This window comes from Neovison vison, chromosome 8, assembly GCF_020171115.1.
Source record: "Neovison vison isolate M4711 chromosome 8, ASM_NN_V1, whole genome shotgun sequence".
Classification (NCBI taxonomy): domain Eukaryota; kingdom Metazoa; phylum Chordata; class Mammalia; order Carnivora; family Mustelidae; genus Neogale; species Neogale vison.
Genome location: NC_058098.1, coordinates 62,888,806 through 63,177,163, shown reverse-complemented (window position 1 = coordinate 63,177,163; position 288,358 = coordinate 62,888,806). Strand labels below are relative to the sequence as shown.

General features: G+C 44.8%; 1 protein-coding gene across 4 annotated transcripts; it reads right to left on the bottom strand.

Moving 5' to 3' along the window:
- Window positions 1–111,223: 111,223 nt before the first annotated feature.
- Window positions 111,224–260,372, bottom strand: NCK2 (NCK adaptor protein 2). 4 transcript variants are annotated; one of them, XM_044263778.1, is made up of 5 exons: window positions 260,216–260,372; window positions 184,949–185,135; window positions 151,076–151,314; window positions 130,464–131,185; window positions 111,224–112,604 (listed from the first exon to the last, which is right to left on the bottom strand). In XM_044263778.1, the coding sequence occupies exons 3-5, from the start codon at window positions 151,299–151,301 to the stop codon at window positions 112,410–112,412; spliced, it is 1,143 nt and encodes a 380-aa protein (XP_044119713.1). In that variant the 5' UTR covers window positions 151,302–151,314; window positions 184,949–185,135; window positions 260,216–260,372; the 3' UTR covers window positions 111,224–112,409. The 4 variants fall into 4 exon arrangements, with proteins under 4 accessions (XP_044119713.1, XP_044119709.1, XP_044119710.1 ...); XM_044263774.1 differs by having other exon boundaries at window positions 151,076–151,317; window positions 260,216–260,371; XM_044263775.1 differs by lacking the exon at window positions 260,216–260,372 and adding an exon at window positions 206,053–206,149 and having other exon boundaries at window positions 151,076–151,317.
- Between the last annotated feature and the right edge of the window lie 27,986 nt (window positions 260,373–288,358).

Here is a 288,358-nt window from a genome sequence, read left to right as displayed (position 1 = left end):
TAAAGACTCAGCCACCACCTTGCCCCAAATCCTATCAACTCTGCAAGGCCATCCCGACCTCAGCACTTCCATGGGGTGGCTGAAACTTTTGTTGTGACTACATCACAGCCCAACTTCTCTTTTTGTCTGCTCCTGCTTCCTCCATCTCCTACTGGTGTTAATATCACGGGCACCGACCAATAAATGTCCCGCAGGCATACTTCTCTCTCAGACTCTATTTCCTAGGAAACACACCTCCAACAAAATCATACTCAGCATCTAGGAAGAACCCCCACAAATATATAAGGAAAATGCAAATGACCCAATTAAAATGGGTAATTCAGCATTTCACTAAAGAGAATATTCGAGTATTCAACAAACATGAAAAAATGTTCAAACTCATTAGTGACCAGGGAAATGCACACTTAAGCCACTATGAGATACCCCCAGATGCTTGCTAGATTGGCAAGAATTTTAGAGTGTAATAATACCAATGACTGATGGAGATGTGGACCAAAGTGGGGATAAAGGGAAACTATCACTCTGGAAAAAAGTTTGACATAACTAATTGTGAACGTGGTTCACAGTCATTGAACATGAGCAAATACAGAAACTCTACTTTTGGGGATATGCCTTAGGGAAGCTCAAGGCCATGAATGCCAAGGTACTTGTGTAAGGATGTACTTGCCCCAGTGTGAAAGCAATCCAAACGTCCAGCAAAAGTAGACTGGACCATGAATTACGGCTTATCCACACAGCGGTGTTTTTGCCACCACAACCACGGCCACACGAGCCAACATGACAAATGGCACAAACTCAGTAGGAAAGAAAAGAAAACAAGAAGTACGTGCTGTGTGTTCCTTTATAAATTCAACAGCAGGTGAAAACAAAATTATATTGCTTGGAAGTGAACACGTGGTGATGAAACTCGACGTGATAGTGGAGAACAACTAACCCCCAAGTCAGGAGGGGCCAAGGGTGGTTGCAAGGAAGAGACAGGCCCGCATGGAGGGTTTGGGGCTGCCAATGTTCATGGTTTTCATGATGGCCACATATATTCACGTCACAATTTTTGTTAAACTGTACATTTATGGTTCATCAGCCTATTTTCTTTTTTTTTGGTAAGATTTTATTTATTTATTTGAGAGAGAATGAGTGAGGGGAGGGGCAGAGGGAGAAAGAGAAGCAGGCTCCCCAGTGAGCAAGGAGCCTAATGCTGGGCTTGATCCCAGGACCCCAGGATCATGACCTGAGTCAAAGGCAGATGCCTAACCCATTGAGCCACCCAGGCGCCCCGCATTTTTCTTCTTCTTTTTTTAAAATTTATTTTAGAGAGACAGAGTGTATGCAAGCGTGGGTAGAGACAGAGGGAGAGAGAGAGAGAAACTCAAGCAGACTCCTCACTGAGCACAGAGCCCCACCCAGAGCTCCATCTCACAACCTTGAGATCATGACCTGAGCTGTCATCAAGAAGTGGGCGGTCAACTGACTGAGCCACCTGGGCGCTCCCCTTCCACTTCTCTAGATATGTATGTTTTAGAATTTTAAAAAGCAGAACAAATCAAAAACCAAAACCATTTTGACCATTTGAGTTTCCTGTGGCTGCTATAAAAATTATATGAGGTGACTTAAACCAATGGAAAACTCTTCTCCCACAGTTCTGGAGCCCAGATACTTGAAATCGGGGGGTCAGCAGGGCTGTATTTGCTGTGAAGGCTCTAATAGGGAGTCTTTCCTTGCCTTTCCCAGCTTTGGGAGGCTGCTGGCAGTCCTGGGTATTTCCTTGGCTAACGGCTGCCTCTTCATTCAACCTTAGTCTCTGTGTGTGTCTTCTGTTTCTTATACGGGCTTTTGCCATTGGACTTAGGGCCCATCCAGATAATCCAGAATGATTTCTTTACCTTAAGATCCTGAATTTAAGGGGCACGTGGGTGGCTCAGTGGGTTAAAGCCTCTGTCTTCATCTCAGGGTCCTGGGATTAAGCCCCGTATCTGGTTCTCTGGTCAGCAGGGGAGCCTGCTTACCCCTCTCTCTCTGCCTACCTCTCTGCCTACCTCTCTGCCTACTTCTGATCTTTGTCTGTCTGTCTCTCTGCCTACTTGTGATCTCTGTCTGTCAGATAAATAAATAAAATCTTTAAAAAAAAGATTCTGAATTTCATTACATCTTTAAGACTTCTTTTCTGGGGTCTCTGGGTGGCTCAGTTGGTTGAACCTCTGACTCTTGATCTCAGCTCAGGTCTTGATCTCAGGGTCATGAGTTCAAACACTACATTGACTCACATTGAAAAAAAGCAAAAATCCTCACTTTGGGGGTGGGGGGGAGATGCCTTTTCTAAATAGGGTCACACCCACAGATTCCAGGAATTAGACATTGTCTTTTAACATTGGTTGAATGCTATCCCTCCACAGCTGAGCTGTCTCCCTCCTAATCTCTCCCTTCTACTCCTCTTTGCATTTGGCATCTCAGTATTTTCTGATCCATCGCTTGCTGCCTGATATTGATGTTTTACCCCACTTATAAGTTCCTTGAGGGCAGGGGCCATGCTTTGCTCATATTTTTGGTATCTAGTTTCTAGGTAAAGATGCTCAATGAATATCATTTGAGCCATATTCTAGGCAGCATTTTCTCTGCAAACATATGCTAACCCCGTAACACAAACATTTGCAAAGTCATGGAAAATATTAAAAGATAAAAAGTGTAAGAGAACAGCCACCGAACTAAAAACAGTGTTTAACTTGGGACGGAAATGGAATTAAGTTATGATTTTTGTCCTTATCTCTTACGTCTTTTACTACAGTCTGAAAAATACATTGTCCCTGTTATGAAAAAGGACACCATTGTGTCAACATCATATGAGAATGGGTCTAACCCTCATCCAGTGCCACTGGTGGGTTTGCAAACATCTCCCCACCCTTCTCCAAAGGCCCTGCAGAAATCATGGTACACACGGGCAAACAGCTAAACACGGATTCAGGTCTAGCCTTGATTCCCAACCCTATAACACTGCAAACCCTCTTTACAAATAATTTACAAAGTATTCTGAAATGAAATTTATAGTGTATGTGCTATTTATAAATGTAGTTATTAAAAAAATCAACATAATTCAAAAAATTCATGAAAAGAAATAAAGGGGAAATAGTTTATGATTTAAAGATTTTACTTATTTATTTGACAGAGAGAGAGAGCATGCACGCGCACACAATCAGGGAGAGTGGCAGGCAGAGGCAGAGAGAGAACCGGGCTCCCTGCCAAGCAAGGACGCCAATGCAAGACTTGATCTCAGGACCCTAGGATAATGACCTGAGCTGAAGGCAGCATCCTAACCGACTGAGCCACCCAGGCGTCCCAATAGTTTATGATTTTAAAAAATGTATTTTCATAGTAAAAGATTGTTCAAACACAGCAAAAGACATAATGAACTAATCAGATAATTGCACACAATGGAGACACCCCCAAAGACGGCAGCTCCTACAAGGGGATTCAGGTGTGTCGTGTTGGTGATTCAAGCATGTCACACGGCATTGTCAGCCATGACAGAATTTTTGTGAAATCCTGATGTTGCTTGATAAAATAAAATTATAAAATATGGAATATACAGTGTACATTAAAACCATCGGAAAAAAACCCCTTGTGTGTGTATGTGAATAAAAGCTAGTTTCTAAGCTTAGGTCATTGGAAATAGATTTTCAGCTGCATGGTATCCAGTGACTGTCTGAAGGTCGTGCAAGATGCCAAGGGCTTCATCGCTGTGCAAGACAGTCAGTGCTTCACAAAGTAGTTAACATCACAGACTGCTACCTGCTAAATGCCAGTGGAATTCCCCAGTCACCATAGAAATGAAAACTTCCCTACAAGGGACCAGCCATATCAGCTATCAAACTATTACATAAAGCCTCTATTATTAAACCAGAATGCTGCACATGAATAGATAGATCAAGAGAACAGAAAAGAAAGTCCAGAAATGGACCAGAGTACACTTGGAAGCTCACTGGGTGATACATGTGGCATTTACAATTACTGAAGAAAAGATAGACTTCTTTGTTTATTTGTTTTAGGGATTTATTAATTTGAGAGAGAGAGTGTGTGTGTGCATGTACAAGTGGGAGACGGGGCAGAGGGAGAGAACCTCAAGCAGACTCCCCACTGAGTGTGGAGCCTGATGTGGGGCTTGATCCCAGGACCCATGAGATCACTGCCTGAGCCAAAACCAAAAGTTGGACACCCAGGGGTGCCTGGATGGCTCAGCTGGTTAAGCAACTGCCTTCAGCTCTGGTCATGATCTCAGGGTCCTGGGATGGAGTCCTGCATTGGGCTCTTTGCTCAGCTGGAAGCCTGCTTCTCCCTCTCTCTCAGCCCCTCCCCATTCCTCATGCTCTCTCTCTCTCTGTCTCAAATAAATAAAATCTTAAAAAAAAAAAAAAAGATTTGGATACCCAACTGACTGAACCACCCAGGCACCTGCTTGACAGAAGATATTTTTTTTAAAAAATTCCCAGTTTTATTGAGATAAATTGATATATACCTTGTATTGATTTAAAGTGTACAACATAAAGATTTAAGTACATATTGAGAAATGACTACCACAATAAGTTTAGTTAACATCTATTACCTTACATTGTTAATAATTTTTTTTCCTTGTGATGAGAGCTTTTAGGATCTATTCTCTTAGTAACTTTTAAATATGCAATAGACTATTGTTAACAAGGGCTTCCATGCTGCATATTACATCCTTAGGACTTACTGATCTTATAACTGGAAAAGTGTACCTTTTTTTTTAGAATCTATAATATTTTAATAACTTTGTATGATGATACACTCAATGTGGTGAGCATTCATAATGTACTGAATTTTCACATCGCTACACTGTACACATGCAACTAATATAGTAAAGAAAAGTGTACCTTATAACACCCTTCACCTATTTCCTCCAACCCCAACCCTTGCCTCTGGCCACCACCAATGTGTTCTCTGTTTCTGCAAGTTTAGGTTTTTTAAAATTCCACATGTAAGTAAGATAATACAATATTTGTCGTTCTCTGACTGATGTATTTCACTTAACATAATGCTCTCCAGGTCCATCTGTGTTATCACCAATGGCAGGATTTTCTTCTTTAAGGCTAAATAATATTCTTCTGTGTGTGTGTGTGTGTGTGTGTGTGTGTATCATTTTTTCTTTATCCATTTCCTTTTGGTGAATATTTAGGTTGTTTCCATGTCTTGGCTATTGTAAATAATGCAGCAGTGAATAAGCATGCTGATGTCTCTTCGAGACAGTGACTTTACTTCCTTTTTATATACACAGAAAAGCGAAATTGCTGGATCATAGAGCTAGGCCTTCTTAATACATTCTGTTAGGATGACTGGATAACCATTTGGAAAAAATTTTGATCCTTATTTCATACCTGAAAACAGGATAAACACCAAATATCAAAGTTCTAAATATCTAAAAAATGAAATATAGAGAAACTCCTTTATAACCAGGTGATAAATTTGACTACATACAAAATACTGCAAGTAAATTCAAAAGACAAATAAGAAATGGGAGGGGGAGAATATTTGCCACGTCCATTGCAAATAAAAGGCTAATCTCCATAATAAATATAGAGCTCTCAGAAACAGAGAAGGAAAAAAAGAACAAACATCCAACAGAAATATTAGCAAAACCCATGAACAATCAGTTCATAGAAAAAGCATAGTGCTTGCTTCAGCAGCACATGTACTAAAATTAGAATGAAAAAGGCATATAAATGACCTCTAAGCATATGAAAGAGGATCAACTTCAATCATAATAAGAGATATGCAAATTAATCCATCCTGCTTTACCATTTTTCATCTGTCGATCAACAAACATGCCAAAGTATGACACTCTGTTAGCGAGGCAATGAAGCCATAAGTCTGATATTCTGGACAGAGGACGAAATGTGACAATCACTAAGGAGAGGAATTTGGCAATGTCTAACAGAGCGCCACATGGATTTACTTTTTGGCTGAGCAATCCGGCATCTAGAAACTTATGCTGAGAATACACTTCTACCAACACAAAACAACATATTTACATGATTGTTCATGATGCAACTATTTATAAGAGCAAAATATTGGTAATGCCTAAATGTCCTCCTTTAAAGAACTGATTGAATAAGCTAGGGTCAGATGCATAAAGGAATGCTACCTAGCTACAAAAATTGAAGGCCAAAGACTCTCGTTTCATGTTTGAAATAATGTGAAATATTTTTAAAAATGTATTAAGAAAAAAAAGCAAGATAGAACATGTAAATAACGTGCTTTATTTAGTGTATATTTTAAGATTTTTATTTATTTGAGACAGAGAGAGAGAGAGAGCACAAGGGATTGAGAGGGGCAGTGGGAGAGGGAGAAGCAGACTCCCTGCTTGAGCAAGGAAACCAATGTGGGGCTCCATTCCAGGACCCTGAGATCATGACCTGAGCCACAGGCAGATGCTTAACTGACTAAGAGGAAAGATGTTAACTGAAGGGGAAATAAGCAAATAGTTATTTATTTGCTTGGTTTTTTTTTTTTTTTTTTTTTTTTAAGGATCACAGGAAGATTAAGTCAGAGTGAATAAAACTTGGAATTAAATAAGATCAGGGTATAATGGATAACAATGGAAAGGAGTATTACTTTCTACACAGTTCTGACTTTTGAATTGTGTAAATGTTTTATGCATTCAAAAACAGTTTTAAGTCAAAAACTTTTTCAGAAGGACTCTAAAGCTGGATAAGCACAGATAAATGATGATACTATGTATCAAATTGGTAATATAAGTACACAGAAGAAAAGAAATAACTTACATAATTTGAATGTAGTACTTACTCCGAGCAAACACACTTAGTGAAATATCCTGTGGGCAAAAACTCTGCAGAGAAATCTTGACTTAGCAGTTTTGTTGTTGGTGGTGGTTTTAATGCAAACAATTCTGAAATATTTTGAGTATGTCATAGAATAGAACAAATATAAGGGAAATACAGTTATGTTTTAGGATCTTCACATGGAATAAGGGAGGCACAGACATAGAATTGAAGATAATGAGGAAGAACTCTGGTGTTGAACTGATTTGAATTGAAGATATTAATACGCATTCATGATTTTTTAAAACATATTACTTATCTTTTTCCACTGAGAGGGCTTAGAGGTAATGATGTCCCAGTAGCAATGAGCACCTTTAGTGCCCATATTGTAGTTTCTAAGTATCATTCTGCACTGAAACAAAGACTCCCTAGCAAAATGGCTGCTTAGGTCTACAGTAGGAAAACTAAAAGGCAAGCCTGAAGTGCTGGCAGACCCATGGTGACTTGCAAAATTTTCTTGACTAATAAGTGGTCCAGCTCGAAACTGAACTCAGCACTCCAAAAGCCAAATCTAGCCGTTCTTTGTACTTTACTACACTGCATTTTGCACCATGAAATTTGGACTCGACTTTACATAATCTATATTTTGGTGTCACTTTTTAATTACGACCTTGTCACGCTAACCATAGTGCTGCTTTTCTTGTCTTATTTTCTTCTCTTTTAATGTAAGTAAGGCTTCTTAAAAGTCGATCACAAGACTTCCAGAACATCCAGGCTGAGGGTCTGAGCTGTTTTCATGTTGTTTCATGTCTATCTTCAATATATTGCTCCGGGAGCCCGTGGGTGGCTCAGTCATTTAAGCATCTGTCTTCAGCTCAGGTCATGATCCTAGGATTCTGGGATTGAGCCCGGCATGGGGCTCCTTGCTCAGCCCTCCCGCACTCCCCCGGCTTGTGCTCTTTCTCTGTCAAATAAATAAAAATAAAATCTTAAAAACAAACAAACAAACAAATAAAAACATTGCTCTGAATTCCAGACCCAGGTGAAGGGTCAGGAGCTGACTTTGGGAAACACAGCCTTCCGCCACATGTCCTCTGGGTCGAATGCAATCATTCTTCCTCCACTTAAGTTTACCCTGGTTCTTTTCCTGAGGAAAGACCACATGAGGGAAGAGCCCAGATAGAAAAAGAAGCAAAAGCAGAAGGAAGAGAAGAAAATACACTCTTTTTTCCCCAAAGAATATTGAACCTTTTATAGAAAAGCTGTTGGCAGCACAAATTAAAGCGTATTCCTGAATCAAACTGGAGTTGCTCCTTCCTATGCATCACGTACACTGAATCCAGAAGTCTTTACTCCCCTTTCCCAACCCCCCAGCAGTACCCCCGCCCCCGCTCCCCTCATCTGTAAAAGAAACAGCCATTGTGGGAGGGGGCCCTTTCCTCAGACCGGTTGCTGTGCGCGACATCAAGATTTGTTATCACCACACCATTAATTTCCACACACATCTGCTTGAGGATTTCTTCCTGCCTCTGTGGTACATTCATCTCCATCTAATTCACATTTTATTGCCCTTGTCTGGATGGGAGCAAGCATTATCAAGTACTGTAAACATTTGGGAGCTGTGCTCGGAAGCCAGGAGGCCCCGCCCCGCTTCCCATGGTCTGAGGCAGTGCTTACAGCTCTAATTTCCAGTCGGTTGTAATTCAGGGTCCTAAATGGCCCCATTGAAACGGCTCACTCACTTCCAGAACACATCTCACCAGTAGCTCCTAATTCACCGACAGGGGCGCAAACAACACAGCCTTACTTGGAAGTGAAATGAGGCCGCCAACTTTCTCTTTGCTTCTTTTGGGTCCCCTGGCTCCCCAAACTGACCAGATCTGCCCTTAAGGAGGGCTGTTCCATTTCCCAGAGGGTGTGGCAGGGGTCTTGAGAGGCAATTTCCCATCCATGGGGAAGCCCAGAGCAACCTCTACTGAAGTTGTGCCCTGCCCTGGAAGGTTCTTCTTCCAGCCAGAGCTTTTCGAAGGAGACAAGCACACAGACCACCCTAAAGGGGAGAAAATGATCTATAGTTGCAGATACAACTCCAAGGATCCTGTTAGAACGGCAACGCATTAAAAACTAGAATTTCATTCCAGGCCAATGTCCTTTAATTGCAAAATAGCACGGCAAAGAGGTCTGTCTGCACTACTCGTCTAATTTAGAACACGCCTTCAGCGTGTTGGGGAATGGAGCTCAGCCTTATTTTTTGAATTGTTCTGTAGGGAACTATAAAAGGATCCACACTCACACCTTCTCATGCCCACCAACAATAGCCCTCACCCCCACCCTCAAAGCTCCAACAATAGCCCACCAAACTCTGGTGGCCAGGCCTGTCTTTGATCTTACCACCATCCCGGTGGGACTCCCCCAGGTTTTTTGGGAGAGGTGACAGAGGTCAGAGCTCAGCCAGGGTTGCAGGAGCAATAACTCTGAGGTTGGGCCATATCCACAGCTATGTTGGCAGATCAAAGACCCCAGCGTCAGCAATAGCACATGGGCCCACCTACTGGAAGCTGGAAGCTGGCCCAGAACCTAGAATTTCCGACTCCATGTTGAGTGTTTTTCCGCATGTGAGATACTTCTGAAACAAAGTTTGGCTTGTTAACTAAATGGTGGTTATCTCTGTAATAAATTACTATGTCCTCCTTAAAGTCAGCTCTTAGAAGGATGAGGGGAATAAAATTTTTCCTGTTTTTTAAAAAAATACAAAATTAGTATTGCCGTTTTTACTTCTTCATCTTTTAAATTTGTATCTCTTTTTTTAAAAAATGGATTTTGTTTATTTGAGAGAGAGAGAGAGAAAGAGCACAAGCAGGAGCAGACAGGCAGAGGGAGAAGCAGACTCCCCGCTGAGCAGGGAGCCCACCGGGCTTGATCCCAGGACCCCAGGATCATGACATGAGCCAAAGGCAGACGCTTAATCGACTAAGTCCCCCAGGTGCCCCTAATTTATATCTCTTTTATCCAATATAAATATTTTGAGACAAGTCAAACTTCTTTGTTTTCTCCACCTTTTCTCTCTCTCCTGTTAAAGGCAAGTCAGTTTATTCATTACATGATCTATCCTTCCATGTTATCAGAATAAATATTTACATCCCCCTTTCTTAGGTAAATGGCAGCATATCATATTTTCTTTCCTCTACTTGCTTTGTTCATTTAATAACACATCCTGGAAATCACAGCCTTGGCCCTATCTCGAGGGGTTCCTCACTCTTCTTGGAAACTGTGTGGTACCCCGCCGGTCCCCAGATGGGTCCTCTGCAAAGAAAGCTGCTGTGAGACTACCACGCATATTTCTTCTTGCCTTTCGTTGTCAGTGTATTTCCAGAATAGGTTCCCGGAAGTAACATGTCTGGCTCAAAAGGCAAACGCATAGGGAATTTAATTAGATGGTCCTAAAGTTAGATTCTCCTTCCATAGCCATACAGGAGAGTGTGCTTCCCCTCAGCCCTGCCCTCAGAGTATAGCACTCACCTTTGGGTGAGTACTGTATGAGTACTATAGAGTACTCGCCTTTGGGATCTGGCTAATATGATTAAGCGAGGCTTGACAACACTGTAGGTTTTATGGATTTTCCTTTTCCAGCCCCCTCGGCGCTTAGAAGCCCCTTATATACTAGAGATGACCCTTTGTCCGTCATTGTGGGTGTTGTCTCCATTTGTCATTTCTCTGCTTGATTTGCCTGGAGTGGTCCTGATCAGGGAAAGATGTTTCTTTAAAAAATAAAAATGTATAGCATCAAATATATCCCACTCTTACTATATAAACTTCTGGATTTTAAGTCCTAGGTAGAAAGAATTGTCCTCTCCCTGGTTTCACAGGACAAATTATCTTCAAAGGGAGGGAGATGCAAGACACCAGGGGCACCAGGGCCAGAGAGTCCAAAGGAGGAAGTGCTGACTGGGAGGAAATGAAGTGAGCTCACAGGTGTGGTCAAGGCACGGGACGTCCAACCAGAAGTAGGAGTTGGGAGTGAGCCAGGGCAGGTGGCCAAGAGAGTCCCATGGGAGTCCTGGGGGCTCCAGATGAAGCTGAAGACCGCCTCCCAGGAAAGCACACACATCCTCCATATGGAGCAGCAAATGGCGCCAGACCATGTGAGAGCTGTGCCAGGCTGTTTTCCCTTCCCCTCCCCTCCCCTGTCCAGGAAGTGAAAGAACAAAGCCCAACCCCCACCCTGGAGACACAGGTCACATTTGTGCTAGGGGAAGAGTGTTTTCAATCAGATGTACGTCTGAAGTGTTATCTTGAAACTGAACTAAATTTTTATAATGGGAAGTGATCCCCAAATTACAGAATCTTCTCAAGGCGTCATTAATAGAGGTATGACCCAGCTGGAGAAGGGGATTCAATATCACACCGATTAGGGGTAGGGTTTGGAAAATTCAAGACCATTTTATATGTGTGTTCTGGTTACACATACTTTACCTTATTTAACTCAGAAAATAAGGTAGATACTCCCACCGAAATTGTATATGGAAGGAAACTGAGGCTCAGTTAGCTTAGGTTGCTTTCTCAGGCTCCCCCTGTTAGTAAAGGTGTAATGAAAATTAATAAGGAACTATTGTGGGTTACAATGTTGATTTCACCATGTCTCCACCATGTCTCTGCCCAAGGGAGACATGGCCTGGCTGACACACTAGACTCGGTATGCAGGAAAATTTCACCTCCAATGGTCCTTTTCTGGATAATTATCATCGAATTCAAAACTCCTATAACCCCAGATGGATTATAGAAAAAGGGCTAACGTATATTCATCAGAAACTCCTCCAAAGTACAGAACAGGCTTTCACTGGAGATTTGAAAATCAAAGTGAAATATTTTTTTCTCCTTTTAAAGAATAAAAGGAATGTAAAAACCCTTCCCTTGTGGCTCCACAATACCAAATGTGAGGTTAGAAATGTCTTCCTGAGTTAATTCCTTTGGAAAAATCGATTGCTGATACCTAAGGCAAACATGATACAGGCAGGTACATATCGTCACATCTGGAAACATAATTGGATTAGTCTCTTAATGCCTGGCCACCAGCCATAATTCCCTGTGCTAAAACGATTGCAGTCAGAGCTATAGAACGAATTCCCTAAAACCAAAGAGCTTGTCTTCACTGATCCAAAAAGTCGTCACCTGAGAAGGGAGGAAAAGCATACTCACATAAACTTATGTATGTAATTCAACTCAGTTTCCTTACAACGCTTCACACTCCGGCAGAGGTTCTGTTAATATCCTCAATATCTGAGTGGACAAGTGTCTTTGGAGTGCCTTTTGGTGCCAAGGGCTGTGCGAAGTACGGGAGAACAGCCAAAAGAGACAATCATGCAATAAATTACATTAAGAACCTTTGAAACAAATTGTGGTTAGTTGACAAGACAGAGGTTAGGGGATGAAACCCTTATATGTGAAATAGGGAGGAGTTACCCAGTGTGAGGGATCATAGGCAGGGGCGAGGGGAATGGGATGGACAAGAACTCTGGACAGTTGGGGAGGGCATTGCGGAGGAGTGGGACTTGCAACAGATTCTGGAAGATGCATAGTCTTCTACTCTGATATCTGCTCGCTCTTCCATGGTATTCAAGTCTAGCTGGCTAGTTGGTCACACAGCTAAGGGGGATATTTCCCAGCCTGCCTTGCAGCTGAGTGTAGCCATGTAACTAAGTTCTGGGAAACAGGAGGGAAACGGAAGAGATGCACCTTTAAAAAAAGGAATGGGGCACCTGGTTAAGTGTCAGACTCTTGATCTCAGCACAGGTCTTGATCTCAGGATCATGAGGTCAAGCCCCATGTTGGGCTCCTCAATTGATTTGGAGCCTACTTAAACACACACACACACACACACACACACACACACACACAGAGAGAGAGAGAGAGTAAGAGGAGTAATTCCCTCCTCCTTTCTCCTTACTGCTGGCTCAGATATGCATGTGAGGGCAAGAGCTGAAGAAACCACCTTGGACCCAGAAGTAAGAGCTGTATTTTGAAGATGACAGAGCCACCCAAAGAATTCTGGACCAGCTCCTTCCTGACAATGACAAATATGTGCAAGAGAAATAAACTTTAAACTTGTCTAAGACACCATATCCCCATGTTTTGGGACATCACTTTATTTTGGGATACGGCCAGCTAGACTATCCTAGTTAATACACATGCTTAGGGAGGAGATTCATTAATAACAAAAGGACCTTACTTTAGGTAGAGTCTACTAGAGGTGGTAGAACTGTGAGCAAATAATCTCAAGAAATGAAGAAATATGCTACAACAGAGGCTTTATGTGTCTGCACGGACCCACAGCATCTGCACAGACCCACTGCAGGCCTGGGTTACATTCTCTTCTCAAGGAACCTAGATAGACACCAAGGCTCCACATAGCCCAGTCTCATTTCAGCATTATATTCAAAGAATGCTTTGAGTACAGTATATTATATTGAACTATATTAAAATTAATTTCCAGTTTTCCTCGCTTGCTTCACGAAATACCAAAAGAGTTTGATCTATTTTGTACAGCACCAACTTTATTTATTTTCTTCCTTCTATAGTTCTTCCGCCTCTTGTAACCATTCCACCGCGTCTTACTCCCTAAGTTTTTAACTCTACTTTTCTGACCCTAGATTTCTTGGAAACCACGACGGAGTGGCCTCTTTTCTCTCGTTCTTCTTCCATTCTGGGTCATTCTGCCTGTGGGAGGTACTGACCGTTCCTTGATTCCTACTGGATCGGGCAGCTTCAGGATGGTAAAAAGATCTGAAAGAGTCCTGGATAGTTTCTTGTAGGCAACATTCTCTCCTTCTTAGCACTCACTCTTACAATGGTTTTGTATTTGCAATCTAAAGGGAAGTCACCATGTATGGAAGCCTTTTAAGGCTGACAATTACAATCTTGTCATTGTCTACTGGAAAGAGAACACTTCCAGAGGACAGGGGCTCAAAGCAATTTGGTGACTAGGGTTTACTGTTAGGAATTCAGTTGTCTAAGCCACAAGGACTTTGCTGATGGTCTTGGCCTAAATGGCCCTCGGTACTTCAGTCTGTCCCACTTGATGTGTCATCACTGTTGGACATGCCTGTCAACCAATTGCCCAATCGTTAAAATGACTGCCAAGGAAATTTAATACTCTGGTTGGCCAAAATCAAACATTATCTCTTTAGTCACATTGAAAAATAGCCTGTCTCGATTACTTCTTATGCTATACTGCCTTACAAAGGCATTCATAATAATATAGCACAATGAAAGAGCCGATTGCCACTTAGTGACTTAATTCTTGTAAAACGAATCACACACACACACACACACACACCCCAATACACTGAAGAAGAAAAAAAAGACTGGAACCAAAATAATGTGTTTTTTCCTAATGATAGCTGATTTTTTATTGCTTTCTCCTTGCTTATATACATTGTCTCATTTTTGTACAATGAATTTTTTCCCTAACTAATGGTACTATCCCATTACATTATCCCAACTTTCGTTCAATTTTGCTTTGAAAGAGTAGGAGAATTTAGGTCCACAGATGGATCTCTGTGAGGGTTCACTAAACGTTGTAGTGGACATCAGAGGGAGAGGATGTTCTGAGAACTGGTAAGGAAGGATTTAAGGGACTTGTACTAATATTGGCTCAGGGCCTAGAATGCAAACATTTACCATTGCTTTGTGGATTCTTTTTCTGGGTCATTTTTCTCATATGAAGTTAAGTTTTTACAAGGAAAAACTGCATTAAGATAATCATGAAGATTTCAAGTGATCATCTGTGTGGGCTGTTTATTTTCTCACCTGAAGTGATAATTGCCTCTTTGTGACATCATAATTGCTTGCTGGAGACCTGATTATCATGTCACCAACAGAGGATTAAGCCTTCAGGTAAGGAGGAAGCTGCAGGAGCAGATGAGCCCCCAGGAAACCAGGATTCAATTTTCATGCAAATGTCAAAGTTAATAAAGGCAAAGCAGGAAAGGTTGACAATTCCACTTTCCTAGTGTATCTGCTATCCTCACCAAATGGGTTCATGATATTTTTTATGAGCTGCAAGCTGGCTTTTAATTTCCGCCAACCTAAAACCAACATGCTTTCCAATTAGTAATTCAGTGATAGGACATACATGCACCGTATTTTCTTTTCCAGTGCAGGGGAGTAGAGGTGAAGGTAGGTGAAGGATAGTCCAGTGCTGAATCAGGGTGGGGAGGGGGGAGGCAGATGGTGGGAGGCACATTTGAGAAAGCCATGAATCCTTAAGGCTAATATTCAGTGTTTAAAGTTAAACTATAACCAGCTACACTTAATTCAGCTGCTGCATTTTCTAGTATGAAGAGAACTTTAAACATTTTCCTACTGAAAGCAATTTTACTAATTTTGTTCATTCTTTTTCTCTTATGAAGTGCACCATCCATTTCCTTCCTCCTTAGTGTTTGTATATTGTTAAAATCATTGCATATAAAACCTCAGATAATGAGAAGGCTCAGGGTTTAGGCTGTGGATGCTAGTTAACCAAACATGCTGTTTAACTGAAGATTAAAATAGGAAAACTCTTGTGTTCACCCTGAGTGGTGAAAATGGTTTTACTAGTGAAGTTTCTGGATACATCAGTTCCAGTTAATTGACATTTTATTATATCTGTCCTTTAGATTAGCTCTAAGACATTGTTTTCCACTTAAAAGGTCAGACCTTAACAACTGTAGGAAAGGCATGTGGATTCTGAGTATCACCTCATGTGCAAGGAGTGGCTCAAATGACACTAGGGTTTCCCATTCAACTGTGAGAGTGTAGGTTTCCTGTTAATAGCAATTTTTTCCCCTTCAATCTTTTGAGCTGTTTCAGAAGTTAATTTCCCTTTTGCCCTTTCTATGACCCTAAGTCAGACCAGGCTGGGCTCACAATGTAGTAAGGAACAACTAACTCTCGGTGGCTTAGCACTTAAAAGCTATTTCTTGCCTACTTGAATCCTTTGCTGTCCAAAGACAGCTGTTGTCTATGAGAGATTTAGGGATCAAGACTGTTGAACCTAGAGCTCGGCCATCTTCACCAAGCCCCACCCTCACCTCCGAAGGGGAGGTAGGATGTGCAACAATAACACGCAGGCTTCTCGCTGCTGTGGCTGGGAATCCATCTACTCAAACTTTTGTGCGTGAACCTTTGGCCAGATCTAGACACACAGCCCCTCCCAACTACAAGGGGTTGGGGATGGTTTTATGTGTTCCCATCAAGGAAGGATATAAAAACAGATGTTCTTTCCCAGTCTCTTTAAACCCCGTGAGAAACCAAGTAAATGCCTTTCGTGGAGAGGATCTGGGATCTTGAGACCTGGAACAATCTACAGAACCAAGGTGAAGGTATGGTCTTCAGACAATCTGTGTGGAGTCCTATATGCACATCCCAGATCTGTGAAACCAGAATCCCTGAAACAGGAGCCCAGGAATCTGTATTTTTAACAGCCTCTGCAGGAGGTTCCTGGGTGGCTCAATCAGTTAAGTGTCTGCTTCGGTTCAGGTCATGCTCTCAGGGTCCTGAGATCGAGCCCACTGGCTCCCTGCTCAGTCTGCTTCTCCCACTGTCCCTCTCCCCACTTGTGTTTTTTCTCTCCCTCTCTCTCTTAAATAAATAAATAAAATCTTTGAAAAAATTTTAAAAAACAGGCTCTGCAAGTAAGTCTTCTGCACATTACACTTTAAAAAACACTACACACATATATATTCAGAGTCCCCCCAGAAAAAAAAGTTCCACTGCCAAAAAGTTTAGAAACACTGATTTCTGTATCGTCTACTTGTTTATTCACAAAACACTCTGACATGTAAAAGACCCTGACCAAAAGCCTTTGGAGGGATTTCCAGCTATGGTGGCATGAAGATATTGGCAATTCCCCTCTGGAAAAAACACACATAAAACTAAAAGAATTGTCTGAGACAACAATCTCAGGGGAGTGAAACTCAAACAAAAGCAGACAACAAATTTAGAAACATTCTAGAAATCAGAGAGGGAGACAAACCATGAAAGACTCTTGATTCTGGGAAACAAACCGGGGGTTGCGGAAAGGGAGATGGGTGGGGGGATGGGGAAAGTCAGGGATGAGCATTAAGGAGGACACGTGATGTGATGAGCACCATGTGTTAGAGGCAACTGATGAATCACTGAACATTACATCAAAAACTAATGATGTATTATTACATGTTTGCTGATCGAATTTAAATTTAAAAAAATAAAAGAAGAAACATTCTTGAAAAAAGTGCTGGAGATTTGAGTAAGAGTCTGTGGTTTGGTTGACTGGGGCAGCTTCTATACTCCATCACCCGCGGTTCTGTTAGCAAGGATGATGGATAGACCAGTGTAGGACTGGCTGAAAAACAACAGCTTTGTTGATTGTTCACCCTTGGGGTGGGGGACTGGAGTGGAAATCCCCTATGATTTTTTTGGCCAAAAAAGTAGTGAACTCAACTGGGAGTGCAGAAAGTGACAAAGATCGTCCTTGACCAACATTAGTCAGCTTCCTCTAAGCTCTTTTCTCAATGAGGCTTCACACTTGGGTGTTGTCCTCAAGCCCGCATAGCCCAATTTTAGCAAAAGTCCTGCTAAGTCAGTATAGTGAGACTTCCTCACTCTCAATATCTGATCAAAATTCTTCATTCCCTACCATCCTTCCTAGAGTTATCTGATCACTCTGGCCTGCCTTCAGAAAGAATTCTGTTAGGTCTGTTTTGTAAAAATGCCTGCTACTCCTGGTGTCTCCTCAGTAATTTTCCATTCACTGATCCACATCACCTGCTCCTTGGCTAGAAGTCTCCACTCCTTGCTGTGTTTGAACTTTAGAAGTCTCCACTCCTTGCTGTGTTTGAACTTGGACATTTCATTTCCCCTATTATAATAGTTCCTGAATAAAATCTATTTGTACCACTTTAACTACTGTCCAGGTCTGGTTTCTTCAACAAAGAAAAACCTGCAGCTTCAAAAACCTGAGACTGAGGACCCTGTTAAGTCAAGCAATGGGCCAACTAAAAGTTCAACAAGATAATTCTAGAAAGGAGAGAGCCTTAAAAGGACTCAGATAAGCCCTTTCCATATCCCGTATCTCACCCATATCTCTGGGTGACTAGAAAACTATTCAGCTTGAGGAAGACCCATGGACCTGACATGAAATGAAAGTCCAGAAAGACCTGAGATACAGTGTGTTCTCCAACCCATACACTGGTCACTTGACAGAGGATGTAAGCCTGACAGACTTGAGGTGTTTGAGCACTGCCTAAAACATTGGTTAACCAGAGAGCTTACACAGACACGGGGAAGCCCTTAGGAAAGGCAGGCAAAAAAATAGAAGAACAAAAAATTTTAAAGACATCTACCATGTACCACAGGGGAGACAGATTCCAGGATTTAAGTCTAGGCAACAATGGACGATAACCCCAAGAAAAAATAAAACGGGATCTAGAATTGCTACACTATATTATCCAAAATGTTCAGTTTCAGTTTACAAATTTACTAGACTAAAAAGAAAACAGGAAAGTATGACTCATATTCAGGAAAAAAGGGCAATATAAAGTGACTCTGAATGGGCCCAGAATTTGGGTTTAGCAGACAAAGATTTCAAAGCACATATTATAAATACATTTAAAGAATTTAAAGGAAAATGGACCAATGATTCCACAGAAATTATTTTTAAAAATGAATTAAAACTTAATTCAAGGGGTGCCTGGGTGGCTCAGCGGGTTAAAGCCTCTGCATTCGGGGTCCTGGAATCGAGCCCCGCATTGGGCGCTGTCCCCCGCCCCCCGCCTGCCTCTCTGCCTACTTGTGATCTCTGTCTGTCAAATAAATAAATAAAATCTTAAAAAAAAAAATTCAAAAGCTGGAAAAAATAAAATGAAAAAATCACTAGATGGGCTCAATAGCAGATTTCAGATTGCAGAAATGTGAGTGAATGCAGAGAACGATCAATGGAAAACAGACGAAAAAAGATTGAAGACAAATGAACCTCAGCAATCTGTAAGTCAAAATCAAGAGAAGAGAGAGAAAAAATTTTTTGAAATAAACAATTGCTGCAATCTTCTCATATTAAATTAAAAACATTAATCTGAAGGTTCAAGATGCTAAACAACCCTCAGGTAAGAAAAACACAAAGAAATTCCTACCGAGACTCAGTCATTCAGTTGTAAGCAAGAGAAAAAGAGATTTTGAAAGCAGTATAAGAAAACAACTCCTCACAAATAGTGCATCATCAAAAAGATTAATTTCTGCTCAACAGTAACAATGCAGGTCAGAAGTCTTGGAATTGTATATCCAGAGTGCTAAAGGTCACCTGCCAACCAAGAATTCTATATGCAGTGCAATTCTTCCTCAAAAATGAAGGCGAGGGGCACCTGGGTAGCCCAGTTGGTTAAAGGTCTGCCTTTGGCTCAGGTCATGATCTCCAGGTCCTGGCGATCTAGCATCATACTCAGTAGTTAAAGGCACACTTTTTCCCTAAGATTGAGAATAAGGCAAAGGGATGTTCACCCTCACCAATTCTAGTCAACATTGTACTAGAATTTCAGGACACAGCAATTAGGCAAGAAAAAGAAACAAACGTATCCAGATTGGAAATGAAGAAGTAAAACTATCTTTATTCATGTGTCTGATAGCCATTTGTATGTCTTGATTGGAGAAGTGTCTGTTCATATCTTCTGCCCATTTTTTGATGTGTTTGCCTGTTTCGTGTGTGTTGAGTTTGAGTAGTTCATTATAGATCCTGGATATCAACCTTTTGTCTGTATTGTCATTTGCAAATATCTTCTCCCATTCCGTGGGTTGCCTCTCTGTTTTTTTGACTGTTTCCTTTGCTGTGCAGAAGCTTTTGATTTTGATGAAGTCCCAAAAGTTTATTTTCACTTTTGTTTCCTTTGCCTTTGGAGACATATCTTGAAAGAAGTTGCTGTGGCTGATATCAAAGAGATTACTGCCTATGTTCTCCTCTAGGATTCTGATGGATTCCTGTCTCACGTTGAGGTCTTTTATCCATTTTGAGTTTATCTTTGTGTACGGTGTAAGAGAATGGTCGAGTTTCATTCTTCTACATATAGCTGTCCAGTTTTCCCAGCACCATTTATTGAAGAGACTGTCTTTTTTCCACTGTATATTTTTTCCTGTTTTGTCCAAGATTAATTGACCATAGAGTTGAGGGTCCATATCTGGGCTCTCTTCATCATCATTAGCCCTCAGGGAGATCCAAATTAAAACCACATTGAGATACCATCTTACACCAGTTAGAATGGCCAAAATTAACAAAACAGGAAACAACATGTGTTGGAGAGGATGTGGAGAAAGGGGAACCCTCTTACACTGTTGGTGGGAATGCAAGTTGGTGCAGCCTCTTTGGAGAACAGTGTGGAGATTCCTCAAGAAATTAAAAATAGAGCTTCCCTATGACCATGCAATTGCACTCCTGGGTATTTGCCCCAAAGACACAGATGTCGTGAAAAGAAGGGCCATCTGTACCCCAATGTTTATAGCAGCAATGGCCACGGTCGCCAAACTGTGGAAAGAACCAAGATGCCCTTCAACGGATGAATGGATAAGGAAGATGTGGTCCATATACACTATGGAGTATTATGCCTCCATCAGAAAGGATGAATACCCAACTTTTGTAGCAACATGGATGGGACTGGAAGAGATTATGCTGAGTGAAATAAGTCAAGCAGAGAGAGTCAATTATCATATGGTTTCACTTATTTGTGGAGCATAACAAATAGCATGGAGGACAAGGGGCGTTAGAGAGGAGAAGGGAATTTGGGTAAATGGGAAGGGAAGGTGAACCATGAGAGACTATGGACTCTGAAAAACAATCTGAGGGGTTTGAAGTGGTGGAGGGGTGGGAGGTTGGGGTACCAGGTGGTGGGTATTATAGAGGGCACGGCTTGCATGGAGCACTGGGTGTGGTGAAAAAAATAATGAATAATGTTTTTCTGAAAATAAATAAATTGGAAAAAAAAACTATCTTTATTTTCAGATGACATATTCTTGTACATATAAATTTTAAAAGACATGACTAATAAACTAATAGAACTAATCTAATAGAACTAATAAATGAGTTCAGCAACATGGAGAATACAAGATCAACACACAAAAACTAATTGTAATTTGATGTTTTAGGAATTAACAGTCCAAAAATAAAATTAACAATTCAAGCTATAATAACATCAAAAGAATAAAATAGTTAGGAATAAATTTAAATAAAAAAGAGCAAACTTTGTTCATTGCAAATTACAAAACATTGCAGAAAAAGATTAAGTTTTGAATAAACAGAAGGACATCCCATATTCATCGATTGGAAGATTTAATATTGGTTGAGATAGCAGTACTACATGTATTGATCTACAGAGTCAATGCACTATCAAAATCCTAGCTGTCTTATTTGCAGAAACTGGCAAGCCATCTTAAAATTCTTTATAGTAATTCAAAAGAAACTTTACAACCAAAACAATCTTAAAAAAGAAGAAAAGAATTAGATTATGATTATGAAACCTACTACAAAACTATGATAGTCAGTATTGAATTATACTGGCAGATGTATAGAGCCATAGAAGAGAGTTAGGAGTCCAGAAAGGAACCAGGTATTGACTTTCAACAAGTGTGCCAAGACAATCCGATAAGAACAACATAGTATATTCAACGAATGGTACAGGGACAACTGCATATCTACATACAAACAAATGGAATTGGACCTCTTCCTCATGTCAAACACAAAAATGGATCTTAACCTAAAGGTAAAAGCTAAAAAAAGCTCTCAGAAGAAAATACAGGAGCAAATCTCCTTGATCACGTGTTAAGCAGAACCTTCTTAGATATGACAGCAAGAGGATGACTGACAAAAGAAAAAAATAGATAAATTTTTTAATTTATTTTGAATTTTTCAAAATTTAAAACTTCTCTGCTTCAATGAGTACCATCCAAAAAAAAAAAAAGTGCAAAGACAAAACACAGAAAAGGAGAAAAATAGAAACTACAATAGAAACAATAGAAAAAAAGAAAAAAGAAGCCAACTTTAAAAAATGAACAAAAGTTCTGAATGGATATTCCTTCAAAGAAGATACCAAAGAGTGAAAACAACAAAACAGATGTATCATCAAGTAAAATGTGGTACATCCACACAGTGAAATATTATTCAGCAATGAAAAAAGGAAAAGGATTGACACATTTTACAACATGAATGAAATTTTCAAATTTCATGTTTTCAACATTATACTAAGTGAAAGAAGCCAGTCACAAGAGAGCATATATGGTCTCCTTGAATTTATATGAAATATCCAGAATAGGCAAGTCCATGGAAACAGAAAGCAGGTTAGTCATTGCCTAGGGCTGGGTGGGGAAAAACTGGGGTGAAATGGGGATTGACTTCTAATGAGCACACAGTTTCTTTTGGCGATGATGAAAATATTCTCCTTACACAACTGTATGCATATACTCAAACTACTGAATTGTCAAAAAAGGAAAGCCAAAGTGGAGGGATAGATTAGTATATGTTTTACATTGTAGTTGGTGTTGTAGGGTCCAGCTACAGAGCTTCTAGTGTGTCCGCATACTGGACTAAGCAATGGAGATAAAAAGACAAGCTTAGGAGCACCTGGGTGGCTCAGTGGGTTAAGCCTCTGCCTTCAGCTCAGGTCATGATCTCAGGGTCCTGGAATCAAGTGTTGCGTCATGCTCTCTGCTTAGTGGGGGGCCTGCTTCCTCCTCTCTCTCTGCCTGCCTCTCTGCCCACTTGTGATCTCTGTCTGTCAAATAAATAAATAAAATCTAAAAAGAAAAAAGAGAGAGAGATGAATTTACCCCTTGCAGAGCTCAGGACAGTGCTTAGCATACATCAGACAGTCAAATGTTCACTCAACATTGACAAGGCTCAAAGTCAAGAATTTAAAACCCGGAACAGATTCCATGTTTTCCTGGTGCTTTGTTCCGTCTGTCTCTGTCCACTGATTTGGAAGACATTTCAGATCTTTCTGACCTCTATAGTTTGCTGCACGAGCTATATGAAGGTTTCCAGGTGCTAGAATGCCACATACCAGAGGTAACCTGTAATAAGCTAGACCTTTGGGTCCAGGTGTAGAGGATTAGTTCCATGCCCTCAGGGAGGATTTTGGCTTCATGATGTTGGGTCGATTTATATATTTTCCAGATTGCATTGACCATAAATTTCCATCCTCTTGTAGCAGATTCCCATTATTCTCTGCAAGTGGCTGATATATTACCAAAGCTGGTGCCATCCTTTACATGTCTCATAAATGTGCCTTCCTGCTTGACAGCTCACCAGGCCATACTGAAAGCACAGGGGCTTGCAGACATACCATAGCACCTCATGTCCCAGTGGGCTGGTGGCCGCAGCTGCACCCAAACCATCGGTCTTGTCTCCATCAGTTGCTCTTTCCCATGTTAATCCGGGAGATAATTCCCTCTGATCAGCTCCTTCTTTCCCTGACTGCTCTCCCTTCTCCTTTCCAGGAACCTCAGCTAAGTCTACAACAAAAACTCCTGTATCCTTCTTTAGGAAAGGGGGTCTCTCTTTAGCCTTCTTTCCATGTCCTCAGACAAAGACTTACACAGTACTTTCTATAGAATGGATACTGACAAAATAACTTTTGATACATCTACCACTATCAGCCAGAGACTAGCTGGGACTCTCAAACAAACAGAACAACCAACCAACCAACATCAAACAAACAAAAATTTTTTCCTACGACCTCCTTCTGGTAGAAGAGAGCAGGTTTAATAACCAAAAGGATTGTGCCAGGAATTTAAAAAAAAAAAAATAAAAGGATGTAAGATCCTCCAGAATGTGTCCAGGACAGTGTTATAGACAGAGATGACGATCTTCACTTTTATGATTTAATTTGGGCGGGAGTGGATGCTTGCCATATTCTCTTGAAATTGAACCTCTGGAGATCCACTTCTCAGTTCAATGCTTACCCTACTGTGAAAATGAAAATTCGTGGGAGATATGTAATACATTCAAGTCACATATGTTTTTAGTATTGTACTATGAATGAACTGACTGCTTCTCTCATGTGATGGCTCATGACCTATGAGGACTTATTCTTGAAGGTGACACCAAGGGACAGGGATGGGCTCACAAGCTGATTAGGAGGACGCTGGCAGGTGGGGCCAGGCAGCACAGTGAGTGTGTTATGCATGTCGGTGTGACAGGAAGAACCAGCCACGGGTCTGAGGACATGAGATGCCTCTCAGAAGAGAAGGCAAAAGTAATAGATCAAAGGGATGAAAAGACGCTGTGAGGAAAGAAGAGGTGCACGCACTCCAGGACACACGTAGGGATAACCAAGCCCGCTGGAGCACAAGTTCTCCACCAGAATATTCCATTTCAAACCTAATATGGCTGCCAAGCTCCTGCTGAGGTGCCTCATCCTAGCTCACCACAGTCCCCAGTCACTCTGGGCAGTTGCTGCCCCAAACCACTAGAACTTCCTTGAACTCTGTCTGAAGAGTGTCCTCCACACCTCCAGCCCTCTCTCTGGGATGGTGCCCTCTTGTATTTCAGACATTCACTCCTGACTCCCCCTCTGACTGACAGAGCACCCTTGTGCCCATAGCACCCTGGCGTCTGGCTCTTTGAACCCCGGCTGGCTGCCCCGTGCCTCCCCTGTGACTTCCCTCCATCTTCCACATTAGACCACAAAGGCCTGGAGAAGAGGGTGAAGTTAATCATCTTTACATTCTGGTGCCAAGCATGGAAAAGACCCTCAAAAAACAAATAATAATAACAAAAACAAATTTTGAGCAAATGAATTGAGTAGCTTACCCTATTTTTTTTTTTTTTTTTTTTTTTTTTACAAAAGTGCAGCAGTGAATGAGTCTTTATTTCTCTGAGAAAATAAACCATGGAATTTGGGGAAAGAAATATTTTCTCCTCAAATATTTTGAGTGGTGACTTTTAGTTTTGTTTAGATAAAATAAACAGAGATGAAGCTGAGAAAAAAATATTATTTTCCAAGGGTTTTGTCACGACTAGGCTCCTTTGGTGGAGAGAGAGCTGTTTCTGAACATCAGGGGTGTCTCACACTGGTGTAAAATACCACACTATCCTTAGGAGTACTTGATCAGATCAAGAAGAAGAATGGAAATGTGTTTCAGAGTGAGTTGGAATAAAGGGCTAGCTTCAATCTAGGAACATACAAAGCAACTGGGGGGAAGCAAGACAATGAAATGCATTCAAGGGCGCCTGGGTGGCTCAGATAGTTAAGCCTCTGCTTTCGGCTCAGGTCATGATCCCGGGGTTCTGGGATTGAGTCCCGCATCGGGCTCCCTACTCAACGGGGAGCCTGCTTCTGCCTCTCCCTCTGCTGCTCCCCCTGCTTGTGCTCTCTCTCTTTCTCTGTCAAATAAGTAAAATCTTTAAAGAAAAAAAAAAAAGATGCATTCAACACGTGTGAAGTGACCAAACTGAGTGGCCTGGGAGAAAGGTGAAGGGAGATCTCAACAAGGAAAGCCCGAGCCTAGGGCTGGACCACATCGCTCACGGAAGACCCGGCCACAGCCAGGAAACTTACATGCTCACTTACGAATGCTCCTGTGATGGGGAGGGAGCAGGGTGGGCACAGAGGGTGAGGGCAAGGATGTGAGAATGCTGAGCCAAGGGCAGCAGGAAGGCAGGAGAGGGAGGGGTGAAAACCAGCCTACCTGACAGATGGAGGGCCCGGGAGGGATTGTATTTTCTGCTCTAATGGGCCTTGGAAATGAGACATTCCCTCTCTCCCACACTCTCCTGGAGAGTTCAAAGCCTCTGTACACAGGAGTTCTCAATTTCCAAGGCACGCAAGTGAGGCAAAATATATCTTTCCCACCTGTAGTTTCACTGACAAATTATTTACGAAGCTAAAAAGGCATTTTGCTGACCCTTTGAAGAGGTTCCTTTTGTTCTTTGCCATGTGACTAAAAAGCAAAAACCAACCCAAATTGCAGAAATAACTGCAACATACCACGTGGGTCAGATAATTCTCATGGATTCTATCATGTGGGCCCTTTCCATGTGAAAGTGTTCTTGAGTAACAGGTACGGATGAGTTATGGTGTTGGGACTTCATAAAGTCCAGACATCACAAAGGACAGAAGCTGAATTCCTCTTGGGCCTTTCCTGTGAGGGAGGGCAAAGGTCACCCAACTTGGATCCGTGAACCCTTGAGAAGGAGGCCATCTGCTGGGCCCAGGTTCTCTTTGGCAAAAGAGTAAGTCCCTGCCTTTTAGACCAGTCTTCTCTATAGGGGTCCTCTGCCCAGTCACATCCGAGAAAATCAAACCAAACTCTAAAAGACAAGGGCTCTAATAGAGTACAGGATTTGCAAATCTCCAAGGCTAACATCCTACCAAGCATCATGACTAATTTGCACTTTTTTGCGTGTGATTTTAAACCTTTTTTAACTTTGATAAGCTAGTGAATATTTTTTTCAATAAATGGGTTGAAATAATATAAAAGCAAATATAAACAATAAGCATATAAACTGGAAAAAATAATTTTGGCTCAGGGATTCTAATAACATAAAATTTTAATTAAGCATAAATTGACTTCTTAGAACTCTAAATTGGCTAGCATATTTAACATCCCAATATGTACTTATAATCATGCGTTATTGATATTACTTTGTCCTCATCTTTATCTACAATGTATATACTGGCTGAATTTCTATAACTCTTCATTTTGCAAACCCTTGATTTACTGATAAATTTACTTCTAGCATCTTTTTCCTTTCAAATATTGCAGCTTATACATGTATTTAAAAATTGCTTATACATGCCTATCCACGTTAATTTATTTACTTATTTTTTTTTAAGATTTTATCTATTTATTTGACAGAGAGACAGCGAGAGAGGAAGAGCAAGCAGGGGAAGTGGGAGAGGGAGAAGCAGGCTCCCTGCTGAGCAGAGAACCCGATGCGGGCTCGATCCCAGGACCCTGGGATCATGACCTAAGCTGAAGGTAGATGCTTAAGGACTGAGCCACCCAGGCACCCCCTATCCCATTATACAAGATTATTTTTGAAAAATACCTCATCTGTACATTCCAAGGAGAAATCTGATGGAGACAGCCAAGTTTGGTGAGCGTGCAACACTGCGATGCAGTTGTGACACTAACTGACCGAAGTTAGCACAGACCACACAGATTTAACCCAGTCCCCAGGAATACCTCCATTACTTCAGGCACCAGCCACGAGTTCCAGAGTTCTCAGGCCACCCACACTTCTGCCCAACTGGGCACAAATTCAGAGGGTTCTCATGACCCTCTCAGGTTTGATAATCCACTAGAACGACTCACAGAACTCAGGACAACACTCTAGGTACAGTTCAGTTTATTTCAAAGGATATTAATCAGGGCAGCCTAAAGAAGAGACCATAGGTGAGGTCTGGAAGGATGCCAGATGTAGAGGTACCCTGTCCTCGCCTCGTGGAGTCAAGGTACACTAGTCTCCTGGTGTGTCCATGTGTAGCTACCCACCAGCAAGTTTAACGGAGCTTCAGTGTCCAGAGTTTATATTCTGGTTTCACTATGTAGGCCCGTGATTAAATCATTGATTACGTGACTGAACTCAATCTCTAGCCCTTCTCCCCTTCCAGGAGGTGGGGCTGATATTACCTGGTTCAAAGCCCTAAACCTCTGATCACCTGGTTCCTGTTTCAGGCATGACCAACCTTTTGTTCTGAGTCACCTTAGAAGGAACTCAGGTGTGGTCCCTAGTGCCCACCACCAATAACAAAAATATTGTTATGACTTGGAAAATTCCAAGGGCCTAGAAGCTTCTTCCTAGGGACAGAAACCAGACAAATTCTTTATTATACAATGATGAGAACTGCCTCAGACAGCAAGAGACCTGACTTCTAAGCCCTACTTCCATCCTCACCAGTAGCTAAACCTGAATAAATGCTGAAATTTACCTAATGGACGATTTAGCTTCTGGATCTAAGTTAGGTGGTTTAGGAAACAACTTGTCACAATAGCTGAGGCACATGGCCTATCATTTGTTTACACAATTCATACATTTATCCACTTACTCAGTCAGCACATACATACACAATTATTAAGTTCCAGGCCTGTTTAAACTGTCACCGAGTGTGGCCTACAATTGAGTTTGGTGGGTTGGTGTTCCCCAGGAATGAATACTTCTAAACCTGAAAAAAAAAAAGTATTCCTGTAATATTAGAAGTAAGTTAGGGGCAGGGGAGGAGTGGGGTAGTGTGGCTAATGTTATCAAATGCCCTCAATCTATGCAGGGACCAGGGAAGGGGTGCCTATCTTCAGGTCAGTCCACAAGACAGATGTCCTTACAGATGAGTGTGCCAAAGAGGCTGAGCACCCACATGACTGGGGTGTGACACAGAGCCAGTGAGCAAGGGGCTGGGACTGAACCAGGCTTCCTGACCCCAAAGTCCACCTCTTCTCCTTCCAATAGGTCATTCCTACCATCACTCTCACTTAGGATTGTTCCCAGGCAGTCTCTTTCCTGAAGCTTTGCTTCAGGATGCTGGGAGAATTGAAGAACACCACCTCTTTTAAGGGAAAAGATTTCTGTTGAACTGTGAGCAAAAGTTGGTTCACCGTAGTGGAAAAATGATACCCAACGACCCCTAACAACTGTGTTCTCTCTCAATCAGAACCGTGAGTATTCCTTGGACTGTTTCCCCCCCCCAATTTGGGAAAATAGACTTGAGTGTCTTTTCTCTATGCCTCCACTTCCCCCTCTATGCCTCCACTTTAATAAGCAGCCCACAGTATTAGTTATCACTGCTATATATCAAATTAACCCCCATAACTAAGCAGCTAAAGACAACAAACACATCACCTCACACAGCTAGAGACATCAGCAATTTGGGAATGCCATTCTTGGGAACTTATGTATGACAACCTCTCGTGGAGTCACAATCAAGTTCTGGACTGGGGCTGCAGTCATCTGAAGGCTTGAGTGGGGCTGGATGATTCACTTATAAACTCCCTTAGGTAACTGCTGGTGAAATGTCTCAGATCCTCTCCATATAAACCTCCCCAGATGGCTGCTCACATCAGCAAAGGCAGCTGGTTTCCCCCAGAGAGAGTGAATGATGAGACAGAGGATGGGTACAATGAAGTCAGAAGCTTCAATATGTTTTATAGCCTGGTCTTAGAAGTAACATAACAGAATCTCTGCTTGTATTTTCCTGGTGACACAAACTGACCCTGGTACAGTGTGAGAGGAAATTGCCAGGAGGGAGAAATCATTGGGGGTATCTTAGGAATTGGATACCCCAGGCCCCTTCTGATCACCAATGATTCCTGTCCCTCTCACATGTTAAATGCACTCACCTCCTCCAAAGAGTCCCCTTCCCCACTTCACCTCTGCCAATCTTACCCCCATTACAGCATCAGCTCAGGGTCCAGAATCTCATCATCAAAATCAGGTTCAGGAGCAGAAGAAGCCCATGACATAAAAAAGACAAGTTATGCAGCCAACATTGGTGGGGACAGGCAGAGGATAGATTTTTAGACATTCCTGTGTCCAAAAAGAAAAAATGGGAGTCTAAAGAAGCCCCTGATCCATAGTGATTCTGAAATCTCGTTGAGCAAATGCTGGTACTTCCTGGATTAGGACTTAGCTCTACACCTACCCAGAAATAGCTCCATGGATCTCGGTTCTGCTTTCTGGGCTCTACTCTCAACACTCTGAGTTACTTTTGTTTTTCATGACAGGTAATGCATGACACTTAATATGAACAGTTTTCTCAACTTCTTCTGCTTCTAGAAGTTGGGGGGTTCAGAGGCTTCTTTTTATTTTGAATCTTCTTTCATTTTGAACTGCCTGTGTCAGTCCAAGCTGGAGGTGTTTCCAGGTATATAATTCCCCTTATAACATTGTGGGTCTTGTGTGAATCTTATTGGGGTTTATATGAAAACCATACCTATACTTCCCTTCAATATAAGTCCTTCTCCACCTGGGATTTCTGCTGAGAAGTAGTCCTTGTAAGTTTCTTTAAAAACCCTATTGTATGATTGAGAGTCCATGAAGCACACCCTTAAAATTTTAGAGCGCCTTTTTTTCTGATTGAATGGTACCCTAAGGTAAAATATTTGATATTTTTGAGGTCTTTACAAAGGATTTTATAGTCACACACTGTTTTCACTACTGGAATATGCTTTTTTGAGAGTGTCCTGTATTTGATCTTTGCTCAGAAGACATTTCTTAATTTCAGCATCAATTGCCATCCAGAAAGGCTAAAAGTCTTCAAAAACAGCAAACCGGGGCTCCTTTTACTTCAATGCATCACTCTCTTCTTTCATATGTTACCATAAGCAGCAAGAAGAAAGCAGGTGGCACCTTCAATCCTCCTCCGTTACACCACCTGGTTCACTAAATACATTTCCTACTGCCTACATAGTACAGGCAGCAGTGTTTCGAAATACTATCACTGAGTAACAAAGATCCTCTTTCCTCCAGCATTCAGAAAGGTTCTCTTCCCTTCCCTTTAAGCCTCACCAGCAGCCTCCTCAAATTCAGATTCTCCTAACATTTTGGCAAGGCAGCTTAGGCTTTCCTCATTGTTCTCTATAAAATCCCACTGCCACGAACGCTCATATTTTAGGTTATTTGTTATGGGAACATTCTCCTTCCAGTTACCAAAATCTGATTAGGTATCTACTTTTGTGTAGGAACAAAATAATTATCAAAACATGGTAGCTGGGGGGCACCTGGTTGGCTCAGATGGTTAAGCAACTTTCTTTGGCTCAGATCATGATCCCAACCAAGGTCCTGGGATTAAGCCCCACATCAGGCTCCCTGGTCAGCAAAGAGCCTGCTTCTCCCTCTCCTTCTGCTATTCCCCCTGCTTGTGCTCTTTCACTCTCTCTGTCAAATAAATAAATTTTAAAAACCTAAAACAAAACAAAACATGGTAGCTGAAGATAGCAAATATGTATTATGTGACAAGGTTCAGGAATCTGGAAGCAGCCCAGCAGAGTGGTGGTGAGTGAGGATCTCTGATCAGGTTGCAGGCAAGACATCAGCTGGGGCTGCAGTCATCTGAATGCTTGAGTGGGGGTGGGGGATCATGTGCCCATTGGCAGGAGACTTTGGTTCCTCACCCCGGGAGCTGCTCATGACCTGGTAGTTGACTTCCTATGGAGAGACACTATTCTGAGAGAGAGGGAGTCACCAAGACAGAAGCTGAAGTGTTTTCTGTAAACCCATCTTAGTAGAGACCTGCCATCACTTCTGCCATATTTTAGTGGTCACAGGGATCAATCTTGGTACAATATGGGAGGCAATCACGCAAGGACACTACAGGAGGCAGAGGTCATAGGGGGTTGGGTGACAATACTGCTGATTCTTGACATCTGCTTTCCCTGGCCATCCACTGCAGCAGACCCTGAGCAGTTTTTCAGTCTGCTCAAAGTTCTTACCATCAAGGAGCTGGGCCACTTTCTTTTGGGAACACTGTATGCATAAACTTAATGCAACAATTCAGTGGTTAAACATAGGCATAAACTCTTTCCTCCAGCTTAGTGGATGTGAGTAATTCTCTCTGAGGCATTTACAGAAGAAGAGAATTTAGATCAATAGCCATGTTTTCCCATAACAGAAGTACATTCCAACCCTACAGTCTGACTTATGCTTTTGAATTTGATTTGGTGTTGGCTTGCTATTGGGAGGAAACACAGTGACAGCTGTACCATGGTATAAACTTTTCATTTTTGAATGGAAAAGTCCTAAATGCAAGTTACATGGGAATATATGCCACATGACTCCTACCAAAACACAAGGAGTGAAGACGTTCTGCTCTTGGTTCAACCCTCCATGGAACAAAGGGTTTTTTCCTCAGGGTTAGCCATGCAGGGAGAAACTGTCCTGACTTCAACTGCCACCTCCCTTTCTAGGTGAAACCTTTCAGGCAAAGAGCCCAAGGCTTCTCTCTAGACTCAGGACAGGGAGGAGGCCCAACCCTGTATTTGGAGCCAGTCCTCCATTAAGAGAGACTACAATGGTGTAGATTCTTGGTATGAAACCCCAAAAATGCTGTAGGGAATGAGAGCTAGTGTAGACTTTGAAAATATTTGTTGGTTTTTATTTTGACTCCTTAAACCATAGAAGTGTTGCATGTTTGTAAAAGAGTTTTAATTTTACACACACACACACACACACACACACGTGTATATATATAACTTACTGTAAGTATGTATGTGTATGTATATATACATGCACGTATATTTATAAAGTGTGAGTTTATATATAAAGTATACACTCTAGGGGAAGTAGATTATAATTTTCTAGCCTTTCCCCCATATATCCCATATATCCCCATTTATCATATATCATAAATTTAAAATAGTTCATCATTCAGCAGGTATTGATTTACCCTGCATACTGGGGCATAGTAGTGGGGCGGGAAAAAGAACATTATAGATCATACATTCTCTATAATGCGGGGAGAAAACAACAAGCTAGATAAATGGCTAATTATATAGTATATTAGAAGGAGTTAAATGTCCTGGAAAAATTCAAACAGGGGGAGGATAAGGGGAGTCATGGTGGGAGAGGATTGTAGTTTGAAATAGAATGATTAGGACGTGCTTCACTAAAAAGGTGACATTTGAACAGATTTGGAGGAAGTGAAGGCGCAAAACATGGGAACCCCCAGGGCCAAAAGCATCCCAGGCAGCAGGAACAGCAAATGCAAAGTTCCTATGACAGAAACATGTCTGAGGGGAAAACAATAGAGAGGGGATCGGATTGGCGGTGAGTGGTGGAAGTGGAAGGGAAGTTCGGGTCTTACTCAAGGAGAGACAGAGAGCCATCAGGGGAATCTTGAGCAGAGGAACCCCATGATCTGAGGTTTTAAAAGAGTCACTGTTCCTGCTGTGTGAGGCCACAGACTGTGGTGGGCAAGGCAGAAACAGGGCCTGGTGAACCTAACCATGTGGGTCAGGTACAGGGGAGATGGAGGGCCAGGCTTACCCAGGGCTGGGATTTAGTTGGCTGAGTGTGACAAATTCAGAAAGGGACAAAGGGACGGAAGTATGTGCAAAAAAGGGATAATGATTGACACTCGGCTCACTCAGTTCTGGAGAAGAAGGACGTTAAGAACAGAAGAAAGAGGCAAGATTGGGGTGGGTGGGCGGCTCAGTGGATTAAGTGGGGGGCCCTTGGTTTCAGATCAGGTCATGATCTCAGGGTCATGAGATGGACTCTGAACTCTGCAGTCTGCCTGTTCCTCTGCCTCCCCCTCCACCCCTCTCTCCCCTCTGTCCCTCTCCTCATTTTTTCTTTCTCTCTAGTTCTCTCTAAAATAAGTAAATAAAGCCTTAAAAAAAAAAAAAAGATGCAAGATGGAGGAGCAATGGAGGAGTATGGGATGGGTGGTGTCCAGGGGTCATAGTCCCAGTGGTACTGAGGAGTTGTTTGAATCAGGGGAAGAGAGGACTGAGTCGGAAGATAGGCTAGGGCCAGAGGAGAATAGAATACCTGAAATTGAGACTTTGGCCAGCATTGCAGGTTTTGGTGACATCACTTCAAGGGCATGACCATGGGCTATGGTGCAGAAGAGAGCACAATTGCTGGAGGAAGGGAGGACAAGAACTGAAGTCAGGGTGTGGAAGGATTCCATGTGTGGCTAGACAGTGAGCCAGGAGCCCAGACTTCCAGAAATGAGGGTGGGAAGCTCATGACCTGAGGGTGGGAAGACGACTGCTTCAAGGAGAGCTAATACGAAACTCTAGTGCTGCCGGCCTCGAAGATGGAGGGTTTTAGGGAGAAAGGAGGGAGAAGCGTCTGTAAGTAGCATCGAGAAGGACAGAGGATGCCACCTCACCTACAGACCTGGTGAGCTAATAGTGGGCACACTGCCCCATGTCACTCTGCCTTGGTTTCCTATTGCGTCAGTAACTCGTGATTTATTTAACCAGTCCACTTCGGAAGGTCACTTAGGATTGTTTCAGGTATTCTGTGGGGGGTTTTTTTGGTTGTTACAAACAATCCTGCAATTACCATCTTTATTATTAATAATAATAATGCCCATTGAGGCCAAGTGTGTAGGAAGCAAGGAAGTGGCGGGCAACCTTGGGGTCCAGTCTGGGCCTTGGAATCACCAGCTGCCCATGTGACACCGGGGTGAGGAAGAACAGCCTGTCCACAGTCTTTTGCATAGCTTTAGGCACTGTATTCTAGGTACTCACTTTCTTTGGTGTGGTATTCAACTCGCACTGTTCTGATTTCTTCCTTGTGTGCTATAGAGAGACCGATGTTCATCTGGTCAGGGGATGATGGTCTGTGCAGAATGACAGCTGGGTAACAACCCAAGGGACTGAAATTATGGGTCGTCTTGCAACTTTACCTGGTGGACATCTGGGAGGGAATGGGAGACTCAGGAATCCAAGTGTTTAGTGAAGAGAGGACAAATTCATGTGCCAATGTCTTGGGGGAAAACCTCTAATATGAGGAAAAATGCACCTGGGTAATAGGAACAGGGCCTGCAAATCAGGACTCAGGTTCCAGGCTGCTTCTGCTGCCAACCCCATGGGCAAATTCTCTGCTCTTCCTAGAGCCCAAACTTCTAAAATTCAAAGCTGGAGTCAAGAGGAGGTAGCATCATTTAGAAAGAGAGAAATGGACTTTAGAGTCAACTAGTGCTCACTTCACATCCAGGTGCCTCAATTTCCCTCAATGACTAGCTCTGGGAACTTTTTTCTCATGAGTACAAGGAGGATTTGAGTTACCTGAGGATAGCGACCTTGGGGAGTTTGCCCCTCATAGGTCCTGTGCATATCAAGTTCTGATGAACGGTCACTTCCCATCCTAACCCAGTTCCGCAGTTCCTAGCCAAAGTCTTGATACTTACAGAATCTAGAATAGTATGGCTTTAAGAAGAGTGGTTGTTACTTACACTAGACTATAAAACATCCCCAGCTGGGGTTGCGGCTAGGGCTGGGGCAGCTTCTGTCTTCAAATCCATGAATAGTGCTGTGGGGAAATGTATGCGTATTCATTGACAATGGGCCCGGTGGAAACCAGAAACAACCTTACATCATTTCAGCTCAGGTTTTGCTGCCAAATAAACAATGACAAGATTTCTGCTTTCAATCCTGGTTCTTCCCTCTGGCGTGGAGAAAGCCACCAGATGTGATGCTGGAGAGAAGACATTTATTAGAACGTGGAGTACTAGTATCAGGCTTAATGAAAGCCATGTTAATATCTCCTATCGTCTAACTTGCTTAGTTTCCTTTTCCTCCCCCAAAAATACAAAAAACAAAAACAAAACAAAGAAAAACCCCAATCACTCTGTCCCCAGAATGAATCCACACACACCTCAGTGTCTCTCTTGCCCACCCATACCCCCCCTCCAGGACCATGTAGGGGAAGGGAGGGTGGGTGGCCTCAGGTCTCTTCCAAGAAACTACTCCATGGACAATGGGGCCAAGAGGGGAGAGAGGATGGACAATCTAGTTTACTGCCTCCTGCACATCCTGATGACAACCTAGGCTCTCCCCTGAGCTAGGTTGTAGCAAAATGAGTGTATTAGTGCTTATCGGCTACTATGACAAAAAATACCATACACTCGGTGGCTTAAAAAACAAATTTTTATTTCTTAGAGTTCTGGAGGTGGGAAGTCCAAGACCAAGCTGCCAGCAGACCCAGTGCCTGGTGAGAACCCATTTCCTCATTCATAGATGGTGCTATGATCTGTATGTTTGTGTCCTCCCCCCAAAAATCATGTGTGAGATTTCTGATGTCCAGTGTGATACAAAAAGAAGTCTGAACCCTGGAAAAAGGTCCTCATGTGATCATGCTGTCACCCCAGTCTCAGACTTCCAGACTTCAGAACTGTGAGAGAGACATTCTTATGGTTTGTAAGCTATCCCGGCTGCAGTACTTTGTTGTTGCAAAGCACAAATGGACCCAGACAGATGGCCATCTTGCCGATTTCCTCCCATGGTAGGAGGGGCAAGGGAGCTCTATGTGATCTCTTTTATGAGGCCATAATCCCATTCATGAGGGCTCTAGTCTTGTGATCTAATCACCCCTCAAAGGCCCTACCTCCAGATGCCATCATATGGGGGTATAGTTTAGAGGAGAGGACACAAACATTCAGATCTTGGCAGTGAACAGGAAGGATTTTTATTTCCCAGGTGCTCCGAGGGGGTTATTTTGCTCTTTCTGCTCTTGGTCTAAGATGCAAAGGAGTCAGGACTCCACCTGGCATGACACCTCTTGACATTTTCCTGTGGGAAAGGCTGCTGCAAATTGCTTTTTGGTAGAATAAATATCTGCCTCTGGGTTCAACTCCTGACTCTACCACCTGCTAAGATGCCTCCATTTCCCTGTCCCATTTCAATCAGCTAAGGCACGTATGATGAATTGCATAATTCTTGGCCTCAGATGTTAACCAAAAAAATCAATGTCAGTTTCCTCTCCTCTTTAATTCTGGGTGTGACAAAAAGGAAGCCCATCCATCTAGTTCACGTCCACTTTTGTGTAGGCCCTTCTTTTCATGCTATTAAAAAAAAATGGTTTTGAAAAGCTATAACCAGTTAGGGCAATATAAACCTTGAAACAGGAAGTTGGAACTGCTTCAGAACTAATATTCCATCCCTCAGATACCTGAGTAAAGAGGTCTTACTCCTAAGAAGGTCTTTTGGCAACAACTTCCCTCAATTTTTGTTTGAAAATGTCTTTATTTCTCTTTCATTTTTGAAGGGCAACTTCAGAGGGTAAAGAATTCTAAGTTGGTGGGGTTTTTCTCTCAAAACTTAAAATATTTCACTCCATTCTCTTCATGCATGCATGATTTCTGAAAAGTCATTCGTAAGTCTTATCTTTGGTTCTCTAGGTAATCTGCTTTTTCTTCTGGCTTCCTTCAAGACTTTTCCTTTCTTTTGGTTTTCTGCGGTTTGATCAAGATTTGCCCAATTGTGTGGATTTGTTTTATTTTGTTTTTGGCATTTATCCTGCTGTGTTTTCTGAGTGCTAGTTGTTCCCTGACACTAATTTGGAGAAATTCTCAGTCATAATTGTTTCAAATATTTCTTCCATTCCTTTCTCTCTTTCTTGTCCTTCTGGCATTCCCATTGTGTGTGTGTACCTTTTGTGTTGTCCCAAAGTTCTTGGGTAGCCTCTCCTCTTTTCTCTTTGCTTTGTAATCTGGAAAGTTTCTGTTGTCATATCCCCAAGCTCGAGTCTTTCCTCAGCTGATTCCACTCTACTAATTAGCCCATCAAAAGCATTCATTTCTGTTACAATATTTCTGATCTCTGGCATTTCCTTTTGATAATTTCTTAGAGTTTTCATCTTTCTGCTCATATTATCCATCTGCTCTTGCACATTGTCTACTTTTCCCCTTAAAGCCTTTAGCATATTAACTATAGTTTTAAAAAATTCCTGGTCTCATAATTCCAACATCCCTGTAGTATCTGACTCTAGTTCTGATGCTCGTTCGGACTCTTCAGACTGTTTTTTTGCCTGTAAGTGTGCCTTGTAATTTTCTGTTGTTAGGCAGGCATGATGTATTGGTGGAAGGACCTACTGTAAAAAGTCCTTTAGTGACACGTTGGGTATGGGAATGTGGGAGCGCTCTACAGTCCTAAGATGGGGTCTTGGACTTTTGGTGAGCTTGTATCCTTCCACTGTGAATTTTATTAGGTCTTTTCAGTCACCTGTGTCTTCTTAGGTGAGGTAGCATGGCTGGAGGGAGTTGGAGTTGGATAGGTCCCTTCCCCCATGGTGGTTAGGCTCTGATTAAACCCCAGCAGGTTAGACTCTGGTTAACTAGTTTCTCCTGAGGACAGGACTTTGAGGAAGAACAGAATGCTCTGTATTTCAAAATGGTTCCTTTCCGCTCCCCCTGCTGGAAGAAAGAGGGGGTTTTTCTTTGATCTTCTCTTTGAAAATCTGGTAGAGCTCCAGTAGGTAAAACTCACAGAAGTGGGGTACTCCCTTATTCTGGGTCCCCCTGGGCTTTTTATCTCTTAGTTCTCCTACCCCAGCACTGGTTCCCACGGAGGTTTCTGCTTGTGACTGTCTGTTCTGATAAGTTGTGATTCTCTGTAGCCAACTGTTTGTCTCTCCAACTTTGGGTACAGTGGTTTACTGGGTGATCTCACTTTTGTGAAGAATCTAAGAAGAGATGTTGATTTTTCAGTTCATCCAGCATTTTACTTGTTGTTAGAATGAAGACATCTAAGCACCTTACATGCTGGACCAGAAACCAGAAGTGGCCTGTCTTTTCCTAGCAACATCTTCCTGCTAAATGTGTATCCATTTTTATGTCCCACATTACTAGCAAAGATGTGAGAGAGCTGTTGCAGCTGTCCCCAGTAGACCCATCAGGTTCGTTCCATGTCTCCATGTCTGGAGCTGTGGTTTCCAAGCAAGGGGGCACTCCCTGGGGAAAGAATCTTCACTGGGGCCTGGGAAAGAACACCAGAACTCAATTTATATTTATTTTTTTATCTCAGTTTTCTATTTCTCTTTTTGTAGGTTTTACAGCGTGCATGAGAGATTTGTGTAGAAATACTTATGTATACTTTCTAAAAAATCATGGGGCTACTTGCTCAGACATTTTGAATGATAAGAATTGTGTTCAAAATAAAATGGAGACCACTGTTTTAGAGATTGACAAGGTAATTTCTCTACTGGTGAAAATAGTACATTTGGTTCCTTCTAAAATAACATGATCATTTTTCCCCTCTCTTGACAGAGATTTACCCAAGTACATATGTTTTGTCTTGTTTTGTTTCAATGAAGCCCTCAGATCTTTGGAATAATATTGTACTTTTGCACTGATATGTTAATGTTTCATGTCCATTCCTTAAATTTAAAAAAGAAGTATTTTTTTTTTCCTCTTCACTTTCTCTCTGCTGTAAAAGTTTCCATGCTGGCAAATGGAGTCAAGCCAATTTAGTCTTGCCAAGAGGGAGGACCAAGACTGTTGATCTCCACGTTAGAAAATAGCCTTCTTTTTTCTTATTTTTCTTTTTTGTTGGGGCGTGGGAAGGAGAGGCCAGTGGTCAGTGTTTATACTCTCTGGGCCCCTGAGAAGCCAACAGGTGGTTCTGTGGTTCTGTACTCTGGAGCGGTTCCTGAGACACAGCCAGAGAACTTGTTCCCAAGAGGAGGACAAAAAGTCACCTATTGCCTCTTGTACCCAAGCATTTCAGATATAGATACTCTAGCATCACTGTATAATCATGGAGGTAATGGCAATTTTCAATGGCAGGCCTTGAAAACTGGCAAAGATTAAGAAAACGCTCCCATTTTCCTCCCAAACACAAGTTGACACTAGCATCTGGTTGGTCTAGGATTCGGGGTTGGAAGTCAGCAAAATTACAGAGGCTATGAGACAATACTTGCCATGGTAGGCAGTCCCAGCCCTTGTGGGAGTTTGGAACAGGGGTCTGTTGTGATGTCTGGCCTCCACCAACCTTGTAAATGGGTTAGTGAGGACAACTCTGCCTGCCTCAGTGTTGCTGGGAAGTCAGATGAGAGCAACTACCAATGAGGAAGAGCTTGGAAATCCCTGGGCCCCACACATGCAAAAAGGCCCCCCTGCTGTCCAGGTGGCCACTTGGGCTCATCTATGTCAGCACCACCACCCCCACCCCATCCAGGCACCCCCAGGTGCCCAGAGACACTTTGCGTCTGTGATTCCACCAGCAGAATCTCTCCTTCTTCTATCCATGCACCAAAATGTCCCTGTCCATGGCGTACTCATTGCTGGTCACTGCCACATATAAAAAGCATTTGAATGAGGAATTCTAGAAACAGAGTTTCAATGTAATTAAAAACCTATAAATTTAAATTAATTTCAATTTTTATAAAACAGATTTTTGGCAAGGTGTTGTGAGGCCAGGTGGAGATACTAAAGCGTAGAAAGCCCCTGGGGTACCCTTTAAACCATTGTTTTCAATCCTGGCTGCACATTAGAATCACCTGAGAAGACTTTAAAATTCCTGATGCCACAGGGACACCCCTGCCCAGGGCCATATTATAATTTTTGTGAGCCTCTTCCTCTAAAAATGTATTGAGTTGAATATCACATTTTACTACTGCAGTGGTATAAAGACAGGTCTGTTAATATTACGTATTAAAACCTTTTCTTTGACCTGAAAACTCATTTTCTTCTTTTGATTTTAAACAAAGTAAGAACACTTTTTTAGTGTGCCTGGTAGGCGTGTCATCCCCACCAAGAAGAGCTAAATCAGAACTTCTTGGGTGGAATGGAGGCCTCAGTGTTTTCTAAAGGTCCCCAGGCCATTCCAGCAAATAGCAGAACTTGAGACCTGCTTTTAACCAACCAAGAAGGAATGCCTACTTGACCGGATTGGTGAAAAATAGACTAAAGAGGTCACCTCTTCTCGTCCTAATGGACCAAAGTTAGCCAAGGTCGACCTGAAGAAACCTTGCCTCCCTCCACACCCAGAAATTCTGGCAGAACAAAGCATCCCTTACTCCTTTATCATCATACCTCAGGCATTCAAACCCCTGCCTGCCTGATAAGAAACCCCTGAATGTCAGAACTAAAGAAACAGAAAACCCATCTCCTTTCTAGATGTAGAAACAGCTCTTTTGGCTGAAGTACCTGGTCCAAGGTCATGGAAATGCCTGAAGCCAGAACATGCCCTGAGCTCCGTCTGCACATCTCACTATATGTTGCAACCCCTCAAGAAGGAACTCACAGGCCCCAAAGGGCAGAACCAGGAAAGTCTCTTGAGCGCAAAATTTGCTAGGTCCTTCCATCTGCTCATGAGCAACCATGATCCCAGGAGGGGCCAGTACCTCTCTGGGATGGCATTACATACAGATCACCTGAGAATAGAATGAATACATCAGACATTACAAGACATTCCACCAGAAACCTTATTGTGGGCACAAGCCCTACCATGTGGACATAGGGTCCAGAGAGAGAAGGAAGAAAAGGTTATAACAAGAAGTTGCAGGTGTTCTGGGAGATGGGAAAGTGATTTCACCTTCTTTCATACCCAGCAACATCTTTGGAGCCATTTGCCTTTCCTTCCTCCCATCCTTCCTGCCTCCCTCCCTTCCTCCCGTTCTTCGTCCTTTCCTTCCATTAACAAATGCTTGTTGGGAACCTACTCCTAAATGTGTGGGATACTGTAGAACATGTCTAACAAAGAACAATGGGTTCCTACCCAACATCTCAGATTCGCAACCCTGGGGGGAAAAAGGCAGGCATGTAGGTAAATTATAGAACAAAACCAGCAGTTCAGATATATGGGAGCATGAGTAAAGGGCACATTCCTGTGCCCCAGGGGCTTACTGGAGCTGGTATCTTACAACAGACGTATTTTGAGCTGAGTTTTAAAGAAGGTTCCTTAGTTGTCATGGAGATGGGATTGGTCTATGAGAATGCACAGAGCGAGGAACTGGAGGGGAGCTCAAGGGTTCTCCGGTGTTATTTACTCAAGTGTTTCCCATTAGGAATCAGGGCATTAATTAACTGCAACCACCTCGGTCATTTTGGCGGGCGGGGGGAGGGGGGTGCCTTTTCTGCAAATGCAGCCAGAGCTAGAGCTGAGAACTTAGCTAGAGAAATTCTTTTCCCCTTCTTTGTGTACCTCCTGAAACCAAATTACAGTTATGGCGCCCTAAACCTGCATTTTCACAGGTTTTCCCATAGCAATCAAATTATGAAATGGGAGTAGGTGCATAGATAAGACAGAGATGGAAATAGTGCCCAGTACAATGAAGGAAAGTGTTGTGAGGGATGAAGCTTCCAAGTTCATGAACAATTTATGTTTTCCTGAAGGTAGTCCTTTGTAAGTGCCAAGGTCATAGCTTACCTGGAACTCTCAGAACCCGTTCTTGTTTGCTGGTTATTACAGATCATACCAAAGCTATGCCTAACCAAGCTCAGCATAGATCAAGGGCTTTTAAAGGGTTTTTATTTTGCATCACTATTTTTAGCTATTGCATAGAAGAAGATTGAAAAGAAACCTATCAAAACATTAACGGTTTATGCTTGAGTGGTGATGGGATTTTTGACTTCTTTTTCTTCTCTCTCTCTCATATTATTTTAATTTTTTTATCTTGAATTAATTACAGACTCACAGCAAGTTGGAAATATTGTGCAGAAAGATCCTATGTGTCCTTCACCCAGCTTCTCTCAGTGGTTACATCTGACATAACTATAATACAATCACCAAAACCAGAAAGTTGACCTCAGTACAGTATGATAAACTTGACTACAGATCTAACTCAGATTTCACCAGTTTTTACATACACTCGTGTGTGTGTATGTGTGTGTGTGGGGGTGTCTGTGCAGATTCACCAGATACATAGATTTGTGTTTTCGTATTTTAAAAATCTTTTTATAATAAGAATGTGTATGTTTTTCTATAAAGAGAAAAGCTTTACTCAAATTCTTTTCTGGAAATCTCTCACGGCAGGGGAACCCTAAATATATAAATTTTTAAGTACAAAATCATTAATTGTGGAATTACTTATAACAAGCAACCTTAAGGCCCACAAGGGTCCAACTAGAAATAATTAAACTGAATTAGCTAGAGTACATTCGCTGATGGACTATGTGTAGATCTATAAGCTGCAGGTGATAAAAGTTTGTGATAACATAGGAAAATGTTTGTGATGAATTTAAATGAGAACCCAGCTACCAAACCGTGTAAGTGTGGGATGTGACTATGGACAGAGATCAGGGCACGGGGTGGGGGAACATACCCAAACTCTTCTTTTTATTTTTCCTTGTTTCCCCCAATTTCCTTATTGAACATGTCTCAAATTTTAAAATTCCTTGCCTTGTGATCATATTAAAATACAGATTTTGATTCAGTCAGCTGGGACCCGAGTAGCAAGTAAGAGGCCCAAGATTTTTATTTCTAGCAAGTTCCCAGGCGACCCAGATGCTCCTGTTCAACAGTCCACACTCTTTAAACAATGGATTATTAGCAAATGGACCTTTAGAAATAATAAGGAGCTTCTTACATTGAAAACTGGCCTCAAATGCCAAAGCATAGCTCCCCCCACCAAAATCCAATAAATTTCCCTTTCTTTACAGATTCCCCTTGGAATTTCCAAGTAACAGATGGAGAGTTGGCCTTGTCAAGCCCAAGACAGTGGGATTATTCCTTTATTCTAAGTGATTTTGTTTACCGAAGGTGGGAGCACAGTTTTCCATTTGTGGGGTGGCCTTGTCTTTCAGCCAAAGCTTGAGTCTTGTTGATTCCTTGCTTTCCCTGGGAGGACTTATTTTGCCCCCTTATCATCATGGCACCCCAAAACAGGTATCTACCTGGAACCCCAAAGATGGAAAAGCACAGTGGGGTGAGGCACTCCTCAGACACATAACCCTTGTGCTCCATAGCCACCTCTTAAGAAAAGTAATGCGAGGAACAGAGAGACTCCCTTTATCTTTTGGCAGCCTCAACTGTGAAGCGCTTTATTTTTCTCTTAATCTTTCAGCAGGGGCTGTTTCTGCTCTAAGTGTTGCCAAATTAGATTACGGCCCAGAAATTTCTATTTTTAAAATACCACAAAGTCTTTTGTGTGAGTCAATGAAGCAGTATAAGAAGACTTTTATTTGGTTTGTCATTTATAGATTTCAGTGCTCTTCTGTAAATATGACTTGACCTCTGTAATGTTATTTCTTATTAAAACTCATGCGTGTTCTATGTAGAATATATGGACTTTTAAAAAAATATATTTTATTTATTTATTTGACAGACAGAGATCACAAGTAGGCTGAGAGGCAGGCAGAGAGAGAGGAAAGGAAGCAGGCTCCCTGCTGGGCAGAGAGCCCGATGTGGGGCTCGAACCCAGGACCCTGAGATCATGATCTGAGCCGAAGGCAGAGGCTTTAATCCACTGAGCTACCCAGGTGCGAATATATGGACTTTTTATCATGTAAAATTAAGAAACTTAATTCTTCCATAAGCTTATTACCTATAATGGTGTTTTCTGTTTTGTTTTGTTTTGTTTTCACCTAAATGTAATATACATGCCTCTTTTTTGTTAAGCTGTTATCATACCATGTTAGCAGTTTTGTAATATCTGTTTTATTTTACTTGACCTTCAGAATGGCCTTGGGAGTAGGCAGGGAAGATATCATTAACTCCAGGTCACTGGAGTTGGCTCAGCCGTGATAACATTCCATGATGATTCCTGACACTCGTAGAAACTCCTCCTTCTAGAGCTCAGTCCAGCCCCTCTATGGGGACACTCCCTGGTGAAGGCTAATCATTGCCTAGACTGCTCTATGAATACAAATGGATAAAATAGATTAATGGAGGAGAAGGGAGAAATTATTCCTAAATATTAATTGGATAAAATGGAATTTATGGAGAGCTCTCATCTTTGAAGAGGTGGCTGATGTCACCTAAATTTCATTTTCTTCCGGCCTAGAAAATGACACTACTCAGAAGTGTATGAAAACCACATCCCCAGTCAACATGTGGCAGTATGTGCACGCAGAGTGCCACAGTTAAGGAGAACCTGATGCTCTAGAACCACATGCAACAAAACGAACTAGGGCATTCATAAACACAATATTGAGGGGAAAAAAGTTAAGTACAACAGGAGACACACTGCACGGTTGCATTTATGCAAAGTGCAAAAAACAGGCGAAACAAAGCTGTGATATTAGAGGCCAGGAGAGGGGTTCCCCCGGGGCCCTGGTGACCAGAAGGGACATACACAGGATTCTGGAAGCACTGGTAACATTTTACTGCTCTTCCTCACTCCACCTCCCCTCCCCTTCTCCCCCTCCCTCTTCTTCTTCTCCTTCCTCTTTTCCCTCTTCTTCTTTTGGCTGTGGGAAACAGACTGTTTCTTAAGCACATTGTTACAGTACAATTGATATACGAAAAGCTGTAAGTATCTAATATATACCACCTCATGATCTTGGAAATAAGTATACACCTGTGAGACCATCACCACCGCAATCCTTGCTGTAACATTTCCATCACCTCGAAAACATTTTTTTCCAGTCCGTTTTGTGAGTATGCATGTGTGTGATAAGAAGACGTAATGTAAGATCTACCCACACAGTAAATGCTTAACTATTCAAAACAGTATTATTGACTCTAGGTAGTTGCTGTACAGTAGGTGTCTACAACTTACACATCTGGTAGACCTGAAACTTTTTTGTTGGATTAACCCCTGCCCACACCCCCACACCACCAGCCCCTGGCAACCACCATCCTACATTTGACTTTTTCTGTGTCTGATTTATTTCACTTAGAATAATGTCCTTCACGCCTGGGTGGCTCAGTTGGTTAAGCAGCTGCCTTTGGCTCAGGTCATGATCCCAGCGTCCTGGGATCGAGTCCCACATCGGGCTCCTTGCTCGGCAGGGAGCCTGCTTCTCTCTCTGCCTGCCTCTCTGCCTGCCTGTGCTCACTCTCTCTCCCTCTCTCTCTGACAAATAAATAAATAAAATCTTTAAAAAAAAAAAAAGAATAATGTCCTTCAGTTTCATCTGTGTTGAGGCAAAAGGCTGGATTTCCTTCTTTTTATTTTCAAAGCTAAATAGTATTCAGTGTAATATATTATTACATTTCCATGCATCATCGATAGACACTTCGGTCACTTCCCTGTCCTGGCTGTTATGAAAAATGCTGCAGTGAACAGTCGGCTACAAATATTTCTTTGAGATCCTGATTTCTATTTCTTTGAATATATACTCAGAAGTGGGATTGCTGATATATGGTATCCCCATACTTAATGTTTTTTTTCCAATTTATTTATTTTCAGAAAAACAGTATTCATTATTTTTTCACCACACCCAGTGCTCCATGCAAGCCGTGCCCTCTATAATACCCACCACCTGTACCCCAACCTCCCACCCCTCCGCCACTTCAAACCCCTCAGATTGTTTTTCAGAGTCCATAGTCTCTCATGGTTCATCTCCCCTTCCAATTTACCCAAAAGCACATACCCTCCCCAATGTCCATAACCCTACCCCCCTTCTCTCAACTCCCCTCCCCCCAGCAACCCACAGTTTGTTTCTTGAGATTAAGAGTCACTTATGGTTTGTCTCCCTCCCTATCCCATCTTGTTTCATGGATTCTTCTCCTACCCACTTAAGCCCCCATGTTGCATCACCACTTCCTCATATCAGGGAGATCATATGATAGTTGTCTTTCTCCACTTGACTTATTTAGCTAAGCATGATACACTCTAGTTCCATCCATGTTGTCGCAAATGGCAAGATTTCGTTTCTTTTGATGGCTGCATAGTATTCCATTGTGTATACCACATCTTCTTGATCCATTCATCTGTTGATGGACATCTAGGTTCTTTCCATAGTTTGGCTATTGTGGACATTGCTGCTATAAACATTCAGGTGCACGTGCCCCTTTGGATCACTACGTTTGTATCTTTAGGGTAAATACCCAGTAGTGCAATTGCTGGGTCATAGGGCAGTTCTATTTTCAACATTTTGAGGAACCTCCATGCTGTTTTCCAGAGTGGTTGCACCAGCTTGCATTCCCACCAACAGTGTAGGAGGGTTCCCCTTTCTCCGCATCCTCGCCAGCATCTGTCATTTCCTGACTTGTTGATTTTAGCCATTCTGACTGGTGTGAGGTGATATCTCATTGTGGTTTCGATTTGTATTTCCCTGATGCCGAGTGATATGGAGCACTTTTTCATGTGTCTATTGGCCATCTGGATGTCTTCTTTGCAGAAACGTCTGTTCATGTCCTCTGCCCATTTCTTGATTGGATTATTTGTTCTTTGGGTGTTGAGTTTGTTAAGTTCTTTATAGATTTTGGACACTAGTCCTTTATCTGATATGTCGTTTGCAAATATCTTCTCCCATTCTGTCAGTTGTCTTTTGATTTTGTTAACTGTTTCCTTTGCTGTGCAAAAGCTTTTGATCTTGATGAAATCCCAATAGTTCATTTTTGCCTTTGCTTCCCTTGCCTTTGGCGATGTTCCTAGGAAGATGTTCCTGCGGCTGAGGTCGAAGAGGTTGCTGCCTGTGTTCTCCTCAAGGATTTGGATGGATTCCTTTCTCACATTGAGGTCTTTCATCCATTTTGAGTCTATTTTTGTGTGTGGTGTAAGGAAATGGTCCAATTTCATTTTTCTGCACGTGGCTGTCCAATTTTCCCAACACCATTTATTAAAGAGGCTGTCTTTTTTCCATTGGACATTCTTTCCTGCTTTGTCAAAGATTAGTTGACCGTAGAGTTGAGGGTCTATTTCTGGGCTCTCTATTCTGTTCCGTTGATCTATGTGTCTGTTTTTGTGCCAGTACCATGCTGTCTTGATGATGACAGCTTTGTAATAGAGCTTGAAGTCCGGAATTGTGATGCCACCAACTTTGGCTTCCTTTTTCAATATCCCTTTGGCTATTCGAGGTCTTTTCTGGTTCCATATAAATTTTAAAATTATTTGTTCCATTTCTTTGAAAAAGATGGATGGTACTTTGATAGGAATTGCATTAAATGTATAGATTGCTTTAGGTAGCATAGACATTTTCACAATATTTATTCTTCCAAGCCAGGAGCATGGAACATTTTTCCATTTCTTTGTGTCTTCCTCAATTTCTTTCATGAGTACTTTATAGTTTTCTGAGTATAGATTCTGTGCCTCTTTGGTTAGGTTTATTCCTAGGTATCTTATGGTTTGGGGTGCAATTGTAAATGGGATTGACTCCTTAATTTCTCTTTCTTCTGTCTTGTTGGTGTAGAGAAATGCAACTGATTTCTGTGCATTGATTTTATATCCTGACACTTTACTGAATTCCTGTACAAGTTCTAGCAGTTTTGGAGTGGAGTCTTTTGGGTTTTCCACATAGAGTATCATATCATCTGCGGAGAGTGATAATTTGACTTCTTCTTTGCCGATTTGGATGCCTTTAATTTCCTTTTGTTGTCTGATTGCTGAGGCTAGGACTTCTAGTACTATGTTGAATAGCAGTGGTGATAATGGACATCCCTGCCGTGTTCCTGACCTTAGTGGAAAAGCTTTCAGTTTTTCTCCATTGAGAATGATATTTGCGGTGGGTTTTTCATAGATGGCTTTGATGATATTGAGGTATGTGCCCTCTATCCCTACACTTTGAAGAGTTTTGATCAGGAAGGGATGCTGTACTTTGTCAAATGCTTTTTCAGCATCTATTGAGAGTATCATATGGTTCTTGTTCTTTCTTTTATTGATGTGTTGTATCACATTGACTGATTTGCAGATGTTGAACCAACCTTGCAGCCCTGGGATAAATCCCACTTGGTCGTGGTGAATAATCCTTTTAACGTACTGCTGAATCCTATTGGCTAGTATTTTGGTGAGAATTTTCGCATCTGTGTTCATCAAGGATATTGGTCTATAGCTCTCTTTTTTGATGGAATCCTTGTCTGGTTTTGGGATCAAGGTGATGCTGGCCTCATAAAATGAGTTTGGAAGTTTTCCTTCCATTTCTATTTCTTGGAACAGTTTCAGGAGAATAGGAATTAGTTCTTCTTTAAATGTTTGGTAAAATTCCCCCGGAAGCCGTCTGGCCCTGGGCTTTTGTTTGTTTGGAGATTTTTAATGACTGTTTCAATCTCCTTACTGGTTATGGGTCTGTTCAGGCTTTCTATTTCTTCCTGGTTCAATTTTGGTAGTTTATATGTTTCTAGGAATGCATCCATTTCTTCCAGATTGTCAAATTTGTTGGCGTAGAGTTGCTCATAGTATGTTCTTATAATAGTTTGTATTTCTTTGGTGTTAGTTGTGATCTCTCCTCTTTCATTCATGATTTTATTTATTTGGGTCCTTTCTCTTTTCTTTTTGATAAGTCTGGCCAGGGGTTTATTAATTTTATTAATTCTTTCAAAGAACCAGCTCCTAGTTTCGTTGATTTGTTCTATTGTTTTTTTGGTTTTTATTTCATTGATTTCTGCTCTGATCTTTATGATTTCTCTTCTCCTGCTGGGCTTAGGGTTTCTTTCTTGTTCTTTCTCCAGCTCCTTTAAGTGTAGGGTTAGGTTGTGTACCCGAGACCTTTCTTGTTTCTTGAGAAAAGCTTGTACCGCTATATATTTTCCTCTCAGGACTGACTTTGTTGTGTCCCACAGATTTTGAACCATTGTATTTTCATTATCATTTGTTTCCATGATTTTTTTCAATTCTTCTTTAATTTCCCGGTTGACCCATTCATTCTTTAGAAGGATGCTGTTTAGTCTCCATGTATTTGGGTTCTTTCCAAACTTCCTCTTGTGGTTGAGTTCTAGCTTCAGAGCATTGTGGTCTGAAAATATGCAGGGAATGATCCCAATCTTTTGATACCAGTTGAGTTCTGATTTAGGACCGAGGATGTGATCTATTCTGGAGAATGTTCCATGTGCACTAGAGAAGAATGTGTATTCTGTTGCTTTGGGATGAAATGTTCTGAATATATCTGTGATGTCCATCTCATCCAGTGTATCATTTAAGGCCTTTATTTCCCTGTTGATCTTTTGCTTGGATGATCTGTCCATTTCAGTGAGGGGAGTGTTAAAGTCCCCTACTATTATTGCATTGTTGTTGATGTGTTTCTTTGATTTTGTTATTAATTGGTTTATATAGTTGGCTGCTCCCACGTTGGGGGCATAGATATTTAAAATTGTTACATCTTCTTGTTGGACAGACCCTTTGAGTATGATATAGTGTCCTTCCTCATCTCTTATTATAGTCTTTGGCTTAAAATCTAATTGATCTGATATAAGGATTGCCACTCCTGCTTTTTTCTGATGTCCATTAGCATGGTAAATTCTTTTCCACCCCCTCACTTTAAATCTGGAGGTTTCTTCAGGCTTAAAATGAGTTTCTTGGAGGCAACATATAGATGGGTTTTGTTTTTTTATCCATTCTGATACCTTGTGTCTTTTGATTGGGGCATTTAGCCCATTAACATTCAGGGTAACTATTGAGAGATATGATTTTAGTGCCATTGTATTGCCTGTATATTGTATATTGTATATTGTATTGCCTGTATATTGCCTGTATATACTGTTACTGTATATTGTCTCTGTTCCTTTCTGATCTACCACTTGTAGTCTCTCTCTTTGCTTAGAGGATCCCTTTCAGTATTTCCTGTAGAGCTGGTTTGGTGTTTGCAAATTCTTTCAGTTTTTGTTTGTCCTGGAAGCTTTTAATCTCTCCTTCTATTTTCAATGATAGCCTAGCTGGATATAGTATTCTTGGCTGCATGTTTTTCTCGTTTAGTGCTCTGACAATATCATGCCAGCTCTTTCTGGCCTGCCAGGTCTCTGTGGATAAGTCAGCTGCCAATCTAATACTTTTACCATTGTATGTTACAGACTTCTTTTCCCAGGCTGCTTGCAGGATTTTCTCTTTGTCACTAAGGCTTGTAAATTTTACTATTAGGTGATAGGGTGTGGGCCTATTCTTATTGATTTTGAGAAGCATTCTCTGAACCTCCTGAATTTTGATGCTTGTTCCTTTTGCCATATTTTGCCAAATTCTCCCCAATAATTCTCTCCAGTATACCTTCTGCTCCCCTCTCTCTTTCTTCTTCTTCTGGAATCCCAATTAATCTAATGTTGTTTCGTCTTATGGTGTCACTTATCTCTCGAATTCTCCCCTCGTGGTCCAGTAGCTGTTTGTCCCTCTTTTGCTCAGCTTCTTTATTCTCTGTCATTTGGTCTTCTATATTGCTAATTCTTTCTTCTGCCTCATTTATCCTAGCAGTGAGAGCCTCCATTTTTTATTGCACCTCATTAATAGCTTTTTTGATTTCAACTTGGTTAGATTTTAGTTCTTTTATTTCTCCAGAAAGGGCTTTTATATCTCTGGAGAGGGTTTCTCTAATATCTTCCATGCCTTTTTCAAGCCCGGCTAGAACCTTGAGAATTGTCATTTTGGACTCTAGATCCGACATATTACCAATGTCTATATTGATTAGGTCCCTAGCCTTCGGTACTGCCTCTTGTTCTTTTTTTTGTTGTGAATTTTTCCGCCTTGTCATTTTGTCCAGCTAAGAGTATATGAAGGAGCAAGTAAAATACTAAAAGGGTGGCAACAATCCCAGGAAAATATGCTTTAACCAAATCAGAAGAGATCCCAAATCGTGAGGGGGGATTTCTCCCCCATCACGACTGGATGAGGGATCTCCTCTGATTGGGATCTCTTCTGATTGGGATCTCCCGATCTCTTCTGATTGGGATCTCTTCCGATTTGGGGATAAAAAGAAGTTCAAAAAGAAAGAAAGAAAAAAAAGAAAAAAAAAGAATTAATAAAAGAGCTTGAATTAAAAATTCAATCAAGAATTAAAAAAAGAGATTGAAGAGATTGGGATCTCTTCTGATTTGCGGGTAAAAAGAGGTTCAAAAATAAAGAAAGAAAAAAAAAGAATTAAAAAAATGAAAATGAATAAAGAAAAGTATAAAAAAGAAAAAAATATATATATATTAGATAAACTAGTTAGAAAAAGTTAAAAAAGAAAAGGGTAAAAGTAAAAAAAAATTTTAGCAGAAGAAGAGAAAAAAAATTAAAAAGAAAAAAATTAAATTAACTGCAAGACTAAAAAATCACAGGGAGAAAGCCATGAGTTCCGTGGTTTGTTTTCTCCTCCTCTGGAATTCTGCTGCTCTCCTTGGTATTGAAACTGTACTCCTTGGTAGGTGAACTTGGTCTTGCCTGGATTTCTTGTTGATCTTCTGGGGGAGGGGCCTGGTGTAGTGATTCTCAAGTGTCTTTGCCCCAGGTGGAATTGCACCGCCCTTACCAGGGGCCGGGCTGAGTGATCCGCTCGGCTTTGCTCAGGAGCTTTTGTTCCCTGAGCACTTTCCGTAGAGTTCCGGAGGATGGGAATACAAATGGCGGCCTCCTGGTCTCCGGCCCGGAGGAGCCGAGAGCCCAGGGCCCCGCTCCCCAGTGCGTCCTCAGCGAACAGCTCCTAGTAACTCGCGTCTGCCTGACCTCCGGCCGCGCTCCGAGCTCACCGAGCCTGCGGCCGGTTCAAGGTAATCCCGAGCTGCGAGCTTACTGTCGGCTCTGTCTCTGTAGCCGGCTTTCCCGTTCCAATATCCGCAAGCTCTGCGACACTCAGACATCCCGATCCTTCTGTGACCCTGCGAGACCTGAGGCCATGATGACCCCGTGTGGGCTTCGCCCCGGTTTAGCCTCTGGAGTGATGTCCCTCAGCGGAACAGACTTTTAAAAGTCCTGATTTTGTGCTTCGTTGCTCCGCTGCTTGCCGGGAGCCGGCCCCTCCCCCCGGGGTCTATCTTCCCGTCGCTTTGGATTCACTTCTCCGCCAGTCCTACCTTTCAGAAAGTGGTTGTTTTTCTGTTTCTAGAATTGCTGTTCTTCTTCTCTTCGATCTGCCGATGGATTTGCAGGTGTTTGCAATCTTTAGATAAGCTCTCTAGCTGATCTCCTGCTAGCTGAAGTAGTCTCAGCCTGCTACTTCTCCGCCATCTTGACTCCTCCCCCGCCATAAGAAATTCTTAATCCATACTTAATGTTTTAAGGAAGCTTCGTACTGTTTCGTACTGCAGTATCTGTATCCATGTGCATCCCCACTAACAACATACCTGGGCTCCTTTTCTCCACATCCTCGAGGACACTTTTTTTTTTTTAAATAATTGCCATCTTAACTGGTGTGAAGAGCTCCTCATTGTGGTTTAGATTTGTATCTCCTTGAGGATGAGTGATGTTGGGTACCTTTTCATGTACCTGTTGGCCATCTGTATGTCTTCTTGGAGAAATATCTGTTAAGTTCCCCTGCTCATTTTTACAATTTGTTTTTTTGGGTTTGTTGTTGTTGTTGTATTTATGGAGTTGTGGGAGTTCCCTCTATATTTTGGGTATATGTCTTGTAAATATTTCTCCCATTCTGTGGTTTGTGCTTTGTTTTGTTAATTTTTTTTCCTGCACAGAACCTTTTTAGTTTGATGGAGTTCCCACAATAAGCACTCCCTTACACAAAACACACTCTTCTAGGATGTGGTGAGGGGCTGTGAAGGAAATACATCCAGTGAAGAGATAGAGAAAGTGCTGCTGCTTAGTCCTCGTAAGTAGGGTGGGTCGGGGTGGGGGTGGGGGCTCTCTGAGCCATGGGCAGGACTCTAAGACTAAGGGTAAATTCATCCCAAGGAGAGTTGAAAGGTGCAGAGGGAATACACAGGTAACATCTGGGAATAGAAGGGTGCTTGGCATTTTGGGGAGGGATGGAAAGGAGGTCAGAGGGGCGGGAGAGTAGGGGGAGGGCCAGACAGAGGAAGGGTCCTAGGGTAAGGCAGGAGCCAAGTCAGGGGAGAACTGGGGCCTTCAGAGGCTATTGTAAGGAGTTTAATTTTATGCTAAGAGCAAAAAGAAACTACCCACGGCTTTCAGCAGGGCACGTGGATTTGACTTACCTTTTAGAAAGACCATGTTGGACACTATTTGGAAAGACTGAGTGTGGAGGGACATTAATGAGGTAATTGTAATAGGCTGCATAGAAATTATGGCGACTCAGGAGGATGGTAGTGCAGGAGAGGAGGGAAGGGACGTGAGCAGGCAGGAGAGATCTGGACAGCAGCACTAACAGGACAGACAGCTCCTGGGTCATGTGGACCAGAGGGAGGATGGGAGAGTCAGGGTGTGAAATAGAGAAGGGCAGCAGGGGTGGGATGCTGGTGGAGGGGACAAGTCCAAAGTTAGAGATCCAGGCTTGGAGCTCGGGGAGAGGGTCTGGCTTGGAGATAGAAATCTGGGGATGGGGACGCCTGGGTGGCTTTGTTGATTAAACAGCAGACTCTTGGTTTCAGCTCAGATGATGATCTCCTGGTTGGGAGATAGAGCCCCATGTTGGGCTCCCTGCTGAGCTGGGAGTCTGCTTCCCTTCTGCCCTTCCCCCTGCCACTCATGCACTCTCTCTCTCTCTCTCTCATAAATAAATAAATCAATTAAAAAAAAAAGAAATTTGGGAATGGCTAACCTATGTGCCCTGTAAAGCCTGCTATACTGGATGAACTTCCTTCAGGGAGAACTGATAGAGGAAAATGATAGGCCTGCTTTCAACTCTGAGGCTCTCCCCATCTGGAATTAAGCCAAAGGGGGAGCCAGTAAGGAAGACCAGAATGGGGTGCCCAGACTGTGTGCTGTCACAGGACTCCAAGGGGTCATGGTCAGTGCACAAGATAAAGCCCGTGGTCAGAGGAGAAGCCAGCAGGAGCTCAGTGATGAACTTGGCACGAGTCCAGCAGTGGATGGTGTTGGTGACCGTGGTTGTATCTGCTGAGGCTGATGACTCACTGGGGGGGGTACGGCAGCCAGATGCCAATGTTCCAGGGCTGAACTGAAGTAATTTGAATTCTTAAGGTAAAAGGGTAAAGCTGTAATGTGGGCGGCTTGAAACTGGGTTTGCAGCCACTATGGGAGTCTGGTACCCTCAGTTCGGTTCGCTGAACACTACCGCCTCGGTGGGGACCCATGTGGGTTCCTGACCCCTCCAGGAAGCTGGAGCCCCTTTGCCCACCCTCACACACCGCCACCCCACTGTTTCCATCCTCTTCCCGCACAGTCCACCCACCAGCCCTGCTAACAGCTCAAGGGCGGCCCCATCACGCACCCCCCCCCACCGGGCTCTAGCAGGCGATGCTGTGAGCTACCAAGGCCTTGTGGCCAACGGTTCTGGTTCAGAAGGTGTCCCCATGCCAGGACACGGTGGCAGCAGGCACTGTAAATACAGGATGTGGGATACATACTGAATGCTGGCCTTCCTCTGTTTTATTGCCAAAGGAAAATTTTTCTGGAAGCCACCAGCCCTTCAGGTGGAACTGAAAGAAGGGAGGGACGCAGCTTAAGTTGTTTGCAGCAAATTTTTCCAGGCAATATGAAAGAAGTATTTATCAGGGCTCTAGTGAAGGCAGGGAAGGAAGAAAGGGCAGAACTGTGCCGTGACAGGAAATGTCTGTAAACGGGAGGGGGAGAGGCTGAGAGGGAAGTCAGTGAATCTGATGGCGTCTTCCCATCTAGAGGACAGTGTCTGTAGATTCCATGTTTCTAAACAAAGGGAAGTCTGATTGCAAGAAACGAAGGACAGGTGCTTGCTCGCTCATTCGATTGGTCTTTACTGAGGACCTTCAATGGAGAGGGAAAATTAAAAGGGAATAAAGGAAGCCAAAAACATTTAAAGTTGCTGAGAAATCTAAAGCCTAATGAATTGTTTTAGATGAGTTTAAATAAAAGAGATGAGAGGCGGAGAGTCTGTATCAACATGATTTCCTTGGGTCGCAGGTCATGAAGGGTCCTGAGCAAGAATGGCCTAAGGGGGCTAGATGGTGATTTCTCTTCCACGTAGAGGAGGTCAGAGTGGAGTGGGTAGTCTGTCTGGGGCTGTTTGGTGGCTCTACAGATTTGTCAGGGATCCTCTCTGTCATGTCCAGGACTATCCCTGTCCTCTTCGTCCTTAAGCTCAAGCCACTTGGGTCAAGGTCCAGGAAGAAAGAATGACATGTGTGCTCTGCTCTAAGGAAATTTCCTGGAGGTCCCAGGAAATAGGCATCGCTGATCGCCTCTGATTAGCTAGGATATCCAAATGTGGCCTCGTGTAGCAGCAAGCGAGGCCAGGAATGTCTTTTGTTTGGCCAAAATGTGGATTTTGTTATTTTGGGAAAAGGAAAGAGGGGCTATTTTTGTCCACCACAGAGGCTAACGTATAGAAATGGGATATACAAAACAGATAAGAGAGGTGATGATTCACTTTAGAGATGATGTTTGATTTTTACCCCCATAGCTAAAGGAACATGGCTCGACATGGAAGGCTCTCCACGGTAGTGCCCCAGCCGACCAGCCCAAACCTTTCTCCACGACACATCCGAGTCACCCGATCCTTGCACTGAACCGGTAATCCCTCAGTTCTGAGCCTTGGTTTATGTAATCCCTCAGTTCTGAGCCTTGGTTTACGTCGTCCCAGTGTGGATTTCAATTCACATGCTAGGGATTGTGTGAAGCCACTGGGTTAAGCAAGTGGGCAAAGAACGAGCAATCCCCAGGAAGGATCCTTGTGCACACATACATACATACACACACAGGAATACACACACGTACATGCATGTGCCCACATGTAAATGACTCAGCCAGAAGGGCTTTCCACTGGCTAGAGACAGGACGAAGAGCCAGTGGACTGGAAACACAGCAGGTGGACGATCATGGCTCATTAGCCGGGCAATAGCTCCCCCAGCGAGCGGGGTTCTCAAGGGCTTGCCCCATCCTGGGGAAGAGTGGCTCCCAGAGGCGGCCTCACACACCAGCTGGGTAACTGGTCTTCTAATGACCCCAGCCTCACTTCTTTATGTTCAACCGAAATTCTTCGCAGATGCATTTCTTTGCCCATGGAAGTCTGATGTGTTTGTAAACACACAAAAGGAGCTGTTGCCCTTAGTGTGGAGGCTTTTGCTGGGTTCCACATGTCTCTCACAGGATTTCATGATGTCACTTCTCTAAATTATACTGACACGGTTAGGCGGGTGTATAGTGTCTGTACTTCAAGGAGGGAACCCAGACTTAACTCTCAAGAGATTTTCACAGAGGCCTATGTTCCTGTCACATTGTGATTTATAATAAGAAATCTATATTTGGACTTGGTTCCCATTCCTGAGCTCCTAAATCCCTTGGGATTTCAAGTGAAGAGTCATAACAGTGTTTTTGTTATGTTAACGAAGTGACTTGTGGAAAACCCCTGGGTCACCTAAGGTTGGGGACTCCTTACCAGGGAAGCTATGTGACCAGAGGGTTAGAACTTCCGCTCTCCAACCCCATCCTTTCCCCTCCCACTTCCCCAGCTGCCTGATATTCAAGGAGCAGAGAGGGGCTGGAGATTAAATTTCCATCACCAGTGGCCAATGATTTAATTAATCATGGCTTCTGAAAGAAAACCCAAAAGGACTGAGTTAGGAGAGCTCCCAGGTTGGTATACGTGGAGATTGGGAGAGAGTGGTGGGTTCAGAGAGCAAGGGAGTGCCATGCCCCTCCCCACATTCTTTGTTCCATTCTTCTCTTCCATTCAGCAGTAAGTAAGATGTTTCTCTGAGTTCTGTGAGCCGCTCTACCAAATTAATTGAACATGAGAAGGGGGCCATTGGAACCTCTGATCAGAACCATGAGTGACACCTGGACTTGCAATCCATTGGCATCTAAAGAAGGTGGGGAGCCATCTTGTGGAACTGAGCCCTTATGGCCTGTGGGATCTGATGCTGTCTCCAGGTAGATAGTGTCAGAATCAAGTTAAATTGCAAGTAGCCCAGTACACAAAGATAAACTCAAAATGGATAAAAGACCTCAACATGAGACAGGAATCCATCAGAATCCTAGAGGAGAACATAGGCAGTAACCTCTTTGATATCAGCCACAGCAACTTCTTTCAAGATATGTCTCCAGGGGCGCCTGGGTGGCTCAGTGGGTTAAGCCACTGCCTTCGGCTCAGGTCATGGCCTCAGGGTCCTGGGATCCAGTCCCGCATCGGGCTCTCTGCTCAGCGGGGAGCCTGCTTCCTCCTCTCTCTCTCTCTCTGCCTGCCTCTCTGTCTACTTGTGATCTCTCTCTGTCAAATAAATAAATAAAATCTTAAAAAAAAAAAAAGATACGTCTCCAAAGGCAAAGGAAACAAAAGCAAAAATGAACTTTTGGGACTTCATCAAGATCAAAAGCTTCTGCACAGCAAAAGAAACAGTCAACAAAACAAAGAGGCAACCCACGGAATGGGAGAAGGTATTTGCAAATGACAGTACAGACAAAAGGCTGATATCCAAGGATCTATAAAGAACTTCTCAAACTCAACACACACAAAACAGATAATCATGTCAAAAAATGAGCAGAAGACATGAAAGACACTTCTCCAATGAAGACATACAAATGGCTAACAGACACATGAAAATAATGTTCATCATCACTAGCCATCAGGGAGATCCAAATTAAAACCACATTGAGATACCACCTTACACCAGTTAGAATGGCCAAAATTAGCAAGACAGGAAACAACGTGTGTTGGAGAGGATGTGGAGAAAGGGGAACCCTCTTACACTGTTGGTGGGAATGCAAGTTGGTGCAGCCACCTTGGAAAAACAGTGTGGAGATTCTTCAAGAAATTAAAAATAGAGCTTCCCTATGACCCTGCTACTGCACTACTGGGTATTTCCCCCAAATATACAGATGTAGTGAAAAGAAGGGCCATCTGGACCCCAATGTTCATAGCAGCAATGGCCATGGTTGCCAAACTTTGGAAAGAACCAAGATGCCCTTCAGCGGACAAGTGGATAAGGAAGATGTGATCCATTACACTATGGAGTATTGGCCTCCATCAGAAAGGATGAATACCTAACTTTTGTAGCAACATGGACGGGACCGGAAGAGATTATGCTGAGTGAAATAAGTCAAACAGAGAGAGTCAATTATCATATGGTTTCACTTATTTGTGGAGCATAAGGAATAACACGGAGGACATGGGGAGATGGAAAGGAGAAGGGAGTTGAGGGAAATTGGAAGGGGAGGTGAACCATGGGAGACTACGGACTCTGAAAAACAATCTGAGGAGTTTGAAGGGGGGAGGTTGGGGGAGCCTGGTCATGGGTATTATGGAGGGCACATATTGCATGGAGCACTGGATGTGGTGCATAAGCAATGAATACTGTACACTGAAAAGAAATTAAATTAAAAAAAAAATTGCGGGTAGCCCAGCTGCCATTGTAGAGAATGGCTGGGGGGTGAGAAAGGAAACCACACATTGGTGTTGGGGGCAGAGATCAGGCAGCCGCAGGTCCCAACTGCCGTGCTTGTTGTCTCTCACAGAAGAGCCACTGGGGAGCTAGTCTCTGGATACGGTGCTGACCAGCCACAGGCCAAGCCAGGCTGCCACTGCCCGCACACTCTGTCACCAAGGAGGGATGCCCAGAATTCCGCGTGGGTGAATGAGGGTGGTCTCAGAGGTCTTCATTCTGCTCTTAGTGGAGCTAAGCTCAGACCTCTTAGCACAGAGCTGGGAGCGGAGGCATGAAAAAGAACGTAGCCAAATGTTGTAAATAATGGTTATGTAAAACTCTCCTAACTGGTTTTCATGGAGCTGGCCCTTACTGCTTAGGGGAGACCTGGATTTAAGTGTGTGGCTTTTGTAAGCCATCGGCCATGTGAAATGGCTCCAGGTCAACTTAGAGTTAATAAAAGCTAATATTTCAAGCACTGTTTAATATTTTGATTATATGGAAAGTTTTCAATAGCCAGGAGGCCTGGAGCCAAGGAAAGCCTGGGCCTGCATGAGATTAAATTAAATATGCTTTGACTTTATTGACATGGTATCCACATAGCACAGATAACAGCAGTGAAGGCCGCATGTTTTCAGACAGCACATGTGACCCAGGACTCTGTTAAAATATGCTAACTATACAACACAGCTACTCTCCTGTCCATGGAGTTGCTTCCTCAAATTTCCACAGTCCAGGAAAGGATCTAAGGGTAGATTTAGATTAGTAGATCCCGAATAGATTATGAGGATTAGAAATAGAAAAAAAAATGGGTTTACTTCTGAGACATGTTATTAGGTTTATGCGTCATTCACGAGGGCATTTATAAATGTTTTGTGAATACCTATCTTGAGAAAAATTATCTAAAACTTGGAAATAAGGATTGGAGGCAGTATATACTTTCTTTTTTATTTTTTAAGACTTTATTTAGTTATTTGACAGAGAGAGACACAGAGAGAGAGGGAACCCAAGTGGAGGGGTGTGGGGAGAGGGAGAAGCAGGCTCCCCATTGAGCAGGGAGCCTGATGTGGGGCTTGATCCCAGGACCCTGGGATCATGACCTGAGTAGAAGGCAGATGCTTAGCGACTGAGCCACCCAGGCGTCCTGGCAGTATATACTTTCAATGTCACTCTACCCAAGGAATTTCTCAGCCTCCAGGAGCATAAACCCCTGATTGCCGTGACTACGTAACTGATGAGCGCTCAGACACTGTGGAGTTACTTGTCAATTTCTGTCCACTACGGAAGCCACAGTTTGATTGTGCTACAGAACCCTAACGAGTGACCTGTCTAAACTAGCATTCTGAGTCTGGCATTCTGTGTTCCAAAGTTCCTACAAAGACCCAACTCCTTAAGTTGCTTTTGGAACCAACATTGTTATTTTATGTGTTCCCTTATTAATGATCGGCAGATCTTTCCCTTATTAATGATTTAATATTTTGGAAAGGCCTCATAGTTTCGACTTCTGGAAAGTTGCATTCCATTCTCTGAAAAGTATACAGGAATATAAATGACGGCTCCTGCCCTCTAAGCTCGTCCCCAGGGAAAGGGTAGAGGAAGTACTGTACGAAATCAAAAGAGAAGAATGAATTAGAGCCAGAAACTTGGGGAAAACTTTACGAAAGCCAGGGGATGCTTTGGTAGCGCTGTGCTGTGAGGGAAGGTGTGGGCTGTCCTTTGGGGAAATTTCATTTTCTCTCTCTTACCTTTATCTCTCCACTTTTCTTTTCCTTTGCGGTTTTAAACCCCAGAGGCTCTCCTCCTTACTCACCCTCACACTTCCTCCTCTGCTCCCATTTATCTTCCCGAATGAAACTTCCTTCTGGTCCTGTTAGAAGGAAGGGGGTTTGGGGAATTTGGGGAAGGGGCACTCTTCACGCAAAGAGGCTGGGCAGGGAGCAAATGCTGGTTTTCAGGGCAAATTCCCTGTTGTGCTGTGCGCTGGGGATCGGTTTTAAAGGAAAAGCTCTGGATATCAGCGAGTCAGCAAAGAGGCCAGGGTGCCCCGTGAGCTATGTTTCCTTAATGTGGTTTGGCTATTCCTGCTAATTAGTGATTTAAAACAGAATCTGCATCGATGTGGTCCTTGCACAGCAGGTCTAACACAGCCCAGCATCTCTATCTGTGGGCGGCCAAGGGTTCTAAAGACGCTGGTCTGATCCTTCGTTCAAAGGGAGTGGAAATCACTCTTGGGGTGTGGGGGTCATGGGAACCCCCTCCAGGAGGCTGTGCTCAGCGGTCCCTGCCAGCCCTGCCAGGTTAATGCAGCCCGTCGAAGTGGGGCACACCATCCCCCCACCAAACAATCGCATCAAGCTCATTACCTGTCTGATCAAGCCGGATCTTTGAGTGCAGTCCGGAGGCCAGAGACCGCTCTCCTCAGCCCACGGATGACCAAACTGAAGCCCGGTTGTGAGGGGCAAGAACCAAGTCCCTGACCCTCACTCTAAGCTGAACGTCCGTTGTGGGGGCCCAGTAAGCACTCAGTAACAGGAAGCCACAGGCTTGCTCTGTGCCATCCCGTGGCACCTGGAATGTACCCTTTCAGTTCCTGGCCTCAAAGGGGTGTTTCAGAATGAGTCTTGCTCAGGAAGTTAAGTGGTATCTGGTCAGAAGCCCCAAACAAGTTTTCTCTTGATTTCCATCCCTAGAAACAAACCGGAAGAGCTTTCTGCAGAAGAGTGACCATCCCCGGGGAGAAGCTCTTCATGGGCCTGAGCTCCGATGACCCTTATCTGGATCTAGGGGGTCTCTGCTTTGCTCGCCCCTCTTCTCTCTGTTCTCAGGATTTGTAAATAAGACTTCCCGGGCAGTTTCAGGAAACCCAGAAGGAGCAAATCACACTGAGCTCTGTCCTCGTGGCCCAGTCCAGCCGTGGAGACTTCCAGGCCCAGGCAGCACGAAGCACCTACTGACGCAGTGCTCAGACCAGTACAGCGGACATGTCTCCCATGTGGTGAGGACATGAGGGGTAACAGCCTCACAGAGCAGTCACCCATGTGGTCCACGCTGCAAGCCCATCAGGCTGAGGACACACTCTAGCCACCAAAAGGCAATTTTGGAAGTGGGATCCTTCCATAATACCCCAGCAGACCCCAGTCAGTACCCTGGTGTCCTTCCCTGCAACGCAGGATATTCTTCTGGAATTCCCAGAGGTCTCAGGCTCCAGGTTCCCAGGGCAGTAACTGTATACAGTATCCTTTCCTGGAGGCCTTCCTTTCTTTCTCTGTTCCATTCCCTCTGCCTTAGAATGGGAAGTGCACCTGGGCTCTGGTTCTCTCTCAGGTCCACCTGGCACAGCACAAGGCCAAGACATCTGGGGATGTCCTGAGGAACACTCCTCCCCCCGATCCAGGCAAAGCCAGCTCCCTGCTGCAAGCAGGCAGGAGGAAAAAGAAGGCTGAGGATATTCATATTTCTATGATTTTGGTCTTTTTACATAATCTGTTAATGAGTCAAAGCCGGGGATCTAGTAGGGCCACCTACTAGATGTGAGTTGCAAGTTGAATTTTGAGAAACAGTAATAATAGCTAATATGCAGAAGGGATCTATTGCCATGCCTGGCTGGGGCTCATCCTGGCCGCAACAGGAGGCCCAGCTGCCAGAATCCAAAACTTCTGCTCTTTTTCTCTGCTGTCCCAAGTGAGGGAACAAGGGTGGCGGAAACAAGCCAGGCATGGGTACCCTGGGGGCCCGTAGGGACTGACCGGCTGACACCCTTCCCAACCAGGAAGAACCTCATGCTTTACTCAAGCAGGAATAGGGGTTTTCTAGCCTCTCTCCCCTCAGACGAAGTGATATTTTGTGGGTGCTTGTACAAAAGCAGCTCTAGCATCCTCCTGTATCCTTGAAAATAAAAGCAAAGCCTCAGAGGTCTGTCTGGATTCCCCATCAGGGCCTCCTCTCCCTGGTCCCAGAAGAGCTTCACTGCGGGGATTCAGAAAAGTGGGTTCAGTCCCACTGTCTCAGCTTCTGAGCCTCTGCCTTGTCCATCCGCCGTTTGTCTCCAGCCCTCCATCGCTTTCACCTTCTCTCCATCCCTTCCTTTTCCTTCTGTCCTTTTGCAATTCTCTCTCTCTTCTGTTGTTCTCCCTAATTCTTTCTTTGTTTTTTTGAAGATATATTTATTTATTTGAGAGGGAGAGAGCACTAGTGGGAGGGACAGAAGGAGAGAGAGAGAGAATCCGAAGGAGACTCTTTGCTGAGCCTGGAGCCTGACTCCAGGCTGATCTGAAACCAAGAGTCAGATGCTTAACCGACTGCACCGCCCAGGTGCCCTTCTTCTCTTACTTTGCACAAATGCTTGTGCAAAATGCTCTTTTTTGGGTACCCATGATCAAACAAATGGTCAGGCCATCTGGAGAATGGCCGTTGAGCTGTTTTGGGGGGAATCATGGAGCTTCATGGGCCAAGGCCATTGCTGAGCCTGTCACATTGAGTACTGTCCCAGGTGATGAGGTCCAGGGGAAGCCACCTCCAACAGATGAAGCTGCTGATGAGCTCAACTGTCAAGCAAGAATTCCACTTTAATTAATAGTTTCCATGGGTGATGTGCTTGTCAGGATAATGGGTATCCCATCACTGGATCGAGGGGTCCCCAAAGGTGGGAGGAGTTCAGAGGCAAAAGGCTTCTGGGCACACAACCAGAGTAAAAGAATTTGGATATATGTTATATATATATATATATATATTTTTTTTTTTTAAGAGATTTGTTTGAGAGAGAGCACATGCACATGTGCACATGCGGGGTGGGGGGAGGGGCAGAGGGAGAGAAGCCTCAAGCCAGACTCCCTGCTGAGCATGGGCGCAGGGTCCCATGACCCATGAGATCACAGTCTGAGCCAAAACCAGGAGTCAAACACTTAACCGACTGAGCCACCCAGGCACCCCCACCCCGGGAACTCAGATATTTTTAAAAAGCTGTCAACTCTTAAAGAAACCAGGTAGGCCTAAAGTGACATTCCTTTTTAACCAGGTTGCTGTTCATTCTAAGGCTTGTTCTGTTGGGAGGACCAGTAACACATGTTTAGAACTGGGGCTTCCCCCAGGCAGACCCTTTGAGTTCCCAGGCACTTCCCAACAGAGGTGGGCGGGGCCAAGAACCCCCCTCCTCCGTGACCTCTGTATCGTTCTCAAGACTCCGTCATCCTGACAGTTACTACACACAGGCAGTTTCTGAAACACACAGACAGCCCCCACGGTGCAGTAGCCTATCACCAAGTTTTCTTTCTCACGTGAGTCACGTCCAGTGCAGGCTGGTGGCAGTGGGGACAGGGGTAGAGGGACCTCTGCTCCGTGCTGCCCTACAGAAACCCAGGCTCCTACCAGCTGTGCTCCCCTCCTTCTACAGCCATGGACTCCTTCCCTGGGTTCCCCACACGTGCTCTGCAGACAGGAAAGGAGCCTGCTTGTGCTGCCCCTCGTTTCACCAGTCGTTCCTGACCGGGGTCCAGGCACAAGGCCACACGCAACTGCCAGGGTGCAGGGAGCACCAAGGAGCAGAATGACATGCCGCTGGGTAAGCATTTTGCTTGGTGACAGAGACACCTTGGGCTGCCTTACACGCGAGCTCTAAGGGCCATTAGAAGTTCATCCGCACGCACATTGTCTGAGATGGGAGGAAGGAGGAAAGAGGATTAGATGGACAGATAGACACAGTCATCTTGCCTAACCAGGTACACCCAGAAGTCATGAATGGATCCCCAATCTCCACCCCCGGCTCAGTGTTACACACACACGTGGACTCCTGGCTTGGTGCCGCCTCCATCCCACCAAGAACTGAGATGTGGGCTGTCAGACTCCCTTAATTAACTCACTTATTGTTTGGGCCAAAAGACTTTCGCTAAACAAACTCGATTCTCACAGGGAACAAATGGCTGCACTTTCCCACTTGGAAATGCGTTTTTTGTTACACTTCCTTTTTATAGAAAGACTGAAAGCACTACGATATCTCAAAATGGCTCAGCGGAGTGTGCTGCGATGTAAACGTTGTCTTCCTCTAAAATTGACAGAGACTCATTATCTTTAAATTGCTTCAAGCGCCACCAAGATTAACAGTCTTCCGGAGTGTCTGTTGATTCAGAAAGATGTCGCCTCTGAAGCTACAAGACGCCCCATTGCCTCAAGATCTGTAGGGTCCCTGGGAGCCTCCAATCAGCTGACATCAGCTTCCTGACCTACTTGGAATGGAGACCAGTGAAAACTGTATAGTCTTGTAAAAATTGGCCTTGGATTATAGGATTAACAGGAGCCGCTGCAGACCAAGGGACTTTCACTGTAATTGACACCAGGACAGGTGTTTCAAGCTTTTGTCAAAGAACAATACAGCCAAAGAGCCACAGGTTGGGTCAAAGAGGCATTGTGAGTTTAAAGACTCAAAATGAGGTTAATTGTAGAGGAAAAGGGAGGTGATAAAGAAAGAGGGATTGACTTCAGGAGAGAAGGTCAGAGAGGAAAGTTGGTTTGAAAGCAAGATCAGACATCAGAAGAGGGACCGGCAGAGGTCAAGGCTGAGCTTCTCTGACGCTATTAGTCCCTGGGGCTGGAAGCTGGCAATATAGCACGCCTGAGATCATTTCTCCATTGACGATAGTGAGAATGCCAGAACATTCAGAGTCAGTCGAGGTTCTGTGCCACGCCTTTGGATCAGAGCTGTCCTGGCTCTCATGTCCTTCTGACGACAATCCTCGTGTTTCTAATGACAGCTGCTCACGTCCTTCTATACTGTCTAAAATGTAAACAGTAGCAAATACATTCCCAGTGCTTCATTCAGCCTGCTTTCTGGTTTACCCAGGGGGAGTGCCGTATTGAGATATATCCTAATGGATATTAGTCAAGGCTTTCCAGAAGGACAGAACCAAAAGGATGTGTTGGAGATATTTCTATTTCTATCTCTATATTTCTTCAGATGTAATATATATTATTATTATTATATTATATTATTATATCTATCTCTATATTCAATATAAAGATAGAAATAGAAATTATCTCCAATAGTACATATCTAAACATAGATATGATATATAATATCTGTATAAATATAGAGATAGAAATATTAGTATATATACTAATATCACTAATATTGTATTAGTATATAATAATATATTAATAATATTCATATATAGTATACTATGAGTGTATATTAATATATTAGTTATACTATATATACTAATTTAGTAATATACTAATATATACTATGTAGTATATATTAATATTTATATATATACTAATAAATTATCCATCTGTCTACAAATGTACATTCTCAGGCTCCACTCTAGACCTGGTGTATCAGACTCAGGAGGTAGTCTGGAAACTTGTGTTTTAATCATCCCTCAAGTGACTGTGATGCCCAAGACAGTTTGACAACCACTGGCATGGGGACTAAAAGGCTGGCTATTTTCAGTGTGGCTTCCTGCCTCTTGGAGGATTACGTAATAGCATCACATACTTATGGGTAAGGTTTTGTGCAATTTATTAAGGACTTCTATATATATTCAATTCTCACAATGGTTATGCAAAAAAAGATAATTTTTGCAAACGAAGAAGTAAAATTAAAATGACATAGCTACTCTATCATGGTAATGCATCCTAATGCAGTCATCCCCTCCCTCCCTCCCTCCCTCCCTCCCCCTCCCTCTCTCCCTGCCACTTACTCTCCCTCCCTCTTTCTAGTCAGTCACTGTGGCAGTTAAAATGTTGCATTTGAAGCTCAGATTCCCTTTTACAAAGGAAGGCCCTGTTCTCTCAGGTTCCAGAAGACCGCCCTTGGCTGCCAGCCCTCTTTGGGGCCCGCTTTGCCGGAGGCAGCCTCTCAGCCCAATGTCACACTTCCTTCTCAGAGGCAGCCCATATCCAGTGACTGACGCGTGTGAGGGAGTGATAGTCTGGCCCAGTCCCGTCCTCCCAGTGAAGGGCCATCTTGCTCACCCTGTGGCATTTCGGTTTTTGTCCCATCCCTTCAACAGAGGTTCATCCTTGTACACACCTTCCTCAGTGTCCTGCACGCTATCCACTCCTTCACAGTGGGCATCCCAGGGACATTTCCTGGCAGGTTCTTGGGCACTGACTTGACACCAGTCCTCCTAATGACAGATGATTGTGTTGTCACTGCTGGTGTGACCACCCCCCCGTTCATAGTCACATGCACACTAAAAATTTCCTGGATATTTGAACACCGCTCAGTGGACACCAAAGCAGCATAGACTGAGGAACATCTCTGAAAGCTGACTCCAAAACAAAAGTGGATTATACAAAGTCTCTCTTCAGCAGAGACACCTGAGATATATGTGTATATCTTGAATCTGTTTCCAGGTTGCCCTTTGCAAATCCTTTAGGCAGGCAAAGCTTTTGTTTCCCCTTGGAAGTCTTCCTCTGACCTAAGTGTTCAGTTTCCAAAGGGCCATGACTCTCATCATTTCAGCGTTTCACGCAATAGGCCTGCGGCATGACACAGCACAGACCTTCCAGCTACCTATTTATTATGAGTCTGTCCATCTGACAACTGAGGGCTCCCTCCACGCCATCGATCGCCTCCCCACAGAGCAGGCATCATCCTCCCAGAGCCGCTCGGAGCTTGAGGCCTCCAGCCCAGAGAAGCCCACTGTGTCCTGTTCTGTAGCAAACATTCGTATCTTCTTTCTCCCCCTTGACAAAAAATAAAAAGAAAGATTTAAGACATGATGCCTTCAGCACCATCTCTGACAGAGAGTTTTTCCTTTTTTCCTGGAAAATAGATGATCTATTGTTTCCATGAAGCAAGTAGTAATCAGCACGGCTTTCATGTTGCCCGTCCTCATTTATTGATAGAGGGGCGGCCCTGTTAAAGTCAAGGGGAAAACATTGGCCAGCAGGTTAATTTATTAAGGACTTCTATATATATTCATGAGATGGTGATGGCATGAGAGGAAAGGAAGTGAGTCCCGAGGTTCGCCATCTGTAAATTCAACTTCACACTGCCTGAAGGGGAGACCTGCTCCCTACAGGAGTCAGGACTGGACTTTGACCTTGGCAGTAAAACTTGGCTTTACAAGTGTCAGCAAAGGAGGACCACATCTCACCTAACTCAGTTTGCGGAAGAGAAGCAGAATCCTTATTCTTGGGGGTGACTCCTCCCTTTATAGATGATGGTACTGAGGACCAGAGAGGTCAAGTGCCCCACCCAACAACACAGAATCTTTGCAATCCAGGCTTCTGTTTTTGTTTTCCCCCTTTTCTCACAATTATTCCTAGTCAGGTATGCCTATATTGCTTACTTGGCTATGTTTTTATGAATTTTAAATTTTTGGTTTTAGAGTTAACTGAATTATTTGGAGAAAAAAATGGACTGAACGTCAAGGTTTTTCCCCATGGCACAGGTAACTTTTCATCAGAGTGTTATTTTAAAATGTTTAAACTTCATTGTAAAACATTTTTAGAATTTTCTAGTTATTTACCTTAACATTTTTAAATATACCTTTTAAATTGTGATAATATAGACACAACATGAAATTAACCACTTTATTTTATGTGTACAGTTCAGGGGTATTAATTTCATGGTTCTACAACCATCACTGCCACACAGGTGATGCTCTCCAGAACTTTCTTGTCTTCCCAGATTCAAACTCTGTGCCATTTAAAAACTCCCCATCCTCCTCCTCCCACCCCTGGTGACCACCATTCAACCCTCGAACTCTATAAGCGTGACTACTCTGCGTTGCTCATTTATATGGAAGCCTGTGATGCTTTTCTTTCTGTGTCTAGCTTACTTCACTTAGTGTAATGTTTTAAGGATCATTTATGTTGGAGCACATGTCTGAATTCCTCTCCTTTGTTATAAGCCTGAATAATGTTCTATTGTGTGTCTATATTCCATTTTGTTTATCCATTCGTCCATGCCTATAGCCTTGGGTAACTTCCACCTTCTGGCTACTGAGAAAAACGCTGCTGTGAACATGGGTGTACAAATATATCTATGAGTTTGAATGTGATTTTTAAGATTAAAATTTATTTTTATTTTGTTTAAGATTTATTCATTTATTAGAGAGAGAGAGTGCGCGCGAATGTCTGTGAGTTGGGGGGGGCAGAGGGAGAGATTCCTTGAGCAGACTCCCTGCTGAGCACAGAGCTACTGTGGGGCTCAATCACATGACCCCTGAGATCATGACCTGAGCTGAAATCGAGAGTCTGATGCTCAACTGATTGAGCCACCCGGATGCCCCAAAATATATTTTAGAAAAAATAATGTTGCATTTTCTACTGGTGAAGTTTATGTCATTTGGGTCAGCCTCTCACCATTTTATGGTCTGTTCCTATTATATTTGGGCCACTTGGGTACCTTTACAAACACAAGTGATGGCTGTCTCTCTTCACCTGGCTAGCCAGTGTGCACAACGATAAAGTGGGCACCTCTGACCAAAAAGTTGTACAACTCTTCTAGAATGTCCTTCTCCAGAATAGGGCTTGCTTGGTTCCTGCTAGAGTTCTGCTGCCTAAGAGATGAGGCCCTCAGTTCATTCTTCTTAGATCAATAAATTAAGGAACTATGCATTTTTCTACAATTGAGTTATTGATCCATACATATTTATTTTTAATCAAACTTTCCTTCAATGTACACCCAGATATAGAGATTATTTTCTGTCATAACCATCACTAGATGGGATCAAGAAGAAGTCCTTCCCGAGCTCTTAATTTTTCACTAGACACGTAAAGGCCCTCCTTTAAAATAGAGAAGTCTCCCACTTTGCAGTGGTGTTTGGCTCTCAAAGGTGCTTTTTTTTTGCCCCAGTAACATAGATACTCTGTTGCTGTACTGGAGTTGTTTAAAAATGTCAACTCTGATCTCTTAGCTACACCTCAAGTTGGCAGTCCTCCCAAAGATGGTCAGTCATGGATGGATCAGATGATCACAATTATGGTACTGTCGTGTAACAAACAACCCCACATCTTGCAACATACAGCAGTAAGCATTTGCTTAGCTCATGAACTTCAAGGGTGGCTGGGGCTTGGCTGATCAAGGCTGGCTTTGGCTGGGCCAGTCTGCTTCCAGCCACAATTCCAACAAGGCATGGCCTCTCATTGAGGTCTGGGGTCAGATATGCTTGATGCCTGTTCATTCGGAGACCCTGGGAAGGTCTAAGGGAAGCACTTCTCATAGTCAGGCAGAGGCAAAAGACAGCAAGTAGAAACAGCAAGGGCCCCTAGAGCCTGGGTTCATAATTGGCATACCACCCCTTCTATTTCAGTTCATTGGCTAAAGCAAGTCACACCGTCAAAACTAAGGAAGTAGAATATGTTCTGCCTTTTAGGGGGAAAACTGTAAAGTCACATGTCAAATATCTGGGTACAGAAAAGACTGAAGAATTGCAACCAGTAATGCAGCCTTCTTAACCCAGCTGTAGAAAAAGAGCAAGGAACAATTCAGCCCCTCCAAAAGAGACAATGACCTGCTGACAGCCTAGCATTCAAATAGACTCATACAGTGCAGACAGTGAAGGCTCAAGTAGGAGTCTGCTAAAATCTCGTGGCAGAATAGAAAAGTATGAACTACTGTGCCTGCTCCTTCAAGTATGCTCCTTTGAGTTATTAACATGCCAGGCCTCATGGCAGCAGCTGAAAGAATGAGGCTCCTACCCTCCTTCCCTAGGCAGAAATCATCACTCTGCCTCAGGTTCTTTCCGAAACAGATCTCTGAGTCTTGCTAGAGTAAACCTTTTTCCTGTGAGAAAGAAAGGAAGGTATGCCTTGCATATGATCCCCTCCGCACAAGGATAATTAGTGTCAGGTGCCATTTTGATTCCATTGCTTACCCAGCAGCTAGCGGTGAGCACATGGGATTAGTCAAAAACAAACAGCAAGGTCCCTTCCAGCCACTGGCCCTAGAAATCAGGTATGATGCCAGGTAATTTAGAGCAACATTTCTCCAGGTGCCTGTAACTGTGGCAAGGCAGTTATCATCAAAAACTTGACACACTGAAACAAAGTCTCAGCGAGACTGTGCTCCTTTGAGATGCACCAAGTTCTTGTGAACATTTCCAACCACACTGTGCTCTACAACGGGCAGGCCTGCAAAGGAGGGAGACTGGGTCATCCCTATTCTACCCACTGTCCAGTTCCAGTAACAACAGGAAGTGTCAGCGACAGAGATGAGGGGAGAAACCAAGGCTCCCTTGCATAGCTGGCCCGTTTCTGAAATGACTCAGACGGGTATTTTTCTCATCATGAAAATCCTCCCTAGAGTTCCTTCTCTTTCATAAAGGTCTAAGTGATCTCTTTTGTGAGATGACTCGGGCAAGCTGGGCTCCTCTGAGAGGAAGCAGAATTGATGTGAAAGAGATGACTGGGGTTGGTAAGGATGTGGTGAATGTGGACATCAGAAAAACAGGCGGAGAGGCCAACTGTGGATTGGTCTAGCAATGGTTAGAGAGAAACTGGGACTTTTTAAATGTATTTACGTTGTTAATCTCATGTGGTGCAGGCTATAGATTGATGAGTCCATTCTACAGAAATGTATCACTGAAGACTGATAAATACTGACAAATGAGTCAGGCCTATGGGGGGTATTCAATCAATCTCCTGGAATGAATGAAGCCTGTTGACACCACCAAGAAGAGAATATGGTGTGCAGGGATTAGAGTTCCCTCTGAGGGAGAGACTTAGACATCACATCTCTCCCAAATTTAGGGATAGAAGTGGCAGCCACAGCAGGTCACCTTGATGTATGTGTTCTTGGGTTCATAAAGAAGAACTTGCATGAATCGTCTTAGTTATGCAGAATTTCCTACACTCCGGATCTTTTGACTGCATCTTCCTGGTGTCTTTTCATGTGTTCCACTTTTCTCTGCATTTCCCATACATGGTAGAGCCATAGGCTTGATTAGATTCTGATTCAATTCTTCTGGCAAAAAGTCTTCATGGATGGTGTTGTGTATTTCATATTGCATCTCATGAAGTGGTCACTGCACTTCTGGTGATGTCAGTGTTGATCAACGGGCTGTCAGTCTGCCCCACCTCATAAGAAGTTATCCGTTTATCCTTCATCCAACTGTCCTAGCACCTACTAGGGATTGTTGCTTAGATCCATTGTTTGTCATGAAGGATAACGTGTCTCTTCTGAACTGGCCTCAACCCAGGGCCATGATCCCTGATTCTCTCGAGTTCTCCCAAGTTTATGGCTATCTGTGGGTAGGGTTGGGTTTGGAGAGGGACAAAAAAACAACAGAGGAAAACTGAAACAGAAGGAGGCCTTTATGATTGATGATATACTCCTTTCCAATTGTTAATCACTCTATGTTATACAGAGGACCTTCTTCAAGTTCAGTGCTTTCATAAGTGGCAAGGACCAGTATCCTTAGTGCTACTGCCAATGGAGGAAGACACTTCAGTGCCCTGGACTCAGACTCAGGTTACACCACTCTATAAGCTGCCTTGCTGGGTAATTTTATTTAATGATATTATTCAACTCACTGCTCCATGCTCCCGAACTGGGTCTCAATAAAAAGGCAGTTCTGGATGTATCACCTTGCCCTATACTCCAGAGTTCATTGTCATCTTTGTCATAACAGGTGATTCCCAAAGAAAACTGTGAACTCTACCAGTTCCTCTTCTTTCCTCTGTCTTATCTGTATGGAATGAGTATGAGGTTGCTTTAGGGAATAATCTGGTAAAATCTGAGCCTCAGATCTGGGTGGTTTAGCATTTTAAAAGTTTTCTTTCCACTTGCAGAGCATATCTAAAGTGGGGTGGTGGGGAAACTGGGCCCATACAGTCACACAGCAGCCTAGGCTGACAGAGATCCCGCTATTTTAATCCTGCATAATCTGGAAGCTTGATCCTCATGGCAAAGAGAGCTCTGGAGGTTCTTGAACCAGAATCAAAATCTTTGGCTGGACACAGCTTAGGTCACCTCTGCCCTCAACCCACTGACCAAAACTCATCACTGGTCCCAGCTAGTCATTTAATTGTTCTGGTGTCTGGAATGGGAGAAGAACTGGATGTGGGTGGGTATGAGAAATACCCACCCCTGAGTGTTAGAAATTTGTAGAATAAGGCCTGCTGTCATTCAAAAATTGTACATTGAGGTTTGTCAGTTGTAATGGTTTCTGGGATTTCACACATTCTTTTACTTATTTGTTTGAAAGGGTTTCCTGGAAACTTACTACTTGCCAGACATGTGTTCTAGGCACTGGAAATAGAGCAGTACACAAATAAAACAAATCTCTCCCCTCAAGGTGCTTGCCTTCCCAAGTCAGAGAAAAATGATAATTGACAAAACCTAGTACATGTCGGACAGTGATTAAGTGCTGTGATTCCATGTAAAGCAAGGACACAACTACAGAGGTAAGAAGTTGGGTACTACTTAAAGATAGGCTTCTCTCAGGAGGGGACCTTTCAACAGGGAACAGTATGGAGGCCAGTCATGGGCGAAGAGTATGGGTGTGGAAGAAAGCAGTTACAAATGCCAGGTGTGGAAGTGAGTGAGTGAGGTCAAGAACAGCAAGACGGGATGGGCAAATAAGTGCAGGGAAGTGGGAGGAACACATTGCATTCCAGCTATGGAATCCATAAGTCATGGGGATGAAAGGCAAAGCTTAGGGAGTCTACTCGATGGCACTCTAATGGCATTGTATGGTGACAGATGTGACCTACACTTGTGGTAAGCATGGCATACAGTATAGGCTTGTGGAATCAGTATGTTGTACACCTGAAACTAATACAACATTTTGTGTCAACTATGTTACAGAAGAAGAAGAAGAGGAAGAAGGGGAAGGGGAAGAGGAGGAAGAGGAGGAGAAGAAGATGAAGAAGAAGGAAGAAGAGGAGGGGGAGGGGAAGGGGTAGAAGAAGAAAGAGAAAGAAGAAGAAAGGGAAGAAGAAGGGAGAGGGGGAGAAGGAGAAGAAGTAAAAGAAGGAAGAAGAGGAAAATGAAGAAGAAGGAGGAGGAGGAGGAGAAAAAGGAGAAAGAGCAGCAAGTCAGATGCTATGATACAAGAACAATGAAGTGGGCAGACCTGTAGGGATGAGGTTGGAGAAAGTGGCCAGGGACTGCCTCACAAGAACCATTTGAGCCCAGGGAGCATTTTTGATTATATTTTATGTGTAATGGGAAGCCATGAAAGGATTTTGAGCAGAGCAGTGACCTTACATAATTTTTACTTCTAAAAGAGCTGGCAAACACATTGTAGGGGGACGGGAGATTAGGTGGAAGGCTCTAATGTGAGTCCCAGAGACAGATGGCTATAGTGCTCAAGACTATGAAGGGAATGGCTGGACTGAGGACATGTTTCCAAGGTAGGGTTTGACAAGCTGTGTGTCCCCAGAGGTCAAGGAGTTTCCATCTCTCCATGCCAGCACATTCGGGCACTGAGAAGCTGTGTGACGTGATAAAAAGTGGGAGTCCTGGAGTCAAGCGGAGCCATGTCTGCCCTTCTGCTCCATCACTTGCCAGCTCTCTTATCTTGGGGGAAGTTGCTTAAATTCGAGAGCCTCTAGAACGGGGGTGATGATGCCCATCTCACGGGGCTGTTGTGAAGGTTACAAGGAGAATATGAAAGTGCTTCCATGTTGCTTACCACTTACTTTGGAATATTCCACTAGGGTAGTTTTAATTTACTCACGATCCATATTTTAAATGCATCTGAAAGACCCTGATCAGGATTCTGCACCCCAGCAGAGGCTGGGACCAGTGCTTCCGTGCTTGCTATTCAAAGCGTGTACATGAGAACTTGTTTAAAAATTAGCTTGAGAGATGTCCAAAATAATATTTCAATAGTGAAATTAGTGGTGGCAAGAAATAGCATAATAACAAGGTGAGCTCAGCAGCCTAGAACTTTCTGGAATGACGACTTCAACTCTGTTATTCTAGTCTCTGACATTTCCTGGAGGATTCCCCTGCTGGTTCTGATTCAAAGGTGAGAAGGTCCTGTGCCTCACATATCACCACATCTACCTTCAGGAAACCTTTTGTGCAAGAGATTCTCAGAGGGCCCAGAGGCCAGGGAGAACTGGACTTCCTCAAACTTGCACCAAGAGCTCATCTGACTCCTCTGGGCTTTCTAATGAGGGACATTTGGGAAGTCAACCTGGTTATTGGCCTTCACTATAACCTTCCACCCAGTGGAAAGGCTGGGATAGGGTTGATCTACAGTGCCCCCATCCTATTCCCACCCACCTTTAATCCCCAGAGGGTACCTAGATCAACTGAAAACAGCAGCAACAATGAAAACATGGTTTGACCTTGTGGATGGGCAATTCGACGGTGTCAGTTCTTCCCAAGAGTTTAGCCCAGTGCCTGGCATACAGAAGAAATTCAATAATAGCAGCTCTTACTGTTTTCTTAGTGAAAAACCTAAGGCTCCAAGTTACCAGTCGGTGAGTGGCCGAGCTGGGAAGAAGGCTGAGCTCTGCTTGGTCCTGAAAATTCAGGCTTATTCACCCTACAACACAACCTCCAAAGAGACAGGGGATGCTTGTAGCCAGACTAACCCATTGAGTTATTCTCATGCTGCAGGTCATCAGGAACCATGGATAGCTGGGTTGGAAGTAACAACAGGTGTGGCATTTATAAAACTCCTCTGACAACAGAGTATAAGATAGAGATCAGTGGATAGAAGCTAGGGATGGTATGGTGACTAATGTAATAATAACAATAAAAAAAAAAACTAGGGACAATGAAACCATCTAAGCTTCTCCTTAAATAGAAAGCAGGACTCAGATGAGAATGATAGCAAGGGACAAATCTAATGACTGTGTGTGTGCCAGGTTGCAAAGGCAGGGGTAGCAGAACATGGTGGCTGTCGTGTCATCCTCTGTCACACAGGACATGTGAGATGATGCTGAGCTCCTCTGTGCTCACTGGAAGATGATGGCAATATTGGGGGAGAGCACATTTGCTCCCAGGGTCTGAGACACATACGACTGGGAATCTACTCCTTCTGGGCTAAGCTGTTCATTAGCTGGGCACCCAAGCTTGAAGACATCTAGGAAGGTCTTCCTCCTAAAGGTAATCCACCAGGAAAAGAAGAGGATGAGATTGTGGGAAGATGAGGTCGGGGGGCTGTTAGCTGGAGGTGTGCGTGTTGGAGGCGGGGGAGTGTGTGTTGGTAGAGGTTTGTGAGTACGAGTGTGTGTGTACGAGTGTGTGGGTGTACATGTGTCAGTCTGTATGTTGGGTGGGGTGTCTGGGCAGAGGACTTGCTTCAAGTAGCAGGTACAGGATTATGTCCAGCAGTGAATGCCACACACCGTCCTTTCAGTTACTGGGTAGCTGAGCTTCCAAGAAAGGTATCTTGGAGCTGGGCCTCCTCTATTCCAAATAGGCAACCTTGCTATCTACAAGAAAAACAAAATCCCGCCTAGTGTGATGGCGATTTGCCTTGCCAGGAGCCACACATCTCTTACCCAGTCCATGAATGATTAGAGGTGGGCATGGATACCGGTGTTAGGCTTCTCGATCTTGACTTTCTGGTGTTCTCTTGGGTGTGGGGCAAGGGGAGGGGGCAGGGAGAGACATCAAAACTGGAGGTGACCTGATGTGGGCTCCTCCAGAAGACCAGAAACTGGCCATCGAACAATCACTAAGAGTCCAGGCAAGGAAGGCTTTAGATTCACTTTGAAAGTTTCGACACATGCCAATTACATCTTCAAGAACTTAGCTATATGTTGGTGGGGGAAGGAGAGGTTTGTTTTATTTTGTTTTTCAAATACAAGGAAAGTCTTGGTTGAGAGGAGCAGACATGTTACTAAAAGTTACACTTCACCCATCTAACTGTCATTTCCTGAGAACTCCTGACGCTTTCAGCTTTTAGGCTGGAGAGATGCAACACGTTGATCTCAGGAGGAAAATCTGACTCAGGCTAGATTGCATCTAAGTTTATTCCAGTCAGAGAGTCAGAGGCATTTTAAAATATCACATTTGCATCACTAACTGCATAAACAACTTTGTAATTGCCCTGTGGTCTCTTTCCACATTTCTTTTCACGCGTCTAACCCAGCCTTCTTTCAAATAAAATATTGTGCTTTTTAAGCTATTCTGTCTTTCATCAGCTTAAAAAGATCTTTATTCTATCAAATGGCCCTTGGAGTACAGCTTTTCTCCCCTCCCTGCTGCTCCCCGAACCGGCCAATTTCATTTCTCTAAGGTCATCAGAGAAAACCACCATTTCTTTTATTTATTTGCTTATTTATTTATTTAAATTCCATTAGCTGGCACATAGTACATCATTAGTTTCAGAGGTAGCATTCCACAATTCGTCAATTGCATATAACACCCCCATTTCAGAAAGTCGCCTTCAAAATCCCAACCCTGAGGGTGATAGTGGCGTCACAAGACCCAAGAAACCCATCCGCTCTGTCTGCAGCGACATTTTTGCCAGCACAGGCCCAGGGGTCGGGAGAACCAGACCTGGATCCCTGGGCTTCACCCTGGATGTCTCTGTGCTCCCATGCAAGTATAGGCAGGAGGCAGGTCAAGGGACGGGCCAGGTGCATTTTAGCCGTGAAAGTTCCAAAATGCCCAGTTAGCGCCCGGTCTGGTTCTTAGACCTTGTGCTCCCAACATCCCACCCTAGCGCCTTTGGTTTTCGTAATGGAAGAAAGTGGCTTTCATTGATCACTTTGTATGCTAAGCTGAACAATTTTTTAAAATTATCTTGGGATCCCTAATTTTCCTTTAACTCCCCATCATGGAGCAATCGTTCCTGAATTTATCCAGAAGTATTAAACTGCAGGCGTATCCATACACTATTTTACCATATAGAGGAGGACCCAGTAGGTGCGACCCTGTAGAGGTGAAGACACTGCTCTTTTGTTCTCTTTCTGCCCCTTTTTGGTCTCAGCTTCTGGGCCAAAAACCAGGCTTTCCAACCACGGTCTGTTCTTTCCACAATGGAAGATGCTGTATAGTCTCTCTATGTCCTGTCTTCCACCTCTTGGAATAATGAAGTCTCATATTGTTCTAGCACCTTCAAAAAGTGCTGTTAACTACCAGACCCCAAGCCACCTCTCTCAAGGCTCCAGAGAATTCCCAGCCTGGTGGGACACATCTCCCATCTTGGAATGTAAGCTCCCAAGGACAGTGCGAGGGCTGGGTGCTCCTGACCCTGTATCTTGATAAATTAGCACTTTGCCTGGCCCACAGCAGTCATTCAACGAATATCCTAGAATAATGAAGGGATGAGGTATACGAACACTCCCACCATTATGTGTCTTCCTCAGGCATCTTTCCTAATCTCCTTAGTACATCTCCAAGTCCAAGGAAAAAGTAATGGATGTGGTAGTTACATTGCCACCAAGTAAATCTGTCCTTCCTGCTCATTGTCTGGGCCATGTCCATCCTCAGAGCTAGGACAGGTCACTGTGGGTAGCTCTAGAATGTAAAGGTTTGGAGCCCTTCAGGGTGAGCCCAGTCAAAGCTAGCACCTCCAGGCTTTCTCATTTCCCCTCAAGCAAACTGGCATGGGGAGAAATCCTTCCCATCTTTCTGCAGTGTCTTAAGCCTTGCACACTGGACTGTAGCCCCAGTGGAGCTGGTCATCTGGAGATGTCCTGTATTTGAATTATTAGTATTCCCAAATCCTCAGCTTTATTCTTGCCGTTTTTTTTGGGGGGGGGGGTTGTTTGCTTTGTTTTTTTTAGGAGTTCATGATCTTGACATTGCTTTTCAGTGACATTCCCATGGAACTTCAGACATTGGAGCTTTCCAAAATGCACACTCCCTTTGGTGACATCGGTGGATTGCCTCGTTCTGTGTATGGACCAAGAGCAGACTGCCCCAAGATAGGTCACTCTGCCATGAAGACGGTGTTGAGTTAAAAGCAGCTGAAACCCAACAAATTCAGGAAAATCTCTGCCTCCTCCTCAACTGCTTAAGAAGAACTGAGAAATAGGACCTGCGGCAGGAAGGGAGCTATCCGCGTTGATAATGAACTAGGTGAGGCAGACAGGATGGAGGAACCTAGCAAGGCCCATTTGATCAAATCCTCTGTGTCCGGTTGTTTCTGAGGGGCCTAGCAAATGTGTGTTTATCAAACATTGATGCTTCCTCATCTTCCTGTGTAATTGCATTCCTTCTCTTTGACATCCCAGACTCCAGCCCCCTTCTCCTTGTTTCAGGATGACATCCACGCCTCATTTGGCCTGTCTCTGGAATTTCCATGTCTGTGTGGACACCCAGTGTGTACAAAATTAAAAACGGCTTTTCTCCTGTTAGTCTGTCTGGTGTCAATTTGACTCTTAGTCTGTCTAGAAGGACTTTGAATGGGACGGGACATTCTTTTTCTCCAACATCTGTGAGAACATTGGTCACCCCCAGCAAGCATGGCAGCAACCCAAAGGGCAGCAGGAAGGAGGGCAACCGGGCAGACACTGGTCAGTCCAGCCATATGGGCTTTCTTCTTCTTCCTCTGTTGGAAGGGGAAAAGCCAAGATCCACTCTTTGGGCCACATGTTCCTCAAGAGTGTGAAAAAAAAAGAGTGGGAACAAAAAAAAGTGACTCTCGGACAAAACAATGGGTCTGGCTTTTCATTTCAGGAAGTCACTAGGTTGAGTTTGTTTGTTTGTTTGTTCATTTGTTTCCTCTCCCTGTAGTTTGGCAGACTCTAGATTCTTGGTCATTGGCTTTCCCCTCACCTGGCAAGTCTCTCTCCCCAGACTCAAGAGATCTCTGGGATTCCTGGAAGTGAGACCACAGAACAGGCCCCTGGAAAAATCATGGCAGCCCCAAAGTTTTGCGTCCAGCTCACCGTGGATTTGGGCCCTGACTAGATGCTGTACAAAGCTGCTGCTTTTCAAGGGATGCCAACATTCCCAGACCCCATGTTTGCTGAAGAGAGGAGATCATGAAAAGCTGGATGGTGTGTTTTTAAAAATCAGGCTCCCCACAGAAAAACACTTTCATATTGAAGGTGTGAGTGTTTGATGAGGAGATAGGGCACAGTGGTTGAGGGTGGGCGCCTCAGGTCTCAGGCCCCCTCGCAGGCCTCTCACAACCTCCCTTCCTCTCACCACCCAGACCTGGGGGCCCCTCGAGGGCCGGGGTGGTCACCCACAGCCATGCGAGCCCACAGCTCCCCTTTCCAGAGTTCCAGTTATGATTTGCTTCCTCTGAGATCACTGCTGATATAAAATGTCCTCAGATGTTAATTTTAGGCTTTTTACACCAATAAATGTTAAGCCTGCCAGACAGTAGCAGGGTCACTGAATTCCGCCCCCCGACCCCGACTCCGTCTTTTTTTTTCCATATCTTGCTTTCAAAAGATTAACGTAAATACAGCAAAAGTTAAAAAAAAAAAAAAAGCAAAATGAGCCCAAGGCAGGGTGTGAGATCAGAAGAGGCTGGCAAGGCTGGGCAGGTCCTGGCAGCGGCGGGGTTGGCCCTAGTTCTTTGAGGTGGTGTGGGAGCCGCTGCGTGAGCAGCGGACATTTTCCAGGCTTAAAAGCTCTGGACAGCGGGGAAACTGTCCCCTACCCCCCTGTTCCTCAGTTGGGAAACCCACTCAGTGGTGCAACAGGTCAGCCTTAGGCCTGAACAGGAACTCAGAGTCACTGGCCATGAGTGGGCCTCTTCTGGCATCTTAATAAATCTTGCCTGGCAAGGGAAAATCCTTAAGCCTGTCCTTTGCATTTTGGTTCTGGAAAACAAACAGCAGGAAGGGCTTGCTTAGGGCCTTTAGGCCAGGTCCTCCCCTTTCCAGGACACACCCAGACACCTTCCAGACCCCTGTTGCCACTAAGTAACTTCTTCCCGCTGGATCAGCATGTTTCTCTCCAAACAACCCTGGAGGGCTGGGGTGGGTGTTCTCCCATAAATCAGCAACTTGGTCTTGCAGGATTTCAGGGTGGTGAGAGTGCCTTGGTAAAAAAGGCAGAAGGTGGTGGGAGCCTTGGGGAGCATGGCTGAGTGACCTCTGTGCCCTCGAGGCCCTCAGGAGTTTCTGCTCTTTACCCCAAGAACCATTCAGACACCCCTAGCGTTCCGTGGGCTAGTGCTCCACAAAACCAGGAAATAAGGCAGAAATCCAGAGAAGTGAGGAAGGTAGGGAAAGGGGCGAACGGCACTCCTTGGTGTTGGCTGTGAGCTCACCCCTGGACTAGCTTTGAGCTGAGCCAACAAATGACCTCCCGCTGTGTCCCCTGCCCCAGCAGCTCCCACTAGAGCAGATAACAGTGACTGGGCTGAATTACACCACCAGCTTTCCCTGTCCTCCAGCCCACAGACACCAGATTATGGGTCTCCTTAGTCTCCGTAGCTGTGTAAACCAATTCCTATAACAAATCTTGATCTACGCATCTCTGAAGGTCCTAATGGTTCTTCTTCTGTGGGGAACCCTGGCTATTACTGCCTCTAAAACAGGAAATCTCAAGGGTGAGATTCCTGGGTGGAATCCCAGGGGCTTCCCTGAAGGGTGTGCAGGAAAGGGTGGGTCCAGGGAGAATCAAGGTTCCCTTGACTAGGTGAGGAAGGGCAACAACAGGGGCCTCTCTCCTCAGCCCTGAGGCAGGGCTGGGAGGTGGAGGTTGCTGTTGAAAAACAAAATTCAACTGAGTGAATTTAAAGATCTAATCAGCTTTCTTCAGAATTCCCGAATCGGGCAGCATCCCATCTAGCAAGTAGAAGGGAGTTCCTGAGCTGAATGAAATAAAGGTTTTTAAAAACAAAGAGAGGAAAGAAGAAGAAAGAAGCAGAAGGAGAAGAGAAAGAAGAAGAAGAGGAAGGAGAAGAAGAAGAAAGGAATTTACTAGCAAGGAGTTCCTTATTTAGGCAAGGTTGTCCTCTTCAGGGACAGATGGGGCCTACCAGCAAATTTCCTAGCATTGACAAGGAAATTCCTTGTCGGTTGGTGAAAGGTTATGTTCCCCAGGGGCTTGACAATGCTGTCAGGTTAGGTATCGAGTCTTGGTTTGCTGACTGCCCAGTCTACGTGATGTCATTTAGGGCCTGTGGTTTTCTTTTCAACACCATTAAATCAGTATCTGAGGAGTGAGTGAGAGGATTTTGTTGTATTCAAACACACACCCTTAACAGTGCTCAAACCCAGTTCTGGTCAATTGTCAAGGCATGTTCTCTTTCTTCCATGATGCTGTAAACAAATTACCCTTGCTTTACCGCAAAGTGATTGCCTGCTGCATGTGAGACAATCCTGCACAGCCATATTTAAGGGGACACAGGGGCTGAGGAGTAGTGAAGACAGAGAGATGAATTCCGAGTCTCATCATGAGAGCATGTGGTAACTGCCTATGTCCTACGGAGCGGCAGGGCGTGTGAAGGTGTTATTGAGGAAATAGAGATCAAAAGACACTTTCTCAAAAGGAAAGAACAAAACAAATGTAGGTATTTGATGAACCACACGTTGATAAAATGCCAAGGCCTAGAGGATTCTGTGATGAGTAAGATTTCTCACCCTTGAGATGTCCTGTTTTAGAGGCAGTCATAGCCAGTGTTCCCCATAGAAGAAGAACCATTAGGACCTACAGAGATGCGTAGATCAAGATTTGTCACAGGAATTGGTTTACACAGTTACAGAGACTAAGGAGACCCATAATCTGGTGTCTGTGGGCTGGAGGACAGGGAAAGCTGGTGGTGTAATTCAGTCCAGGTTTGAAGGCCAGTGGTGCGGGTCCTGGGCCAATCCGAAGGACCTGGAAGCTGGAGTGCTGATGTCTGAGGACCTGAGGACATGGACGTCCAGCTCAAGCAGAGAGCAAATTGGCCCTTTCTCTGCTTTTTTGTTCTATTCGAGTCCCCAAAGATTGGGTGATGTCTGTCCTCATGCCTTGGCAACAGCAATCTTTTTTTATTCATCTACAAGTTCAAATGTTCATCTCTTGTAGAAACACTCCACAGACAGACCCAGAAATAATGTTTTGGCTGCTAAAGGAGCTTCCTTTAGCAAAGTCAAGGTGATAACAATATTAACCATCATGGAGAGGAAATAAGAATTGAATCCACTCATTTCCAAACAGTGGAGTCAGCCTGGAAGCCAGCTTCCTTTCCTGCATGGACACTGCTGCTCCCTGATCTAGAGCTAGGCTGCCCCATATGGTAGCCACTGCCACATGGGTGAGTGAGTATTGGAAATGTACTGAGTATTGGAAATGTAGCTGGTCTGGGCCGCTATATGTCATAACTGTCAAATACACATTGGATTTCAAAGATTTACTTTAAAAAAAAAAAGAGCGCTATCTCAGTATTTTTTAATATTGAATACATCCTAAAATAAAATATTTTGCCTCAGCAAAATTTATTTATTTAACTCATTAAATAAAATATATTATTAAAATTCATTATAATTATATGTGGCTATTAGGCAACTTTAAATCACATCTGGGGCTTGCATTTTTTTTTTTTTTTTTTTTACTAAGCCAGCACTGACCTAGAAGGAAAGCTAAGATCTCCTTTCACAGTTTTCCTTAAACTAAGATGCCAGGAAAAGTCCCAAGGAGCTTCCAGAATTGGTTTTTTTTTTTTTTTTTTTTTTTTTTGGACTTCCCACCCTGAATCTTTGGGCTCTCCTGGTCCTCCTGAGTCAGAGACATCCGAGCAGATGTCACTAAAGTCAAAAATATTCCTCCCATAGGGACCCCTCCAAAAAGGACCTTGGAAAATGGACCCCTAAAATAGCCTGCAGAGATCCCGCATGGAGAGCTCCTCACCCCCAAACAGAGACCAGAAGTACACCTTCCAACTGGCTGTTTCTCTGTGTGCTCTGGGCTATAGCTTGCCAAACCGTGTTAGTAAACTTGGTACATGCTGGACTAACCCAAGTTACTTTTTCCAATTGCAGGAATGCTCAGAGCCTATGTGTACTAATAGATATTGCGACTCCCTAAGAGTCAAACACTTACTTAAAGTTTTATTTATTTATCTGAGAAAGAGAGAGAGGTGTGAAAGTGGGGGGAGGGGCAGAGGGAGAGAATCTTCAAGCAGACTCCCTGCAGAGCACGGAGCCCAACTCCAGGCTTGATCTCATGACCCATGAGATCACCACTTGAGCAGAAACCAAGAGTTGGACACCTAACCAACCGACCGAGCCACTAAAGGCACCCTGAGAATCAAACATCTTTTGTGACTCTTCCTGCATTTACTGAGGACGGAGTCCTCACACCTTGTTTGAGAACCCACCAAACATACCTCAAGAAAGGCTGTGCGGGCTCTGTGACTTCTGCCACCACCCAGGTCTTCTCCCTCCCTAGAGGTGGCCAAGGGCACCAGGCACACCCCTCTGGGTCTGAGAGAAGATCATAGCTGCCTCTAGTTTCTAGACTACTTTTCTTGCTGGCATTTGGCAAAATGGCACTTGATTTAACAGCAAGAGGAACTTGTAGCTATTCAACCAGGTAAGACCATTTTTCTCTGCCTGGTTTTGATATTCTGTGCTCCAGACCTCGGGAGCCCTTAATTGCCCTCTGATTTATATCCTCATAAGAGATTTCAAAAAATATATATAAATTGTGTATTGGGAGTAAGTGAGAGAGCTTTACATCAATGCCTAATTCATTTACCTCTGCTGAAAAAATATGATCAATTTCCAGCAGACAGCTTGAAGATTTACAAAGTGTTGGACTAAGGACCTTACTCAATAATCATCTTTTCTATTATTTCATCTCCAGGCTCTAACCTGCCCAGGGTGTGGGGGTGGGGGTGGTAGAGGACAGAGCCTGCCCATGGGCTGCTTGTAGTAAGCCACCAGCAGGCTGGGACTGAGGGACGGCTGGAAGGGGGCCAAGAAGCTTGTTTACTTCAATCTATCTTGCTAGCATTGGCTGCTATTATGTTCTATCCCAGTCCCTCTTCCCCTCCTCACCCTTGAAACTCAGAAGTCCCTCCCAGGTATTCCGTTCAGGCCATAGCGTAGCTTCTAGCTTCTGTCATTGGTTTCCCACACCAGGCTCACTTGAAAAAAAAGAAAAAGAAAAAAAAGTCAGCTCTAGGTTGGTCTTGCTATCTCAGGTATTTTCTTATTCTTGACTCAGTCCTCCTGGCTTCATCATCACTTCACATTTTTCATTAAACAGAACAGCAGCCTTGTGCCGGGCATGGGGCTAAATGTCCCTACAGGGTCTGCACATACAGAATTGGTTGATTTGGGTTTTTTTAAAATGGTATTTTATTTAAATTCAGTTCATTAGCATCTACTGTGTTACGAGTTTCAGGGGTAGCATTTAGTGATTCATCAGTTACATACAACACCCAGTGCTCATCACATCACGTGCCCTCCTTAATGCCCATCACCCAGGTACCCCATCCCCCCACCTGCTTCCCCTCCAGCAACCCTCAATTTGTTCCCTATAGTTAATGAGTTAGGTTTAAAAAAAAAAAAAGTCCTGGCCTCATTTGGTTGAATTCATTATTCCTTTGTGTTCTTTTATCTTCATGACAATGAAATTGGAGTTTGATCCTGATGCGTGGTGGACCACGTCTGCCAGCTGTCTTACTCCTGGAATGCTCCCTCATTATCTTAATGCCAGCAGTACCCCCGTTCTCCGGAGAACCTGCTTTCTGCTCTCCTCTAGGTCCTGGAAACTGCTTGGTGGCTGGTCGCAGGGTAGGGCCATCGCCGGCCATGGAGCCTTCTCTGCCTCTGCTAACACAGCAGAGGCCCGGGTTCAGCTGACAATCTCATATTGCGAGACAGGAAACAAAAGAGCAATTCAGTCCTTGTGAAAACTTGCCAGATTTCCATGCAACGATTTTCCTTCTTGAAATCACTTTTTGTGTTTCCATCACAGAAACGAATTCAAAGGAAAGTGAGTAATTGCTGGTCTTCTCAGAATCACTGGGCCCCCACGAGTAAGCGCATTCCTGCGTGAATCTATTAATTTCCATTTCCACGGCTTTTGGATGTAAAACAAATGTTTGATGTAATATGCACCACTAGTCTGCTATAATTAAACAACCTCTTACTGTCTAAATTGGTGAAGCACATCATCGATCAATATAAATTTGGTCCTTAGGAGAGGGCTTTCACATTTTCTTGATACATGGAAAATGGCCACAAGTATTCTGTTAAGATTTCTTGGATGCCGCTCTCCCCCAAGTTAGAATAATAGAAATAGCTGTTTCTTGGTGGCCTCACTGTAATGCCCGTGTCCAGTGATGGCTCAGTGCACATGTATGTAGAAGGGAGTGAATGGTGGGGAGACTCCGATTAGGAATCAAATACAATTGACCCTTGAATAGCACAGGGGGTTAGGAATGCTGACCCCCATGCAGTCAAAAATCCATGTATATGGGCACCAGGGTAGATCAGTTGGCTAAACGTCAGACTCTGATTTTGACTCAGATCATGATCTCAGGGTAGTGAGATGGAGCCCCACATTGGGTTCCCAGCTCAGTGTGGAGCCTACTTAAGATTCTCTCTCTCCCTCACTCCCTGCCCCACCGCCTCCACTTGCGCCCATTCTCCCTCTCAAAAAAAAAAAAAAAAAAAAAAAAAAATCCATGGGGCAACTGCGTGGCTTGGTTGGTTAATCGTCTGCCTTCTGCTCAGGTCATGATCCCAGGGTCCTGGGATGGAGTCCTGCATCTGGCTCCCTGTTCAGCAGGGAGTCTGCTTCTCCCTCTGCCCCTTCCCCTCCCCACTCGTGCTCTCTCTTTTTCTGTCTCTCGCTCTGTTTCTGTCTAAAATAAATAATAAAATCTTTTTAAAAATCTATGTATAATTTTGGATTCCTCCAAAACTTAACTACCCATATAGCCTACTGTTGACCGTAAGCCTTACTGCTCACATAAACAGTTGATAAACACATATTTTGTTTGTTATATGTATTATAATACTGTATTCTTACAATCAAGTAAGCTAGACCTCTGTCTTCAGCTCAGGTCATGATCTCAGGGTCCTGGGATCGAGCCCCACATTGGGCTCTCTGCTCAGCAGGGAGCCTGCTTCCTCCTCTCTTTGCCTGCCTCTCTGCCTACTTGTGATCTCTCTCTCTGTTGAATAAATAAATAAAATCTTAAAAAAATAAAGTAAGCTAGAGAAAAGAAACAATTATTAATAGTATTATAAGGAAGAGAAAATACTTTTGACAGTATGCTACTGTACAAAGATCTGCATGTAAGTCCACCGGTGTTGTTCAAGGGGCCACTGTATATTCCACTCCAGGACCATTTCCTAAGCTCCTACGCAACACCATTCTGAGCACCACTTACTAAGCGCCTCGAATGTACTAGGAACCATCCTGACATCTTGACGATATTCAAGATGTGGGTTCAGTCCTCCTAACTACGCCCTGCACCTTCTGCTGCATTCTTCCACAAAGTGGGGAGGCTGGGTTCCTGCCAGGTCTGGTAGGATAGCCTGGAATTCACCGCTTTCCCGTAGCCAATAGGAGAGCAGAGTAATTTTCAGCCACTGCTCCCTTCCCTGCCCAGGTTGGGGGGCTACCTCGCTGCCATATCCAGGTCAGTCCTGGCCCCGGACCCTGGGGCAAAGGCAGACCCAAGGTGGGGAGGCTGTCGGCACTCCATCACTGCACGGTTAGCCCTCACTGCACCCCGCATTTCGGACACCACAGCTTCTGCCTTAGTTCTCTGGAGCCAGCAGCCGCGTCCCACCTGTATTCATTCTTGGGGCTCAGCTGCTGAAAAAGAATCGCTTGAGCCACTTGAAGTGGAAAAGGATTTCTCACGGGCTCCTCAATGGCTTCCCCAATGCTTGGCAAAGCTGAAGAACAGACCCCAGGAGGGGATCCCCAGAGCGCCTCTCAAAGCCACCTAGCAGAGCTGGGAGACATTCATGTCCCTCAGGGAGGTCTGCAGGACGGGCAGACAACCCCTGCATCTCCTGGCTTCAGAACCTCTCCCCTCTTCTCTGGTCCTGCCAGCTGAAGTCGCTGTCTCGCCCTCGGCCTTCTTAGCCACTTGATCCTTGCCAAATTTAACCTCCCCGGTTTGCATGAGGAGGTGGATCCTAAGTAAGTCTAGAGTCCTAGTTGCCAGGATTTAGGTGGGGAATGAGGTTTTCGCCCGCCCACCTCTGCAGTCTGGGAGGGAAGACAGGTTGAGTGACCGAGCTGACATCAGGTTTGGTCAGTTTCCCAAGCCATAACCTAACACCCGCCCCCTTTGGACTCTATCCATTTTTACCTCGGTAGTTGGCTTAATCCCTCAGGGCTCTGGAAACCGATTTCAGTTGGCTGAGAACCAGCTGGGAACCAGCCACCTGCTGACAAATGCCAAACCCAGGACTGTTTTGTATTGAAAACTTCTCTTTGCTGAGGTCCTAATTTTCTGCAAAGGGCCTCTTCTCCCCACCGCCCCTCGACATAGTTACCATTTTACGAGGTGCATCTCTGCCACCTAACACCTTTGTCCCTCCAGGAATAAGCTGCTCCCTAATCTGAGCCAATCAGGGATCTCATCTTGAATCTAGGGGCTGAAACCCAAGAGGGTTGCATCAAACTTCGCCACTGAAGCTATAAAAAAAATATCTCGGGAACTCTCAGATGCCGTGATTTCTGCCACATGGACAGCCCTGACCACGGTGAGAGCAAGGAAGGAAGCAGATGGAAATACAGAAGGAAATCCACAAGAAGGAGAGGGAGTGCTGAAGGTCTTGGCAGCCCTAATCCCCTCCCCTCCCATGCCAGTCTATTAGCTGCGGGGGTGGTTCTGTGCCCGAGCAGTGTTGTCATTCTCCCATTTTTGCTTCATTTTGAGGTGGCCTCTGTCATCTGGAACAGGGGATTCAAGTTAATACATATTTATTGAGTGATTTGAGAGGGACTCTTTGATTCTTGTTAGTGTACACACATACTGTTATTCTCCTAACACGCACACGCACACACATGCATGCACGTGCACACACACACACACACACGCACACACAGACACACACTTCCTGACTCTGCCAGTTCTTAAAGCTCCAGTGCTATTGCTCTGCTCCCCTTCATAGCAAAGCCTCCTCAGAACTCTCTGTACTTCCCCTGGTACCTCCTCTCTCCCATCCAATTTCTCCTCCGCCTCACTGCTGGCCTTCAGGGTCATCTCTCAGCCTCTCTCTGGACCTCTCTGCAGCCCTTGATGCCACTCAACATTTCCACCTCCCTGGAACTTTCTTCATTCGCCTGCAGGCCGCAAGTTAGCTTGGTTCCCCTCCTGCCTCACCATTGCCCCTACCCAGTGTCCCTCTTGGTTCCTCCTCCTATTCTTGAAATCTTAATATTTGTACCCTCTGTTGGCCTCTTGGCTTTCCTGGCCCTCCCTTGTCCTTTTCATCTGCTCTTCTCTATCGCAGGAGACCTGGCCCAGAAGTCTGTTTTCCCAGATGACCACGCCAGCTGGTTTCTGCTGCATATGACCAGCTGGAGGCTGGGCTGGGAGACCGGAGGAGGAGGGAGTCCTGAGTTTTGTCTCCAGCAGCAGCTTCTTTTCGCACCTGTCCCCCTCCTGGGGGCTTGCCAGAGCTCACCGTCCATCAGGTGAGCCCAGCCTCCGGGTGCTGGTAACACCACCACTGTTCTGTTCCCAGACCACATGACTGTAGAGAAAATCTGATGGAATCTGAAAGTCAGCTAGGAGAATGAGTGAGTTTAGCAAGGTTGCAGCATACAATATCAAGGTACAGAAATTAGTTATTTATCTATATACTAGCAACAATCAGAAATAAAAATAAATCAGTTATCACTTAATATCACATAAAAATATTGAAAACTTCAGGATAAATCTGACAAAAGATGTGAAAGAGCCCCACTGAGAACCACAAACCTTTGCCAAGGAAAATTAAAGAGACTTAAATTAATGGAGATACGTAACTTGTTCATAGGCTGGAATACTCAGTTCTCCACCAAATTGATCTATAGATTAAAAACCCAGAGGGAAAGGTGCGTGGGTGGTTCAGTTGGAGGAGCATACAACTCTTGATTTTGGGATAGTGGGTTTGAGCCCCAAGTTGAGTATAGAGATTACTAAAAACAAAACAAAACAAAAAAACCAAAACCTTTAAATAATAAATAAATACATAAAATTTTAAAACACATAAGACATAGAGGCAATAGTATTGTAATAACATTGTGTGGTGACAGATGGTGACCATGTTTATGGCGGTGAGCATCACATAATGTATAGAATTGTTGAGTCACTGGGTTGCCCCAAAACCCATATAACATTGTATGCCAATTACACTTGGATTAAAAAAAAAAGAACAGTCCCTGTCAAAATCAAGCAGAGCATTTTTTTGTAGAAATTAACAAGCTGATTCTAAAATCTATATGGAAATGCAAAGGACTTGAAATAAGTAAGAAAATTTTGAACAAAGTTGGAGGATTAATGCTGCTCAATCTCTATAGCTATTATAAAGCTATAGGAATCAAGACAGTATATTACTGGCATAAACACTGACAAATTGAACAGAATCTAGAATAGACCTACATATACACATACATAGACCACTGAGTTTTGACAAAGGTGTCAAGAGAATTCAATGAAGAAAGGATAATCATTTAAATGAATGGTACTAACATAATTAAGTAAATAAATAGTACTAGAGCCATTAGATAATCATATACAAAAAATTTTTTGATTCATGACTTGTACCATATATAAAAGTCAACTCAAAGTGGGCCATGGTCTTAAATGTACGACTATAAAACTTCTACAAGAAAGCATAGAGAAAAATCTTTGTGACCTTGGGTTAGGCCAAGATTTCTTAGTTACACCACCAAAAATAATGTCCATAAAAGAAAAAGTTAATCTTTGCTCCTTGAATAACACTGTTAATAGAATTAGAAGCCAGGCCACAAGCTGGGAGAAGATGATTGCCAATCCTATCAGAAAAAGACTATCGGAATAAAGGATTCAATAGCTCAATAATAAGAAAACAAACAGTCTGGTTTGAGGGCAAAAGGTTTGAACAGATACTTCACCAAAGAAGATATATATTTGGATGGCAAATAAACACATGGAAACATGTTCAACCTCATTAGTCATCAGAGAAATGCATATTAAAGTTACCACGGGCTAACACCACACACCTATCAGGACGTCTAAAATATAAGACACCAGCCTTAGCAGCTATGAGCGTGTGGAATGACTGGAACTCTCTACCATGATGGTGGGACTGCAGAATGGTACAACTACTTTGGGTAACAGTTGATTCTTGCAAAGAGGAACCTCCACTTCCCATATGATCCAGCCTTGCTGGTCTAGGCATATATCCACACAGAGGCTTGTACGCAAACGTTGGCAGCAGCTGTCCTTGAAATAGTCAAAGATTGGAAGCAATTCCAGTGTCCACCAACAGACAAATGGATACATTCTGGTACATCCACATGACAGAACTCTGCTCTGCACTAAAAGGGAAAGGACTGTGGATACACGCAAAGATGGATGAGTCACTGAACAAACACTGACTGAAATAAGCCAGAGAAGAGAGCACAGGCAGCGTGATTCTTCAGAATGCAAATTCATCCTTAGGGCAGAATGAGGTGTGTGTTTACTGGGAGGAAGGATGGGAGGGGAAAAAAGACAAAGGGGCGTGGTGACCTATTCATGCTCTTGATTTGGTGATGGTCTCACAGGTGTGTTCACATGTCTACACATTACCCTTACAGTAATCTTTATGGTGTATCCATGATATGAGGATAAAAGTTTTGAAAAAACTAAGTCAGACCATATTTGCCTTCTGCCCCAAACCCTGCATTTCATGTGCCCTGAAAGCCAAGATCCATACCCCATCCTCGTCTGTGCTCCCAGCACCCTGAGTGCCTGCCTGTGTTTCCCACAATGGTTCAAAGACAGCAGGCAGGTTTCCACATGAGGGACTTTTTTGTTCGCTGTTCATATGTAACCCAAATTTGTTACCGAAATTTCCATGTGGCTAGGTCCTTCTTTTAAGCCTTTGCTAACACGTCACCTTCTCAATGAGACCCACCGTTATTTAACTCTCCACAATCCTGAGTCCTCTTTCCCTGCTTTGTTTTTTTTTCCCGAGCCCTGACCACATTCTAATAAAATAGGTATTTTATTCACTTATTATATTTATGACTTAGTTTTTCTCTGACCCCCCTCTAGAATATAAACTCCATGAATACAGAGGGTTTTTGCTGTGCCCACCACACCCTGATGAGTCCCAAGACCTAGAACAGGGTGTGGCACATGGTGGCTTCTCACAAAGACTTGTTCAATGAATGAGTGAATGAATTATACATGGATAACGCTTGCTAAAGACAGACGTAACCTACATCAACACAGTTCTAAAATCCAGCTCAGAATATATTGACAAAGTTTTGACTTTCATGTCCAGAAAATGCTCCATAATTTTACATGATTGTGTTTTGAGCGGTAGTATTTTCAATCAGTAATAATGCCCCCCGCCAAAATGCGGTAGTATTTTCAATCAGTAATAATGCCCCCCGCCAAAATGCTCACTGAACGTGGATGATTTCAAATACAGTTTGCTAACATCTCCCAAGTCAAATCTGTAAATAAAAACTCCCCGCGAATGGCTTTTCCCATAACACGCGGAGTTAGAAAAACAGCAATTACGGATATCCTAAGAATGAATAAGCTCATTTTTTGCATGTGTTACCCTTTGAGACAATAGAGCCAGCTTGAGAAATTGAGTGCAATAGGCCATCTCGTTGCTTCAGTCAAATCTGGTTTAGCTCTACTGAAACTTCCTCTTCACACAGACAAGGGCACTGTGGTTCTCATGCCAGCAAGCTTTTAGGTAAAAAGTCTTTAAAGTAATTTCGTGACCCCAAAATGTGCATGTTGTTCTTTCTGATTTGACGTTTCAAGTTCAGAATGCCTATCAGCTTCTGTGCAAGAATTGGCTGCAGCAGAAGTTCTCAAAGTTTGATCGTTACTAGAGATGCGATTTTCCAGACCCTAACCAGACCGACAAATCAGACACCCTCCAACCTGGGGGTGGGGTCCAGATTTCTACAAGCCTTCTAGGGGATTCTAATGGCTGCTAAAGCAGAACCAGGACCACTGGGTCTACACAATAGTGAGGTTTGGGAATCAATTCACTATGATGTCTCCTCTACTGCCTGAACTGAAATTAGTGCCCTGAAATCAATCGGCAAAATGTTCCCTATTTTTTAATAGTTTTGTTCCTTGTTCTGTTTTCTTTATTTTATTTTTTAAACTGGACAAATTTTTCAGGAGGTACAGGAAAATTTAGATAATCAAAAACACTATTCCTTCCCGGTGATCAGCAAAGCCTCATCAAGAACAGAGTAAATAAATGTATTTTTTAATATATTAACACAATAGATTTACTATTCAGAGGTAAAAATGAAAAGTACACGTGTGCACACATAGTGTTTTTATTGATATGTGGTGAAGGAAAAGAAGTCAGATGCAAAATAATACAGTCCAATTTCATTTATATAATGTTGAAAAACAGGTTAAACCAAACTGTACTCAGGCGGTAAAAACTCGAGTAGAGAACGGTATTGAAGTCAGCACAGCGACTGCCTCTGGAGGCAAGGAGGGTGTTTCGATGGGGAAGAGAGTTATAGGCAAGGCTTCTGGGGTAAAACCAATGCTCTGAGGGTATTTGCCTTATAAATACATTAAACTATACGTGGTAGTTTTATGTTTTTTATCATATTTCACAATTCAAAACTGTCTTAAAAAGAAAGAAAAGTAAAAGAGTTGACACTGTTGTGCCCCCCTTTGGCTTCAGGAATTAATGTTACCAATACAAGTGGAGGGCCTGTGGGTTTCTCTCTGATTCAGTCCTGTCTTCTCCCCTTCTCCCACGGGAATTGTTCGGAATTGGTTATTCATCATTGTGAGTCATTTTATCTATTTCTGTGGTGTTTGTGTATAGTAAGTATGTATATAGCCTTAACTGGCGTATATCACCGTGTTGCCAGTTTTTGAACTTTATATAAATAATCTTACACTGAATATGTCCTTACTGCACTGCTTCACTCAGATTGCAAGTTCATGTGCATTCATATGACTGTGGTCATTCATTATTCTTTGTTTAGCTAAGCACATTATCTGTGGATATTGGGTTGTTTAGAGATTTTGTCATGTATTGTAAATGGTGTTGTTATGAAACACTCTTGCACATATGCCATAACATTCCATCTAAATGTATGAAAGGTGATATTGTTTTAGAATTATATAAATTGTATATATAACTATATATAATAAAATATATATTTATAAATAAATAATTAAAATGAAAATAAATCATATAATATATAATATATAATTTAACATATATTATATAATATAATACTATATAATATATTTTAATGTATATAATTATATAATATAATAAATATAATAATATATAATGTAAATAAAATAATAAAATTATATATAATTATATAATTTATATATACACATATATTGGCTCTGTCCACTGCCTGTGGACATATGTGGAATTTCCTGGTGTGTGTGTAATGGTGGATTTCTCAGGCATATGGTATGGTTACATTAAACTTGATTAGATACTGCTGACTGGTTTCCCCAAGGGGGTTGTTCCCGTTGACATCCCTCCTGGCAGGACACTGTGACTCATAATACCAGCATACCGAGACTGTCTAATGGATCTGGAATAGAGTCCAAATTTGGTTCTAACCTGCGTTTCCCATTCCCTGACCATCCTTTTATACGGCCATTTATGTTTCCTCTTCTGTATATAGCCTGTGTATATGTGCACCCTTTTTTATATTGTCTCTCTTTTCTAAGTTCTTATCGTTGAGAATGTGTTGAGCATATTTTCTTCCAATTCGTGACTTGACTTTATTTATCTCTCTGGATTGTGTCTTCTGAGAAATGGAAATCCTGGTTTGTAATTCAGTAGGACTTATTTACTATTTACTTCAAGATTTATGCTTTTTGTGTCTTATTTGTGTTTTTTCCATGTCAAATTCATAAAAATATGGTTTTACAGCCTCCTTTGAAAGCTTTGCTTCTCACATTGATGTTTGTTCTGTCATATGAAATGAGGCTGAGGGTCCCCAGCTGTGGACTGGCTTAATACGCACCAACAGTCCCTTTCTCTACAGACTCTCACTTAGTACTTACTTCTGGACTAAATAGCTAAACATAATGCAGTTATACTGCTCTTTCTCAGTTCTCCTGTTGTAGACATTGCCTACCAACTTCCCAGGACGAGTGATGAAATGTAGCTTTTTGGCCTGACCCCACCACTCTCTCCCCTTTCCTTCGGTGGGAATTCCTAAAAGTTGATTGTTAGCTCCTGTATATCTTATAATTTTCTCATCTCTTCTCTCCATTTCTAGAAGATTTTCTCAACATTATTACACAGCCCTTCTGATAAACCTATTACTAAGGCCACCTCATTTGTCATTTCCAAGAGCTTGCTCTGTTCTGTCACTCTTCATGTTTCATAGCATCCTGTTCTTGCCAGGGACACATTGTGTCCTGAGAGCAGGATCGTGTAACAGTTGAGGGTGCAGGAGGGAATGCTCTAAGGGGATTGGGCTGGGGGAACCCAGGAATTCAGGTGAGAAAACAGCCCAGACAAACATTGTCCCATAGAAACATGCTGCCACCCAATTATGGCATTTTAAATGTTCTAATAGATATATTTTTTAAAAAATACAGAAAAGGAGGTTGGAATTCATTTTGATAAGGTATTTTATTTAACCCAATTATTGTTTCAACACGTTAGAGATTTTAAAACTTATTAATGAGATATTTCACATGGGGGGGGCATGTTTTCACAATTTGGCATGTGTCTCACACTTAAGCATATCATCATTCAGACTTGCCACATTTTAAGTTCTTGGCAGCCTGTGACTGGTGGAGACTATGTTGGGTAAGTCAGGTCCACAGGGAGCTAAAACAAACCAGTAGGCTCATTTCGAAGCTGCCTTGACTCCATCAAGAACTTCCTTTCAAGCCCACTTCCTGTCTTTCTGGACCTTGCCCCCAGCACTCTGGCCCCCATGGACGGTGGGCCCTAGAGCACTGCTCCATCCCAGATCCCTGTCTCAGGCATGCCTCGTGGGCCCCTGCCCACCTCTGCATTATCGCCTCTCAGGACGTGATTTGTGTTGCTTCATTTGCTCCCACTTTCATCCCTTTAGAAAGTGCAGTGCACCCAGGGCTCTCTCCCTGTCCTTCTCCCTCTACCAAGGCCTGTCATCCTCCAGATCTACTTAGCTTTGCCTTGATATCCTCCAGATCTACTTAGCGGCCTTGATATCCAGAGTGGTTGCCCAGCTGACTGGCCTCTTAATCCGGTTAGAAAAGCTGCGGCCTAAAGGTGTCATGGTGGGCCGGAAGGAGCTCATCCCCAGCATGGTGAGTACTAGATCCAACTGGCAACTAGCTCTGGGTCGGGTGCGAACTCCCAGATGGGTGGCCAGCTCTGGTCATGATGGGCTCAAGAACTGGAATGGCCTTGGGGCCACAGTGTCTAGGACCTGGACTCTGGCCTTTGCCCCAGTAGAAAAAAGACAAGACTAGGAAAAAATGAAGTAGGGGCCAACAGGAGGCAAAAGAGATGCCCCTAGTGTTCATGGGCGAAGACGTGGAATGAAACCGAGGGTATGCAGGAAGCTCTGCCTGCCCCAGGCCCCTGAGGAATGGAACGGGCAGGTGTGCTTGGTGAGTCAGCCCTGGGCCCCTGCTGCCCTCCTGATGACTTTCAGCTCATACAATAGCCCAATTGTGTCACTGCATCTAGCTATGGCTTGGGTTGCAACCCAGGGACTCAGCCCAGGGACCTCTAGGGACAGAGAGAAACAGCTATGAGAGAGGTCTTTGTGCAAATCCGTCCTGCAGGAAGGAGCCCAGGGGTCACAGAGAGCATAGCTGTGGCTGAGGAAGGACAATGGGGGACAAGAGGAGATGGTCTCAGCAATCCGTTTGGACTGATGGCCTGTGGGTGTCAGAAAGTGGCAAGAGGAAAGCTTATCCAATCAGTGTGGAATTGTTGTGCATATTAAGTAGGTTTTCAGACAAAAGACTTTGTAAGTCTGAAGTCTAAGGGAGGTTAGTGAGGTCTCAAGATACTGCAATGCTTTCTAACCGAGTGAATAATTAGAAAGCATTTGCCTTTTTTTTTTTTTTCTGTTGTTGTCACATGCAAGGACCTATTTGAGATTGTTTGTAAACAAAAATGATGGGTAGCTTGGGTCTCTTGGGGCTGAGAGCTCAGTGTCCACTGTAAAAATGTCTAACCTATTTTTGCAGAAGGTGAAATTTCTAAACGGTTATTCTAGACCATGTTTAGAGATGAGAAATATGGGGGCATTTCATAGCTTATTTCTGTGAAACAGGAAGTTAAAATATTCAGACAGAGATGTGGGTCTAAGACCAACGGAGGCAAGCCCTTCATCCAAGGCACCCAACAGTGGCGTCTTTTCATGGGTACCAGCTTGCAAGGTGTGCCTTCTAGGTGTTAGCCTTTGTCTCCTAGGGGAACTAAGGGTGAGAAAGATTTTAAAGCTCAACACTGTGCTCGAATACTAAAAGTAAAGCATAGCCTCTATTGTCCCACTTTCACCAGCCTACAGGCTTGATGTTGGGATAGTCCCAAGGATATCACTGGTTTCTCTAGCTCCAACTGATTCATTAATGCAGGATCTGTAGCCCCTCTTGGATTCCCACCTGGATTCTTTATGGAAACACTGGGTGAATCTCACCTGGAGCCTGAGAGACTTCCTTACTCCTGGGTGGAGCCTCACATTCTTCCATTCTGGCCTTTCTTGTTGGTGTCCAATGCATTTGCCTCACTACATCTATAGGGACACCTTTTCCTCACCTTGTGTTGGGCAGGGCCCCAGTGGGCTTAAATGGAAACCCAGTATGAGTAGGGACCATTCTCAGAGAGGACGGATGCTCTCCTTTTCCTTGTCTTCTCCTTCCCGCTGTCCACACGGCCGCATTCCATGGACATCGTTTTGTCAGGAATCCTCATGCAAATCCACGTCTACCTCACCTCCTGTCATATATTCACAGAGAAGTGTGAATTGACATGAAATGGTAACTTCTATATGGGACCTCCCCTATTAATGAGAACTGAAATCCTGGGGCAAACTCTGTAAGGTGTGATAAGATGCCAAACTTAGATTCTTTCTACCTTGCAGTCTTGGCAAGTGTCCCGAAGGCTGTCCTTTTTGTTTCTCTGTAAGTTAACCTCATGACTTGAAGTGACTTACACTTTCAGCTACCGTCTATCAACTGCTGACAGGCTCTCCTGTGCTTTCCTTTATGCTCTCTTTCCCTCCTCCCCTATCTACTTTGTTATCTGGAATTTTCTTTGTACATCATCAAGGTGGACAACATTCCCATGATGTCAATAGCCACGTCATTTCCAGGTGTTTTCCGATTAACGACTGTGATGTTTTGTCAAATCTGAGAAGATTCATTTTGTTCACTTTAAAGTACCTGTTGAAGTATCTCTGTTTCTTCAGTTGTTTGTTCTATTTTGGGACTTTGGTGTTTCTCCTCATATTTTCTTCAGTGTTGAAAAGTACTGGGTTTTAGTCACCTGCCTATCAAATGCCAGTTTTGTTTACCAGAGCCTGCCTCAGGTGACAGGCAGGAAACTTATGTATATCACAGATAATGTTAGTCATCACCACGTAACTTACCATTCCAGAGTCTGGGCGCATCCACTCCTCCGTTAATTCCATACCACTTCAATTCTGCAACCGCGCTTTGGATGGTTTGCTTCTCTTTCAAATAAATAAATAAAACCTTAAAAAAAAAAAACCAAAACACAAAATACCACAGAATGGGTGGCTTATAAACAACAAACATTTTTTTTTTCTCACAGTTATGGAGGCTGGGAAGTCCCACGATGTAGGTGCCAACAGACTCAGTGTCTGGAGAGAGCTCTCATCCTTGTTTATGGAAGGCTGTTCTCTCACTATGTCCTGGTAGAAGAGCAAGAGAGCTTTCTGGGGTCTCTTTATAAGGGCACTAATCCCATTCGTGAGGGCCCTCACTTCCAAATGTTCCATCTTGAATATCATCCCCCAGGGGTTAAGATTTTAATATACGAATTGGGGGGGGGATGCAAACCTTCGGTCTCTATCAGATTAATCTCTGGAGCCACAAAGACAAATAGGATACATTCCTCACACAAGAAGTGCACCCTCTCAGGAGAAAACAAGAACGGTCCCACTAGAGTACAGTGCGGTAAGTGCGACCATGAAGATAAGCACAGATCCGCGTGAGACCATAGTCCAAGCTGAGGAGGGGACCAGCCTCTTGAACGGGTGCTTTCTGAACTGAGTCTTGGAGACATCCTGAGGTAAGAGAGGGAGGCACCTGGGGATGGGAAGATGAATGGTCCAGGCTGAGGGAAGGGCAGAGACAAAGCCTTGGAGGCACAGGAGAGGACAGCAAGCCTAGGTGTGAGACAGAATGTGTGGCTGGAGGACTGGCTGCTGAGGAAGAGGGAGCAGAGCATGAAGGGATGAGAATCTGGGAAATGGAGCTGGGAGGTGTGTGTTCCCAGTGCTCTGATTATCCTTTGCTGCAAAACAAACTACCCGGAACGGTGGCTTAGAACAATAGCAATCATTTACTTTACTCACAAATCTGCAGTTTGTGCAGAGCTCATCACGGAGGGTTTGTCTCTGTTCCACATGGGGATCAAAGAGTTGATGTGACTTGGGGGCGGGGGTGGGGGCAGAATCTGCAACCGAGATCGCAGGACTCCTTATCCAGCTGCCAGCCCCAGCTGCTGGTAGGCTGGGACTCTGGCCAGTGCGGAGAGCCAGGAACCTTGGCTTCTTTCCATCAGGTCCTCTTTGTGGACCTGCTCTCTCTTGTGGACCAGTGACTGTGTGCCCAGAGTGAGCATCTCAAGACAAAGAGGCAGGTGGAAGCCGAACTGGCTTTTGGGACCTTGCCTCTGAATCCTGTAGGCTCATTTCTGCTTACACTATTGGTTGAGACAGCAGGAAAAGCATTCAGTTTCAAGGGGAGGAGATCTAGCCTCCTTTTGAGGGTTGAGCGGCAAACTTCCAAAAATGCATGTGGGATGAGCTATTTTTAGAAATGCACTCTCCCCCATGCAGCAACTGTGTGGAAGGCAGAGTGTACAGGTTGATAGTAGAGGCAAGGAGATGCATTAAGAGATGTTTCCAGTGAGCAAAGAGCAGACTGGGGAGATGCAAATATATTCCAGAGTCAGCTAGGTTCTGGGAGTCGGGAAGGGAGGCTCAGTCATTAGGGAGCAGCACTGGCCACAGTCTACTTTGCAAGTGAGCCCTTCGCCCTTCGGAGGTACAGTCTGTGTGTACCAGCTCTCAGTTCCCTGGCATCAGTGATAGGCCAGTTAGTAGTTGTTGGTGTGTGCTGTCCCCACATCAGTCGGGGCTGTGGTTTCTGTGGTCCCAAGGAAGCCTGGGGTGCCACTCACAAAGGCCCACTGTTGTTACTGATTGATAATAACACCAGGACCTTGCTGTCCGCAGAGACAAGTCCTCCCCCGACACCACTGCAGAGAGAGAGAGATTTTCACCTGGGAGGGAACGAGAAGGTCTGGTCCACTTTCAGAACATGGAAATTCCTCACAGTGGCCTGCAGAGGAGGTGGAGGACACTGACTTCCAAATGCCTGGCCACCCATTCAGTGGACGAACAAGGACATTTAAGATAACATTTAAGAATGTTCAAGAACATTCAACTGTGCTTATTTTCAAGTCCACAGACCTTCAATGGTCAGAAGCTGAAGGATGGAAAATAACCCTATTCAGCTAGTTTGTGAAGACAAGAACAGCTATTGGGATATTTACTGTCTCCTTCCCACGAATGGTCATCTATCTCTTGTTCTCTGAGCATCACATACTTTCCTCTCTACCAATCTTGGAATACACCTGTGTTCTCCCATCTGAAAGATGCCACTTTCACCTCACTCCCACCAGCAATGAGCTGGAAGCCTATACTGGGCTCAGAAGAGTGATCTTGGCTTTGACCCCATTATCCTGGTGCTAAAACCCAGCTGGTTGGCCAGCAGAATCCCACCATCTCTGGGACCCTTGGAAGCACATGAGGACCCCTGAGAAAGGCTCACAAAAGGAAGTTCTACCAGGAACGAGCACTGAAGTTGTCAGGCAAGGCTGTCACATGCTCTTTCCTGATGCCAGCAAGACAGACTCTTCAAAAAACCAAGAGCCCCTTGTCATGGCATGCCCTATAGATGGCTCACCTCAGTGATCTACCAGAAGAAGCCTATGCTTTAGACACTGCTGGTCAAATGCTCTTCCCACTCTTCCCCTGTTGCTCCTATAGTTTCTCTGAGCCTCCCTGTCATTGTTTGCAAATGCGGTGGACTTGACTACCCCTACCAGTGGAAACCTTTGAAGTCCACTTTTTTTTTTTTTTTAAGATCAAGAACTGACCAAGTTCATCCAAATGAATCCAGTTTTTTGACTTTCTTCTCTTTGGTGATGTTTCCCTCCTCTCCTTTTTGATCATTCACTGGGATAGACAAGTCCTATTTGGCAGCCACAACCAATTATCCTTCCACGTCAGTTACCAACTTAATCTTATAATATCACATAGACCTCTGAGTTCATGGATCCCTGGGGCTCTTCTCTTCCTTCATCAATTCCTCTTTACTCTCCCCTTTATCCAGTTTGGATCCCCGTGGTTTACCTTTATAACTAAAGGAGAGGGTGTTTTATCCCATATCATTTGGTCTGGCAAGTAGTAATTAAAGTAAGAAAGCATTTAAAACGTAAAAATATAGAGCTAAAATTGGGAAGACCCAAAACTGGCATGTACATCTTTGAACCCATTATTATGGTTTACAGCAGATAGAGATGGGCATTCATCCACCAGTCTTTGGAGTTAGGTCCTTGCCTTTCCTTTGAGAATGGGTCTGCTGATAGGAATTCTGCACTGTCTCTCTCACATAAGTCACTAGAAAGCCTCTACTACAATTTCGTTTGGTTTTCTTTAGAATGGAATGACCACCAGTCCAAGCCTGAGAAGTGATCCAAGTGCAACTGTGCTCTTACAACAGCATGGAAGCCTGGAAGGAACAGGTGCTAAAACACCTTGAGCTCTGAACAAATAAAACCATTTCTTGTTCCATAAAGAACAGTGGACAGAGTGGGCACTCAGGTGGCACCTGCTCGCCCCCGGGGCTCACCTTCTGCTAGGGGTCCAAGCCCATGAGGCCAATAAAGCCCTTATGCTCTTTGAAAGCTACTCCCCAGTTCTTTTTCATTTCTCAAGCCCTCATCCCTAGGTCTTCTTAGACATCCTTATCAGCTTAGGGCCTTCCCTCCATCACTGGAGTGATCTTAGAGCCAGGCAAGGTCATGAGAGATTGATCAGGGCTAGATGTTTATTTAAGGGTTGTGACTGTAGAAGGAGGACAGATGGGACTGACAGAGTAGGGATGCTCGCTACAGGGATTGGGGGCATCTAATAGCATGAAAGCAATTGCTGGCCTCCCTGAGTAGTGAAACAGTGGGGGGTTAGTCTGGGGACCATCTACGAGAAAGGGATGACACAACCATAGGCAGGGCCCACACTCCCCTCCCTTGGGGATCACGGCAAGAACCCCATCACTGTCTGGGCTGTGACCTCTTGGATTATAAAAAATCCCCTTCTTCATCTCTTGAAACTAAAACTCTGTCCTGAGTTTCAGGACTGAGAAGGCAAACCCAGAATACTCTTAGGAAATTTCTGCCAACATCACTGGGGATGGCTACAATTACTTTTGTAGATAGATATTTCTTAATTCCGAGAAGACTTTAAATTATAGAAATGTTTGCTGGGATGAAACTATAGCATTAACATTTTTTTTAAAAGATTATTTATTTATTTATTTGACTGAGAGAAATCACAAGTAGGCAGAGAGGCAGGCAGAGAGAGAGAGGGAAGCAGGCTCCCTGCTGAGCAGAGAGCCCGATGCGGGACTCGATCCCAGGACTCTGAGATCATGACCTGAGCCGAAGGCAGTGGCTTAACCCACTGAGCCATCCAGGCGCCCATAGCATTAACATTTTTAAGGTAAGACAATCTGTGTGTATCTGGTAGCATATGTATTCATAAAATTTAAGAGAATCTGACCTGTTAATTTAAAACATCTAACTGAATTTAGACTTTTGAATTTAGGTTGGACTCTTAGTAAATGTACAAATAGCAACAGAACATGTAAGAGAACTTAAGACTCACTGTATTCATAAGTTTAATTTATTAGATTTCCCAAGGATTACTGAAATGCTTGAAAAGGTTTGTTTGTTAATTAGATCACTGAAGTACTTAAGACTGGAAATTGAATTAATAGACATATAAATGTAATTTAAAATCCTTAAAGAAAAAAAAATAAAATGCTTAAAGGAGCTTAATTCCATGTTAATCTGGAAATAGACATTAATCAAACTAATTAAAAGGGATTGCTTCATGTTGGGTTTATAAATAAAATAAGATTTGTAACCCGAATTAAGAAACTTAAGGTAAAGCCAGGGTTCAGTAACTATATATATATTTTTTAACTCAAGTAACTTCCTTTTAGATAATCTTAGCTATAGATTCAAAAGCCATTTTTTGAGGACACAAAAATCTCACACTGATAGCCTCATAGTTCATGGGAAGACCAAAACCACCAGACAGGCACCCCATCACTGTCTGATTACCAAATCCACAAGCCAACTGTATCCACTATTTCTTCTTTCTTCCAAGTAGCAACAGAGTCTTGTTCCTTCTGTCATTGCTCAGTTCTCTTTTGCTCCCTCCAACCCTTCCTCCTCTGGGTGTCCCCTTCCCCACACCATCAGCTTTGCACTAGTACGTAAAGAAGCTAGCACATGGACCAACATGCAAACATTGGCTGGACCCAGAGCTACATACATACATAAGAGGATGGGTGTCTAACGGTGTAATTACAGACAGAGCTTTTGAGACGCCAACTCTCGTAGATGGGTTGGGTTGCCTATCTCCATGCTAAGGGATTAAATTCATTCACTAAAGTCACAGGCAGAGAGGAGTGGTGACTGTTGGGACAAGGTTGCATTCTTTATTGCTCGACTTGGCTGATTTTAAATGTTAATTATTTTCTAGAAACGATTTCCTTTTAAGACTAATCTCCAGTCTCACCATCACTTGCTTTTAGATTTCATTTTTTTCTAAAGTAGAGTAAGCTGTACTCTCTACATTACACCTATGAATTAAGATACATAAAAATGAAACTTTAATAGAAGTTGAATATAATAAACTTATAATATAAGTTGAATGTACTTGTTAATGCCAATGTACTTGTTAATATGGGTTTGGGGATATGCATACACTCAAGTTTAAGTTCATACATGCCGTTATAAGCATGAAACTGAGCTAAATGATGTGACATTTTCCTCTAATCTTTACAAAAACTTCAAAGTAATCATACCCATTAGTATGGCTACCACTGAAAAAGCAGAAAATAACAATTGTTAGCAAGGATGTGGACAAATAGGAAGTCTTGTGCGCTGTTGGGGATATAAAGTGGTGTAGCCATTGTGGTAATCAATATGGTGGTTTCCCTAAAAATTGAAAATAGAATTACCATATGATCCAGCAGTTCTACTTCTGAGTATATGTCAAAAAGAATTAAAAGCAAGGACTCAAAGAAATATGTATACACCCATGCTCCCAGCAGCATTATTCAAAATAGCCAAAAGGAAGGGAAGCAACTCAAGTGTCTACTGAGGGATGAAAGGATAAAATAGAGCATATACATACAATAGAATATTATTCAGCGTTAAAAAAGAAAGAAAATTCTGACAAAGGCTACCAGATGAATAAACCTTGAGGACATTATGCTAAATGAAATGAACCATTCGCAAAAAGACAATACTGTATGATTCTGCTTATATGCGATACCCAGATTAACCAAATTCATAGAGACAGAAGGTAGAATGACAGTTGCCAGGGCCTGAGGGGAGAGAAAATGGGGAGTTGCTGTTGTCAATGGGGACAGAGTTTCAGTTTCAGAAGATGAAAGAGTTCTGGAGATGGATGTGGTGAAGGTTGCCCAACAACGTGAATGTACCCAATGCCACTGACTAAAAATGATATAGTAAATTTTTTATAGATTTATTTATTTTAAAGAGACAGTGGGAGAGACAATATGTGTGCACAAACAAGAGGGGAGGGAGGGGTAGAGAGAGGAGGGAGAGAATCTCCACTGAGTGCGGAGCCCAACGTGGGGCTCAATCTCATGACCCCTGAGATCACAACCCGAGCCCAAATCAAGAGTCAGATATTTAACCAAGTGAACCAACCAGGTGACTCAAGATAGTAAATTTTGTTATGTGCATTTTACCACAATTTTTTAAAAAGTCACAATAGGTCACAGGGCACAAGTGGTTTCTGATTTAAGGCATTTTCCAGAAATTTTATGGTAGATTAGACAGATAAAAAAAAAACAGCCCTACTGAGAAAAACTCTGACTCTATTTCTGATACCGTATAACCTTTTGCAGACACACACAGAGAGACGAAAGAGCCTGAGAGACACAAGCCTTCTTGTGAGGCTCGTGTGTGCAAACTCAGAGTTAATCAAAGTACCACCGGGTCTTACAATGTACCTTTATAGCTAACGTTTGATTATGTCGAGGCTTCCTTCTAGTGTTTGTAAAATGGCTTGCTTTAACTCTTCTTAAATCAGAGAGAAGGATGTTATTTCATTTTATAGGTTCTCTTTTGCTGTTGTCAATCAACCAACAAATATTTGCTAAGCATCTACTACGTACAGGGAGCACAGAATCTAATACTCCGAGAAAAGTTTTTAGGTTGAACCATAGGAAATTGCCAACATTCAACCATTTCTGACCTGAAAAAAGGGGCCATTTCCTATGGCTCAACCTTAAACTCAGTTGTTGATAATCTGGGGAGAGAACCAGCAACCTAGGGAGAGAAAAGATACAGACACACCAGAGAGGTTGGCCGGCAACCACCAGTACAACTAGTACAACACATACGACCCGTACAGCCCCAGAGCCAGAGAAACGCTGTAGGTCTTCTAGAGAAGAGGCAACAGGATAGAGGAGATGGGGAAGGGGCTGGGACAGTGCGGCTGGGCGGGCAGAGGAAGTGACTCATTTACCAAGATGGCTGCTTGACGCAAGCACAGACGCAGGGAGACGGGGATGCCCGGGCTCCGTGTGGAATTACCGGTAGCGATGAGGAGGCCCCGGGGAGCTGAGGCTCGAAGGGGAGTGGGAGTGTGTGACGGGCAGTCTCGTCTGGGTTTCACCGACTCCGTTGGACCAGGCAGCTGCTGAGAACCGCGTGCGAAGACGGAAGCGGAAGTTCAGGAAGAGCAGTTGGTTGAGTGAAGACATTAGGTGAAGACCGTGGGCTGAGTACCTACTGTGTGCAGAGCACTGGTCTATTTTGGTTACACGAGGCAGCAAAGCAATTACCCCTGCCTTTGTGGAACCGAATTCTAGCTGTGGGGTGTGGATGTGTGGGTGTCTATGTGCACGCGCACACAGTAAATAACAACCATAGCAAAGAAGTGAGTTATCTAGTATGTTAGAAACTGTTAAGTACTGCAGGGAAGAAAAAGAGCAGAATAAGGGTGGTCGTCAGGGCAGGTTCATAGAGAAGGTTCTAGATGACCCAGATTACAAATTCTGTATTTCATAATATTCATTATTCAGTTAATTGGCTTCACTGCATTTTTAATTTGGCAATTAGGATTTTAACCATTATTTTTCGTGAAAAAGTTGGCTACCAATAAAATTATTTTCTAATACCCCCAGGAAGGCCAAGCAAAGTCCAGAGCAGAACTTTCTTTTTTCTTTTTTTCAATTGTTCATCTTAGAGGTTTTATTTTTTTTTTTCCAGTGTTCCAAGAGTCACTCTCTCCTAAATATTTTTCTACAACCAGTACAACAAATGGAGCATTGACTCTGTGTCCACCTCATTCTGGTCCATGCAATTTTAAATACAGAAGAATTTTTTTGATGTATATTTCCTTCAGATAATTTCTATCTGTTGTAGAAAATTTGGGAAACATTAAGACATGTAAAAAAAAAAACCACAATATTTTCAATTGCTCAAAATGATTTCCTGAAAACTTTGTAGCCAATATCACTGTCCCCACCAAGAAAATCTACCACTGAGAAGTCAGAGGCTACACCTGCAGCATGGATTGGTCATTCTCAATGAAGAGCTCTGAAAGCCTGTTGAAAAAACGCTGCTCCCTTGAGCTTCCAACACCTACTGTGACCCCTGTGATTTACATGCTATTTGGATATCTATATTCTATTTAGGCGGTGGTTTTAACTAGTTTCATTACTTCAAGTTCATTCCTTTCTTCTTATTTACTATTCACAGCACTAGAAGGGAACTGCTTGTCTTTGTAGCAATGACCACCACTAGCATCTGAATCCTATCTGTGACTAGATGGGAGCTGGAGGTCGAATCATTTGAATACAGTGCCTCTGTGGGTCTACAAGAAGACATGGTCTGGAATTGTGGGTTACATCGGGCTTCGTTTAGATAATAATCTTGCCTATTAATCTATTTTTCCTTTTTCATTAAGATACTTAACAAGCTGTACGAAGCTTCTAAGCATGTTACATTATTATGCAAAGTAGTTCACCTTATCTACATGTATAATAATGTCTGACAACTATAATATCATCCTGAAAGGGTTGGGCAGAAAGTGCCGCTCTGCGCCAGTGTTTCTGAGGCCATTAAAGTACAGAGGTCTCCAAAGTGGCGGTCAAGGTGCTGGAGAAGGGCAGAGCCCGTGCTTACCCACAGGGCAAAAGCCAAAAGGGTTGGACTACCATGAAGATAGGACCACTGCTTCTTTGGACTTGGACTTTACCCAGGCCATGACCTATTCTTGGAAAGCCGCATCAGCAGGAGATGGAGCTCTGGTTCCTGACTTTGGCTCCAGAGCTTGATGCCCAAGCCGAGGAGTTGGTCAAACACCCATCCTCTGGGGAGGAGGCCATGCATTTTTAAAAAATCTGTCTAAGAGCTTTTATACCAGCTGTCAGTCTCATCCATCTTCGGTAATAACTTCCTGTCAAGTGACAGGATCCTCCAAGGATGGAATGAGTCTTTCCAGTTAGCTTGTTCGGCTGGAAGCTGTGATATGGGAAATCCACGTGGAGGTTAAGGCAAGTAAAGATTACTCTTTAAAAAAGACAGCTCTAGTTATTCAAGGTCTGACACTTCTCTCTATATGATCCAAGGAAAGGACATGCTACAGAAGGTGTGTGTTGTCAGTAATGTGAACACAAGGCTTTGGGAGGAGGTGATTTTTCCGAAGGTTTCAAGCGGACTAGAACAGTATCCAAAGCGTAGGCCTCAAACCACCACCATCAGAATCTCCAGGGAGCATGTTAAAAATGCAGGTGCCGGGGCGCCTGGGTGGCTCAGTGGGTTAAGGCCTCTGCCTTCGGCTCGGGTCATGATCCCAGGGTCCTGGGATCGAGCCCCACATCGGGCTCTCTGCTCAGCGGGAAGCCTGCTACCTCCTCTCTCTCTCTGCCTGCCTCTCTGCCTATTTGTGATCTCTGTCTGTCAAATAAATAAATAAAAAAAAAATGCAGGTGCCTGTCCCTTGCCCCCTTTAAAATGGAATCTGGCAGTTTAAAAACTGCATGAAACAACATTCTCAAAGGGTTGGAACTATAAGCCATCTAGGTCTGAGTGAGCTGTATTTAGAACAGCAACTACCAGTGTCCTCGGAGTGCAAAGGCTTTTTGAGAAGACGGCATTAGGGACTGAGTGTGTGCACTGCCTCCAAATTCATGTTAACATCTAATCCGCAATGTGATAGCATTTGGAGGCAGGGCCTTTGGGAGGGAGGGAGTTCAGTGACGAGGAAGGTGCCCTTACAAATGGAACTATTGCCCTTATGGGAAGAGGCCAGCAAGCTAGCCAACTCTCTTCCTGCCATTTGAGGAGACAACATGGCAGGTCGGAGGTCTGCATCCTGGGAGAGGGCTCTCATCAGAACCTGACCACACTGGCATCCTGATCTGAGACCTCCAGTCTCCAAAACTGTGAGAAACAAATCTCTTTCTTATGAGCCATTTGGCTGATGGTATTTTGTTATAACAGCACGAGCTGAGATAGGGTGCAGAGGTCTTCTGAGCTTTGGTTGGCCAATTCAACTCTTGCTTAGTACTCAATGACTCTTGTGTTGTAAGCTCAGGCTAAGAAACATAAGGAGCTTGGAGGATGTTCTATTCTGCCCTCCATGCCCCCTCCCCTTCCCAGCCATCAAGGAGAAAACAAAGATGCCTGCTCCTCAAGGGAGGATTTTTTTTTAGGGGATGTGAATTTGTCGAATACCTGAGGTAAGAATGTGGTGTGAGTATGATGCTCAGTGTGGCCAAGTATGGCTTTGGGGCCTGGGCTTCTAATGAAAGATGGGTCCCATATTTAGAATGAGGAGTTTCTTGGAATACATGTCCTTGCGTACTTTTAGAGTCTATGTTCTAGACTATGTGGGGGTGGACTGGTGCTGACACTGCTGGTTGGGGCCACATCGAGGGTCTCATGGAGCCACACCTCTGCAGTGGGGCCCTCTGAGAAAGCCCGTGGCTGGTGGAGGCACCAGGGTCCCAACAAATGAGGAAAAATGTCAAGTAGATTATGTGACACACAATCGGCCTGACTGGCATTGCTTAGTGCTGTGGAGCGTGTCCTGCCAAGTTGGTCAAGTGCTCTACCGCAGATAATCCTCACACAGCCCTGGGATTCGCCAACATGGTGAGCAGCCCCGTTCGCCTGCAGCGAACACACTCAGAGAAGCTGGCTAATTTGCTTGAAGAGACGGGGTTAATAAGGATAACTGGACGCTCCTACCACACTTGGCTTTGGCAGCAGCTCCCAAGCCTGGAAAAGGGATTCTGCTTCGTGAGAGAGCAGACAGCAACCCCGCAAGGTTTCAGACAAACCCGAAACCACGGTACTGATCACACGAGTGGTTATTACACGAATTATACACCTATGGCTGAGTTCTGGTGGGAAAGTGGCCAAGACCAAAGCTGTATTTACCGTGAGATTTTATTTTAAAAGAATACTTTCAAGCTTTTCTAGGCTTTCACAGTTCTAAGCTTTGGTCTTAAAATTAATTTGGCATTCTGGTATCGGGTGGTAGAAATTAGGAAGAGAAGTAGTTTATAAACTGCTTCACAGATAGAAGCCAAAGATAAAATTGTACTGGTACTGAAAATATTTAGCTTGGGAATGTCAGAGTTTCAAGAGACCTAAAGATTCTAATTATAATTTAAGACTATAATTTGTGATGCACTTTGGGAGAAAACATGGCCAGTTTTAGCTCCCTAGAAACATGATTTAATAGCATCTGGCACTCGTCACGTGTGAGGGCTTGGTGGTTCAGGGCAGTAACTCAGCAGGGCTGTTTCTGAAAAATGAAGGCACACTGAATGCAAACAAATGAGCGGAGTCACACAACTATAAAATCACTGCCCTTTACTGTCCTTTGCCGTCTGTGCAGAGACAAGGGAATGGCAAAGCAAGATCTGTCCAGGACATCTCGGACATGCAGCAAGGTGATGGCAGAAGGGCCACCTGGACAGGGCACTGACGATCCGTTCACACTCCAAACCACACGGGGACCCTGCCTTGACCGCCTTCCCCACTGTCAACAGGCTCGGACTGGGACTATCAATCCACCCTCCACCGGTCCACCTGGCGCTGGGAAGTCTGGGGATGCTGGAACTTTCATAAATACAAATCCTGATCTGTCCCCGGCAGCTGGAGGACTTCCCGCGGGGGTTTGGGGCAAGATTGAAAATGACGGTCAATTTTAACTACAAGCCTTAGAAAAGTTCCTGAGGCCAGAATGTCTATCTGTATTGCGTCCTTTAATTGCTTGTTTCTTCCTTACTTGCTTTGTGTAAACCCAAGTCTATCAGCTATCCAGACACTTATCGTATGAACGGATTCTAACATCAGGTCAAAATGGAACACACAACACTGAGACCTGAAAAAGTCAGAAGCACTTGTAATTTCCAGGGATAAGGTATAGGACAGATGTGCTTTGTCTGAAGCAATGATCCACTTCGCTCATCTGGATATATATTCTTACAGAACTGGGTACCCCAGCTTCAGGTACCAGACCCCAAACTTCTGATTTATATCACAGGCAACAAAGAGAACAACGAACTCACAGAGAACAGAAATGGCAGGTTAAGTGCAAGCTCTCACCAAACTGCTTATTTCTGCTGGAAACCTCTGGGGTTGGTGTTGGAAGGGGGTGGCACCAAAGCCAGCTTTCTGGCTTTGCAACTGGCATTACCAGCGCCGTGAACTTGTGCATTTACTTCCTGCCTCATTTTTTCCATCTGCATAAGGGAGATGAGAACAGGACCACCTTAGGGGGTTGTGATGAAGACTAAGTGAGGACCCCCTGTCTGGCATAGAGAGGGCACTGAGGACACATGCGCTGTTCATTAGCCAGTAGTGGCACAACTCCCCTGTGATGTGACTTTGTTTCCTGTGCCTGGCATGTTGCAGCTGTTTGAGATCTGCTTACCAACTGAGCAACTGGAAGTAAGACATGGGTGGGAGAGAAAAAAACTGGTGCTCAGCAGTACGGCTGACAAAAGTTCGGTGCAATATTTTTAAACAAATAATTTCCAAAGAGTAAAGTTAGGACCAAGCTTGAGATTCTGCTTTCTCTTGGAGTTTCACTAATTAAAATTATTTCAGCATATAAAATACGTGGTGGTAGAAAAAGAAAACACGCAGATAATAAATTTGTTAAAACTCCTCTCTAAAAATTGTTTCCCCGTAGACACTGAGGAACCAGTAAATGCTGGAGCAATTACTCTCCCGGGATGGACTCTGAGTTTTCCCAAAGATAAATACACACATAGTCTTGTCATAATACTTTTTTTTTTATTACAATATCCAAAAAACTGAGTATGCAAGTTTAGGAGGTCTCAAGACCCCTTCTTCAGTTGTAGGAATGTGCCATCTCAAGACTGTATATTTAAACTATAAAGAAGTTCAAATGTAAAGAAAAAAGAAAATGCAATTTCTTCATAAACATTCTGTGTCTTACTACCAATCACGTATTCTCTTGTAAACCCTGAAAAATTCCCTGTAAAGCAAATAATATATATATATAATATATATATATATATATATATATATATATGGGGTGTGTGTGTGTGTGTGTGCGTGTGTGCGTGTGTGAAGTGTATGGTAGTTCCCCTTCCCCAAAGATCAGCTGTTTTCCTTAATCATCTGTATTAGTGTCAACAAATGGCTACGGATACATATTACTTTGAGAATTAAATACATAATTGGGAAATTTAAACAAGCCGCAGGGCGAGAGGAAAAAGCACTAGGCGGATGGCACATCTGGGGGTAAATGACCACAGCATCTGTCTGTCTGGGTCACAGGTCTGGCTTCTGCAGACTGACTTTCAAGGAAATTCTTTTATTGCAAGCATAGCCCCGAAGGCACTGGACTTTCCTCACTACTCTCTCATCTGGTGGTTCTGGTATTGCTACCAGCAAGGCGTGTCCACTCCCTGGACAGTCTGGGAGCCACGCGAGGGCAAAGGGCATGGAGCCACGGCTGCCAGGCCCAGGGCCGGGGCCCTCTGCAGGAGCGCCCGCCCCGCTTTCTGAGTTGTACTGTAGTTCACTTAACGGCAGCTTCGGTGCGTTCAAACCGTGCCCGATGTCTGCTTAAGGAGGGCTTCTGTTAGCGCGAACCATCTGAACAGACTAAGGCTGTTTTCAGTTGAGCAGGAGTGCCGTGATCGAACAGCCCCCTCTTGCACCTCCCGTTTGAAACCTGGCCGGGAGGAGGGCAGGCCGGCAAGTGGGTACCACGGCCCGGCCTGGCAGAGGGGAGGCGAGCGGAAAAACAGACCGACCTGCACGCAAAGGTAAACGAGGCCAAGGAAGCCAAGGACCGATGAACCACCGGACAGAGCGGAGCCCGCTGCAGGAGGGCCCGTGAGCGCGGCCTCTTCCGGGGGCGACGCGCCCGGCTCCGGGGAGGTGAGTGTGGCACCGAGGGCCTGGAGGTGGCAGGGGCTGTGGGCGTCACTGCAGCGCTCGGACGAGGTAGAGCTTCTCCCCGTGCTCACTGGTGAAGATGGGCGCCTTTTTGTAGTGTTCCACCAACTCGTCCATGGTGTGAAACCGCCGCTGCCCGATGCAGTAGACATTGTCCACGAGCTGCACCTTGAAATGTTTGTTCTTCCCTGACGCTTTCAGAGACACGGAGAAGTCACTGGGCTGGGGAGGAAACGGAACAACAGTCAGGACCGGCCGGCGGCAGGAGACGCGGGGGAGCGCCCCCCACGCAGCACGCACGCACGCACGCACGCACGCACGCCAGGTGTGCGGCAGTACCTAGCGCGGCACCTGAGGCTCCCAGGGGCCTTGCCACCTCGCGTGCTCCGAGTCCAAGCAAAACTCCATTTTGCTTAGTACAGTGTCCGTGCCAAATGTATTTCAGTTATTCGAAAATTGGGGACCCCATACATAGCGTGCGGGATACTGGTGTTACCCTGAAGCTGAAGAAACTTGAATTTTTTTTTTCTCCAGTCTGTTTCTAATAAACTGGGAATTTCTAAGAAGTGGTCTGCATATAGCTAGAAATTTCCCCCCATTAGAAATGAAGCCATCAAAAATTTTCTAATTCTAAGCTATTTAAAAATAAGTAAGAGCAGTTGAAAACTCCGGAGTTTTAAACATGGTTTGTAATATCCGGGGGTGGGAGTGGGGCGCTGTACTATGGTTTAAGCACAGATTTTACTGAGAAGTGCCTGATTTTGCAATTATGTCAGTGCCTTATTTATATGTGAATCGATTTGAGAAAGGTATCGTTATTTTTTATTAAAAGTGGTCCTGCCTCTTCTGAGACACTGACTAGCCAGCTGATGGGGAAGAGGAAGGAGGCTGGTCCCCCTCAGTGGCTCCAGAATAAAACCCAATTGCCCACTGGCACTGTGTCCACATGGAGTGTGTCACGTGGCCCTGCCTACAGATCTAATCAATGAGATGTCACTGTCCCACTGTCCCACTCTCACCGCAGTTCACTTTGTTCTTTGAGCCGTCCTGTTGCTACCTTGGACGATCATTCCTACAAGGCTACAAGCTGAAAGGTTTTCCACCTGAAGAAACCTCTCTCAATTGAGGTAAGTTCTTCCCTTCCTTGGCTTGCCATACAGCAGAAAGCTGACAACTTCCAGGGAGAGGAGTAGAGTGTACTCCAGTAACTGTTCTGTAATAAATAATTTACACATTCGTCCTATCCCTTCACTATGCATTAGGCCAGGTGGACCACATCTTCTCCACTCTGTATTCTGGAGAGCTGTACAGATGGTAGGAGCCTACTATAGCTCTTAAAGGAATTCCTACAGCAGGGTTCATTGGTTCTCAAGACCCAACTAATTTCCTGATGCGGAGGACCCGCCCTGTTGTGTGATCCCACGGGGACAAAATTAAGCACCTTAGCCACTTTTACATGCAACTTACAAACCTTTGGTCCAAAGTGTGCAAAATCTTGCAAAACAAGTGAAAATCCCATAAACCAATGACATCCCAGGGAAATGGATATCCAAGGGCATTCAACTCTACAAAAGCACTGTGGGGCTTACCGACCCGTCACAGCTGCTACCGTGCAAGAATCAAGAGACAACTGTATTCACAGCCTGTATTTATGGATCCCTCTGCCCCAATCAAACCAAAGACAAACAAAATCTGTGAGGAAAACGTCCCATCTTATCTCCGTGCTAACCCTGGGACTTGATGCCCTGGAGGAGATGCGAGAAGTGCTAGTGGGCAGGACCTTCAGGAAGACACAGAAAGACTGATGTCCGAGTCAACCTCAGGCGACATACCATTTTCAGAGTCATGGGCGTGTGAGGTTTAGGGAGTGGGGAGGACGACACAGAACTCGGAAGTTATTTCCTCCACTGGACCTCTTAGAAACGAATCATCACAAACCCTGATGTCACAGATGATCCTTTCAACCCACCCTGTCAACATAATATTCTAAACTGCACAGAACGTCATTCTAAGTAATTCTAATCAATTCTCCAATCGTGACTGTTCTCATGGGACTGAACAAGATGGGTTCAAGCTAACCCTCGGTATCCTCTGTGTTATTTTCCAAGTTGGTTGCTGTGTGTGGCTCTAAAAAAAGAACCAAGTGAAACAGGTTCTGCCTGACAGGTCCTCCACGTGTGAGCAAGGCTTGGAGCACCGGCGTCATTGTTGCTGTCACAACAGTTATTAGTCCTAATGTAATAGTCCATACAGCTTATGTACCACTCAACCCTCTCCTGAGGGCTTCTGGTTTCCCTTAAAGCAATGTTTAGTTTCAAGCTTCTATTACACACACACACACACACACACACACACAGAAGGCGATCTCCCTTTTATAGTTTAGCACAAGCTAGGCAATGTGCTAGTTTTATAGATCCCTGAATCAATTCACAGATTAAGCAGCATCGTGGTAGAGGTGAGTCAGGGTAAGTACACGATATACCCAATTTTAATTAAGCCAAATGATCAACAGATGACTTTCTGAACAGGAAAATGTGCTTTTAATTTAAGCTCCTTAATTTAACATCATGGCACGCCATGTGCATTTGGGTGTTAAAGGCAGGAGCGCCGATGCAGCAGAGAAGGTAATTTTTAATTTCATGGGCTCTTGAGCAGAAACCTTAAAAGTTAAGGACGTAGAACAAACCAAGTTTATGTGAAACAGGAATGCTGAACACTTGGGGGATTCTTGGTTCATTGTGGGCAGATTTTTCCAATCACTAACTAGCACTAAATGAAGCCTGAAGATGAGCTCGACCGGTGGTTCTCAAGGTGGGCTCCCAAGACCAGTACCAGCAGTAGCATCACCCAGGAACTTGTCAGAAAAAAAAATTCCCAGGCCTCGCCCCCAGACCGGCTGAATCAGAAACTGCAGGGTAGGGCCCAGCCATCTGTGTTTTAACCCTGGCCATCTGCATCTCAGTGAGCCATCCGCAGGATGCTGATACGGTCTTAGAACAGAAACGCCATCTGCGCCAACCACCAGCAGTGTTTTCAAATGTTCAGAGCCATGAGAAAAAGATATGAACGTGACTGATGGGCTGAGTAGCCCCTCGAAGTGGGGAACTCGGGGGCCAACCTCACCCGCAGGTTGTGGGTGCCTTTCTGATTCTGTCCTGAGGACTCCGGCCCCGCCAGACATTCTAGTGTGGAGCTGCCTCAGTGACACAGCTGGGACACAGGTGGGCAGAATCTCCTTTCCTTAAACTGGGCCAGTTCCCTGGGTCTGACAGAGATGGAGCGGCTCCAGACCCAAAACAACTCTGCCTCCGGAGAAAGTGAAAGAGCACGAAGTGGAGGAAGACCCCTAGGGAGGCAATGCCACCAGCCTTGTCCACATCTTGTCCATCTTCTAGAATGACTTAGGGGAGTCAGGTGAAAAAGAACGAGGCCACGCTCCCTTCGGCTAGCAGTGGTGTGCTGACACTGTGACTCTGAATTCTAATTTGAAGCCAAAGAACCCTGACAGGGTTTTGTGAGATACCTACGTTGAGAGAAAAATGTAAGCAAAACTAAAATGTTTTGTTTAGGGATACATACTTAGGTTTAAACAATCAAGGAAATTATTTTCATAAAATTAAAGGTAGCAATTATCTCTACTTGGAGGTATGGTGCAATCAGGAGGCTAATCTGGGATGGGCAGTAGCTTCTAGAGTACCAGCAATGTCCTGTTTCCTGAACTTGACCTGGGTTACACATGTACTTAAATCAGGCTCCTTGCTCTGTGGGAAGCCTGCTTCTCCCTCTCCCACTCCCCCTGCTTGTGTTCCCTCTCTCACTGTATCTCTCTCTGTCAAATAAATAAATAAAATCTTAAGAAAAAAAAAAAGACATTTTCTGTGTGTTACTTGACACGATAAAACATGTTTTAAAGGTGCTAAATCTGAAGCGAGGAGAGCTGGCTTGGCTCTCCACCAGTCATGTGGCACCAGCATTTACCTCTTCAAATAGCCCTGCCACCCTCTTGCTAAACTCTCCCCTTCCCCATCCACTCTTTTGGGACACTGATTACATGTATGTAAATCTCAGTTCAGCCTACTATAACTGAACACCACAGACTATGTGGTTCAAATTTACTTCTCACAGTTTTGGAGGTGGGGAAGTCCAAATTAAGATCAGGTTTGGTATCTGATGAGGGCCTGCTTCCTGCTTCCTAGACAACCAAATTCCCATGGTGTCTCCGAACAACAGAAGCAGCAAGAAAGCTCTCCAGGGTCCCTTTTATAAATATGTGACTAATCTCATTCATGAGGGCCCCACCCACTTAATGCAATCACATTGGGTAGTGGGCCTTAGCCTGTGAATTTGCCAGGGGTTGAGGTGAGACACACAAATATTCAGTCCAAAGCAAAATCTTTTTTATATTCTTTCTGTGTTTTCTGACCTTTTTTGTGTGTATCCTAAAATCTCTAATTCCTCTGGGCTATCTTCCCATTTACTAATCCTTTCTTTGGCCGTGTTTAATCTATGGTAAACCCACCAAGTTCTTAATTTCAGTTATTATATTTTTTAGTCTTATAATTCTCACCTTTGTTCCTTTTTTATTACTTCTAATTGTCTACTCAAATTCATCTTGCTGAATTTCTTGAACCTACTAATCCATAGATCTTGAGGACGATGTTTACACATTCAAAATCTGGGCTTCTATGGGTCTGTTTCTATTCTCTTTTCTTCCCCTCCTTGTTTTTGGTAATCCAGTCTTGCCTTTTGGTACTGTCATTTGAGTGCTACATATTGATACGAGATATGAAATGATACTACTGTCCTTTGGAGAGAATCTGCTTTTGCTTCAGTACTCGGGGAGGGTGGTGCAGAACACCTCAATCCAATGAGGAAAAGAACTGATGACAGTCTAGTTAATTTCAGAATTGCCTTTGTGTCCAGTATGTAGACTTTGGGGAACCCATACTGAAGGCATGGATTTTTTTCTGGTGCCTTGCCTCCTGCGTGGCCCTGGCCTCCAATTTTTGCCCCCTAGCACTGTAGGCTCCCCAAAAACTACTACTTGGTTGCTTTTTGTTTGTTTCATGGTTTCGTCCAGCTTCTCAAGGTGTTTTTGGCAGAAGATATAGTCTGTGAGAAATTAGTCTACCATGACCTGAAGTGGAAACTGGTCGTGTGACATCGGACAAGTGGGAATTTGTTCAGACTCCAGGCCTATTACAGTTATGCTACTGAGAAGCAGGACAGTTGGTTGTACTAACACTCTGGAACCAAGATGCTTGGGTTCATATTCTGGCTCCTTCACTGAATAGCACTGTGATCCTGGCAAATTTCCCAATGGTTTTTTGTATTGGTTTTCTCAACTGCAAAACAGAGACAACACCTAAAATTGGGAAGCAACTAGAACAGTTTAATAAACTCTAGTAATGTCAGGAGTATAAAATCTTTGGGGAGATACTAAGCAAATACTGTCATTTAGGGGCTCTTTCTTAAGTTCCTTTCATGAAACTTTATAAAGATAGCAATTGGTGTCTTGTCAATACTTAAAAAGATTTCTTTTGACTAGAATTTCTAGAGAATACTTAACTTTCTGAACTAACTAGAAGAGGCCTACTTCCTTCTGCAGAAACACCACATTTTACTTCACACGTGAACATGTTGTCATCCTGACTTGTTTAAATCTATCCTACTAGGCTCCAAGCTCCTTGAGGAAGAGGATCATTTCGATCTCATTTTTATGAACTATCTGCCTTTAAGTATCTTTGATGTCTCCTGATTTCCAGCAGAGGGAAAATAAACATTACCAACATGGCAGCCACTCGTTCGCTTTTTCTTTAAACAACCAATGGAAAAGCTTTGTCTCTTGAACTGTCATTTTCTGTCATCGCCTAACTTACAGTCTTGCTTTCTGCCTGGGATACCATATTACTTGTTTATTGCTGTGTCACACATCACCCCTAAATTCAGTGGCTTGAACAGCGAAAATTTTAATTGCAGTTTCTGTGGCTCAGGAACCGGGGAGTGCCTTCAACCGTGAGCTAAAACCACTCAGCTCCTATTGGGCTGTAGCCTTGCAAGACATCGTCTGAAGCTTCAACTGGGGATGCGGAAGCTGTTTCCAAGAACCAGGTTTGCTCACATGAATCATTCAGGAGGCCTCTGTTCCTGGTTTCATGGGCCCTTCCAAGGGGCTACTTGAGTGTTTTCAAGACCAGGCAGCTGACCCCCTCAAGAGCAAGGGCTCAGAGAGGGAGCAAACCCAGAATGTCCTTCACAATCCAGTCTCGGAAATCACCCAACGTAACTTCCACCACATTCTGTTCATTAGAAGGAAGTCAGTAAGGGCAGCCCCTCCTGAAGGTGAGACAATCAGTCTCCACCCCTTGAGGAGAAGGGGATCAAAGAATTTGTGGACACCTTTTAAAGCCATCACAGGTACCATATTTGTTAAACTTTCATTAAAATCTAACTATACTCAGTCCTGTACCTTCTCTTCCATTTTGAAACATCTGCCTTCAAGTCTTGTAGTTAAGCTTCCTCCCACTGCCCACATTTCCTCCCTTTCCTTCTCCAAATGCCATACTTACTTGGTGTCATGTCTCTTCACCAAACGCTGTGCTAGCTTTTCAAATTTTCTAATATCAGACCATGTCTTCTTATTCTCTCCTTCTCTCTGACTGTTCTTAAATGAGTGACATTTTTCTTTTCTATTCTCACACTTTGGAACCACAGATTATGAAGAATTATCAGTTAGGATAAGCCATTCATTCTCCCCATCCCCCTTTTTAGGAAGTCGTTTTCCAAGTGGAACAGGAAAACAATGACTAGATTAGGAGAAAATCAACCTCTCTCAGGGCTTTTACTAATATATATATGTACTTTTGCTTAGGTTTTAGGTCCCTATTTGAATACAATCCCTCTAAGTATTAGAACTTGATTTAACCCCACACATCCACACTGGGGTCAGAGCAGGTGTTCAATAAATGAACTGACTTATGAATTTCCCATTCTGACCATCTCTTCCAGTCTTCATTCCTTTAGGTAATTTTTACATCTCACCTTTTTATAATTTCTGCTCACAAGTGACCACTTTTAGACAAGACAGTGAAAGAACACCCTTTTGACATTACTTCTACAGCTTCATCAACTCGATCCACTGTTTCAAATACTTGCTGTAAAGCACCTTTGCATTTTTATAAAACAGATACCCTGGTCAAATATTTCTCTCCTTTCCTCAAGATTTAATCACTATTTTCTCACTAATGGGGAGAAAATGGATGCTGAGAACAGTCCGTAATGTCCTTTATTTCTTCTTCCGTCCCTGATAGCTTAAGTAGTAATATGATTTTCTTTTAAGCACATGGCTGGGAAGAAATAACAGGGGAGGATGGGACCTTGCTCCATGGCAGTAATTCTTAAAACTTCCTCATTTTGGAGAGTAGAAATGTCATCTGTGCGGTTCGTCAAGCCTCCAAGGTAGGCTCTGGACTGAGTTCCGGTCATGCTGGTTTTTGAACATCAATAATTCAGGCATACATTCAACACTCCCTCTACTTCCAAATCCAGGTCACCCTGTTGGTTTCTTATCAAAGGCCGCATCATTCTTTCCTTTTATTTGGTAAATGGATCTCTTTTATACTTCTTCAAGGAAGGTACTCTTTATCCAGAGAGGCAGTTCCTTGATCAAAAAAAATCTGAGAACCAATGGATTAGAGGCAAATTCTATTCCACTGATCTTCCACTGATCAATACTCGCTCTGTTCTTATCTCAAAAAAGCTGCCTTTTGGTTTTATCATTCTGCTAGATCACCTGCCCAGGTTGTCCAATATGGCCTTCGTTTAATCAAAATTGACTCACTGTCTATACTTAGGCCATTAGCTGTCAACTGATACTACTCTCTTTGTTTCTCCATCGATTATCTCTTTGCTGGCATTTTCTCTTCCTCTATGAATGTGTCTTTGAAATATTTACTTCACAGACCTGAGGCCAACCCATACGTGACATGATCAAGCATTCTCATTCTCATTCTCTTTTGAAATAAACTCTTTTACAGAACTCAGTTGTCAACCACAGAATGGTCTACTAATCTTTAAATGACAGTGTTTAGGGTCCACTTTCAAGTTAGTGTGTGCATGTGTGTTTATCCTTCCCTGCCTCCCAAAACACATTTCCTAGAGTTAAATGTAACTGTTTCAGAGGCTGGACTTTCAGAATATTGTCCTTGTCACCCCTCGTCTTTTTGCCACGTCATGCCGAGTGTAAATGGTCAACAATAAATGATATTCAGCGATTCATCTTACCATATAACACAATGCTGTTCAAAAGGGCTGGAACCAATTTCTGATGCCACAATCCAGTGGTTCCCAAATCACTGGGAGAGCCTATCCACACAGAAGGTGCGTGGCTGCATCCCAGAGACTCAGATTTGGCAGATCTGGGGTGAGGTCTGATCATCTGCATTTCTGGCAAGTTCCCTGGTGACACTAATGCTTGTGCAGCAACCACACTTGGGAGAATGACTGCTGCCAAGCTAAGGAAAATTTTACATGTGTCTTCTCCTGTTTGTTTGCTGACCTACGCATGCTTGATCCTGTCATATTTCCCATTACTGTAATCTAGTGGGAACTTCCAAAAAGGTGAAACAGAACACAGTAAGGAAGAAGGGGGTGAGCAGGCCAGTTTGTACGCAATTCCACCTGTAATGACTACCTGTGGACCTCATTCATAATGAACCGCTTTCAATGTCACAAACTTCACAGGGCTATCTATTTTGTTATTCACCTTGGCTCTTGCCATCCCACGGAGGTAATGGGGAGGAGCTGCTTAGTACTAGTGCCATGAGAAACATCCCCAAAGAAGCAAACAGTGAAGCTGAGATTAAGAGGTTATGTGCTGATGCAAATAAAAACCACAGCGAGCTGTCACTTCACACCCATTGGGATGGTTATCGTGAAAAACAAAAACCAAAAAAACAGAAAGTAACAACTGCTGGCATGAATGTGGAGAAACCCTGTGCACCACCCGTGGGAACGTGCTATGTGCTGCTGCTGTGACTGACAGAGGGCAGGTCCTCAAAAAATTAACCAGTGAATTACCATTTCATCTAGCCACTCCACTTCAGGGCATACACCTACAAACACTGAAGTCTGGGATCCGAAAAGGTATTTGCACACCCATTTTCACAGCAGCATTACGCACAACAGCCAAAAGGTAGAAACCCCAACCAACTGTCCATCAACAGATGAATGGATAAGCAAAATGTGGTCTGGGCATATGACAAAACCCCATTCAGCCTTAAAAAAGGAAGGACATCCTCTCACTGGCTACAACACGGTTGAACCCTGAGAACATGATGTTACATGAAATAAACCAGGCACAAAAGGGCAAATCCTGTATGATTCTACCCCAGTAAGGAGCATAGAGTGGTTGGATTCATGAAGACAGAAAGCAGAAAGTCACCAGGGGCTGGGAGAAGAGGGAAACGGGTAGTATTTAATAGGGATAAAATCCCAAGCAGGGAAGCTGAAAAAGTTTTGGACATGGATGGTAATGATGACTGCACAATAATGTGAATATCCATGATGCTACTGAACTTGAAGATGGTTAAAACCGTAACTTCTGTATTATGTACAATTTGCCACTATAAAAAGTACAAAACAAACAAACAACAAAAAAAACCTTCTCTTTAAGTTTCTGTGGGGCCTAAAAAACTCTGTGAAATTCCGGTGGAAATATGAGGCATGTGACAAAGGGAGCCAAGGCATCGGGATGGGCAAGGACATGTGCTCTTCCCGCCATGGACGCTAACCTGCAGTAGTCTGGCAGAGCAGTTACCGGCTGCAGGAGCACTGGGGGCAGGCTGAGGAAGTGGCAGGGTCTAGTGCATCGCCTCCTAATGAGGGCACAGCAGTGATATGCAACATTTCCCTCAGATCACCTGAAACACCTGGTGACCCTAGTTAGCCGGTTTTCTGAGAGGGGTGTGGGATATGGGGGGTGACCACATGTGGCAGTTGGGAGACAGGGCTCAGACTCACCTCCTGATCCAAAAATGCATGCTTTCCTTTTGGCTTGGGGTCAGGCAACAATCATCCCTAAACTTTACTTTTTCCTATGAATCACTTTTTTCTCGATTTTCCGAAAATGCTACCATGATACTGCCTTGCTTTGGCTGGGACACCCGCTGGTCCACCTCAGAATATCTGAATGTTGGAAGTATTAGTGAGATACCCTAGAAACCATGTGCGCTGGGCATATACCTGCCTTGCACACATCTCGAGACCAATGTATACACTTCTTGCAGAATTCCTTCCTTCCTTGCAAAGGAAGAGTCTTCTCAGGACACCTGGTGAAGACCCCTGGCAGGCAGGCCAGGGTCCTCAGTTTAAGGAGAGAAAACATGTGAGACTGCAGGTTGCTGTTTACCATGTGTCAACGAGAGCCGGATTTCGATGTTTCTCTGTCTGTCCTGGTTCCTCCAATCTTGAAAGCTGGAGATGGTACAGGTGATCTTCCTTCACCAGCAGAGAAAACACATCTGCGGCAAGCAGCACAGCTTTGGGCTGCCAGTGGGCACTGGCCTGGGCCAGCAGCCTCATGTGCCCCTTGCTCTGTGTCTATGCACGTGTGTGTGTGTTGTGAGAAACAAAACAAAACTGCCCAGTTCACAGAGGTCCTAATACTTTCTATGGTTTTCTTTCACTGCTCATTCAGTGGCATGATCGTCAAGTTACAGCCTAACTTCCACCTCCTATAGAAACCACATGGAAGCCTCGGTCCAGAAGATAAATATATTTAGCTATTTCTGTAGCCACAGCTAAAAAATTGATAAAAACAAAAACAAAAACAGGGGCGCCTGGGTGGCTCAGTGGGTTAAAGCCTCTGCCTTGGGCTCAGGTCATGATCCCAGGGTCCTGGGATCGAGCCCTGCATCGGGCTCTCTGCTCAGTAGGCTCTCTGCCTACTTTATAATAAAATCTTTAAAAAAATAATAAAATAATAAAAAATAATAAAATAATAATAAAAATCTTTAAAAAATAATAAAATAATAAAAAATCTTTAAATTGTCAAATAATAAAATAATAAATAATAAATAATCTGTCAAATAATAAAAAATCTTTAAAAAATCTTTAAATAATAAAAAATAAATAATAAAAAATCTTTAAAAAAATTATTAAAAAATAAAAATAAAACAAAAACAAAAACCAACCCAGAGGCTTACACTGGTACTGCGTGTGTTTGCCACATAAGCCTTTCTAACAGATTAAGGGCTAAGAACTTCCTTTACCCAGTTTTTAAAAATTTCCATTACATTGTGAAATGTTTTTGGAGAACACTGTTTCTTACAGGTACTGGTGATTTTCTATGAGAGCAATAGAAATATTTAGAAAAATGGTAGTTCATGGTCTAGGAGATTTTTATGAAAATCTTTCTGAATACTGTTATGGATCAATTGTTGACTTGGACCTATTTTTTTGTTTTACTTTGAAAGACTTGTTCTTCAATTGGCAATGGTTACTGGATGACCACTTCTCTCTTCATTATGTCTGCAGGTCTCAACAGAGGGTGTCTGGTCCATCCTCGTGGCAGCAAAAAATACTCCAGAGGCCACAGTTCGGAGTCCAGCAACGCATTGAAGCACAACCCCGGGAGAACACAGGCACGGACAGAGGACTTCGGAATCTCTAGCTCTCAGCACTTGTTGGCTGCTGATTCCCATACTGAATCTATTACGCACCTTCGGGATAATTAATTCGTTGGTTAATGCAAAGAGTGTTTCTTAGAATCCCACCAAAGCAGTGGGATTCAATGGCCAACAACATGACACAGTACAAACTCTCTGTGCTGACCTGGCCTTCACAGGGGCCAGCACAGTCATGTTCAGGGGCAAAGTCACCCGAGTGTAAGAATGCCCTGTGACCTAGGATTATGTAAGGAGCACATGGCCCAGGCCTGCAGGTCAGGAAAGACTCTGCAGGAGCAAAGGTGGCTGGAATGAGACTTGAAGGACATGTATACATTCCATTGGTGAGGGGCACAGGGGAGGCGAACTGCATTCTAGATTTTTCTAGGCCTGTATAAAGGTCTGGAGGCAGAGACAGCCCACTCCAAGAACCCAAAAGCAGGAACACAAGTGCAAGGAGGGAAACTTGCACAATAGGACCTGGAGAGACACCAGGCATAAACAGAAGAGGCCACTCAGCAACTCTCAGCTCACAAGGGGGAGGAGAGTGGCTCTGTGCAGCCTCACTGCCCTAGTCCACTGGCCTGATAGGGCCCCCCGGCAAACCTACGCCTGTTTCCTTTACATTACACGTCACCAGTTAGCTGAGTTTGGGGTAACAGACTACTTTTCCTTTTCAACATTAATCTCCCTCCAAAAACAAATCAATGGATTCAGAACTATTTACTTTTATTAGTAACAAAGCAGAAATCAGACTCCATTTAAAGCCCTTCATCATAAATAATGGTATTCTAAGATTCTGTGCTTTCTGTGTTACTGATGGGCCAAGTTATTTTGCCTGCTGGTTACATGCAATTCTATCGTAGTCTGCAAAGACACAAGCAGAGCACTCAGAGAACCAGTCCATTCCCCTCCTCCCAGGAAGAACCCCCTCCTCCGGGGATGAACCAGGAGCCAGGCCTTGAACAAAGGCCAAGGGCACAGTATAGAAGTCTTCCTTGGGTTCTGAAAAAAATCACCTGGGCACACTTGTGACTGATCAATATTTCAAGAACTAGCTTTAAATAAGACTCTAGCCTTTTTCAGAGATGTGTGAGTTTGATGGATTTGTCTGAAGGTAAATACGGAAGGGCGTGCTGGAGCTGAAGAGGCTCAGGGCCATCTGGGAGGCGGGTCAGCGAGATAGGTGATGAGGAGTGAACTCTTGGAAAAGCAGCTACCCTAAGTGATGCTTTGGGTCCTTGCAGTTTTAAAAATGTGATATATTTCAAGTGAGACATAATATAAAAAAAAAATACAGGCTTAAAGCTTCCATTTAGTACTGTTTTCTCAATGGAAAGATGCATGTAGGCACTGCTCTTCCTTAACATTAACCCAAACCTGAGAAGGCTTCTAGAGATCATGGCCCCAGACCATGGATTTAAGAAAGCTCGTGAGCATCACTGTTGTAAGGAACTCACTCCATGGGTCCCCCCTCTCTGAGCTGCTAGGAAGCAGGGTTCACTCTGCTCTGACGACTGCCCTCTTTCCCACTCTGAGACACAGAGAAAGGCCATCCTAAACAGCTGAAAAAAAATGACAAAAAGCACTTTAGAAGCTGAATTCCACTCAACAGAAAGCCAACAGTTCTACCTAAGGGAAACTTTAGAAGAGATAAATATTCAACTTTGAGCATGTTTATAGTTCTTGCAAATGTAGATTTAAGCAAATGTAGTATTTCAACAGCTAATGTAAATGTGTCTGAAACCATTCAGGTTACAATAATCATTCTCAAAGTGTGGTCCTCAGTTCAGTAGCATCAGCATCAGCATCAGTATCATTGAGGAATGTGCTAAGAAATCCAATTCCTCGAGCTCCAGATCTGCCGGAAGTCACGGTAAGGGAGTCACAGTCAGGAACGTTAGGGGTGGGACCCCACGGTCTCTATCTTACCAGCCCTCAGAGAGATGTTGGCCTGTGGGACAGTGTAAGCATCAGTGATCTAGAGAGGCAAAGGGATGACATCACCCAAAAACAGAGTTTTGGCAATAAAATTATGATTTCTAGAAGAAATAAAATTTGAATACTATAACAAGGAACTATACTAATTCCTTCCTTCTGTTCCTCTCTGGCCAGATAATCTTAATGGATGGATGGAGATAGATATATATATATAATTTTTTTTCAAAAAGAGCAAGGAATGAACACATGACTGTTCATGTGGTCAACGCACACATTACATGATCTTTAGCAAAAGGTAGTTTTTCTCCATCAGAAACAAACGCCGTGGATTATCAGCAATTAGTTTCCAAAACCTACTGTGAAACATACCATACACACGTGGAAGAAGGAGCTCTCGCCGGGATTTCTTAAGTCCAGCAGAGGAGAAGGGCTCCCTAAGCCACGGGTGGATGCTGCACGGCTAGTCTCCTCAGCAGACCGCATCATAGGCGTAAGCTGTCTCTTTCCAAATAATGGCTTCAAGGACGGAGGACGGAGCTCCTGTAAAGCTAAGTTACTGACAACTTCCAGAGCTTCCCACAATGCCCACTGCTGATTTTTCCTAACTGTGAGCACGGCTTTCCAACCCTATCCGCAGAGTACAAATACATGCGGGCAAATGCATCAGGATGTCTGGCGAGCACACAGAGGACAGGCAGGAACTTGGAATTCTCTAGACTTCATGAGCTATGGATTCGCAGGTGCATGCAGGGAATCGGAACATGGGGGCTAAGAAACAGTGCTATTTTCACCCTGAGCTGCTAAGAGAAATGATAATTATGGGGCTGGGAGGAAGGGAGAGAAGACGGTAGAAACAGAGGGTAGGTATTGAGATTTGGGACAGGAAAGGGCGCCCAAATCGGATCCTTTGGTTGGTCTTGTTCATTCCTTGATAAAACATGCCTGACAGCTCTGATAACACCCAGGACATCACTCACACTGGCAAGTCCAGGATGTGGTAAGGTTTGTATTTATTTTTCCAAAACAGGCAATCCTCCTCCCTTAAATGCACGCATGTCCTAGGCAAGTCTATCGTTGGTCTGCAAAGACGCAGTGTTAAGTGTATTTTTATTTTTCAAAACAGGGAAATACTGAGTATTTTTAAATGCACGATAACGTCAAGCAAGCGTCTCGATTATTTATAGCAGAATCCCTCAGGAGATCTTAAGGAGGCCTATCTGGAAGAAGGGCTCTGAGAATGCCGCTGAGCTCCCGCAGAAGCCAGGTGTCCTGTGGTGACCTCAATCAGAGGAAAGTCCCAGGCCCAAAGATGGTGAGAGAGAAGGGAAGTGAAACAAAGATGTCCCTGCATCCCATCAGAAGCCTTTCCGACCCCGACAGGACACGATGTTCTGTTAGATTACAGCGGCTATGTCAAAGGCTCACATCGGTCTGGTGGTGGCTCTGAAAGCCAGGCTCATCTCAGAAGTGCCAAAGTGAGTAGCAAAGGAGACAAAGGATAAGAGAGCGTTGGGAGACAGGAGAGGCAAAGAGGCAAGGCAGAGGCAGACAGGAGATGGTGGAAAACGAATAAGGAATGGATCTTTCCATCTGTCCATCCATAAAGTTCCTCAACAGCCTCAGAGTAGCCAGGTGGGAGTAGAAAAAGCAGACCTAGGTCTGCTGTTGGGAAAAATACAGCAGTATGCCTTGGAGACCCCCAGAACATCCCTTTGGCACAAGGCAGGCATCCTCAACAGGGAAAATGCCATGCGTGAAGGCAAAAGCCACTAGGACGGGCAGCCCTGCGCACAGTCACAGCCCTGCACATTGGGTCATGTGGTCCTCTTCAGCCCGAGCTGGTGCTAGAGAGGGTGCAGGGCTGATGGGGGGGTCCTCGCCTGCCTCCATTCCCCTGGAATCACACTATTAGTGTGCCACAGCTCGCTTCTCTAAGTTAAGACAAAATGCAAAAAATCAGGAGAGTGTCCTATAAAAATGGTTAAAATACAATTTCAATAATTAATGTTTCAGTTATTTAGAAAGTCAGCATATTCTCTCATAATCTGAGACAAACAAGACACGGGAGCTTATTCAAGTGCTAAGACAGAACCCAGGTGAAGAAAGCTCAGGTATACCTTGGAATACTCTATAGACCATCGCAAAGAAGACAATTTCACAAGGAAAAAAATCAGATGAATTCTGTGGTTTCCCAGTGTGTATGAAAGTTACGTTTACACTACCCTGTAGTCCATTAAGTGTGCGATAGCATTACGTTTAAAAAATAATGTATACGTCTCAACTAAAAAATACTTCACGGATAATAAACACTAGCCATCACCCGAACTTTCAGGGAGTCAAAAATCTCTGATCACAGATCACCATAACAAATATAAACATGAGGAAAAAGTATCAAATACTGTGAGAATTATCAAGACGGGACAGGGACACGATGTGAGCAAATGCTGGTGGAAACTGGTGCCAGTCAGACTTGCTCACCACGGGGCTGCTGCAAACCCAGTTTGCGAAAAACACACACGAGCAAAGCACAGTGAGAAGAGGGAGGCCTGTGTCCCCCCATCCACCAGGATCTGGTCTCTGAGTTCAGACAGTGACACCTGCTGAATATGTATTTCCTACGGAAATGTAGTAGGAGGTCTGCCCCGAGGCCAGCAGTCAGGAGGGCGCTTTTCTCATCTACCCCGCCCCAAGCCCTAGATAGGAAGAACAGTGAATAAGGCTAAGGTCTCCGCACTGCAGGGCTGCTTTGACCCCTCTCCATTCTTAAAAGTGTATTCAAACTCAAAAAAAAATTTTTTTTTTGAGGATTCTTTTTTTAATGTAATCTCTACATCCAACGTGGAGCTTGAACATACAACCCCAAGGTCAAGACTCACACGTTCCACCAACTGGACCAGCCAGGTGCCCCTCAAATTCCAAGTCTCTAAATCAAGCTTATACTTTCTGACTCAGGATTATAGTTATCCCTTAGGCACTCTGGACCAACCACCTTCTACCATAATTGGTTTTCCAGTGATTCCTCTAAGTTTCTGCTCAAGAGTTAAACGTGCAACATACTTCATCCTGCTAAGCCTCCGGCATGATCTGAAGGCAGCTCTGCGCAGAGCTTACATCACGTGAGAATGATTCGATCTGATGGCTTGCCAGCAACGATAAGCTCTGGCGGCTGGATAAGAAAATCACAGAGTTCAGATTTCGGAGGGAGTTAATATCCAGGCCTGGGGTGCTTGCCTCAGCACATCTAAGGCGGCTGCCAACGCGACCTGCTGACACGGCGAGGGGTCCAGTCGCCACCACCATGATGCTCCTCCTGCCTTGAAGAGCACATCGCAGGTGCCTCTGTCTCAGAGAAGGGAAAACATTTCCGTGGCCTCGAGTTCCTCGCAGATCCTTCTGCAAGAGTCTTAAATATGCACTGACTGATGGCGCTATCAGCCTTCCCAGAGGACCCCAATTACAGTACAGATTACATGTTTCCTAGTCGTGTAGTTTGCATTTTAAAAATTAACCTGAAACCTGCCAGAACCGACACAACATAACTGCAATGCACTCCATCTACAGCACTCTTGTTTCAACCTTAGTATACGGAAGGTGCATCTTTAAAGGGATCAACAAAACCGGTTGGGTTGAGTATTTCCACAATGTTTACACATGAAAAGGTTACCTTGTGACACTGGCCCTGTTCTTCCAGACAGGCTCAGCCTCGTACCCAAAACACAAACCCCAGATCTGTCGACCGGCCACTAGAAAAGGATCTGCTCTGAGGCAAGCGGCCTCCTACCTCTGATTCAGTTCACACACGCAAACTCTGCTCTCTTAAGCCCTGTCTTCTTTTCAATTCCATTCCTAAGTGCTTTAAAAGCTGTCGGGAGATGAACTCCGCGATGCCGCCTGCAGCAGAGATGACCGTAGGATTGTATGGTTTCAAAAGGAAAACCAACCAATGCACAAAGCCGGTGTCAGAACCCAGGTGCCCCGCCCGATGAGAGCAGCAGACGTGCCTCGGACCCAGAGAGGAAACAAAGTCAACCACCAGGGCTGCGGGCGGCAGGGAGTGCGCTCATGAACAGAATGGGAAGCCTAGAGAGAAAAACGATGTCTGAGTCTGTAGAACATTAAAGGGGTAATCTCTGTAGAGCAGCCAAACCACCTTCAGGAGCTACAAAGGCACCTTCCTTACCATCCCATCTGCAAGAGTACGTCTGCAGGACAATGACGACCACTGTCCCCAGCTGGGTTCCCATCCCCACGGCAGACATAAGTCTATTACAGAGCAGCAACCTTACGTGGGTTTACAGGCAAATTGTATTTCCCGAGCTTAACTGGAGCCCCAGATATGGGGGGGGGGGCGGCTCTAGGCTACCGGGAGCTGCAGACGTGCTCTGGCTATGGGCCTTATGTGGACAGGGAAGGGATGTACCCATGGAGATGAGTACACTGCAGCCGCCAGGCCTCTGCCACCCGGGGCACTTACCGAAGACTCGCTGTCCCTAATGAGGAAGTCGCCCTCGACGCCCCGCTCGTTGAGGGCGCACTCGGCCTGGTGCCGTGTCACGTTCCCGTAGTACCACTCTCGGCCCGCGAAGCGCCCGCTGCACGCAGGGCCCGCGTAGCTTATCTGCGGCGCGTGCGAGGGATGCAGGGCAGGACCGTCGCTTAGGACCACTACGTAGTTTTTGGGGACCAGGCCGACCTGCCCCCGGGCGTTTTTGCACTTCCACCACTCAGGGTCGTTCTCGGGCTTCTCAATCACCTCCATGGTCTCCCCCTTCTCAAAATTGAGCTCCTCCTCAGTGACCGAGCTGAAGGGGTACAGTGTCTGCACCACATGCAGGACCCGGGCGCCCTGGCCGTTGCTCATGGAAGCGCCTTTCCGCAGGCTCAGGAAGCTGGGGGACTCGGCAGCCGCTTCATCCGTCTCCTCCAGGACGTAGTTGGAGGGAAACCAGCCAATCTGCCCATTGTAGCTGCCTCGCCACCAGCCGTCGCTGCACTTCTCCATGACCGTGACGCGCGACCCCTTCACCAGGGACAGCTCGTCCTCCCGTTCCGCCACATAGGCGAACTTGACAAAGGCGGGGATGTTGAGGTCATAGATGCGGTCGGCGCCGCCCCCATTGGCAGGGTACTCGGCGTCCGTGCTGGGCGTCGGGGACGCGTCCCGCGCGCTTGTCTTCCTCTTGGTCTTGCCGAGGCCTGCGGAGACACAGCAAGGGCTCAGTGGGCACGCACGGGGCATCCCTGGTGCTCAGACATGCCTTCCCCAACCCTCTGACACACCGGGGGGCAGGAGGGAGACAAAGCCACCGCAGGCACACCCTGCAGCCATAGCCAGCAAAGGGAGGTGCAGCTGGAGTGCACCTTTGCAAAAGCTGGGGATTTCTACACCTCCCCTCTCTCACTCACTTGGGAAAGATTGTCAGAGTACTAGCAATGCAAAAAGATTACAAAAGAGCAGAGAGGTAGCTTCCTTTGGAAGGATGCTACTTTTTAGAAAATTACTGTGACCCTCTTAGAGAAAAATAAGGTAGTGGCTTAGATAGGATGTCTTTGGCCTTCGTACCCACCGGGAAGTTGGACTGATAAGCTCAGACCTGCTCTAAGTCTAGGACTGGTCAGGGCTGCTTGCCCAGCTCCCACCTCGCCAACCCAACGCCTGTGCCACTTCGGGGACACTTTGGGCCCTCTGAGAGCTGTCTGGCAGGAGACTGGCCCCTCTGGGTTCAACCAATACCCTCCTCCTCCTTCTCTCGTCTTCCTGCAATTCTGTCCTTTCAAAACAAGAGACTCATTTCCCACATGTTGTGATGAACCAATTAGGAAAAAATTAGTTCATCTGTTAAGCCTAAGGCAGAATTTCTCATGTGGTGATTCAAAACCCACTAGTGGATCATAAAACCAATTTAATGGGTTGTGACCGTCTTGTTCGTGTGTATTGAGTTGTGTGGGTTTTCTTTAAGGGAATAAGAAAATCTCAAAGTGTATCAAGCAGGGTCTGAAGCTTCAGATACGTAAGGGAGTGAGTACTGAGTTGCACTGGGAAACTTACTTCCTCCTGTGCAAGGGGAAAACAGTGTGAAAAGCTCTAAGGTAAAAGTGTTTCAGCCCTGGTAGAACATAGAGAATTTTGGAACCTTCTTGAGAAGTGAGCCTAGGGGAGGAAGGTACATCGGCGCTCAGAGCCACGGGGCCACTAGCCTCGCAGGGCAGGCAGGCTCCCCAGCTTTGCCTAATAGACAGCGGCCCGCCCATCAGCTCCACAACACCTCCTAACTTGTCAATGTGGGGATTTTGATGGTATGGAAACTGGCCATTTGCAGATACCCACCCCCACAAATGACACCAAAGCACTTTTATGGGTGGAGCTTGTACCTCTCATTTTCTTCCTTTAAATGGAGTAAAGACAGAATGATCCCAAGGATTACCTTTGCTTCTACTCCCTTGTTGAGCAGGCAGGAGTTCAAGAGGAACAGAATGTTGCCTTATGACCATTGTCTACTGTGGGGTGTTGAACACCGCCTCCTAGACCAGCACCCCCACACCTCCAGGCTCAGGCTCAGCTGCCCCACATTTAGTGCCAGCAGTGGGGTCTGGCCACTATAAGGCCCTTGGACAGCACGCATGAGGTGACAGCCCAGCAACATGAAGGGATCATTCACAAGGCTTTCAGGCAGACATACCAATTCTTTAGTGAATGGCTTCAGCAGACTTTTCTTTTCTTTTTTCTTTCTTTCTTTTTTTTTTTAAATATACAACATTTTATTTAAACATGTAGGAAATACGAACGTAAACCAGGGTATGAAACCAAGTTATGATTTTAGACTTCCACTTACAAGTTAACTCACTTTACATGAAAACATGAACCTCTAAATCTTCAAATGAATCTTTCATGTGATTTCAAACCTATGTGGGATTCACTAGCTCCAGAATCTAAAAGGCAGACCACTCAAGAAAGTACGCTTCTGTCTAGAAGGCTCAGGCATCAGGGTATTCTAAACCTCATCAAGGAGTTGGCATGCTAAGGCAGCAATGACCAGGTAGAGGGAAATTTCTACTGGTAACGAGACTTTAAGAAGTAATATTTACAAATAACTATTTTAAAAAAGATTTATTTGAGAGAGAGCATGTGTGTGTGAGGGGAGGGACAGATGGAGAGAATCTTCAAGCAGACTCCCTGCTGAGCACAGAACCCAGTGCAGGGCTCGATCTCATGACCCTGAGATCATGACCTGAGCCGAAACCAAGATGCTTAATCAGATGCTTAATCGGCTGAGCCACCTACGTGCTCTTACAAATAACCTTTTTTTTTTTTTAAGATTTTATTTATTTATTTGACAGAGAGATGGCAAGTAGGCAGAGAGGCAGGCAAAGAAAGGGCGGGGAGTAGGCTCCCTGCTGAGCAGAGAGCCTGACAGGGGGCTCTATCATAGGACCCTGAGATCATGACCTGAGCTGAAGGCAGAGGCTTAATCCACTGAGCACCCAGGTGCCCCTACAGATAACTTTCTAATAGACCTCTTCAAATTTGTGAGTAATGAAAGCTACTTGAGAAAACACCTACAGAAGAGCAGGATTTAGAATATTTATTGGCACAGAAAGGTGTCAAGATCAGGAGAAAAGCCAGCATTAGACCTTAGATCTCATGATACATTGCTGAAGCCACCTTATGACCAACTTATGAGCTTATGACTTTGCTGACTCTTTAAGCAAAAAATAATTACTTTAGGGGCGCCTGGGAGGCTCAGTGGGTTGAAACCTCTGCCTTTGGCTCAGGTCATGATCCCAGAGTCCTGGGATCAAGCCCCACATCGGGCTCTCTGCTCAGTGGGGAGCCTGCTCCGCCCCCCCCCCCCGCCTGCCTCTCTGCCTCCTTGTGATCTCTGTCAAATAGATAAATAAAAAATCTTTAAAAAAAAAAAAATTACTTTAGCCACTGAGTTTTTAACCAGATACCTTCCTGGACTTTGGGGAGACCAAGAAAAACGAGACAGGCTTGTTTCTTACCTGCATGGAGCTTAAATTTATCAAGACTGGAACATTCCGCATAGCAAGCACACTGCGGTAAGTTAGATCTGTTTTACAGCTCTAATGTGATCTAGTCTTTGAGGCAACTCTCAAAGGGGAAGGGGGGTATGGAATGCGGCAAAGCAACCGAAAGCCCGGCCCACAGGAGACTCCAAGCAGGCCACTTATTAGCCGTGTGGTCTTGGGTAAGTTACTCAGTGTGTGTCTTCATTCTCTTACCCATAAATGGTGGACAATAGTGGCACCGTATTAGTGGGCTGGGGCTGCCATGACAGGGTACCCCACAGATCGTGGGGCTTAAACAGAAATCTATATTCTCACAGTTCTGGGGGCTAGAGAGACCTCCCTTGTTAGCTGGCAGGTGGCTGCCTTCTTGCCGTGTCTTTCCATGGGCTTCTCTTTGTTGCACGTCTGTGCCCTGATTTCCTCTTCTTACAGGACACCAGTGACATCAGACTTGGATCCACCCTAAAGACCTCGTTTTAACTCAGTGACCTCTTTAAAGGCCCTTTACCAAGTCCAGTCACACACTGACATAACCGGTGGGTCAAGACGCAACATATCAATTCTAGGGGATATAATTCAGCCTCTAATAGGTAATAAACGCAGATTGTAATACAAGGCACATGAAGGACTCTGTGAATAACGATTACTACTCTGAGTGAGGGCCTTGCGTTTCTTTTTCCCCAAACAGGTATTTTACCGGGAGAGGGCCAAAGTCCTCTGAACAGTCTTGGCAACATGTTACCAACACCAGATGGCCACCAAAATAGAAAGCTCGCCTGGCGAGCTTTTGGCATCTGAGAAACAGTATTGCTTGGGAGCAAGGTCACAGGCAGTTGCTGAGGCAGGGAAATTCAAGAGACAGATGTCTGGGAATAGGGAGGAAGCTGGCCTTCCCTACATCTACATGATCTGAACACTCAGATCGACAGCCCTGCGACAAAGTGAGCATCCCTCTATTTCTACAGATGGGGAAACTGAGGCTGAGGGGATCAGGGAACTCGCCCAACACGTGCAGCCAGCGAAGTGGTGGGGACTCGTGCACCAGTAAAATCCTACTGAACCCGTAAGACCATGAGCTGTAAGACCCTGCACCACGAGAGCTATGGGAAATGTTGAGGACTGCCGGCTGTCAGAAGTCTATCCTCACTTTCCGTATCAAGCCTCCAAACCCCATGATAAGTGGTTCCTCTGGTCCTCGGGAAAGGAAATGGCCCGTTGTCTCCAGGTGGAAGCAGGGCTGAGGTTCAGGGAGTGAAGATGTGGGGTTAGAAACATACCCCGAGTAAACATGAGGCTACCGGGCCACGGCCATGGGGCAGCTCGGAGATCTCAAAGGCTCAGAGGGAAATCTGTGAATGCAGAGCAGGCGGTGTGGTTCACAGACGTCTCATAGACGGCTGTGCTGCTGTGCCCGCCAGCCCCAACTCAACCCCCCGCCAAACCACGTGGGATCCAGGCCCCAAGCAATCTCTCTCTCTAATTTAAAGGCAAATCTGTGGGACGCCTGGGTGGCTCAGTTGGTTGGACGACTGCCTTCGGCTCAGGTCATGATCCTGGAGTCCCAGGATCGAGTCCTGCATGGGGCTCCCGGCTCCACGGGGAGTCTGCTTCTCCCTCTGACCTTCTCCTTGCTCATGCTCTCTCTCACTGTCTCTCTCTCTCTCAAATAAATAAAATCTTTTAAAAAAATTAAAAAAAGGGGCGCCTGGGTGGCTCAGTGGGTTAAGCCGCTGCCTTCGGCTCAGGTCATGATCTCAGGGTCCTGGGATCAGGTCCCGCATCCGGCTCTCTGCTCAGCAGGGAGCCTGCTTCCCTTCCTCTCTCTCTGCCTGCCTCTCTGCCTACTTGTGATCTCTCTCTGTCAAATAAATAAATAAAAATCTTTAAAAAAAAAAAAAATTAAAAAAAAAAATTAAAAAAATAAAGGCAAATCTGTTAGGGATTTGGAGGCAGGGTGGGAATTCCACAGTCCCCCACCCCCCACTTTCTCTGTGGCTATTTTTCCCACACATCTTCTGCTGTTTCTTCTTTCACTGAAGTCATACCACCTACTTCTCCCAATTCTAGCAAAAGCACCTTGAACCCATCAATGTGTGTTTTTGATTTTCTAACAAAGACAATGTGATTTTTTTCTTTCTCTTAGAATGTTACATATTTTCCCAGCAGGCGAGGCAAACCCTCACACTCTTTTGCAGTGTCTCAGGCAATCTTTACCTACCGTAAGTAAACAGTAACTAACCCCACAAGGCAGACCAGAAGTCCTCATAAACCAGTGTTTCTACTCATGCCCTCTCTGTGTGGTATTCTGCAAGAACACACTTTCCCACGGGGACTGCTCCTTTGGCCCAATCATGAATCCCTGGGATAGCCAGGCTGCAAACAGGAAGAAGGACCCAAGAGCAGTACCCAGCCGCCCTACCTGGCCATACCCCTCCCCCTCCCTCTCCCCCTTGGGTATGGGACCTGGATACAGGTGGGATACCAGACAGTTCAGGACTGAAGACAGGGGACCTGAAGTATGTGTGTGTGGGGGGGCAGATACTGGTGTACTTTGGCATGATCTGACATGACTTCAAATGATGGGCTTTTCTTTCTGTTCTCCTGTTACTCATTAAATCCAACTGCATGGATTTTATTTGGTGCCTGAGTGTTTTGGAGGCTTTGCTGTGCTGTATTCTGGTGAATTGTATTATGGGTGAGAATATCTAGAACGGGACTGTCAGATAGCCGTGATGGCTGGCATGCTGTATTGGGTGATGTCAAGTAACATTTTTTCGCCAAGTAATGGCTTTCTCTACGGCTTGTTCAATAATGTATACACTGCAACACCTTTGCACAGAGGAAAGAACAAAGGAGGAATGGAAATCATTGTGGGGGGAAAAAAAAAAAAAAGATGTTTCATGTGACCCGTGCTCAGGAAGGACTGGGATTTTAACTTCCCTAATAGAGATAAGGTTCCCAGAACAACTGGGGTCCCCTCCCCCCAGTCTCCTCCCTCCCACCCCCCAGCAGCTCCAACGTTCTCCTTGCCCAACCAGGGGTCCTGGGCAGGAGGGTGCTGGACAACAGGCTCCACATATGGAGATGGGTAAAAGTCTTGGAGAATCTGAACGCTGGCCCAGGACTCCAGGCTGGACAGAAGTTAGCAGTCAGGCTGGAGAGAAGAGTGTGGACCCATGAGCCCAGGGCTGCCTGGGATGGAGGGGGATTACCGCCGAGGAAGGATGTGAACAAGCTCCTCAGCAGAGGCCCTTCCCACCACAGTTTGTTCCATGAGTTTTATCTGCATCTAGTAACAGTAGTAAAACTATGATTTGAAGGGGCAAACAGGTGAGTTGGTTCCAAACATAAACCACTTTTCAGCTTTCGTGATGATTTTCTTACACCAAGCTCTGGGTCTCTAATCCTGAGTTACATTTTCATTGATGATAATGAGAACATTTTAACTTTTCTTGAATAAAATTACATACATTAAAGGTGGAGTTCTCATAAAAGCTTGAATATGTCATACATTATTAATGTTGCTGATTTTCAAGTCAAAATCGCTTAAATGCTCCTTTGAAGATAGATGTTCTAACAGAAGACTTCAAAATATGCTCTAAGTGTCACCTGCCAGCTGGAGCTCTGGAGATTCAACAAAATGTCAAACAAATAGGGTAGTTCAAAAGTATATTCAAGTCAATTCATTTAAACATTGGGCATCCAAGTTTTAGGAGGTCTATGGTGAAGACATTTTACTTTCATTATTTATCGGATCTGCAACGTACACCAGATTTAACTAGAAAGCCTCCTTGTACCTAAAATGCCATTTACAATAAAGTCACTATTTGTGGGCATTTCCCCCTTTAGGATTAGAGCCTATTACAAGAGTTGACTGAAAGTTACAAAGAGCTTTTATTATTAAATGCTAAGGAGATCTGCCAAGGTTTGATTAGGGTACAACGTGTCCAAAGTAACTTTTCTTATAAGGTCGGAATATATTTAATGTTTGGCTTCTAATAGCTTTTGGTGCTTTTATATGTGCATTTAATTTGCATCTGGTGTTTTTGGCTATGTCGGAAGATTAGCTTGTACCAGTGCTGAAATTTATAATCAAAATATTTGCTATATAAAGGGGAAAAAAACCTCTCAAATTTACTAAGCTTCGGATGTTTCGAGGAGTGACCCATTAAAATCAATGCAGTGGTCTTCTGTTGCAGTTTTCAACTTTATCCCTTCCCTTATTCCATAAGACTCCTCTTCTTGTGGCTTCAGCAGGGCCATCTGCACCCCACCCACAGTGGGGGGACCCATCTGTGGGGGGACCCATGACCCAGATCTGCCACAGTTATGGGTGAGCACCAGCCCTAGCCATCTGGAGTTGCCCACGTTTATAGAAGTCTGAAAAATGAAGGGCTAAGCAGAGATGAGGCCCAGAATAAGAGAAAGAGCCCCTGGGTCCTACCATACTTCCCAATGATGTGAGCCACTGGATTCCCTTTTGAAATTTTCCTCTTCTTTTTGTTCTTTTTTTTTTTTTTTTTTTTTTTTTACCCTGTCTACTTTTGATTTGACTTTGTCACTTTAATAAAAAGTACAGAAAAAACACAACCGCCCGTCCCTGTGCTTACTCCTCTCAGCCCACTTCCTTCAGTATGCCAAACTGTTGATTCCCACTTAACAAAGTGCTATATTTCAGTGAGAATGTCAAAAAGAATACAGTCGTAGTTTGGGAGCACCCAGGTTTGGGTATGTGAGTGAGGGCAGGATGGCGGGGGTGTGGACCGCCGTTCCCACCATGTCACAGTTAACGGCTGGGCTGGTGTGCCTGCTTCTGAGGCCCAGAGTATCCTGGGTTGAAAATACTTACTGCAAGAGTCATCATGTGTGACATGGGGGTGGCCACAGACATCAGGCTTAACCAAACCACACCATCGAACCTCAATCTGATGGGGCCTAGGGTATTTGACTTAGGATGGTCCCAAGTGAATCACTGTGGCTGGTATCTTAGGTATGGCTCGTCACAGAAACCCCAAAGACAGCTCAAGAGAGGGGGGAGCCTGTTCAGCCCAGCTTACTTCAGATGAGGCCAAATCTAAGTCAAAGGAGACTCAAGCGTAAATTCCTCATTCAGTTGATTCAGTGAGCATCTGTTCCTTTTGTCACACAGGTCACACGGAGGCTCAAACGTGTCGCCAACTGCTGACCACGGATGAGTTCCAGAGAGGAGAGGCAGCATGGGGGCAGAGGAGATAGGCTGCAGAGGGCTGTGAGCCAGACGTGAAGGAGGCCGTGGGGCCACGCTACAGAGGCCCAGTGGGAGAGTGGGATGTAGGACGAGGCCAGAGGGCTGGGCCGTGCTGGGGCTAAGATGCGTACAGTGAAAGCTGGCAGAACTATGTCGGGCCAAGCAAAAATCTTGTCAACTTAAATCTCAGAATTCTGAGTGTCCCACTGGCAGAAAAAAAATTCCATCTTCCCTTGAGACTCATTATTAGGAACCAGATAGACTGAAAGAAGCGGAAACAATGAGTTTCTAACCACTTGTGAGACAAAGGACTAAATGCATCCTTGGCACCGTTTGTATCTCTTTGGGCAACAGTTTTATTTGCAAAAAATCCCAGCGTTATCGTCATTGCTGTTGGGTGCCACAGTTCCCATCCACATGCCTAGTACGGTTTGACAACAGGGGAGCACCCATCCTTCTGATAGCCAGGCTGGGCTACAAACAAAGGAGGCTAGAGTAGAAAGCTGGCCAAGGAACTTTCCTCCTCTAGGGGTTTGAATCTAGCTTTCAAAAATGACAACAAAGGTTCTTTCCAAAAGCTTAGTCAGTCTGTATCTCCACAGCCAGACCGCTGACAATATGACCTTGGGAAACTCCATGGGCTTGTGGGCAGGACTCAGGGTCAGCGAGGAACTAGCTTCCTGTGGGCCTTTCCCCAACAGTAAGGCAATGGCTGATCCCAAACTCCTGGTCAGCACCAAGATCTGCAAACACTAAAATAAGGTCACGTCACCCCCACACGCCTCGTCGTACTCACCCACCTCAATTTCAGTGCCCACCTCCCCGTGCTGTATTTATCTCCTTGAGAAAGATGGTGTTTCATCCCGTTGTGACCTCAGGGCGCGACAGCCAGTCAATGTTTGCTCAGTTAATAAGCTCTGCTTCCTATCTCACCACCAGGATTCCATAGGCACTGATCAGTCCTTCCGGACTGATCTCACCAATGACACAAACCTATGTTGCCAGCAGTGTTAACACATTACTGAGAAGCAGACTGTTATCACAACTAGCCAACCTCCAACCCACGAAGGGGTAGGAACATGGGTAGATGGAAGGGGATGGCCCTACCCGAGGCAAACCCCCACTCTGCGGGCAGGCGTTGTCAGCCGAGGGAGGGACAGAGTGACTACTGGCCACCCCTCTGCCCAGGTGGTCCCTCTTCCAATGGGCAGCCTTCCCAGGAGCTAGCTCAGAGACAGGTGCCGGAGCAGAGGGCCCACCATCACGTGGGGCTATGCATCTGGGACTCTGAGCTGGAATTCCCTTCTTTGGGCATCAGAAAGCCTGTTCATGTGTTAGCAGGCAGGCAAATAACACAGTCGAACATTTAAGCCTGGGGAAAAAAATCTTTTATGGTACAGGATTTTTCTATCTAATGTGAAAGCCGAATGGTAACACAGATGCCAATGAAAAGAATTTTTTTTACATTATAATTTTTAATTAAAAATACATATTTAGTACCCCTCAACACCTACTCCCGACCCACGAGCACAAGCATTTCTGAATATGCAAAGGGGTATACGAGACGTGGCGCGGCTCAGCTAGACAGGCTGCCACGTTACCGAGCGCGTTAATCCACTGGCAGAAACTCAGCACGCACGCAAGTCTATAGGGCCGTACCTGCTAAGTGAAATGAAATATGGTAAATACATGCAAATGAGCAAAGGGACGGCACACTCGTGGGGGCAGACACAGGTGGCCAATGGCTGGCAGAGACGACAAAGCCGAACTGCAGCCTGTGTTCCAAGCCTGGCTCTGCCTTCCATGAGCCATGGACCTCAGTGATTCTCTACAGCTCTATCCCTCGGGATCTTCGTCAGTAGTATGAGGGTATCGCAGGCCCCTGTGGGCTGTTAGGAAGGCCCAGTGATGGGGGAGCACACAAAGCGCAATGTCTAAGACACAGCAAGAGTCTAAGTGACAGCCGTCACTGTGTTTATTGCTGTTATTAAAACACCGAAGGTTTTTCCTCTGGTTGAAGGCAAAGGCAGGGGCAAGTGGAGAACACAGGTGGTGTTTTCCCAGGAGCGGTGTGCACATGCCTGTTTTCTTCTCAAAATGCTCCTGGGGGGTCAGGCCCTCAACCTTACACCTGCTTCCCAGGTCATCACAAGAGGGAATGCACGATCGATGCAAAATGGGCCTTTGCGCAGGGCGACAAAGGAGCCCTGTTTTCCTAGCAGGGATGAGCAGAAAGGCTCATGAGTTCACCTGCTGCCCTGGACAGGGCAGACACCAGTTACTATGATGCTGGGCTGTCCCCACCCATGCTCCAAGATGGGGCCTTTGACGTCCCTGGGCTCCTGGCCTCCAGGCCCTCCCTTATCTGTGCGTGGAGCTGCCTGCCTTTGCTGTGAAAGAGCCTTGCGACCTTGAGCACGTCACTCAGTTTGCCCGATTTTGTAGAAAAGCTTGGACCAGGTCATTTCGAGCCTCATTCTGGCATTTGAGGGTTCCACAGAGAGCCCAAGTGGAATTCGTCTGAATTCCACTTTTTAAACTTAACTTTACACATTAGGATAAAAGAAAAAAAAAAAACCAACCAACCAAACAAAAAAACCATGGAAGGACTGCGAGGGGTTCAAATGGGTTCAAATGGCCACCAACAGCATTTTTCTCAGCACTTAGGTTAAACATCATGGATTCAGCTGGGTTAAATTAGCAGCCTGAGAACCACAACCATTTTACTACTAATATTCATGCTCTACTTATAAACACTCCAGTGTCCACGTCAGACCATCCACGGGACTGCTCCCCGAAAAACCAAAAATACAAAATCAGGCGAGACTCCCTGCAAACAGCCGCCTCGGAACAGCCCGCTCTCGGGAAACACGATGGCTCCAGCCTTAAAAACGAAGAGCCGCCCTCCAGGTGGCTTCCCGGCTGCGAGAACCACTGGGCCAACTGGGGGTGTGCGGGGAGTTGGTGAGTTCACAGCAGAATGGAGGAGGCATGAAAACACGGCAGCGGGCTGCCTGCAGCCCACCAGCTACACTCCAGCCTGGGGAGGGGATCAGGCAGGAGCCCAGCAGAACATTCCAGTGCTGAGCGCCAGGGCAGGGGCGCAGCAGGAGGCAGCACCACAAGGAGGCACCCAGGTGGGCCCTGCAGGGATCCAGGGGCTCAGCATCAGGCAGCGCAGCACATGCGAGTAAACAAATACACTCTCCATACCCCATGCCTGCCCCAGGGGACAGACACAAAAATGTAACAGCGAGAAGGAATGTTGGAGACATATGGAAAGGGTCTAAAAAAGAGAGGGTGCCATATGGGGAAATGCAGTTAGAAACATGGTAAGAGGATTTTACTTCAATTCCTAGGCATTTTTAGTTCACGTTTCTCTGTTCTAAAACTTGAAGCTCCCAACATGAGTAACTCTTTAGTCAAGAAAGGGAGTTCTCTATGTTCTTTAGAAAACCGAAGCAGAAAGTGCTAATTTTAGCAAGCAACGTACAAGACCTCGATTTCTGGGAAATACTTAACCTGTGTTCTCATCCTTCCTCAGACAAGGGGTAGCAACCAGCCCAAGGGACAGAGCACAGTGCCTCTCGCACACCCACACGTGACTACACGCCTGTTTCTCCTGGTCTCCTCAGGGTACGGACCCCTCCTCACTTCCCCTTACCTCTCCTGGCTTTTCTCTCATTAGCATTCTTTTTAACAATCTGTCTCGTCTCTAATTATCCTCCCACTAATCTGTTGTGAGTTGTTTTACATTTTTGGTTCTAAATACTTGGACGCTTAAGATATACAAAAACAAGTCCCAGTGTATTTTGGGTCGTTGGCACCACAATTGCCGTGGAAGCTTCCAGATTATGTGGGCAATACATTTGGCAGGTCAATTCTATTGGGAACGAGCTCCCAAGACAGAATCCTAAAGAATTCCAGAGTATGAGACGTGTAGGTATTCATGTTCATAACAACGGTAGATTATACAACAGACCACAAAGTAAGCCCACATGCTAACTGGAACTCTGAGAACCTGCACTCCCTGTTTTGTTACTGCGAGGGAATGACAATTGGCTGGAGGAGCCCAATGTTCAAAATAGGTGATGGGGACTGAGGCGTGCACCTGTCGAATGAGCACTGGGTGATGGAGGAAAGTGCTGAATCACTGTATTGTACACCTGAAACTAACAGAACATCGTATACTACCTAACTAGGATTTAAAAAAAAAAAAAATCAAAAGAAGTTACCTTAGTCTTTCCACATGTTATGTACAAACTTTTCGTGGGAAATGGTTTGGCTTTGCACTTTCTTGAAACAAAGAACAGGTTCCTCAGAGAGTAACATAGCTCCTATAGGAATCAGGTTTAAGTGATCTTCTTACTCTTAAAGAACATTCCACCCAGGAAACAAACTTCTTCTGTGACAGGCGCACCAGAAAGAATCAGCTTCTCCTCTAGCACAGTTGATAAAATATTCAGAACTCGGGGAGTTCCCCGGCCACTGACAGCCAGCAAGTGTACATCAAAGCTCATGTGGTCAATCTCCCTTCAGGCATGTGCTAATACAGCACACGTGCCTTGCGGAAAGAGCGCGATATCTCCTGCACTAACGCCAGCACCATAGCTAGTATTAGTAACAGCAAGACGTCACCTACAGTACGTGATTCTGATTACATACGTGTATAAATACTGAGAAAACAGACGCAGATGATTACACACCCAGGGATGAGCTCTGGGTGAGGAGATCACAGGTGATTTTTTTTCCTCATATTTTCCAGGCTTTTGAAAATAAGAATGCCACGTTAGATGGTGGTTTTAAAAAGTACCAGCATCTCAGAGATTACAAGACTGAGGAATACCTGTTTGCAGAGACCTGGGTCGTCCCAAGAAACTGAGTGGCCAAGATGACTGAAATGTATGTGCCCAGTACGGGCGGTTACAGGTTTGCCGCTGGCTAAACGGCTCCCAAAATAAAATAATCAATATATAGACAAGGAGACACATTCCCGAGACATTCGGCCTCTAAATCATTGTAATGAACGGCTTCTGCTCACCTCCACAGAAGGAACGGGACAGAATTACTAAGTGACTCCCCTGGGTCAGGGAGAAAACGATGCTCACCGAAGGAGCTGGTCCCCTAGCAGAGCAAGAGCGGCAAGAAACCACAAGGGCTGTACGGGCAGGGACCCTGGGAGGGATGGATTTCACTGGCAGCCATTGTGTGTGTGTCCCCAACCCTGCCCGATCTGAACCCCCAACTCTAGCAGCTGATCAACAACAGAGGTTGAAGTCGGGCAGATGTGATGTGAATTCCAACCCTGTCCCTTACTGCGTGATCCCGGGCACATCCCTAACTTCCCGGTGTCCGTGTTTTCACACGGGGAATGAGGGTGTCAGCATGTCCCTCTTCGAGTTACTGTGAAAATGAAAACAAAAATGCATGTGGGCACTGAGCATGCTATAAGGCACAATGAGGCACTCAGAGAGAGAGTTAGTACCCTCCGATCACTGGCAGCATGTACATGAAATCCGCTTTGGGGTCCTGGTCTGAATTTTTCAGCGGCATTCGCTTTTGGTTTGACTGTGGGGTGGGGGGGCCTTCCTGCAGGGAATGTCAGGAGCATGGGGAATGAGGGCTTAGGGAACCCTAACGCTCTTCTGCCAGGGCACGGCTGTGGTGACCAGGCTCCCAAGGTGACTGGAGGCCTGGGACCATTCCTCAAGACAATAGAAACACTGACAGTCTATCTAAGGTCCCTAACATGCTACTGAAGAAATTCCAGGTCTCCACTGTGGGCCCTGGATACAAATATTTATATAGAAGTCTAAAACTAAAATTCCCTTAAAAATAGGAAGTATGTTATCACAAGCATCTGAATTTTGCCTGAAGCAAAATCCCACTGCACATATCCACAGGTGTCCTGCTGTCACTTAAACTCAAACAGGTCTTGTCCTCATGGCCCTGTTTCTCTTCCTACTTCTTGAATTCTCTGCTAGACATTCATTCAGGCTTAGAACTCTGTGGAGTCGTCTGTGCTAGCACTTCTCCTAGCTGCTTCACACCCACTCAACTGGAGTCCTAGGGTCTTCCTGTGAAATCCCGTCTGCTGCTGAGCTCAGGACTTAGGACATCACCCAGGGTGGCCCCGAGGCCTCATTCACAGCCTCCCGCAGACAGGCGGCCCCTGTCCAGACCCTTTCTGAGGACCAGGACCATGCTGCCTCTCGTACGCCCTGACGGACATCTCTGTCCGCCACATGGCAACTCTTGGGGGTTCCCTTTCTAAATGGTACCAGGCCTGGTGTTCAGGGCTGACTGTGTGGGGTACCCAGATCCCTGAGGACAGCCCTATGCTCTCCCTCACCCCAGTCCAACTAGCTCCCTGAATGTCCTCCAACACAATTTGGCTTCCAGCCTCCAAATCTTGGCTTTTGTTCTCCCTTCCTCATCTGAAGCCCCATCTGCTCACTCAAGGGTCCACTCAGCCTGGGTATCCTTCACCGAATGACTTCAATTGTCAAGGATCACAGGAGACAGTCACTTATCCCATTTTACAGATGATCCTAACCACTATGCATATGGCTCCATGAAGGGTGGGGCAGAGGCCCACACTGCAGTTCCCAATGACACAGGATGACACGGCGCCACAGCTTGACTGAGGGCTGCTTATTCGTGCCGGTGTCATTTTCCCAGTTCACACAAACTTCAGAAAGCCAGGGAATGAACCTTATCCTTTCTTGATATCCCACCAGATGAAATGCCATCTGGCCAGGCTCCCACTTCTGATCCACACCCTATGACAGCACGCTGATCCCCACATAATGTTTGCATCACTATTTCAAAGGCTTTGGTTGTTGTTTTCAAAGGTCGCTCAGCAGGGGATAACGCAGCACCAAAAGGATTTCCCAGGAACAGGGCAAGGGAGGGACAGTATAGACTTGGGCTCAGCTCCCACAACCATGGGCTGGGGCACTTGTTACTCACCACTCATTTTTGACTGTCCAGCTGCCCTGGTTCAAGGCCACTGAGCACATTTATAAGCATGGCAAAGATCCACAATCCCGTGGTCTCGAAACGAGAATTCCCTCATAGTCCACCCAGTCACAGAGGTGGTGAGCTCAGGAGATCACTTCTGACCAACACTCTCCCCATCACTACGTCAACAAAAAAAGCACACAATGAACTGACTCAAAACGGTCCGGGCTCATCCAGCCAGCAGCATGGAGCTAGCGGCAAGGAGAGAATTCTGGATAATTACAGAAAAGTTCTGAATTAAGTACTGTGGGCAACCAATCTGATGAGCGTCAGTTGGACACATCTACACCCGGTATTATTTTTATGTTTTAAGTCCAATGGCAACAGGTGCTCAGTGATGAAGCAATCTCTGAAAGGCTGGTGCCAAATTTAGGGCAAGTAGATGTCTAGACAAATCGGAGGGGGCTGTGGGGGGAGCTCAAGTTTTATCTCCTCTGCTACAAGCCAACTTTCGAGCCTGGGGGGTGGTCTAAACCACTCACATCTATCTGTCCATTCATTTTAATGTAAAGTTACAATAATGGCGCAGCAGAAATATCATCTTCCCTGAGCCATCTGAGAGCCCCTCCTGTCTACACGATGTTCCAGCAAACCTAAATGCTCAGTGTATATTTCTACAAATAAGGACATTCTCCTCCACAACCACAATATAACCACCAAACAAGGAAGTTAACGTCAATACATTATTATTGCCCAATTCTATGATCCCATTCAAGTTTTGCTAGTAAGTTTTTCGCCTCTAAAATAAAGGACTGGATATCAATAAAATCTCCTCTAATATTCTAACTGCCTGTCTCGGCAATGGAATTCTATCACAATGCCCACTCACTAAACCTGGGTATTCAACTTGGATTTGGATTCAAACTTGAGTTGAAATCCCATCTCTGCCCCAGGACCAGCAGTAGTATGCTCCTGGGGAAGTCACTTCGCCACTCAAGTCGATCCCAGTCAATCTAAGAGCCTTGTGAATTTCACCCATGGGAACTACCCTCTCCCTGTCTGAAAGTATTAGCTCAAAAGGGTCCAAGGGCTATTTTATAGTTAATTAGCATCAGAGAGCCTCCCTCTGCTCCCAGGCCTGGCCTGGAATCCCGCGCATGAAATCGAGTTTGGCCTGAAATCAGAGGTGGGAGTCTGGGTGCTAATCACTGCTATGGTGCTAACTGACCCAGGTATGGTCACATTGGGACAAATGCTAAGGGAACAACTGTGGGGGGTGGGTCACTTCTAGCTCCACACTCCCAGGGAAGTGGTCAGCAATGAGCACGTGTGCCTTGGAACAAACCCTCCCGAGGAGGTTGCTGGTAGCTTCTAGATGGAACTGTATCATTTTGGGTAACCCAAGGCAGCATGGGGACTTAAGTGAACCACCGAGAACAGAGTTAACCTTTGGGGATTTGCTGGGTCCCAGCTGCTGCCATGAAGTTTTAACAAAAACCGTTCTTCAGTAGTCTGAGGGAAAATGTTTGAAAAATACCTCCCTGGAAGCAGCTTCCCCAACTCAAAAGATGTAGCATGGTGCTTTAAAACACCTAACCCGCATGATTTAATAAGCGAGGCAGCAATGTCAAGGCCAGACTGTAGACCAGCAATGCTCCTCACCACTGAGCAAAGAGCTGCATGGTTTGAGCCCTTCAGAGTATCAAGTGGGCTCGGCCAAGCAGAAAGGGTTTTTAACAATTGCTTCTTGTTATCTGCGGAAAAGTTCTCTTTGACTATTCATGGTCAAAAGTTGAATATGAGAGGGGATCCGGTATCTAAATGTTTTGCTCATGTGCAAATAAGAGCTCATAGTGTTTTAGTCAGTTATAAATTATTAAAGGAAAAGAAAGAATGTTAATCCTTTCCTAACAGAGATCTTTTTGTCAAAGGTACTGCTTTTTAGAAAGTTAACCTAATGAACTATTGCATGTGATTAAATTGAATTTTCCACTGACCTCAACAGAGCAACTGAATGTAAGAAAGCAGGAGGGAACTCCACAAAGTTCCAGTTCTCTGCAGCAGAGATGTAAACACATTTATAACACCATGACTTTGCTGAGGAGTCCAGTGCTATTTTGTTCCAAACCAGGCACTTGCCAGGGAAACCTTTACTCTGGGGCCTGAGGCATCAGGTGGATTTCCATAGCATAAAAAAATCACAAAGGTGGATGACACCACGAGGATCTACTATAAGGCTGACACAATGCCAGGTAGTTTTCCACATAATTTTCACTCCTTCTAATACGCCCTGGAGAGAATTTTTGCCGGCTGCATCACCAACTAAAATCACACTGTAACTGTGACAGCATGCTGGTGACAATACTTTAAGCAGGAGCCACAGGCATTTGGCTCTAATCTTTTTAGTCATGGGGACGAGTGGGAAGCAGGATGGGCCTCGGGTTTTCTCACCTTCCTTGTTGACAATGATGCTGTGGCAGGCCCGGCTGTGGGGAATTAAGAAGTCCCTCCACTGTGGGGATTTCTTGTCAGAGAGCCTCCCTTCCCTTTGGTACTGCTCAAGAGGGTAGTGGCAAACTCAGGCCGGAAAACCAACATCTCTCTTGGTGCAACGAAAGCAAGACTTCGGGCCAGAATGGTGAACACAAAATAAAGATACACAAAAATGGGTGGGGGGAGCATCCCTCCACAGATACTGATGTTGGAAATATAATTTTGTGTTTTTAAAACATGTAATGCTTAGCACAAATGTGTCCAAGCAGATGCACGCCTGAACTGTGACTGAGGCCTGGTGGGGAGCTGTCACCTTCCAGGAGAGAAGCATGCGTTCCTCAGGCAGCTCTCGAGAGCCAAGGGGAAAAAGTTAAAGAAGAGCAAACTCCGATTCTATTTAAGGGAGAGCTTTCGAGCAATCTGTGTTCTCCAAAAATGGAACTGGCTGACTGTCGAGGTAGAAGTGTTCTGGCAGAGCTGGTGGCCATCTGTCAGGGGCGGGGCAGTGGACCAGCACCCAGCACCCAGCACCCAACTCCAGGAGGGGCTGGTGGAGTGAGGCTCCTCATGCTGAGAGACCAGAGTTCCCCCAGCACCCAGTACCCAACACCCTGCTCCAGGAGGGGCTGGTGGAGTGAGCTCCTCTATGCCAAGAGCCCACAGTTTCCCAGCACACCAACCGGATTACAGCTCGAGAAAAAGTAGACATAGAGTGAGACATCTAGTTAACGGTTTCAATTTGAGGCTTTGTCTTTTCTCCTTCTTCCAAGTGAAAGGAAAAAAAAATGCCAAGGTATTCCAAGGAATTTCTAGATAGGTCAGAATGCTTGCTTTCCCTTCCAATCATCTCATTCAATTTCTCAGTATTTCATTCTTTACTATAATACAAAGAATACATTTTAAAAAATGGATTAGAAAGAAAATAAAACAAGTCAAGGATGTTTAACAGCTCCCAAAGAAGGTACGTTGGTGGGCGAGAGGCTGAAATTGGAAAAAATAAATAAAATTAAGCTCAGGTATTTATCTGTTCATGCTAACTGCATTTCCACCACAGTTAATGAAGAGTTATAGGTAAAGGACAACAACGTTTTTTTCAAGTGACCTGCCTGGGAAAAAAAATTACACAGGGGTATCAGGTTAATGGAAAAAGAATCAGACTGCTCATGCAAAATGAAATTTCTACATCAGCCTCAGACTCTGTGATAGCTGGCGTGATTCATACTCAGGCCTGTGTCTCATTTCTCTTTCCATGTCATAAAAATAACCTAAGCCCTAACACAAAAACACTACCCAATAAATGAAGTCTTTCAGTGGATCTGAAGAGACTGAGCAGACTCCCCAAGACTGCATGAAATTTTAGACGAATATTTCCCAACACCCACTACATTCGGTGTATCATTTTCTTTCTAGTTTTCCCACCTTCTCCCTTCCCACCTCACATGAAACAAATCCTCCTGTTACAAAGAAAAAGGGAAAAGTCAAGTAAATGTAACACAGGTAATAATACTGACTTATTTCACAGCAAACTCTTAAGTGATGACCAGCAGCCTCAGGTACGACCTGCATTAGACTCATACAAGGAGTAAACACTGACTTCTGTAAATGGCGGTGGGGCTCATCACTCTTCGGTGAGGCCCTCAGTTACTGCCACATGTCATCTGAAGCAGTCACTACTGTAAATATATCAGGTATGTGCACTAAGACAAGGGGGGACACCATTAACCTGAGGTGATTCAAGATGGTCTGGGTCACGTTGGGATACAAGGCACGTGGGAAGAAAACTGGGTGACAAACCAACTGGGTTGAGGTACCATTGGTCCCACCTGAGTGACGGCTGTCAGCCTCTGGCATCACACTGGGGCGTGCCCACAGCCACCTGAGCTAACACTGGCCAGGACTGTGGTATGGACATCATCGGTCCAGGACAGGGGGAAAAACCCACCCGGTTCAAAGTGCTCTTCGCTCCTTCCCACTCTATGCATGAAGGCACGTGGACAGGGTTGTGTGAAACGCAGAAGACCTGATGCAGTGATGCAGGTAGAGTGGCTGACGTTTTTGGAGGTGGTAATTCCCCATGAGGAACCTCCAGAAAATGGATGCCAGGAGACCGAGACACATGCAGGGGTCCCTACCACACAGAAGTGTCAACCACTGTAAGACTCCAGACTCTAAAATCTCCAGGAAATGACAAGCATGGTATTTCTCCAAAGACAACTAGAAAGATGTCAACTTTAAAACAGACCTTTTTAAACACACACACATGAACTAGAAGGATGAACGCTCTCCCCTCCAAAAACACCAGGCTTCTTCGCCTTGCCTAACAGGAAGTAGTTGAGCTCTAATCCGGGTCCTCCCGCGTGGGGTGCACTCACCTAGCGTGTCCTTCAGGTTCTTCACCAGGGAGCCCTTCTTCAGGCTGTTCTTCCTCTCCACGTAGTTGGACGGCACGTAGCCCGTCCGGTTGGCCGCGTTCCTCACCCGCCACCACGTCTTGGAGTCATCCAGCAGCCACAGGCGCTCGTTCTTCTTGATGTCCAGCTCCTGGTCCTGTTGGGCTGTGTAGTCCCACTTCGCTATCACAATAACTTCTTCTGTCATCTTTCATGGAGTCCTTCTGCCAGCAAAACATTTGGAGACGTTTATTAGAGAACCAACCAAACACTTCACCCTGAAAAATTATGCACTGACAGCTTTTATTACAACTTGGCAACCGGTTTCCTCCTGGGTCTCGAAATGACCTTAAGATGACCTTCTTTCAGCATGCTTTAGTATTCTGTTTAGAGACAGCAACTTAAGAAAACAAATCCTCATTTTGTACACTGGGAAATCTGCCTGCTGGGCCAAAACCGAAAACGAACTTTCCAAAAATTCTAAGTAACGATGTCATAATTAAATGTGTTCACTTGATTAAGTAACAGCAGCTCCTTGTAGCTATGTTTATAGCCATGTCTCAAGATCTGCTGAATTTTATGAGTGCACTTAAATGTACACATGCACCCAAACTGCTCTTATAAATTAAAACTAAAATAAATGTGGTATCCTAGACAGGCTCCTGAAACAAAAAGGAAATCAGTGGAAACAACAGTGAAATCTGAACAAGATGTTGTTAATAGTAATACATACCAATGTTTGTCTGTTAGTTTTGACAAATGTACCATGGCTGTGGGAGATGTTAACACTAGATAGCAAACTAAGGAAAGGATATATGGGAATGCTCTGTACTATCTTTGCAACTTTTCCATACATATGAAATTACTCTTGAGGGGCACCTGGGGGGCTCAGTCGGTTAAGCATCTGCCTTCAGCTCAGGTCATGACCTCAGGGTCCTGGGATAGAGGCCCGAATCCAGCTCCCTGCTCAGTGGGAAGTCTGCTTCTCCCTTGGCCTTTGCCCCTTCCCCTACTCCTTCTCTCTTTCTCAAATAAATAAAATATTTAACAAAATAAAATAATAAAATAAAATTACTCTTGAAACCTGGACACTCATAACTGGCAAAATTTGGAAGTGATCAAGATGTCCTTCAGGAGGTGAATGAATCAACTGTGGTACATCCAGGTAATGGAATGTTACTCACTGTTAAAAAGAAATGAGTTATCAAGCCATGGAAAGGCACTGCTAAGTAAAGAAGCCACTCTATAAAGGCGACCCCCGGTCTCATTCTCACAAAGACCCTTGCCTTGACAAAACTTTAGTCAGGCCTCTCTGAATCCTCTTCCCAGACTAGGCCTCAACCTCTACACTTCCACATTTGTCTCTGCGTGTCTTAATTTTACCAAGAATCCTGCCAAGCTGGTTTAGCCAGAATCCTCCACTCTTACCCAGGTGATGCCCCATTGCCTGGCGTACCTTTAGGAAGACTCCTGTCAGGTCAGTTTACTCAGAATCCCTCCTGATGTTTCCTCTCAGTAACTGCATTCATCTATGGCCTACCTTACTCCTTGACTATGAACTCCCATTTTTCCTTCTTGTATTTAGAATTGAGCCCAAATGTAACTCCCTTGCAGTAATGCCTCAGTAAATTCTGCTTCACCCTTCTTTTTTTTCCCCCCCTAATTAATTAATTATTTATTTATTTACTTGACTGACAGAAATCACAAGCAGGCAGAGAGGCAGGCAGAGAGAGAGGAGGAAGCAGGCGCTCAGCTGAGCAGAGAGCCTGATGCGGGGCTTGATCCCAGGACCATGACCCGAGCCGAAGATAGAGGCTTTAACCCACTGAGCCACCCAAGCGCCCCTGCTTCACCCTTCTTCAACAAGTGTCACGAATATTTTTTCTCTTTACCGATGCCAACTCTATGACATTCTGGAAAAAGCAAAGCAATGGTAATAGTAAAAAGATCAGCGGTTGCCGGGGCAAGGGAGGCAGGTGGGATGAACAGGTGGAGCGTAAGATTTTTAAAGGAGTGAAACCGCTCTGTATGATACTTTAATAGTGGATACACGTCATTATACACTTGTCGAGACCTATAAAACAGGCTACACCAAGAGCGAACCATCCCAAAATATAAAAAGTTTATTAAAATTGGAAATAAATATAGTATATTATACATCTAGTTAAGACAGTTTTGTAAGTAATAAATAGCAGAGGCATAGCTGAGTGACTGAAATGAATATAGTTATCAACTGTGTCAGCAGCTCCGTACTTTTTGGGTACAAGATGGCCCAGTATTTCTTCCAGCAAAAAATTTGATATTCAGTCCTTTAACTGACTACGTTTCCTTAAAACTTGGAAGGAAGGGATAACGGAAAGACTCTTGACTAAAACCCTCTTCCCCTCTGACAGATACAATTCCTCATCCCTTTCTAGGGATGACTTTAGGATTATACAGGGAATCATGTGCATTGGCTCTATGGAGGCCCGAACACCATTTTTAAATAACATGACACTTTCTACTGGATGCTAAGGCGACTTATAAATAATACATGTTCTCCTGTTTCTTGAATTAACTTCCAAATTTAGAGATAACAAACCTTTTGGGAAGGAGGAAATATTTAATAAACCTTATGCATAATGTATGCAACATCCAAGAGGACAGAGTTTCACACAAAGCTCATTTCCAAGCTGGAGACAATTTTGTTACATACTTTTGGGAAATCTCCAGGCCCTACTATGTATTTCTCTCTCTCCTGACCTTTCTGTCAGGGTTAAACTTTTCACAGTCATAAAGGCAGTTTTTCTTTTCTTTCTTTCTTTCCTTTTTTTTTTTTTTTAAATAATAATGAGAGCAGTAATAGGATTGGGGCTCAGAGAATATCCCATTTGAATACCAGGTTTGTTTCTTAATTACACAGTTTTCAAGAGAGTTCTTAACGAGACCAGCCCATCACATAAGACCAATCAGAGCAATTTACTTCTTTCCGGCATGATTTAACTACATAAACAGCAGTCAAGTATGGAGCTAGCTTGGCAGAGTACCCTAACATCACTGAGAGCTTAAACACATGTGGTGCCTGGGCTCTAACACAGACCAATGGTATCATAATCTTGAGGAGTGAGGTCTGAGCATCAGGTTTTTACAGCTCAGCTTTCTGGCAGGCCTTAGAAGGGAAAAACCAAGTAAGAGGGAACTGAGTGACCACATGCCACCTCAGGATACTTTCCTTGGGTCATTAGACTCTGGATGATCACGAGAACTTTGAGTGTGTGATGGGTACCTGACACAGGTCAATTCGTTTAATCTCCAGAACACCCACCTTTCAGGAAGTTGGTATGTTTTAGCAGACTGAAGATCACAGAGATTAAGTGATGGGTGAAACAACAGAATCAGGATCTGAGCCCCGGGTCTGTCGACTCCCAAATTAGTACTCATATGCCCCCTTTCGGGGTGGGTGGCTGGGTGAGGGTCTAATGTGTGATGTGCATTTTGATGGGCTTATTTCAATCCAGGAAATCTAGGATTCTAGACCAGGTGAAAATAAAAAGTTCCCTGCACCTAGAAAATGATAGCAATGGGTTTCAAACCTATTCTAAGTGACTTACGACAGCTTCCCATCACTATAAAGACTTCACGAAGTCAGCCAATCAACAGGTGCTTTGTCCCAGTGCTTCAGACGGTAACCAATCAACAAGCACCTCACCCCGATGGAGCCCACCAATCAATAACCACCTCACTCCAAAAGTAACAGAATCCACCAATCAATAAACGCCTTACTCCAGAGTTTCTGAGTGTTAGCCAATCAACAGCAGTCTCAATGGAAAGAAGACGAGATGTGAGTAATAGCAGGGGCGACGGAAGGAGGTGATGCTGACCCAGGTGCATGGCAGGAAACCGGGATGTGGAGAAAAGGGAAAGGAGGCTGATTTCAGTCTTAGAAGATGGGTGGGTGGGTGGGGGAGCTGGTCAGTGGAGTCAGAGCGGGGCTCTCCAGGATTGAGGAGAATTAAGGATACTAAGCAAGAGAATTAAGAATAATGACTCCAGAAAATCATTTAAAATAAAAAGTGAGCAGAATATGTTATCTCTAGATTTTTTTTTTTTAAGGTTTTTAATTCCAGTTAGTTAACAGACAGTCTAACAGTAGTTTCAGGTGTATGACACAGTGATTCGACAATTCCAAAGAACACCCAGTGCTTATGACAAGTGCCCTCCTTAGTCCCCATGTCCTATTTCATCCATCCCCCCACCTACCTCCCCTCTGGTAACCATCAGTATGTTCTCTATAGTTAAGAGTCTGATTCTTGGTTTGTCTTTCTTTTTTCCCTTTTGCCTGTCTCTTTTGTGAAATCACCTGGTATTTGTCTTCCTCTGACTTATTTCACTTAGCATTATACTCTCTGGATCCAGCCATGTTATTGCAAATGGCACGATTTCACTTTTTATGGCTCAGTAATATTCCATTGTATATGTATACCACATCTTCCTTATCCATTCATCAGCTGAAGGGATCTTGGGCTGCTGCCATAAGCTGGCTACTATAAATGAAGCTGCTCTAAACCTAGGGGTGCATGCATCCCTCTGAATTAGCGTTTCTCTATTCTTGGGTTAACACCCAGTTGTGTGATTGCTGAATCATTTGGTACTTCTATTTTCAACTTTTTGAGGAACCTCCATACTGTTTTCCACAGTGGCTGCAGCAGCTTGCATTCCCACCAGCAGTGCAAGAGAGCTCCTTTGGGTGTCCTCTGGTTTGGCTTTGTTTGTGTTTTTTGTTTGTTTACTTGTTTGTTTTTAAGCCATTTCAATGTGAAGTTCTGTACCTTTCCCCTACCCCACACATCACCCTGTAGCCCAGCAGAGGTTTCATTTTCCTTCACTTTGCCAACACAGGTCAGAAAAGCCACCTGTGGAGGCCCATCTGGAGGCAACTCCAGGTTGGCCAAGAGTTCAAATCCCATCCCTTTTGCTCAGGGGCTCAACAGGAGGCCACGTTCTTTCAGTTGCTATAGTGTGTAGGATATATTGGAATAGAAAGAAATGCAGCTGAATTAAGACTATTCCATACCAAAATTAGATTTAATTTTCTAATAGCAAGAAACCTTAACAGAACAAACTCTGAAAAAGTACACTCTAACTGCTGAATGTTAAGTGAGACAGTATTTTGATTTAGTCTAAGTATCAGAGAGGTCAGCGCCCAAAAAGTAGGCACGTTTATCACTCCAGCTTAAGCAGTTCAAGAAATCTCATTTTTGCCTTTGTTAACTGTAGCTAATTAAGTTATCATTAAGTTATTAAACCAACAGAAAGAAGAACCACATATTTGATATCATACAGCCAGATCCTATCTTAAATGCCATGTGGCCGCTGTAGAATAGAGCTTAGCAAGAACCTCATGTCATACTGGATAAAAGGAACACTCAAAGAACTTAGCAAATGAAGCTGCTTTTTTCAAGATTTAGGTGGGAGAAGATTTAAAAAAAAAAGTCTAGAATAGCTATAAAAACTTTCTTAGCTCAAAAGTTTTCACTAATTCCTAAAATATCTAGGGCCCTATTTTCTTTCTAAAAAACAACCCTGTCTCACCATGTGGCAGTGGTTGTTTGGGCTTTAGGCACCTGGTTTGATGCGAAGTTCAAGGATAAGGTGGACTGATGATTCAAGGTTAATATACGACTGCCTTGTGGGACATCTGGGTGGCTCAGTCAGTTCAGTGTCCACCTCTTAGTTCTGGCTCAGGTCAGAAGAGGGACCCGCGTTGGGCTCTGCCCTCAGCACAGAGGCTACCTAAGACTCTCCTTCTCTCTCCTCCTCTGCCCCTCCCCCCATATGCTCTTTCTCTCTGATTAAAAATAATTCTTAAAAAATTTTAAAAGAAATACATATATACATCTGCCTCATTTACACTTCTACCAACAAACTGCTCACTAAAGAAAAGACTCACAGAGCTTTGAAAAACTGCCAATTTCACTTTGCAATATAAATCATACATGGACAGAATAGGATTTCTTAAACTTAAGTCAAAATGAATAGATAGATAAGTAGACAGACCAAAAAGGTATAACTCCTTACCCCCAGAATATTAACTTGGAATTTCATAAAAATATCTATGTGCACACGTGGATACAGACCTATCAAAATATACGTGTCTATGGGCAAACAGTGTAGAGAACAATCATGTAGGAAACAAAAGTAAGACTATGTGAAAAAATTTACTGTCCTCCCTACTTTGATTTTCAACATATAGTCTGAATTACTCAAATAATAACAATGTACTTCACTACAGGTCTAAAGGACTTTTTTTCCTTTGCAATATTTCATGCCTTCAATGTAGTCAACCTATTATTATGGAAAGTCATTCAAATATAGGCTTTTAGCAGATGAGGAACGAAAGAATGATAGCCTCCCCCAAAGGTATCCCGAACCTCCTATCTACAAACCCGCGAATGTGCTAGATTACATAGCAGAGTGTAATTAAGGGAGCTCATCAGCTCATTTTGAGAAGGGGAGATTATCCTAGATTATACGGGGGGGGCCAGTGCAATCACAAAAGTCCTTACCAGCAGGAGAGAAAGGCGTAACAGTCAGAAATTTGGAAACGCTGCACTGTTTCATTTGAAGACAGAGGAAGGCGCTGTGAGCCAAGGGAAGAGGGCAGCTCCATGAGCTGGAAAAAGTGAGGAACAGATTCTCCCTTAGAGCCTCCAGAAGAAACACAGCACAGCAGAAACCCTGATTTTAGCCCTGTGAGCCCAGGTATGGGATATCTGACGTCCAGAAATGCGAAGAGGATAAGCATGGGCTGCCTTAGGCCACAACAGCAAACCCATGCAGTGAGTAAATTCCGCTAAGATCAGTCCCAAAAGGGAACACCTTCTGGGTTTTCCCTCCTGTATTACAATGCCTTTGTCCCTTGGTGTCTATTGGCAAATATCTAAAAACAGGACACTTGCATTAAGGAGATATACTCAACAGTCCCAGAAGCAAATGAAATACCTTCTAACTTCCTTATTAAAGTTTCAAGTTGTGCGGTAGATAAAAGACTTGCCAGATGCCAACTAATTTGACAAGAGTTGGCAGGAATGTGCGGTACCCTGTGGGGGAACAGAAAGGCCAGTTGGTGGCTATTTACAAGCAGGATCAGTAATTACAGCTAATACACTTCAACTTTAAGTAGGACACAATATGGAATCCAGAGGCTGTTCCAACTCACAGTAAGTTAATTAAGCCATGACAAGAGTCAAGGTCTTACTACTTCACCGAGGCACACAAATGCCACACATAAAAGAGAAAATATTCAATGGCGCGAGGCTCGCTGCACCTTTTTACCGAAGAAGGGGAGAGGTGCCAATGCAAGTTGCCAGCTGAGTGGTTGAGGGGTGCATGCTTGTAGGCGAGCAAAGCCATCCCCCTCGTCCCTACGACACTGCTGTGTATGCGCGAGCTTGTCAAATGTTTCCGGCAACCTTCTGAAACAGAGGTCATCTACAGGTATCGTCCGTGACTGATCATCCTCGGGCATAATTAAATAACCCGTCCAAATCCACGGGGCTGTGAAGGGCCTGGACAGGGGTCTGAAGCTGAAGCTTTATATCCGTTATCCTCTCCGGCCTTGAAGTGTTTGCCGGGAGCAGAATTCTACAGCATGTCTAGAGAAAGAAATCCGGAGGGCAAGGCAGATAAGGACACATAAGAACCAAATTTCAATTTTCTTTTTGATTAATGGGTTAGCAAAAATCCTAAGGGAGGAAGAGACCAGGTGCTCCTGGTCTTCCAGGGGCCGTCCAGGAAGGCCTTGTTGGCTTTTTTACAACCCACTAGAGGAGAAGCAAAGGCAGACCAGCTGCAAGCGGTGTTTCCCCGATTCCCAAACACAAAGTTGAAGAGCTCAGTTCCTCCCTTGGTGCCAGTGCAGGCCCACTGGTGTTGCCTCAAGCGGACGGCCACCTCCCTGCAGCCACTCCTGCTAAGCAGGGCTGAAAGGGACAGGGCTCAGGCTTCCGACACACTGAGAGCCCAGTGGGTTATTTTGGACAAGGTCTTTTTTATGATTTGCTGCTAATTCTGTTGGATGACAGAGCCTGTGGCCTGTAAAGTCTCTGAATTTGCAAAGTTTCCTTTGTGATTGTTCCTCTCTAGCTGGAGAAAGCTAGGGTTTGAAATGCAGTCATAACACCAACCAGGCAGGTGACGCTCGGGGAAGTTGCCTGACCTCTCTGACCTCCATTGCTGTGTTTGGCGGTAGGGTCAGGGCTTTTATGAGGATGAAATGAAGCAATCCACAGGAAGTACCTACTACCTGGTCCATGCTGGATACGTGGCAGACATTCTTGCTCCCCCTACGTCATGGGATGCCAATCACAGGACTCACTAGTCTTCAATGCGGGGCTTCAAAAATACATCCCCTAGATTATGACAGTTTCAGCTAAAAACAGTGAAAGAATTTAAAATAACAGTTAATACCCAATGCTCTAAGGTAGTGTCACAAAACTGAGATGCCGTAGTGCCATCAATCCTATTTTGGAAGTTTTACCAAGAGATCCTCATGGGTCGCAGGTACACCCTGGCTCCTGCTGGGGCTAATACAGATGATATCTGCTTGCATTCAGCCTAGAGAGAATTTTCATGTGTCCACAGTATTTATCACAATACATTTTATAGACAAATAGGTGTAGCCAAGTTATTTCCAAAACATAAATGTTTTAAAGATTTTATTTGTTTGAGAGAGAGAATGCATGGGGTGGGGAGGGGCAGAGGGAGAAGCAGACTCGCTCCTGAGCCAGACATCGGGCTCGATCCCAAGACTCTGGGATCAGGACCTGAGCCAAAGGCAGATACCCAACTGACTAAGCAGCCAGGTGCCCCTTAAAACATAAATTTACAGTGTGTGCTGAGGTTTATTCCAGAGAACCGGCCAGTGAAACACCACCAAAGAGGGGAGGTCACTGGGCTTTTTTTCTTCTTCTCCTTTGCTGCCTGCTCCTCCCTGGTGCTGCTGGCCCCTTCCCCACCCCTGGAGCTCTGCAAGCAAGCTCCCTGCTGGCCCCAGGGCTCTTGCTCTGGCCTTCTATTCCCAGTGCTGCTGGCTCTGCATCCCACCAGCGTTCCCCCCCACCCCCGCCCACGGGGCTTGTCCTCATGACCCAGAGGAGCTCTGACCACTTTCTAAAGACTAATTACAGTATCAGCAGAAGCTCAAGCACACAATCTGCCACACGATTTCTTTTTTAAAATTGTGGTAAAATACACATAATGGAAGATCTACCATTTTAACTAATTTCAAGAGTACAGTTCAGTGGTAGTAAGTACATCACACTTAGACAACCTGCATCTCCAGAGCTTCTCCGTCTTCTAAAACTGAAACCAGATAACCCATTACACACTAATTTCCCATCGCTCCTCACCCCCCACCCAGCAACCACCATTCTACTTTCTGTCTCTGTGAATGTGACGACTCATGTAAGTGTTGTCCTTCTGTGCCTGGCTTATTTCACTCAGCATAAAGTCCTCAAGGTTCATCTACATTGTACCAAGTGTCAGAATGCCCTTCCTTTTTAAGCCTGAAAAATATTCCACTGCATGGATAGACCACATTTTGTTCATCCATTCAACCAGCGATGGACATATGGGCTTACTTCCCCCTCTTGATTTTTATGAATAACACTGCTGTTGAACATGAATGGGCAAATATTTCTCCAAGACTCCGTTTTTAATTCTTTGGGGTACATACCCCAAAGTGGACTGGATCATATGGCAACTGTTTCAATTTTTTTGAGGGGCCTCTATCCCGTTTTCCATAACAGCTGGCACCATTTCCAATTCCCACCAGCAGTGCACAAGGGTCCCAATTTCTCCACATCCTCATCAACATTTGCTATTTAGTTGTTTGATAGCAGCCATCCTAGTGGGTTTGTACACATACTTTCTTAAGTGAACCTTCTTTTAATGGATACTGAAGAGGATTTGTTAGTGGATGGCAATTCTCAAGAAAAAGGTTTTTTTTTATTAACATATAATGTATTATTTGCCCCAGGGGTACAGGTCTGTGAATCATCAGGCTTACACATTTCACAGCACTCACCACAGCACATACCCTCCCCAGTGTCCATAACCCCACCACCCTCTCTATCCCCCACCCCCCAGCAACCAACCCTCAGTTTGTTTCGTGAGATTAAGAGTCTCTTATGGTTTGTCTCCCTCCTGGTCCCATCTTGTTTCATTTTTCCCTTCCCTACCCCCACAACTCCCCACCCTACCTCTCAAATTCCTCATATCAGAGAGATTATATAATTATCTTTCTCTGACTTATTTCACTCAGCATAATACCCTCTAGTTCCATACATGTTGCAAATGGCAAGATTTCATTTCTTTTGATGGCTACATAGTATTCCATTGTGTATATGTACTACATCTTCCTTATCCATTCATCTGTTGATGGACATCTAGGTTCTTCCCATAGTTTGGCTATTGTAGACATTGCTGCTATAAACATTCAGGTGCAGGTGCCCCTTCGGATCACTACATTTGTATCTTTGGGGTAGATACCCAGTAGCGTGATTTCTGGGTCATAGGGTAGGTCTATTTTCAACTTTTTGAGGAATCTCCATGCTGTTTTCCAGAGTGGCTGCATCAGCCTGCATTCCCACCAACAGTGTAGGAGGGTTCCACTTTCTCCACATTCTCGCCAGCATCTGTCGTTTCCTGACTTGTTAATTTTAGCCATTCTGACTGGTGTGAGATGGTAACTCACTGTGGTTTTGATTTGTACTTCCCTGATGCTGATTTGTGCTTCCCTGATGCTGTACCCAAGGAGTACAGGTCTACAATTGACTTGGAAGCGCTTAGAAAGAAAGTTTTATACTTTATAATTCATCTCCGGTATTCTGCTCTATCCCATGCCCATTTTTTTTCTTTTTAAGTGAACACCATTAATTTATACACACTAGCAGGATCAGACACTCCCCCAAATTGAACCATATTAAGAAAAACACCTCAAAATGTGAGTTTGTAGGTGTTCATCACCAAGCAGCTAATTTTACTACATGAAATGCCTGGACACAAACAGAATTCCAAAGACTAGACTAGTAAGTCAATACAACTCAATAGTGCCTCGGAAATATTCCAGAAGAGAGAGAATTGGAGTTCTGTTGCTTCATTAGAATCTAGTAAGTGTTATTCTTTATACTACTTTTAGACATAATTTACCACTCAGGCCCTGAGAGTATCCATCTTACTAACCTTTGCTAACTGGTCGCCATTTCTGCATGAGCCTCTTAGACATTAGTCACACTAAGAAGCAGATTATGAATGTTAAGGCCTGAGTACCATCATTTGGAGACTCGCTGTCAACGTAATAAGCCAATTTTATCATACAGTATTAATTGTAAAACACATGGAATTCCAGGGGCGCCTGGGTGGCTCAGTGGGTTAAGCCGCTGCCTTCGGCTCAGGTCATGATCGCAGGGTCCTGGGATCGAGCCCCGCATCAGGTTCTCTGCTCCGCCGGGAGCCTGCTTCCTTCTCTCTCTCTCTCTGCCTGCCTCTGCCTCTCTGCCTGCTTGTGATCGCTCTCTGTCAAATAAGTAAATAAAATCTTTAAAAAAAAAAAAAAAAAACACATGGAATTCCAAATACCTGCACTGGACCTGGAACCAACAGACACCGCCTTACACTGACCCTGAAGATATCACAGTAACGGGGTCATAAGACAAAGGAGAACAGTGGAAACCACTCCCTCCGCCCCTCTTCCCCCAAAAGCAAACTCCTACAGGCAGAGCAGGGAAATGGCTAGGCAGACAGGAGAAATGAGGAGATACTGGTAAAAAGGATGTAAGCTTTTTAACTGTAAGATGAATTAGGTCTGACATCTCCTGGAAAAAACAGTGACTATGGTTGATAATAGTGTATTGGATAACTGAAATTTGCAGAGAGAACTTCAATGCTCTCACCAAAATAAATAAATATGAGCTGTGATGGGTGTTTTCATTAACATCTAGGTGGGGAGAATCCTTTCATGATGTATACAGTAAATCACCACAATGCACACTTTATATATATATATTATATATATAAATTACAATTTAATTTGCCAATTACACATCAAAAAAGCTGACATAAAAAAAGGAAAATATTCATCTATGAAAACGGACATTGTTCTCTTTGGTGAAATTTGGCCCTCTGTTAACCCAACGAAGGGAGTGTGAAGTATTTTGAGACAATGCATGCCCACTGCTCCCAAAGCAGACACACAACCATGGATGGCCATTTTGGGGGGTTTATTAGGCTTTGCTATTTTTCCCCATGAAAGTAACGTAATTGCTATAACTTCAGTACCTATTTCTTAAACATATCAAAATGTAAATGTCATGAGTTTTCTTGGTTTCCTAATGAATTCAGCCTCGCTAATCAATACCTGACCTTCCTGACCACCTTGTTATTCACAGTCCTCTGCCTAATGCGGAAACACACGAGTGAAACAAGCAGCACAGTGACTTTAAAAACACTCCATGCTATCCAGGTCTCAGTGTTCAAATATAATTAAGCTGCCAAAATCATTTTCATTCTTCAGATATGCAAGGTTTGTGCCCACATTCCCAAGTCCTCTAGGTTTTCAATTCTCCTATATAATGGGGGAAGAAAAATTACAGAATACCCGTCCTTACCTAGCCCCGGAAATGGGGAGCTTTCCCAGTCATGCTGAGGACGGAGCCTGGCCCAGGTCAGGGATCTGGAATATGGAAGGGATCCTGGCTACTCCAGTTTTTTACTCACTACACATACATACCTACAAATGCTTTTGTTAAGATAAATACTGACGTTTATTCCAAACATGCAACTCTTTGAAGGATGTCTTCGGGGACCTAGGTGGCTCAGCTGATTAAGCATCTGCCTTCGGCTCATGATCTTGGGGTCCTGGGATCCAGCCCTGAGGCAGGGAGCCTGCTTCTTCCTCTCCCTCTCCTGCTGCTCCTGCTCCTCTCTCTCTCCCTCTCATTTGCACATGCTCTCTAACAAATACATAAAACATAAAAAAAAAAACATAAAAAAAAAAAGGATGACTTTCCTATCATTTCACAAAACAGAAGGAGGAAATAAGAATTTCCAACATCTATGCCTGACTTTTTGAAATAAATTTTATTTTTTAGAATGGTTTCAGTTTGGGGTGCCTGGAAGGCTCAGATGGTTGGGGATCTACCTTTGGCCCGGGTCAGAATCTCCAGGTCCTGGGATCAAGGCCAACTCAGCAGAGAGTCTGTTTCTCCCTCTCCCCCTGCTCATGCTCTTTCTACCTCTCTAAGTGAATCTTCAAAAAAAAAAAAAAAAAAAAAAGGTTTCAATTTCCTCTACTGTTAACATACTACATCAGAATGGCATATTGGGACAATCAATAAACCAACACTGATACATTATTAACCAGAGTCCATATTTTATTTGGATGTCCTTGGCTTTTACCTAATAACCTTTTTAAAAATCCGCAAACGTGCCCACAAGACCACATGTCTCCTCAGGCCCTTCTTGGCTGTCACAGTTTCTCAGACTCGGCTCGTCTTGACAACTGTCCAGTTCTGAGGGATACTTGTCAGGTCTTCTGTACAACGTCCCTTGCCTGGGATGCGTCTGGTGCATTTCTCCCCGTGCAAGTGCTGTTAGTGGTTTGGGGAGCAACAGCCCAGAGGCAAAATGCCGTATCCATCGCAGAGGATCAAGGAGAGATCCTGTTCACATGACTCACCACTGGTGATGCTGACCTGGCTGAGGTGTGTCTGTCAGGTCTTCCCTCTTCCAAGTCTGTCTGTCTCTTCTCCACACTGGGCTGTTGGGAAGCAGCGTCTGCCCTTGGGTGGGGCTTCCACTCCACCTCCCTCGAAGATGTGGTATCTACCAAAGTTAGATTCCATTCCACACAGGAGACTCGTCTCTCTTCCTGGTTTAAAACTCATTCATTCATTTGCATCAGGGTAGATGCACAGAAACTTATTTGAGCCACACTCTGGCCACAATCCAGGATTGCTTATTGATTCTGTGGCTCAAACTGTTCTAACTTTGGCTTCTGGGAACTCTTTCAGTTGGCTCCTGTGTTCCTTTGCTATTCCACCATCACCGTGAGTTTGTGTGTGTGTGTGTGTGCTTGTGTGTCTGAGTGTGTGTGTGTCTGTGTGTGCTAGGAGTCCATCCTTATGCTCTGGCATCACGAGACAGCTCCAGGCTCCTCCTGGACATCTCCTGCTCCAGTCCCAGAATCAGTACAGCTGGTGTTAAGGTAACCAGTGGTACCTACATCCCACTTTGTGTGCATTTTATAGACTCTAGCCCAGCTCCTGGGTCACAGCATTGTTGAAGAAAGTAAAGAGGCCATCCCATGGGCCTGCTGCGGTCTGGCTTTGATTAGCCTTCGCTCTCTCTAAGCAGTGCTGTTAACAAACACCTCTCCCTGGTCCCTAACATACCTGTCGCTATGTCTGACTGATTGTCCCCAACCCCTTCTCCCACGGCCTACTCCTCCTACAACCCCAGCTGGGTCCCATCCCCATCCTCACCAAGCAGGCCTCCCTGACCCCACCTTCGGTCTGCCGTACATATTTCACACTACTGCAGGCTTAATTATTTTTACCCTTGACTTAGGTGAGCCGAAACTTGGTAACATATGTCAAGAGCACCTCAGGAGATCCCAGGTGCTATGAATCAGGACTCTGACATGGTCACTCAAAGTCCCAAGGAGGCACGGAGAAAACTCTGGTCGCATCTACCCTCTCTCCTGCCCCAGGGCAGCTGAAGGTGCTACAGAGGTGCTCCCAAGCTGCTGATGGGTCCCACTTGATACTTCTGATCACTGGCCCAAGCAAGTCCTGGGTGCTACCAGCAGCTCGCTCCATGTCTAAGAGAACTCCCTCCCTCCATCGTAAGGGGTTTGTTTCAGATCTTCCTTCTCCCTCCATGAACGTGCCCCACCCCTTCTGCAGTGTCGGGTGATGAACAACCTTGCCTCGTACTTCACTGAGAGAAATGGAAGCAGTCCGAAGGAAATGTCTACCTGTCTATGCCTGTGACCACGCCACCTGTCCCTTTGTTCCCAGGGCAGGCAGCTGAGCACCCTGTGGAGGCCCGCCCTCCTCTGTGCACTGAACCCCACCCCTCTACTTCTGGAGGATCTTAACTGCACGGTGATAGCTGACACTGTCCATTAGTGTTTTCTTGAGCACGCCCCCATTCGGCTTCCGGGCAATCACACGGCCCTGCTTTTCTTCCTCCCTGAGAGCCCCCTCAGCTCCCTGCTGCTCCTACTCTGTTTCAGACCCAGATGCAGCAGCAGCCAGGCTGTCTGGGAGCCGCTACTCCATCTGCTTGCTGCCTGGGTGATTCTGCCCGTGCTCCCAGCGCAGGGCACCACTTTGATGTGGGTAGCTTCCAGAAGTCAGTCTTCACCCCTGCTCCTCCCCTCAACGCCAGACTGTTCCACCCAAGTGCCTAGGGAATGCATCCACTCGAATGCCCAACGTGGTCCCCAAATGGCTCACACCCAGAGACAATTCCTCATTCTCCCCACCAGAAACAAAAGGAAATGAGTCAAGTCAACAACAACAAAACCCGCCTGTATCTCCTCTCAGTGTTCCCTTCTGAGTAAATGACATAAAAGACCACCATCCATCCAGCGGCCTGTCCAGCCAAAACTCCTGGAGCCGTCCTGCAGCCTCTCCTTCCGCACCACCCGCCCCGCTCAGCACACCCTGCAGCCTCGCCTGAAAAATGTCTCCAATCCAACCACTTCTCCTCCCCTCTACTGCCCTGCTCCAAGCCAGCAGCCCCTCTTGCCTGTGACTTTCTCCTAACGGGTCTCTCTGGGTCCAGCCCTCCCCCTCCCCCGCTCTGCTACCCTAACAGCAGCCTTGTGAGACCTGTACAACGGACGGTGATTTGTGTCACTCCTCTGTCCAAACCTTACTACGTCCCATCACATCATAACAGAATCCAGAGCCTTTACAAAGGTCTCAGATAACTTGACCTTGGGCCCTTTTCCTCCACGCTCGTACCCTCCTGCTCCTCACACCTGGCTGTCCCTCAGAACCACCAGGCGAGCTCTTGCCGAAAGGCCGTGCCCCCGACATCCACAGACTCTCCGTCCCCTCGCGCTGCCTTCTTATTTCCCTGGTACTTCCCAGGAGTACTTCATGCGTGTCTTTATTGATTAATTGTCTATTTTCTCCCACTGAATACAATTTGTTGCAGACAAGGACTGTGTGTCCTTGTAAACAAAGCGCTCAGGCAGGCCTGAGCCCATGCATGTCCCCTGCGAGCATCTGAAGGAGGGAGTGGGTGAATGTCCCATGGACGCTCTTTATTGGGAGGGGCGGACAGCCTCCCCCAGAGGAATCTGCTCGTGGGTCCGAGCTACTGAAAGGCTGCTGTGTCCTACACTGAAGTCCCAGTCTGCTGTTGGGAGTCACACTGAAGATGCTTCATCTAAAACAATCTCACTCCTTGAGATAGCCATTGTTGTTCTACATAATAAGGGCTCTTGACTCATGATGGCAGCCGTAGAAGAATTCCAATTAAAATCTTAAATGTTATACTATTGAGCTACTTTGGGTAAAAGGATAAAAGTACATGGAATAGACATAAATATTCATGCAATGCGGATCAATAACGAAGAGGGACTCTTCCAGCTCTTTCCAGCAACTAATGAGCATGGCGACAGATACAAGAGACCCCAGTTTAGGCGAACCCACACGTCTGAGAGCGCGCCGGCCGAGAGCAGAGCACACACCTGGTGAGCAGGCTCTAAGCACCGTTAACAAGATTCCAGCACTGGAAAACTCTGTATTTATCCTTTTCAACTCCCAATTTTGAAACAGGCAGTTGAGCAGTGAAACAATGCCAGATGGATATGGTCCTTTCAGCAGAGCTAGAAGAATACAAGACTCCCTTTTACATAAAAGCATTAAAGTTTCTAACTAGTGGACTCCATTGCTGGCACGGTAGAAGACTGTTAAGAGGACATCTGGATTCTCAAGTAGGAATTCCCGATTGCCACAGATTGAAATCTGATGAAATATACTTGAAAAGAAACCGCTGTAGGCACTGCACACAATGACAAAGGGCTGGCATTTAGAAGACATAAAAACCCTTGAAGTCCAGAAGAAAAAGACCAACAGCTTGACAGAAAAGCGGGCCAAGGACACGCTCCTTGCACAGAAGGGCGGCACAAATGGTGACTACACACCCGAAGAGATCTGCCGCATCCATAGCTTGAGAGCAGAGTACGGAAGATGCCTTTTGACTCCAGAAGGATAAAAATGAAACAGGTTGATGATACAGGTGTGAGGAAGGCTGGGGAGATGAAAATGGAATGACCAGCATTGAAGACGATTTGCTGGGCTTTTCAGGGAAGCTCAACACAGCATGACGTGCCCGGTGACAACTTCACTCCAAGTCACAGGTGGGACTGCTGTGACAGAGAAGAGAAACGAAGCCGAGCAAGGGGAAAAGGGAGTAGGGTGTCACCCAGCAGTGACACAGAAGCAGGCCTCCCCAAACCACTTAGATGACTCCCGGAAACCAGGCTAAGTAGAGGAAAAAAAAAAACAAAAACAAAAACAAAGGACATCCTACATGGTATCATTTTTGGAAAAGCCTGAGACCGACCAACTAGACAATATTGTTCAGGCTCACCCATGCATGTAGTGAAATGAGCTTTAAAAAGCAAGGGAACGGGGGCACCTGGCAGGTACAATGAGCAGGACATGCAACTCTTGATCTCAGGGTCATGAGTTCGAGCCACACATTCAGTGTAGAAATTACATATTTTTTAAAAAAAAAAGGATAAAAAAGTAAGAGAGTAAGAGAATGGGCAGGTGAGTAAATAAATGAGGGAGAAAAGACAAAGGTCCCCAGAACAATTCCAAATAAATTATGTAGCTCCTCATCAAGGAGGGGGAGCCTAACTCCACTCATTTAAGAGTGGTGGCCCTCAGACCTCCTTCCAAGGAGGACAGCACGAGAGGGGCATGAGGAGGAACTCTGGAGCCAGCTGGTCAAGGCCAAGGTCATGTTGCTTAGGCAGATGGACAGTACATACCTTGGATATTATGTGATGAACAATGGCACTTTACTGCTTTGGTCTCCAAAGAATCCCACGACCCTAACAATGAGGATCAGGTAAATCCCCACTGGGGGACACCTGACAAGTGCTCAAAACCGTCCAGGTCACCAAAACCAGGAAAGTCTGAGGAACTGTCGCAGCCTGAGGACACATGACAACAATGTGTAATGTGCTCTCCTGGGTAGGACCCTTAGTACCGGGGAATTTTCCATCCTCTGAAGCATACTTTGATATTAATATAGCCATTCCTGCTTCTCTTTTGATAATGATTAGTGTTTGCATGGTGTGTAATTTTTCATCCTTTTGTAATCAACATATATGCAGACATATATACATATGCATGCCTCTAAAGTGTCCCAGGATATGACAGAAGAAGAGACAGAAGCTCCTCAGAGGATAAGGCCCTTATGTGGTATTTTGTGCTTAAAAAGGAGGGGTCCTATAGGCAGAAGTCAGGAACAGGCTAAACCCAGGGGTCCTGGGACTGTACAGAAGAGTTCAGAACCCTATACTAGGTAATCCATGCAGAATCCAGATCTCATTTGGGAAGAAGACATTTCTGGTTTATTTAGTTATATTTTTTTCAGAAAAAAACAAAAAAGCAAAAAAACAAGCGATCAGGTATTCTCTACAACAGTCTGAGTTTTCCATTCCCGAGATCGTCAAGATGACAAGCTTCCCCACAAACGCCACCCACACTGTAAGCAGAACACCTGAGTGCACAGAACTGGGCCTCACGGGGTCAGCCCCCAAGGGACACAGAACATCTTCCCACCCAGCTCTAGAGTCACAAAGGGCTCAGTGCAATCATCTGATTCACCCGCTGATCCGTCGGGATCCTGCAGCATTAGGAGGTTTGATCCTGGTCACCAGGACACTTAGACCTAAGAGACTCGGATCCTGTGGCTAGAGGGTGTCGGTCTGGAGCCAAAAACATTGGGTGACATCACTGACAACAGAACCAATTCTGGCTCTGTGGCCTTTAATAAAGTTGTAACTATTTCACACCTCTCCCGTGTTCTGCAGGTAACCCAGATATTGGTTCCACTGAGCAAAAGTCGGGGCTCTGTAAAAAGTGCCTGGAAGAAATATGGATTCTGCTGTGTGATCTCTCCACTGACCCTGAGCCCTGTTTTGTAGGAGCCCATCACCCCTCATGCTGAAATCTCCAAAGTAGAAAACATAAAGGCATGGAGAGAAAATATTAGCAGCACTCCAATTTCTGGTATGTTCTAACACACCAAGGTGCCCTGTGCTTCCTGTTTCTGTATTCTATTCTGCCAGATTTCTGTATAGAAGACCAGTCTCCCTTGGGGGTAGCTCATTATAAGGATCAAAAATCAGAACTACCAATAAACACTGTAATCAGTCATGGGCTGGAGTTTTGTTTGTTTTGTCTTTTTTAAGTTTTGCAGTTTATCTACAGTGTGAATACATGAACATTCTCAGATGGAGGACTTCAAAGCAGAAGGCCTCTTGCAGGAAGACGGATGCAAAAACATACAAACACACAGGCACAGCTCACTCCAGGACGTTCTAGAGTCAAGTCTGAGCACCCTAGTGGCTCTTGGAGGAAAATGCACTTTCCAAGGTGGCCCAGAGCACAGAGGAGGTAACCTGGGCACAAATGCAAGTGAGGCTCATCTAGGATACAGGAACACTGTCCTGTGACATCCTCTTTACCCCTCTTTTCTTGCCTTACCTCTGCTCTCAACCCCAAAACAGCCCTTTATCTCCCCAGGGTTAGCAGTTTCCAGACTGGCTGATCAGAAAGACTTGAGAAGCTTTAAAATAAAGCCAAAAAAGTCTAGGCTTCCCAAAATCGAATCCCCAGAGCTGGAACCGGAGACTGGGGTCTGTGTTTTTGTTTTTGTTTGTTTGTTTGTTTGTTTAAACCCACCTCCAGGAGGTGGAAGCACAAGCGGGAAGAGTGTTGATGAAAACATGTCAGCACCTGTGTCAGCACCTTTGACTCCCCGGGGAGCTTGCCCTGGGAGATGGGAGGGCCCATTTGCCCCTCCAGGTTGGTGGCTCCCCTGTGCAGCCAGCAGGCCCTGATTCAGAGCTCCCTGAGGCCCATGTGCTTGCTTCTGGAAAGAAAACTGTGAGGCAGAGGCAGAGGCCAGGACTTCTCTGGTCCCCAAGCACCTTTTGAGTGACCAGCTCCTTCCATTCCCAGTCCACCTGGCCAACAAGAGCACAGGCAGCAGCATAGGCAGCTCATAGCTCAGGGGAACTCCTGATCCCCTCTCTTGGAGATGAGAGGCCAATGGGAGACGAGCTCCTGTGTTTTCCTGCCATTCGAGGCCAGAGGGGGACTTCCGGTGTCACCCACACCATGAATGCTTCTTCCCACAGAATTCTGTGGGGTGTGGTGGCTGGGACTGTGGTGCAAAACTGTCTGCGAGGGACTGTCCCTGAACTCCGAGAATCACAACTCAGGTACTCCTCGGGCCCCTCCCCATCACTGGCTCAGAAACCAAGGCCTAGATGTTAACACACAGTCATGAAAAGCACGAATGAACAAATGGCAGGTCCTCAACCCCATGTCTCCCCCCCACCCCCCGACACACCACTTTCTCCAGAGGCCTTTGCTCCAAGCACAAGTCAATGAGACTTGGAATCCAACCACTGAGAAAATAGAGCCAAAATTTAACAAAACTGTGCTCACTACAGAGTTTTGGAATGATAAGACAGAGCCATTTGAAGACGGCCATGCAGCTTTTCCCACAAAGAGGAGGTTATCAGACACAGGCTGCTGACAGGAAACACTTCTTATCTCGGGCTCCTGGGATGAACGGCTCCCCCCAGCTCCTCTGATCTTGGCGTGGAAAGTCTTTCTTAGTCTTTGTAAGCACTACAGAATCGAGAACAAAACCTCTGGGTAAGATCATAAGCTGTGGGTCCCCAAACTGCTAATTAAAACAAGTCTGGAGAAGGGGGTCTCAGCTTTGTTGTCCTCCCCACTCCTTCCCCATGAGCACTGAGGTGGGGAGGGGGATCCAAGCAGAATGCAGCCTTCTATGGAAATACCCTACCTGAGCAAGAAGCATTCTGCTTCCCCCACTGGGTTTGGGTCTGGCCTGGAGTCCACGATGGGCCTGGGCTGCTCCTGACCGCAACCTGCCCCCGCTGTGGCCTACATGGCATTCCACACAGGAAGGTCAGAAGGCCAAGGGCTCTGGGCAGGGAACCACCATGAGGGATTCCAAAATTAGGATCTCCCTTACTTCTTTCAGAAAGCAGTCAAGTTCAAACCTAACCGAGGCTGAGAAGACACAGGTGGTTTCACAGTGAGACACAGGATGGGTTCCCACTGTCACAGACCTGGCAGGTGGACAGGGTTACCCTCTCCTCAATAAGCACTGGGGGACCCCAGTTTCCATTCAAAACCTACTTCTGCTACGACCTTGATCGTTAACACGGTACCAGTGATCTTCTATGGTCTGACTGAGTCATACGAAGTTTTTATTTCACTTCTTGGAGCCAGTACTCTTTCCAGAGAAAACTTCTCCAATGTTCTAACAAAAGTGAACATTCTGCATCAGAAATCTAACTCAGGTTTCATCTTTGCTCTCTGCACTGAAGAACACCAGTAGGAGAAGGTGGAAGTGAAGAGGTCCCAGGACCCTCCCGCCCAGCCCCCAAGTGTCCCAGGACCACCAGCCATGTTGCCTGTGCAGGACAGTTCTGCGGTCTCTCGCGTGCCCCTTTAGATGGGCACATGCTAGTGGGAGGTCCATAAAAGGAATTCTCACAAGGACACAGCAACTTATTTTTCAACTTCACTGAGGGAGACTTAATATAAAAAAAAGTCATGCAGATTTGATATGTACAATTTGAGTTTGGACATAGGCACACACACCTTGGCATTATCACCCCAAAGAAGGTAATAAACAAGTCCACCACCTCCAACAGATTTACTTGTTCTGGGTCTACAGATGGCTCCCAACTTCTAGTAGATTTTTTTGACTTTATGACGGCGTGAAAGCGACACCCATTCTGTAGAAACTGTACCTCTAATTTTGAATCTGGATCTTTTCCCGGGCTAGCAAATGTGCTCCATCCTCTCTCATGATTCTGGGCAGTGGCCACGCAATGCCCCTGTCAGCCACACAATCATGAAATCAATGAGCAGCACAATGAAGACTACTCTGGTTTTCACTTTCAGTTCAGTATCCAATCAGTCACAGGATATTCAACCCTATTAGGAAATAGGTTTCGTGTTAGATGATCCTGCCCAACTGTGGGCTGATGTAAGGGTTGTAAGCACATTTACCACGGATGAGGCCAAAGATGCCGTTCACAGGTGTATTCAATACCTTTTTGACTTAATAATATTTTCAACCTATGATAGGTTTATTGGGATGTAAATGCATTCTGAGCCATGGATGATCTGTGATTTGCTAAAAACCTCCACCTCCCCAACCCCCACTGGGACACACACACGGCAGGAATGTACTTTTTGTTTTTCTGCAGGAAGGTTAAAAAAAGAGTAATAATAATAAAAAAATTAAAACTTTCTAATTTTGGAACCTTGACTGCAGCAATGCTCTCATTCAAAGATCCATGTGAGCTACTTCTTACTCTACTATTCTGTCCCACCTACATGCCTAGTCCAGTGGCTCTTAAAGGAACAGTGCCGCTAGGTCACTCTGCAATCGAGCGTGCACAAGTAATTATAACCCATGACCTCCTGGCTCATTTCCTGCGTTTATAAAATGGTGGTGGTGTGGGGAGAGAGAGGAGCCACATCATCTGGTTTTAAAAAGAAATTATGCAAGTTTATATGAAAATTCCTTTGTGAACTGTTGGGTACAATTCAGAGAAGAGTAGAGAAAGGATAGAAATGCCCAGAACTCAGCTTCTACAATCTGTCAGAGACTAAAGAAGGGGGGGAGTGGGGAGCGAGGACTTGCTTTTTTGTGTTTTTAATTGGTTTTTTCAGCTTTCTAAGAAGCCACACTGCTAGAGCATGTTGGGTAGGGGAGAAAAGGAAAATGCTTCATTAAACTTCGATCATCACTTCTACCATTAGAAAATGGATGATTTCATTACATTTAAAAAAAAATTGCCATTTTCTAAAGCTTCGCTCTGCACAAAGGTGCTGTGGACATCTAAAGGGACATGGGCAGGACACAGCACATGGAAGTATACAGGTCCTCTTGCTCCCACAGATGATTTTTTCCAAAGGTCTGCTCCCAAGTATGGAGTCACCAGTACAAGGCAGCACTGAAGGCTGTCTGGGAACAGCACAAGGCCAAGTCTGCGGCCTGCTTCTGGTCTCTGCTTGGTCCTGAGCTGCTCAGCTCAAGACTTCAGGAGGTGCAAGGCCCTCCTCCATGGGGCTGAGGTTCCTGTCTCCCACCCCTCAGCTCCTTCCCAAAGCTTTTCTTCCTGCTCCCTTAAGTTTCCAAAAGAGACTTGCTTCGAAACCATACTTGGTTTCTGGGGACTTTTCTTTTCTTTTTTTTTTTTTTTAAAGATTTTATTTATTTATTTGAGAGAGAGAGAGACAGTGAGAGAGAGCACGAGCAAGGAGAAGGTCAGAGAGCGAAGCAGACTCCCCATGGAGCTGGGAGCCTGATGCGGGACTCGATCCCAGGACTCCAGGATCACGCCCTGAGCCGAAGGCAGTCGTCCAACCGACTGAGCCACCCAGGCGTCCCTTGTCTGGGGACTTTTCTATGGGAAAAAATAAGCAAATAAATAAAATTCATGGTCTGGTAAGAATGAAAGGCTTCGGATCAGAAGATGTAGACACACAGCCTACTCTTCCCTCACGAGCCCTGAGCTTTGGCCAAGCCACTTAATCTGTCAGAACGTCCAGCAAGTTGGTCCTGCTTCAAGGTAAGTGCTCAGACCACAGGTGGTTACTATGTCATTGCCAGGGTATGTCAGGGTCATGGGGAAGAAAAAGAACATGACCTTGGTCAAAATGCCAGCATGTTGAGTTTGACTCTATGAACATAGGCAATCACCTTAATCTCTCCCGAGGGTCAGTGCCTCTGCCTGTAAAATCAAGGTAATGAGATTTGTGTTTCAGATTAGAGGTTACAGTTGAGGCGGAAAGCCCTATGCCAGGCACCCAGCAAGTATGACTACCCCACCAGGTTATCTGTGGTAGAATCAACACTGTAGTATTTTTAGCAATTGCCAATACTTACTGGGTATTTATTTAATCAATTTATTTGATTAGCACAGATCTAGCCGCTACAAAAACTGGAACATCAAAGGCTATGACTATCCCCAGACACTTAGTATCCCTTAAGACCGCATTACTCCAGGTGCAGAGTCCCTACCCCAGATTCCTCAGGAGTCCCAATGAAGTGGAGAGTGGCAGTGAGGGGGCCAGGATGGTCCCTTCTATTTTTGCATAAATCAATAAGTTACTTCCAGATATCTCCATCTCTCAAGATCAGTTTTAGCCCTAAAAACTTAATGACTGAGAGATGGGTTTTGTATGTAAAAGTTCTTTCTAAATAAACCTGTGGGCCAAGAGACACTAGCAGTCTCGTCATTTCTTAAAAAAAAAAAAGGAAGAAGAAAAAAGAAAAAACCTGAGATATGGTAAAAGTGAGGAGAAAATAAATAAAATTTTCCTTTACTAAAATTAGTATTACTGGATAGGATTTTTATGAATGTAAGAGTGACAAATATGGTTGGCTTCCATTTTCTCCTGCCCAATGCAGGCTTAAAACAAATCACTGCTGCTTCTGGAGTAGACAGAAAATAATGCCTACAGACTTGGTATCAGACACTTAAAAGCTGTTGTCAGATGTTTTATATAAGCCTTATGGTAACCACAAAGCACAGACCTTTAATACACAAAAAAGAAAGAAAGCAATCTCGAGGCACCTGGGTGGCTCAGATGTTAAGTGATTGACTCCAGCTCAGGTCATGATTCCAGGGTTCTGGGATAGAGCCCCACATCAGGTTTCCTGCTCAGCAGGAAGCCTGCTTCTCCCTCCTGCACTCTCCCTGCTTGTATTCTCTCTCTTGCTCTCTCTGTCAAATAAATAAATAAAATCTTTAAGAATAGAAAAGCAATCTAAGCATACCACTGCAGGAAATCATCAAATGACAAAGGAATTGACAAACAGAAGAAAGGAGCAAAAGAATTACAAAAAGCAAGAAAACAATTAAGAAAATGACAGTCGATAACTATCAATAATTACATTAAATGTAAATGGACTAAAATTCTCCAATCAAAAGATGGGCTAAGGGCACCTGGGTGGCTCAGTGGGTTAAAGCCTCTGCCTTTGGCTCAGGTCATGATCCCAGGGTCCTGGGATCAAGCCCCACATCATTGGGCTCTGTGCTCAGCAGGGAGCCTGCTTCCCACCCCCCAACTCCGCCTTCTCTGCCTGCCTGTCTTCTTGTGATCTCTGTCAAATAAATAAATAAAATCTTTAAAACAAAACAAAAAACAAAACAAAAAAAACTTACATCAGTTCAATAGATCATCCAGACAGAAAATCAATACAGAAATTTGTATGTAAAATAAATGCTAGAGTAGGCAGACTTAATATTTACAAAAGATTCTACCTGACATCAACACTATTCTTCTCAAACACATACAGAACATTCTCAAGAATATATCATAGGTTAGGCCACAGACAAGTCTTAATATATTTAAGAGGACTGAAGTCCTATCAAGCATCTTCTATGGCTTATAATGGTAAGAAACTAGAAGTCAATTGCAAGACAAAACCGGAAAAATCCACAAGTATGTGAAGACTAAACAACGCGCTACTGAATGGGTGAAAGAAGAAATCAAAACGTAAGTCAAAAAATATCTTGAGACAAATGAAAATGGAAACATCAAAATTTATGGGACAGAGCAAAAACAGTTCTAAAATGTAAGTTTACAATGATAAAAACCCACATTAAGAAAAAAACAGGGGTGCCCAGGTGGCTCAGTTGGTTAAGCAGCTGACTTCGGCTCGGGTCATCATTCCAGGGTCCTGGGATCGAGCCCCATATCGGGCTCCCTGCTCAGCAGAGAGCCTGCTTCTCTCTCTCCCCTCTCCCTGACGCTCTGCTTACTTGTGCTCTCTCTCTAACTCTCTGTCAAATAAACAAAATATTAAAAAAAAAAGAAAGAAAGAAAGTAAAAAACAAAGACTGCCAAATGAAGTAACTTTACACCTTAAGGAACTAGAAAAAGAAGAACAAATGAAACACAAAGTTAGTGCAAGGAAGGAAATAACAAAGACCATGGTAGAAAGAAACAAAATAGAGACTAAAAAGATAATAGAAAAGACCAGTAGCACTAAGATTCTGGTATTCTGAAAAAGATAAAGTACATAAACCTTTTCCAGACTCACCTAGAAAAAAGAGAACTCAAGTAGATAAAACCAGAAATGAAAGAGGGGACATTATAACTATACCATAGAAATACAAGGATCGTAAGACACTACCATGAAAAACTGTATGCCAACAAACTGAATTGCCTAAAAAAGGGGACAAATTCCTAGAAATATAAAACCTGTCAAGATTGAATTATAAAGAAATAGGAATATCTAAACAGACTGATTATTAGTAATAAGATTGAATCAATAGTCAAAAGCCTCCCAACAAACAAAAGTCCAGGACCAGATGGCTTCCTTGGTGAGCTCTACAAAACATTGAAAGAATTAATACCAATCCTTATCAATCGTTTCTAAAAAACAGAAGAGGAGAGAACACTTCTAAACTCATTTTACGAAGCCAGCATCACTCTAAAACCAAAATCAGACAAAAACATTACAAGAAAATTAGACTCTAATATCACTGGCAAGTATAGAAAAATCCTCTACAAAATACTAGCAAATTAAACAGCATATCAGAAGAGCATATGCCATGATCAAGTGGAATTTATTCCAGGGATGCAGGAATAATTCAACATATATAAATCAATGTGATGCACTATATTAAGAAAACAAAGAATAGGGGCGCCTGGGTGGCTCAGTGGGTTAAGCCGCTGCCTTCGGCTCAGGTCATGATCCCAGCGTCCTGGGATCGAGTCCCGCATCGGGCTCTCTGCTGAGCGGAGAGCCTGCTTTCCTCTCTCTCTCTCTCTCTCTCTGCCTGCCTCTATGCCTACTTGTGATCTCTCTCTGTCAAATAAATAAATAAAATCTTTAAAAAAAAAAGAAAAAAAAAGAAAACAAAGAATAAAAATAATATGATGATCTCAATGGATGTGGAAAAAGCATTTGAAAAAATTCAATATCTGCTAATAAAAACTCTCAGCAAACTGGGTATAGAAGAAATGAACCTCAGCATAATAAAGCCCACAGCTAATATCATACCTAACAGCAAAAAGCTGATGGCTTTCCTCAAAGACCAGGAACATGACAAGAATGCCATTCTTGCTGCTTTTATTTAACATAATAATGGAAGTCCAGGCCAGAGCAATTAGACAAGAAAAAGAAACAAAAGGCACCCAAATCAGAAAAGAAGAAGTAAAACTGTCACTATTTGCAGATGACATGATGTTATATATAGAAAACCATAAAGACTCCTCCAAAAACCTGTTAGAATAAAGGAATTCAATGAAGTTGCAAGATACAGTATCAATATACAAGTACCAGTTGTGTTTCTCTACATTAACAATGAACTATCAGGAAGAGAAATTAAGGAAGAGAAAACAATCACATTTGCAAGTGCATCAAAAAGAATAAAATACCCAGCAATAAATTTAACCAAAGAGGCAAAACATCTGTGCATTGAAACTGTTAAGACATAGATGAAAGAAACTGAAGAAAACATAAATAAATAAATAAATAAATACACAAATAAAAGATACTCCATGCTCATGGATTCTAAGAATTAATATTGTTAAAATGTCCATACGACCCAAAGCCATTTTCATTTTTTCCTTAAAGATGTATTTATTTATTTATTTGACAGCAAGATCGCAAGTAGGCAGAGAGGCAGGCAGAGGGGGGAAGCAGGCTCCCTGCTGAGCAGAGCGCCTGATGCGGTGCTCAATCCCAGGACCCTGCGATCATGACCTGAGCCGAAGGCAGAGGCTTAACCCACCGAGCCACCCAGGCGCCCCTCAAAGCCATTTTTGGATTCAATGCAATCCCTATCAGAATTCCAATGGCATTTTCATCAGAAATAGAACAATCTTAAAATGTGTATGGAACCGGGGGGAGGGGGGTTGGGAGAAGGGGGGTAGCGATATGGACATTGGGGAGGGTATGTGCTTTTGGGTAAATTGGAAGGGGTGGTGAACCATGAGAGACTATGGACTCTGAAAAACAATCTGAGGGGAGTGAAGTAGTGGAGGGGTGGGAGGTTGGGGTACCAGGTGGTGGGTATTATAGAGGGCACGGCTTGCATGGAGCACTGGGTGTGATGAAAAAATAATGAATACTGTTTTTCTGAAAATAAATAAATTGGAAAAAAAAATGTGTATGGAACCGCGGTGCCTAGGTAGCCCAGTCATTTAAGTGTCTGCCTTTGGCTCAGGTCATCCCAGGGTTCTGGGATGGAGCCCCAAGTCAAGCTCCCGGCTCAGTGGGGAGTCTGCTTCTCCCTCTCTCTCTGCCCCTCCCTGCCGCCAGTGCATTCACTCTCCCTCTCTCTCTCAAATAAATAAAATAAAATCTAAAATTAAAAAAAAAATTGTATAAAAGATCCCAAATACCCAAAGCAAATTTGAAGAAAAATAAAATAAAACAAAGGTAGAAGCATCGCACTTTTGATCTCAAGGTATCCTACAAAGCTATGATAAAGAAAACAGTAAAATGTTGGCATAAAAAGAGACACACAGATCAGTGGAACAGAACAAAGAGCCCAGAAATAAACCCATACATATATGGTCCATTAATTTTCAACAAAGGAGCTAAGAATACACAATGGGGAAAGAACAGTCTCTTTAGTAAATGGTGCTGGGAAAACTGGACAGCCCCATGCAAAAGAATGAAACAGACCACTAGCTTACACCGTAAATAATTAACTCAAAATGGATTAAAGGCTTAAATATAAGACCTGAAACCAGAAAACACCTAAAAGAAAATGCGGGCAGTAAGTCCCTTGACATCAGTCTTGGCAATGAGTTTTTGGATTTGACACCAGAAGCAAAGGCAACAAAAGCAAAATAAACAAGGAGGATGACATCAAACTCAAAAGCTTCTGTACAGCAAAGGAAACCATCAACAGAATGAAAAGTAACCTAGAGAACAGAAGAAAATATTCACAAATCATATATCTGATGAAGAGTTATTATCCAAAATATACAAAGAACTCCTACGACTCAACAGCAGAAACACCAACAAAAAGTGGGCAGAGGATCTGAACAGCACTTTTCCAAAGAAGACATCCAAATACTCAACAGGTACATGGAAAGGCACTCACCATCACTCATCATCAGGGAAATGCAAATCCAAATCACAATGCGAGATCACCTTACACCTGTTAGAATGGCTATTAGCAAAAATACAAGTGATAACACGTATTGGCAAGTACTGGAGAAAAGGGAGCACTTTCTCTCTCTTTTTTTTTAATAAACGTATAATGTATTATTTGTTTCAGGGGTACAGGTCTGTGAATCATCAGTCTTACACAATTCACAGCACTCACCATAGCACACGCCCTCCCCAGTGTCCATCACCCAGCCGCCCCATCCCCCCCAACCTCTCCCCTCCAGCAGCCCTCAGTTTGTATCCTGAGGTGAATCTCATATGGTTTGTCTCCCTCTCTGGTTTCATCTTGTTTTCTCACTCTTGATGGAAAGATAGGTTGGTGAAGCCACTATTGAAAACAGTATGGAGGAGCCCGCCCAAAATTAAAAACAGAACTACCAGATGATCCGACAATTCCACTTCTAGGTATATTTCCAAAGGAAATGAAAATGGGCTCTCACAGAGCTATCTGCACCCCCATGTTCACCGCAGCATTATTCACAACAGCCGAGATATGGGAACAGCCTAAGTGTCAGTCCAGAGATGACCAGATTCAGATGCGGTATATAAACACAATAGAATGTTATTCAGCCATAAGAAAAAAAAGGAAATCCTGCCATTCTTGACAACACAGATGGACCTCGAGGCATTTTGTTAAGCAAAAGAAGCCAGAGAGCCAGCCAGAGAGAGACAAATACTGCGTAGGATCACTCATTTGTGGAATCTTTAAAAAAAAAAAAATAAAAGTCAAACTCTTGAAACAGAGAGTAGCAAAGTGGTGGCCAGGGGCTTAGGGTGGAGGAAACAGGCAGAGATTGGTAAAGGGTACAACTTTTACCTGTAAGATGAATAAGGCCCAAGGATCTAATGTATAACACAGTGACTACTGTTGATAACACGGTATTATTAATTGAAATTTGCTAAGAGGAGGAAATGTAAATGTTCCCACATACACATACATGAAGATAAACATGTGAAGTGAGGAGTGTGTTCATTAACTAGATGGTCAGGACTCTTTCACGGTGTATGTGGTGTATCAAAGCACCACAATGTACACTTTTAGTAGCTTACAATTTTGTCCATCACAAACCTCCACGAAGCTAAAAAGAGAAGGAAACAACACCTAGAGGATCACAGGTAACATCTGCTCTCCAGTACTCCTGTCAGCAACTGACAGTTCATGGAATCTGTGTCTCCTTTTCTTCCCTTCGCTCATGAGTCTTATCACCTAAGCCACGATCTTTCCTCCCCCCAGACACCAACATCTTCTACCCCCTTGGGCTTCTCTCGTGAAAATGTCTCTGCTAGTTTTTCAAAAGATAAGGAATTTTCAGCATAGTGTACAAGACCCTTCACATCTAGCAAACACCACCCAGCCCCCAATGACAGTGAACTAGAGTCAGTCTTCAACATTCATGGGAAGAATTAAGTGCAGGCTCTACATCCATGAACAGCGCCAGCGTAAACGGAAGGGCTTTGCCACTGTGTTTCTTCCATGATTCCTCCTACCCACAGCAGCCAGGGTCAGGGCTAAGGAGTTCCCAAGACTGCTCTTCAACTTCCAAATGGGGGAGGCTCCAGGGAAGACAAGAATACAAGGCAGGGAAGTGTACCACCTGGAAACAGGGGCTCAGAACCCCACTTAGGCCCCTCTGAGAAGCAGCTGGGACATTCCCCCTCCCCCCTGCTCCCCCCAGCCAGCCCTAGGTGCAGGTCTCAACTGGGACAGGGCACACTTTGAGTCCCATTACCTGGGAAATGCATCTGAGGCTGTCATCCCACTTAACCACTTTACCAGGCTGGTGAGGCTTTCATTTCTTTCCAAAATATGCCCCTCAATAAAGGCACTTTTCCCGTTGCGGCTTGAAGGACCACAGACCAAAGAGCATGCTGGGCCCCCACTCATTATTGCTTAAATGATCCGGAGATTCTAAGAGCCGTTACCAATAGAATCCACTTAGCCTGTCCTTGCCAAGGGGACCCACTATGCCTGTGCACATGCATGTCCTCATTCTCTAAAACTCACTCCAAACACAGCTTCCCGTGACTTCCAGACACCTCTCTGACGAACAGTTCCCTCTGCCTTTGGGCACCAGGGACCCCAGCCAGAGCTGTCAGGGTCCTGCCCCTATCCCACAAGGGCAAGAGAAAAATGCTGTCTGGAGCTTATTTTATCTATTTTTGTAGCTGCTAAAACACTAAGAAAAATAATCTAGAATCCAGTTGGTGCTCACAATATTTATTACATGAATGGATGCATCTAAAGATTTTCCCATTGGACATTTAATCCAAACCACAAAAGTAATTTTTAAGAAGTTTTGGCCATGGATGTCATGAGCTTATAAAAATTAATTCTTTAAAGTAATATGGGTATGGATATTTTTTTTAAAAGATTTCATTTATTTATTTGACAGAGAGAGATCACAAGTAGGCAGAGAGGCAGGCAGAGAGAGAGGAGGAAGCAGGCTCCCCGCTGAGCAGAGAGCCGGATGCGGAACTCGATCCCAGGACCCTGAGATCATGACCTGAGCCAAAGGCAGCGGCTCAACCCACTGAGCCACCCAGGCGCCCCGGGTATGGATATTTTTGTAAGTATCTTTCCACGGTTATGAATGGTCCTCTACCTAATTGTACCCAAGAACCAACCACTTGCCCAAGAGTCACTGACACCTGCGGAACACATTGCTGGGAGAGTGTGTAACCCCTCCCTGCCCACCACTCTCTGCAGAAGACAACCTTTCAGAGTCACTGGAATGATTAAGGGTGTTAATATCATGAAGTGTCAGATGCTGATACTGACAAATTACTGATGAATTCTGACGATCAGCTTTGAGGATTGGTGCTCATTTTTTGCTTGTTGCCATGAAATATGTGACTGCATTTATAAAAGACTAAGTCTTAAAAGGTTCCACTCCAATGGCAACTAAAAAAAAAACAAAACAAAAAAACTGAAGTGCTCCGAGTAAGAGCTTTTCCCGTGTAACAGAAATCTCCTAGGACTGGACGTCTAACACCCCTAACGATACTTATCTTTTATCAGGTCTGCAAGAGAAACTTGGGTTTCTTTCCATTAACGCATGAGGGGGTGGAGAGCTAGGAAAAGACATGTCCAGGAAGCAGGGTCCGAATAAGTCTGAACATAGCAGGAGGAAGGAAGGAGGGTGTAGAATCAGGCTGCACAACATTAACTCCGAGCTCTAGATTCCAAACCAGGACCTAGATCTAGAAATCACAACACTCTAAGTAAATGAGACATGTCATTTCCCCCAAATGAAACCAGAAAGGATAATAAGGTTAAGACACCTAGACACTTAATCCTACCCTTATGAAATACTACATATTATTTCTGCACTATTCTTGTTACCACACATCAGAAGGGAACATAAGTAAAATCAAGAAGCCTTCAAAAAAGAAAAAGAAAAAAAGAAGTAGTCAAGGGGGCGGGGGGAACCCCACTCATAAGAAGTTTAATAGTAGTTTTAGACCAAATGAAAGACAATTCTAATTTATATTAAACTAATAAACTTAATGAATATCACACCAAGAGGTTTTACAGTCCAAAGCTACAGATCCAAGAATAGTTTAAAACAAGTTGTGGCTAACACAGGCAAAATAAGGCTCTGAAGGAAAGCCCGGGACCTGGGTGCTCTCCCTGCTGCGGATGAAACCGTACCTTCTCAAAAAGCACTCGGCACCGCCCGGCCAGAGAGAGACCACCAGATTAATCAGATGACCAAACCACAACTCTTGTATTTAAATCAAATGTCCCAAACAACATTTAGGGCTGAGAAATCACTGTTATACGGACACCTGTTTTTGTCCAGTACCTGTTACTACAGGACCCCTGGACCTCCGAGCCCACAGGCTATCTTCTGGGTATAGTTTTAACACGCATGAGCCGATTTCCCATACAAGCAAGCACAACATTCCCCAGAATCCTTTATCTGTTTGCGTGTTTTCACAGACTTATCTTCCCAAGACCAAGGTCAGAAGAAACATTTACTCAACTAAAAGTAGCCTGAAGGCACTTCTTGTTTATCTCCTGCTCCCAAAGCAGCACAGAGAAGGCCTTGCTCAAGGCCCCACTCAAGACCACTGCTGGGCCGCAGAGCTGGGCGCCAGGGCACTTACAGTGGGGGACACCCACCATTCTGCTTCCTAGCTACCCCACGCTGTCGCGTGCTGACGCAGGAACAGCGATCTCATTTTTAAACCAGAGCCCTTGGAAACTTGAATATGATATGGCCCAGCTCATCGGGGCCACACTTAACTGCCATTTAACTCGTGTAAAACCTACACTGCAGATCAAGCACTGGACAGAGACGAAAGCACCAACTTCTTGCATCTGTTTTAAGCAGGGCGCTGCACACTCACCTTTGGCACTCAGCTGTAAGAGATGACTGGCAAACGCAGAATGCCTTGAAAAGTGAAATTGCCAGCTGGTGACACACTTGAAGTTACAAAGCTGCAGGGATTCTCCAAATTCTTGAAAAAAAAAACCCAAATCTCAGCGGAGAATTATGATCTGGGCAATCACTCGTATAAAAGGAACATAGGAAATCTGAAAGGAAACAAGAAAAAAAAAAAAACATTAGGAATGCCTGCTTGCAACAAACTGCATGATTATTTATTTGCCTGAAACCAGTATTTTTTTTTAACTTTTTTTTTTTTAGATTTTATTTATTTGACAGATGGAGATCACAAGTAGGCAGAGACAGGCAGAGAGAGAGGGGGAAGCAGGCTCCCCGCTGAGCAAGGATCCCGACTAGGAACTTGATCCCAGGACCCTGAGATCATGACCTGAGCCGTAAGGCAGAGGCTTTAAACCACTGAGCCACCCAGGTGCCTCATGAAACCGGTATTTTTCATACACCCCAGAAACAGGATGCTTTGTACCTACTGACCTCTACCCAAACAAAATTATTCTCCTCCTCTACCTTCGGCTCCCTGCTATCAGCTCTGAGGCTCTGTGGAGGGAAGAGATGGGGAAGGCCGGGACAGGTGGCTGCCAACAAGGTACCTATGTTCCCAAGATTCTTCCAGCCCTCCTCCCTGAGACAGCTCCTCCCCACACCCTTTAACCTGCCAAAAACAAAAGAAAGGTGTGCCAAGTAGAAAGGAAGCAAGTCTGAGAGCTTAATTAAGGCAGAAGGGTTGCAGAGAGCATGGATATTTAAATTTAGAGACTGGTTCCTCTTTTGGAGGTTTCCTGCCCCGGCCATTTACTGAGAGGTGGGAGGCCCCCCTGCTGGACTCATAGCCTTGTGCTAAAAACATCCGTGTAGGAAATCTGAGAATAGTATCCTGAAACTACAAGGAAGCTGAGACAAGAGAAGCCTGACAGAGGTGACCGGTAGCCTCTCCCTCCTGCTCCTGGACAGTCCGCTGCTGCCTTATGTTCTCTGAACTTGGGTGGCTATTTTCAGTCCTTGCCGGCATTGTTGAGGGGTCCCTGAATCTCTGCGGACCTCCAAGAGAGTTCAGTGACATTTTTAATTACATTTCAAACCTAGAGGGGCTCTGTCCTGACAGTTCACTCAGAGAAGATCTATTAATTCATCCCTGGCATGATGGTGACCCAAAACGTTAAATACCCCATAGAAAAATCAAATTCTATTTTAGTCAAATAGAAAAAGATAAGTCAAGTAGGACTTTCATAAAAATGTTATACAGTAAGTTCATAAATTTTGATTAAAAAATTAATTCCTCTTTGTGCACTCTCTAGCATTATTTTAAAGGCTGCATGAGTTTTTTCAAGATTTATTTATTTGAAAGAGAGAGAGAGAAAGAGAGCAGGGGAAGGAGGAGGGGCAGAGGGAGAGACAGTCTCAAGCAGACTCCACACTGAGTGTGGAACCCAATGTAGGGCTTGATCTCTCAACCCTCAGATGCAGATTCACGCAGAATCAAGAGGAGGACACTTAACCAACTGAACCACCTGGGAGCCCCCGAGGCTGCAGGACTTAAAAAAAAAAAAACAAAAAAAACCCCACAATTTGACAGGGAAAAGGTGATGCTGGAACACAAGAGGAATACTAGATTGGGGCAAGACAGTAAATGTGGACCTGGACAATTACACCCTTCCCGCTGCTGAATGTTGACGATAAAATGACAGGGTTTCCAGAAATAGATTTGGAATCTGGACTCAGGTCCTGGCCAAGTGTTGTGTTTCCTTTTACTGCACTTACCGAGAAAAGCCGCCAACTGAACAGTCATGCCCACAAATGCCACCTCCGTATTAGTATTTTCAGAGGTATAAGCTGGATTTTTAAAATTTTAAGTGAAAAGCGAATTTAGCTGGGTTGGATCCCCTAGGCCATGGTGAGGGGGCAGCTAGAAGAGCTGTCTGGGCATACAGCCCTCGCTCTGGACACACTGTGCTCTCACCAGTGAGATTTTTAAACTCTCATAATAACCTTCCACAATAGCTATCAACACCCACTTTTTCACGAGTTAACTTTCTCCGGGAAGTGAAGGGTTTTCCTTAACAGTCTTCAGGGAGGAATGCAGGCCTCCGAAATTCTAGACCCACCACAGCAATGGCAAGCCCTGTGCCCCAGCTGACGTCTTCACCAGTCCACAGCTGAGGAACTACGGGTGGGATCTGGAAGCCCAGTCCTCTGATACTCAGTGTCATGGGTAAGGCGGAAAAGCCAGGTGGAACAGAGCAGAATTTGAACTCACGGAGGAGCTCCGATCAAAGCGACACCATTTCAAGTTCCTTCCAAGGTGCCCGTGGCTATCTGGGATTCAAGCTGCAGCATTTCCTTGGAGAAAAGCATTTCATGGACAAGCCATCCATGAAATGGACGTATACCTCAAATGGAAATAAACGGAGGGGTCAAACCTGTGTCATCCTGGGTTTCAGGGTAGCCTGCCCATGGCCCATGTCTAATGGGTGGGGTTATCAGCATGTTCAAACCTCTGTTAAGGACAAACACTTCAAACCAGATCTTAAGTACAAAGATCCAACCCCATCAGGAAAGCAGACACTCTTGTGCGAAAACCACCCCTGATTCCAAACACTACCAGGCACAGGGTCAGCTGGGGCACAGAAGGCTCTCACCTGAGAACCCACTCAAGGACCATCTACACAGCGCACTTCAGGCAGATGGGACTGTATGCAATGGGTCTATGTTTTCCTTTGAAAATATTTCTCCCCTAGCTCCCTGTGCATCTCACTTTAGAAACACAAGAGGAAGAGGCATGACCAGAAAGGAATTAACCCTAATACCAAATATATCTCCCTCTCTGCATTATTTTGGACCCCTAATAACAAAAAATTTCATCACTGTGAAATCCATAGGATTATCGGAATTCTCTGTAACACTGACGTTTTCTTATTTTTCCAACTGTGTTTTGAAAAACCCAAGCCACAACATGGGGTTTTTCCCTGGTCTTTAGTGTGTATGGGGTGGGGGGGAGCGGGGGGGGGGCAGGCAGCACTTGCCTCCACTGTGAGGGCTTGCGTGCCTCAGGGCCTCGATGTGCGTGCCTCAGAGCACTGCCGGTCCTGGGGCCACAGCCTGACCCCAAGATGCCCCTGTTGACTAGCCTCGCCTCACTTAAACTTCCAGTGCCTGGGGCAGCAGGAGACTCGTCTTGGTCCCAGGCAGTTTCCTTCACACCTGTACGGAGGTCCAGTGTGATGTCCGTCATGAACGCACTTCATGCTGGAGAGTCACTAAGGGTTAGTAGGAGGGCATGTGCGTGCCCCCTTCTGCTGATGGCCGTGTGCTGGACTCGACGACTTGGTGGCCAATGTTCCCGGCTCTTCCAGAGCCTCAGCCTGAGCACCCAGGGAATAGATACCACTTTACCTCCTTGAGTCACAGAAACGGAGCCACATCACGGGCAGGGAGGAGCAGGGTTTGTCCTGGTCCCAGTGAGACCTGGCACTGGTATTCTGCCCTCCTGAGGACCCTGCGAGACAAACCCTATCACTGAGCTCAGGAGCTAAAGCAGCAGATATGGCCTAGCTGGAACCTGAACCTCCCCTGGTCTGATTTCAAAGCCCAGTCTCGCTCTTTCTTCTCAAAAAAGATCACCATTGACATGTCGAGCCTGGACACTCAGGCGAGGTCTGCCGGTGGCCTCCGTCGGGAGTTGTCTGCTACCCTGGGAGGCCGGCTTCAGCCTCTCCAGTGCTACGGCAAAGGGGCCAAGCCCACGAAGGGACACACCGCTTTGTTTTCAAAGGAAGGGTTCCTCTTAGATGTTAACGCAGCAAACCCAGAATTGCTGAAAACCACAATCTGACTGGGTCGAGTACAACACAAAACCTACACACTCGCAGGGCGTCTCAGGTGGGCATCGCAACTCAATCTTACATATGCCAAACACACCCAGAGAACCCCCAGACCCCTATCTATAGACCGCACAGAAGGCAATTATCTTTATTCTTTCCTGTGGGTGGGAAATCACGTGACTATCCTAGGCCTCCGGGCTCACGAATGCCACAGCCTCCTCCCATCCTTACTGTCCCTCCGCACTCTCCCCAAGTGAGACCCCTCTTCAGAGCACGTGGGCCCCACGGTGGTCTAAGGGACATTCAGCTCAGAACAAATATGGAAGGTCACCGCCTTGGGCCAGGCTGCTTTGCTGACTTCTGGCAGTACAAACTATATTTCATTCCTACCAAACTACTTGGTGGAAAACTTTATTCCGGGGCAAAAGTGCTCATTTCAGACACGAACAAAGCTACACAAAAGTCTCCTTGAATGGCTTGGGCTAAAACTCAAGCCCGGTTTCCTCCCCCATGCCTGGTGGTTCCCGGTCAGGGCCCAGAGGGTACCGAAGGCCATAAGCTAGTTACCAAAATTTCAAACAGTCCCACGAAATTAGGATTTTTTACTCAACATAAAGCAGTCCTAAGCAGGACTAAGCAGTTTTCTACACTGGGCTAGATTTGTAGTGGCTCTAAATATATAAATATATTTATATAAATATATAAAGCTGGTTCTCAGTTGATTATATCTGTTGATTAGAAGTCGGTTAATGAAAGTGTTAAAAAAAAAAAGCATTAATTTCTAACTCTCTGAACAGCCTCCAAGAGGCATCACATGTGGCTAAGGCCCCACGTCTGGGGAGGAGTGTAAATGGTCAGATTTTCAACTCTGAGGTTTCTATGTTCTAAAATAACAGAGATTTCTGCCTTCTGGGACTGAGAAAAAGAGCAGAACTGCAGGCAGTGGGGTCAACCACATATAAAGAGGCCAGAGAAAGTGGCAAGTGAACACAGGACAGGAGAATGGGGGTTCCAGGCCCCGCTCAGCAAGCCCAAAGCCCTGTATGACTCTGCCTGTTTCCTCCACCATGCCCAGGGTCCCTCAGCCCCGATTCTGTGGCTTTGACATGCAAATGGGTCTAAGAATGATCAAAAATTGATGATGCGGTACCCAAAAAAAAAAAAAAATAAATCATCAAAGCTTATCTAAAATACCACTACCAAAAAAGTCATAATGTAAATCTTAATATGAATTTAATGTTACAGTCCGCTGCCGAAAAATTCTAACAGATAGGAATCTGACGAGTAATGCCATTTCCAATGGTTTATAAAGACTTTTTGTTTATACATTTGATGGCAGCCTCTTCAATACAACAATATTCCATCCTGCAAAAGGTCTGATAAGGTGTCACTCTTAAGAGCCTCCCTGCTAGTCCAAATAAGTTTTCAGAATCTGCATAAAAAGCCTTGCTACACGTCTCAGTGTGGTAACCAGATGATCTAAAGACATAAACAGGCATACCTTGGACATACTATGGCTCCAGGTCCGGACCACTGCAACAAAGTGACTACTGCAAAAAACAAGTCATGAGGTTTTTTTAGCTTTCCGATACATTTAAAGTTCCGTTTATATTAGAATGCAGCCAATTACGTGTGCACTAACATTAGGTCTTAAAAAAAAAAAAAAACAGCGCACTTGTCTTAATCAAAAAATACCTTATTGCTAAAAAATGCTACTAGCCGTCATCTGAGCTCTTGGGGAGTCATCACTAATCACAGATCACCATAACAAATTAATAATAATGCAAAGGTTGGAAATACTGCAACCCTTACCCAAACGTGACATAAAGACATGAAGCAAGCAAATGCCCTTGGAAAAAATGGCACCAACAGGCTTGCACAGCCCAGGGTGGCCACAAACCTTCAATCTATGAAAGACGCGGCATGAGCGGAGCTCTACAGCATCGGTACAGCTGTAACATTTTTAAAAGACTCACAAGTGTTCTTTATGACACAGGGTTTAGTTGCTGCAGGTAGTTACAAGACCAATAAAAAGCACACTCACAAAAATAAACTTTAAGCACTAAAATGCACTACTGAATAAAACTTGTGCGAACCCCCTCTTCGGTTTAAAAAGACAGCAGGACAGGAAGCCAGGCAGGCAGGCATACAGGCTCTGAAATCTTATCTGAGATAATTCAGGGGCACCAGGTGGTCCAAAAGATTTAACTTTAATGTGTGTAAGAATTATTTTGATTATTTTGCTGAAGTTCATGTCCCTTACCTTTTGGGGATAAAGGACTGGAAGAATGAGGGAAATGCCGAGAAAGGCCAAAGCCAACAAATGGGATGGGGTGAGCAGATCCTCCTTTGCTCCCTCCCCTCACCGCCCCTCCCTTTCTCTCTCTCCCTCTCACAACTGTACACACTCACACACACTTCCTCACATTTTTAAAAAAACAGAATCTTCAAAAGCAGGCAAGGCCAAGCACAGGCTGTTGGTAGGGTGGAAACTGGGGTGAGGAGTTATGACTTTACTTTTTAAGTTTATTCTCTTCCATAACATTTTTACAACTCTGTGTTACTCTGGTGATTAGGATGTTAAGCTATTAGATAAAACCCCATCATCTTCCCCATTTCTTTTCACTGCCAGTCTTCTGGAGAAAAGACCCACCTGGTTGCCCTGGGGCACCTGGGGCACGTGCTCTCTCCCTGCCCTCTCATCCACCCCCAACCCAGCCCCGTACAAGCCCTTACCATCTGGGCCTTCTCTCCATTCCTGGTCTGCCACTTCAGATCTCCTCTGCTAAAATGGCTGCTCACCATCTTGGGCTGCAAAGCCCTCTCCCCCGCCTTCAGCTCATCTTTGGGAACTCCCTGCCAACTCTCTCGGCTCCCTCCCCGGTCCTGCCCCCAGTGCTCAGGGGAGGAGTGAAATCCTACCCTCTTACAAGAGGCTGTTCAATGCCCCTCCTCAGGGAAGAATTCCCAGATGTCTCCAGAGGCAGTTAAACATTCTCCCTCTGGGTTTAAATTTTGCCCCCAAAATTCATATGCTGAAGTCCTAACCCCCAGTACCTCAGAACGTAAGAGTATTTGGAAACGGGATCTTTAATGAGGTCACTAGGTTAAATGGAACCTGAGGCCCATCCAATATAACTGGTGTCCTTCTGAGAATAGGAAGAGCCACTAGGGATGTGCAAGCACAGAGGGACGGCTGTGCAAGGAGGCAGCAAGATGGCGGCCATCCACAAGACAAGAAAAGAACCTCAGGAGAAACCAAACCTGCCAACGCCTTGATCTTGGACTTCCAGCCTCCAGAATTGTGAGAAAATAAAGTTTTGTTATTTAAGCCACCCAGTCCTTGGTATTTTTGTCATGGAAGCCTTGGCAAACCAATATATCATCTCCTTCACCAGACTGTTACCCCACAAATTCTCACTATGTACAACACATACAACAAGAACCTGAAAAATACACCCTAAATGAATGCAGGAATGAATGAATGGAAGGAACCAGTCAGTACCAAATCCACCAGAAAAATCACAGAGCATCTCCCTGCCTCCTTCCTCCAGAGCACAAAAGGAACGGATTCTCTAGTTTTCCTACTTTCTTTAAAGCCCAGTTTAAATACTGCCGCCTCTGGGAACACACTTCCAAGTCTTGCCTTCCCTCCTATTGTGGCATTCACCATACCACAGCCACTGTTCTCTGCATCTTAATGTAGGTATTTAACCATCTACAAAAATAACCAGGATATATGTCCCCACCTACCTTAACACTTAAACCTCAACATTTATGGACCTAGGCCAATCCACCAGGCCCCAACCCCAACTAGGGGACTTGAAAGCAAATCCCACAGAAAGATTACTTTATTTGTACAGACTTCAGTATATACCACCAACAGATAAGTACAACTCCATTGTAACACCGAAAATAATCATGTATTCCTTAATATAAACCTCATAGTGTTCCCACTCCCTAAATTTTCTTGTAAATGTCTTCTTATAGCCGATTTATTTGAATCAGGATCCAAATAATGTCTATAAATTACAATGTCTTGCATGTCTTTTAAGTCACTTTAAATCTATTTTATTGGAAGGATGATTTGTTGAAGAAACAGAGTCATTTGTCCTGCAGAATCCCCAGCATTCTGGATGCTGTAAATTTCATCTCCCCAACGCTGTTTTACATCGTCCTCCACCCCGGCACTTCCAGAGAATGGGCAGTGAGCAAGGGGCTCATCCTATGGGAGAAGACTTTCTCAAAGGCAGGGTCCCAGCGCTGACCCCATACATGGTACCCAGAGAGCAACCCAATTAATCAATGAGTCAGCAAATGACAAAACAGACCGGTGGTGGTGATGTTATCGGTGCACTTCTCTGCTTCCGTCCCTTCCACTGCACCCATGCTCAAGCGTGATCCTCCTTGGGATCAAGGGCATGCTGTCACTTCTGGGCCCTTCAGAGAGAAAAGGTCCCGCTCTCCTTCTTCAACTGGGAATAGGTACATAATACCTAAGACTCAAAGTTTTAAAATAGTCCAAGAACTGAATGATGTTCTTCTGGTTTTTAAGAAAATGGTTTTAAAAAAAATAACCACTGGTGGGGCAGATGAGCCTAAGGCAACAGGGTTTCCCTGATGGGACATTCTTACACAACCCCAGAAAGGCAGCATTCACACCCCAAACTACCCCACTGAGAATGCTTTCCCCTCTATTCCTCTAAAACAAGAATCCTTTTTTCTTCCTACAAGGAACATTTTAACTGTTTTATATAAATCTAAGCCCAGAATTAACCAAATCAGAAACCTTAAATCCTTTCTGTCCCCTGCCCTTCAAGTTCAACACCTTGGTGTTGTTTTAGCACCACACATTAATTTTAGAACACTAGATCTGCCGAGTCTGCAGCGGACACGCACGGGTGTCACAGGATGGAAACATCCGGAGAGAGCTGCTCACGTCAGGGCCTGGGTTCTAATTAACTCAGGATTAAATCACCGTAACCTCAAGTGAGTGAACCACACATACTGATGCAGATTTTAGTACTCTAGGGATCTGGGGCTTACTAGGACTCCATCCTTGTTCTGGATCACTTCAGTGGCCTTCTAAGACACCAAAACAGGACTCTCAATGTGAGGGTCGGGGACATGAGTTTTACAGCTATTAGACGAAGGTAATAAGTTAAAAAAAGACTGGGAACAGTCCATGACCTTTGGCACCGGAGAAGACCATGGCAGCATAAAGAACCATTAAGTTCTAGAGAAAGATTTTGTGGGAAGGTTGTTGGTCTGAATTCTGTGTATCACTGGTAACCGAGAAGCCTCCCACAGAATGAATTTGCTTCTAAGAGACTGCTGGGGGGGAAAAATCCTCACTGCACATTATCCTATGTTACTTATGATGGGTACTGAATAAACTTGATTTTGTTTTCCCCACTTTTAAGTAGGGGTGATGCTCATATAGATACTATAGTATCCCCTAAATTACTCTCTAAAATTCCATAAAATATGTAATGAAAAGAAGTTGAGTAAGTTAAATGTTGCCATCCAAAAAAGGGGTTAATGGGCGCCTGGGTGGCTCAGTGGGTTAAAGCCTCTGCCTTGGGCTCAGGTCATGGTCCCAGGGTCCTGGGACCAAGCCCTTCATTGAGCCCCAGATCGAGCTCTGCTCAGCAGGGAGCCTGCTTCCTCCTCTCTCTCTGCCTGCCTCTCTGCCTACTTGTGATCTCTGTCTGTCAAATAAATAAATAGAATCTTTTTTTTAAGGGGGGTTAACAGTTATCAAGTTTAACTAAGAGAGAACAAATTTATGATTATTCCAAATGAACAGGAATTTTAATAATACTGTGTTCTGAAAGTACCCTTAGCTACTTTTAAAAATTCCTAAAATGGTCAAAGTGTGTTTCAGCCACATTTTCCCCAAATGCCAGATGCTTTCACAATTCTGTGACTTTATGTCTACTCTTTCTTCCCCCATACTGGGATAGATTTATCACTCCAGGTTCCCAAAGCCACTATCTGGCTAAATCCAACTCATTGTTCAGAAATGAACTCAAACAGTTCCCTGTCTGGGGACATTCTATAGGAATGGAAGATGTTCCCATGGATATTATTCTCGTATAATCATAAACTCCCCTACTAAAAGGCTATCTAGACAGGAAGAGCCTCCAGGAAAGGACCTCCACATGCTGAGGTCCATATGGCTTGGCCACATGGCAGGTGCTCAATAAAATGGTAATAACAGACATTTATCATCCAATAAACTTTCACTTCTTTAATTATATTTGTAAGATCTGTTGCAATTGTCCAATACCCTACAGCATTCAGTGCCATCTGGTCCAGAATCCTTTCCTTCCAAATTTCAATCCAAAAGACCTTGCATCCTTTATACAACTGTCCTTAAGCCAGCCCGCAAGTGTCAACAAGGAGACTTAAGTATAGATAATAACGTAACTATGCCAAAACCAAATGAAGGTTCTACTTATGAACCGTATTTCTGAATTCTACTGTTATCAATTCATTTTTCTTGAGTTTTTCATTTGTTAAATAAATTAGCAATGAACCAATGAGAGGGAATAAATCAAAGAATACTTTGAAATTCTAGAGCTCAAAAAAAATTTTATATATATATATATATATATATATATATATATATATATATATATGACTTCCTATGGCAGCTGCCCAATTAATGCCATCCATAAAGCCATTCAACTACTGTGTGTGGGCTGAAATCCAATTAAGTCATTTCTGTCTGAATCTCCCCAAAGAGCCTCCTGGTGAGCTCGAAATGGAAATAATCACAAATGCCAGATTAGCTGTGTAAGCATTTCGAAAGCTGAAACCAGACAAGAGCATGAAAATCTACATGCCCAGCCTTTTAACTGGACACAAAGGAAAAAAACATTTCAATGACCACCTGGCAGAAAGTCAAACCCATTTCCTTGGTCTGCCAGGTTTTCTCAGATAATCCTCACCAAGTGTAAGTGGCAAAAAAAAAGCTTTGATCCCTTCATTTATACACATTATGAAATGATAAACTTCCACCCCACAGTGCAGTCTTACGCACAGAAGAAACAGAATCAGGAAGAGATTTCAAACTTTCTCTGAATTCACCATTTTACTCAACCAACCCTTTATGTAGTTTGTCTTGAAATCAGTAAACTAAAATTCACAATTGCCTCTCGGCATGGAATTCGTCCCATAAAAACATGCAAACATAGCCAAAACCTTTGAGAGGCTGCAGGAAAAAACAAACCCAGCTCACGAGTTCAATTTCCCTTTCACCTTATAACCTGTCAGATTTCCAACTCAGTAAAATAGAGAGTATCTTCAGCTATGTACAATAGCCAAACTCTTGAGTGTTCTAACCATGCATTCAAGAAATGGAAAGAACTCTGGCTTGCCTATTCATTCCAAACAGACCCTCCCACCTCCTACCCCGCCCCAGACCTACTGATTTAGGGTATCTGCAGTCTATAAAAAGCTCCTAGGTGCTTAAAACACCAGCCCCAGTTAAGAACCAGTACAATAGAGAAAAGACTAGAAGGTGAAAAGGGCTGATTCAAGAAGCCCTATTCTCTCAACCCTAAATACTCAAATACAAGGGTTGTCTGAAAGAAGATGAATCCAGGTAATGAAACTGACCATGCCACTGCATATAACGTAGAGGACACGAGGACTTTGTTTTTAACTGGATGCAAATCCCTGCTCTGTGTCTTACTTACAGGATATTGGGGTTGCTACTTCGCCCCAAAGTCTAGGTTTCCTTGAAGGCAGTATCAGTCACCTCACCGGTGGAACAAAAGTCACACTTATTCAGTGAAAATGTGTTGCACATCCGCTGTGTACAAACACTGCACAGAAATAAGGCACAACACAGCTGTCGTCCTTCCTAAGGAACTCGGGCTGGTCAGGGACCAAAGTCAAATAAAAGATGACACAGCAGGGCTTCTTTATTTCATTTGCAACAAGAAAACTCACCTATTAGGAAAAAAAAAAAATGAGCTGAACTGTGCAAGATAACTTCTAAAACAGATGTGTGCTCTCCAAAATACCTAATACCTGCTTTAAAAAATAAAAAAGTCTAAGGAGACAAACTGAGAGTGTGTGTGTGTGTGTATAGTGTGTGTGTGTGTGTGTGTGTAAGCATAACAGCTTTAGTTAAAAAATAATTTATGATGCAACACAAAGTGGGACTAATCTTGCTTTCCTGAGACCAATCTTCCAATAGTTGGAGAAACGGTGATGTCGGGATCTCTTCTCCAAGCAAAACCTTCCTTGCTGGAACACTGCCAAAATTCCCTGAAACGCATCATCCCAACGCTGTTCTGGCTTCTAGACAGACTTCAAGTTGATTCATCCAACAAGTATGTTCTGAACCAGTACCGTGCCGGGCGCTGAACACACAGCATACATGACAGACATGCTTCACCCCCACAAGGCAGACACAAGAGACAACTTTTTGTTGTCTCTTGGAACTCTTCCAACTCTTTGGAAGAGCCAAAACGGGGACCCAGGATGCTACCCAGGGTGTCAATCACCCCTGTAAATGGTGCAGGTACCCAGATGAGGACGGCACCACAGGAAACGGAACTTCTGGAGCTAGCTCGCAGTGAGGATGCCTGACCCCGCCCTGCTCCTCAGGCAGCATCACACCTGTACGGTGGGGGCTGGCCTCTCACTACACCCGGGGGAGGTGTTTTCCGAGTGACACATGCTCCTCACACGTCCCCCTGTGGCACCTTACCACACCAGTGTCAGTCCCCTGTCCCAGCTCTACGAGAGTTCTGGACTCTGCTACAGTTATGGATGACCCCGGTCTCTCCATCTATTTACCATGGACACACAGGTTAACATCCACGCTGAGGCACAGGTTACAGCGAAGAACAGTACGTGGCTGAGACCTGGACTCGGGGAAGATCAAGCGAGCAGTCCCTGTCCTGTGGCTGTGGCCGTGCGTCCTAATCCACATAATAGTTCAATACGCAGAGACGGGCCTGTGGCCCAATTTGGTGAAGGAGCTTTGGCTTTGAGATGAAATGCCAGCCCCGCCCCTGCTTGGCTCTGTGTTCCGGCCAGATGGTTTACTCTGTCCAGAGCTTAAGTTTTCGTCTATAAAACAGAGGATGAAGAGAAAAGGATTGCCTTACAAATGTGCTGTATACAGCAAGAAGCACAAGAAGCACCCAGCAAATTCCAGGTACAGGGTGGGACACTCAGAGAAAACATTGCTTTGCTCCCCCTGTGACACACTGAAGCGCCACTCCTCTCCTGGCAGTCAGCCCCCACACCCCTAACCTTTGAATGGGGCCAGCCAGAGAACACCAAGAATGATGCCTCCCCCCCAGCTGTTATCAGAAGAGATAAGCTTAGCCACCTGGGAGATCAGAGGACAATGAGTGGAGGTGAGAAACGTCCTTTCTCCTCTGGCCCTGGCACTCCCTATCATTCCTTTGTGCCGTGAGCCTACCCCCCTCACTCCCCAGAGCTCTGACTCACTCACGTTTTCTGTCCCTCTGTCCCTCGGATTTTCTCCTTTTCTGTCTGTCGATACTATACACCCTTTTTTGTGTGTGGAAACTGACTATGAATGTGAAAAAACACTGGCTGTTCCCCAACCTTATATAGACCGCACAAGATAATCTGGGGGTAAGCTCAGGAAGTCAAGGGCAATTGGTCAGTGGACAGGGGTGGGGGAGCAGAGCACAGGGAGGGCAGATGACCACAGACAAATCGCCAAGAAGCAACAGCCCAGAAGGCTCCTAAAGAGTGACCGTGGTCAAGAGGGGAGGGCCCAAGGTGAGCACGGGCGTCTGCACTAGAGATCTAAGTGGGTCCAACTTCATCCAGACCCCCTGCTGACATCCAGTCACATGGCATCAAGAAGGGGAGGTGCCGATAGACTTTCATCTCCATTCTGTAATCTGTTTAAAGACCTCTTTCCTGATTCTGCTCTTCTCGCCATTTAGAAAATCAGAACATTCGCCATCTCCAGCCTTCTGGTACGTCTTCCCTTCAAGGCCACAGGGAGTATCAACAGGGGTTCCACGGACTTCATCTGAACCTCATTGTGTGAGTGCAAAGCAGTCAGGGGCTCTTCTCCTTCCTTTTCTCCTTTTCAGCTTTCATTCCTTCTCAAGACCTGTTCTGTTTTGAGGATTATTCTTTTGGACAAAAAACAGCAACAAAAATGTACATGGATGGGCGCCTGGGTGGCTCAGTGGGTTAAGCCGCTGCCTTCAGCTCAGGTCATGATCCCAGAGTCCTGGGATCGAGTCCCGCATCGGGCTCTCTGCTCACCGGGGAGCCTGCTTCCCCCTCTCTCTCTCTGCCTGCCTCTCTGTCTGCTTGTGATCTCTCTCTCTCTCTGTCAAATAAATAAATAAAATCTTTTTTAAAAAAATGTACATGGATGTTGATCCATCCTGCTCCTGCTGCTGGTCACATAGGACAGCACACACCACGCCTGTGCTCTGAGTCCCTCTCTCAGACAGACCGTGGGAGAAAGAACACCTTCTCGGTTTAGACCTTCGAACGTGAAGCTTGCCTCACCTCATCTGTGGTTCAGCCTGCCACGCGCCACTCGAACACGTATATCCCCCTCTCTCTTGTTTACTCCCATATTATATCCTACCTTCCTTCAGCTTGCAAATCCAGGAACTGTGGGGCTCAGAGTTTCATGCACTAACAAGGGAAGGAAACAGACCAGTGAAGCCACAAGCCTTTCCTCAGCATTTTCTGGGCGTCACAAACTAGGCTGAGCACTTTCCCTCCATTATCATCACATTGAGTCCTGACACCAGGAGGTTTCACTGTCCCCGTTCACAGAGGAGTCAGGGGATGGGCACAGGTGCAATGAGAATTTGGAATCCATTCACTAGGGAGCCCTTGGCCTTGAGCTTATGCCCACTGCCGCTCATGCTGGAGACCAAGGACAGCCAGTGCACCTGGGTGAAACAATTGCACTGAACTCTTCCAAAGTACCACGTGATAAGGGGGAAACCAGTTATGATCTCCACCAAACACGGATGGAGAGAAAGGCTTAACGATGTCCCAGGAACACTGTGGTTCTTAATGACAGATTTCTCAAGGACCAGAAGCTACACTTATCAAAGAAAACTCTTCAAGGAACTCTTACACACCCTCCCTTTCTTTAAAAAAAAGAAAAGAAAAAAAATACATTGTCATTAACTATTTTCAATCACATTTCCTACCATTCATGCTTAACCTGCCTCCCACATCCAAGAACATCCAAGAAGCTGGCGAGACTGCAGAGGGCTGGGCCAGGTAAGGACCACGAAAATGCCTTCCTGCGATGGATATTATTTTACCCACTTCTGGACACAAGAGAGGGAACCATCTGCCTTCTACCCCAGGCCAAAACAACTCTGTGATCTTTGGGCCTCTCCTGTCTCTTTTATTTCTATACAAGCACAGTCCTTAACTTTTTATAGACTTTCACAGAATGCTATTTCGTTTTGTTTATTTAAGATAACAGAAAGTTTTCAGAGAACTCATCTGTTCCAGTTTGGCATGGCATATAATGGAACTAGGAAATAGGAACACAGAAACAGACTCAAGTGCTTCTGGGAATTTAGTATATGACAAAGGGTGCTTGTTCCAGTCACTGGGGAAAAGAAGAGAATTCTCAATAAATAGTGATGGGAGACTTTGGTAGCCATCTGGAAGGAAGATGGAGCCACACTTCACATCCTACAACAGGATGAATTCCAAATGCAGCTAAAGTTTACCGTGAAAAAAAATAAAAGTATAGAAGGACATATGGAAGAAATTCTTTAGAGCCTTGAAGGAAAAACTTTTTTTTTAAGCTCTGACTAAAAAACCACAAAAGATGTTTGAATTCATCTACATAAAAATAAAAACTTTTTTTTTTACAAGGCAAAATATACCCCAGGTAAATCCAAAAGACAAATGCGAAGACAAGGGATATTTGCAGTTTGTGACACAGACCAAGGTCTACTCTTCCTGATCTGGGAGAGCTCCTTAAGATTGATAAGACCAGCAAATCAAGAAAAAAGAGGCAAAGGAAACGGGCAGGAAAATGCCTGCCTTTCAGATAAATGCTGGACTTGAATTAAAAAAACACATACTAGAGTCCTACAAAGATACCACGTCTCTCACCTACCAGTCTGTCAGAGATCCAAAAATGTGGTGACATATAGTCCTGTGTCAGTGTGAACTTCCCATTGTGATCACTGTCATGTGGTTACTGAAAATGTTACCATTTGGGGCACCTGAGTGCCTCAATCGGTGACTCGGGTCATGATCCCATGATCCTGGGATCAAGCTCTGTGCTGGGCTCCCTGCTCAGCGAGAAGCCTGTTTCTCCCTCTCCCTGTCTGCTGCTCCCCCTGCTTGTGCTCACACTCTCCCTCTCTCAAATAAATAAAATCTTTAAAAATAAAGAAAGAAAATAAAATGCCACCATTTGAGGAAGCTGGAATGCAGGGTTTACAGAAGTTTTTTGGTAACCTTTTTGCAATTTTTGGTAAGCTAAAATGGATTTCAAAATAAAAGTAAAAACTTTTTTTTTTTTAATTTCAGTGTGACAAAACGGCCTACTGGTGAGGCTATGAGGAAGCAGGTAGGCTCGTGCACTGGTGACGAAAATGCAAAATTGCACAATTCTATGAAAAGCCATTGGGTAAGACGTATGAAAATAGAAACAGCCTAAATGGCCAACAGTAGGAAAAGAGTAAAATAATTACATTTACAGACAAAGTGCTTTTCCCTTATAAAACAGGAAGAATAGCTCTAGGTTCTAAATAGGCAAGAATTCAAAAATAGATAGTTACGTCAGAAAAATAAGGTTTAAGGACACATCAGGTTATTTTCCCCACATGCATTTATCTATGGAGAAACTTACCTACCACTTGGGCTGCCGGGCTAAGCCACCTCAAGTACATCCTGGCAGTTTATCCTCATTACGTTGCGATTCATGACCCATTTGAACTTAATTATCAGTAACCTTGGTGAGCTCACTACAGGCTTCTCCATCTAAATAACCCATAAAAATGTGTTTTTAATCCAAGCTACAGGGATCTCTGAGGAACCTCACCATTTGCCTCTGACGATCTGAAGATGAAAGCATTTCACCCTTCATTTCTTTTCTCTACAATCAGTCCCAGGCTCTAAGGTTACTTTTCACGAAATCGAGAGATCATTTGCCCACCATAAAAATCCACCAATTAAAAATGTACAATTTGATGGTTTTACTTACTTTTAAAAGCAAGTAACAGAGAAATCTCTTTATAAGAAGAAAAAGGGGGGAGACAAGAGGGAAACTGATGAGTTGGGTAACCTATTACTTGGGTATTTTCCAGAACACCCTGGACTTACAAGAAACCATGAACTTTACCTCTGGTGAGGCCATCTGGGTGCCTGGGTTAGGAGGAAGGCTTCCCTCCACACTAGATTTCAGCGGCCTTTTGCTTGTTTGTTTGTTTTTCTACTTATTACTCTTTCAAATAAAAATTTCTTTCAACAATAATACCAGATAGAAAATAAATCTCACAACAAGCTAACCTTAACGCCTACTCCGTTCACAGAAGACTAAATCCTACAGATACTTCTGTTCAAAATCGTATCTTCTGGAGCTAGGAGTTAATTTAATATGCACCCTGAAATAGATGGATCACACCCGTAAATTAACAAAAATGTAGTTATAATTTTGTTCTCTTCGGAAATGAACCGAATCAGATTAATGCAGCTAGTCATCCTGTAGCCAGACCTTCCTGACGATGATTAAACTCTTTAAAAATCTGCAGTTAGTGCCAGTAGCTTTGGGGGGAAAAAAAAAAAAGTTATGAAACCATAAACTAATGAGTCCACATCAAACCTCTCAAAGAGTTCTCAGTGTCAAATTTACGAACTGGTTTTGTTTTCTAGAAGCATCCTGCTTCCACAGAGAGGCAAAAGCTGATAGCACCCACGATCTAAGGTGCTTTGTTCTACCTGTGCTTACAAAACACTTGGCTTCTGCTCCCTCATTCCAACTATGGGAGAATCATACTGAATCTCGTCTCAGTTGGGAGTTGCTACAAACCCAGGGACTTACCGACTGGGATTACACCCGTCTCGCACGGGTCTGGCAGGAGCCCCCACAAGATGAGGACCATGTTATACTCCTCACCAACCCTCAAGTCCCTAAGCCCCTGTCCTCTGTGTGGTTTCCTGAAGCATGCATGGGATACTGGAACACCTTCCACTTGCTCCCACAGCCCGGTGGCTTGCTGCATGGGCACACCGACTTTTGTTCCTTCAAAGGACATGCAAACTGTCTTTTGCCCTTACACAAAACAACGTGGAATTGTGGTGCTGGTGGTCCATTCATTCATGCTCTAGAACCCTGAGTACAACTCATCACTCAGAATAGCACAAATTCTTGTTTGATTTCTGTGCAGAAGGGGGAAAAAAATCAACCCAAGCTTCAGAACGTTATCAATTATTTAAGGGCTTCCCCCAAAAACTAGCAGGAAGGCTGAAATGGGGGTATTTTGCAAGGTTCTGAATTTAGCAAAGGAAAGCTTATAAATCAATGTCAGCTTTTCTCTTGTGTGGGGGCAGGGGAAGGTGCAGAAAGAAAAGGGTTGGTGGCACAGGATATGAGTCAAAGGCCCAGAAAGGGTAATAAATGTTTATCTCTTCGGGCCACAACGTTACAACAAGAAGGAGTTTTGATGACTCAATCTATTTCTGAAAGACCACCCTCCTAACAATCCGAGACTCTTCTACGTCCCGTGGCAGCATCAAAACCAACCACAAAGAAGCGTTAAAGTCCAAGACTTAAATGTTAATAAAATTTATCTTAGACAACCAACTCCTAAGAGGGTTGCCAAACCTGTAAACCATCATCGCTAATGTCTTAACTGTTCTATTGATACATATTTCCTTTCCAGGAATCAAACTGCTATTGCATTTACTTGTGTCAAGAAGAAATGCCAAGGAACGCCTGGGTGGCTCAGTTGGTTCAGCATCGGCCTTGGGTTCAGGTCATGATCTCGGGGTCCTGGGATAGAGTCCCACTTTGGGCTCCCTGCTCAGGAGGGGCCTGCTTCTCCCTCTCCTCCCCACTCGTGCTCTCTCTCTCTCTCTCAAATAAATAAAATCTTTAAAAAAGAAGAAGAGGTAGTAGTAGTAGAAGAGGAAATGCCGATCAGGATCCCCCCCAAAATCATTTAATTTACCTGATGCAAGACTGGGAAGTACAAGGCGAGGCGGAGGAAGGAAAAAGAACAGTCATGTTAGGAACGTCTGGAATAACCCTAAACTACTCGATCTCTTCATCACCAAAGGCAAAAGGTGGACGCAGCTCTGAAACCATCAAGCACAGAAAAATGTCCACCTTCCACATCCTACGCCCGTCTCACACTCCCAGGCCCTCTCTGGAGGGAACTGGCAGAAAGCCGCAGCTGTGGGAAACCCAAAGGATGAAAGACTTGCTTTCCCCAACAAACACTGGGAACCACCACATGCAACTGACACCACTGTTGATAGCTCCCAGGTGCCCCCCACCTGAGAGAGGGAGCGTGCCCCCTTTCATATTGTACTGCATTAAAACCACCATGCAGTTAATTATTCAGTCCCCTTTTTAGTTGAAATGGGGTAATTCATAGATAATAGAGAAAATGCAGATAGAGAGATAAGAAAAATGTATCTTGTTATCATGCGTGTCATCAATGGCAAAATAATTTCATAAGAGAAGCAACACTTCCAAACTCCCCATGGGTCACCTACACTCACATGCACCTCTGAAGGACAATCTTCCTTTTTTTAAAGATTTTATTTTCATTTTTATTTTAGAGATATAGAGGGAAAGCATGAGCAGGGAGGAGGGGCAGAGGGAGCAAGAAAAGCAGACTCCACGCTGAGCCAGAAGCCCGATGAGGGACTCAATCCCAGGACTCTGAGATCATGACCCGAGCAGAAACCAAGAGTCGGGCACCTCCTCAACAGAGCCACCCGGGAGCCCCTCAGGTCTTTTCATTTTAAATGACTTCTGTTTTCCTAAAGCGCTAGACATAAATATCTGTTGAAGAAGGAGAGAGAGCGGGAGGACGAGAGAGGTGACCCGAGCTCTCAAAAGCGTGGCTGAGACAGAGGACTTCTCACCAGGGGTGCATATGTGGGGACCAATCAACATTTGTCCCAAAGCTCTCTGGAGCACGGGAGGACGGGTAGCAGCAACTCCCATCCCCCCTGAAGTGGTGACAGTCAAAAACTCCAGACACTGCAGACATTGCCAAATGTCCCCAGAGGGACGAAATTATCCCACTGTGAACCAGTGAACTAGAATACATGTAAATTAAATAGACCAAGTTGTGTTGTTTTCTTTTTAAACAGCAAAAATAAGACAGGAATATTCATGTATTTTCTAACTATTTCCGAATGTGATTAAAATATTTAGATGGCAGTTGCTATAATTATCCCTTCCAAAATCACTGAATAAGTAGGCACATTCAGTTAGACTCAGTGTCATGATTAACTAAGTCATTGTACACCATATAATCAGAAGACAAGCTCTCAACTCTAGCTTGGGAAAAGTGGGTAATGTATGCTACTGTTTATTTAAGAAAATGAAAAATATTAAAAACAAATATACAACTGCATGAATGTTATGTCTGTGCTTGCATTAAAAAGCAATAAATAAAAGGGGGAAGGAAAAAATCATCCTTTTACAAATAGTGATGGAAAGGACTTGAGCGAGAGGCACCTGAAGATACAGAATGAGACTCTGGGCACACTTCTGGCTCTGAAACCATCTAAATGGTTTATGTAACTATAAACCAATATTAACTTCTTTAAGTCCTAAAAATCAAAAGCAGAATGCAAACCAATTAACCAAATTATATATTGAGTTGGTGGCATAAACAAGAGAGACATTATTCCAAAAGGCTTAAAAACAGTAATTTGACTGTATTTCCCCAGTGGGAGAAACCCTGAGGACAAAGATATCTTCTGCCATTTCCACTACTCATATGATTGGTAAAAATGTTGGTAGTTATTCTAAACATGTATGTGTCATCTACAAATAAGATTATCAAGCAAATAAGTTCTTATGTCGACGTTCCTGCAGAGAAAAACTTTCATCCTCAGAGAAAAGCAATACAAATAAAAAAGCAAAGAAGTAAAATATCCTGAAATTCGAATCCTGAATTAGAAATATCAGTGTGAATTTAAGAGGATGATGTCAGAAAACAAACCAAGAAAAACAAATGAAAAAACCCACCTCTGTCCACAGCAAAGATCCAGATCCAACAACCAGCCTGGAAGCAATGATTCCTGACTTCCAAACCGAGGTCCCTAAATTCCACTCCTCCTAACGGGGCCACGGTCCTTGAAATGTGGGCCTCCGCCTGGGGTGGGCACAGCCGGTCGGACCCTTAGCACGGCTGCCCCAGCCTTCGGTGGCAATGATGTCACAGACTCTGGACCTGAGCCCCGAGACACAGAAGCAACCTCACGCAGCCCAGCTAGGCGGCAGCCGGGCACTCAGCATAACAAGGATGCCAGCCGCAATGAATGAAGATGCTCCAGAAATACCTTACATCATGAGCTCATAAGAACACACATGCAAGCCACACAAGCCACCTCACTAACGGCTTGTGAAGGAGCTGGGGAACCAGAACTATTTGTTCTGAGAACTGCCAAAGAGAAGCAAGACTTTCCTGCACAAGCAGACCTCAGGCTAACCGCCACGTGTCCTCCTCGTCTGGCTGGGAAACGGAGAAGGAAGGACATGATCAGAATGGCATCATTTTGCAACCCTGATGAAATCGGGGATGAAGGCAGTGATCACCAGGGCTGTCTGTTCTCATGCCCTCCTCCTGAAGCACACACACCGCCCACGAGGAGTCGTGCCTGAAAATCGGAGCAGAACGGGCCCCAGATCTGACCAGCGGCTTACAGGAAGCACAGGGGCTGGGGGCCAAGGTGAGTGAGGGTCTGGCAGAAAGCCGCAGCTGTGGGAAACCCAAAGGATGAAAGACTTGCTTTCCCCAACAAATCAATCGCTGGGGGGGGGAGGGGGTGCAAACACACCATTCAATAGCAATAAGGTTCTGAGATAATTGGGGAAATTTGAACACTGGTTACAGGTTTGGTAATAATAAGGAATTCATTACCGGAGTATTCACTATTATATTTACAGATGAAATGAACTGGTATCTCGGCTTTGCTTCAAAAGTAAGCCACTGGAGTGTGCAGGAGTTCACGCTGTACTGAAGTTCTGAGAATGGGTCCTCTTGAGGATCCCTGCTAGGATTCTACCTCTGAAGAGGATCATCCTATAAACTAAGAAATCACAGTTCAGGGGTGACTGGGTGACTCAGTTGGTAAAGTGTCTGCCTTCGGCTCAGGTCACATTCCTGGAGTCCCAGAATCGAGCTCCCTGGAGAGCTCCCTGCTCAGCAGGGAGTCTGCTTCTCCTTCTGCCCCTCCCCCAGCTTGCGTTCCCGTGTATGTGCTCTCTCTCTCTCTCCAATAGTATTAAAAAGAAGAAGAAGAAGAAGAAGAAAAAGAAAAAGAAATCACAGCTTACAAATGAGAGACAGTCCAGAAAATCACAAAATCGGGCACCCTGAAGGGCCTTCGGAAACCCCCAGGCTCCAAACCACCTTCTCCACAGGAAGGCAAGTAAAGTCACCCCAGGGCACAGAGTAGGACCTGGCCAGGCCACCGCGCAGCCCGGCTCCTGAAATCTCCACTGTAGCACGGCAGCAGCATGACAGGGCTAGGCAGAGGATATTCTGACACACTATTAAGCCTTCTTCTCTTTTCTTCTTTTGAGTATGAGAGAAAGTGAGGGGAGAAGAGAGCACGTAGGAGCAGGGGGAGGCCAGGGGGAGAGAAGCAGATTCCCCACTGAGCAGGGAGCCACATGCAGGGCACAGGACCCCTGAGATCATGCCCCGAGCCGAAGGCAGACCCTTAACCACTTGCCTAGCTGAGCCACCCAGGCACCCCAGAAGCCTACTGTTTACAATCAACTGCTAGGACGTTAAGGCTCTTCTTTTTGCTGGTGAATATACTTCCAAAAACATTAAGTTTTTGGTAATTTGAACTCTTGTCCATTCCCCCACCCAAGAAAATAAATGATCAGCTCGTTCATTTTGTAACATTTTGAGAACTTACTGAGATGTGGAATGTACAACAGACAGTAAAACCTTCCATGCCTCAGGAGAGTGCAAGGAAGCAACAGCAGCTGGGTCGTCCTCACGCAGATCAAACCATGTGCACTTTCCAGCTTCGAGGCTGCAATGACAGTGAACAGCCGCAGTTTGTCTGAATTGTGAAATTATAAAAATTAACACATTTATAGGGGCACCTGGGTGGCTCAGTGGGTTAAAGCCTCTGCCTTCAGCTCGGGTCATGATCTCAGGGTCCTCGGATTGAGCACCACATTGGGGGTTCTCTGCTCAGCAGGGAGCCTGCTTCCCCCTCTCTCTCTCTGCCTCCTCTCTGCCTACTTGTGATCTCTGTCTGTCAAATTAATTAATTAATTAATTAACTAACACATTTTTCAAGCACTCGCTTAGGTAGGTCACCGTGATCTAGCCAGGTCACGGTAATCCGTGGTTTTAAAGTGAGTCAATGAGAAACATCCCCTGTCAGAAGAAGCTGAGCCCATCTTCACTCTATAAACATATTCTACAAACATACAACAAACCATGCTGGTATGCAAGTAAAGAAGAAGGACATCCCAAGGACGTGAAGCCAAGATAAAACTGCCGGAAAATGACAGCTGGTGAGGACTGAGGGAGGAGAGGAGGTGCATTCACTAAATGGACATTTTAAGCCCCCACATCCCATACAATCCCCAGCCCTGTCAGCCCTGAGCAGAAGCCACCCGGAAACTGACAGAGCCTACATCCACACCCGTTCCATTTTCTGGGGCAACGACAGAAAGAAATAAAGGCACTAGAGTAAATGAGGGAGATGAGAAATGACCAATTTCTTATCATTGTGGCTGTAATTGACATTACTTCCCCAGGCTCCTCCAGATGAAATCAACATTCTCTTACAGACCACTAGAATTTAAATCCTGTGGGGGAAGGATTACAGATGTGCTCTAAGCCCTTCACTTCACAAATGAGAAAAGAAAGGCACAAAAAGGCCACATCGGTTTCAGGGTAGCTCAAGCATCCTCCCGGTTATGTTACTCAAGGGTATTTCCAAAACCCCAAAGTTTCCTGCCTGGAGGTCAGAGCACCCAAGCTGTGTCATCCATCCCGTTCTTGTCAAGTTCTAGTGACGAGGGGTGCCTGGGTGGCTCCGTGGGTTAAGCCTCTGCCTTAACCTCTGCCTTAATGTCTTAACCTAATGCCTCTGCCCACATCAGGCTCTCTGCTCAGCAGGGAACCTGCTTCCCCTGCCCCCCCACCCGCCTGCCTTTCTGCCTACTTGTGATCTCTCTCTCTGTCAAATATATAAAAAATAAAATCTTTAAAAAAAAAAAAAAAAAAGACAGCTCTCCTAGTGGTGTATAACTGTGTGTTGACATGAAAGGGAGGTCCGTTTCCTTCTGGCTGTTTCCTTATGAAGCCCTGTGGGCAAGAGCCCTCCTTGTCAGCACGGGCTGACCAGCCAGACTCCTGCTCTGGCACAGGTCGGAGGTCAGGGCACAGGTCAGAGGTCAGAGCACAGTGACGAAAGCGCCCCCCATAACTTGCCTGTGGACATCAGTGGGTGACAAGAGGCCCACTGGACAGAAGCTCACCAAAGACAAGCTCTACCTGTTCACACTTACTTCCAGGTGTTACTTCCAGGTGTGCTGAGAAGGGAGCCAAAGGCCAGGGGTTCCAGCAGCCCATCCTGGCGCTGAGTCCACCTGAGAATGAAGATGGGCCAGAGGCTGAGGGGCAGGAAGATAGCCCATCAGCTGGTGAGAGGCTTCGGGCTGCTCCACCAGACCCGGGACTCCATCAACTGGTCCTCTCGGGTGTGTGAAGTAGCAAGAAGGGGCTGGGGGAGGCGGCTGGGCCCCCAGGCTGCCTGCCTGGGGATCCACTCCCCAGTACCCCACCTGACACAGTGCCCAGGCATAGAACCTTACCTGTCTTAGGAGCCTGGCCACCTGCCAGCCTATGGCACCCAGCAGCCGAGAGCTCAGCACTGGTTACCACTCTGAGTCAGCAGTGCAAGACCTACTAAAAATAGGTGCTAAGCAGTTACACAAGCTGCAGGAAGTGAAGAAATGAGAGAGTCTGTAATTGTAATCCGATCAACAAATTCTAAGGACACCAGCACTGTTTCTTAATGGTTTGCTTTTATGTCTGAATGCGCAGGCCTATTTATGGGCTTTGACGACGAAGGAGCTTACTGTATTTTTAGCTCACAAATCAACTTTTAATTCTTCCCATTCTACAAATGGGAAATAACACTGCACATAGCACAAGCAATAAAAATTAAGATGTTTTGAAGATAAGCCACTTCTGCTCATTTGCATTTAACACATGCCTGACTACACCATGCACAAGGCTCTGATGCTAGGCTCCTCCTCCAAGCCGGGAGTGAGGACAGAAGTCAACATCCACTTGTGCAAATTTAGTTAACTGCTGCTTATGGCCCATGTTTCCTGGTGGCCAGGGGCAGTGGTTCTCACCGGGTGCACTGACCAGCAGCAGAGGCACTCAGAAGCTTCCCAGAAATGTAAATTACTGGGGCCCCCCTGTAGACCCCTGAGGCAGAAACTGGGCGGGGGGGGGGGGCAGCTGTCTGTCTCAAAAAGCCCTCTGTCTCAAATAGCCCAAGCTAACTTGGCACAAACTCAAGTTTCAGAACCACGAACCACAGGGCAAGGTGCTCACAGGAGATCATAATAGGCAATAAACGCTTTACAATGCATTTCACAGATACATTTTATTGCCCATATTAGGATGTTATCTAGCAAGAGAATCATTTTAATCAAAAAGACTCCAAGAAACAGTTCTTCAATTGGAAAGAACTCTCTTATTTGGACCAAAGAATCAGGGTAATTTTTTCTCATTGAAAAAAGTTATGAAACATTTTTTGTGCACCAGGGTCAAGTCCACGTACGAATGCAACCTTGGCCTGGTCATCACCCCGGGCAGAAGGTCCCGGGTGATCCACCCAGGAAGGTGAAGAGGACAGCTCCACCCCTAGAGCAGCCTGAGCACCAGCAAAGCCTAGCCGAGACTCGTGCTTTAGATATGTCAGTTGTCGTCGATTTTTCAAATTGGAGCTTGTCCACATCTGCTTAACATTCAGAAAAGATTAATGCAACTAGAATATATTTTTAAGAACTCAAGGCAATAGGGGCGCCGGGGTGGCTCAGTCTGTTAAGCATTTGTCTTCAGCTCAGGTCATGATCCCAAGGTCCTGGGATCGAGTCCTGGGTTGGGCTCCCTGCTCAGCAAAAAGCCTGCTTCTTCCTCCCCGTCTGCCTGCTCATGCGCGCGCTCTCTTTCTCTTTCTGTGTCAAATAAATGAATAAAATCTAAAAAAAAAAAAAAAAAGAACAACAACTACTACTCCTCCTACTCAAGGCAATAAATAAGATAACCACTGCCCTGACTATGGTCTCCCCCTGTAAAAATACACAGAATTAATACAGATGGCTTCTGTCTTGAAGCAGAGTCATGAATTACAAGGGCTTATAGCTGATTTAAAGCGACTTAAAAATGAAGAGAAAGAATGGAGGGAAACCAGGAAAAAGCATGCTTTCTACAGATAAAGAATTTTTAAAGAAAAGAAACGAGGGGTACCTGGGTGGCTCAGGTGGTTAAGTAACTGCCTTCGGCTCAGTTCACGATCCCTGGATTTCGGGATGAAGTCCCTCATCAGGCTCCTAGCTCCACGGGGAGTTTGCTTCTCCCTCTGACCTTCCCCCATTTCATGCTCGCTCTCACTGTCCCTCTCTCAAACAAAATAAATAAAAACCTTTAAAAAAAAAAAAAAGAGAAAGAAACAAACAAACAAAAACCAGAAGACATGGGAAGAGAGAGCATCTTGGGGAAGGTTAGTGAGACGTGCCCTAGCCGGCATATCGAGCTCCCTAATACACCCCAGGCAACACGCTCCTCTAAAGTATGAAATACATGCATGTGTACATACCACTTACAGGACTTGCGAACACATGAAGACAAGCAATAGTAGTTTCCAAACATTCATCCCCACTAATAAGAAAAATTAATTAGGACAGAATACCGGTCCACATGTACAAACCAGAGAAGAAAGCTAAGCACCAGGCCTAATGGTCATCATCTAAACCGTGCTAACGGCAATGGCGGCAAAGAGAAGCACCTGCCCCTTCTGTGCACCTACTTTCCGGCAATAGCTTACTCCACCGGAGGGTATTATTCGTGCAGGAGTTTCCAGGGCACCAAACTCTTTAAACCCATGACAGCGACACTGTCTCACTTTGACCTCTAATTCATGTAGCTGATTTGAGAGACTCACTGTATTCAGTACTGGTCTCCTTCCTTCCACTTCCAAAACCTCAAAATTCAAATAAACCAAAGGGAAGAGAAAGGCAGCACTTAGCTTTTACACCCCTGGTCCTCATCTCTGCATCGTGTACAGCAGGTGCCACCTAGGAAGGGCGGAGTCCCAAGCAGAATCCGCCCCTGGGGGGGTGGGGGCAGGAGCCACTTGGTACACCTGGCCCTGCAAATGGCCAGCGAGCGACCTTGTGACCCAGGGGTCTGCACACCGGGCTCGTCACGGAGGAGCCGGGCTCACATGGGAGGATGAGTTTCTCCTACAGAACGGCCAGGGGTCCAAAGTAAAGCCAAAAAGCACTGGTCTCGAGCTTCATATCCCACCCCTCACTGTTGTCAAGACAAGACAGCAGGGCCTTGTTTCTCACATGAGGGAAGCTTGCTGCAGGGATGCCCGAGGAGGGGCTGGGGGAGCTGGTCTCCCCTGCAGTGAGGGGCCCAGGGAGACTCACTGTATTCGTTTGCTTTGACTGACATAAGAAAAACCACAGAGTGGGTGGTTGAAACAACAGAAATTTATGTTCTCACAGTTCTGGAGGCTGGAAGTCCCAGATCAAGATGTGGGCTGAGCTAGTTCCTGAGAGCTCTGTTCCTGGCTTGCCGACAGCCGCCTTCTTGCTGTGTCCTCACATGGCGGAGAGACAGCCCGCTCCCGGTGCTTTCCTCAGGACACCAGTCCTATCAGATCAGGGCCCCACCCTTACGAACTTACTTCATCTTGATTCCTTCCTTAGAAGCCCTGGTTGGGCAGAGGGGGGAGGCACGGGGAGGACCTCAACAATGGTCATGGGGTGAGGGTGCCCAAATTGGTCCCATTGGGGGAGCTGGCCCGAGGCAACAGCAGCAACGGGATCAGACCTGGGGTTGGGGTTTCCATGCTTTCCACAGCCCTGAGCTGACCCTCCTTCCCTAGGAAGAAAAGGATCCAGGAAAGAGAAAGGCAGCCAAGTGGTGCAGGGCCATGGGCTACACAGATCAGGACAGAAGGGACAGGCAGCTGCACGGCTGTCACCACTCCTCAGTGGGGCCAGACCCAGAACCCAGGCGCCGTCGAAGCAGAGTGCAGACAAGAGGCAAAACGCAAACCACCACACTCGTGAACATGCCTCAAGTCCTGCGAGCTCCGGGGGGCACCAGACCCAGCTGAGGCCTGCTGGGGTCATTGCCTCCTCGGAGTCTGACGACAGTCCCCTGTGGCAGGCACTGAGAGCGTCCCTCCTGAGAAATTAGGGGCTCAGGAGCAGAGGCCAATCAGCTGCGAGGGGCTAGGCAGGGGCTGGCAGCAAGGCAGCGGTCTTGAGGCCAGCCACCTGGCCTCCAGGACAAGTGGGAAGGGAAGAGACCCGGGGGGTTGTTGCTGGAGCCCAGGGAGCGCAGGAAGTGGAAAGACCAGAGGATGCAGAAAAAGGAGAAAGAGTGGTAGGGACAGGAATTAGAAGGGCCTGGCCGCCATCCTCCACAGAGCCATACCCTGAGCCTATGCATGTCAGGTCCTGTGTGAAAGGATTTAGCTCTCCTTCACAGCCCTGTGATGGGCGGTTCCCCCTTCTTCAAAACATACATACAGGCTCTGCACTGAGGGAACCCCCAAGCGGCCCATGCCTCAAGTGGGAGCAGACACTAGACCTAAGTGGAGTTCGAGCCCAACCCCAAGGCTGGAGGCAAAGTCTCCAAATCCAGAGACCTTCCCAGATGGGCCTGGCCAGCACGCCCACCCTGCACGCCACTGCCCACTAGCTGCTCCCAGGGCCGGGTGAAACTAGCGAGTGCTCACGGCCAGGCCTGGCCAGGCCTGGCACACAGCTTGAGCTGCTCAGTTACTGGTAACAATTGCTATTACACAGACTCAAAATAACTGTTTTGTTTGGTATTGGAGCCATCTGTATACATTGCTCTGTCTTCCCTGTATCAGGTGCGGAGGCGGTCTACAACTTACCGTTCCGTCCACAATACTAATCATGGAGCCCTCCACAGCAGAGATGATCGATACAAGGCAGGATAAGTGAATTAATTAACTGATAGAGAAATGTACAATGGAAAGGACATGAGAATAAGGCAAATAAGGCAGAAGGTAAATGAGAAAATCGACAGATGGGCAAAGGGTGGACACACATAGATGAAAAGATAAAAAAAAAAATAGGTAAAAGATGTAAGTGCAGGGGACAGAACGGTCTGGGTTAGTGACTGGTGTCTCCCTGGGGTGTCTCTCTGGACCAGAAGGATTTCATCGCCACCAGCTATAATCATCTATTTTCTTCAGCACACCAGATAAGAGCGAATAAATACACAGACACTGCACTTTCTAGGAGGAATTAAGCGCCCCTACACCCTGCCTCCTGTTAGCCCAGGGGTGACGCTCTGCATGGGACTGAGCTCTCCAGGGCTATTTCATACGAAGCACGAGAGCAAACACTACCTGCACGTGCAGGGCGACCCAGCCTCAGCGGCAAGCCTTCAACACCTGAGCGGACGCGGCACAGGCTGGTCACTGAGCTCCCACTCCATCTCGGCTGGTTTACACTCTCCCCTGTATTTCACAGCAGGGAAACCCATCTGTGGGTCCTTTTAGGTGAAGAGAGGTAAAGCAGGCAACATTAAAATTCGGCTTTCTGTTGGATGGCCTCTGATTGAGTCACTTTTACTCCATTTTAATTTTAATCTTTGTGATTAATAGCAATGACACTCCCATGTCCCTTCCCCCCACAGACAAAACCATGACTACTTTGTCCTATGGCTACAGATGTCACAGGAAAAGGAAGCTTCCAGACAGGCTCCTTGGTGGGGAGGGGAGACCACCCTCTGTTCTGTACCCACCGATACACAAAGACCATGGCCATCTTGTGCTCCCCGTGACTTTACCCAGAACCACACACCTGCTCCAGAAAGCATTTTGAATTGTGAGGCTGTCCACCTGCATTCACAGTTTCTTACCTTTAGCCTTATATCCTATGCAATTGGTTTTATAGGATTAAATTCCTATGTATATATCACAAGAACGCTGAAATGGGAAACGTCAGAAACACTAGTGATACCGATCTCTCACCCAGCCCGCTACCCGGGGCCTACAACAGCGGCTGGACACCAGACCCAGGGCAGGGAGACAGATGTCTTCCTCCAGAGGCCAAACTACCATGATGCCCTTTGCTCCCATTCTGAAGGTGCTACAGTTTCCACTAAGTGAGAATCTTTTATGGAAAGCACTTACAATGGCCTGACCCCTACCTGTGCTTAATTTAAACATTAGTGATTAGCATTATTAGATATGAATGATAATAGTACATTCATGCTGACTTACGTTGTAAAAACCCAAACTTCTTCACATTGTATACCCTCAGCCCCTCCCCACTAGGACACAGGAAGGCAAAAGCAATGTGCGTTTCTCCATGGATCCCTAACACAGCTTCTGGTACATGGTAGAAACACATGCAGGAGCGGTTAGATGAATGTCACACGGCCCTCCACTTCAGAGGAAGCGTACCTACCATTACTGGCATGAAAAGGAAATCTGAAATGATCTGCTATGTAAGCAAATGAATCTGTCCTCTTCCCTTCACCCCAGGCTCAATCTGCAGGGGGGAAATATTTCTTACTGACCGTACAAATTAGCATCTACCACTGGCACAGTTTACAGCCAGTAAGTAAGGCCAGCTCAGAGCCAACTCCACTGCCAGCTGTTCTGTTCTTTTTTTTTTCTTTTAGATTTTATTTATTTGACACAGAGATAGAAACAGCGAGAGAGGGAACACAAGCAGGGGGAGTGGGAGAGGAAGAAGCAGACTCCCTGCTGAGCAGGGAGCCCGATGAGGGGCTTTATCATCGGACCCTGGGATCATGACCTGAGCCAAAGGCAGAGGCTTAACAACTAAGCCACCCAGGCGCCCCTCGAGCTGTCCTGACCTTACAGAGCACCCTATGTGGGAGTGACACAGCAGAATCCCCACCCAAGGGCACCATCCAACCACCAGCTCTACCTAAAATTCTACCAAAGGCAACTCCTATCGACCTATGGAACAGCTGACACCTAAGCAACATCTGAGCAGGAACAAATGAATCCAGAGACTGCTCACCACACCCGCAGTCTGGTGATGACAGGCAAGTCAGCCCTTATGCGCTGGGTTATTTCTGCAATGAAAACAAAACAAAATACCTCACTAACTAAAAATGGAAAACCAACTAAATGATCACAGGGTCCCCTTTGGCTCCTAAACACGCCATTTAGCACATCATGATTGATAAGCCAGGAAGTTCTGACATCACCTAGAGAAAAGATGTGAACTCAGAAAGCCATGTCTTCCTAGCAGCAGAACTGAATTTTCAACAGAATCAACAACTGAAGGACTTGTTCACATCTAAAACTGCTTTCACTAAGACTGCAACAAGCACGCCTTCCGTTCTGTTCGTGCGCGCTTGCTGGAAATCCAATGCACAAGGACACACATTTCTGTCCTTCGTTAGAGAGCAAACGGAGCTGACGTGGCAGAGCATGTGGCTCGCAAGGAACGGAGTCTCTGCAAATCTCCGTCACCAAGACAATGATCAGATGAAGAGGACGCGGCATTCAAGGCCGTGAGTCAGGCAACAGACATCACCATTCACACTTTGCATTTTACTTCAGCAAAGTCAAACAAGACAAAACTGTCTTTTGCTAACTGTGAGAGTTTAATTTACAGAAAAGGGATGTGTTGAAGGCAATTGTGCAAAAGATTCATGAATTGCTAAATGTCTTCCCATCTCTCTGATAGGAGGCTGGTCTTCCCCACATGCCACCATGTCCCTCCACACACCTCCACCCCTGGAAGTGGCCCAGCTTGGTGATGGTGGCCTGACTTTACCTGTCATCCTGCAGCCAGACAAGCCCCTTCCAGGGACACCTGGGCATGTCACGAGTGAGCCAAGGCATAGCCAGCCAGCCACTGAGGAAGCTCGCATTCACACCCTTTTCCGCCCCAAACAGAACGCGTTAACGCGTCAGGACGGAGCGGACGGAGCGCGGTGGGGGGAGGGCTGACCCAGTATGACCAGTGTCCTTATAATTAGTCTGAGACACACGGGGGCTGCCACATGGTGACGAGGTCAGAGACCACAGCTCCACAGCTGCAGGCCAAGGAACGCCACAGCCCGGGGTAACCAGAAGCTCTCAGGAGGCAAGGAAGGACTCCCTTCTCCACGTGTCAGAGCAAGCGCGGCTGCCAACACCTGGACTTCAGACTTCTGGCCCCCAGAACCGTCAAACAGTAAATTTCTGTTGCTTCACCACCAAGTGTGTCTGTGTTGCTAGCGAGGGTACATGGTCAGCCTCTGGGAAAATGGGGGCTACCTACTTCCCAGGCCAGATGGTGGCCCATCGGCTTGTAAGACACGGGGAGGGGGAGGGGGGATGCAAACTTGGCATAAAGAATCAAGTGAGCTTCTCTTCAACTTTAGCAATGTGAGGGCTTTTAAAATGGTTGCGAAGTCACGGACAAAGCAAGAAAAGTCTCATTTAGAGCCTGGTCGAAGACAGGGTAACACCACTGATCAGACAAGTACTTGGAGGTCTCTGAGGAAAGCAACATACTGCAGCAATCACTAGACTCAGCGACCACAGAACAGCGCTCTCCAGAACTCAGAAGGCTCTGAAGAAACAACAAAAGAGATTAGTCATTTACATAAAATTAGAAAGCTTTGACAGAAGAAAGTCAACAGAAGATCACTCCCAGTGGGTGTGTATTAAAATCCAAATAAAATCCAAATACCAACACTGCCAAAATAATAGTAACACTATCTGCACCAACCACAGTTACTAACAGACACGGTTTTATCCACATAACTGACATAAAGCACACGACATATGGAACGCTTTCTAAATCACCACACACCCTTCAGAAATGATTAGCCGTTGAGGCAAACGCAGGGCATCTTACTAATAAGTGGATACCAGCATGAGGGAATAGGGCAGCAAAGGATCACAGAGGATGCCGCGCTGGGCCCCTGCCCCACCCCCACGTAGCTCCTTCCATCTGTGCAGAGGGGAGACTCTGCTGGGGAGTCGGATGCCCCAGGACGTCATGGGTCTCATTTTATACCTGCCTTTCACCGCTCTCATTAGGTACTTAGAAAAGTACCTAATGCACGACCAGTTCATTGAATTGTAGTAAGATGTTCATGCAAGGAACAAACCCAGGCTCTCTGTCGCAAAAGAAGTCCCCAGCCAGTTCTCCCTGAAGTGGCCAGCAACATTTCCAAGCATGTGCTACGTGAAGCGGGGCTAACCTGGCACGAGCTCAAGCCTGTTGGCAGAGGCTGGCATCTCCCTGGTCTGGGGAAGGCCTGGTCCTCAAAGCACACACACCCAAGGAGAAAGTTCAGGAAAGTCTCTTTCCTAATGACAATCTACAAGGTTCCCCAAGGGCACTGGGACCAACCAAGGTCAAGCTAAGTTCCAAACGGCCCTTTCGGCACTTCTAAACACCACTTGGAGCACTTTCATTGCTGTTGCCATTCAGTTTTAAATCACTGCATATTTTATTTTTATTTATTTATTTGACAAAGATAGAGCACAAGCGGAGGGAGCAGTAGAGGGAGAGGGGGAGCCAATGCAAAGCTCGATCCCAGGACCCTGGGATCATGACCTGAGTCAAAGGCAGACGCTTAATTGAGCCACCTAGATGCCCCTAAATCCCTGCATGTGTTAAAGAGAAGCCCATGGCAAGGCTTGCCAAGGCCCTTTTGGTGCTAATTCAGCAGGCACTAAGATGCAGGCTCGCTGTTTCCCCAGCTGCTTTAGCACCAAGTCAAGCACATCTCGTGAGGATTTTAAAACCCCTTTCAGGGGATTTTAAAACCACCTGTTTTACTTTCCAACCAAGTAAAAAGAAAGAAAAGTACTAAAGCTGGACGCTAGCTCCTAGCAAAATTCAAGAGCAGGTGAGGGGAACATACAATACGGTGTGCGGCCAGCATCCCTCAAGGGAGAACTTGTGTGGGACTTAAATCAACTTTCACAGTTACAAGTGTGGAGTATGTAGGGGATTGCCCCTCCAGGTCTCAAAAGGCCTTCAGCCCAACCAGCACCTGAGCTGGAGAGGCAGAGGGCATGACACTGGTTCCATGGGAACACTGGTGGCAAGGGGAAGGTGGATGACCGGCCCCCCATTAGCCCATTAGGGATGTGCCTGGTCCCCTGAGCCAGAAGGGAAGGCCACTGGGAGTCCCCAGGCCTGTCTGGACTGCCCGCCAATGATCAGACCAGGAAAGTCATCTTCCCACTAAAACTATTCAAAACCAGTGATGGGAGGAGCAAGAAACTACCAAGTGAGAGGCTCCCACACTGGGGGAAACCTGACCGCAACTTCTCCCAGTCAGGGGTGGGCTTATGACCTGCAGTCTCTGTGCTGGGGGCTTCTTCTCTTTAAAACCACTCCAGAACGGAGTGATGAAGGGGCCAGGCCCAGGAGGAAGTCAGGTCTTTGTCCTGAAGCCCCTCTTGGCTGGGGACCGAGCAGGCCCCAGGTCATCAGGTCACTTGGACACTGTCACCCTGATACCAAAGAAACTGGCAGGTCTATATAGTTAATCTCAACCCAAAGCATTAGAGCAAGAAATCAGCAGGGACCAGTATATATGCACACGCACCAAACACCCAGTGACCCAAATGACATTCCCAGAGTCATTCTACTTATGCACTCAGATGCCAGCTGGAGAAACAGGCACAGGTACAGAGAGCTGACTACCAGCTACCACTGGTCACAGACAATGGCAGGATCATCACATGCCAAGGAATGGGCTCTTTTCAGGCACTGCTCTTTGAAAACCTTACAACTATCCTAGGACCTAAGGCTTGCTATTGTCCCCATTTCTCAGATGGGAAAACTGAGGCACGGAGAGCCCTACCAAACCAAAGTCACACTGTGCCAAGTGGAAGGCCACGACCTATGCCAGGGAACCAGATTTGTACCACCAAGGTGGACTGGCTCTCGGGGTTCAGTGCACGAGTGTTCAAGGACAGTTGTACAGCAGAGGCCCAGGAGACCTCCTCGGAAGGCGCCGCTAGTTCTAGATCTGGGGTAATCCAGACACCCCAAAGGAGAGCTGCCACTGCAGTCCCGTCACACACAAGGAGGTGAGCAGTGGGGGCGGTGGGGGAGGCAGGCCAAGCATTGTGAACAGCGTGAACAAAGGCACAGTGTGAAAGTGCATGGCCTTGTTGGAAGTAAACCAGTGTGATTGCGTTTATACAATTTAGAAAGTACTAAACGGTGGCAGATGAAGCAAAGATCAGATTTTTAGGGCCCTTTAATAAACACTCAGGAGCCCAGGCTTCATCATGAAATGGGGACCCAGAGGCTTATAAGGAGGAAAGTGAAACAAGTAGATCTGTGTATTAGAAAATCAACCCAGCTACCAGTAAGAGGCTGATGAGAGGGAGAAAAGTCCAGAAGCAGGAGGATGAGAGGACTGTGGCCAGGTGAGAAAGAAAGGCCTGGTCCGGGCAATGCAAAGAGAGAAGGTCAATTTTTCAAGGCTCAGTGAGCACACGCTACCCTCATCTGTGACTCTTGGTTCAGTGTAATTATTAATAGCACCCTTCTCCGCTCACAAAGGTGTCCAGTGCAGCCAGAAAAACCACCACATTATTCCACACCCACTTGAGTATGATGTACGGTAACAGGCAGAAGCAGGATTTGAGGATGAATACCAGATAAAAATAAGGGTGTGTGTGTCTTTTAGGGAAATTTACATAATAAAAACCATATTACGGAAATATGATGACATATTAACATTTATGACTATCCTGGCCCCTCTTAACCTGGATATTGTGAAACGAAGCTTTTTGCACTGAAAATTTCACTTTAAAAACCTTTCTACTATTCTACAGCATTATTAGTTCTTGATTAATCTTGCAATCAGAAAATTTTTTTTCTAGGAAAAAACATGCCTTGTCTCCGCTGCACAAAAAATATTCTTCGTTGAAGTAATGCCATACCTTGAGAAAAAAAAAAAACTCGATAAGCAGGAGGAGGAAGGGTTTAGGAAGAGGGCAGAACTGAATTAAATAATCGAGGAACAGCAAGGTCCAGAGAAGGGACATGTAAAGCAGGTGGGTGTGTACACGACTTATGTAAGACAGCGGAAGGCAGTCTGCTCGCAGCCACCCACAGAGGCCGTGGTATCCCCACGCGGCTTCTCTCATGTTAGTTCCTCCTCTCCTACCGCTAAGGAAATTAATCCTGTCCTCCAGCCTATGTGAACTCTACAGAACAAGTACGCTAGGTACGTATGTGTGCATGTCCAGAAGTGTGGGTTTTAAACCACAGGCGGACCAAGAGGTCCAATTCAAAAGCTGCAGTATTGGTGGAATAAAAGTAGCATTCTTTACACACACCCTGCACCTGTGCCATGCTCAGTGGGTGGGGAACAAGCGCTCCCTTCCCTCCAGCCACCCACAGGCGGGGCCTCCACACTGTCTGGATTCAGCGGCTGTACTGTGCCCAGCAAGCCACGTTTCGCTGGAACGCTGCAAGCTCTCCCTTCATCAGGGGTAAACACAGATATGGCTATACTCTCAAAGATAAAGGACCACAAGGGTGATGGACTTCAAGCGCCCCCTTTAATTAAATTAATGCAAAAAGATTAGAAGTCCTGAGTGCTGTCTTCTCTGTTCTCTACGGGAGTGATTCTAATAATAAACACATCTTACTAACGATTCCTAGTCACATTATTCTCAATAACATCTCAATTTCGATATTTTATAGAAACCACATTTCTGAGTTTGAAAGAATATATTCTTAGTGCAAGTTCATAATAACAGTCATTTTTAAATGGCACACATCCAGCAGTTCTGTGGGCGTTACTTCCCATCGTCCAAGGAGTCCTGAGCAGGGGCTTGAGCAGAAGACACCCTGGCCACCTGATGTGACCACAGCGCTGGCATTACTCTGTGGAAGGCTGCTCTGGAAAAGTCCCACGGGGAGGCCACCCAGACCAGTGACTTCCCCTCTACCCTCTACCCATCAGCTGCCCTTCTTACCACTCCCACGCACCTATCTAAAGGGCAACTGTGTTCTCCAGGGCCGCCTTTTCCTCCCTCCTGGGGGATGGTCCACTGACTGGCTCAGGGTGGGCACCTGACCAATGTGGACCAGAGAAGTGCCCCTGCCTCGAGAGGTGAGGTACAGAGTGGCGCCTCTGCGAGGTGCAGGGCCTCCCTGCTGTTGCTGGTGACTGCCTCCTCCACCCCATGTTGCAGGAGAGGAGCCACTGGTCCACCCGGCACAGAGAGAGCAGAGCAGAGGCTGGGTGGCTGTCCCAGCCCCTTGGGTGCATGTCCCCAAAGCCCGGCCCACACCCCTTCAGAAGATCCCCCATGCCCAGGAAGCTCCAGAGGGGTTCTGGCAGCTGCCCCACCCACCTTCGCAGCTCCTGCAAGCGCGAGGGGTGATGCAGGGGGGTGGAGCCCCAGATGCAAACGCGGAGTGGGGGGAGCGGCAGGAAGTCAGGGTCTACAACAAGGAAGCTTCCTGTTCCCAACAGAAGGGAAGCAGGGGCTGGAGGAACAAGCAAAATCCCTATGCTGGCATCGGAACCCTGTTACCACCACCAATGCTGAGCTGCCCTTGGGCAGGGCTGTGTAGGAGGGCCTGCGGCCGCTTCCTCCTTGTCAGCAGGGACCAGTCTGTTCCGGGACTTCAGAGCGGGGTTCTGGCCTCCCACCTGGGACAGAGCGCACCAGAGGGAAACAGGCTGCATCCCCGCCTCTCTGCACAGCGGCACCCAGGCGTGCAGTGCACACGTGGGCGGCGGGTAACTTCCCCGCGGTGCAGCTGCGATGGAATCATTGATATTCACTTCTAGTAGCCAAAGCCAGCATGTTTGACTTTTTGTTTTGGTTTCCATCCCTTCCTGCGAGTGTAGTCTGCATGAGGCATGACTGGCAGACTATCAAGAGTCCAGTCGCACTGACCCACGCCGAGAGGAAACAGCAGCGACCACTCATTGTCCCCCACGTGCCAGGTGGCACCAGGTCAGTTCCTTCAGCCCACACTCCAGAGAGTCCCCGTGCCAGATGTGATCTGGCATCCGGACCACTATCATCCGGCCACGCTCCCCTCTGGACCTCTGGGGCTACATTTCCCAGGCCCTTGCCAGCTGGCCTCTGGGTACGGTTCTGCCAAAGGGAGGCTGTGGTGCAACATGAGAGCAGGAGGGGGGCACCCAGGTGGTGCAATCAGTCAAGCAGCGGACTCTTGACTTCGGCTCAGGTCACGATCTCGGGGCCCTGGGACTGGGCTCCGGGCTCAGCAGGATATCTGCTCTTGAGAGATTCTCCCTCTCTCTGCACCCCTGCCCCCATGCATTTTCTCTCCCTCTCTCTCTCTCTCTCCCTATAATAAATAAAAATCTTAAAGAAATAAAAACAATTTAAAAATAAAAGGAAGAAGAAAGGGTGACGACTTGCCCATGCCCAAGCCCCACGAGGCAGGAGGAGAGGTTCTAGAACAACATCAGCAATGCATTCCTGCCTTAGCTCCCAGGGAAGGACCTGGAGTTCACCAGGACCTGGGGTGCACCAGCACCCCACCAGCTCTGGGGGACTCCCATGTCCTTGTTTTGTTCCTGCATCTCTAGAGCCAGCTGCAACTTGCTCAGTTTCTGATCCCTGGAAAACATGTCTTCCCCCTTCAGCTCCTTCAGCCCTTCACACACTTTTGTAACCACCCTTGTGCATCTAAAATACCTCGGAGGTTTCTATGTGCTAACAAAGAGGCCCCACAGAGGAGAGAAGGAACCTCACAGCCAGAACAAGGCAGAGGCCATCTTTAAAATTATGGCTGGCAGTGGTGACTCTCAGTTGAGTCAAAACAGAAAGAAACCAGAGGGCGGTGTCACTCCTCACCTGTCACCTGGGGTCTGACTGCTAAAGGTCCCTGCAGCCTGGGCAGAGCTGACATCACTCTGCGGGTACAACTGAGCTCAAACCAGCTGGGCCGGCTGGAGGAGGAACACGGCAAGCTAGCTCGCATCAGCTGCTCCAGCAACCAAACCTAGAAGAAAATCCACAAGCTCCTTTTTCTGCACGTGCTCAAAATGTCATGCAGGTCCCCTGCTGGGCTGGGACACAACCCAGCATGGGTGCCATGCAGCAGGCCCACCACATGTGGGGAGCGAAGCATAGGAAACAATCCTGACCACAGCTCAGCAACCCTCTGCCAGCCAACCAGACGTCCCACCTGCCATATGCCTGGTAAGAGAGGGCCCCGAAATCCTCCCCCAACTTCTGTGGGCTGCTTCCAGGTGATACTGAAATTTCAAGACACTTGTGGAACACTTCGACAAGTAAGGGACAAAAGGCAGGTAACTGATTTTGCTACAGAAAATCCAGAAGGTATGATGATCATAGCTGGAACAAAAGCGGGGGGGGGGGGGGGGAAGAGATCTTCCACTCTGCCCCCAGGACACAAAAGGGAAGTAGGAGCAGCTGGTGACAGCAGAGCAGAGCAGACCTCCAGAATTCCCTGAGTGGGGGTTGGGGGGGATCTGAGGACCACCAATGGCCTTTCCACACCCACATGTCCCCAGAAGTGGGCCACAGGAAGGGATATACATGGGCTATGCCAAAACAGTCCAAACCAAAAATACAATGGGTGCATTTTCTTCAAATTACTCCCTAGGTGGAAGTTATTCACTCCCTAAGCAACTGAAGGTCAACACTTGGGCCTTCGGCTAGATTCGGGGGCTTTTTTATAACCACAAAACCAAAAGGGAACTTTGATAACCAGCTATTTCAACCCTCTCATTTACAGATGAGGAAATTATGAGCATGATCAGTACATTAAAAAAAAAAAAATCCACATTAAAAGAATCCAAGTGAACCAACAGAGCTCCTAAAACTTACACAGAGAAAGGCGTGGCGCTCTTGGTTAAGTGAACCAGGCAGTGCGGTCAAGACAGAAAGAGCTCTAAATTTCAAAAGGGTATAAATAGCTGGATTATTCTTCAAGTAAAGGTAGCTTGAGATGGCGCCTTTATTTACAGCAGAAACTACTGAGATCTAACCATGAACTCATAAATAATGTTTACAACCCAAAGGAGACAAGAAAGAACTTATATATAAAGACTCAATAGTGACAACTGAGAAAAACAATCAAGTCGGAGGAAAAACAAGTTCAAACACACCCATCTGAAGTTAAACTGAAACATTACGTTCTGGTTAAAAATAATCCCAAGAAATGACACGTACCTGGAATTCACTTTACAGTCCTCTAGTGGGGAGCACAGCACAAGAGAGGGAAGTAAGTGGAGCAGAGCTGAAATGGGAGGGGACCCTGAGCTGCTGAAGCTGAGTGGCACACCACACGTTCTCTGCGCTGCAGAATTTCCCACCATCAGTTTAACATCCACTCCACGTAAAACTAGCAGATTCCCATTAAACATGCACCCTTGTGTAACGCCCAGTGCAAATTACTCAGCGTGGGTCAAGCAACAGCAATGCCACTCCTAATGCATGTCACTTATTATTACTTCTTACAAAATAAAGTTAAGCCAAAATCAAATCACAAGGTATTCAGATGACAGGACATTACTTAATTTCCAAGTATGTCAACCTGGTAACGGTTTTTGAAAACATTTTTTCAATTATGCATCATGTATGGCTTAAGCCAGATTTCATTAGATAAACATAGAATTCAAAAGAAAGGCTGCTTTACAGATAATCTATATTAATCGGTATCTCACAGATGCCTTCCACAAGCTGCTCAATAAATGTGAGTTCAAACTGGGCCTGCCTGTGGACCGGGATTTTCGTGAGGCCAGGCCCCAGGCAAGCTGAGACACACCCCCACCTCGCCCGAGACAGAGGCCAGGCCCTGCAGACGAGCAGCGGTGGACACCTGCCCTAAGAGACTACTGAATGGGCTCCAGGACCCAGACTCCCTACTCCAGGGACCCTGCACACAGCGACACAGAAAAGACCACCGTACCCCGTGCAGGCTGATCGCCAAATTCTTACAATTGTTCAATACTTCAATTTTATTTTTGCTCGAACAGAAACTAGTGAGCGTCGGTCAGACCACCATCATGACGGGCAGAGTAAGAACCTGCTTCGAGGGGGCAGGGCTCCCAAGACTTGAAGAGAACTCGGGCACCTGGCGCGTCCTTCCCTTCGGCACCCCTCGTGCCGGATTTCTAGATGTGCATTTCACTTGGTGTCTCCCATTGGAGACTTCATTATTTTTTTAAGCAAAATAAACCAGTTACACAAAGGATTACTGAACTACTCAGAGGAGTACAGAGGAGCAAAGCAACAGGCCACACCAGTCACTCTCCCAGGAGCCACGGGATGCAGGTTCCTGGGAGCAGCGGTAGGGGCCCGCCCCTTCCCCGGCAGGATCACCACCACCTAAAACGCCACCCAACTAGGAGGAGGCCCTCAAATACGTGTGGAGTGGGTGACTGACGCTTGAAATCTTTCAAGGAAAAGACACCCACACACTGGAAGCTACAGCGTTTAAGTAAGGAATGGCAATGTGCCCAAGGGAAGGCACTCTGTGGTCTAAGTGACTGTGCGCCACCCCAAATCCTTACCTGAAATCCTAACCCTCAAGCACACGGTATCAGGAGTGGGGGCCTTGCAGAGGGGATCAGGTCATGAGGGGAAGCCCCATGAGTGGAATTAGTCTCCTTATAGAGACTCTGTAGAGCATCTTTGCCCCTTTCCACCGTGAGGCTCTGAGAAGTCTGCAGCCCAGAAGGGGGGCCCTCGCATGACCACCCCCGATGGCACCCTGGCCATGGACTGGCAGCCTCCGGTACCGGAGCAACAAAGGTCTGCTGTTTAGAAGCCACTCAGGCACAGGTATTATGGGATGGCAGCCTGAACAAACTCACAGACATCACGGCTATGGTACTGGGGACGATTCTAGGAGAGACTTTTAAGTATGAAGTGGCACAGATCATAGACACCACGGGAGTCTTTCTGCTGAACTTGAAGTCACCCATTCAGCAGGTTACACACACACATGTACATGGTCACAGACAGCAAGAGAAGCAAGGGGGTGTTCCAGGGAAGAAGTGGCACGAGAAAGACGGGATGGAACCTGCACGTTCACTGGGAGGGGACAAAGGTCTGCCTGGAGCCGGGACTGGAAGCTGAAGGGCAAGACAGCTCACGCTGCCAGAAGACACAAGAAGCTGCTGTAGTCAGTGGCAGGGAAATGATAGTAAAGGTCCTTGGCTTTATCTGGGAGGACAGCGGAGGCAATGAGGCAGGACCGGGATACCAGGTACAGGGAGAGCAAAGGGAGAGACGCTGGCTCCAACAAGACACTCAGCCACACCCACTGGGTGAAGGGAATGGGGAGAGGCGGCCACTTGCAGAAAGAAGCACTCAGGAAACAACTCTCCAGCAGGAACCTGGAAAGCCTCAAGCTCCCTGAAATCGGAGGCAACACAGCTTCGCTGTTTTCCTTCCATGTCCTCTACAATGAGGACCCAATGCCAAGCAACAGTGACACTTAAGTCCTGGCTCAGTGCAGCTGTGTCAAAACTGGAGTCTGACCCCAAGCTAGGGTAGTGGAGGGTGGGGGGTGGAGAAGAGGAGGGGAGGGGTAGGGGAGGGGAGCTGAACCAGAGAGCCAGTCGCTTCTGGAGACCCTTAGACTGAACCAGCTGCCTAAGAGGGGGCTCAAGGGTCCCCAGGATGACGCCCACAGCCACTGGGAAGAAAGAAAGGCTCATTTCCCTTTTTCTGGGCCTTCCCCTCACTAAACCCAGGCAGACGCGCAGGATGTTGAGTGCTGCTCATTCCGAGGGGTTGGAAGGTTCTCCTCTGGGGACTACAGAAGCGAGTTGAGTGTTTGAGCTGAGCTTTGAGAAAGTGAAAATCAACAGTCTAAATCCTGGTTCTCAAACTCAGGGCCAGAAAGGTCAAGAGTTCCCAAGAGGCTCAGAGAGGCGGCTGGGAAGATCCCGATAAGAGACCGCTAATAAACCAGCACTCTCAATTCTCCGTCAGCCTTGAGACCGTCCGCCGCAGGCAGGGAAAGACTCCCTGCCCTCCACGCCATGGGCGGCCTGGCAGACAGGGGGCGGCTTACATGCTCTAGCTGCCAAAGCCTTCAAGCTGAAAAGCTCGGGTACCCTTCTCTGATGCCTCATCTTTGCAGGGCGGCAGGCAGGGAATGGAAAATTCAGCCCCTAACTACCCTGGGAGGCAGAAAGTCAGCCTGGGAAAGCTTCCGGGAACAGCTGTAGGGAAAATATAGATCTGAGTGACAGGCAGGCCTGACAAAGAAAAGGAGGCTTTGATGCCGGAAGGGTTCTTAATTCAGATAAAAGAAAATAATAGTGGAAAGCAGTGTTCGAACAAGGTATGTGCTTTCTAAAAACCTTATGAAGCTTCTGTTTCTGAGTCTTCCCCCAAAGTCGTCTGTTGAAACCCTACCTCCCAGGGTCGTGGTATTCAGAGGTGCTCTAGGTCTACCAAAGGTCATGAGGGAGGGGCCCCAGGCTGAGCTGAATGCCCTCCTCAGAGGAGGAACAGAACAGAGCCCTTTCTCCACCCAGCTCTTGAGGATCCTGCAAGAAGGTAGCTGTCTCCAACCCAGAAAGCAGACACCAGACACTGATCAGCCATGGCCTTGATCTTGAACTCGCAGCCTGCAGAACCGTGAGAAACAAACCTGTTGCTGAAACCACTCAGTTGATGGTATTTAGTTAGAACCACTCAAGCTAAGACAGCACCTATTTAAGAAACATGGGCTTTAAAAAAAATTATCCTCTAGTCATAAGAAAAGAACATAGTTTTCACTTAAGCCATATGATGAGAAAGAATGGGAAACCACCCTAGAAAGATCCGTTCAAAACACAACTTAGATTCATGTTTCCTACTGTAAAATCAGAATGAAAAAATATGAAAGAGGGCAGAAATGGTGATATTAACATCAGGACTATCAACAATGAAAACTGAAATTACCAGCAATCTAAAAATGATTTAATGTAAGATAGCCTACTTCCCCAAAAAGACTTTCTAGAATACCCAAAATGTTTAAAGAGGCCTTGACCTGTTAAAATGAAGATATCTGAATGAAATTTAATAAAAATATCTCAGCCTACCTATTAAGGTCCACATCCTAGGCAAGATAGCTTTCTAGGACTTACCACATGAATCAATCTGAGACATGACCTCATCGTTTTACAGACAAGAGCCTATGTTTCTGGAGCACACCTATAACCCCTTAGAAATGACATCCTGTAGCCTTCTGTTACTTAAATAAATAAATAAGTTTTTTTTTTTCCATGTGAGCATTTGTGGTCACCCATGCCTCACACAGTATGCTGCAGCATTCCGTTATAGAAAAGCATAGAATCCTATCCCTGACACCTCTCCTGACATAGGCCTCAGAAAGATAAAAGCCAGATGGAAACACCACCCTTAAAAAGATCCTTAACATCAGAGAAAGCTACTGACTCCACTTCTAACTTCCAACCGCACTAAGAGAAATTTTATTCAAGCCCTTAAAGTTTACAGAATTTTGAGAAAGCCATGACCAAAATAGTACATTTTTCAAAAATATTCCGATCCATAGAAGTTTCTTTAGCAACCACGCCCCACTTACTCGGCAACTGGAGGTTCTCTGCCACCATCCCCTTATTCCTGCAATATACCTTTTCTTTACTTGTTAGCGCTTTACATGATATAATGAAACAAATGAAACAATACTTAGATAATGCCAGAGGTCAGGCCCTGTTCTCAGTGTTTTTGCATATTTTAACCCTCCTAATGGTCCACTGTCCAGTGACAGCAACTGAGGCACCAGGAGGGGAGGTAACCCGCCCAAATCCCCAGTCCTAGTGATGGACCAAGATCTACCGCTACCGCTCTGGCTCCCAAGCCCTGGATTTAAAATTGCAAGAGCGAGCTGAATAGTAGACATTAAGAACACAGACACATCAGGCAAGCAAGGGAGACCAAAGACTACAAGAGGAATAAAAATCTTAGTTTCTCTCTGGTCTTCCTCCTGAACCAGTTTTATCAGTAAGGTCCGGAAGTTCCTGTGCCCTAGCCTGGAAGGGCCTGGACAGCCCGGCTCCTCGGGGAGGGAGCTGCATGGACCGGCAGGCCTTCTCAGCCAAATCTGCCTAATTTTCCCTGTGGTTCCACATGCCAGTGGGTGGGGCGGTGGTTTCACCCATACACCCCACTTTTTGGGAAACCTGCACCTTACAACCCTATTCACTACAGAGTAATGACTCTTCTGTAAGATATTCTAAGGAGAGTCACCAGTTTTGTGCTCCATTTCATCGGTTTGTATCTCTAAGCTTCCCTAGAAATGTTACTGTATCTTTCCTGCATTTGCTTCCTGAGAACCAAGAACCGGGGGAGTTAGCAGCACAGTCATGATTAGGCAAGAGAGGGTAGAGAAGAATGTAAAATAAGAATGCATCAGCTGTTTCGGAGAGGAGGAGTGTTCTTAAATAGGGCACAGCCAGCTGGGGAGGAAGAAGGGAGGGAAGGCATTCTAGGGCTGTCCTGGTGTGGTATAATAAAAAATATAGTTGGTCTTGCTCAGCGGTTCCCAGCACAGAGCTCCCAAAACCCCTGGAATTTCCGGAGTGATAGGGACATCTTGTTATTCAGACCAACCCCTTAAGACCATGCCCAAGTTTAAGCTAATTAAGTGACTCAGGTTTAGGCCCCCCCCCCCGGGGGGGGCTATCTTCAGGATTGGGGGGCTATCTTCAGACCAACCAGGGGATTAAGAGGGTGGGAACCTTCAGCCCCAGCTCCCAGCCCCCAAGGGAGGGGGGCTAGACACTGAGTTACAAAAACTCTAGAACAAGATTCAGGGAGCTCCAGGATTGGGGAACACACTGACGTGCTGGGAGGGTGGCCGGTCTGGAGAAGGTATTCGGGCTCTGTACCTGCCCCTGGCCAAACCCTTCCCTGTATACCTCTGCCATCTGACTGTTCCTCTATCCTTTAGAATAAACCACTGATGTGAAACTCTGTGAGTCTTTGCAGCAAATTATCAAACCTACTGAGGGGATCATGGGAACACCCAATTTTCAGCCAGTCGGTCAGAAGTATGGGGGGGCCAGAACTTAAGCCTAGCCTCTGAAGCCAGAGGGAGCCTTACAGGGTCTGTGCTAACTCTGAGGAGTTGGTGTAAGAATTGAACTGAATTAAAGGCTGCCCAGCTGGTATCAGGGAAGCAGAGAGCTGTGCGGTTCAGTCGCCCCTAGCCACACATGGCTGCTGAGCACTCAAGATGCAGTCAAGTCCATCTGCATCCTACTATAAGGGGTGAAACACACTGGATTCCACAGACTAAGGCACAAAGGAAAAAAATTAAAAATCAAATATCTCATTAGTGATTTTTTGGAAAGATTTTTACTTATTTATTTGAGAAAAAGCGAACGAGAGAGGCAGAGTGAGCAGGAGCAGAGGGAAGGGGCAGCGGGAGAGGAAGAAGCAGACTCCCTGCTGAGCAGCTCTCCCATCTGCTACCAAACCCCCTACCCCGCCACATGGGCTCCATCCCAGGACCTGGGATCATGACCTGAGCTGAAGGCAGACACCTAACAAACTGAGCCACCACCCAGGTGCTCCAGCATGAGTGATTTTTTATATTAATTTCAAGTTGAAATGAAACTGAGCTAAATAAAATACATTACTAAAATTAATTTCATCTATGTCTTCCTGCTTTTTAAATAGGATTAACTAAGAAATTTCAAGTTACACATTTAGCTCACATCAGTGGCTTGCGTGATAGTTCTACGGGATGGAGCTATTTTAAATGCTTTCGTTTCTGAACGTGTAAGGACTGAAAGCCACTTTTCATCTCCAATTTTCACATGCAAAGAAAGCATCTACCTGAGGATGGGAGCAAAGGATGTGAGTCATGAAGGGGGAGAAGGTATTAATATTCATCACGTGCTTCGTTTGTGCAGGGAACCACCCAGTACCTGGTACAATTTCACCCTAAATCCCCTCAATGATGATAACCCTCTTCCTATCACAGAAGGCGACACCAAACCTTGCCTGCACCAGTGAAGTCACACAGCAAGGACTCCGACAGCACCCCATTCCTTCCTGCACAGCAGGGCTGGCAGACTTTTTCTGGAAAGGACCAGATAAATATTTTAGGCTTTGCAAGCCATAGTCACTGCTGCAATGACTCAACTCTGCCCTTGTATCATGAAGGCAACCACAGACCACATGTACACAAAAGGGGCAAGCTGTGCTCTAATAAAACCATCTCACAACAACAGACAGGCAGCCGGATTGGGCCCGCAGGCCATTGTTGGCCACCGCCTGCCCTACACAACTAAAAACAAGACAACAGGTCCAAAATGGAGCTGCTTACACTAAGACCAGTGTCACCAAACTGAAACTTAACTGAAAGTTTCCACTCTCCCAGAAATGGGATCTTAAAAAAGTCAGTGAGGAATTGTCTAATAATCTGCCTGACAGATCTCCCTTCCTCCCACTCCCACCCCAGACACCCCCTGAAGGAAAAAGACCTTGTCACGACCAACCAACCTGTTTTTCTGTCTAGTATTATTTCTTCCTTCCCATTCCCTCTCACCTACAAAAAGCCTTTCATTTTGTATAGCTTCTCAGAGCTGCTTTCTATCTGCTAAATGGGATGTTGCCCAATTCAGGAATCACTGAATAAAGCAAACAAGACCTTCTCCCCTGACTCAGGTGAGTTTTGTTTCTTAATATGTCTGGTGTCAGTGGTGGGATGTAAGAGACCTCTGATGTTGTCAGGGATGAGAAACACGGCCAACCCTTTGAGCTGTCTGTCTTGCCTTTCTAAGGTCCATGGATAAGGTTTTCTCAGATGTGAGCCCCGCTCAAGTTGAGTTCCCAATCTAACTGGTTCTCCAGTCCAGGGCTGAGCAGTCAGTCTACACGGACAGAAGGCCCTAACAGAGCGCCAGTCCTTGGTTAGCCCTCAGTTGTCCCCTGGCTGATCCATGGTTCCAGCCCAGAACTTAGCAGACCAGCCTCAGCTGACAGATGGATCCCCATGAAAGCCAGATCCCTAGCCACCGGTTAGTTCCTAGTTCCCATCTGTTGGGGTCTGCTGGTTTGGTCCACAGTTCCACGCTGGGAGCTACTGGTGCTGTGCACCTAAGGCCTCTCCACCATGGTACTATCTCTTTGGTTACTGCGGGTGGAAACAGCTCTTACTATGCACATGAGAGGAAGGAATAATAGATCGATCGTTAATGGGCATCTCAGAATCCAAAGCTCCAGAGTCGGTGGGCACGGCGGGCCAAGTGCTGAAAAACTGTTGGCAGGCTTGCCACTGAGGACACTCATGTGAGGATAAGCTGGTCACAACTAGGGTTAGATGGACACTAGGTCACCTGCCAACCTCAAGAAAATGTCCATGCCCTGAGGTACAATGTAGAGCACCACCCAATCCCAAACCAGCACCACATCCCCCTTAGGTATTAATTTGCATCTGAGTGACCAAGGCTCGGGTGAGGAATGGGATCCTCTAGCTCCAAATCTTGAGCGTGCCCACTTCGGGTGAACTTGCTTGTTGGACATCAAAGAGCTGTGACGACATCCAATGAAGATAAGCTACAACGACAACGGCCAACATGGAGAATGTTCCACCTAGACAACATCATTCACTTAAGAAATGCACTTGAAAGCATGGGTTCCCAGATAGAACAGAATGGGATACCTATTTTCATGGGCGTGCAGAAGCCTCCGAAAGGCTTCAAGATTCCAAAATGGCTTCATTGAAAGATGCCTTGCAAAAGACTAACAAAAAATTAAAGACACAAGAGGTACCTAAATCCAAAGCCTAAGATATGACTCCAAGTGCTCTCCTCTATTCTCCCGTATATGAATACTCAGCCCACCAACCCTCGGCCTGACCTGCCTTCACTCTGCAGGGACTGCACGACTCCAAACAAAAGTCTGCCCAAATAATGGCCTTACAGATGCCCCCATTATCTGCCTTGCAGATCCTTAGTATGGGCCCCTCCTTGGGTTATCTGGGGGATTTTCTATAAACTCCTATCAGTTGTTCCCTTGAACAGCCAAGGGGACACTAAAACAGAAATTCAGTGGAAATCCTTGCCAAATTCTGGCAGATACTGGAGCAACACTCTCTACTTTATTTATTTATTTATTTATTTATTTATTTGACAGAGAGAGATCACAAGCAGGCAGAGAGGCAGACAGAGAGAGAGAGGAAGAAGCAGGCTCCCCGCTGAGCAGAGAGCCCGATTCGGGGCTCCATCCCAGGACCCTGGGATCATGACCTGAGCCCAAGACAGAGGCTTTAACCCACTGAGCCACCCAGCCCCACCCCCTCCCCGCTTAACACTCTGTACTTTAAACCCTACTCTGGAGCCTCTAGATGGGACTGTTGAGAAAACTGGCAGAAGTCAGCGAAAGACGACCTGTAAGCCTTCTTGTACATCGCATTTTGTGTCCTGAGAATTGTCTGAGTCTTTTTCCTATTGCTATGGGGGGGGGGGGCGGGTAACAGTAGTATCCTTTGCACCCTCCCTGGGAATGCCTTGTGCATCCAAGGGTTGCAATGTGGTCAGTTGGCCAAATTGGAAGCTGATATTCAGAACTTAATAGTAACTATTTTTAGGCCCCCTCTCCTCAGGTAAAGATACCCAGAGGGAAAGGAAAACATTCCCAAGACAAAGCTCTACATCTAGAACATAGGAATGTTTTGATTTCCATCTTAATACAAAGACACAAAATGAAGACAAGGTAGTTGGATGGGAGGGTCAGCCCTCATTTTAGGTCATAACCCAATTTTTTGAGGAATTAAAAACAGCTACCTTTGTCTTACAAAGTGAGTTCTTGTAAGAAGGGAAATGCAGTTCCGGAAGCAATTCAAAGCCCACTTAACCTTCTAACCAATCCCCAAATCTCATCCATTCATCTTAAAAGGCTCACAGGCAACATAAAATAGATTTAGGAAACAGAAATTCCAGAGGAAGGAGCTTGCATTCTCTCCCGGTGTTTTTGAGATGTAAATGTTCTACCTGGTCTCTCCAGGAAATGGGGTACTTCCTATGGGGGCAGGGGGGGGGGAGTTGGGGTGGGATATCTGGAAAGGAGGCAAATGAAAAATCTTGAAAGTCTTCTCCCACAAATATTGGTAAAAAGTTTAAACCATCAGAATGGTTAACCTTAACTTATCCTATCTTCTAGAAACACAATTTGGATCCAACTGTTCTTTAAGAAACTAGTGAGTTTTGCATTATTGTACCCATTTTACAGTTAAAATTTTATTTTTTTAGTTTTTTTAAAAGGTTTTATTTATTTATTTGACAGAGAAAGCAACCACAAGCAGGGGGAGCTGCAGGCAGAGGGAGGGGGAGATGCAGACTCCCCACTGAGTGGGGAGCCCAATGCAGGACTTGATCCCAGGATCCTGAGATCATGACCTGAGCTGAAGGCAGAAGCTTCACCAACTAAGCCACCCAGTATGGTTATAATTTCAAAACAACAGCTCTAAGGTCTGTGTTTGTGTCTGTATGTATGTTTATGTATGTCTAATATGTATGCTGTAGATGTGATATTTTTCTACTTCTGGATGGTATTGCTAAAAAATTTTTTTTAAAAAGGTCTATTTAATTCATTTAAGGGAAAATAAGTATTTAATTAAATATTTCTAGACTCTGAGAAATATAAAAACTAACTCAAATATTTTTCAGATTTGCCTGATCTAAGATAGTCTTTGGTTTAAAAAAAAAGCAAGTTTGTTGGTTTAATTGTTTAATTAAAACAGGAATGTATTTAGAGCTACCAGCATTAAATATAATACTTTTATTCTGCCTGCATTTTCTACTCAAATAGATTAACTTCATCTCTGTTACAAAGTTTGTCAGCGAGAAAAATATCGCAGTATAAGAACTTTGTTTAATGTCTACAAAATTTTCATGAGTAATCTCAATGTATTAAAAATTAGTGATTTAGATAGATGTAAGTAGGATAAAAGTTTTAGGTGAACTTTTAGCCATGATTATGTTTTATGATGGGTCCACTTAAATAGTTTCCCCAAATGGTTTTGGTAACTTGAAACTCTGGAGTTTTGTTATGTTAAGTTAAATGATGTATAGTCATTGAAAATCTAGATCATTTTCAAATAAGATAAAATAATGAACATTAATTATTATTGATTAATTAATTATTGAACACCAGTTTATCTACTTTTGGTTTATTACAGAGAAACTTAAGTATGCGGGTATATTAGTAAACATGTTTCATGCAACACTGAGAATATACTTCTTCAAGATATGAAATGTATTTATGAGTTTGCTGATCCCCAGAATGCTAATGTAAGAGACAGTCCACGATTGCTTGCTTCTTAGTTTTCACTAGGAAATAAGGATTCTGTGGGTTAAGAATTCTAGTCAACAGAAGTACCTGAAACTTCTTCAAAAAAACAAGGGTGAAGGAAAACAAGAGTATTAAGAGTAGACAAGGAGAGGAAAATGACTAGTTGTTCCAGAATGAGGAAAAACAGATGAGATGTGATCTGAATGGATATAAAAACACTTGCAGGTTTGTGGATCTGGAATCTCGTAGAGGGAATTTTACATGTGGTCAAGCAGGCTAAGATTGAAATGGATTTGCTTTTCTAATGAGTTTTAATAGCAAGACTACACTGGTACAAAATTAGAATTTGATTTTCTCCCTGGAAAAAAAGGGCAGTGTTCTCTTGGACCTTTGGAATGCTTTAGATCAGAGACTATGAAAATTTCCTTATCTTTTAAGCAATCTCCTAGGCAGCAAAGATTTTGTGTTTTAACCAAAGCAACTTCTGGTGCATCACACTCTCTTCATTAGCTCTTGGGTGATTTAAGAAAACCCAATCTTCTCGATACTAAAAGAGCTAACTTTTGTTCACAGCATTGTAACCTTCTGTGTTTGCCTTTAACACCATTTTCTGTGTCATTTTGGTTAAAAAGATAATGGAGGATTATTTCATAATGATCTATGACCCATTTAGTCAGACTTTCAAACCGCTTGACCTTTTGACAACTTCCTAAAATCAAATTCTAAATGGGAGCTTTTTGTACCTTCAAGTAACTCTGAGATTTCCCAGAGGGTCCCTGGAAAATCTCAAAGGATTTGTCTCTCACCTGGGTAAAATATTAAGCTAATCAGGTTTATTTGCTGTTAAGTTACGTGGGATGCACTCTCAAATGAAAGATGCTAAACCTCCTTATCTTATACTTATATGGACACAGGTTTGGGATAGAAGTGTTCCAGAAAATGAATGAAATTCCTAGAAATCCGTTATGTCCCACTATAATGTTCTCAGTCATAATTGCAATTATTATCTTAAAATGTTGTATATTGCACAAATGACCAAATATTTTTACCATTTCCATTATAAAAAATCCTAACAATGATCATCCTTAAGTCTTTTGACATTTACAGACCACTACTGTCTTACTCTGATGCATTTGCAGAAGTGAGACTCCTGAAAGGGACTCTAGCAGGAACTCCTGATCACCGACACCAAATTACAAGGTGTTGAAACTCTGGTGCTATCTCACAGCTGAAGAAGGCTCCACACCTGACAGCTGGTCCTGTGCAAATGCTGGAGAGCTCAAGATCAAACTGGCCCAGAAGAGAAGCTGCCAACATCAAAGTAGACTGCTTCCACCCAAGACAGCAGATCAAGAGTGTTTCTCTCCATTCCTCTTCGCTCTCTGACCAACCTTTCCCTAATTCTTAGAACCCAAAGGCCTTTATGATTCATTTGCCCGTACTCCGCTCTGCTCTGGCCTGAAAGATTGTTCATACGCTCGGGCCACTGCAAGCAGGGATAATCCAGTCTCCAAACTGCTGGTGGCCTGGCCATGATGCTGACGATCCTGTAGGTCTGTCCTTCACACACTTTCCCCCAATTGATGAAAGCCTCAGTTTCTCTAGAACTAAGCCCCCCTCTTTATCAAGTGAGGCTCCCTAACCCGGGATTTCTTTTCCCTGCCTCAGTTTAACAGCCCCAAAGACAGAAAACCTTGTGTCCAAGTCTTGTACCAAGAAAGGGACACACGTCAAGGGTAAGTAGAATAAAACTGCCTTGTGGCCCACAGACCCTTCAATTTTACTGGTCTCCAAGGTTGTCACCTTCCCAGACCTGAGCCTCGAACTCAAGCAGGAATTGGGGTGGGGGGTATCCATAACTCCAGGAGAGCTTCCATTGATAGATCACTGCTTCCCTGGCCACAGGTGGAATTACCAGAACCTCGCCTTTTAACTCCTGAAGGTGCTGCAGAATCCGCCGTTAACAGCCATACTGCCAACAAAACTTCCTGGCCTCTCTGACCCAAGATGATCTTGGTTAACAGGATAGACCTTGATTACTGTTTTAGTCTGTGCCGTCATCCATGCCATTTGCTGCCCTGATGGACACTTCTGGGGAAGCCGAGCTCAGCTACACAAGATCACTAGACCAAGCTGGCTTTGGAGAGTGACCCCTTCAGTGGGATTTGATCTTGACTACAGTGAGTCTTGGGGACCATGGCTCTGAGGTATTCCAGGCACTGGGAATTATCCTGCTTAAAATAATGACAGGAACCCTGGGCACAGCTGACTTAGCACCAACTCTTGTTTTCGGCTTGGGTCATGATCTCAGGGTCCTAGGATCAAGGCCCGTGTCCGGCTCCATTCTTACTAGGAAGTCTGCTTGGTATTCTCTCTCTCCCTCTGTCCTTTCCCTTCACCCCCATGCATGCTCGCACTCTTTTCTCTCTCTCTCTCTCTCTCTAGTAGATAAATCATTAAAAATAATCATCATAATCTTCCTGGTCCACTGTACTCTCTCACAGGCTTTAAGTGGGTGTTTGTATGCGCAGCCACTAACCACCAAGCCAATGATCTCATTAAGAATGGAACACCAGAAAGGAATGAAGAGGGGCGCCTGGGTGGCTCAGTGGGTTAAGCCTCTGCCTTCAGCTCAGGTCATGATCCCAGGGTCCTGAGATCTCTGCTCGGCAGATCCCACATTGGGCTCTCTGCTCGGCAGGGAGCCTGCTTCCTCCTCTCTCTCTGCCTGCCTCTCTGCCTACTTGTGGTCTCTGTCTGTCAAATAAATAAATAAATAAATAAATCTTTAAAAAAAAAAAAAGAAAGAAAGAAAGAAAGGAATGAAGAGAGTGACTAAAAGAATGTGAACCCAAAGTCATGACTTGTGAACACCACACAGACAGTCAGCAAAAAAACTCCATCACCTGTGAATATCCACAGAGAACCAGCAAAGCTCACTTCAAGTGGTGGCTGTGAGTAGTGCTAATGCCTTAAATTTTGATCACCTCTCTCTCAGGTTAGAGTCTCACCAAAAGAGGGAAATTGTTAAAAATAATAAAAATTTAAAAAAAAAGGGGGGGGGGCGTCTGGTGGCTCAGTGGGTTAAAGCCTCTGCTTTCGGCTCAGGTCATGATCCCAGGGTCCTGGGATCGAGCCCCACATCGGGCTCTCTGCTCAGCAGGGAGCCTGCTTCCTCCTCCTCTCTCTGCCTGCCTCTCTGCCTACTTGTGATCTCTGTCTGTCAAATAAATAAATAAAATATTTTAAAAATAAAAAAAAATAAAAAGAAACCGAAAACAAAACACGGGGCCCATGTCACCAAACTTCACAGTTTCCATGCTCCCAGAAATGGAATCTTAGGCCAGTCAATGAAGAATGGCCTCATTAGCACTAATTAGGTAATTTGCCTGATAGACCCCGCCATCCCCTAAAGGAAAGTGACCTTGTCAGGACCGATCTGCTTTTCTGTCTACTATAACTTCATTGTTCCTTTTCTCTTCTGCCTATACAAGTCTTGCTTTTTGTACAGTTCCTTGGAGCGCCTTTCTGTCTGCAGGACGAGATGCTTCCTGGTTCACAAGTCACTGAAGGAAGCCAGTTCGACCTTCAAAAAATTGACTCAGTTGCATTTTGTTTTTTAACACCACCAGGAAGAGAAGCAGCTGTTCCTGAATGATTCTAACTATCAAGGCACCAAAATCTAACATTGTAAAGGATCCCTTTCACAAAATACTAATTAGGTCACTGTCGTAACAAGCTGACCCGGGAAAGTCAAATTCTTTAAGTTACCTTACTGTTCGGCCTCCAGGATTTTCTTTGATACCACAAGTAGGCCATTGAGGCACTGGCACTAGAAGTATCAAGTTAATAGCACATTAGATTTGATTCAATGTATACGATGTATGCGGCAAAAATAAAATCAAAAAGTATCACGCAAGGGAATACAGAGTGGAGGACATGAGAGGAAACACATGGAGGGCCTAGGTGACCAGGTCAAAGTCAGTCCTGTTTCTGAGAGAAAGGGTTAAACACCATGATCCTGGCACTGACGTACGTGTGTGTGTGTGTGTGTGTGTGTGTGTACCTGACCTGGCTAACTTCACACATGCAGCTGTTTCCCACCTGGGCAAATATGCCCAGATGTGGGAGGAGTCATACTTGATCATGTCAGGGCTCTCTTTGAGACCAACCTCAGCCCTACTCTGATTCCCAGTTTTGACCAGCTCTTTACAGGCGGCAGCATAATGGAAGAAAGCAGCTCAGGTCAGTTATTCTACAAATTTGAAAACTTTTAAAAATAGTATCTCATACATCAGTACTCACTACAGATGGAAATAGTTCTGTGGGATGCCTGGGTGAGACTCAATGGGTTAAGTGTCTGACCCTTGATCTCAGCTCAGGTCTTGATCTCAGGGTGGTGAGTTCAGGCCCCCACGTTGGGCTCCACAATGGGTATGGAGCCTACTCTAAAAAAATATAAATAAATCGTGGGAAAAATCCCTGCACGCCTATCAGGGGGAAGGAAGGCCAAGGAAAGCAAAGGTTTGGGGATTAAACTGAGGTTGGCCAGGCTGCTCACCTAGAGACCCCCTGCTCCCTGCTTTCTCCCACAGAGATCACCCTGAACGGTACCTGGTGGACAAAGACAAAGGGGAAAACATCCCTAGAAAAAAAGAACATCTAAATGAAATAAGAAAGGGAGAAAGAAATACATCAAGTTTGTCCTGCTGTGTGAACAAATTCTATTCAATTTTTTTTTTAAAGCAGTAATGCTGTTTGGGGATCACTCGGAGATGAGGTCCTCTAAACAACACGAACTCAAAATGCCTTTACGGAGGGGCCACTGAAACTCTTTCCAAAGTCGTGTAGTTTTGGTGACACTGAAGCTTCCACACCACTGGTGCAAGCCTTCAGAAGGGCATCGTGGCAACAAAGGTCAAGAACCAGGAGCACGCCCCACCACTGAACCCTGCAGCCCCTCTCTGAGGAATGGATTCCCTGGAAACAATTCGGTGGAAAAAACCAAGTGACCAAGGCTGTAGGCTCTCTCTCTAATGGCTCTGTCACCTCGTTGGGACACCACTCAACAAGGAAATGGTACAAAGATTACTAACAAAGGGGGGAAATGTTCACATTAAGATGAACATAAAACTGTACAGAGGTTTACAAATACCAGGACAAGTTACAAACACTTAAGTTTCTTTCTTCGGTTAAGACTGCAGGAGGCATCTTTGTCCTCAAATACCATCTTTAAGAGTTAGTATGTTGTCTTTAGCATGAAAAGAAACTCCACCAAAAAATAAAAAGCAGAAACAAAAAAAAAAAAAAAAAGAAGAAGAAGAAGAAGAAGAAGAAGAAAAATTAAAAGAAAAAACAACAGTGCCAGAAAGGAGATGTCTGAGGAAAGCTAGGTCTCCATGGTACGTGAGTGCTCAGCTCACCACCTTCCAGACCTGGCAGAGTGCAAACCCCACCTGGGAAAAGCCCAGGAAGAGAAGAGCCTCAGTGGGCTTCCCGCCAGGCTTTCCCAGCCAGATGGGTGGGGCCTCAGGGTCCAGAGGCAGCTCGATTACTGCCCTTCCAAGTGTGCGGGACACAGGTGTCGTCGGGGATGCAGGACCGGGCAGGGGAGGAGGGGTGCTCAAGTCCCAGCGCCAAGGCGATCAGGAATGTGAACCACGCCTGCCCGCAGGGCCCTCCTGCACGCTGCAGGCACACAGCCGGGGACTTCCAAGGTCCCCGTGCACGTGTGCAAACAGAACATGCCTCCACGAAAACAGAGCGGCTGTCAGGATTGACACTCGGATAAGTCACGTAGCTTCTCTGAAGGCCTGCCACAACTGTTATGCAGGCAGAAGGGCAGCTTGGAAGGTGACGGTGACGATCAAACAGGACACTGTATGAAATATAAAGCGCTCAGTAAATAGTAGCGACTGTCACAGTAATACTTCAGGAATGTTCCTCCACACGCTCCATCACTTTATGGGAATTCCCAGCAGCTAGTGTTTATAATCCTACGTACAGAGAAGCACAGGGCAAGCCAGGCATGCACCAGTTCTTCCTCCAAACTATTTTTTATAGCACATTTCTGCAAAACATGGTCAGAATTTTGCCACACCACCACTGCAAATCAAAAAGTCCAGCTCTTGGGGCGCCTGGGTGGCTCAGTGGGTTAAAGCCTCTGCCTTCAGCTCAGGTCATGGTCTCAGGGTCCTGGGATCGAGCCCCACATCGGGCTCTCTGCTCAGCAGGGAGCCTGCTTCTCACACTCTCTCTCTGCCTGCCTCTCTGCCTACCTGTGATCTCTCTCTCTCTCTCTCTCACTGTGTCAAAAAAATAAATAAAAATAAAATCTTAAAAAAAAAAAAAAAGTCTAGCTCTTTTATACAACAGATTTTTTTAGTCATCAACATTTTGCTGATGCTGGTTGTTACTCTAAACCCCCAGGGCACCAAATCCATGACCCACCCATCGCTCTATTAAATAATCAAAACTCCAAGAACAATATTTATATTCATTTTCTTTTAGCTAGTGAACTGAATATATATTTTCCTACCTTGACAATTTAAGTTATTAAATTCACAAAAAAAATGATTTAGGCTTTTATCTAATTTAAGTAAAATTCTTTTTAGTTTTTTGTTTTGGTTTGGTTTTTTACAGAAACGATTTCCCCTCCTCCCCCCACGTGGGAGATGTTCTGCCATCACTGAGGACTGGGAAGAGTTCTGCCAAGCAACAAATTAAATCACTTTTCTGCAAGGCCTGTGCAGACCATCTCCAGCCCAAGGGCTAGAGCCCAGGAGCTGTCTGTCCCCTCAGACAGAAGAGCACCGGGTCCCTGAGAGGTGATGCCCTCCTGTGCATGCCCGCCCACCCTCAAGTCAGGCTGGTAAGGCTGCAGGACTCCTCCTCACGAGGCTTCCAAATGGTTTTCATTTTATGCAGTTGGATTAAAGCACAGTTATTAAAATATTATTTAAAAAACACATTTGAGATACCGTAATATATGTGCTCCTTTATTAACTCACTGAACAAAGGGCGTCACGGCAGATCTAATAACCACCATAATTTCAAAAGAACGATAAGAGTAGCTCGAGTTTCAACATATCAGCAACCACCGTGATGCAGTTATGAGAATCCCAGTCATTTCTGGAAGGACTGTGAATGTCAAGGGTTGTGTGATGTGCATTCACAATGGGAGGAAATACTTAATTTCAGTTAACAACTAGTGAAAATAAAAATTTAAGTTTTTCCCACCTGGTGTGCTTGGACCACCCCCCCCCCAAGTCCATCGACTCACAAACAGTCCCCCGGGTTCAGGATTCCCACTCTGGGGAGTCACTTGGAATTTCACATGATGCCATGAACCTGGGCCATCGAATTCAGCAAATCCCTGGAGTCCAGACTTGGGGCAAGGGGCTGTAGGAGGGACATTTTGAAGCAGAGGGCTCTTTTGTTGATGTGAATAACAGCAAGGCCTATTGATGTGGGGGCACAGCCCAGGGCTGGGGACCCAGCCCCCAGTCTGATGCTCTACTAGGTGTGACCCACTTCCTAGAGTAAGGCCTCTGCCAGCTTGAGAGCTGGAAGAAAGCTTCAGTGATCACTCCGTTCAGCACCACTCTATGGAAACTATGCTCTCAAAAAGCTCATGTATTTTAAAGAAAACCCAAGACCAGCCAACTGAGCAGAAATAGTGCCCTTAAATGTTTTCCAACAAACCTTGAGTCTTTGGGTTTCATTTCCAGTGATTCTTCTACACAAAACCTCCCCAAAATTGGATCAAAACAGAAATTTAGAAAAAAAGACAAGATTTCTTAAAAATAAGAAATCTGCTGGTCAAAAGAGAAATAGTAAATTATACACTGATCACAGAGGCGCGGATTTAAAAGGAAATCATGTTCAAAGAGGCCACTGTAAATGCTCGTGTCCCATAATGTTAATAAACAAATGCACTAATACAAACTGTATTTGTGTGAATGAGTACAACTGAATCTCTCTGGTCCATGTTGCTCTGGGGAGTGGAAGAGTATGCAAGCCTTCCACCCCCGACCCTCAAATCCTACCACTGCTGTATGGGGAGAGGAGGTATAAAAAGGAAAGCAAATGGGCTCCTGACCTTGACTCTGACCCTTTCTGCAACCAAAAGAAAGGTCAACCACTCTTCTCGCTCTGGAGAAAGATTCTCTAGAACCTCTGGTCAGTGGCTAGAGTAAAAAGGGCCCTCCCAAGGCCCTCTCCGACCCCAAGCCAGCTTCTGAGCCAACTCCCACCTGGGCTTGGACCTCTGCTCATATACACACCTGGAGCTCTATCGTAGTACCTGTGCAGGTGTGCAGGGCCACAGCAGCAGAATCTGGTCCTGTGTCTACAGCATGGGCTGAGCCCACTGCAGGACCTCCCTCCACACTAAATAAACTCCTCCTCCAACAGGAGAAGCCAGTTGGGGCCATCACCTTCCCCTGCAATCAGAGATCACCGCAGAGACACACAGCCATTGCACAGCCAAAGGCACTGGGCACCCAAGGAGACCATGGACATCTGCCGGCCATTATTATTTGCCCAAATTTGGATAGCGTCCACAGGCCACCCCCACCTTCACACAGTCCCTCGCGTGCTCTCATGGGCACACACACGACAACAGCATTTTTGGACAGGCCTGGACATTTGAGGCCTGCTCTCCTGCGGCCCAGACCCGCCCTACCCACAGGGTCCATGGTTATAACTGCATTCCTTGCCCACTGTGGAGCTCCGAGGGCATCACACGGAGGCAAGAATGACCCTGTGCTTACACAGGGAAGCACTTACGCTATCCAGAAGGGGTTAAAACCGTGGGGGTGATCAGGCCAGAGGCCCTTCACAGAAAAGCCACAGGACTAGATGCTACTGGCAGGAGAGAGGGTTCAAATGGTAATATAGAGCACCAGAACCACCTGGGCCACTGGTTCGACAGGAAGAATCCCAAACCAGTGCTTCCCAGGAGACTCAGGCAGTAGGGCCAAAGCTGGCCCCAGGAATCTGTGTGCCTAATACATAACCCAGGACCACATTCTAGAAGCAAGGTGGCTCCAGTCTTCCCTCCTCTGGAACAGCACCAAGGGCAGTGCTATACTGCCCCTGTGACCACTGAAAACCCTCCTCCCTCAGAGAGAATAAATAAATCTCCCATGCAGAATTTCAAATCACTCCCAGACATAACATGCTCCTCTTCAAGGATGCAGAATAGAACTCCTCCCTGTGTTAAGTGACTTCCTCCCCAAACTTGCTATATGGACAGAGGAAAAACCAGTTAACTTTATAGTGGGGAAGCCTGCAAACACTTCAGCCAGGTGATCAAGGTCCAGAACAACAGTGACGAGTCACATTGACAGTATGGATACCACTGAGACAAGGCACGGAAAATGGCATTTGACCTCATGCTCTCCCTCCCCAAAACCTGTAACTCCAGTCTAATCATAAGAAAAACATCAGACCAATCCCAGCTGAGGAACATTCCAAAGGACACCTGACTGGTATTTCTCAAAAGCATACAGGTCATCAAATCAAGGAGAGCCTGAGAAACTGTCACAGCCAAGAGGAACCTCAAGAGACATGACGACTAGTGTCATGTAGAATTCTGGGTGGGATCCAGAAAAAAGACATTAGGTAAGAGTCAAGAAAATCCAAATCAAGTACAGACTTTAATTAGCAATAAGGTACCAATACCATCTTTGGAATTTTTTTGTAAATCTAAAACTATTCTAAAATTAGGGCCACCTGGCTGGCTCAGTTGGAAGAGCATGTGTTTCTTAATATTGAGGCTGTGAGTTTGAGCCCCATGTTGCGTATAAGGTTTACTTAAGTTTTTTAAAACTTTAAAAAAATTATTAAAACTATTCCAAAGTTAAAGGTTTATTTAAAAATATATATGTACTATATATAAATGCACATATGCAAAGCATAACATGGACGACTTTCAAGAATTACAAACTGTACTTTGGACAAGTGGGTAAAAACTAGAACGAAAAAAAGGAGATAAATGTACCGAATTAGCTTAACACAATAAAATAAGGTTATTACATGGCTGAAACTCAGTACAATTTTTATGCTGTTCTTCAAATAGCATGCTATATGTACTTGAATATGTAAGGTAAGAGACTACATGAGTTTGTAAACAACAAAAAACTGCCTCCCTTGAATGAGATCCAGAACAAACTAATTGAACATACATTAAATTCTCTCCTTCTCAGGCCCCCAAGAGCCAGGAATCGATGTATTCCAACCAATCTTTAAAAGTGCATCACAATACTCATATCTCAAGTTTCGTTCTCGTTATTCTCAAATTAAGTTAATTTGAGCACTAAGCATTAATTACAGTGTATCACAAATTAATTACAGAATATCACAAAAACTACTTTACACTAATCCACATCATCAAAAGTGAAATGTAAACTGGTTCCGTATGAAATGGAAGACAAATCACTAATTATGATTTTAATTATTTGGCATGCCACCATTAAGCTATTTCTAGATGCTAACCAGAGAACAGAAACACGAAATTGGCCCACCTTTAGAAATTAGTTTCATATCAACACGCTGTCAAATGGCACAATGATTTGGGTACCAGATAAAGCAGAAGTCAACAATCTGAAACTCTGCATTTAAAATATTCAAAAAGAACATCTATAATGAAGTAAGAAAGAACTTAAGTTTCAAAGGAGACACACTTCAAACCAGACTACCAGTAGCATACAAAAGAAGACTGGGAGATGTCTGGACAGGAGTGGTTTATAATACTCCTTACTAACCCAAGTGAAGTAATAATCTGACTAAATAAATCTTTTCTGGATTAAAATGTAATGGCACAATGCATTTATGCCATTACCAATTTAAAAAATGAGTCAGGAAGTATTAGTGTAATACCCCATGCCAGCCTTCCCTTAAAAGCACCAAAAAGTAGCCTTACCAGTTTTTTGTTTAGTTTTGTTTGTTCTTTAAAGATTTTACTTACTTATTTGACAGAGAGACACAGCGAAAGAGAAAACACAAGTAGGGGGAGTGGGAGAGGGAGAAGCAGGGAGCTCCCCACTGAGCAGGGAGCCCAATGCGGGGCTCGATTTCAGGATCCTTGGATCATGACCTGAGCTGTAGGCAGAGGCTTAACGACTGAGCCACCCAGGCGCCCGGCCTTACCGCTTTTTAAGATCTAAAAGTCTCAGGCAAATAAACAACATATAAGTAGAGTTCACATTCTCTGAAAATTAGGGACTAGCTGACCCCCCAAATCAAGTGTTCATCCTAAGCAAAGGGGCAGCCTGAGCCTCCAACAGGCCCTGCAAGAACAATGCCCTTCCTGGGAAGCGGGAACGGCGTCGCAGCCCAGTGGCAGCGGTGACAGAGGTTGACAATTTGCAAGTGGGACCATGGCAAGGTCTCTGGGGCCGCATGCAGAGCGAAGAAGTTCTTGCAGATCTCAAAGAAAACATTATCCTTCCCTGGAACTGCAGGGAGGTCTACCTGGCCTTGGGGACTCCCCCGCATGCCTCCTTGTACCCACTACAAGATCCCACACATAGGGAACAGTCACTTCATAGGCTAGTGAGCTGGGCTGCGAGCTAAGTGGGAACCAGTGAGCCCAGCTTGCATCAGCTTCTAAGATCCCGGAGGGCCCGTTTTTGGGTCCCAAGCCCCAGGCACAGTGCCTCTCCCGTAGCTGGCACTCCAAAGCACGAGCTGTGTGACCATGCAGCTGGGCAAAATGGGGAAGGCGGTCCAGTCTGTAGGTCAGATCAGCATGAATAACGCAGCCTTTTCTACACTTGCGCACATGCCTTTGCCATCCTCAAACCCCATTCACCAAAAAGGAAGAGCAACAAAACTGACCATGGAACTCAGCTGGGCCCCCTTCCTTGGGAGAAACGTCTCTGAAAAGATGCGGTGCGGTTCAAATTTTTCAACAGGGAACAGTGGGCCCATACAAGGTTCAGGAGCACTATGGCCCTGTTTCACAGAGGACAAAACAGAGGTTGGGAGGTTATGGGTTTGCTGCACGACCTGAGCCAAATAAGCAGCAGGCGGAGAGGAGTCTACACCTCCACTCCTCAGAGGAAGCTGTGTTTTTGCAGTTCAAATCTTGACCAGCTGTTAATGAAGTTCAAGACCACACTGTGTATTCCAGCTCCTATTATAATTAAAAGTCAAGAAGTCACTACAGGAAGGACAACCTTTTATTTTCAGGGAGGAGATGTGCACACAAAGCCTGAAGGACAGCTGGGATCCGCAGCTCTGGATTCCAGCAGCTCACACACACCCCCGACCCAATGCACTGCTGAGAGTGTGGGCCTGGTAGGCTCCTCTGGGACACTCAAACAACAAGACCCCTGGTGGCCAGCCACTGTCCCGTGACCTGCGCTTTCCTCATTTACACAAGAGCTTATGACAACATTTGCCTCCCTCCACCCAGGCTAGAAGAATCCAATGATACCCAGCCTGGGCAAAGAACAATGAGATATGTTACACTGTTTTAGACCTCATACCAAAGAGTTACTATCAACTTTTCAGAGGCCCTTCTCAGTCCACGGAGGATGGGAGCATTTTGGAAAAGAAAAGACTGATCGTGCTCTGAACGATCTTCACCAACAGAAATTCAAAAACTCACAAAGTGCTGATTTTTTGTTTATCCCCATAACTGCACAGGAAGAAAGAAGAAGCAACAAAGTAAAAGTAGAAAGGAAGAGCAGTACAACAGGAAGTGATTTATACAAAACAGATCTAGATAAAGCCAAGGAAATTTCTAATTGAGAGCCCTCTTAATTCCTGGGCTTATCGGACTTGGTCAAGTGGGAGTTTAAGTCTTAAAAAAAAAAAAAAAAGTGTGGACATCAACGTCATATTCCAGGCTGGCTAATAGGCAGCTCTGCCACTAACCCAGACAGAGACTAACAGCCAAATTATAATTTTCTCTTTCCGTTTCCCTGGATAAGGTCTAATTTGTGGTATTTTCACTCGCTCTCCCCTGAAGAGTTTATTTTTTCAAAGCTATACAAAGGCAGGAGTTAAACACTTGAAAGCTAACAGATGTGACCCACTCAAAGATTATCAGGTTGAACCCAGAATCTTACGAAGTTTAGTAATAACAACAACAAAAACCTTTTTTCGTATGGACAGTCACCAGTTGAAAGGATTCTCAGCTACGCAAAAAGATTTTGAGTGGACCAACCTCTGAAAACGGATTACTTAGTAACAGCAATTGCGGGGGCCACCTGGGTGGCTCAGTTAGTTAAGCAGCTGACTCTTAGTTTCCGCTCGCGTCATGATCTCAGGATCCTGAGGTCAAGCCCACCCTTGGGCTCTGTGCTCAGCAGGGAGTCTGCTTGAGATTCTCTCCCTCTGCCCCTTCCCTTCCCACCACCACCCCTCCACTTGCTCACTTGCTTTCTCTCTCTTCCTCAAATAAATAAATGCAATTGAGAAGGGACCCCATTACTTCCTTGTAAGTGGACATTCTAAGGGGAGCATGTTTTTATCACAGTTCAGCCAGATTTCAAGATTTTCCCACAAATCAACATTATATACTTATATGGTCCAAATATGTAGTAGAAGCAGAAAATTTGAAAAAGCAGTGTATGCCATATTTTACCACAAATGGTGTTACAGATAAACTGTGGTTAAGTGCCTTATAGTCAAGTAGGTTTCTCCTTTATATAACTGTTAAGATGTATAAATAGTGTCTAACTCTCTAAATAGATATTTTTCGTGTTTATAAAAATGGGTGAAAAAAAATGATCGCCATATGGGCAACTGTGTGAAAAAATACAAGTGCCATTAATTTCAGGGTTTAAGTAGAGAAGCATTCACTGACATCAAGGTTGCTTAAATACCAAAATTCTGGCCGGGTTCATTTTCAGTGATGGGGGCTGTCCTGTTGGTTATAGGACGATTGGCCTCTGGCACTTAAGACACTAGGAGCACTGCCCAGTCAAGATAACTCAAAATGTCTCCAGACGCTGCAAAATGTCTACACAGGCACAATCACCCCCAGTTGAGAACCACTCATCTATATATGGGACTGGAGGTTCAAATCTCAAGGAAGTTTTTTAAAATACTAACAATTTTTAAAAAAAGGATTTCTGTATTTGTAAAAGGGAATGGCTTTCATTTCTTAATCCACACCTAATAGCCAGTAAGATCCAAAAATGGATGGGAATTTACACGTACTAATGTGCATGACGTTGAAGACTTATCTTCTTCCTCCAACATGTAACCCCCACCAGCCTGACACACAGAGGAAAAGAGGATCTGCCTCTCTCTTTTGGCAGGTGGAATCCGCTTTCCTGACCAGAGCTGAGAGCAGGGCACAGCCAAGTTTAAGCAGCGATGCAGTCAGCACTGGAGGCTTCCTCTGTGACACATCAAGTGAGCCCTGGTTCCACCCAGGCATGCTCCAAAGTGGAAATTACGACAGCCCAGTGTGTGTGATCCCCACTCCCCTTTCTCTTTTTTAGAGGATAATGGCAAAGTGTGTTTACAGTCACCACTGGGTCTTATCTTCTGAACCATATAAAACAGACCGACTAAGAAAAGTAGGGGAAGGCACTAAAGCAGGACAGATGGCTTAATAAAGGGGTAGCAGGGACAGCTTCGAACTACAACCTAGGGATGGCCCAGGAAGGCTATACCGGAAGCACATAAAGGAAAAAACTATCCAAGAGCAGGTACTGGAGACAGATGGAAAACAGACTTGAAGATAAACGGTCGGGATGGTGGTGTACATTAAGTAAAAGTCACATGCAAAGATGAAACACGGAGTGGAAAACCAGGAAAATGGAAAGAAAAATCTGTTTTTCCGTCTTGCCTGATTCTGTTCCTCAATAGGTTTTTTTTTAAGTGGTTTGATGAAAATTCACTATTCGCCTGTATCAAATTTCCTGAAACTGTCTCTAAAATAACTCCCTGAATCCCTTGTTATTTCTTGATCTCTTAAAAATTCTCAAGCAGTTTGCAGTTTTTATGTTAACGTCCCCAAGCTGGCTTCTGTCACTCAGAGCAGTAAAAGGGCTGTTTATCACCGATCCAGACCTCTCCCAGCCACCCCCCCAACACCAACAGACTTGCAAACAGGGAAACAAGCTTTTAAAGTCACTGTCCTTAAAATGGACATACGAGAACGGAAAAGAGCAACTGCTCTTTCTTCTCTTCTGCAGCCCGACTCCTGAGTGACATAATTAAACTATTTGTTGACTTGCAGACATCCTTAAATATTCAGCCAAAATTCTTGAGATATTAAACTGAGGCACATTCTCCAAGGAAAATCAATGTCGACACTGATGGGCTTTGTCTGGTAAGACAGCCACTGGCACTTTCTAGGCATCTCAGTGTGACCTCAGCTTCTTGGAACAGTTATTAGCTGGCCACCCCCACCGCTGCTGCGAGAATTATTATGCTTAAGTAAAGCAATCTTTGCCGCTACTCCTCCTGGAACATGCTACATACAGAGCTGGCCGCAGAAGAACAGCTTGACTGCAAATCCAAGCCTGTGAATTCAGAGGAGCTGCCCAAGGTGTAGTCCTTCTGAAACCACTGTGTTCCCAAGTCTTGGTACAGACACACAGACACCTCCCCAACAGAGACACCAGACTCTTTATTCCACGTGAGGGCTACCCGCTCTGGGAAAAGGCTAGCCAACGCTCTGACAGCCTCTAAGGGTCTCCCCAAAATGTAAGGTTAGATTAAGGACGGTCTGGCTTGGAATGGCGACCAATGTCAACACCCCCATCAGAAGAATTCTTCAAGACACAGACATCATCAAAGCACCAAAGCAATGCGTTTGGTGTGTTGGGCTCCAGGCCCCAAGCCCCTCCCTCCCTACCTTCTCTTTACTACACAGGAACTCATTAAGACACAGCTGCAACTGACAAGGGCCTCCCAAAAGGCATCCCAAGGAAACAGGGGCTCAGGAGCTACGTGGAAGAGCAAGAGAATCCCCAGTCCTCTCTCCACAGTCCCCATGGTGATGGACATTGGGTGGGAACCCACCATACAGACACATACGAAGGGGCCTCGTGCGCAGATCTGCCCAACAGTGCTAGAGGCAGGCTTGCGGGTCACTCTCAAATTACTGTTGATTTTCTGTAGTAATGCTGTTACTACTCAACATGGAAACCTCCTCACTCAGTGGTGCCCTACTGCAAATCCCTCAGTGCCACTTCTCAGTGTGTGGTGCCTATCCCAACATAGGTCACCTGAAAACTCAGCAGAAGAGGGCATCCTCACTCCAGACCTTTGCATCAGACCCTCTGTGGTGGTTCCAACCATCCGAGTTTTAAGGCAAGCCCTCCAGCGATGCTGATGTCCATCTCAGAACTGGCAAGTTTAACCATCGGAGGAGCACCGACCTCAGGGATACAGCAAGGAAGGACCGAGAGGAGAAGCAAGGCCAAGGGTGCTCAGTCATGCTCCCCTGTGACCCCGCAGAGCTAGCCTTCCATGGCCAGGTGAGCGGCTCTAACTCTTTGTTCCGTCCTTCCCAAGCTCAGGCCTTCCTCCACTGCTTGGCTGATCAAAGACGTTCCAGAATGAACCAATATCCAAGCTCCACTCTTTATCAATGGTTTTCCATCAAAGTTTCTCAAATATTATACCTAATAAAAGTCTATAGTTCTGTTTACATATTTTCAGATACATCTCAATGAAAAGATGGGTAGCCTAGCTTCGAGGTTGAAAGCAGAGACCCTGAAATCAGGTGGTCTGAGTCTGAGTTCCAGACCTGCCGCTTTCTGGCTGTGGACACTCAGGCAAGGTAACCTGCTCTTTCCCTGTACCCCGATCTAGAAGGACAAAAAACACTTAATTTTTGAGAGGATTCACTGAGTTATTACTTTGTATGAAGTACTTAGAACAGTAATTACAATGTGCGATTGTGTGTATGTGTTCATAGATAAACTAATCACTAAAGAAAATAAAATTTTCGCTTTAGTACTTATAAATCAAGTACTTCACATCCATCAGAATTAGGTTGAATCCTAATACCCAAAAGTTACTTTACATTGGTAATTTAGCCTCTAGAATCCAAAACACATTTTAAAATCTTTGTAAAATGTACCAAGTATTTTAATTACATGTAATCGAATCTGACTTTAGCCTCTAAAATTGAGTGCACGAGATCTTACATTATTCCCTGTAACTACATGACTACACCTTTCCCACTCGGGAGTAATAATAATTGCTGTTACTATTATTCGAAATTGTTTCCACTCTGTCTTTTTAGCTTTCTCAACTTTGGAATGTACAGAATAAATGAAATGGAATCATCAGAATTAGATCCACCTGCACTCTGCAATATGGTGGCCACCAGCCTCACTGGGCTCTTGGCCGCTCCAGGGCAAGAAGGAACATGATGGGCCATTAGTGCAGAACACGGCCAATTGCAGAGACTGCACACAAAGAAGACGATGTACATTATCTCACTAATAAGACTTTCCATCAATTACACGTAGAAATAAAAATATTTTAGAGCTCTTGGGTAAAATAATAAATCTTACAAAAACTAGTTTTATTTGTTGGGCTTCAAATTTTCAATGTGGCTACGTTGAAAATTATGTCTATGGCTCACAACTGTGGCCTACAGCAGATTTCAACAGAACAGCACTGTTCTTGACAATCACTTCAAAGGGCATCTGCGGGGAAACAGGTCACATGAAAGCAGACACACAGGACGTGCTGCACCCATTCTCTCCTCCCTCAGGGGCGTGCATGGTTCGGAGGTGCAGGCTTGCAGCTATGCGGTGATGCCACTAGTGTAAGGGGTAACACTGAATCAAGCCCAGTGGACACAAGTCTTTGAAACGAAGGTGATTATAAACTTTGGTCTTGTTACCGCCATTAGCAAAGTGCCATTCAGTGTCCAGACACGGATGACTATAGTGGCTCAGGGTACAGGGCAGAGGCGGGGGGGGCGGGAGGGGTAAATTTAGAAGCTGGGGGGAAACACGAAGAGAGCCCAGGTGTGCAGACCCATGCATGCCACACAGAGGACTTGGGACAGTGGTCTGATGTGGACCAGGGCCAGTCTGGAATCAGTGCGGTGAGCCGGACGGATCGGCAAGAGTGGTCAAAAGGGACTCTGACAGTCCATGCACAAGAGGAAATCAAAAGTACAGCAGGACTCAGAGGCAGAAGAGCTTCCGGTGGGAAGATCACTAAGTCTGGGGATGGGGGGAGGTATTCAGGGATGACTGAGTGAGTCACTGATGGAGCTCTTAACTGAGAAGGCCCGCAAGTCAAGAGACAGTGACATGCAGACATCTGCTTGTGAAACTCAGAGTTTTAGGTGGGCACGATCGGTAAGAAGCTGGATAATTCACGTGAATGACGGACTAAGTGAATATACCGATGAACATACCGATCTGGAGCAGGAGAGCTGTCTGCCACACAGACCTCCCTTTGCCTTCTGCCATCATCCTGCACAACCCAAACTGACCTGAGCCAGAAGCGGGCATACAGCGCTCAGGCTGTACCTGAGCAAACTCGGGCCTGCACCAGCACCGAAGGGACCCCTGCTGACACCTGGAGGCTGCAGGGTCACAGCAACGGAGGCCCAGAGGGGATGACCTTGCCCTCCCACTTTGCTCTCTTCACCCAGGGCCAAGAAGCGCTTTCACGGCCATACAAACCCAGTGCTTTCCCTAGATCTGATATTTTCTCACAATCCTGATCCCAAAAAAACCTACCTCCACTGAGGGGAAGCATCCATAACTGCATTAGGTCAGCACTGCTCTCTCCCCTTAATCATCCCACCTAAAATCTGACCAGCATCTGGAAGCCCGGTGCCAAGGATCCTTCCCTATGCTGAGGGTGTGGGGCTAGGAATGAGCCGCCATCCCCTCCTTACCTCTGCTCTGTAACCACCCCTGGCAGGGGTCCTCAAATACCCAGATTCCAGATCTGGGTGAAGGAAGCAAGAGGACTTCCCAAGATGATCAGTCTCGTTTCCCAACACAGAGTTACACACTGGTATGAACTGACTTGTCCCCGCCCCCTCCAGTACGTTGAAGCTCTAAGCCACAGTGTGACTGCATTTGGAGACAGAGCCTATGAGGAAGTAATTAAGATTTAGTGAGGCCATATGGGTGGGGCCCTAATCCCACAAGACTAGTGACTTTGTAAGAGGAAACGCCACCAGAGACTCTCTCCAGGCAGAAAAGAGAGGACACACAAGGACAAAGCAAGAATGTGCCCTTCTACAAGCCAAGACGAGAGGCTCACCAAGAACTGAATCAGCCGGCCTTTGATCTTGGCCTTCCCAGCTTCCAGAAGGATGAGAAACAAATTTCTGTTTGGCACCCGGCCTGTGCGGTTCTGTTTCTGTATCCAGAGCACACGGTGAGGAAGAACAAGCACCCTTCCACTTGCAGGCACTGTCTAGGGTGATGCTGGCTCCCAGCACCGAAGCAAAGACAAAAGTTTCACTCGAACTGCTCACTGACACAGTCTCCCCGAAACGGCTCACCTTCAGAGAGTCAATGCACACGGAGATCCTGGTCGCACCTGCGACGTGACAAAGGCATCCACGCAAAGTCTGTGCACTCCGCTTCCCAGCGGGACGAGCTAGCATATCATAACCTTACAAAAACAGCTCCCCAGCACCCTTCTGGGGTTCCCCACCTGCCCTCTGCTTAGCCACAGGGCTAAGGGCACAGGGCTCCGAAGGGAAGCACTTACCACCCTCGAGTTCAAGTCCTGTCCTCCCTGCTGTTGTCCCTGAGCTCTAGACTCCTCACGGAGAAAGAAGGACCAGAGCCCATTTTACCATGTTATTTCAAATATGAAACAGGATGGCATGTGTGGAACGCCATTTGTAAACCCTTAATTAGCATGTCAGTATTAACACCGATTACTTTTATCTGCCTACGGCACTTCCGATCTTCATGAGCCACTGACCAGCACAACTACCAAGAGGAAACTGCAATATTTAAGTTTGGAATGTGCTGGAAGCTTCTTCTCTTAAAAAAGTGAAAAATACAAAGGGGAGGAAGAAGTAAGGTGGAGCTAACAAACTCAGTGACCCAGCCAGGCAACAAAGGCTTTGCCCCGAGCTGCCAGTTCAGGCTGGCATGCACAATCCACTGAAAAGCTTATGTACGAAGCCAAACCTACAGGTGGTTATGCAACCGGGTTTGTTTCTTGTTTTGCTTTTTGTTTGTTTTGTTGGGTTTGTTTTGTTTTGGCTTTTGGTTTAAGTTTAGCTGCAGGACTATAAGTGACTCTTCTGACCAAGATCTAACCAAATAGAGAGGCCACCAGACCAAATGCACCCATTGTCTGGACATCCTGGGGACAAAACCTTCCACGATGTCATAGGTTCTGAGCAGATGTACAAAGATCCTGGAGATCTTTCATTACTCACATCTCCGTGGGAACCTAGAGCCGCAATAACTCAACAGGCTCAGAACTCGGTATTCACGTGTTTAGTTAGTATTCGTTGGGAACCATGCGTATAAGGTATGAACACAAGAAATCATAGGACAAACTGTGATGTGTGTATATGTGTGGGGGGGAGTGGATATAACTTGCTAATGTTGATTACACCTTCAGAAATACATACTTTGAGATCTGTTCAAAGTAAAATGCAGGAAAAAAACAGTCTAAATTTTTAAAACTGTGTTACTAAAACGGCCTAAAGAACTAGGAAACTATTTTTACTTTAGTTGCATACTTTTGATAACCAGTTAAAGGCTGTCTTGACCTCTTTCTAAGTTGTCTGAACTCAAGCATTTAACAACATACATGATAGCGCTTTTTAACTTAGGCCCTTTGAAAACATGCCATGAAAGGTTTCCATCACTCATCTGAAGAAAGAGAAACCATTTGGAAGCACCATTTGCTATCCCTCTGGATGGGAAAACTAATTCCCTAAGCCTCTGGGGTGAGTCGTGGGGAGTTTCCAGTTCATTTGTGAAAAAAAGTTCAGCTTACTAGTTTTCCCAAACATTGCCCACTGCCCTCCCCTGCAGGTCCAGCAAGCAATTTTCAGCTCCTCAGCAAGCTGGCCTCCTTCTGAATGATGGAGAACCACGTTCACAAGCCCTCTCTGCCCCCAGCACACGCTGCAAGTCAGTCTGGGCCATTGGAAGCATGTGTATCCCAGAGAGCAACACAGCCTCATTTAGCCAGGGCAAATTAAGCTAATGCAAGTTATCAAGTAAAGGACTCCAGGTTATTCCAGGCAATCAGGAAGTCTTTAGGGTATTTCAAAAGGTTATCGAGTTTGTGCACATGCAAGGAAGATTTCCGGTGTATTTAATATGGATGATAATGCCTTTCTCAAATACTGTGTACATAAGATCTGCTGCCGGTTGGAAAACCTCAATAATCCCCCAATGCAAATGACAGGATAGGGTCACAGATTTCAGGGAAGGAGAGAAGTTAAGCATATAGCATGTAATAAAGCAAAACTCGAAGCCTGGAAACTGAGCACAGTTCTTAGAAATGCACCTTAAACAGCCCACCCATTTAAAAAGGGCCCATTTCAGGACGCCTGGCTGGCTGAGTCGGCGGAGTAGGGGACTTCTGATCTAGAGGTTCTGAGTTCCAGCCCCACATTGGGTAAAGAGATTACTTACAGATAGACTCTTTTAAAAATAAATAAATACATAAATACATAAATAAATAGGGGCCAGTTTCTCTACAAGTGGGCAGAGGCGGGTGATGGAGTGGTCGGTTCCACCGGTGCTGATATGCCACCCAGTTTGATCCTAAGTTCGGTGATCAACACTGTCATGTGTTTCGGTAGCAGCTGAGAAGCTCCGAGCCCAGGTGAGGCCTAGCGGAGAGGAAGGAGAGTCAAGCATCTTCTCCACAAGCTCCCCACCGCTTGAAGTTCTCAATGTCAGCCTCCAAGTAGCTGCAGCCAGAAGACCACAAACATCCGGCCTTTCTCTCCCATCAAAAGTACACCTCACCAACCTCAACAGGAGAAATAATTAAGGTAGGATTTTCCCTGGTCACTGGGAAACAGCTGGTCACTGCTTCACCAGCCTGGTTAACACCCATTTCTTGAAAAATCCCTGTTCCAAACACCTGCATCAACAGCCCCAGCTCCCAGTTAAGCCCATTTTCTCTCCATGCATTCACTACCAGCATTCCCCTTCTAGGTCTATAAACACCGCACATGCTGGAATCCTGTTAATTTACGCACCTATCGAGGAGCACCTGGTAAGGGCATTAAGAGAGTGTTCAGAAGCAAAGTTTAGATCTGTTTTGATAAGTTACAGTAGCCCTGGTTAATTTCATTTTCACTCATTTGAAGATTTGAAAAGCAGGGCTGCTAACAACGCAATGGTATGAAACACACCCGAATTACTCTCATTCCTACCCAAATCCCTTCCCAGAAGGCAGGAGAAGCCAGGGCTGGGCCTGAACCAGGAAGGGCCTCTCCTACCTGCAGGTCCTGGACTAAGTCAATGCCCACTGGCCTCTGGGGTACAGTTTCTGTTTGGGTAAATGGAAGGAGGCGGCCTGCAAGATTTGTAGGTTCCTGGGGCCCAGCGCTGGGGCTTGCTCATCCCATTATGCAGACACAAACTTGGCAGATATAGCCTTAAACCTGTTGGCAAAATAAACAAAACCAAATAAAGGGGAAACCGCCAACCGGAACTGTCTGAAGTGATAGAGGCCCACCATACACGTTCCTGCTTTGTCCCTGAAGCTGTTACAATTGCTAGTTAATGTCAGGTGCCGGCGGTTCATCAGTCAATGACACACACACACACACACACACACACACACACACCCGGCCCGCATCCTGCGCAGACCTTCCTCAGCGATCGTTATTGTCTACAAATTAAAGCGTTTTTGCAAATGAGATACCTCTACACAATGCCACGCTAACTGCGCTCACAAGGGAGTTACCTTCAGTGCCTTAAAAATCACACACCGAATTCTTCCAGAACCACTCGGTGCTTAAATCGCCCTGAATAAACCGAGAGGGCAGAGCGATGTGAGAAACTTTTCTTTCAGGTGGCTGTGAGAGAGTCATGTAAATCTGGGACAGGACGCAGAGCCTGGAACCCATCACAAAGCGCCCCTCGCCCAGGCGAGGACCTCCTTTATGCGATGTGACAGCAAGCTTTGTGCGGGATCGTAAATAGTTGCCATAAACACAGTAAGTTCTCAGGGCCATGCTCGGCCTCCCGCGTCCCCGCGCCGTGGCCGGGCGAAGCGGGGCTATTCTTCCCGGAGACTCTCGCCACGGCGACCCCGGCCACCGAACGGTCCCACGCCGGCCCCCGCCTCGCTGCCCGCCGCTGCCGGCCCGCAGGCCGGACGCAGCCCCCCGCCTCCCCGCCCCACGCGCCGGGGGGTCCCTGGTCCCGGGAACGCGCCGCCCAGGCCCCCCGGCGTCCGCCCGCCGCCCTCGCCCCCGCCCCCCGCGCCGGCCCGGAGAAGGTGAAGGCGGGCGCCCGGAAGGCGGACGGGAAGGTGCGGAGCCAGGAGGTGCCCGGCAGTCGCGGCCGCGGGGGGCCAGGCCGCGGCGGGGCCCCAGGGCACCGGCGGAGAGCCGAGGGCACCGGCCCCCCGGCCTCTCCCCCGGCGCGCGCCAACTCCGCGGCGCGGCCCAAGTTCGCGGCCCCCTCCCCGAGCCCGCCCGCCGCGCTTACCTCGCCGTGGGCCGCCCACCGAGGCCGGAGGGCAGCGGCGCGGGTCCCGGGGCGGCGGCCGCTCAGCGCCCGCCCAGGCGCCGCTCTTTGTCTGCGCCGCTCCCTCCTCCCGCCGCTCGGGGGACGCTGCCGGCCCGGGCGGACCCCGCCGGCCCGGCCGCCGCGAGCCTCCCGCCGCCGAGCCCACCCCGCCGCCTGCCGCCCGCTCGGCCGCGCGGCTCCGGCCTGACGATCCCCGCGGCGGCGGCGGCGGCGGCGGCGACCCTCCCCCGGCGCGCTGCGCCCGCCTCCTCCGCGCGCTTCCTCCTCCCCCTCCTCCCGCCGCTCCTCCCCGGCCGCGCCGCGACACCGCCCAGGGGCCGGCCCTGGCCCGCGCGCGCGGCGGGGGCCCGACACCCACCTGGGGGCGCGCAGGCAGCGCGGGGGACTCGGCCTCGGCCGCGAGACTAGGCGCTCTGGAGCGGCGGGCGCGGCCGGCGCGCGGGGTCGGCGCGGACCGGGAGGAGAGGTTCCCGCTCCCCAAACTGCCGGCTCCGGGAGTGGGGCAGCGGTGGGGGTGAGCCAAACAGAGAGGAAATAAAGGCAGCAACTTCCAGCCTCGAGTGACTGCTGGGTGGCCTTTCCATCCTCTTTCTGTTTGATTTTCTTATCACGACGCTCTAGTTGTTTGGCGACCGGCCCCTCCCGGAAGCATTCCCACGGCACTCTCAGCAAAGCAGGCCTGTGGTCCATCAGAAAAGTGACTTACATAAAAATGTCACTTCCTTTCTGTAATTGCTTCTGGGCATTTTTATTTATTTGCCTTGTATCTATTTACTTTCCCAAACAAACACTTTGGTACTCCATCATTCCCGTCGGAAGCACTTAAGAGGAAGAGAGGGAACCCAGCACCCCCCACCCCCGTGCCCACTATCCCGCTCAAGCGTGCCCACCAGGCAGAACCATGGAAGGAGCTGCCACTGGTAGTGGGACTGGTCCAGTCACCTGGCCACACGTAGGGGGTTACCTGTAAACAAATAAGGAAGATTAAAACCCAAGAGGAAGGGGAAAGACAAGTTTTCCTAGAACATGCACAGGCATCCAGATGTCTGTTTTCCGGTCTCCTTCCCATCTGGCTTTCCAAAAGGAAATCCTACTATTCAAATGATTCTGATTTCCTGACAGAATAGCCTGGATCCATGTTTTTTGTTTGTTTTTTTTTTTAAATTTTTTTTTCCAATTTATTTATTTTCAGAAAAACAGTATTCATTAGCCTGGATCCATGTTAATGAGATTCTTTCTTAGGCTCCTGGCTTCTCATTATTATCAAGGCAATAATGATTTACCCAAGGTGACAAGGCTGTATCATCTGAATCATTCATCCCCTGCCTTGTTCCCAAAAGGAAGTACCCAAGTAGGGTAACTAGAACCAGTATTACTTTGAAGTCACAGTACAGTGTTTGACTTTCTGCTTTTTCGACCGTGGAACCCTGCACAGGTGTTTCTTAACCAATCTAAAATCTAACAAATGAAGAGATCATATTTACTTACTTCCTATGTCATTCCCTGGCACCTTTCCTCTCTATAGGGAGCACTCAGTAGGTGACCAGTTGGAAGTAGGTACAGTATACTGAGCAGCGATAGGTCCAAGATCAAGGAATCTGGATAGCTGGCTTCTCTCTGACCTTGGGAGAGAGGTACCTTGGTCATTCTTTTGTCTTATTAATAAGGAAAGCAGAATCATGATAAATGGTCTGGCCCAATTTTAAATTAGTTTACCCAAAATACATATAATAACATTGACCCAGTTTTTAACTTGTCTGCTTTGTAAACCATCACTGAATCATCATTCTTGAACTCCTCTTCCTTTTTCCTTTATTTACAAAGGTAAAGTCCCTGAGGACATTCTCTGTCTAAAACCCAGTGTCCCTTTCCTAATCTTTATCCTATGCAGTTTTCAGAAGGACATGGCATTTCTGCTATTACCTGAAATTCAGTCATCTTTTCACCTATATAACACGGCTACCTTTCTGACCTTTCCACATCTGTCCGTTACAGGACATGTTGTCCTTCCAGCTTCTAACAGTAATAGTCCCAAAGCCGAATTTGGCCCTTTGTTTTTATTCTGATACATGTCCTTTTTTTTTTTTTTTTAAGAGAGTTCTTTTTTTTTTTTTTTTTCTTTTCTTTTCTTTTTTGGTATGCTTCCAGTATGGATGGTCAGTGATTAACTCCCAGATCTGTAACCTTAGAGGGTTCCCCAACTTGTCTCTCTGGAGCTCATCAACTCTTCAATATCTCCAGGTTCAGAATGAAATTTATCTCCTTCCCAAAGTCTCAGGCTTGGCCAAGAATCCACCAGGCGTCTCAACTCTGGGAAAAACTTCACTGCAATTCCATTTCCTCCTTATCTCTCCCAAGGTCTCCCCAAGGGCAGTGAGAAGAGGGCACTAGGTGATCTTGGGATTCCTCTCCCTTCTAAATCTTCATGATTCTGAGTCCTGGTGATCTTGAAACAGCTCTTTGTATTTTCTTTTCCTTTTCCAGTGGTACCTTCCAAATTTTTACATTATTACTGATAACACTTACGAAGCTTCTTCTAGTTCTTCATATATAGATGTATAAAGATGATATGTATATATTATATATGATATATATAGATATATCATCTGTAACTCACACATGATAGTATTATCCTCATTATATACATGAAAAAATGGAAACTAAGTGAAGGAACTGGGGTCAGAACTGAACATACTGATTCTAAGATTCCTGTTTTTTCCAGGTACACCCATTACCTTCCAGCCAGCCTCCTGTCATTCACTTCCTCCCGTCTCCCAAATTTATGCTGGATATCAGTGTCGCTGAAGTCTTCCTAAAAATTGCATCTATCTTGCCTCGCCCCTGCTCAAAAAAAAGCCACGGCTCCGCGTTGCCCACCACAGTTTCTCAAAAGTTCTCTGACAGCAGAAGCCTTGAGAATCTGCTCCTGAGAAAACTGAGGAACTGAGCCCTAAGAGGCCTATAATCATTTCCCCAGGGCTATCTTAATAAATTACCTGAAACTGTATGGCTTAAAACACAGTTTATTCTCTCAGACTTCTGCAGGCCAGAGTCTGAAATCAAGGTGTGAGCATGCTCTCTCAGAAGGCTATAGGGGGAGACTCCTTCCCTGCCTCTTCCAGCTTCTGGTGGCTCCAGACATGCCCTGACTTGTGGAAACATCACTCCAATCTCTGCTTCTGTCTTCCCATGGCCTGACCTCCTGTGTGTTCTGGCCCCTTCTCTCTTGTCATTGATTTAGTACGCCACCCCCACCCCCCCATTCTAGGATGATCCGATCTTGAGATCCTTACTTATAACTACAAACCCCTTTTTCCAAATAAGATCACATTCAGTTTCCACATGAACATAGCTTGGGGGCCACCATTCAACATGGGAGAGACATTTCTTTCCAGCTGTTGTTTTGTCTGAAAATGTATGTCTCTGCATTCTGCTATATAGAATGCCCAGTTTGTTTTACTATTGAAATGTCTCTAATAATGAAATATTGAAAGTGAAAAAGTATAAATCTGGGGCACCTGGGTGGCTCAGTTGGTTAAGCATCTAACTCTTGATTTCAACTCAGGTGATGATCTCAAGGTTGGGAGATCAAGCCCTGCCATGTTAAGATTCTCTCTCTCCCTTCCTCTCTTACGCTATAATAAAAAGAAAAAGGATAAGCCCTTCCCCCAAAATCAATTCAGCGTTAAATCCTAAGACTTATCTTTCAAAGCCTTCTCAAACTTAGTCCTACCACAGCAATCTCATTGTTGACTCTGTTCCAATTTACTCCAGTAAACTTACTCCAGTGACTCTGCTCCTCATTCTGCGTCCCACATAGTCACACCGATTTCTGCCTCAACAGTGCAGACACAGGAAGGAACTCCTCCTCCCCCTCCTCTTCCTTCAGAGTTCCATTCAGAGCCTCCTCATTGGACTCATGGGAAACCCAAGGTAAGGTTGAGGGTGTTGGGTCAGACTTCAGAGGCCCACAGCCTGCTACAAGCCCATGATTTGAGATCATTTAACCTCTCTGGGTCTCAAATAGAAGTAATGCTACTCTTACAAAAAACTGAGAATAAGTGAGGTAATTTAAACAGTTCTCAATTGTGTGTTTGGCACACGGCAAACATTTGTATCAGCTTTTCTATGACCTTCTATCTTAACATCCAGTTTAATTAAACATATCTGGTATATTTCTATTTGTAAGGTATTATGAGAGAGAATTCAGGAGAAATGAGGATAAATTGAGATTTTAATCTCAGAGGAAGGATAAGACCAGGACACAAATAACTCTAATATAAAACTAAAATATGAAAAGCAGCAAGGAAAATGTGTCCTGGGAGTCAGAGGAATCTTTGGATTTTATGAAAGATGGTGGCATTGGGAGTGGACCTTGAGAGACCTTGGCCACCCTCTAGCCTGCCCCCTTCCTCGTTTTAGGGAGGCCCCCCCGGCTGACCTTGGGGGAAGCAGAGTGGGCTTCTCCATCCATTTATTCTCCCTGTGAGAAAAATCGTCTGGGATTGACTGATAGAAACTTCTCACTCAGGACTTTGAAACTGGAGAGTGTGGCAGAAAAGAAGAAAACAAGATTCAGTTGGCTTTTATGGGAAGGGTCCCAGAACTTCCTTACAGAGATGTTAACCCGCTCGGTCCCGGCCCCTTATCAGAGCTCCTCCAGCCCCACTGCAAACTACTTGATATCCTTCCCATAAATCCCTGTTCTGCTTAAGGTAACCAGAGGCACTTCGCCTTCCAGCTACCCAAACCCCTGAATGACACAAACTATAGGATTTTGAAGTTAGAGACAGGGAGGAAATTCCTGGTGCAGGGAACTTAGAACCCTGAGCATAGGGGGAATATGGGAGGTTTCCATAGGAACAGGAAATGCCACCAGTTGCCTCCGTGGAGCAGAGGACACCAGCAAGGATCTAGAGGAGATCAGACCAAGGAAATATGGTAGTTAAGAATCACCGGGCTTGGTGGCAGGATAACTCATTAGGCGTGCCTACCAAGGAACACCTGGAGGTAGGAAGAGAGGTGATGCGTTGCAGTACTCAAGAGACCTAAAAGGTCTACTACTACTCAAAGGCAACAGAGGACAGTGAGCTTTAGTGAGGAGACCTAAAAAGAGACCTTTATGAACTCCCTGTAAGAATGTCAAAACAAATACTGTGGACTTGCAGATTTCACTATTTCATTTTACCTACATTAGTGGAGAGGGATTCGGCAGAAACATGAGTCTGGAAATGGCATGGTGATTTCTTACCCAAACTCCTAAGTACCTTCTCATTACTTCTTCATATTCGAGAGGGGACTGGCTAGAAACCCATGAAATTCATCTCTCAGCCACTGTCAGGATTAAGTTTCTGTAGAAAAAAAAATTACAAATACAAAGAGTAAGGTTCATAGAAACCAAAAAAAAAAAAAAAAGACATTTTCTATGTCTTGTCAATGCAATTCTCCTGCTTCTAGCTCTGAATTATGATCTGGATTTCAGGAAATGGCAATGCATTATCTAATTTTTTAAATGAAAGAAAAACAGGCAAGGTGATAGTCTAAAGCTGGGTCCAATTTAAGGTAAAAAGAAAAAGAGAAGTAAGTGTACTCTTATGCTCTCCAGTCTGTCCTAGCATTCTGTCCGGGAACACTTACTGTGATAATAGATCTATACAGTATAACTTTCGAACTTGAAGTCCGCTTGCTCCGACATATAAAAATGATCAAACTTTAAATTGTTTGTGATTATTAGCAGCAGGGAAGAATTCATTTTAGATAGGAAAACTTTTAAGAGAGCTCCATAACTTTAGACAAGCTAAGAGGATTTTGCTCAAATTTCCATTTTGAAATCTGCCTTTAGGGGAACATCACATATGAAACATTTCTGTTAGATACAATAAACCCTCAATTAATCAGGATGCCTCAGGAGGGAGGTGTTCTGCTAAATTAAATTTTCATTTTGGGTGAGGATTAACCAGAAAGCCCCTTTAGCTGGAACAGAAGTTGAATTTTATATATATATATAGAGAGAGAGAGAGCAAGCTGATATCTTACCTTAAAAAATGCAGTGGTACATGAAATGAGTCTTTCTTTGATGTTGGGGTGCACGTCATGCCTCAGAGTCATCGTTCTGAAGAGGTACCTTCATTTTACAGTGCTAAATGTATGGAGGCGTGGGAAGAATCTGTACTAAGGCAGAGCCACGTGCCAAAATGACTTTTTAAAAAATTAACGAAATTCATGTGTTTTCCTGCGTTTGTTTTCCCAAAGAGGGAGATTGCCACTTATTGAGGGTTTCACTTACCTAAAGTCTGGTTATTCAGCGTTTTACCTATATATTTTAAAGGGGAAGACTTCTAAACTAGAAAGCAATTCCTGGGCGCCTGGGTGGCTCAGTGGGTTAAGCCGCTGCCTTCGGCTCAGGTCATGATCTCAGGGTCCTGGGATCGAGTCCCACATCGGGCTCTCTGCTCAGCGGGGAGCCTGCTTCCTCCTCTCTCTCTGCTTGCCTCTCTGCCTACTTGTGATCTCTCTCTGTCAAATAAAAAATTAAAAAAAAAAACAAAAACTAGAAAGCAATTCCCAACTCGGGTATTGGTGACGAGAACAGTGCTTTTTTCATCCCATTCTTGACCGAAACACAAATGAGGTGATGAGAAAGTATGTTCTGGAAATGCCGCCGTGTGATATCGCTTTCACTTTGCTGTCTGTGTCTCCTCTCAGAACAGCTCTGTGGTCCGTGCATTTCATGGGGCATTTTATGGAAATGGCTGTTTGAGAAATGATACTGTCTAGTTTGGTACCTAGTACTCAGGGACGCCCTCCCTTCCAGAAGCATTCTCCATTCAGTATTTAGTAAACTAGGCTGGAGTTTCCCTCTCTGCCCCGGCCCCCACCTCCACACCCATGCTGGAGCACTTAACCACAAATGCCTTGACTGGCGATCATTTACATCTTTACGATATTTAAACAAGACAAATGGATTAAGAGCAAGAGGGATTAAGAGCAAGAAATCTCTCTGAATTCCCCAGAGCATCTCATACCAAGTTGGCAGTTAATAATGGTTTTTTGAAGGCATGCTGTATGATCAAACCATTTAGAAATACTGTTTTTGTAATGCAGATGTTTACCTATGTATATTAAAAGTAATTATTAATGCTATCATTATTCATTTATTGTGTTCTTACTACTTGCCAAGCACATGGTCTGAATCTCATAGCCCAGTGAGGGAAGGCTGATGATCCCCATCTTATAGGTAAGATTTAAAAAGCCCCAAGCTTGTCTAAGGTCACAAAGGTAACGGGGTGGTGATGGAATTTTTTGGTGACCTCTTGTACAAATATTGACTCACAGGATGCCTGTGAAATACAGCCAAGATTAATAAATTACACTTACTTTATTTTCTCACTAAATCACTTTCCTGGTGAATTACTTTTTCCCCTATGACTTCTTTATTTTATAGCTCAAGTTTGTACTTTTTGATTCCCTTCAACCATTTCACCCCCTACCCTCTCTGCAAACTAACCTGTTCTCTGTGTCTTTGAGCTTGTTTTGTTTGTTTTGTTTTGTTTTTAAAAGTCCACATATAAGTGATATCATACAATATTTGTCTTCCTTGTCTGACTTATTTCACTTTGCATAATGCCTTCAAGTTCCATACATGTTGTTACAAATGGCAAGATTTCATTTTTTTATATGGCTGGATAATATTCCACAATACACACACACACACACACACACACACACACACCACCATTTCTTTATCCATTCAGCCACTGGTGAACACTTAGGTTATTTCCAGATCTTGGCTTTTGTAAATAATACTACAATCGACATGAGAATATGCATATTTTTTGTTACTGTTTTTTAGTTTTGTTGGATAAATACCCAGAATTGGAATTGCTGAATCATCTTATTTCTATTCTTAATTTTTTGACGACCCTCCATACTATTTTCCACAGAGGCAGCACCCATTTACACCTCTGTCAATACTGTATGGAGTGTTCCCTTTCTCCACACCTCACCAACAATTGTTATTTCTTGCCTTTCTGATAACAGCCCTTTTAACAGGTTGAGGTAGTACCTCATTATGGTTTTGATTTGCATTTCCCAATGAGGAGTGCTTTTGAACATCTTTTCAAGTAACTGCTGGCCATCTGTATGCCCTCTTTGCAAAAACTGTATTCAGATCTTCCGCCCATTTTTTAATCAGATTTTTTTGCTATTGAATTGTATGAGTTTTTCATATATTTTGGATATTAACTCCTCATCAGATGTGTAATTGTCAAATATTTTCTTCCATTTGGTAGTTTGGGTAGTTGCCTTTCCGTTTTGTCGATGGTTTCTCTGGCTGTGCAGAAGCTTTTGAGTTTGATATGGACATTTTTTCTGTTATTGCCTTTGCTTGTGGTGTCAAATCCAAAAATTTATTGCCAAGATGAATGTCAAGGAGCTTACTGCCTACGTTTTCTTAGAGGAATTTTATGATTTCAGGTTCAGGTTTTACATTCAAGTCTTGACCGAAACACAAATGAGGTGATCTAATTCGAGTTCATTTCTATGTATAATGTAAGATAGTGGTCCAATTTTATTTATTTACATGTGGCTGTCTAGTTTTCCCAACACCATTTATTGAAGGGGCTATCCTTTCCCCATTTTATATTCTTGGCTTCTTTGTCATAAATTAATTCACCATTTGTCAGGTTTACTTCTAGGCTCTCTATTTTATTTTATTACTCTCTATGTCTGTTCTGTGCCAGTACTATTGTGATTAAAATAGCTTTGTAATACAGTTCCTAATCAGAGATCATGATGCCTCCAGGTTTGCTCTTCTTTCTCACATTTGCTTTGGCTCTTCATGGTTTTTTGTGGTTCCATCCAAGTTTTAGGGCTGTATTTTTTTTTCCATAAAAAATGTCCCTGGAATTTCGATAGGAATGCATTGAATCATTAGATTGCTTTGAGTAGTATGGACCTCTAAACAATATTAGTTCCTTCAATCCATAAGCACATGATGTTTTTCATTTATCTGTTGTCTTCCTCAATTTCTTTCATCAATGTCTTATAGTGTTCAGTATACAGAAGTTTTACCTTCTTGGCTAAATTTATTCCTTGGTATTTTATTCATTTTGACCCACTTGTAGTAGGATTGTTTTCTTAATTTCTCTTTGTGATGGGGTGTTATTATGTCATCTGCAAATAGCGACAGTTTTACTCTTTCCTTTCAAAGCCGGATGAATTTTATTTCTTTTCTTGCTTAATTGCTCTGGCTAGGACTTCCAATACTATGCTGAATAAAAGTGGTAAGAGTAGAACATTCATGTGTTGTTCTTGATCTTAGAGGAAAAGCTTTTAGCTTTTCATCATTAAGTATGATGTTAACTGTGGACTTGTCATGTATGGCCTTTATTAAATTGAGGTCTTTTCCCTCTATGCATACTTTGTTGAGGGTTTTTATCATAAATGGATGTCGAATTTTGTCAAATGTTTTTTTCTGCATCTGTTGTGATGGTCATATGATTTTTACCCTTCATTTTGTTAATGTAATGTATCACAGAGATTAGGTTATGTTGAACCATCCTTTCATTCCTGGATCATGGTAAATGATCTCTTTAATATATTGTTGAATTAAATTTGTTAATATTTTATTGGGGATTTTTAAAAAATCTATGTTCATCAGGGATATTGGCCTATAGTTTTCTCATCCGGTGACATCTTTGTCTTGTTTTGGTATCAAGTTAATATAAACCTCATAAAATGAGTTTGGAGGGATACCTAGGTGGCTCAGTGGGTTAAAGCCTTTGCCTTCGGCTCAGGTCATGATCCCAGGGTCCTGGGATCGAGCCCCACATCGGGCAATCTGCTCAGCAGGGAACCTGCTTCCTCCTCTCTCTTTCTGCCTGCTTCTCTGTGATCTCTGTCTGTCAAATAAATAAATAAAATCTTTAAAAAAATGAGTTTGGAAAAGTTCCTCCTCTTCTATTTTTTGGAGGAGTTTGAGAAGGATTAGTATAAATTCTTCTTTGAATGTTTGGTAGAATTCACCAGTGAATCCTTCTGGTTCTGGACTTTCGTTTGTTGGGAACTTTTTGATGACTGATTTAATCCTCACCAGTAATTAGTCTGTTCAGGTCATCTATTTCATCATGATGCAGACTTGGAAGATTGTATGTTTCTAGGAATGTATTCATTTCTCTCAGTTGTCCTATTCGTTGGCATTTAATTATTCATAGAAGTCTCTTCTGATCCTTTGTATTTCTGTGGTATCAGTTGTCACTTCGACCATTTCATTTCATCTCTGATATTATTTATTTGAGTTCACATTGAATTCTAAACAGAGTTCTTGATTCTCCCCCACCTCACTCTGATTTTATTAATCACTTCTGATGTCTACAACGGACTAGGGCCTGGTGGTGTGGGGGTGTGTGTGATACCCGCAAACCATATGGACTCAGGCTGGAGGGAAGTAAAAGCTCCCCAAGGTGGTCCTCCAAGTCAAACTGGCTGGAGAATTTGTTTCCTATTGCTGCCATAGCAAATTACCACAATGTCAGGGGCTCAAACAATGCAGATTTCTTACCCTACAGTTTTGTGAGTCAGTAATCCAATGCAGGTCTCATTAGGTTAAATTCAAGGCATTGGTAGAGCTGTGTTACCTTTTGTAGATTATAGGAGACAATTTGTTTCCTTAACTTTCCAACTTCTAGAGGCTGCCCACATTCCTTAGCTTGTGTTCCCTTCTCCATCTTCAAATCTACCTCAAAACCTGTCTTTCTATATATCAAGCTTCATCTAAGACTGAGGCTGACCTTTTAAAGTTTTTTTTGCTTCCCTTGAATACCATTTAAACCTGATTTCACCAATACATACATACATATTTCCAGTGTGATTTGTGCTAGATCCCAAAACCTCTAAATTTCTGTTATTTGCAGACTGATTCTCAAGATCAAGTAGAAAAGCAGGTTGCAGTCCAATAAACCACCTTTCCTAACCAGTTAGTATAAGTGGGAGAAAAACAAATGTGTTGTTATTGAAGAAATTGGTCTAAAACCCGCACTAATTTTGTAAACACCAAAGCAACCTAAAAGTAGACACTACTGTTTAATCCAAATGATTGTAGCAGATGCCATATGTCCTCTTCAAAGCCCAGCTGCAGCTTCATTGGACAGATCCCCTTCTTACATACATGCTAATGTACGTAATGCTAATTCCTATGTCAAGTGAGGGCAAGGCAGAGTTCTAGCAAGTTAATCTCCCCCAAACAATGCAAGCAATGGGGAGGTGAATCTGAAAATAAATATGCCAGCTTCCTTAACTCTTGATGGTTCTACATGGAGGCCCCCAGCAGGATTGAGCCCCCCCCTTGCTCATAACAATGACCCACTTGGTTACTTTCCTTTCTTGCCCATCTCACATCCCTATTCCCTCGTGGGCTTCTAGAAACACCTACTCATTTAGTCTGCTAGAACTGCTGTAACAATAGGTGACTTGAGCAGCAGAAACTTATTTTCTCACAGCTCTGGGGACTAGAAGTCTAATATCATGATGGCCACAGAGATGGTTTCTCTTGAGGCTCTTTTCCTTGGCTTGCAGATGGCCACCTTCTCTGCATGTCCTCTCATGGCCTTTTCTCTGTGCATGCATCCCTGCTGTCTCTTCTTCTTCCAAGGACACCACCTTACAAGGGCCCCACCCTTATGACCTCATTTAATGTTAATTACTACTTTAAAGTTCTCCTCTCTAAACACAATCACATCGGGCCTATGAAGGACTTCATCCTATTCATCCTATTAGGACTTCATCCTATGAATTCAGGGGGGATATTTAGTCAGAAACCTCTACCAAATTAATTACTTGCACTCAAATCCTTATCTCAGGGTATGAGCCCAAATTAGGATAGCCATATGCTGATTTGCCTTAGACCCTAAAAAAGGTGTTACAAAGAATTGTTATGATGTCTTACATACACACACACACACATACACACACACACGTGCGCGCATCTGGCTTGATAAAAACAGGCATTCCTGGAGTCAGGGAATGCCACTGAGCATCCCAAGCCAGATGCCTTGTAGGCTTGGATTGCATAACCCAAGAATATAAGTCATGTGTGTGACAGTATTCTCCTTAAAGGGATGCACTTCCGGATTCATGGGATTTTGCTTTTTCTGCATCAATTCCTTTTACTGTGCTATTTACTATTGTTTCGCCTGAAGGCCAGTTGCGTGAACTACTAGTGGCAGGAAATTCAAGAGACAGATTTCTCAGGGTGGGGGGGGGACTCAGGAAGGCCTCATGTGATGTATTTTGGGGGCACATATCTTAACAGTTTCCTGGTCCTTCCATTAGGACCCCTTTTCCGACCAGGGCTCATCATCCCCGGGAGGGGCACTGTGGTACGCTCTTGAACCAGCAGACTTTCCCAACCTGTGGGCTAAGCAAACCTCATGTCTTGCACACCTTGCACATGCATAAACTACAATTTTTCCAATACATGCAGGTGATGAATAGGACACAAGTTCATTGTGCGGTACTCCCAAATTCATCGTAACTTTCAGTCCTGTGGTTGTCTAACCAAAGAATATTTACACAGCTACCACTAACACATGAAGACATTTGACAAAATTATGTAAAAAGGGACCCTCCTACTCAAAATTTTGGAGTCGTTGTTCTGATCTGTGACAGAGACATTTCTAACTCAGCTGCCCCTCCATGGACAGGGTCTAAGAATATCTGGAATCTACTGCCTGTTTACAGTCCCTTGTCTCTTGAAGAGTTCTGTTAGCCAGAATTGCCCTTCACTGTGGGTCTTCTGTTCTAGCTCTCCTTTTCCTCAACTTCCTTTTGTTTGTCTTGCTCTCTTTTTCTGCCAATATTTTTACTCTCTTCAGGTAGGCTTTCATCCTCAGCCTGATCACTATGTTCTGTATTCTTTTAATTGCCAGTTCATGGAAAAGCCTTCTTAACCCCATCTGCAAGTATGCCTATCAGGTCTGGAGAACTTTACCCAAAAGCAGAGATGGAGAATTTGGACCAGGAGAAGAATCACTCAAATCTACACTAGTTCTTAAAGGTTGGTGGCACACAGTGTAATAGAAGCAGCTGGTATCCAACCTTGGAATACAGCATGTCCCTGCCCGCAGGCCTGGTTTCCAACTGCCGGTACCTGCAGTGTTTTGCCTTCAGGCTCTCTCTGGCCAATAACGTCCGTTCTACCCCAGTGCAAGGCAGGGAAGAAGTGTGAGGATGTTAACACCATCCAGAGTCCCAACAGCCAATGACTGATAGGAATTCATTGACAAATACCCAGCTCCTTCACCCTTCCGGAGGGATAACTGAGATGCATGTGTCACACTGACTCCCAGAGTTCTCTGGGTAATTAAGCCCCAGATGTCCACAGTGGTCATCAGGTTCCTAACAAATCTCATATTTTCTTTCTTCCTTGTCTTGTCACACCCCCCTGCTCCCTAATGCTGTTTTCTGTGATCTCTTCCCAATAATCTTCTTGCACTGCAATCCTCCTCCCTGTCTTATCGGGTAACCCAAAGTAGAATGCTATGGGACATTCTCTGCCCATATGCATTTTAAACAAGCTGTTTCTAGATTGAAGAAAAGGATAATCTGGCCATCCTCTAGTCCTGCTTGGATTTGTAATTCATTACCTGGCGTTGACACTTAGCCATCTATGACCTGGACAAGTCGCTTAATGTCTTTGTGCCTCAGCTCCCTGATTGTGGAATAAGGGTTTGGGCTGGAGCAGTGATTTTCAAAGTGCAGGGTTCTTCTGAAATAACTTTAAAGATTCTCCAGACAAAAGCAAAATCTGGAAATGAAGAGGCACTTACAGAATCATTTAAGTTAAATTACAAAATTTCAAGGAAGGGGGAAGAATATAGTGTTGGGTATTGGGAGATAATTCTCCATGGGTCTCTCATGTTTCTGCTCCTCTCACAAACAGAGGCCTTGACAATCTTTATTTCAGACTGTCCTTTCTTTGTTGTATGGCAGAGAGCCTTTGGAAATAAAGGCAGTGTCTCCCAACAGCCAGTGGTAGGTTCGCTTACCATTCAGCATAATGAAGGTAATGCTTTCCTCCACTACCATGGTTGAGCAGATTCCTTGTCTTGTAGCCCATTATAAGAATGCAAGTTCTCTTGGGACATCTGGGAGGCTCAGTCATTAAGCATCTGCTTTTGGCTTAGGTCATGATCCCAAGGTCCTAGGATAGAGCCCTGCATCCAGCTCCCTGCTTGGTCGGAAGCCTGCTTCTCCTTCTCCCACTCCCCCTGCTTGTGTCCCTCTCCATCAAATAAGTAAATAAAATCTTAAAAAAAAAAAAAAAAAAAAAAAAAGAATTCAAGCTCCCTGAGCTTTGGGCTTTCTGGGCACTGATAAACACCCATTCTTTACATAGAATCTTCTAGACCACTTGGAGTTAACCCAAAATGACTTGAGAAACAAGGGGAACCAAAAGCAGAGATGAAGGTCATGTCACTTGCTATCTGGGAGTATAAAAGCCCTTTGTCTCTGATCCGGGAATTTCATGTCTTCTGCCAGCATTCGTGAAGCTATGGTATGATAACTTTTTAGCTTACAAGTTGGGTAAAACCTCAGACCCCTCACCATACTTAACATGTGGAAAATGTTACTGAATCTTGCATTGTTGGTGATAGAAGGTTTGTACAATACAGTAATTGCCATTGTCCAACAACAGAGTCTAAAATAGAACCCAAGAGTACAGACCCAAGTTCTGAAATAATTGGCTTAAACTCTGAGATTAGTAAAATCTTTACATTTCAAATAAGCAAGTGTATTGATGTTGGTGATTTCTCTACTTTGATTGTTTTTTTTTAATATGTTTTTACAGGCAAATAAAAGGGATATTTATCACTTTATAAAACACTCACCACAGACATATTTGGAGAAGAAAATTGTAACTAACTGCTTAGAACTCAAATAACCTCATAAAAAATGTAGCAATGTCTGTATAATGAGGAATAGAAAAACTATTTGCATAAAAATTATTGCCAATATGTATGCAAGCAGTATATTTGCATAACAAGCTCTGGCGGTTAACAAAAAGACAACTTTGTTTTTTAAGTGTTGGGTAACGTCCTACAAATTGACAACTTTATTAAAGGATTGTCTTCCCATTGCAAACTTTTCAGTTATTTACAGTGATAAATGTGGTGAATTCCAGAATTTACTTTTCATATTGAAGTTCACTGGTTATACTGAAGAGAGGCACCAAGGCACGTAAATACTTCAAATGAGACAGAAAATTACTATTGTGTAATAGAAGTATCTTTAGCTGAAACTCTCAAATATAGCATGACTGTGCTGTTTGCCTGTCTTGTGGATATTTTTAAAGAACTAAATTTGGCAATGCAAGGCCCCTATGTTACCATGCCTAAAATTACAGTTAAAATGTCAGCAGTGAAACTGAAAACTAATGTTTGTACTCAACATGCAAAACAAAGTAAATTAGACTATTTAGAAACCTCAAATTACTATCTGACAAAGAGCTGTGCTACTGTGTCTGATTTTTAAAATATTAATACAGCTTTATATTGTTCATGGTTATGTTTGAAAAGTATTTCCTGCTCCATGATAATTAAAATTGCCTTATTCTTTCTCTGTTCCCTTACTATTCATCACATTTCTGAATTAGCTTAATTGATGTGTATCCTGGATGTCAAGGAAGCCATTTTTTAAAACTTGTACCATTTGGATCTAGTTCTGCTTGTGAATTTTAACTGCTTTAGTTCTGAACAACTAGAAGCAGGGAAGAGGGCCAGAAGACTGTGCTTGACATCCGTGAGTCCCAATTCCTAAATTTTGTATTCATGTTATTGTTCTCGATAATTTACTTTATAAGTACATGTTACTTACTTCATAAGTACATGATTTGGATGTGTAAAATTATTTTATGTTAACAAAATACCATATTTTCCATTGCAGACCCTAGAGCTTTACCTAAGATTTTATTTTTGTGAGATTTGAGGGGTAAAGAATTTTGAAAATCACTAGACCAACTGGTTTTTCGGTTTCTAAAGACTTTATTCCTCTAACTTGAATTTAAAACGAACTTTTCTATTTTTCAAAATTATTGAAACAGAACACTGAAATGCTATCCAAATTAGACATACACACCCCCACACACATATTCTTGTCTCACTGTCCCAGCATTTCCTTCTCTGGTGCGATCCAATTGCCTTCTCTAGTCATTGTCTGAATCAGATGTGCCAACTTTTCTGATTATTTGGTTTTTAAGTCCTCATTTGTCTTCCTTCAAGCTGGTTGCTTTTGGTCTCATTCGCTGCTCATCTATACTTTTGCAGAAAGATGGATGGAATATTTACATAGAACAACAAAAATGGAAAGCAGGTCATTTTGGTATTTTGTCAACTCTGATAAAAAGCTTTTAGTGGAGTAAATATTTAGGCTTATTGGCTGGGACAATATTTTAGTTTTTTATGCTGCCATATGAAGATGTCTGTACAATGAAAGATTCTGGAGAAAACCTTGTATCATATAATTGAAATACTCTTTATCTCAGATTATGGTGTTGTGCCTCAGGCTATGTACTCATCCTCTTACTGTGTAACAGATTATCCCATAATTTATCATGTAAAACAAGATACATGTGTGATCTCATGTTTTCTATGGATCCGAAACCTGGTGCAATTTAGCTGGATGCTTCTGTCAAGGTCTCTTATGAGGATCCAATCATACTGTTGTCCAGGGCAATGGTCTCATCTGAAGGCTCTACTAGGGCATGAGGGTTTGCTTCCTCACTGACTAGTATGGCTGCTGGCAGGATTCAGCTCCACACAGGATGTTGGACAGAGGGTCTAAGTTCCTCATTGGCTGTTGGCTAGAGCCTCCCTCAGTTTTATTGACATGGGCCTCTCCATTGGTCAGTTTACAACATGGCATCTGTCTCCTGTCAGTGTGAGCAAGAGAAAGACAAAGAGAGGGGGCTCGAGGCAGAAGCCACAGCCCTTTTGTGATTTAATCTCGAAAGTGACATCCTGTAGCTTTTTCCATAGTCTGTTGATAAGAAGCAAGTGACTGGGTCCAGCCCACACTCAAGGGGGAGGGTATTGCTCAAGGGCATTCCACCAGGAGGTGTGGATCACTGGAGGTCCTCTCTGAGTCAGCTGACTGTGGGGTGCTCAGCAGAAACCTCATGCCTCTCCCATAACCTGAAGGAGCCCAAGTCACATAGTGAGTAGGTCTATATGGCTGACATCACTCTGTTCCTGAAATTGAAAGGAAATGACAGCTTCCCTGCCCTTACGTGTCCACTATTTTGTAACCATCCAATTCAGAACATGGGAATGTTGGTGGCAGTGGTGGAGGGCACACTCAGTCCCATCACCACAGACACTGAAAGTCTCATAGTGTGCCCACCAGACAGGAACAGGCCAGCCACAGGACACACCACACAGGCCCAGCATGCCTCTCTTCCTCTGTAATCATACCTTGTCGCTACCTGTCAGATTATTACCATGCCTCACTGCATGTAAAGTGACTTTTTAAGGTTAAAAGAATTCTTGCTCTGAATTGAGGTTGACATAAGCCGGTATATTGCAGCTGAGACTTCACTGCCCTGACTAGCTGCTATGGCAGTTTCCGGAACTTGCTAATTGGCGTGTGTCCAGACTTCAGGACTGTACTTGCTTCAGCTGCTACTCAAAGTAGGAGCTGACTGTGCCAAGGTCTCTGCACGGCTCAAATCCCTGCACCACTCATAGCGGAAACTGTGTGGATAACCACCTGACTGAAGCTTGATTACATTGGCTGTTGAAAAATAATCAGCATGATGGGTTGAATAAAACACTGGATATACGTATGAAACAATTTACATTTACATAGAGAAAGCTGTATGAAGAGTTCACTCATTTTCTGAAATACAGAGTAGACAAGAGGCAGTGATGATCTCAAATCGAGGACAAGGAGGACTATCACTCCTCTTGAGATGCACAAAAGGAAGATGATCTAGAACAACAAGCAAGGAAAGCTCTAGTTTCATCTATTAGTATTATAACTCAAAATACATATGGTTCCAGACTCATTCCAAGTGCAGATTGTGTTTGGTTAAAAGTTCTATTGGGGGAAGTCTTGCCTAGCTTTGACGGAACCTCTCTACTGGAACATTCCAAGCTCCATAGGAATGCTAGGGATTGCAGTGGCAAGAGCAATTTCATTCCCTGCGATTTCAGCTGCCCCACCTCTCCTCAGTACAGATTGCAGAGAGAAGAAGGAGTTATGCCAAGATCTATTTTAAGGCTCTGTACATTAACTAAAGAGGCACAACTATTTTTAGCCCAAATGTATAGATTTTCATTACCTTAACCCTAAAACTGAAGATGAGGGTGAGTTGGTGGGCTTTCTCCTTTCATCTCAAACTTTCTTTTTAAGTCTTTAGAAATCATTCTTGACCTAGAATGTGATGAATTCTGAAATATGGTAATTATCTGTTTATAATGCAAATAATTGGCAACACATCCTTGATCAGATCCTCAATACGAGTCCTTGGAGATATTAGAATTCTTCCCCAAGAAGCTCTTGAAGCATGCATTATTTTCGACTTATAAACTTCAGCAGTACAGAGGAGACACCCAACTTTTCTGTTCCTGTGCCATAAGCTCAGGGGATTTTTCTTCCATGCTGAATGAAGGCTGGTTTGACACAAGCTCGAGGAAAAAGCTTAGAGGTAAAACCAAAGAGAGAAAGAGCAGATCCATGATCAAGGGAGTGAGGGCATCCAGAAGGCAGACACAGAGTTGGGATGAGCTACTGGCCTCTTGGTTGCCTCCTTTGTGCCTAAAAATGATACCTAAGTGTCCCTATTTTCTATCATCAAATTACAAAATGTTATTAATATTTAAATTTACATTTTTCATTTAATGCAACTATATTCCTTTTTAAGTAAGTGTGATGCATCAAACTTCAGATGTTCAGAATTGGAAAGATAAAGAACTATTATTTTTTTTTAACTGACATTTCTGACTTAAGTAATTTTGAGGGTAGTCTGTTATCAAGTGTTTATATCTATTGTACTGTTTCCCATCAAATGTCTTCCATTCAATATTTCTGGAGATCTTTCTTTCCATGGAAAGCAATCTCAATGTAACTTTATGGTAGAGATCAATGGATAGTTTACAATACGGATATTTGCTCTATAAGCTATTGAAGTAAAATTTATCTGTTCCGTAGTGTAAAAGAGGCATGGAAAAGCATGTACACTCAACTGTTTATCACAAGTTAATATTGGGAAATACCACCAGGCTCCTGGGATCTCTTACCCCAGGAGGTGCAAACCCTCCATTTGGGGCCTATCGCATGGAGCTCTAGATCACTTCTAGAGCCCCCTAGAGCCTGATGGAGTACAAGAGTACCCAATTTGCACCAGCAGAGGATACCATGAACAACACAAGCAGATGGCCAGACCCAGTGGAACCCTGTGAAGCTTGAGGTGGAACTCCATGGCAAACCATGGCAGTCTGACTTGACCAAAGAGGATGGACATCCCTGCAGTACCAGCCAGGATAGTTGTCATCACCCAGAGAGGCCCCCTGTCCCTTTCCTTATCCTGTCCCTGTGCCCTGACACGACATACACAGACCAACCTCAGGAAAAATGTTATGTGTGTACATTTGTGTGTCTGGGTGGACACTGAGGTCACTGCAGGTACATTTCTGTCACCAGGGGGCCGGGAGGGGGTATTGTACTCCCCAAAGAGAAGAGTTTCAGATAAATTAAGACTACCTTGGGTTCCTGGATGCAGGTGTTTCACCCGCAGTTCCTATAGACTTCTACATGAAGCTCAACTTACAGTTTCCCAACTTTCTAAAATAATCCAAAACTAATTCCAAAAGGACATTTTCACTTTTGTTCAGAGAATGCTCATCATGTAGGCTGCAGTGGCACTTTATGTTTAATAGTTTTATTGAGGTATTACATTTGACATTTGATGAATAACACCTGTAAATTGGATCTGAAGATAGAATGGACCAAAGACATGGGTTTGATGTCTAGGTGGTCCTTCTCAGCTCCAACATGCTCTGATTACCTGAATCACCAACACCTCCTTTTCCTGGAATTGTTGGGAATTTCAAAGAATCTACTACCTGAGTCTCTTTTTAAAAATTAGATGTCTTGTAAACCTTAGCCCCCTCAATTTTTTTTTTTAAAAATTCAAGAAATCTCATATCATTCTATGGCCACAGCCCAGATATGATTAACTTTTGGACACATTTCCTTCCAGGCTTTTTTTTCAAATGTACACTTTACTTTCATGGTTGTATTTTTTTTTTAATTGCCCATACAATTTTTCACAGCTTGTTTGGGTAATACATATATTTAATTCAACTTCAAAAGTGAAAAGTTGTGGCCACTTTGTTGCTTTCAGTTACACAATTTCAATTACAAGTGAGAACCACTGGTGGGGGTCATATTTTGATCATTAATTCCATTTTCCTGATCACAAATGATCGCCTTGTGTTCTTTTGCATTTGGTTATCAAGGTTTTAATGTTCTTATTTACTCATATGACCTCTTTAGCTGATAAATATATTGAGCATTTTTCTACCAAATTTGTCCTAGTCGACAGATTTTCATTAACATGCTAAATATTTATTTAGTCGTATCTTTCTTTCATGAATTGCTGTGCCACTTCGATTCTTAGAAAACTATTCCTCTTCAGGGTCTTGACAAATATTTTATATATTTTATAAATAATTTTCTTCTGTGTTTAGCTGTTGGAATTTTCTGACACTGCAGATCAAATCCGAAGTGAATGAAAACAAAATTACTCTTTCCTGGACTGTAATCTTGGTTCCCTCCCCGTCGCGCCATCTTGTGGGCCTCCACCAGCCACACTCCACCTCACTTCCTCCACTTCTTTGAACAGAAAGTGGGACAATTTTGTGGCAGGCAAAGCGAAGGGCTCATGGGGGACACCATTCCTTCCTCTGGCCTCCTTTGTGATCTCTGAGAAACCAGAGCTGTTCACCTCAGCTGAGTTACCCCAGAAACCACTCAGCAGCTGTGATGCGCCACACTTCGAAATGGCCTTCTGCTTTGGCGTTATGAAAATGTCCACTTTCTGCTGTGGGCATCACCCTGGTGGACCTGCGGTGCTCAGGGCCCAGTGCCCCTTCCATTTGAGAGCAGGATACCATCAGAAAGTCTTTCTGCGGCCCTTAAGATGCCTCAGGACTTTCCGTATCACTCTCTTTTTCCTGCCTGTCTCTCATTTTCGCTGCCTGGAACTTTAGGCATCCCTAAGTGTGGAGCCCTCCCCATCGCAACCCCATCAATAAAATTCTCACCACTGTTCTTCACTGAAGAGCCTTAAAAAGAAAATGGATGGCCATTTCTCTGAGAGAGTTTAATTATGATCCTGCCCTACGGCAGCAAGATGAATTGGATGGCATCTCAAATTCTTTCCAAAGGAGCAGTTGGGAGACCTATAAAGCCGTGTGTCTAGACTGGAAATGAGGGAAAATCCTAGTTGTCTTAAAGTGGATGAAGTCCACAAGAGTTACGTTTTTTTCAAAATTTTACTTCGTTAATCTCAGGAAATGGACTCCTACTTTTAAAGCTCTGGTAATGCCCAGTCTCAGGCCACTGGCCATCTGAGCCTATATACCAAGATTATCCGAATTCCCAGTGACATACTGTCCCTCCCCCGGGCAAAGATGTCAGGGAGCTGGCAGGGATGAAGTTTTCCATGAGCTGCGGAAACCACTCCCACAAGAGACAGACCTGCATCCTAGCACCTCAAGAGAAACTCGACTTTCGTTTGCTATTAATTTTTTATCATTCCCGACCACTTTTGCCCCAGAAATTTCAAACCTTATCAATCTTTCACCATTCACTCTGTACCATTTTCAGTGCGGAGGGAAATGAGACCACTATTCGCTCACATTATAAAAAATAGCCTGTTCATATCATGTCTTTGTTTAGATTCCAATATACTAAGGTTGTGCTTTGTTTTGTTTTGCTTGCTTTTTAATTAAAACTTGAGTAGAGAATTTAATGCCTACTTTAAACACAGTCCTACATTTATTTTATGAATGTTATTCTTTTCTTGACAAGACGGGTTTGGAGTCTTAAAATGTCTTTTGAACCTGCATTATTATCCATTGAGCTAAAAATCATGTTTTCCTTTTGTTAATGCAACTACAAGAAGAGGTCAATGTTTTCTCCTTGAAAACTTAAATAGTCTCATTTAGATGACTTAATTGACAAAAAAAATCCTTTTGCTTGATAAATATTAAGAAATTACAACAGCGAGATGAAGATACATAATGAAGATTCCTAACCAAGAAGACAATGCTTTTATTGGCCTAAATATTATATGGAGAGAGGGTCAGCCCTAAACAGTGGGACAGGTGTGGTTACTTAATAAATGGTGTCTGGTTAAGTGTTTGGCAGTTTGGGGGAGGGAGAGGATCTACTTAGTTCCTGTAGCATGGATTGCTAATTTCCCTCCAGATCCGTTCCCCTCTCCCTGTTTACAAATAGCTCCCCCCCCCCAGCTTTAGAGAGCACCTCCATCAACACATGCTGTGCTCCCCAGTTCCCTGGCAACTAGAGAATCACACAAGAACCCAGGCACATTCTTTACACAGAAAACTGCATGCCCTTGGTTCTTTATCCCTTCCTGCAGACTGAAATTCAGACTTGGTGGTTAAAGATCAGCAGTGGCCATGGGAGAGTAAACAGCCTTGGGACTAGCGGGACTGGAGGGAAGAAGTCTGGGTCCCAGGGTCCCTGTGTGATATCAGGGAGCAGAGCCTCCTGTCCTGGCTGGCCCTGGGCCCTTGACAACCATTGATCACCATATAAGAGACAAATTATTAAATTGAATGAACAGTTGAATATTTGCAATGGACATAAAGATAAAAGATATAAAATATTCAAAGGAGATGAGATATGAATTGCTCTTGAACACATGAAACAACATTCAATTTACTCCTAATAGGAAAAAGCAAATTAAAATAATGTTTTTAAACCTCTCAGATTGGCAAATAATCAATACAAAGTGCTAAAACAAAAACAGTCAACTTCAAGTAAATAAATAAGGGAAGGATGCAAATAAAACAAAGCATACAGAAAAAGAAATATTTATTGAAGATAACAAGCCAATATTTCCATGTATTAATTGGCAATATTTCCCTATTGTGGGGGAATATGTACATTCCAACAATGTTATGAGGAAATTGGATACAAATCTTATGGAGAATCATAAAATTGTGTTTTTGCTAGCCTTTGTCAGTCTATACAGTTGAAATGATTCAAAATATAGCAAATGTGTACATGAAGATATTCATAGTGATATCATTAATAATAGTAAAAAATTAAAATCAAGATGCCCACAGAAGGGAGATGGTTATTATGTACCCAGTCAGTGGAAAAGGGTAATCATTTCAGATGATGCTTGTGAAAACTGCAACACATAACAAAAGGATTGATATATTTTTTAAGTGGAAAAAGCGAGTTGAAACTCTATATACATTTATTGTGCTGTTGCGTTTTCTATGCCTACATCTGGTTCTGTATCTTTAGCCCAGATCTGTCTCTTCAGCGTAATGCTGAATTTCAGATGGCTATCTCCACCTGCCTACTCCTTATCCTTTTCCAATAAATCTTCCAGGCAGAAGCCAAATTAATTCATCCACTGTTTATTCAACAAATATTTATTGAGCGCTAATCACTAGCCAGGAACAGTTCCAGAAGCTCGGGACACGCCACTGAACAAAACAAAGAGCACTGATCTCACAGGGATTATGTTCCCGACAGGGGAGACAAACAATAAAAATAAGTCAATAACTGTACAGTATGTGAGAAGGTGGTGAGTGCTGGGGGAAAGAAGAAAAAGGAAAATAGAGCACTGCAAGGTGGTTGGCTGCGGGATGCGGTCGGGTCGCAGGGAGACATAGAGCCTCGGAGTAGAAGCTCATTGGGAAGGAGCTTCGATCAAGGAGACTTGATCAAAGACGAAACAGAAAAGATGCCTGGAACTGAGTGGAGATCTGAGACAAAAGCATTCCAAAAGGCGGGGCCCTCTGGAGCTAAAGCTCAGGGGCGGGTTCCAGCGCGCCCTGCTGAAGGCCCTGCGGCCTCCGTGATGGATCGGATTGGATCGGGGGGTGTGGGGAGAGATCTTGTGGACCCCTATGAGGATCCCCGCTCTGGTCTGATGAGACCTGGCGGCGCGACGGGGTGTGAGCCACACGCGCTCCCGTTGGGGTTCTAGAACTCCCCTCTTGGGCTGGGAATGGGAAGAAGGGGCAATGGGAGAGGCAGACATCAAGTTAGGGGACTTTTACAGCCATCTGGGTGAAAGATGGGAGTATGGGAGGAAGACATAGGACTCCTGGATCGGTTGAAAGTAGGGCTACACGGTTTCCTGAGGAGGCACGAGAATGGAAGAGAAAAGCCAGGGCGCCTCCAAGCCCTGGGCTTGATCAACAGGTAACTGGGCCCACTGCGGTGGTTAAATGGAAGTTGGCATGACTACGGGACCACCAGGTTCTCCTGGTGTTGAACAGGGAACATAGGGGTCCGCAGCACGGAAGATGCCACCATTGCTGTAGAGTTGTAATCCTTTGCGGTTCTCTTATTTTTTTATTTTAAACATTTATTATTTGAGAGAAAGTGAGAATGAGAGTGTGAGTGGAGGGAAGGCCAGAGGGAGAGAATATCAAGCAGACTCCCGGCTGAGCGCACAACCCATGACCCAGGAGATGAGGAGCTGAGCTGAAGCCAAGCGTGGGACGCTCAACTGACTGAGCTGCCCAGGCACACCACTGTCCCCTTATTTTAGAGCTGATGATTTCCTTCAGATCTCAAAGGTCCTGCAGGGTCTGTAGGCCTTGAGCACTGGGTCTCAGGCCCTGATGACTTCAGGTTGCTGACAGGGTAGACAGTGCTCATTCATCATGAGCCCTGAGCTACCTTTTTCATTCAGTTTCTGCCCCTGTCCTCTTCATACCCTCTAGAACTCATCCAGACTCATCTCCCTGAATTTCTTCTAAATAGCTCCGCACTTTGTGCCTCTGATTCTGCAGCTCAGGGCTGTCCCTAACTGAGTCCCGCCTCCCTCTTCTCATTGTGTGTTTGTTGATGGCAGTACTAAAGATCTGAGAAGGCAAATATCCCCAAATGATAGGAGCTATGCCCTGGCAATGGGCTTCTGACAACCCTGCACTTTCGAGAAATTCTGTAGGGTTACCATCTTTGAATGACTTTGCAATTTTCTCCATCCTTTTTCCTTCCTTCAAAACTAACTGCAGAAAGATTGATTGTAAAAATATCCCATGGATGTTGGCATTTTCCTTTATATGCAACTGAGTGGGATGCTTTATAATAAAAGTATTGCTGTGATTGTCGTCCTACCCCAACTTCCATGCTTTTGATTTCAAGTTCTTCATGCATTTGCAATGAGCCGGTTCCCAAATTCATCCCAAAAGGCGGCAACGTGTTTTCTGCAGAGCAGAAACCATACCTGAGCAAGGACATTGGGTGCTTAGACAAGAAGCTCAATCCAAGTAAGGCTGGAGAGGTCATGGCCAAATTTGTTTCTGGTGAAAACAGAAGTTCTGGCTCCAGTTTCTTTCCATATCAGGTGGCTGGATGGGACCTGGGGTGGCAAGAGTGGATCCAGAGGTGGGGGGGGAGGGGAGGTGGATACCAGCACCTTTTAAAGGAAATATGACAAAAGCTGGAGGTATCTAACACGAGGGGGCTGCCTGCAGAACCAGAGAGCAGGCATCCTGGCTTCCAGTTCTCGCCTTCTGTGAATCCTGACACGTCTTAATCTTTGGCATCTCTATTCCTGTATTTATAACTAGAGACAATAAAAACTGTCATAGGGTTTAGTGTGTGTGTGTAAAGACTTGGCAGTTTGGAATGCACAAGGGTTTCAGGTACTATGTTCTCAGTAAATATTAATTTCTCTTCTTTTTGCTGGGATATTACAATAACGACAATACAAAAGTGTCATTGATCTAATAAAGCTGCATGTTCAGGTGGCTTGTAAAAGATTTGCTGAGATCCAAAGTATCTTAACCCTACCTGGGCTCCCAGATAATCACACTGATTATTTATGTAATAATCGCCAATAGGCCTAGAGAACCAGCTTGGGGTCTAGGCATTTATGTAGATTTCACATCAGCCTGTGGAGGCAGGACCTGTGATCACTATCCTTCTGTCCCGTGGGAAAGGAGAGTCATGGAGAGGGGAGGCAGACCCCTTAAGGTCACAGACAGTAAGTGGGAGGGGCAGGTCTTGACCCCTGCACCCCACTGCCTTTCGGCCAGCTCCTATCGACTCAGTGCAGGCTGTGAGCAGCCCTATCAAAGGGCTCCCGTATCCTAAATACCCAAGTAGTTCCTGCTGAGTCAGTCCCGCTGACTGGGCTCACACAAAGATCTTAATTCACTGTGACTCCAGCACGGCTATTTTCACTCTTCCTGTGTGCTGATTCTGCTCACAGTGACATTGGCAAACGCATGACATGGAATGAAACAAAGCATTCCTGGAAGCTCAATTTCCAGAAAGACTGTCATTGTCCCTCCCTCTTCCTCTCCTCTCCCCACCCAGGAAGCCCCCAACCCTGGGGGAGTGACTCCAGAAAATGCTTTCCTTTGAATGTCATCATTTACACTCTCTGCCAAGTGTCCCTCTAACTCAAGTCTTGCCTCTAACATTAGAGTGCAGTCAAATTAGGCAAGCAGGTACCTTGAACCCTTCGATGGAGGAGTGTCAGATGTCAAAATCAGTTACTTTATGCTGGAAGGTGTTACATTTCAGCGCATTCTTGCAAGGACTACAGTCGGATCTTTAAGGCTTTGAAATGTCAAGGCCCCATACTCATCTATTTTACCAGTGTTGACATTTGACTGGCGGAAAATTGCCTTTGAGTCCTGTTCAAACATTTGAACTGTTGCATCTTATTGTTTCTGGTGCTCAAGAGCATCAACAAACAGCGTGCAAATCCGACGGCTGTATTGTAAGTTCCTATGCTTCGTCTCCTTTGCTAGGAATCCACCTTAAGCTCCACACATAGAAAAGAACTGAAATTTTTCTCTAAAGACTGCAGTGTGCACAAGCACGGGAAAAGACAGCAGGGAAGTGTTTGCTGATGAAATTGATATTCCTCAAAGATGGACGGTAATATCTATTCAAGAAATGCCAGGCGCCTGAGGTAATTCACTGCAGGAAGTGACAGCTGGGGCATGGAAAGAGGAGGAGGGTAATTGGCTAAATTAAAATTGAGATCAGAGTTAACACTTTTACATGTGTGAAACTTGCAGTGCAATCTAAAATGAGCTAAAACTCGTTGAGATCAAAATACTGTCTGCCCTGTATTTGAATCTCACTCCCCACTTCCAATCCTTGCCATTTCTGTGCACCTTTTCATTCTGTTACCTGGATGACATGAGAGAACAGAAAATCCACTGCTCGGGGCGCCTGGGTGGCTCAGTGGGTTAAAGCCTCTGCTTTCAGCTCAGGTCATGATCCCAGAGTCCTGGGATCGAGCCCTGCATTGGGCTCTCTGTTCAGCGGGGAGCCTGCTTTCCTTCCTCTCTCTCTGCCTGCCTCTCTGTCTACTTGTGATCTCTGTCTGTTAAATAAATTAAAAAAAAAAAAGAAAGAAAGAAAGAAAGAAAATCCACTGCTCCCCTCAACAGGGAATCAGCTGCCCGGGGCTCTCACACTGGAGGTGACATTGGAACCCCCTTCCCCATCCCCCCCCCCACAGGGGGCTTATTAAACACAAGTTGCTCTACCCATCCCCCAGAGCATCTGAATTAAGACCGGAGGGTGGACCTAAGAATTTAAACCGGAGGGTGGACCTAAGAATTTAAGGTCTTTCAAATTTCCCCAGGTGATGCTGATGGGTCACAGACCACACTTGAAGAAGTCCTGGTCTATGTAACGTGGACTATGATTTTTTCTTAATTTTTGTAAATCCAGTAAAGCTGGATGAAGGGTGGGAAAGGAATTGGGTTTGGATTAAGATAACCCTGGATTAGACTTCCAGTTCTGCCAATTACTGGCTGTGTGAATTTGGAAAGACTCCTTAACCTCCAGGAA

Excerpts from the sequence above, each read along its gene's own strand:
- NCK2 (XM_044263778.1), bottom strand. The coding sequence starts at position 151,301 with ATGACAGAAGAAGTTATTGTGATAGCGAAGTGGGACTACACAGCCCAA. Across the intron at positions 131,186-151,075 it reads GAACCTGAAGGACACGCTAG|GCCTCGGCAAGACCAAGAGG; the intron begins GTGAGTGCACCC and ends GTGTCTCCGCAG. Across the intron at positions 112,605-130,463 it reads TTAGGGACAGCGAGTCTTCG|CCCAGTGACTTCTCCGTGTC; the intron begins GTAAGTGCCCCG and ends TTTCCTCCCCAG.